The sequence below is a fragment of the Motacilla alba genome, chromosome 7, assembly GCF_015832195.1.
Source record: "Motacilla alba alba isolate MOTALB_02 chromosome 7, Motacilla_alba_V1.0_pri, whole genome shotgun sequence".
Lineage (NCBI taxonomy): Eukaryota > Metazoa > Chordata > Aves > Passeriformes > Motacillidae > Motacilla > Motacilla alba.
In genome coordinates this window covers 35,748,615-35,994,520 of record NC_052022.1, presented here as the reverse complement: position 1 = coordinate 35,994,520, position 245,906 = coordinate 35,748,615, and the positions used below count along the sequence as shown (strand labels likewise).

At 46.7% G+C, this 245,906-nt stretch overlaps 8 protein-coding genes across 13 annotated transcripts; 5 read left to right on the top strand and 3 right to left on the bottom strand.

The window, feature by feature from the left end:
• The first annotated feature begins 8,662 nt into the window (after nucleotides 1-8,662).
• Nucleotides 8,663-112,454, top strand: LRRFIP1 (LRR binding FLII interacting protein 1). The gene is made up of 25 exons (XM_038141773.1): nucleotides 8,663-8,872; nucleotides 53,924-54,010; nucleotides 60,589-60,606; nucleotides 63,904-63,951; nucleotides 65,204-65,248; nucleotides 65,750-65,800; nucleotides 69,110-69,142; nucleotides 70,174-70,437; nucleotides 73,748-73,804; nucleotides 77,860-77,904; nucleotides 78,713-78,778; nucleotides 81,642-81,719; nucleotides 88,894-88,926; nucleotides 89,706-89,831; nucleotides 90,758-90,829; nucleotides 92,923-93,093; nucleotides 93,987-94,079; nucleotides 94,542-94,634; nucleotides 95,759-95,851; nucleotides 96,324-96,465; nucleotides 106,460-106,506; nucleotides 107,298-107,415; nucleotides 107,846-107,925; nucleotides 108,541-108,645; nucleotides 109,638-112,454. Exons 1-25 carry the CDS (start codon nucleotides 8,783-8,785, stop codon nucleotides 109,746-109,748), a joined length of 2,166 nt encoding a protein of 721 aa, XP_037997701.1. The 5' UTR covers nucleotides 8,663-8,782; the 3' UTR covers nucleotides 109,749-112,454.
• On the top strand, nucleotides 96,716-102,396 carry LOC119703588 (probable serine/threonine-protein kinase kinX). Its single transcript, XM_038143681.1, has one exon. It carries the CDS (start codon nucleotides 98,120-98,122, stop codon nucleotides 100,985-100,987), a length of 2,868 nt encoding a protein of 955 aa, XP_037999609.1. The 5' UTR covers nucleotides 96,716-98,119; the 3' UTR covers nucleotides 100,988-102,396.
• A 3,370-nt stretch (nucleotides 112,455-115,824) lies between the features above and the next one.
• Nucleotides 115,825-123,589, top strand: RBM44 (RNA binding motif protein 44). The gene is made up of 12 exons (XM_038141772.1): nucleotides 115,825-116,568; nucleotides 116,689-116,741; nucleotides 117,268-117,444; nucleotides 117,816-117,990; nucleotides 118,079-118,104; nucleotides 118,974-119,046; nucleotides 119,353-119,443; nucleotides 119,808-119,939; nucleotides 120,586-120,659; nucleotides 121,502-121,647; nucleotides 121,768-121,914; nucleotides 122,584-123,589. Exons 1-11 carry the CDS (start codon nucleotides 115,825-115,827, stop codon nucleotides 121,907-121,909), a joined length of 1,833 nt encoding a protein of 610 aa, XP_037997700.1. The 3' UTR covers nucleotides 121,910-121,914; nucleotides 122,584-123,589.
• Nucleotides 123,590-124,197: 608 nt separating this feature from the next.
• On the top strand, nucleotides 124,198-145,626 carry RAMP1 (receptor activity modifying protein 1). 2 transcript variants are annotated; one of them, XM_038142003.1, is made up of 3 exons: nucleotides 124,198-124,532; nucleotides 135,844-135,982; nucleotides 144,817-145,626. In XM_038142003.1, the coding sequence occupies exons 1-3, from the start codon at nucleotides 124,493-124,495 to the stop codon at nucleotides 145,070-145,072; spliced, it is 435 nt and encodes a 144-aa protein (XP_037997931.1). In that variant the 5' UTR covers nucleotides 124,198-124,492; the 3' UTR covers nucleotides 145,073-145,626. The 2 variants fall into 2 exon arrangements, with proteins under 2 accessions (XP_037997931.1, XP_037997930.1); XM_038142002.1 differs by lacking the exon at nucleotides 124,198-124,532 and adding an exon at nucleotides 124,541-124,810.
• Nucleotides 145,627-146,018: 392 nt separating this feature from the next.
• Nucleotides 146,019-206,300, bottom strand: UBE2F (ubiquitin conjugating enzyme E2 F (putative)). Of its 3 annotated transcripts, XR_005257518.1 has the most exons (11): nucleotides 206,147-206,300; nucleotides 203,672-203,804; nucleotides 194,773-194,802; nucleotides 193,800-193,865; nucleotides 188,568-188,635; nucleotides 185,079-185,149; nucleotides 181,039-181,096; nucleotides 170,780-170,812; nucleotides 168,544-168,606; nucleotides 154,090-154,242; nucleotides 147,795-148,307 (listed from the first exon to the last, which is right to left on the bottom strand). XR_005257518.1 is itself a non-coding variant. In XM_038142001.1 (10 exons), the coding sequence occupies exons 2-10, from the start codon at nucleotides 203,787-203,789 to the stop codon at nucleotides 146,821-146,823; spliced, it is 525 nt and encodes a 174-aa protein (XP_037997929.1). In that variant the 5' UTR covers nucleotides 203,790-203,804; nucleotides 206,147-206,300; the 3' UTR covers nucleotides 146,019-146,820. The 3 variants fall into 3 exon arrangements, 2 of the variants coding, with proteins under 2 accessions (XP_037997929.1, XP_037997928.1); XM_038142001.1 differs by lacking the exons at nucleotides 147,795-148,307; nucleotides 154,090-154,242 and adding an exon at nucleotides 146,019-146,838; XM_038142000.1 differs by lacking the exon at nucleotides 154,090-154,242.
• Nucleotides 206,301-209,387: 3,087 nt separating this feature from the next.
• On the bottom strand, nucleotides 209,388-214,081 carry LOC119702959 (interferon lambda-3-like). Its single transcript, XM_038141770.1, has 6 exons — nucleotides 214,070-214,081; nucleotides 210,343-210,609; nucleotides 210,008-210,070; nucleotides 209,718-209,875; nucleotides 209,580-209,646; nucleotides 209,388-209,477 (listed from the first exon to the last, which is right to left on the bottom strand). Exons 1-6 carry the CDS (start codon nucleotides 214,079-214,081, stop codon nucleotides 209,388-209,390), a joined length of 657 nt encoding a protein of 218 aa, XP_037997698.1.
• A 1,681-nt stretch (nucleotides 214,082-215,762) lies between these two features.
• LOC119703523 (putative methyltransferase DDB_G0268948) lies at nucleotides 215,763-221,227 on the bottom strand. 3 transcript variants are annotated; one of them, XM_038143510.1, is made up of 7 exons: nucleotides 221,003-221,227; nucleotides 219,838-219,966; nucleotides 219,395-219,555; nucleotides 218,959-219,172; nucleotides 217,907-218,007; nucleotides 217,644-217,781; nucleotides 215,763-216,191 (listed from the first exon to the last, which is right to left on the bottom strand). In XM_038143510.1, exons 2-7 carry the CDS (start codon nucleotides 219,946-219,948, stop codon nucleotides 216,101-216,103), a joined length of 816 nt encoding a protein of 271 aa, XP_037999438.1. In that variant the 5' UTR covers nucleotides 219,949-219,966; nucleotides 221,003-221,227; the 3' UTR covers nucleotides 215,763-216,100. The 3 variants fall into 3 exon arrangements, with proteins under 3 accessions (XP_037999438.1, XP_037999439.1, XP_037999437.1); XM_038143511.1 differs by lacking the exon at nucleotides 221,003-221,227 and adding an exon at nucleotides 220,752-220,933; XM_038143509.1 differs by lacking the exon at nucleotides 221,003-221,227 and adding an exon at nucleotides 220,401-220,617.
• A 4,331-nt stretch (nucleotides 221,228-225,558) lies between these two features.
• On the top strand, nucleotides 225,559-241,361 carry MREG (melanoregulin). Its single transcript, XM_038143389.1, has 5 exons — nucleotides 225,559-225,709; nucleotides 228,865-229,024; nucleotides 236,958-237,048; nucleotides 238,650-238,813; nucleotides 240,129-241,361. Exons 1-5 carry the CDS (start codon nucleotides 225,621-225,623, stop codon nucleotides 240,258-240,260), a joined length of 636 nt encoding a protein of 211 aa, XP_037999317.1. The 5' UTR covers nucleotides 225,559-225,620; the 3' UTR covers nucleotides 240,261-241,361.
• Nucleotides 241,362-245,906: the final 4,545 nt, after the last annotated feature.

Sequence of the window (245,906 nt, the reverse complement as noted above, 5' to 3'; positions counted from 1 at the left end):
TTCAGCAAAACAAGAGACATAGTTATCTAACAAGGTGCAGGTTTGGCAGCGTTTCACATGATTAAAGCATTTAAGCACTCTCTTCCACGTGCAGGGTCTGGTGTCTGCCCTGAGCTCCATGTGCTGCTTTTTTGCCAGCGGGGTTATCACATTTGGGATGGACTTTGACTTCTCAGGAAAACTTGGTGGCAACTGGCCAGCTGGCTTCAGCTTTTAGTGTGGGACTGGCAGAGTGATCACACACGTTCCCTTAGGAGACCAGGCTAAAAATGGCTGTAGGTGGTACCTTTCCAAGCCAAGGGCTCTAGAGATACTCCCTGAGAGCCAAAAGTTGCTCAATAATCTCCCCCAGAAGCGCTTCATCTCTCTGTGTTTGTGAAGCAGTTGTTTCCAATGCAACTGAAAATGTTTTGCCTGTGCATGGAAAGAGAAGTATTTAAGCAATGCTGTCTAGCACAGACTTGAAAAGCTCGTGTGGGTGTGAATATAAGCTTAGCTTCCCCGAAGTCCCCACCCAGCTTTGGGGATGCCTAGCCCAGAAAACTTCACAGGGCACTTTATGCCAGGTTTTGCCTCTCCATGGCAGCCAGGCCTGTGGCCACAGCACTTTTGCCTTTTCAGGTCACATCTAAATGTTTGGCTGGTTTTCAGTTGGGTTTTAGTCTCAGGCACTGTGTGTTACAGGCATGGTGTGTATAGGCATGAGAATAGAAATGATTTCATCAGTTTGAGCCTGAGTAACCTCGTTTAAGGCCAGATGCTGCTGGAAGAGTTGTAAAGCAGTCATCTTGGGCAGAGGTGAAATGAGTCATCTGTTGCCAATAAACTTGGAAGGAACAGAGATGCCTGGGGGCGGGGGGGGGGACGACACCGTTATCTGCTGTTACCTCGAGCAACTCCTTTTATAATTGAAAAAGGTATTAAAAATTATTTTGGGAATTTCTAATTAGTTGAGCTGAACCACTAATGCGCTCCGGATGTTTCAGAAACTTAACCTAGCAGCTCCCCCAAAAGAGGCCATGCAGAGAAGTTTTTCCTGCCTTTCCCCTCTGCCACCACAGCTCCAAGGTCAGAGAGGATGAAAAATTGAAGTTGAGCAACAAAGGCGGTGCCTGTCAGCCCCTGGAGAGGTGCCTCCTCCTAACAGTGCCCAGACATCCATGGCTTAAGGCTGGAAACCCTGCAATATATTGAGTAGCTGTCCTTAGGGAAAGGCACAGATAGGAAAGGCAAGAGGAAGGAAAAGCAGAGATTTGGTGGCAGAGTCCCTTCTACTCCTGTCTCTGGCTTCTTTTTTCCAGTGTGGTCCTTGACAAGTTGTTCAGCTGGCTGTGGAAATTGGCATATTTTGCTCTCTCTCCAGTTTGGGGTATTCCATGCTTTATCTACCTATTTATTTATTTACTGTTTTTACAGCAGCTGAAACAAAAGGGTTCTGCAGCAACTCATTGTGTTCGGAGGGGGGGAAATTATTCTTCTAATTGTTGCTACAATGGGAGAGAAAAATAAAAACTGGAGACTTTGACAACGTTTGCCTGACTGTTTTGGCTCTTCGTTGATGGAGAGGAGAGGAGCTGATTCCTTCACAGTCCTACTGGAAAGGATCAGAGGGGTTTTAGTGCTGCAATAATTAACGCTGAGGAAAAGCTCACAGGAAAATGGCAGAGCACAGTACCTGCTGCAGGGCTGGGATGGATGAACTGGGTTGGGATTCCTAGCGAGGCAGTGGGCAGGGGAGTCAGCCCCATATGCCGTTCATCAGTCACTCTGCATGGAAAACCAGGAATGCTGTGGATGCCAGAAAAATGTGTTGTGATTTAAAATCAGATGCACCAGCTCTAACACACTGTATTATCTCCGATGTTTTGTCTCCATTTCCTCTAATGTTTTGTTACCCTTATCATCTTTCACTTCCCAGTTTAGGCAAAGTCCTTTATTTCAGGAAACTATAATGACCTGCCTTCCTGCCCTGCTGCTGATTATCCCAGCTGGAATGTGAAATCCTTTAGCACCAGCATGGCTTTAGGTAAGCCAGGAATTGTTAGCTGCCATGGCTGGTTCGCTGCCCTTCTGTATGACAGGAGAGGTGGAGAGGTGACAGGAGGTGGGGTTGGGATGTACAGCTTCAGATGATAAAGCAGATCCACGAGACATCACACAGGTGCTCTTCTGTGGTTGGAACCATTCCCCGAGAACAGGCCTGGCCATTTTTCACTTTGCTGTAGAACAGGTGAGCGGAAAATACCTCTTCCCTGACAAGAATGAAAGATGGTTTGAAGCAGGGCACAGCTTGCTGTGCTTGAGGAGAGGGATGGTTTGCCTCTGGTTTGTGCCTTGGAGGAATCTGGATAAATTTCCATAGGGACAATAAACGGCATCTCCTTCCCCTCTTCCGCTCCAGCTGAGGGAGTTTTAACTGTGATGTGGTTTCCCAAAAGCTCGTCCAAAAGCATGTTCATATGGCATTTTACAGAACACTATGACTAATTAGTGCAAGCACTTGGTCTTTTACAAACAATCGGTTGTTTTTAGGCTGTGTGTTGTGGCTGTGTTTTACCCCAGTCCAAAACAACTGGTGTTTCGGAAAATCTGGAGGGCCTGATTGGAAAATGTGGCTCAGCTTAACGCTGCAACATTTGGGATGGGAGTGGATGAGGCCACACAGCATGGAGCAGGAAAAACACAGGGAAACTTGTATCAAGGCCATGTGATTCCTCACTCCCGTGTCTCCAGGCTGTCAGTGGGGTGAGGACACCGGCACCATGGCAGCAGGAATGCTTTGATATATTAATCCCAAAGTGATGCAGGGTTAGTTCCTCAGCTGCTCCAGCTGATGTAATGCATTGCTTGCACTGAAGCCAGCCCGATTTTGTCTGGCTGAAGGATTTACTAGTTCAGACTATGTTTTTGGACAGATGTAGAGGCTGTATTCCCAAATTAAATATGTACATTGATCTCTCACCTGCATTCCACCTGGAGTGCAGGCAGAGGGGATGCAAGGCATCCCACAGCCTGGAATAGGCTTTAGGCCCACAGCACTTGAGGTAGGGAGCAAGGAGTGGTTTTAGACTAGGTGGAAGAGACGAGGATGTCTTTTCTTCTGAAAATAGCATGGGGCTCTCTTAAAATGTAGCTTTTTTTACACATCAAGAGGGGAAGCCACAGGAGAAGCAGCCAAATTTGGAGCTCAGCAGTGCTGCGGCAGGCTGGGAAGAGCAGATAGGAGCAGAGAGAGCAAACAACAGACCATGACCATCCGGCTTTGGGAGACAGCCTGGCATGGGTTTGGCTCCCCACAACCCCAGCTGCTGTGGAGCTGGCTCCACTTTGCTCTGCTGAAACACTGAGCCATGGCGTGTCTGCTGCTAATCAGATTAGGTGCACAGAGGCTGCCTTGAGCGGGTTCCCATTTTTGCCCAAGATGGGCTGCTCTCAGTGAGCTCAGTCCTCGGGAGCGCACTGCAGGTGAGCTCCCTGCCCGGCACACTCAGAGCCTGCACATGTTGGTCTGGGTGAAGGCTGGCTGGTGCCCTCCAAGCAGGAGCATGGATGGGACAGGAACAGCCTCTCTGGGGTCACTGAGTGTCAGCTGGGATGGACACCCATGTCCCAGACTTCCTGGCAGGGTGAAAAGCCTGCAGTGCTTGGACCAGTGCAGACAGACCCTGAGGTTAGTGCTTACAACAGACTTGACATACCCACTAACAACCTCTTTTGGGGTGCGTGTTCAGAAATTTGGCAAGAAACCTCTGGTATCCAGACTAGAATGATATATAGTGTGTTTAGCTGTATGCTTTTGTGCTGCCTTGGCTTTAAGCTTCACATAGCATCATCTCCATCCCACTTATCTCCAAAGGACTTTACAAAAGAGAGATGCACTTTGAACAGACAAGCCAACCCCTTCTCATCTCAGTAAAGTCCTCTTCTGCTTATCCTAAAAGCTTTTCTTTCCACAGCTATTCAAGTTTGATTTCTTTTTAATATGGAAAAGCAGACTTGCAGGCATCATTTTAGGTAAGGTCTTGCAGATGGTTGTGCAAATGACCCTTTCTTGAAGTACTCTCAACGTTAAATGCAATGTTTTGGTGTTTCTGTTGTGATGGTGGCACGCAACCAACTCATGGCCAGTTTGTGACCCAAGAACTTCCCCCTTTTTCCTTATTAACAGTTGGTGAGATAGTGAATTTAGCCTTTGGCACTGTACTGGCTGTCTGCTTGATTCCACTCCACTTGTTTCTCAAGTCCTTAACCTCTTGTACGAGGTTTTACCTTCCTTTACCTTCCTTTTTTGGTGACACTTTAACACTGTGTCATCGGCTTATTTCATTAGCACTGTCCTACTTGTGCTGGGGTGCAGATGAAAATACTAAATGAAATCAACCCCAAGGTTAACCTTTGAAAAACTCCCTCCAAGGGAAGATTCTTCCTCAACCCTTAAAGCGATCCAACACTGAAACCTCGAGCTCCCCGAAGAGGCATCCCTGAGTGACCTGTGAGAAATTCACAAATGGAAAACTATCTCTCCTGGCATGCCAAGGTGATTAAAGGAGGCCAATAACTCATTAAGGGGTTTTGGCAAGATGAAGCCAACCAATAAGCTTTCTTCAGGAAAAAACCCATGTTACACTGCTGTTGGTAAAGGCAATCAAGGGCTGCTGCTGTTGTGGGATTTTTTTCCTCCGGTCCTCCTAAAGCTTGGCTTGGAAGCTCCACAGTATTGTCCTTGGCCAACCCAAAGCCATGGATCTCTGTTTTGGACCAGCTGGGAAGACACTAATCAGTTCTGGCTTTGCTGTGTGGCTACAAACTCCAGGCTAGACATGACAAAGCTAAGCAAGGCTCCCCAAGGGCCAGAGCTCTGCTGATGCAAATAATGACCCTGCTGACTTGAAGAGACAGAATAACAGTAAGGAATTTCATCCAGGCAAAATACACACGGACACCACCAGTCTCCCGAGTCCTGTCTTGACACTGCTCAGATGTGGCAACACACCTGAAAGCTTTTCCCAGGAGGTCTGATTTGCTGGAGAGGATCACCTTGGTTGCACCAGTGGGTTTTTTTGTTTTTTTTTTTCATTTTCCTGCAGAATTTCAGTGCCAGCACATACTTGTCTGTGATGTAATATTTTTTCCATTAATAAATCTGCAGACCCTGCTGGATACCACTGCTGTTATGTTTGCAAAATGTTACAATGCTAATGGAGCCCCGCTCATCTCATGTATCCTGACAATCTCAAATATTGGCCTCCTCAGTGTGGATTTTCCAAGGTCTTTAAAGCGTCCCACTCTCCTTGGACTAATGGACATCTTGTTAAAGCTGCCAGGCTTCATTTCTGGTTTGGCAGATGCCGTGACCTTCCAGTGGAGTGGAGAGGTGCCCTTGCGTTTGCTTTTAACACCCTCACTCAGCCACTGGATTCCCCTACCCCAGGGCTTGCCTCTAATATAAATGTAATCACATTTTCCTTCACAGGACACAAAACCGTCCATTTTATTACGTAAAAGATGTTCATCAAGTACACCACCACCAGTTTGAACAGCTGATTCTTGTTCTGACTCTCAGCAGTGGGGTTTTACAAGAGGGTTTGGTTTAAGAGCAGCACAGAGGGAAAATTGTATCTTTTAGAGTGTGCTCTGCACAAAGCAGCCTCCTTGCACACAGGATACTGGAGAATGAGGGGTGTATTATGCACTTATAACAGAGCCCTTTAAAACTGGCATGGGATACTCAGCGTTGTCCGACTATCATTCATCACACTCATGACTTTCAGACAAAACCAGCCTCGCCCTTGTGTTGCTTGTTAAAATAAGGAATGTGTGCTCAGTGTTTCATTTTCACTCACTGCGCTCCACAGCGCAGCCAAAACCAACGTGGTTTGAACCATTATTTCAAATTTATCTGGACAAATTATCTATGTGTAGCATTTTTATAACAAGATGGCTTATTTTGTCTATATTCTAAGAAAAAAAAATTACTGTGCATGTCTGGAATGCAGGGAAAGAGAAGGATTTCTTACACTGCAGAGTGCATTCAGTGAGTGATTTGAAATCTGACTGCAGTCACCTACCAGCGTGTTCTCTTCCAATTTCTCTGCTTTACTCTTTTAATTCTTCCTTCCCTCCTCCATCTTTTTTTCCCCCTTCCCCTATATTTCCTTTCTCTATTTCTTCCCTTCTCCCCTGTTCTGTTTCTCTCTTCTCCCCCATTCCCATCTTTCCCCTGGATTTCTTTTTTCTCTCTGTTTCTTCCCTCTCCCTTTCTCCCACCCATTTCTTTCCCCCTTCCCTTGTATTTCTCTTTCCCTCTCTTCCCCCTTTCCGCCCCCCAGATTTCTATTTCCCCTCTGTTTCTTCCTCCCCTTCCCTTCTGCCTTTCCTTTGTCCCCTCAATAGTCAGTTGTTGGACAAAAAAACCTGCCCAGCCCAAGGCTCTGCAAGGCTTTCAGCCAGGCAGGCAAACAGCACTGATGCAAATCCTACTGCACCCCTGAACGGGGAAATTCCTTGCATGGATACCGTGATGCAGCTGCACAGGTGGCCAAAATCCCTGGGTAACAGGGACCTAAAAAAAGGCACTGCCCCGCCTCTCTAGCCAGAATTCCTCAAAGGGCAGGGGCAAATGTGAGGATAAGGGCTCAGGGAACGAGCCATGCAGAGCCTGAAAGGGTGGCAGTGCTAAGCCAGGGCTTGCAGAGGTGGAAAAGGGAAGCCTGAGGGATATCTAGGAAAACCAGACCCAGCAACGCTTTGCCTTGAGGGTGAACTCAGTTTAAAGCCCCTGTGCTGCCTTGCAAAGCAGGTCCTTTTTAATCCACTTGCGTGGGGTCAGAGTAAACCTGACACCAAATCTGAGGGTGTGACGCATGTTCTGCTGCCCAAGCAAGGTGGGGGACTCATCCATCTGCTTCTGCTGACAAAATAATCATTTGATTCTTGCAAAGATAAACAGCCCCAGGTGCAAGGAGCAGCATTGATGCAGTACCACTACCCAGTCAGTCTGAGGATGACTCAAATCTCAGGTGTCGTACATGAAAACTGCCAATAAATATTGAGTGGTCAGGTGTGGCCTTTTACTTCAATCAAGTTTGAATCAATGGTAAAATTAAATCAGAAAGATCAAACGCAGCTTTCTGGTCAGAAGTGAGCAGGTGGGGTTTGTAGCCCTTTTCTCTGTCTATGTAATAACAGGAGCTTGAGCCACTTTAATTCATATTTAGGGAATTAGCATGAAAATTGAGGTGTAAGGGCTGTGACAGGAATCTCAGAAAATACATGTTCCTTGTCAATGTGAATTAATTAAGCACTGATGTACTTGGAACTAAAATTAATCCCGTCCATTTATACTTAATAGGAAAATTCATTGTTGAAGAGACCCCACAGGGCTATGAAGGTGTGTAAGGTGTCAGGGCACAGGGAGTCTCGTTTCTGTCCTGCTCCCCCTCTATTTGGGGCAGAGGAACCCCCCAGCTTTACAACTGGCAAGGTTTTGATGCCCGTTTCCACAATTTCTGGTAAATTTACTGCGTCCAGTTCCAAGCTCCTCAGGAAAAGAGAGGCACAGCTCCTGGAGGGGGTCCAGCAGAGGCTGCAGAGGTGATGATGGGAGCGTCTCTGAGGAGGAAAGGCTGAGGGAGCTGGGGCTCTCAAGAGGAGGCACAGCTGAGAGGGGACCTCTAACACGTATAAATATCCAAAGGGTGGATATTTATATATCTGGGTATTCCAGAGCACGGACCAGGCTCTGCTCCATGGGGCCCAGCAATGGGACATGAGGAACAGGCAGATGCTGATGCCCAGGAGTTCCACCTGAGCAGGAGGCAGAAATTCCTCCCTGGGCAGTGACCGAGCAGTGAACAGAGTGTCCAGAGAGGCTGTGGGGTCTCCCTCACTGGGGATATTCCAGACCCATCCAGACACAATCCTGTACTCTGGGATGACCGATTTTGGGTGGTGATGGCAGTGAGCACGGACCCATGCGCGATCTCGGGCGGTGAGAGAGCAGGAGCCCCAAACACAGCCCGGTTTCGGTGCGAGGGCAGCGGGCAGGGAGCCCGAAACGCTTCCCGGTTTTGGATGCAAGGGCAGCGATTAGGGAGCCCCAAACACACCCCGGGTTCGGTGTGAGGGTGGCAGATACGGAGCCCCACACACTCCCTGGTTTCGGATGCTAGCGCAGCGATTAGGGAGCCCCAAACTCTCCCTGGTTTCGGATGCGAGCGCAGCGATTAGGGAGCCCCAAACACAGCCCGGGTTCGGTGTGAGGACAGAGGACAGGGAGCCCCAAACACACCCCGGGTTCGGTGTGAGGGTAGAGGACGGGGAGCCCCGAACACACCTCGGGTTCGGGTGTGTGAACAGCGATTAAGGAGCGCCAAACACAACCCGGGGGCGGTGTGAGGGCAGCGAGCCCCAAACACAGCCCGGGTGTGGTGTGAGGGCAGCGGGCAGGGAGCCCCAAACACCGCCCGGGTTGGGCGTGAGGGCAGCGAGCGGGCACCCCCAGCCCGGGTTGGGGGTGAGGGCAGCGGGCAGGGAGCCCCAAACACAGCCCGGCTTGGGCGTGAGGGCAGCGAGCGCACACTCCCAGCCGGGGTTCGGCGGGCGAGAGGCGGCCCGTCCCCTCAGGGCGGGGGGCGGCGGCGCATGCGCGGGGCGGGGGGCGGTGACGGCCGCGCCGGCGGAGGCGGCGGAGGGAGCGGGAGGGTCGCTCGGGGCTGGCGGGCAGCGGCTCCGGGTTCGGCTGCGCTCCGGACCGGGCCGGGCCGCTCGGGACCGCCCCGCCATGGGGACGCCGGGCGCCGGACGCAAGCGGCTGCCGAACCGGGAGCGCCTGACGGCGGAGGACGATGCGCTCAACCAGATCGCCCGCGAGGTGAGCGGCGGGAGGCGGCATCCCCCCTTCTCCCTTCTCCATCCTCCTCCCCTCGCCTTCCCCCACGGGCTCCCCCGAGCGCCGCGCAGGCGCCCCCGGCCACCGGCACCGCGGCGGCTCAAGGGCGAGGTGGAAACCTTGCTTCACCGCCGCCTGTGCCACCGTGCCCGGGCTCCGCTCCGGCGCTCCGTGAGGGAAGGGCGTGCGGTGCCGGAGCCGCCCCGCTCCAGCCCCGCCGGAGGGGATGTCCATCGCCGGCCACTGCTGCTGAGAACCGCTGGCATTGGTGTTAAGCATTGAAAATAGGCCGCTCGGGTGTGTTATGGATTGGTATAAATCATAGAATCACAGCGTGGTTTGGGTTGGAAGGGATCCCAAAGATCATCTCCTTCCAAGCTCCCTGCCGGGAAACACCTTCCACTGGACCAGGTTGCTCCGAGCCCCATCCAGGCCGGCCTGGAACACTTCCAGGGGTGGGGGTGAAAAATGAAAACCAGATTACTGCCAGGTGATGCTGGGTGTGGGCATAAGTGACCCCTCTGTTTTGGAAACTGGTTTTTATATTGCTGCCCACCAGATGCTGCATTGTGCTCAATGTGACTTTAACCTTCTAAAGCAGCTGATTGCTGATGCTTCCTGCCTCCTTATTCCTCTTATGTGCACTCAAACTGGTTCAGTGCTAGCCGTGATAATGTGAATTTGTTTTTTACGTTTACTAAACCTGTCAGAGCCTGTTCTCCATCCTTGCTGTGGCCATCCTTCCAATGGGGGAAAGGGGGATGAGCAGCCCTGGGGTTCTTTTCCAGTAGGAAACCTACGAGAAAGATGGAGAGGGACAGGACAAGGGGGAATGGGTTCAGACTGAAAAAGACCAGGGTTAGATGGGATATTAGGGAGAAATTCTTCCCTGTGGATGTGGGGAGGCCCTGGCACAGGTTGCCTCAAGAAGCTGTGTCTGCCCCGTCCCTGGAAGGGTCCGAGGTCAGGTTGGATGGAGCTCTGAGGCACCTGGTCTGGTGGAAGGTGTCCCTGCCCATGGCACGAGGTTGATCTGAGGTCCCTTCCAACCCAAACCATTCTGTGATTCAGTGTCTGGACTGCTCCAATGCTGCTGCTGCTGCTGGGCATCCTCTTCCCCTAGCGTGGGTTATGTGTGTTAGCCCACCTGGTGTTGGTGTGACCCCAAGATGGGTTAGAAGATAAATTGTTCTTCTGGAAGAGTTTTAGGTCTGTCTTGGTTTCCTGTCCTGATTCAGAGCTGCAGCAGGATCAGGTGAATGCTGATGTATGGCTTATTTTTGGTTGCACTGGCTGGTAGATGGAGTTAGCTGAGACATTGTGCTCCTCATTGTCACCAGTGCCTTTCCAGTTGTTGTGCACCATTTTCTGGCGGTTTGTAGCATCTTTGGAGTATGCCCAGCAGAGTTTTGTGTGAGTGATTCACATAGTGTGTTCTCTGAAGGCAGATTTTTGTGGCAGGGTGATGAGAAGGTTCCCAAGGGTGGAGTTTGAGGTAGGAGGACAAGAATGTCTCATGTCCTGGACATGAGATAGCAAGTAAGAGTGATTGTGCTGCCTGTTAGAGTCAGGATAATATCCCAAGAATTGTTTTGGGATGAGGGATTGAATTCCACAAATGTGTCCTGGCTGTGCTGTCATTTGATCAAGGAAGGCATCAGTCTCTAACAAGGAACCCAGCTGCTCTTTTCTGTTGCACGTTTTTCTCCCACTTTCTCTTTTCTTTATCTTAGATCTGCTTTTCACTGCATTGTGTAATGATTTGAGGACTCAAACATTGTGGTGGTTTGTGGCTTGCTTTTTTTTTTTTCCTTTCCTTCTCCTGGGGTTTGTTTAAAGGACAACTCCATTTGCTCCAAAAGCCCAACAAAAGCGTGTCTTTTATCTTTTCCCTTGAGTGCTAAAACTGCGAACTGCCAAGTTCAAGGTTCAGCATTTTCCCATATTATTTTATCTATTTGCATTACTCTCTCTCAGAGCACTTTAATTGTTTTGTTGTTTAACTGCCTGTTCTCCACACAAAGGATCCCAGATGAATCCTTCTGTATGATCCAGAATATGTCAACTAAACCTTTTGTCTCTCCTTAGCAAGGATGTTGAGAGCCTCCATGTTAAGAAGGTGGGAGGGTTACTGATATTTTGGCTCCTCCAGCCTTCCTCGCAGGTGCTTAGACAAAGCTGGGACACAGACATGTGGCTTTTGCACATAGATTTTCACTCCTCTCCTGGCTTTGGTCCTTTGTTATCCAGAAGCAGGTTATTTGCAGATCCTAGAGTCTCATTTTCCCTATGTCCCTATGGGATAGCCCGAGAGAGCATCCAAACTAGACTGATTCACAGAGGTACCTTTTATTTTGCGGTTATTTTGGCAAACCCGCCGTTCTCTCTCTTGTGGGCTCCTATAAGAAAGACTTGCGAGGGCTTTGTGAAACTCCCGCCGTTTGAGTATAAAATTTGTTTGGATTTGCAGCTGGGACGTCTCGCACAGCCCGGGAGAGAGCCCGGCGTGGTGAAGAGGGCAGCGAGAGCAGTCGTGAGGGGAAGTGACCGCGCAAGAGGAAGGAAATTGTGAGGGTGAAGCATCTTGTAGTGACAAGGGTTTAGCAGCAGTATTAGTCATGTTAATCAGTAGTAGTTTTAATGTTTGAGGCCCTTTCTGGAGCAGTTTAACACCTTGTCTAGAGCTATTCAGAGCAGAGGTAGAAGGCGCCGATCCCTCCCATCAGGAAAGGGTAGTGCTGTACCGCCAGATCCGGCTACAGCGTTTGACAGGCACGGCCATCAAGCGGACGGCAAATACGTAAATATAATTAACACGAAACACGGCGTTCTGAGTTTCTAACAGACTCACAGGCTGCCACTCACAGGATTTGCTGTTCACACACCTGCCTTGTGCCGCTGAGCGTTTTTTCTTCCCGGGCGGCAGCGATCAATGATCGGCTTCTCCGCTTTCAGGCCGGCCTCCCCACCGGCGGATTATTCCGTGTTTAGGTCAATGGAAACTTTTGGGCTCTTTCACTGCCCTCGGTGAGCACATGCCAGCAGTGTTTGCAGCATCTAGCACTTTGATACCGCTCAAGGTCTGTGCCAGCAGAGCCAGCGGGAGCCGCGTGCCGCGTGCGGCTCGGGAAGGCACAGTCCTGCCCGGCTGAACCTTCCAGGAGCTGCCTTCCTGCTTGGATTAGATGGCTTTGATGTGATTACTCGAGACATTGTTTCCAAGGGAATTTATTTTTTTGCTGACTTCCAGTCCGCTAGCAGCAGTAATAATTGTTACGTGGGCAGGAGTTTTGCAAATCCAGCAAGGAGCTGTGTGTAAATGAGATATTTCTCTTGTAGGCAGATAATATTAGTTACTGTTTTTTATTTTCTTGAAGGAGGAAGGACAAGGTCAATTTCTTGTTTGTATCAGGAATGTAATTGACGCCTTGTTTTGCAGGCAGATGTATGTTGCACTGTTCAGAAAAATGATCGTGCTGTGTGTCCTCTCTCTGCTAGAAATCTTCTTCATCCTCCATTTTACAGAGCAGAGCTCTTTAGGTAATAATTATTTTGCAATTAGTAATTCAAGCAGCATAATTTATTTTTTATTGTTAAAGATAGTAATGTTGTGAGGGTTGTGCCTTCACTCTTTGTAGACTTTATGTCCCTTTCAAGAAGTCACCCACATCTTTGTACATACGTAATTATTAATTTTGTTAAAAACTAGCACGATCCATTTATGGACCATGCATTTGATTATTTCACTGAAGTAATCAGTTTGGGCATTGACCTGTATTCTTAGGGATTCAAAAATTAGGATGTTCCACTGCTATGAAGGAGCAGAAAGGGTTGCTAATTAGAAAAGGCTCAAAATGCAAATGAAACCAGCCAGCCAGGTTTAATGGTTACTGTAAGAGGGCACTGAGTAACTTCAACAGGCTAAATTGGAGTTTAGAGACTAGTGAAGAGATGCTGCAATGGTTGAATGTGGAATCTGTTAAATTGAGGGGTTAATTTGGGGGAGAAAACTCCGCTTTATACAGCACTTTGGGAGACTTCCACAAACAGAGATGGAAACAATTTGCTACAAGTTGAAGCTAAAGCAAGCAGAATGGCTGTTTGTGTATGGGAACTCAAGCCACACAAACTTCATTGAACTGTTATGCAAACCAGAGCATTTAAAGCAGTGTGTTCCCTAAGGATATACTCCCTTAGGATATATTCCCTATGTGTAGGAACTGGGCGCCTTGCTAGGGTAGGGGTGGAACTTTTTTGAGCAGTATTTGGCATTACAGATGCGTGAAGGCTTTTGTAAGCTGGGTGGATGTTCCAAGAGAAGCCCTTAGAAACAGCCTGGCTTACGCAGCGCCAGTACTTGACTTGGTTTTTTATCGCCTTACTTGCTGCCTTTAGGAGTGTTAACGTATGATCCAAACAAATCATCTGAGAAAAGCATGTCTGGCTTTTCTGTTCTAGAACAGAAAGTTACGAAAGCAAAGGATGCTCTTGGAGGGCTTGACTCAGCCCGGCTGACCTAAATATAGGAAGGAAGGAGGACTTTGTGGGCGATGCTTGCCAGTAGGGCGTGGGGAATCGTTCCAGATTTGAGATGATTTTATGTGGCAAATATGCTCTTCATCAAACTCTCCTTTTCCCCTAATGCTTTGCATCCATATATCCAACAAATGGTGCTGGCATCCCTTACCAAAGTCTCTCTCCCCCAAAGTAAATGTGGGAAGGAGCGGTTTAAAGAAGCGAGATAAAAATCTGAAGACCCATCTCATGTTGGTTAAACGGGTGACTGGAGGCTGTCTTACAATCTGCCTCTCGGCTTGAAATAATTAGTTGCCTTTCTTTGTGTCCGTGCCTGGCCTGAGTCCCCTTCAGCTGTTCCCTTGCCGTCTGAGGAAGCAGCTGTTTAGGAGCTGTGATTCCTGTTTCAGTCGGGCAAGGGACTACTGGTAGGATTAACAGCATGGGAAGCCCAGCCTCTGTCCTTGTAAGCCCAGATGCTGAGCTTGGCTGCAGGATGTAACGCTAATCATTACCTCATCTAGAAGGATGTTTTTCCAGGCCTCTTGCTGGATGAAGTTGGAGCTCAGATGTGCTTGCAAGGCCTTCAACACTGGGATTTTTTTTTTTTTTTTTCATGCTTTGCTTGCAAGGAGCATAATCCACGTAGTATTTTGGGCTTGTGAAGCAAGGTATTTGTCCCTCCTGTCAAGTCAGCAGGTTGCCAAGAGCAGTGAATCTGTCTAGCTAGACTGGAGCACTCGTAGGCAATCCTTAAAATAGCAGCTCTGAAATATCAGCTGTTGTCTCACTGGTGCTGAAATACTTTTTGGGGAGAAGCTGCCCATTGGAATGCGGGGTGTGGGGGGGAGGTGAGGGAGCTGCAGCAAACCAAATTTTCCTTCAGAAAGGTGACTTTGAAGGTTTGTATTAAACCCCAGAGAAGGGGAGGTGCGTGGTCACTTCAATGGCAGAGGCAGAGAAAGCTCCCTCGTGACTGGTGCTCTCGCACCTCTGAATCCACCGGTGACCCAGCTGGCTTTGCATGGAGTAGGAAAATAGCTGATTTTTGGGCTTCATCACACGGTAAAGATGAGGGAGGTGCTTAAGGGCTTCTTGTCAGTGGGCAGTTGTATCCTTTAACTCCCAAGACTCTCTCCTTTCCTTCGCCTTATTTTAGTTATGGAACAAGAAGCAGGCTGAAGAGCTTTCCTGGGTAATGCTGGGAAAATAAACTGGCGTGTGCGCTGAAATGAGAACATTACAAAAGGCAAAAATGTATTTCAAAAGCATCCTTATGGGCAGGCTTGGTGTAGAAGCAGTAGGTTGCAAGAAACGTAAAGCAGCTCTCAAAGGCCTGGCTGCAGAAGATTTAGCTATTGGAATTAAAGCTTGGTGTGGCACAATAAACACTAAATAAAGCAGTCCTTCATTGGAAGGCACGTGATGGTTTCAGATAGGCAGGAAGAGCCCTGCAGTGCTTGCAGTGTGCAAACGACTTCAGGTAGCTGAATTAATTTTCTGTTATGAAGATGTGGAAGTTCTGCTCATGCTGTTAAAAACTCACGGTTTTGAGGGTCTGCAGAGAGGGTACAGAAGTCTGGGAAAGCACAGAAATACCACTTTGATGCTGGCAGGAATGGGCCAGAACTCTGGCCACTGGGAGAGTTTGCCAGGTGTCCTCACCTAGACCTCAGCTCCAGAGGCATTTCCGATTAATATTTGGATGGTTTCTCCTTCAGCCTTTAAACAAACTTTGCTAAGTGGCATGAGGGGTGAAGGGCAAGGCTGGGAAGCATTTCCCAGTGAGCAGAGCTAGGAGCGCTTTTCTGGCCCAACCAGCTGAGAATTTTGAGTGTTGAGAGAAGACTCAAGCAAACTCTGACTAATTCTGCTGTTTCCAAAACTGAGCGTTGCTTGTTTTGGGGTGTGGATGTGTGCCTACACCAAAAACTGGGCAGAAATGGGTGGGTCCCTGGCTAAATGAAGCAGTGTCCTCCCGAGATGGATTTGACCTGCCCTCGAGTATCCATCCTGCAGTTCTGTGCTCTGTTCCTCCATCCCCCTCAGTGCTTCATGTTTTCCTGTAAGTGAAGTTCTGATTCACTGTGTGCTGCTTCAGGGTGTGGAATTCTGAAAGGAGAGATGTTCGTCTTCAAATCGTTTGGAAAGATGTTGGTTTTAATTTCAGACATAAAAATGTGCAAGTTTTAACAAAACTGTCTATTTCTGGGTTGAGAAAGGAGGGATGTTTTGGGGTTTGGATTTACTTGAACATAAAGGGCAGAGCTCTGGTCTAAAACTTCAAGTGACTTGTTCTGACTTGAAAGTTTCACTGAATACATTGAAATAACTTTTGTTAATGAAAGGACTTAAGATCCTGTTTAATGCCAAGAAAAATGAGTGTCTGAGCTAATTGCTCATTAGAAATGTCTGACCTAGAACTGGGAAGTTGATTGCTTTGGGGAGTGCTTTCAGTAGGAAATAGCCTGGGTGTGATGGGAGGAGAGGGGATTTGCTCAGCGGCATCTGCTTTGCCCTTCTGTGTGCCTGTGAGCCAGCTTGGCATGGGCTGTGCCTTTATCCACCTAAACACTCCTGCAGCTTCTCAGAGTTGAGCTGGAGACGAGGAAAGTGATCTGAAAGTGCCAAATCCGAGCTGTGTTCCCATCTCAGATGTGGCGAGGAATGAAGAAACCTCTTCATTTCTTATTGCTTCTACTCCTGGCTGGTTTATCACCTCTCTTTCCTCCTTCCTGCACCCTGCTTTTCTCTGCGAGAGTGGAGTTTCTTCTGTCATGCAGCTTAACCCTCACATTGGGCTTGCAAAACCACCCAGCGCCTTCTGCTTCTCCATCACTTCGTGAGCTCCCGTGCTCCTGGAGACAACATTTAGATTTTATTCTTGTGTTATGTGTTGCTGTACTAGAAACCTGAGGCTTTGGTACACCGTGATTGCCAGGTGCACCATCGTGGCCGTGTTCCTGTTTTTAATAGCTGGTAATTAGCTATGAGAGCGCTTGTTATCTTTGGCATGGGAAGAAGTGCAAAGACAGTAGTTGTGTCTCAGGGCTGCAGTTTCCTTTCCTTTTAGCTGTTGGAAGGTTCATGTGAAGGAGACTGGAATATTCCATTTGTATCCAAACTTCTGTCAAAGAAATAGCAAGATGGTATCTCCAACTGGCTGCCTCAAAAATAGAGCTGGGCTTTTCCTACATGATGTCATTACTTGCAGTTTTTGGATGTAATTAGTGTCAGATTGATTTATCTCTCCCAGAGCGGCCGAGTTTACTGGAAGAGAGTTCCACAAAAGGAGTTGATTTGTGTGTTTGCTGGTGTAGCTGTTTGGGCAGTGACTTGTGTGTCAATATTGCCTGCAGTGCAGTGGTGATGCCTCTGTCCCACTGATGATTCTCTGCAAACCATTCCCCAGTCCAACAGATGCTCTGCTCAGACAGGGAATGTAAAGGAGTAATATTTCTTCCCTCCTGGTTTTCTGCTTGTGCGTATCTTGTGACCTTTCCCTTCGCCAGCATCTGATTTAAATTTAATATTACTTTTTTTTCCCTTTGCCCTCCTCTTTTGAGTACTTCCTACGTCCCAAAATAACCTTTCTCTAATCCCACTGAATACCATGTTTAGTTGAGTCTGTCTCTTGTGTCTGCCTTTGCCAGCCCTTTCCAGTAGGCAGAAATGGAATACAGGAGGATCTGGCACGCTAAAAGCTGGGTCAGGTTTTTAAACTCATTCCCTTAGGTCAGATGGATTTCAGGCATCCCCACTTGGGTCTTCTAATTATGGAGCATTTATCAGCTAACATGCTGGGATGACAGGAGAGCAAGGAAAGGCTCTTGGTGTGCCTCACATGCAGAAAAATCTCCCTGGGCTCTGGTCTCCTATCGGACTCTTGTAGCTTCACATTTTTTCCCTTTTAAAACACACGTTGCTTCAGAGGCAGATAGTTGAGATATGTCTGTTTTTATCAGTGCCAAAGTGCTGCAGTCTTCACACAAACCCACGAAATTGTATTTGCTTCTGCTGACTACAGAGGAAACAGCCTACTGCTTCAGGTTTTTTGGTGGTTTTTTTTTTAAATGTGTATTTATGTTTTGTTTCTCTCTGAGTTTTTTCAACAGGCTCGGCAAGAAAATAGTAGATACAGCTTTATGTGCTCTTAGGAAACAAGTCAATTTTTTGATGGTCTGCAACCCCTGTTTCTTTGCTGTGCAACTGTGCATTTCCCATAAGCTGTTTTCCTTAAAATGTCCATTCTCCCACATGAAAAAAATGTGTGCGTTGGTCTAGGTTTGCTTCCTTTGCCGCGTGTGCTGCCGGGCTCTAAGAGGATTTACACTGACAAATATGTTGAACCAACATCTGCTGAAAATGAAAGTGGGCTTTTGGGACATGTTTTGTGATACCCAGAGGTCACCCTGCTCCATTGTCTCTTGCATATGAAATTGAAATCTGCCCCGATGTGAAATGAGTGCGCTGGAACAGTGATGTGACCTAACCTTTACATGAACTGTGGAGGAATCCAGGGGCTCTGGGAAATGCTGTGGATACAAGAGATAATGTTGGTGTATGTAGAGAATGTCACTGTTTTATTTATAGAGGGTTACACTGTGTTTTTAGGAATATTTGTGCATTCTTGTTTAATTATCCTGGGGGGAAAAAAAAAGTCATTATTTGGTGAATTGGAGCAAGTGAAGAAAGGTTCTCTGTATGTGCTGGTGAAATGCTTTTGGATCACTGATGGGATAAGCACATCCTGTCAAACTGAGCAATAATTTTCAGTCAAGAGGTAACCCAGAACTTTCTGTCTAACCAACCTACAAATTTAGCATTAGAAAATAAAATCAGTGCGTTTGCAGGGCTGTTACAAAAACCTAGCCTCATTTTTTTAGGGGAGACTGAACCAATTGGAACAGAAACAAGCTTTTTAGAGATCTGAATTATCCAGAGACGCTTCTCTGGGGTCTGCTGCCTGTGTTGCTGGCTGCACAAGGCTCCTCTCTCAGTCTTGCCACTATAAAATCAATACAGTGCACCCAAAAAAACTCTGTGAGTTACAGCAATCGGGTATAAACCCCTTAGGAATAACCTTTCTAAGATTTCTGAGATTGCTGCACTTCAGGAACTGGCAGAAAATCTTAGGAGAATTGGGATTTCATTGTGATTTCCTCTAAGAGAATGTGATTCTCCATGGGCTAAGCTTTTGCTGCGGGCCCATCCCGTTCTCTGACCACTTGTTATTTCTTTGCCATTTTTCAAACACAGCTGCTCCTGACCTTAAACTTACAGGTCGGCACAATTTGAGCGTTAAACAGTTAGTGTGACTGAGGATACAATTTACAATTCTGTCTCCTGGGTGGTAAAGGCTGCTAGGGGAAAACGGAGCAGGCGAAGGAAGGAGCTGCTGATGCGTTCCAAGCAGCATTCCATGATTTCCAGAATCCCAGTGAAACAGCTGTGGAGGTCACTCTCGCTGTACCCCTAGACAAGGTGTGTGTGCGTAGCCCAGTAGCACATTTCAAACTGAATTAATTTGTTGGTGAGAGGGTTAGGACACAGATTCTCCAGGTAATCCATTGCTGCTCAGCCCCAGTTGGGAGGCAGTAATCCCCTCCCACCCCCACACAAAAGCTGTCCAATCGTTTCTCAAACAATGCTGTTTTTTTAGCCCTAATCCCAGTTGAAGGGTGGTTCAGCGCCATCGCTGAACTCTGGGCAAGTTCTCTGGACATGTCCTGGCTCTCTCTCGGGGAATTCCTCTTCCCAGGAGGGAGAGGGTTGTGGAATGATAGCAGCATGAGAGGGTAACTCCTGTCCACCAGCCAGGTAAGACCATCTCCCACATTTCTGAGCTGATTGCAGTACTGAGATACGGAGGACAGTGCCGTTTTAAATTTTTTTTTTTTTGTTTGTTTGTTTTAAATTGATTTTTTGACAGGTCTCTAAAAATTGCTGGAAAAGTGTGAATTCTTTAAAAAAAAACCTTGTTCCCTGTGAAATATCCTCTGTGTGCTTTTTCTGCAAACTGAGTGTAGGACTTGGCTCCTCTCCCGGGGAGCCGTGGTTTCTAAATGTTTGAAGGTTGATATTTGTGCTTGAAGGACAGAAAATCCAGTGCAGCATGGTGTAGTGGAAGCTGTTATCCATCCTCTGCAGCGTCCAGCTGTGCTAACAAGAAAAGCCTGGCTTTTTTAAGGTGGTTTCTCTGGATTTAGGCACTAGTGCTCAAGCAGGTTGTGGCATTCCCGTGGTGGATGTTACGGATAGAGACTCGCAGCCTGTATTTGAGGTGTTCTGCCTTTCCCTTGAGGATATGGGCAGCCTGAGGGAGAGCTGTGGGCTATTTCCTGTAGCAGAATATCTAAATTAACCAGAAGCACAGTCCCTCTGCAGGAGGATGGTACAGTTTGAAGAATTCCATGTAATTCTTTCCCACCTGGATCTCTCCAAACACTTTGTTACACAAAGAAGTGGTCCAGCTTAACAGAAATGTGTAGCAGTGAGGGGCATGAAAAATCACAATATTTACAATAATTCCCTTGTATATGGTGATATTTTTTTTTTACAGGAGTTTCTCTCATATGGTGAATTTGAAACATGGTTTGTTAAATATATAAAATAAAAACAGTCACCCCTGGTGACATCTCTTGTAGGGTCACCTTATGCAATGTATTTTATATACTGCACTTCTGATCTTCTCCAGTGCTCGTGATGACCCTGGCCCCTTCTTTTAGGTTTCATATAAAATCAGTGCAGTTGGAGAGGGTGAAAAACCAGTGCCTTGCAGCTTGCAACCATTGCACAATATCCAACAAAACAGCACATTGTAAACATAATAAAATGGTCTATTAACAAATTGCTTTATTAACTCTAATCAGTCTAAAGAGCTAAATTTAATTAAATCTGCTTGTGGATGAGAACATTCCACTCATGGAAGGGTGCACTAAAGGTCATCTCCTGTTTTGAATCTTAATGTTCGCATGTGAAAGTTTGTTTTGTCTTTCATTTGCTTGAGGTCAGGTAAGGATGTGCCTTTAAGGATTTATTATTATTAATTATTTGAAGAGGTTTTGTCTCCCTGCCCTTTGGTGAGAGAAGTTAGAAATATACCTATAAGGCGTGAGGAAAAACTTTGTCTATTAGATGTGTGTAGTTGTAGGTATTTAACACTTTTTGAAATGAAAATGCTGTGTAAAAGGGGATGGAACCCTTTGTTCTGATACTGTTTTGAACTCCCACTTATTAAAGTACTTGACTCTAAACAGTAATTTGATTTTTAAATATCTTGAAATTTTAGGTCAATCCTTTCCAGGGCAAAAGGCTCTTAAATGAGGAAAAAGGAGAATATCTATTTTCAGTTACATGGCTGGGAAAGGCAAATGCCACTGAGCGCAGATGAAACCTTTTTCACTACTAAAAAGTTGTCTTGGACTTATTTTTTTAAAGGATGCTCAAACAGTATTGAGTGTGCACATTTCTGAGCGGCTTCTACAGCATTATCCCTTGTTTGGACATTTTTATTTTACATTTTGGAAGAAGGCTCTGGACATCTGCCTTACCGTGAGAGTGTTCCAACACACTGACTTTTCTCCTACTGTCAATGGGCTGTGGGATTGAGGATCAAGACTGTTACAATGAGAGCTTAGCAGAGATAAAATAAAAATTATTGTGGCTCCCTAACAGTTTAAATAGTGCTGATAGCATCTGATAATGTGGGGTCCGTGTAACCTGGTTTGAGTATGCAGCCTGATCACAGACTTTAAAAGAAATGCTGTGTGGCACCTGAGGTGAGGAGCGCTGAGCGGTCGGTGCTGCCCAAATTCTGGAGAGACACGTGCTGAAGGAGAGAACAGGAGTTCTGGGAACCGGACAGGTTAAAAGTCCTTCAGCAGTCGTTAGAAAAATTCATTTCACTTGCGTTTTTTACATTAGCCTTCAGGAAGTTCCACGAGCTGACACCATGGGCATGGCAGGAAATCCTGCCTGGCAGCCAAAAGTCTCAGTGTCACCTTGGGAAGGCCTGCAGAGTTTTATAAATTTGATCGTTTGTTATACCTGTGTTACGTTACTGCTGAAAACCTCGGGCGTTTTTATCTCTGCGTGCAGAGATAAATAAATTTGATCAAGGGTAACTGTGTTATTTATACCTGTGCTGGGGTTTTATTCCTGTGTGGGATAAAACACGCTCTCTTCTGTCAGTAAATGCATGACGGTTTCTTGGATGTATTTTTAATATTAAAAAAACAAAGGATGGGGAGGCAGAGGGGAAGAAAACAGCGGCCACGTGGGGGAAAGGTGAGATGGAGGAAAGGGAGCAGCAGATAAGGTCTGATGGCAGCAGCCGTGCAGCTTTGTCACTCCTGCAGGGTTTGTCTGCTCCTGGCCTCAAATCTTTGTTTCTGCTGCCTTGAATGATGTTCTTTACAAAAGGCTTTGCTGCCTTAAAGAAGCTCAGTAATGAAGTGTAAGTGGTAGGTGTGATGGCTTTTTTTTCAGACTCTCTGCACTCCTGCTCCTTGAGAATTACGGGGTGCTTTGAAAATAACTCCAAAGGGGGATTTTTTTTTTTTTCCACCTCATCCAGGGGAGCTTGGATTTGGCGTCAGGCAGGCTGTATAATTCAGACACACTGTGCACCAGACAGGCAGTTTATATATAGAAGCAACACACTTCTAGTGCTCTCTTTAATGTGCTAAGCTTGACAGAATTCCGTCTGAGATGCAGTAAGTGGTTGCTCTGGCTGGATTTGCTAGCTGATGAAGACTGGGGGAAAGAGGGAAAGTGTGCCCTGGCAAATAGGGGAAATGCAGATGATTAACGTCATACATTGAATTGTTTCATTCAAAATATTATATATGCTTTCAAAAGGGGTAATAAAGTAGTTATGTGATTTATTGATTTATTTGTTTATTTATTGTCACACTCTTCACTTTGCTTTTGCCTCAGTTGTACAGCAGAAAAGCGGGCAGGGGATGCAGTGAGATGAAATATTCATCCCAGTGCTGCCATACCAGGACAATTATATAAATGGATTTAATTTCCAATTCTGTAGTGTTTCAGGGGGTTCTTTGTGAGTGTGACTGTGCAGGGAGCACCTTGGGAAGTACAGAAATGAGATTTTTTAAAAAATCTAACACAATGGGCCTAGTTAATAATCTTCTATGCTTAGTTATTTATTTGATACAGCTTTTCTTGCACAATAGTTTTAAAACCAGCCCTATTTTTATAGTACATGAAAATAGTTAGGCAGGGTGGGAGTCAGCAATAAATATTTTTATTCCCTGAAGTGGTGGCTCTCAGCCAGTTTCTGTGCTCTTACTTATCAGCTGCTGGTCTTAATTCAAACTTTTTTTTTTTTTTTTTTTTTTTTTTTATCTCTGAGAAGCAGGAGTAATTATTTATGCATGATTCTTGCTCCTGAGTGTTGTTTCATTAATGAGATGCTGTGATTCCACAGCTCTTGAAAGGAGTTCATTCAGGGGCCTGGCTGCGCCACTGCCCTGTGTGACACCATGCAACTCAATCAATAGAGATGCTGGCTTCAAAGTGTCCTGGTGTTTTCCTAAGTTTTATTGAAGATGGAGTCCCTTGAAAGATTATGTGGCTGGCAGTGCTCAGTATGATACGTTTTTTTCCCTCCTATAAAGAAAAAAATTAAATCAAACTTCCAGCGTAAAGGTCTCTCTTAAATAAAAGATATCCAAAGTGGGGGCTGGATGTGAGCACAGCAAGGAATTTTCACTGTGTTGGTTTATCTCCTCATCCTGCTTGCTTGCTTATGCTGTGAGATTATGCTGCATAAAAATGAAATCCCAAGGCAGGGAAAAAAAACCCCCAAACCCCACACACTCACAGCTTCCTAGAAGTTTGTCAGTCAGTGCTTATTTTAGAAATGGACTACTTCAGGGGCATGAGAGAGAATTATGGTAATGCCACTGAATGCCTCAGTAGTCAGATGTCAAAGCACTCTGCATTTGTTTTGCTTGAATGCCATTTATGTTGCTGCTTTTAGAAGATAATGTTCTGCTTTCTCACTTTCATGCATCCCGTCAGCTGCCTCCATTATGGAACGTTCCAAGCTCATCAAATCCAGAAGTTTCAGTCTTCTTTTTGGTTACTCTTAAGCGAAGGGCAGAAAACAAGAGCCTGGTTTGTTCTATTGTCTGGTGGCTTTTTCTACCGTAGCTGGAAATTCCAGGGGAAAGGGCTGTGGCTGGAATGGAAATGGAGAATGAACTTCCCTCACTTGGACATGGATTCAAACCAGGAGCAGAGTGATCCTGGCAGGGAGCTCTGGGAGAATCTGTCAAATGCCACACTGTGCGCTGTAACACTTAGTCAAAAGAGGAGAAAAGGGAAAATGAATTGGTTGTGGGGGAAGAATAGGAGAGAGGTGTTGTTATACCTTAAAATATCTTTGAAAGCTAATGTTGGTGTTGATTTTACCAGCTGCTTGTGCCATAATTAAGGGAGAGGACATGATCCTGTGTGTCCATCCAGGGCACCAGTAAAGAATGAGAGCAGAAACCCAGTTATGGTGCATCTTTATCCTCCTTTCTTAATTCCCCAGCGCTTGCTTCCCTCACTTTTCCTGCCGTTGGAGAGGTGAAGCAGTGCTGGCTCTGGAATGGTGTCACCCTAAGGTTCTGTCTTCCCCTCCCTGCTGCTGCCTCACGTTTGCACCCAAATGGCAAAGTTAACCCCTTAGAAGAGCAAAAATAACTCTTCTGGGAATGCACTGTGCAGGAAAACTGCTGTCTTTTCCTTTTTCTCTCTTCCTTTGGAGTTTGGATTTTGCCTCAGCGCTGGAAATGTACCGAGCAGTTCTCCGGGCTGAAGTAGGTCAGAGTGTGAACTATCTCAGTCTCTGTGGTTCAGGTGTCACAGAGCTTTTCTGCTTGCTGGCTAACTTTCAATTCCATTCTGAAACAGATTAGAGGTCGTTGGCTGCTTTTTTTGGATACGGCATCTTGGGTATTAGTGAAACCATTGCAGGAAATGCTTTCTTTCTTTTTTTTTTTTTTTTTTGTTTCTTGAAGAAGACCTGTCTTTTCCTGCCTGGATTTGGCAAGGTAGGAAGCCGGAATGGAAGGATTATTGAGATGAATTGACTGGAAGGTTAACCTTGCTGTTGATAGTCCTTCACTATCTCCGTGTCAGGATGGTTTTAATCTAGTGCTGGTCTCTAGCATCTGAAATCTATTATAAAGTGATTACATTGGGTGGAATTGCACTTCAGAAACCACAGCCTGAGCTCAGCAGAAATTGCACCGGACCTTCTTTCTGTGAGTAAAAGCTCCGTGGTGCAATGGATGTTGTCTTAGGACACTTCTAGAAGACAAGGATGTATTTAAAAGCAGTACTAATTTACTAGCAGAATCGAGAGAAAATGAGCTTTTGTGCTTGGCAGTTCTCCTCCTCCTCTAATTCATCTTTTTTTCCAGTGCAAATTTGAGAAGTCGTGTCTGGGTGTCCCCAAAGTTTGGCAAGTGCAAACCATATAACTTTAAGTATTTAATTCTGGAGAAGATACTCAGTAGGACTTATGAATGAGGTGAAAGAACAGACAGGACAAGCCAAGAGGTTCTTAATAGTTCTGGCTGCTTTTGTATGTAGTGCATCTTTCATCACTGCTTTTGGACTGGAGTCACGTCCTCACATCCAAGGTTTTTGGCCTCCTGGCTCTTCTCTTAATGTAGCTGCAGCAGTGTTAGGCCACGATTGCTTAGCAGTAACCTCAAAGATCTTTTTGAGGAGGAGAGCTGGAAAAGTATCCTGGTAAAGCTCAGGAGCAGAGCTATCCCTTCGTCTGTTCCTCCCACCCTCAGAGCAAGCGAGTGATGTGTGTGCGAGCAAAGGGGGCAGCAAATGACACCTCTGAATGGGCTGGGAGTGCTCATGCTCACCTGCTTCTGGTAAAAATGTGGAAAAACCTCCTATAGAGAGCTTTGCATTCTGGCCGTGGCTGAGGATTTCTCCCGTGCAGGAGGCCCGAAAGCTGAGCTCATTTCTTTGACGAGATTATGTTGCAATCACTTGCCATCTGAAGCCAGAGCTTTGTCAAAAAAGACATTGGAGATGACAGCTGAGAGCTGAAGAACTGGCACACCTAAAAGGGGAGGGACTTGTCACACTTGTTGCTGTTCAGATTCTGTGCAGGGCTCTCTGAAGATGCTGCAGATGCAATGTTAACCTTCCCAAATGGTCTGTGAGAGTGGAGTTTGAGGGGCAGGAAATCTGTGTGTGAGAACTACAGCTGACCCAGCCCCTGTTGGACACCTCCCTGTGCTCTCCCAGCTTGGCAGCGCCAAGTCCCCCCTATTCCTGCTCCTCAGAGATGGCAGGGTCTGCTTTTCCCATTGGGACGGTCATCCAGGTGTCACTCCTTACCTAAAAATCAGATTTCCTAATTGCTGCAAAATACCAGTTGAGGTCTGAGCCTGAATACAGCCCTGGTTTTTAATTTATGAGGCATGGCACTCCAAACAGGTGTGGAAGTAAAAAGATTTATATGAAAGCTTAAGAGGAGAGCATCAATTCTTTTCAACGCTTCCTCAAAAGCCCATTTTGTATCTCCAAGTGAATTTTGAAAGGGCTGTTGCAGACTCGTAGTTGGATGCTGAATCTTGTCCACGGAGATATTCATGTTAAACAGTTTCAGCTGCTCATTGTACTGAGTGAAGCAGTTCCATCATCCAGAGCAGTTCAGGATGACAGATTATCAAATTGAGTCTTTCAAAAAAAAAAAAAAAAAAACTCAAAAAATCGCTCAAAGCTTTGATTTGTACTGGTAATTATGGCTAAGGACCTCTCTGAGTCTTACAATTAACTTTAATAACCTCATAAATATTCTCCAAATATAATTAAGGGAAATTACATGTTAGGGAAATAAAGATTAAGTGGCTGTGTTGGTGAGGACTAATAGGCCCTAGCAGAGCTGTGATTTACAAACAAGACCTCACAGAGAAAGTGGCAGCTCTCTGGCAGGGGTTTTGTTGATACTTCTTGTTCGAGGAGATAGTATTGTTTATACACCTTGTGCATCAACATTAATAATTATACTGGATAATTTAAGACCGGTCAACACTAATATCACCAATCTGTGCTTGGATTTCTGAAGGCTTGAAAGGTAAGTTCAGCTTGAATCTCCTCCCCTTACCCTTTTTCCCATTGGATGGGAAGGGTGAGAGAATCTTCCCCAGAGTCATTCCCAGGCAGGGAGGCACAAATAAGGAAGGGTTGTGTTCCATGAGGGAGTTATGAGAATTATTTGGGGTTGGTGGACAGCTGCAGCCCTCTGCTCTCGTGTGAATGGTTTCCTTTTTGTCACAGTGCTTATTTTAATGAACTCCATCTGCGCAGGGCTCAGTCCATCACAGAGAGCAGCTCATGATCCCTGTGGATGCACTGTGGATGCCGTGAGTTGTCCAGTCTATCGGGTTGCACTCGAAAGCTGGATATGAAAACGAGCTCATAATCTGCAAAATTTATTTTGCAGTGAACTCCCTGGGGGGTTGTTGTCATTTGGTTTTAATTTTTTCCTATTTTTTCCTCCCCTCTAAAAGTCATGATGATAGTGGCTTACCATTTGGGATTTTCCTGCTGTGGAAAGTAATTTTTTTTCCTGTAATCTCTGGTTTTACTCAGATATTGGTGTAGAAACTCGATGTCCTATCCTTCAACCTCTTGCCAAGACAAATATCACAAAGGAAATACAGAGTGGGTTTATTTTAAGGCAAATTCCATCTGAAATCAAAGAACTTCTTTTAAAACAGAAATAAGGAACAGAACCAAAACAGAATTAAGAAAAAGTACTTAGATTTGTTAATAAGACTTAATTTTTAGCTTCGGCTTGCTCAGGTAAAGTTACTTCTGCCTGAATCTAAATATATGAAGGATGGCATCCAAAGCTTACTGGGAATATATGGTGCAGCATATTTTCCTTTTCCTCTGCCATAGGTTGCACATAAATCCTCAAACAGCTCACCACACCAAAAATAAGGCTGTAAAAATATCTGAGCACATGGAAAAATACCTCTCCTGTTGCTAGCACATTAGAAATTAAAAGAATTAGATCGTTTGAGGCACTAGGCGGGGATGTCTTAAATTAGTAACAATTCTCCGAACACACAAATATCCAGGTTTTAGGCAGATTTCTGGAAATGAGCAAGGCAGTGCTGGCTCTGAGATGACAGTTCCTAAGTAGTATTTCAGAGGAGGTGTTTGTCTGAGCTGAGGGCTTGAACAATTTCCAGCAGCTGACATTTTGCAACCAAAAGTGTGCCAAAGTAGGTAATTTACGTCGCTTTTTCGCCCTTTGTGTTCCACTTGCTTCTCCTGAGATCATCGACACAGAGAATTCCTGACTTAATCTGTGGCTGCCTGAAAGCATGAATTAGTCACCTGAGCACTTCTAATAATCTTAAAGTGACACTGTGGGGGGGAGTTAATGCCCTAGGCTGTCGCTGGTGGGATCTGTAAACTCTCCTCTGCAGCTGTCAGGTCTGTATTGATAAGGAATTGCTGTTGCAATTGGATGCCTGTGATAGCAGTTAGGATGGAAGAGATGCAGAAAAGGAATTCAGCTGTTAATCTGTGGTTTGCTGCTGGAGGCTCCTTGGTGCCTCCTTTGGACACTTTCTAATAACTTTCTATCCTCCTTATATTGAGGTGCCCAAAAGTGCAAATAGTAATCTCTGCACTCAGTAATCTCAGTCTCCCAGGCAGATTTGGGAGCACTCTCAGGGCTTTTCCTGCTGATGAAAAGTTAATGCCACCTACTCCCCACAAATCCCGTGGAAGCCAGAAAGGGAGGGTATTTTACAACTTCCTCTGATTGGCATAGCTAAGAAGGTGCTAAAATTCAGGATACTGCGGCTTCTTAGTCCTGTTCCTGAGGCATTTCTTCAGTTAAAGGTTAAAAATAACTTCAATATCTTCATCATCACAATACAGGATGTTCATTCCTAGACTTCAGCCACAAACTGAGCTATTGTGTCTCGTGTGGCTGAGGGTCATTTCTGTTCAAAGGAGGTGAAGTTTAGATGGATGCTCTTGTTCTCCTGGTGGAAGCAAGAATCCCTTGCTGTGTTCTCCAGGCAGCTTTTTCCAGCATGTGTGGCTTTCATTACTTCCAGCCCTGAAGTTGGGAATAAAAACATTCTTTGGGGTGAAATCAAGTGTTCATGAAGAATTTAGCCTGTGGAGCTTGTGCTCTGCAGGACTGACCTTCCCTTGCTGCCAGGGCTGTGGATGCTTAGACAGTGGGGGTGACTTTAGTTGGTTGTTTTCATGAACTTGTCCTTTTTCTGTTTGTAGTCAACACTCTGCTCAGGTGTGTGAACAAACTAAGTGTCAGCTGGCAAAAATAAAAACTAATGCTAAACACAGGGTGAGAATAAAGGGATTGGGACTGGATTAACCAGGATTTTGCTGGAGAACTGGGTTAAAAATTCACTGTATCACGTGCCAAGGTTCCCGTCTGGTTGAATTTGCTGAAATGTTGAGCTTTAAAAATTCCAAAACTAAAACCATGATAGACCCTGCTGTACTAATGGTGTAGCTGATGAGTATTTCAGATTTTTATGTAGGCTGTTGTTGATGCTGGTTTAAGTTCAGATTTGGAAAAATCAAGACACTGCCCATTTTTAAACGCAGTGTTCTGTAAATGCCTGTGTGTTAACAAAGCTTAGTAACTTTTTACTTAAGACCCCTTCATCCCTAAGTCCTCTGGAGCAGCACGAACACTTGGAAACCTGTCAGCTACCAGTGAATTTGAAACCAAAAGCCTAAGGCTCAGTGAAAATATTACAAATATATATCTGTGAAAATATTTTCTTGACTATCTGGCTCTCAGTCACTTAAAACCCCCGTCTCTGTAGTTGTGTGCATTTTTAAACATCATGGTCATGCAGTGAAGGGTCAACTCAGAGACCTTGGTGTGGTCTCCCTCCACTGTGGCTTTGTCACATCTGATGTGAACACTGCACAGATCCTGGTCTTGTGTTCTCTGAGTGCTTGAAGGAAATGACTCCCGTGGGTTTGCATCCTGCAAACCTGTTCGTGAGTATCTGAGGAGAAACGTTCATATTTTAAAGGTTGATTCTCATCATTTCCAGTCTGAGCAGTGGTTGGTAATGGTGGTGACAAGAAGAGACAAAGTAATTTTAAAGTAGATTTTAAAGTAATGGAAAAAAAGGAATTTCTCAATAAGTTTTTGTATTCCAGTTTCTCTTGGAAATGGTTTCCTGGAAAGCCTGGTGATGTGCAGATGGACCATTGCTCGGGAGGCTGGGACTGAGAACGCCTGGGGGAAGTGCAGTGTGAGTCCAATGGAGTGGTCTTTGAGTGCTTTAGTGAACACATTTTAAAGATAAAAACAGCACAAGAACTGTGCTGAATTCACGATGAAACACCCCTGTCGCACAAAGGGTTTAAATGTCACTGTGAGGCACAAAAGTCTTGGTTTGAGGAGAAAAGACTATTTTTGTACAGCTTGTGTGCTAGAAAAAAACCGTGGTCGCATAACTGTCAATGCTGATGCTTCTTTAAGATCAGGAATATAATATTCCACTTATATTTAGCAGAACTGTGGCTCCGTGTGAACGCTTGAACATTTGTTCTTTCTGTAAAGGCGATGGGCAGCTCTGTGGGATTCAGAGCAGGGCTGGTGCTTTGTGACACTGAGGAGCTGCAAAGGTGGCGTCTTAAGTACTCTTCGTGTTAGGGCAACATAGAAAAGCCCATAAAACCCCACTAAATAATTATATTTATAAAGAGCATCGTTGCCAACAGACGGGCAGGAATCTAGTTTTGGAGGGTGATGTGTGCTGTGAGGAACACGCAGCTTTCCAGAGTCCTTTCCTGGCTTTCCTGTCATCAGAAAGGCATTTACTTGTAGTAAATGCATTTAATGAAACTAATTTTAGAGCTACAGGTCAGCACTTCAATTTGTTTTCTCCTTGCTAGTCTCGCAGCTAGATCAGGCCCTAAATTTTATAACAAACAGGACTTCCAGGTCTCATTTCTTCTCCCTCTTCCAGAGCTGTCTTTCACAACATGGTTGTCGCCAGTTTTGTACCCTTTCTTAGTCTGATTCCATTTTTTAACACTTGAATCATATTTCCAGCGCTGGGGTGGTGCTTTCCCCCTGTCTTACTCAATTTTCTCTTTGTTCCCTCTCCTTTATTTCTTGTGTTAGCGACAGAAACAGCGGTTGCGCAAATCAGCAGCGTCATCACGGGGAGACACCACGGCGTGAACGTGGTGAAAAATGGCCAGTTTTCTTCTCTTTTTTTATTATTTCTCTTTCTGCACTGACACGCCACAGAGGGATGAGCCGGGAAATCACTGATTTTCCAGGGGCAGCCTGTGGCTGGACAAGGAGCAGTGCTTGGTTCAGCTGGGCCGAACCAGGGCAACTCTGGGAGGATCCCTTGGCATCTGAGCCAGGCTGACTCCTTGGAGCAGCAGATTGGTGGGGTGGCGTGGCTCCCGCAGGAAGCAGTGCCGGTGCCATCTGTCCCCTGGATCCGTGCGGCTGAGGCCGGAGCTGTCGCTGCTGCGGGGGACAAACGGGCTGGGTGGCAGCTGCCGTGCCTGCTCCGGGCATTAATTCCCTAAGGAGATCGGATCAAGCCGTGCCTGCAGAGTGGGAATAGCGCAGGAGCTCCGGGTTGAGCGCTGGAGAAACGGTGTGAATTCCGTCTGGAAATGCCAAAGTGAATATTCAGGTTGTGCAGCTGCTCCTGAGGGCTTTTGAGGGGTTGGTGACAATCGGCCTGTTTAGGGTTCTTCCTGCTGCAGGGGAGTTGGTGGAAGGACGTGGCAGAGGCTCAATCCTGGACACCGTCAGGGGAAAACAAACCCTTCATCTTGGCTCGGCGGTGGTGAGAGATGGTTGTTGTTGCAACTGGTGCAATGTCACAGCAAGATTTAAAAGCTCGAAGAGATCCAGGGAGAATGATCAATACTCCCAGCAGTGCAGTTCTGTGGAATTTACAGGACTAATAAAAAACCACAATGCACAAAGAGGGAAATAGGATAAACACTTAAATTTCCTCATTAAAGTGATGGCTGGAATGAAAGCTGTACACTGTTTAGCTGTAAGGAGGTGGGAGTGTGTGACTTTACAGTGACTGTGACAAAGCCTTCCTTTTCCAGAGTATATTTAAGCCACGGGAATCTGCACGAAAGTCAGGAATGTATTCTAGGAGTAGCACACTAAACCTGTCACCTACTTTGCTAATTATGTGCCATTTTGAGAACAAAAGCTAAACCATGTGAAACATCTAATAGAGAGCAAACTCCATGTTTAACCCTGATCAACTAAGTGGTTTATTTTATGTGGGTGGTGGTGTTGGCCAGATAAATCAGGTACTGCTGACCCTGTAGTGGTATCAGTGCTGTACTTGCATTGTCCATGGCAGCTAGAATCCTTATATAGTCAAATATTTAGCCAGGCAAGCTGTGCTCTCAGGTGAACGTCGCCAGAACATCAACATGTAAAAGAGTATTTTATAAATAAGAGATGAAAAATCCTTATTTGCGAAGAGTAAATATTGCAACCTAGCTGCAACGATGTTCTGTTACATTTAGGTGGATAATTTATCTCCAAAGGTGATAACCTGGTGAAAACAAATGAAGAGTATCAATTAATTAGTTGAAGAGTATCAATATTAATTTTGTATCAATCTCTTAAAATGAATCATCTTGATTGTATTTTTAGTGGGAGAATCAGTCAGAGGAGATCAGATCATCAAAAGTGGTTCAGAAGTGGCCACCAGAGAGGCGGACTTAAAGCATCAGCGTGTGTGTGCTGTGTCCTTTGCACTGGCAGTGGGACAGCTGGGATCTCCTTTGAGCTCAGAGGTGGCACCTCCCGAGCCAGCCTTGGGCCGGGCTCCGCAGAGCCCGTGTTTGTTTTGCTGCCCTCTGAGATAAGCTCAGCAGGGTCCCGTGTGTGATGCGGGAGTGAAATCCCCGGGCTGGGATTCTGTGCCTGCTGCTGGGCAGTGGGACAGGGCTGAGCGAGCTGCCGGGCTGGCTGCCAGGGCCCTGGAGAGAAGCTGCACGGCCAGCAGGAAGGCTTGCACCCGTCCCCAAGGCATTCCGCAGTGATGGAGCTCCGTGGGTGTCCCTGCACCTCTCTGCTCCTGCTGGAAGCGTCGGAGAGCAGGAGCATCCTTCCCTGCCGCTCCTCAAGGCAGCGTTGGGAGGAGAATTATTCCAAGATTGGGGTGGCAGAACTGGCCAGTGAGGAGTGGAGGCTGGGCTGGGGCCCTGTCCTGGCTGCTGCTTACTCAGTTTTCAGTATCAGTGCTCAGCTTTCACTCTGCCATAAAGCAAATGCTGATATGTGCTTAGTGTGAGGTGACTTGTCCCTCCTGAACTGTACATTGCCTAAATTCTTCAGAAAGAAGCCAATTAAGTTTTTCTTGCATGGCTAAAGAGCTCTTTCAGGTGTATCCTTGCATGTAAAGTTTCCTTGGGATGATGCTCTACACTTACTTGTCTCTTAAATATTCTGTGGATCACTTTTTATCCTGCCGTTCGTCTGAAAAATAACATAGTGGAAATTTTTCCCAAATAATAACACTTAGCAATATTCTCACACATCCTGATTTCTAAATGCTACGTGAGGCCTTTGATACGGGTTGCACTGTGACCTATTCTTGTGTATAATTTTTCTTTGCTGGGATATGAGCAAAAATTCTTTAAAATTTCTCCAGAAAGAAGCCAATTAAGTTTTTCTTGCACAGCTAAAGAGCTCTTTCAGGTGTATCCTTGCATTTAGTTTCCTTGGGATGATACTCTACACTTGTCTCTTAAATATTCTGCGGATCACTTTATATCCTGCTGTTCATCTGAAAAATAACATAGTGGAAATTTATCACAAATAATAACAGCAATACTCTCCAATACTCTCACACATCCTGATTTCTAAATGCTAAGTGAGGCCTTTGATACGGGTTGCACTGTGACCTGTTCCTGTGTATAATTTTCCTTGTGCTGGGATATGAGCTGTAGCACCTTGGCAGGTGTAGTGTGATGTGACAAGGTACTCTTTCAAGCCTGTGAGCATTTCCAAGCAGTTTTTGCAGCAGAACAGGCATTTTTATAAAAACCTGGGCTGTTTATCATGCTTATTCCTACTATACAGCTGGATTTGTGGCAGAGCTTCTCCCGTTTGAAGGGATTTAGCCTTGCTTTTCCCAGGCCTGCACCGTGGATTTGCATAAGCTGCAGTTACACACTCCAATGGCTTTTCCAGGCTCTGTACTGGAGGCTTTCAGTGAAGCAGCCTTTGCTGACTGCAGCTCTTGTCGAGCCATTAACTTAGCTGGGGAGCGTCCTCTGAATGCTCAAGGTGGTTCCCAGATAACCTTGGCATCGCCAGGGTTTCAAAAGCCCTGTCAGGTTAATAAGAGTAGAACTCCCCAGCCTTTCCCCTGCTGTATGAATGGAGCAGTGACTGATTTTGCGATATTGCTGCCCACTGAAGTGACAGTTCCATTAATTGAGTAGTGGTGTGAAATGTGCAGCTACACATGTTTTATTCAGAGGAAACCTTAAACCTGCTGGTAGCTAATGCACGGTGTAAGCTGGGTGTATCATCTGCTGGGCCAACCCTCAGCACTTGGAGCTTCTGTCTTCACTTCAATGTCTTTTACAGAGAAAGAGCTCCCTTTTTTACTTCATTCTCTGCTAGAAACTGTATGAAGGAGTGGCTGGATAGCAGAAAATTGCATCTCCTGTGTGGGAATCCAGAACATCCCTCTGGGTGTCCTGGATGGCCAGAGCCGCTGGCAGGGGGCTCTGAGACCCTGGCATGCAGCCAAAGACACACGTGGGGTTTTGATCTTAGCCCGTGGAGCAAATCACCAACTCTGTATGAAGAATTACAAGCCACACACACAAGTTTAGGTATTGCAGTAGAAGTAGTCACAAAGTGAAAGGAAGGATTTCTGAGTGCTGCACAGGGGGGTTTTAAGCCTTGTACGCAGGGGTCCAAGTTTTGTACATGGGGGTCAGGAGCTCTAAGATGGAGGGATTTGGGTGTGTCCTGTCCTCCTTCTTTCTCCTTCCTAGCCTCCATGTCTTTGGTGATGTTGGCACTCACAGATTGGTTTAGAGTAGAAAGTCACCATTCAATATGGATAGTAGGCATTGGGGAAAAAGCATAAACATGTAACACGTAATGTGTGATATAAAAGATGGCAGCAGCCCCCTGGGAGGGCAGTGTGCCTTTGTCTGACCTGCTGAACAGACCACAGCAGTTCAGGGAAAAGAATCTTTTAGATAACCAACAATAAACAACCTTGAGAACAGACAACAGAAGACTACTGAGTCTTTCTTCGAAGACACGGGTTGGAGGAGAGACTTTTCCATCTTTCGGGGTCACCCCAATCCGGGGCTGAAACCCCACACTCCTGGATAGAGTGAGGCTTGATGACCTCAAGGGGGTTTTCTCAACTTTTCTTTTTTGCACCTTTTTCTCCGTGTATAAATAGCTCACAAGTCCCTTCCTCGGCATTGGCTAGATGTAAAGCAGTGTTAAATGCTTTTGGGAGGCGAAAGTAGGCTTTCTCAGTTCCGTGAGGATGCAGCAAATCCAAGCTGCATGCTATATTTACACACTTAGGTTCCCTAGCAGCTTTTACTCTCTTAAGTAATATGTGCTGATTTGGGGTAGTGTATTTAAAATGCACTCCTAACAAAAGATTTATGCTAGACTGAAAAGACAGAGGAGTGTTTCTTTAGCATCAGTTTGTAGCTGCATGCTGTCAGCAGCTCCATCTTAATTTACTCGTGCAATTTTTAGGTAATAGTTTGATCAGCAACAATTCTTACATCTCTTGAAGGGTCATTTAAGGTGGCCAGGTTGTGCTGCTTCCCTCCCTGGTGTTTGCTGTGAGCAGCTGAACAAGCTTGTCATTCACGCCCTTGAGCCTGCACTGATTGATTTTTTTGGAATTGGCTTGGCAAGGGTACATTTTTTCTCAGCTCACTGCTCGTACCACAGGAGAATTTCTCAACTGTATGAAGTGCCCTGGCACCAGATCCTCCTGGAGGAGTTCACTGAGGACAAACCCACGGCTTTATCCGCGTTTGCAAAAGGTCACCAGCAATTCTCAGTGACCTCAAGGAGACTTTTCTTTTCCTTTCAGGCAGCATCTCAGGTTTAAAGGAGCTCTGTTGCTTCCCTGCTTAATTGGTGCTGTTGAGCCATGGAGATTTGGAGGTTTTGGAGATTCTTCCACTGACATGGAAGGTTCTGAGGTCTTCTCCCCAGATTTCAGTTGGTTTAAACTCTTGTGCTGTCTGGCTGGCAGGTGACATGGCTGTGAGCATCACTGCAGCTTGGGAGAGGTTGCTGGGAGCCTTTTCAGAAATGCTACTCCGCATGAAATTGTTTTCAGGGCTGAGATGATAATGGAAGTTATTCTTTGTATAACTTCCATATGTATGGCAGGTTGTTTTTTTTGTTTTTTTTTAAATATAACTTAAAACCCTGCTTTAGCTTTAGTAGTAAACTGTGCTGTTATGATTAATGTTTGACATTAATATTCTGGAATAATTTACAATAGATCTTCTGTTCTCTGGCAGACATGCCTCTAAAACCTGTTGTTTTGTATGTCTGTAGCTCTACATCCCTAACAGACAGCTTTAAAAAATTAGGGCAGCAGTCAAGTCAGTATTGGGATGATTGATGTGTGCAAAGTCTATTGCCAAAGGAACCCAGAACATGTAAAAATGCCTTGTGTGGTTTGGGGTTTTTTTGTGTCTGATCCTGGCACTGTGCTGGATTTTACAGATGAATGTAAAATCCTCATATTTTTAATGATCCAAGGCATGGCTCCAATTCAGATTCCTTCTTTCCTCCCTTTGTCAGTCAGTAGGATGTGCATATAATGAAATACCTGTTGAGGTCTCTGTGGGTAATCCTAGAGGGAGAAACCTGGGAAAGGAGAGCAGCAACCAAAAATACCAGAGGGATGAGAAGAGGACCAAACACACCCTCCAAGAGCAGCCAGAAGAACTAATGATGGGTTTCAGCTGTGGTTCCTGTGTCAGTGACCGAGCTCAGCTGTGCTCTGTTGGCCCTCCTGATATTGCCCTGAGGTACAAAAAGAAGAAATTCAATCTATTCCTCTGTCAAAGAGTTTCCACCCGTCTCCCCTCTCTGTTGTAATTTATAGTTAAATGGGCTCTCTTTACAATTCCCACTCTTAACTAAGAAAAGGAATAAATGATTAATAAGTCCCAAAATACTGAGCCTGGGAGGTAGGAGACAAAGCAAGGCAGGAGGTTCTGCCCGTGAAAACAGCATTTAGTTGAATCCTCAGCTTCTGCTTTGGGCTCTGAGGTGCTCTTACTTAAAAACCATCTGTCAGCAAAGTACATTGCTGCCTGTTCTTCCACTTAGCCACCAGGCTGGGGGAGCCTGCAGGAATAATATCGTGAACCTTTTCGAACCTCTTCATGTTTGTTTTTTTCCTGCTGTTGAAGTGATGCTGAATGTGGAAGCTGTTACCTTTGGACAGGCTGGTTGGTATTTAAATAAAAAAAACAACCCTGTAGGTTTTGTTTGAGTACTTCAAAAGTATTGGAGATGGAGCAGAGTGTGAGGAGGCAGAACAGGAATTACTTACAAAATAAAGCTAGCTAGGATTTGTGGGTTATTTGGAGAATCTGGGGGGTCTGGAGGCTTAACACAAATTCTAAACATCCCCATTCCCCTTCCAGCGTTGTTGGTTTGCTTCTTGACATAAGCGGTTGAAATGTATCTGGTGATGGTAATAATTTAATGCTAAATTGCCAGGTTCTCAGTAAGAATACAGACCACCTTCTACTGTGGTCTCTTATCCTCTAATGGCAATTTTCATCCACGTCCTCAGTGACTGAATAACCATGTAAATAAACATTTATATTGAAAATTCAGGGCTCCAGCTTTGTGTGGGGGAAGTAGCGTCTCCTTCGGGACACAAAAAAGTGTGTGCTTTGCTTGATTTACTTGGTTTGCTTGATTGCTGCTCCCTCTTGTGGGGTTCAGGCCAGTTCAAACAAGCTTGGAGTTCATTCTTGGTCTGTTCAGATGGAGGAATCCATCAGTGGCTCTCCTCTGATACACTGGGTGGGGTAACGACCTTAAGACTTGCTCCTCTGCGTACCTCTACGTTCTTTTATGTCAAGGGGACTAAATCTGTAAAAGCATTTAATTCACTCCTTAAACTTAATTCAGTTTTTTTTTTCAAGAGCTCCCCCAGTTGTGCTGTTAGTATATGGCAGGGTTTACGTTTCTGTCAGAGCAGAGATGAGGCGGCCGCACAGCTGTAGCAGGCTTGGCAGGTCCTGCTGTGCTGGCAGCAGTGAAACCTCTGACACCTCCTCTGCCGTGCTCAGCGCTTCTGACTCGCACTCCTCGGGCTGCTGCCCTTCTTAAATGAGCTGCTCCTGAAAATTAAACCTCCAAAATAGCCCTGCCTCCCTTGTGCTCTCCTGTATCCCAAATAAATGCAAATGCTGTAGCTGGGGGAAAGATTTTTTTTTTCCTTGTAATTTCTCAATTATTCTGCTGGCCTAAAATCTCCACATCTAATCTGTTGTGCCTGAAGATGTACAAATACTGCTTGTATTTGTTTTCCTCCAGAGAAACACATGAGCTCTGGACATATAATCTCTGTTCTCTGGACAAGAAACTAAAGTGCTGTGGATTTCTTCATTGCTTCTAATTGATGGCAAAGACCTGTGCAATTCACTGACAAGTTTTTGGCGTGAAACTCTTCCAGGAATTTCCCTCTGAAGCTTAAAAGACAGATTGTCCTGACCTCTTGCAAAATGGGAAGGGGCCACATGAGTGTGACACTGAAACAAGAGCAGTTCACATGATGTAATTTCTAATATTACACCATTTCACAATAATGATAGGATTTGTCTCAGCACTGCAGTTTCCATCACTTCACTCATGTTGAACTGTTTCTCTCCAGGAGCTGCAATATGGGTATTAAATCTCAGCTTTGGAGAGTATTCAGTGGATTACCTGAAACTTTTGATCTTCATTTTACCTGGCTTTAAAAGAATAAATCAATCTTAAATGTGCCTGCATGCAAAGTCTGTGCTTCTGTGGAGACCCAGTGCTGTTGTTGGACACATTTACCTGTAAATGTATTTATTCTTTCTGTGATGCTGGCAGAGGTGGGATTTTGGCTGAGATTAAACAGGAAGCAGGTATACTTGATTTGAGAAAAAAAAAAACAAACTAAAACACAAACAACAAAGCAGAACTTGGTGTTCTATTTATGCCTTTTCTCAAAGCTTTATATTATTTTGTGTCACAGACTGGGTAATCCCTAGAACAGCATCAGTAACCTTTACTTCAAAACTTGTGATTTTCTTTTCTCGGCTGGTAGTGTGAGCATTATTTTAAGCACTTGCTGGGGTTCGTGTCTACATTTTAATGAGCTCTAAGTGCAGAGCTGTGTTCAGGATTTGCCACCTGTTATTCAGATGAAATTTGTGGTTCAGCGGGGACCAGAGGGTGATCCCCACAGATTACGTTGCTTGTAGCAGTCCCTCAATTTCACTTCTTATTTATACTTCACATACTTCGACCAGTCAGCAACAAAACCTCTCTTTATGTCCTCGCATCAAAAAGATGTTGGCACCCACTCAGCCCCAGAGCCCTCCCCAGCCTGTGTTCATGCTGTAAAGCAACCAGATGAGAAATTGCACCTCATTGCAGGTTCCAAATGGGGTTATTGTGCTTTACTCTGTGGTCTAGACAAACGTGTTTGCTCTTCAGTAACGTGCACCAGTGGCTGAATTAATTTTGCACGTGTGCTCCTTGTTAAGAGCCTTTCTGCTGTGTGCTGGTGCCTGAGGACGCGTCCCCAGTGGGAAACACTGGTTGGAGCTTTGCTTCCAAAGGGAAGTCAAGCACCAGAAGTCTGAAATACAGCTCAACTCTTTAATTTGTGAGCTCTGAGTGGCTTTAATTGCAGAGGCAGTTCTGCAATCAAACAGAAATATTGTATTAAAGTGGCGCTCTGCAAAACAACCGTTCTACTTGGGTGTTCTGAGGTTCAGTTTTATTTAAATTTTAGACGAGGACAACAGTTGTTGTCCTGCAAAACACTGCTGGTGCCCTAGAGAGAACTACAAGAGGTCACTGCAGAAGAGAAACTTCTCTTTCTTTATAAAGAAGTTGGGTAAAACAAGTAGAAGAAACCACTGGCTGCAGCTTCATGCAAATAACTATTCCAGGAGACAGCACTGGGAAGATTTTTATGCTTTCCTTGTGAAATTCCAGCCCATATTTGTTAATGCTGCCAGTGGGTTCTGGGTTTTTTTTCTCCTTCTAGTTGTCATTTCTGATTGATTAATTTATCTGTGTGAGTGACCCAGCTGTTTCCAAAGTCAATTGGACTCCCCCAAAACTATTTCCATGAGTTAACAGTCTTGATGTAAATCCATGGCTGCAGTTTTATCCAGGGTATAGAGAACACATGGATTTGTTCTCAGAGGTAGCAGCTGTAGAGGAGTATCCAAATTCCTCCCTGGTGGGACCAACCACTTACTGACCAGAGAGCTATTTAGGGAGAAAATGCCAATTGAAGAAGTGACGTAAATGTGGTCAGTTGATACTAACTGAGGAGCTGCCAGCCAACATCCTATCCTGGAGTTGCTCTTTCATCCCTGTTTTTCTTTTTTGGAGTGGAAACAGCACGAGTGATTGATTGCTAAATAGCGGTGGAAGTGGTGCACTCTATATATAGAGTGGTGCTGGAGAGCGGAGCTACAATGCTTATGAAAAAAAAAACCCCAAACCAAAACAAAACCCCACCAACAAAAACATTTACTGAGATAACAAATGCCTCTAAACCACTGCCAAGATGGAAATGATAACAAGATACCTCGGTTTGAAGAGGTGTTTTAAGATCAATTCCTTGTGGCAGGATTTGCTTTGGTGATCCTGGTGGAGCTCAGTTATTGTTTAGGCTAAGTATTGTTTATTTTTGTATTTTTAGCAGCAGCTCCTCGGGGCTCCAGGGCAATGTAGTTTAGGAGGTAGGATGCAAGCCCCTAATTGTGTCTTGCATTGCAGAGCTGTACAGGCTGTTCAGTGCAGAATAAACATTCTCCTCCTTTGTGGGGGGGAGAAGGTCTGTGTCAACAGGACTTTGCAGCCTCTGCTCGCATGCCTAAGTTCTATCTCCAAGATGGGTTTCCTGGCAAACACATCAGCAAATGTTTCTCCAAAGTGCACAGTGCTCATGTATAAATTCCTTCATTAGTCGTGGCTCTCGTTCCCTCCTCCCCTTCCCAGTCTTGGGCTCAAAATGTTAAGCAAGAGGAGCAGGAATGCTGAGCCCTTAAACACAGATAACTCCCGGCAGCACCCTCAGCATGTCAGAGCAGAGTGAATGCCTGTTCCCACTCCTGGTGCTTGGGAATGAAGAGAGAAAACCAGAGCTCTGGCGTTCAGAGAAACCCTAAAAACAAAATTGGAAATCACTCTTGGAGTGCCCTTGCAAGAAGAACTTTGCATCATTTAATCTCCCACCAAACTTCAGTCTTGTAGGATTGCAGGGTGTGGGTGAGCCAGACCCAGGGAAATAGGTTCAGGCTGCAGCCAGGCTGGTCATGGGAACACCATGATAGTTCTTCTGGCCAGCTTTCCACTGTATCATCCTCTTTCTATGGGAAAACTGGACACTCCTCAGAAAGAACTGTCAGTTTTCTGCTAAAATGTTTGATAATGAGATTGGTGTCAGCAGAGGATGTGATCCCTGTTCATTGAAGGTGCCATCCTAGTTCATTCTCTCTAGTGAATACAGTCAAATATTCGAGTTGAAGCCCTGATGGAGTTTAGCTGTAAGTCTGACTTTTTGGACTTGATTTTCACTGTGAATTTGGTTTGTCTTTTTTTTTTTCCCCCCTGCATGCTGAGTGGGAGAGCTTGGTGACTTGAACCATGGCACTCCCAGAGCCTACAAATGCTGGTGGTGCTTTCCCACCTAATGTCCCTGATGGGGGTGGGATGGAGTGCAGAACCTCTGCCCTTTCAGGAGTTACTGTTGGGTTTCCAATTCACAACGTTTGCAGTCATGGTGGGAATGGTTAATTCCAGCTCTTTAATCTCATCAGGTTGGAAGTAGAGGCTGGGAGGTGGCAAAGCCTCGTGCTATGGATACACCAGCAGAAAAGCACTTTTCTACAAGTAAAAGGCTCTTGCTGGATCATTTTTGTATTTTTTACCCAGTTTTTTTTTACACTCAGGTTCTGTGAGATGATCCGAACCAAAACTCTTTTTTCCCCCTTTGGTTTGATCTTTATTTTCTTCATTATTAAGCAAAGGAATGGAAAAGCTTAAGACTAGGCCAGGAATTTTTATTATGGGAACAACTCTTGAATCTGTCACTTCTACAACAGGAAGATCACGTAACTTTTCATCCACCCATATTTCCAATCTCTGAAGCTTTCATCCACCCCTATTTCCAATTTCTGAAGCTGAAGTAGTCCAGCTTTAATATATTCAATGTTGGTTTTTGGATTTTTTACTACTTGTACTACTACTACTTTTTTTACCACTTTTGTTAAGGTTGGGATTGAAGCTTTTGAGATGACATTCAGTGTTTAGGTTTAAATGTTTATTTTTTCTTATTTATGTTGTAGTTTTATAGGTAGTGAGCTTTGTGGTATTTTACTAACAAGGTACAAAATGGTTAATTATCTTTTGTTATAAGGTTTTTTAAGGTTAAACTAATTAAGAAATGACACTTAAATGATTTTTACTTTTAATTTCATAACTAATTACTCGAAGCCCGCAATGCGGATTTTTTTGGGTCTAATTACAAAACACTGCTTAAACTCATGAAGAAGAAGGAAGAAGAAGATAAAGAAGAAGGATTCGTTTTTATTTTAGTATTTCTGTTTTGTTTCATGTATTTTATTATATTCTAAAACTTTATAATATATTATACATAGAGACATGTGACATACATATGGAATTATACATATAGACATACGTGTGATATTATACATATAGACATATATGTGATATTATACACAGAGACACATGTCTGTATAGACATTATATATATTATACATATAGACATATATATTCTACATATAGACATATAGACATATATTATACAAGTATATAGTTTTATTTAAACTATGTACTTGTAATAATAACAACAATATAAACTATATACTTGTAATAATGATATAAACTATATACTTGTAATTTTAGTGTTCTTAATTAATTTTGGAAGGTTTTTTTTACGGCCTTAGGTTAAATATAGTATTTTTTTGGTGTGTGTGTTTGGGTTTTAAGTTTAAAATTCTCAGCGTTTGGGTTCTAACAATTCCATATCCAGCCGTTGATGGCATCGCTGCTTTGGAGCTGAATGACAAATGTGCCAGAGGCTCCCCATGAGCCTCCCAACTTCCCTGCTGGAGCATGACTCAGTCTGACTTGTGCCTGATCCAGCAGTTTCCTTCCTCCTCCTCCTCCTCCCTCCAGGCCGCCGTGCAGCCTGGCCAGAAGATAATCTGTTGATCCTGGCGGGGGATTTTGGTGCTGAAAACCGGACATTGTTTTCCTAAGGAGCACTTGGCTGCGTGTGCTGGAGTCCAGTGCCTTGGTGATGGCTACAAGGAGGTTTTGTTCCCCTGGCCAGCTGGGCTCCAGGCGTGCCAGGATGGCCCAGCAGGCAAGGATGATGAAGTGATGAGGCACAGATTTCACTTTTCCTGTCTCTCTGACCTCGGGTGGGTGTCACTCCAGAGGTTTTTATTTGCTTTCTTCAGCATTCGAAGAACAACACTGTGAATCTTATTTAAAAAAACCCCAAAAACTGGAGTAACCAAATATTCCTTCTAATATAACTATTTTTTAACCTTTTTTTCCCACAAAACAAGACTTTCTTTCTCTGTCAGGACTGAATAAGACACTGACAGACATTACTGAAATTCCAGGAATCATAGAATCATTTGGGCTGGGAGAGATCAAGTCCAACCAATTCCAACACCAGCAAATCCACCAAAAGTGATACCACTTGAAGAGAATGCAGGAAATGCACAACAGAATTTCATTTTTATAGCTATAAATGATATCATCTGAGTTACATGTGGTGGTGATGGATAGTGTTGGGGAGTGGCTGAAGAATCAATGTTGTCTGTATTGCTGAAGAGTTAATACTGAGGTGGGCTAAGCTGGAGCCAGAGTGCTCTAAGGTACAGGTTTTTTTCAGTTTTTAAACCTGTCTCTAAAGGTTTAGACTGCTTTATTCCTACTTGCATGCCTCTTAACCTACCCAGAACATGCCTTGAAATAAAAATCAGTTGAGTATGAGCTGTGCTGGGGGCCAGGCTTCCTTGGAATTTGAGTTATCAGTGATATTAACATACCTGGAGGCTGACTGGGTGATCTTTCCCTCTTGCTTTTGACACAGTTCCTCGGTCGTTGGTTGTTATGGGTAAAGTGCAGTTCTGGAAAGCTGATTTTTAGGATTTGGGCCAGCATTTGTGGAGGATTGCCTTGTTCTGAGTGCAGGCATGCATTTTGTGCGTGTGTGTTTGCAAAGGAGAGGCGTGTTTCCCGCGGGGAGATAAGGAGTCCGTGTCACTGGAATCAGAGATGCTGTCCTAAGTGCAGTCAACTTCCTTTTTACTTTCTGCTTAGACATACCCAACTCACACTTATACCACCAGGTTTCTGGAAGTGTCAACTGACTCTTTTTTTTTCCCCCCTTCTAAATCTCCCATTACCTGTTTCTCTTCAGCTCAATTTATCATGGTAGTACTTGCAATGCATAAATGGGGACAGCCTTCCTGCTTAGATATGTCCTGGAATTAATGTCACTCTTCCACAGCATCCTACTTCACATGGGAAATGCATGGACACAAGAACTGTGTGCTGAATAAATAAATAAATATCCATTTTAGATGGTACTGCTGTTTTTCTGAATAGGAGAGAGCTATGAAGAGATAGGCACTGCAGTTTTGAGGAGATTTGTCAGGACCTGATTGGAATTCCGACCCTCCTTTTACATAAAAGCAATTATAAAATGCTGAAGAGTGTGTTCAGGGTGCTGTCAGCTCTGTACTGCTGAAAAATGGAAGTTTGCTAGCATTAAAAAGACCTCTTGATCCTTCAATTCCTACCCAGCAGGTCTGTAGTGTGGCTGTTTGTTTGAATTTATCCCAGGGTATGTATGAAGTGCTTCCTCAAGTAAACCGAGTAAAACCAAACATCTTGGCTTGGAAAGGAAATAGGAAAAGGTGTATGGGGGGGGGTAATTTATATTTTCAGTGTATTTTCCAAGTGGCACTGCAAAACCTGTAGAGATTTGCCAGTGAACGTAAGGGGAGGATAATTCTTGTTAACCAAGAACCAGAACAAATTGTCTGTTTCAAGCTAAGATGAAGATATTTGTCACGCTGAGTTGTTCTGATGTCTCAGATTTACACAGTTAGCATCACTCCCCTTCTCTGTTAAAATGTCTATTTTAAGGTAATATGTATTTTTCCTGAAGAATGGACCCCAGTGCCTGGTTCTGGCTGCCTTGGGGTGAGCTGCCAGAAGTGCCTTCTTCACAGCTGAGCACCAAACATTGCTGGAAGCCCCAAATCATGCTGTTACCTGCACCAAAACTGAATGCTGAGCAGCCTCTGGGAATAAGGGCATGACTCCTCTTGGATTTGGGGCTGTTCACAAGAGACAGACCTGCTGGAGGATGAAGTGAGTGTGTGTCAAATGAAGATTTAAATTATAGATGCTTCACAGGAACATATACAGTATTTATTAGTTTCTTTTCGCAGATGCTGGAGTGGATTTGAGACAGTTTAGATTTATCTTGTTAAAGCAAAATTGGGTCGTGTACCTGGTGAAGGAGTTAAAAATAACTTGTAGGCTCAACTGGTGGCTTTGGAATTTAATGAAAGATGTGACTTTGGAGATGTTATTGCAGCCTTTCAGCACTTAAAGAATTTTTACAGGAATGACAGAGACTTTTGAGTATGGGAGTGACAGGACATTGGGAATGTGTTCCCACTGCCAGAGGACAGGGTTAGGTGGGATATTGGGAAGGAATTCTTCCCTGTAAGGATGCTGAGGGTGCCCAGAGAAGCTGTGGCTGCCCTTGCATCCCTGGAAGTGTTCCAGGCCGGGCTGGACAGGGCTTGGAGCAACCTGGGATAGTGGGAGGTGTCCCTGCCCATGGCAGGGGGTGGAGCTGGAGGGGCTTGAAGGTCCCTTCCTTACCAAACCCCAACCCTTCTATAGTTGTATGATTCACATCAAACCAGTCTGTTTTACAATTGTAAAGCTTCACCTGACCTAAGCAGGGTTTCTCCCGGGGCGGGGTGCAAGTTAGACATCCCTAATCCCTCTTATTTAAAGGAAGCATGACCGGCCTTCCCAGGGACAGTGGGATGTGGCTCGGGTCCAGAGACTGCCAAGTTATTGCCCCCAAATGTGAAACAGTGCCAGCGCTTCCAAATGAGCTAAAATACTGTCAGCAGCATGGCAGCGTGTGCTCTGCCAGCCTGAGCAGCCAGATTCCTTGTCCTGGGCAAGGCAGCTCATGGAAAAACTGAGCTCAGCCGCTGGGTGGAGGCTTCGCTGGGCTCCTGACCGGGGAGGAGGGCGCAGGCTGAGTTGCTAAGGAGCAACCTGTTTGGCTGGCCGCGGACAATCCCGTGCCAGGAAGAGATGACTCCCCGAGTGCTGTGCTGTTGCTGCTGAGGAATGGCCGTGGGTAAAATGAGCTCCTGGAGCTTCGCAGCTCTCCCGGCCCCGGGGTTTCTCCCTGGCCTTTGGGAGGGGATGGGTGTGCGAGCTTCAGGTGAAGCCAAGGGGAATCGAGAGATGCTTTGGGTGAAATCCGGTGGAATCAACAGGTGGCATTAACCTCCTTGGAGCCAGGATATCTGCTCTGGCCGTGTCTCCGATTGTTCTTGGGGTATCGCTCTAATCCTTCTGTGCCTTCGGCTCATCCACCTCATCACCAGAGACCTTTTGAAATGCAGGGTGTCCTTCTTTTTTTGGCCAGCCACTATTCCCGATTGCTTTCTGCAGTACTGTCAGACTTCAATTACACGTTTTGGGTTGTTTTTTTTTTTCCTCCATTATTCCACAGCGCGCAATGCCATTTCTGTAAGAATAAAACCAACACCAGCCCATCCAGCGTGGATGGCTCGTCTTAAGCTCGGCTCTACACAACGCAGTCCGCAGCACCGATATAATTGCAGCAATTAGCAGCGGTGGGGCGCTTTGTTTCTGCCATGCAAAGGCCGCCCGCCGTGAATAGGAATATATGCATTTATAAGCATCTGCCCCGGTGCGTGTGCTGCCCGGAGGGAGGGCGGGCGTGCGCCGAGCTGTTGGGACGTTCTGTTTATCTTCCTCGGGGACACAGAGGAGGCCCTTTCCGTGGTGGATGCCGTGCGGGTTCCGGCAGGTGTGTGGCTCTGTGTGTGTGTGTGGATGCTCCCTCGGTGCTGCCCCGGCCGCCGAGCGCAGCGCCCGCTCCCCGCCCGCTCCCCGCTCCGCCCCCGGGCCGTGCCGGGCGCGTCCGGGCGGGCCCCGCCGGGGACAGACGGCGGCAGCGGGAGCCATGGACGCGGCTGCCGACTGCCTCAGCCCGGCTGCCCAGCAGCAGGTATGGCCGGGGGGCTGCGGGGGGCTCGGGCAGCGCGGCCGGGACGGCTCCTGCCGGGCACCCGGCCCGGGGGCTTGTCCCGGGCTCGCTTTGCGCGGTCGCTGAGCAAAACGTGGGCTGTGAGCTGCTGCGGGAGCCGTGGTGGCAGCGGAACCTGTGGAATGATTGCTAAGGAAGGTGTCGCAGCTGCCCCGTGGGACCATCAGATGTCAGGCATCCCTTGACAGGAGCTGTCACTCGGGCTCGCCGCTGTCGCTGCGAGGGGGACAGGAGCTGTCAGACCAGCCCGGGACGGGCTGTCGGGGTATTAGAAGGGAATCCCTATGTTTGCGTGTAGGCTAAGGTTCATCAGCCTGCTGCCTCTGAATAGTAATTTGCATTTAAGAGAAAGGTGAGGGGTAAAGCTGGATGTGGACTGACCGAGCCCTGTGTGATTCACTGTTTCGTTACCATATGAGTAAGTGGTGCAAAGTGCTGTATGTATTTATAACTCATATGCAAAAAAAGGTCAGATAAATATACTGGTTTGACCTCTTAAACATAGAAGTCCCTCTTGTTTCCAATGTAAATAGTCACCACTCACCCTGGTGAGCTCCTGGAACTCCTGGGTTAGGTCACACGTTGCTCAAATGGAGACGGGGGAAAAACATTGCCATGGGTTAGCACTGGTTCTACCCGGTAGCTATGTTGGTCAGCTGTGTTACAGGAGTATTGCAAATCAGGTGTTGCATGTCCAAACAGACTTTAAATTATGTAGGAGTGCAAGAAACCTTATCAGATTTTTGACTCATGAAGTGTGACTTGGCTAAACAGAATGAACAGTCCTATAATGTTTGAGGAAGAGGATACAGAATACTGGAATGGGACAGCATCCATCGTGAAAAATTATGTTGGCCCCAAAAATGACTGGCTGGCTGTGTCTTAAGCATGTTGGCAAGAGGCTTAAATCAGCCTGAGAATAGTTATTGCAGCAATGCACAGCAGTGGTTGCTTGCAGGGAGCAGGTGTAATTTAGTCAGGCAGACTTGTGTTTTAAGGTTTCTCTGGCAGTGGGATCAGAGAGCTTTTCTGGGTATGGTTTGGTCCTGGCAAGCTAACACTTCAATCCTCCATGACAAATATGACACTGGCCTTGATTACTGGTCTTAAAAGCAGGTAATTTGGGAGTGCGCTGGAATTGAGGGGTGCTTTGTACAGCTGGAAAACTCTTACACATGTAACTATGTGGCAAGTCAACACAGTCATTTTTCACCGCTCAGAAAAGCAGCATAACTTCCTGTCTTTGTTGGCCGTGTCTTGGGGCTGCCAGGCGAACAATGAAGCCCTGGCTGTTTCAGGAGGGAAAGCTCTGAGAATGCACACCTTCAGGATGTGTGTGTGTGTGTTTGTGTGTTGCTGGCCTCCACCTTAGCAACTCACCTCAATAATTCTCTCATCGCCGCGACGATGACAGCGCAGCTTCCCTGGCGCGGCGCGCGGGGCCAGGAAGCCGCGGCTTCCGTCACCATTGTGCTCCATCCCCCCGGCCAGGGGCGCAGCCAGGCCTGGTCCCCACCAGCGGTGTTCCAAAAGGGGCTGTGCAGGGTAGGGGTCGCTCCACAGCAGCTGCACCTCCCGTGCTCCCACTTCTCCCCACCGCTGCGGGTGGCAGAAGGTGCTTCTCGCCCTTTCCAGCTGACACCCAATACCTGCTTTGGGTTTTTTTCAGAGGTAGTCGTGCTCCTGTTACAACCTGCTTAGCTTTTCCCTCTTCAGATCTAAACATACTGAACTCCTTATGCCGGGGTAAAGATTTGCTGCTGCGCGGGGCTGGTTTTTTATTTTCAGGCTGGATGACCCTTAAGCTGGAGTGTCAAGTGCTGAGCAAGTAGCCCGGCAAAAGCGGCGAGCATTCTGCAGTTCAACAGGGCATTTGTTTCAGGGCTTGGCGACTGTAAATCATTCTGAGCGACTGCAATAAAAACCCAAGAATTCAGCGTGTATATCTGTAGTATTTGAGCGAGTCCCATAAATTAAGGCGATGATGTTTCAGCTGGTGCCCAGTTCCATGTTCATCTCAGCAGTCTGGTTGCCGTCTCCTCTCGTTTTGCCCATGGGGCCTTACAGAAGCCTCTGATGAGGTTTGGGTTTCTTTGGTATGACATGCTCAGTAGAGCTGAAGCTGCCAGTTCTTCTTGTCAGATGAGCAATATTTCATAAAAGGGAAGTTGCAAAAGCTTTGTAATGAGTGCAATTAGGCTTTGTATTTTTATTCTTCTGTTTCTGACAGTGATCTGTCACTTTTGATTGAGGCCTGTATTGCTTGCTGAGTCACTGATGAATTTTAGATGATTTTAAGAAGTCAAGGGGACTTCTTCAGTCTTAGTGATTTCTAATTTCTTTTTTTTTAATCTTTCATCCCTTGAATAGTTATTTATGCCTTAGGCAGCCTAAAGAACAGCTTTTAGTAAGCTGAATTTCAGAAGTATGTGAATTTTTGGGTGGTTTTCTAATGTTCAACAGTGTCTATTCCAGGCTAGAGTGTCTGTCTCTGCTACTGCCCTTAGAGGTGACTTGACTCTGGGCTCTGTCAAGTGCTTGGGCTGGACAAAGACCAAAGTCAGCCAGGCAAAGCCTGTTTTGGTTTAGTCAGCACAGAGAGAGAAATGTAAAGTTAGCGTTGCTGCTTGCAGGCTGTGCAAGAAATCAAGGTATTTATAGCGCAGAGCAGAGTCCAAGGGGCTCGGAGAGCGTGGTCTGACAAACCCTGATGCGTTCCGTCACGCCCGTGCTGCTGAGGAAGAGGCCCACAATAAATCTGACACTCCTCTGCATGTGTCGGAAAGTCTGGCCTGTGTTTTTATCCTTGCGTGTCCTAAAGGTTCACAGCTTGGGCAGCTGGGGCTGTTCTGGGTGTCCTTGCCCTGTGCTGTGCTGAGGGGCACCCGCTGTACCTGAGCTGGGCTTTGGCACAGGAAAACCTGGGTGCAACAGGCCCTGCTTGGCTCCCACCCCCACTGCAGGATTTGTTAGGCTTGGTACCAGACTTTGGTTTGACTTTGATAACTTCTTACCCGGTGAGATGCGGGCTCCTCCCTGTCCTGATGGATTTACTTCCTCTGAGCTCATGGGCAGCACCAGCTTCATCACCAATGCCACCTACGGAGTATAAAAAACAATTCATGCTGGGTTAAGCAATTCCATGCACCAAAGCATGCTAGAAATGGGATTATGAAGGCCACAGGGTGACCATTTGATGGCTGGCCTGACTACAGCATGATGTGTTTCTGTTGAGCTGGAGAGCACTCTCCAAAGACTCGTGGGTAGCCTCACATACTGAAGCCTTTTTTTTCCTCCTCTTTGCATATTTCCTGTCCCCCCCTTCTCTCATTTTGCCGCGGCCTCAAAAACCCTTTAGGGAAGGATGGCCTGTTTCTTACAAACCCTCCTTTGTCCAGCACAAATGAGCTGGTGTTTGGTCAGGAACCACGGTGAAAATAACTGTGTAATCATCTAAATGGCACCCAGACATCCTTGAGAACGTGCTTGAAAATATTCCTCAGTGCTGGATGCAGCCCTTAAGGTACGGTAGCCTTCTGACAGAGAAGTTGGGGTTACTGAGGAGCCAAGAGCAGGTTCTGGCATGATTTGGTGGGGGCTTACTCCTTTACTCCATGAGGATGGTCAGGCAGTGGAACAGGAGCCTGGAGAGGCTGCAGAGCCACCAAACTCAGAGGTTTTCAAGGGCCATCTGGACCAAGCCCTAAGCGGTGTGATCTGAATGTGATTCTGACCCTGCTTTGAGCAGGAGGGTGGACGAGACTTCCTGAGGTCCCTTCCAGCCCAAACAATTCTGTAACTATTTGTTTCAATGTAATGAAAATGAGTTGCTTTAAAATACGAGCGTTCAGGATGGAATAACACTTGATGACTTCTTACAAAGGTACCAGTCTGTGATAACCACAGGTTTCTAGCTTCAAGTTCAAGAACCCAGGATACTGTTTCTGTTGTTTTTATTCAAAGATACTTAAGACTGATGTGGTCATGGGAAGAAAAAAGTTCATAAATAAACAATATGCTTGTTCCCAGATGTAAGCCATTGTTAGTCAAAGCTGCTGAGTGAAAATGTGTTTTTATTCTTGCAAGGTTTGCAGGTTGGCTTTAAATGGGCAGCTGGAGGGCTGAAAAGATGAAATAGAATAAAGTAGAGATGCACCGTGGATTGGCACTAGAAGCAGAATTACATCCCAAGAAATGACACACAAAATGTGTGGGTTTGCACAAAGTAAAATTCATTTAACTTCCTGCAGTTGGTATCTGTAATTTAGAAACTGGCAAGCCTCATTCTCAGGGAGGCCTGAGAGAAAAACTGGCTAAATTTTACATTTTTTTTCCTATTTTTCAAGTTCCTTCACTTCGTATTATATTGTGCTTGTGTCTGGGAGAATATATAATTCTGCAACATAGCTAGCAAGTGTGTAAGTCCTTTGGCCCTTATCATACAAGGAAAACAAGGGGAAATATGTATCATTTGAATTGTATCTGAATTTTCCATATAGGCACCTAGCTCTGATGTGAAAGCTCGGCTGGTTATTGAAATTCATGAGGATGACAGCTACGATCATGTTAACATCCAAATAATCTTGTTTCTGCCTTTTTGTGTCAGGAGGCAAGCTGGGGATACACAGCCTGTCCTGTTTGGTGTGTTCTGCTTATGGAGACTTCAGGGCCCTTTGTTTTCCATAGGGAAAAACCAGTTTGTGCTGGTGTTATTCCTCACCTCCATCAGGTGGGGCTTGCCAGTGTTTATTTTGAAATAAACAGGAGGGATCAACATCAAGTCAATATCAGGCTTGTTTCCAGAGCTGTGATTTCGTGCCTTCAGCACACGTTTCAGGGCATGTTTGGATTGTGGGTGTCATCAGCAATTCCAAACACTGCAGGTGGGTCATGGCACTGCCTGCCAGGGATTCCACTCGGGCTTTGCCCAGCAGCAGCAGCAGGGCTGGGGCTTTCTTTTCCTGGACATACTGCTTCAGGTTGGGAGGTGGTGTTGAAAACACGTTTGGGGATTCGTGCCTGCACCTGGAGCCTGCTGTCACCTGGCTCTGTAAGTAACAGGTTGTGGGAGGGGATGGTTTTGGGTGCAGGTGTGGAGGGTCTGCTCCTGATAGGAGTTTCTGTCCATGGCAGAGCCACTTACCTCGAAATTCAGGCAAGGAACTCGAGGGAGAGCAGCTCTGTGCAAAAACAGCCCTTTGCTCTCTCTGCCATGGGCTTTTTTAAATTCTCTGAGAAGGCTTGTTCCCTTTTCACAAGTAAATTTTCAGACTTCACAGAATAGCAGAACATTTGGGGTTTGACAGGACCTCTGGAGTGCCTGTCCAATCCCCTGGGTCACCTAGAGCAGGTGACACTGAAACATGTCCAGGTGGGTTTGGGATGCCTCCAGTGAGAGAGACTCCACAGCCTCCCTGGGCAGCTGTTCAGTGCTCTGCCAGCCTCAACGAACAGAAGTTCTCTCTCATGTTGAGGTGGAACTTCTTGTCGTTTAGTTTATGGCCATTGCTCCTCATCCTGCCACTGGGCACCACTAAGAAGAGTCTGGCAGCACCCTCTTGGTGGCCTTTGGGATATTTGTATGGATTGATGAGATCCCCTCTTGGTCTCCCCCAGTCTGAGGTTTTGAGATCTACATCATCACAAGGCTCCTGGTTCTCCCTTGCACCAGCTTGTGCTTGATTTTCATCAGCCCTTTTCTGTTAGCTGCAAGTTTCAACCACCCTACTCAATTTTTTGTTGGCTTTTTTTCCACGTTGTGTTTGTGTTTTTGGAGGCTGTGACCCTTTCCCCTGGGATTGAGTGGTGACTGCACTTACAGAATGGAGAAGAAATTACGCCTTTCTGTTTTTTTTGGTGGTTTTCCTTCTGTTTAGAAGCGCTGCTGGAAACACCATTTGATCCCTCTGTGTGCCTTACCTTGATATTTTGGCAGATTTTCCTGTCAATTTGGATGCTGTACTTACAGTAAAAAGTTTCAGAAGCAGAGGAGTTGGGTGTAACCCCAGGGTGACTGGCTGTGAGCTGTGCCTTTGGCTCCTGCTGAGCTGTTCTGAGCTGCTCACGGTCGTACTGTACCAAGCCTGAGCTGATTTTATTTTTTTCCTGTATCAGACCTACTGGCTTTGCCTGGGATTTAAAGCAGAATATTAAAAATGTTACTCGGTATAATGTTCCATCACTTCCAACTGGGCTGAAGTGAGGAAGCACTGTAGATCTCTCGAGAGGTCTGTTCTTGGCAGAATTCCACTCCAGCAAGGTTTGGACTGGAATATGGAATTTTGGAGATTTATAATGCAGCTAGTGCATTTTCTCTCCATAATTTCAGCCTTAGCTGTGCATACTGAGCGCCAGTGTTTACCCAAATCCTGTGCACAGTGTCAGTGGTTAGAAAAAAAATGACACATAATGTGTTTGGTGTTAGTCAAATTAATTCATCAATAAAAAACAATCCATGCTGCAGGGGAGGGAAAAAAAAAACAACCAAAACGACCCAAACCAAAAAGAGCAAAACCTGCCTTTCTTAAATAAATCAACCTGTTTCCTCTCCAGCCACAGCAATAATAATTAAAGGGCTCTTTTAAACACAAGTGTTCAGGGAGGGTAGTGCCTGCACGGGGGTGTTTTACCTCGCTGTTACGATAACAAGTTCGGGGAGGCAGGGCCATCACCTGCAATAGGGAATTAACTCCTACAGATGTGTTTACAGCCTTGCCGAGTCAAGCCTCCCCATTCCCTGCCCTGCTTCCGGAGCGTGTTCCCCGTTGGGTTGCCCAGCTTTCATCTCATCCCATCCCTGTGTTCCCGTTCCCAGGCTGAAGCCAGACTCGCGGCCAAGCGAGCGGCGCGGGCGGAGGCGCGGGAGATCCGGATGAAAGAGCTGGAGAGGCAGCAGAAGGAGGTAAGGCCGAGGCTTTGGGGGGTGCCTGGGTTGTGTCCAGGGAGGAGGATGTTCAGAGATCATGGGACACAGGGCTTGTCTGCATTTTGTTGAAATAGCCTGCGCAGAGCTAATGTTGATCATAGAAAAACCTGGGAAAAATGGGGATTGTGGCAAGGATTTTATCTCGGTGAAGCCAACGTAATTATTCACAGAAAATCCTGGTGGTTAGTAATTCTTGTTTAACATTAAACTTTGAAGTATGCGGCTTCTTTGTGTGCCTGTCTGAGGTGGTGGATTCTTATCACTTCCTTAGAAATCCAATGAATATGGAAGATTCCTGGCCTTTGTGTAACTCCACTGGGAAGTTGTTCTGTTTCCTGCTGTGAAGCTGGTGCCCTCCCCGAGTCTGTGAAAAGGATGGGCTGCTCTTGGCAGGGGCAAAGCATTACCTGGTGAACTGAACTAGAAGCTCTCAAAAGCTGTGCTTGGCGATGTGCATTCAGTGGAGCAGCAGAGTGGATGCAAGAGGGACAACAGTAATCAGAATTTAGTTTTTTTCAGTAGATTTTTGAAGGAGAAGGAAGAAGTAGGGAGTCTGGGGGCAGGGTCTGGGAATACATCGTAGGAATAAATGTGGCGCAGGAAAAAAGGGAAATGGCTCACACTGACAGAGGGCAGAGTTGGATTGGATATCAGGAAAAACATCTTCCCTGTGAGGGTGGGGAGGCCCTGGCAGAGGGTGCCCAGAGTAGCTGTGGCTGTCCCTGGATCCCTGGAAGTGTCCAAGGCCAGGCTGGACAGGGCTTGGAGCAACCTGGGATAGTGGAAGGTGTCCCTGCCCATGGCAGGGAGTGGGATTGGATGATCTTTAAGGTCCCTTCCAACCCAGGCCGTTCAGTGGTTCTACATTTGCTGTAGGGTGCAGAGCAGGATCTGGTTGAGCTTTGGAGCAGTGAATCAGGAGGTGACAGCAGGATGTGGATCAGGATGTGACAGTGGAGCAGTGCCAGTGCAGGCTGCAGCAGCCAGCCCACAGAGAAGCTCCTGGGCAGGTTGCCCACACTCAGCTTTTGGTGAGGCAGGTCTGGATGTGTCTCAGCTCCCTTGCTGCAAACACAGAGCTTGGGGGAGCCTTCTCCTGCTGCAGGTGCTGCTTTCTGAAGGATGTTTCTTGCAGCCTGGCCCACCCTGGGAAGTGCTGTCACTGCTGAGCTGGCAGCTGGGGCGGGGGGACTCGGGAGTAGCCGTGGGAGGGCTGTGCTAAACAGGCACCACATGTTTTGTTTGGGTAGCGAAGTAAATAGGGGTGTCCTGGCAGCTGACACCATCTAATTTGCAGGTGACTTAATGAAGCTGATGACCCCTTTACAGATTAAAAGCTGATGCTGCAAAGGGTGTCTTGGTAAACTGAAATTTAGGTGTGAAGACTAAAGCTCCTGCAATTAAGAGCTTGTCATCTGAAAACCTGTGAAAACTTTGTACAGATAGAAATTGGGTAGGGCAGGATGTCACTCTGAAATACCACAGTGTGTGAAAGCTCAGCCAGATACCCATCACAATCTGCTTTGTAACTCGCTGGCATAAATGACACATTTATCTAATGTTTTGCACACTTGGGTATTCTGTAACTTTTTGGAATAGTTTAATCTTAGCCCCCAGATGCCAGGTAGAGACGTTAAGGATAGCTGCAGGAAGTTTTTCATTGCCTCAAGTGCCTTGCAGGTATAAAAAAACATAAATACAGAAAATCCCAAGCAGTGATCAACACAAGATATTTGGCACCTACCCGTTCCTTGGAGGGGAACCTGTTGTGACACTGGGATCTGTACACCTGGTTCTCTGCCATTTTCATTTCCCTTTGCAAACTTTTCAGAAACATAAAGAGCGCTTTTCCACTGCTGCCATGTTAAATAACCAGAAGTTAAAGCACTTGCTTTACTACTTCAGAAGGTTTTTTAGAGCCCTAACTCCCTTCTGGGAGTTAAAAAGCAATAAATGAATTTATTGCGTGTGCGTGTAGTTTTTCATGCTTTAAGCCGTGTGCATGCCCTGGCAGGCTTCTTGTGGAGCATGGATTACTTGGAAATATATTTACCCTGCTGGTCTGAGTTAAAAGTTTCCAGGTGCTACCATTACAGGCTATAACTATGGCAGTGAAAGAGGGTGTTTTAATGATTTGGGTTTGGAAACTGGCTCCTCTCCTGCCCACCACTTCATATTTATGACATTTCTCAATCTTGCACTTCATTTCCCTCATTTTAAAGTAATTGGGTGACTTTTGCGTGAAGAGTCTTCAAATACAATTGAGAAATTGTGCAGCGGGAATAGCTGGGCTTCTGGCAGAGAGCTCTCAGTTGCAGGGGGAAATGTGGGAAAGTTCCTGTGGGAGACTGCTCTGCGGTGGGGCAGGATTGCAGGTGTGCTCCAGAGGCAGTATCATCTCCTCACCTGGCACCACCTCGTGCCAGGCAGCACAAAGAAAGGTAACTGTGCCAGTGGTTTGGGTGTTTTGGTTTGGTTTCTTTGTTGTTTTGTTGTTTTTTTTTTTTCTCCAGGGAGGGGAAGCTAAAGGGGAGAAGGTGAGCATAAGTTTCATAGGGAAGTATAAGCTGGGTACATGAAAAGTGTTTTCTGAAGTTGAAGAAGAAAGTGAGCACAAGAATCATGGCCTGATCACAGAATTCCAGAATGTGTTGAGTTGAGAGGGCTTTAAAACTTAACTTGTTCCACTCCCTGCCAGGGGCAGGGACACCTTCCACTAGCCCAGGTTGCTCTGTCCAACCAGATCTTGGACGCTTCCAGGGATGGGGCAGCCACAGTTTCTCTGGGCAATCTGTGCCAGGGCCTCCCCACCCCTCACAGGGAAGAATTCCTTCCCAATATCCAATGTCAGCCTACTCCCTGGCAGTGGGAAACCATTCCCCCTCGTCCTGTCACTCCAGTCCCTTGTAAATAGTCTTGCACCATCTTTCCTGTTGGATGGGGCTCCTGTTGGAACATTCCCAATTCTCCCAGCCTTTCCCCACTGCAGAGCTGCCCCATCCCTCTGATCATCCTGGTGCCTCCTCTGGACTCTCTCCAGCAGCTCTGCAGGTGGGAGTCTCACCTGAGCAAGGCAGAGGGGCAGAATTCCCCCTTTCCTGCTGCCCACACATTTCAGCCCAGGACATGGGGAGTCCCTTTGAAGATAAGGGTGTTGATCACTCTTGAATCACAGAGATATGAATCAATTTATATATTTATTAGAGAATGTGTTCTTGGTGATGAGGCTTTAGGAAAGGCACAGGTCTGACGAGTGTTACAGCTTGAATGCTTCTGACTTCTCATTCAGAGCTGCCTTGTTGTTGTTACCCACCAAAGATGTAAATAATTAATCTGGAAGTCTGGTTAAATTCTCTGTTTTGCTCCACGCATCAGTGAGTGCAGGGCAGCTCTCATTGCCAGGGCCTTTCTGAGCTGGAAGGACAATTAAAATACGTGGTATTTCCTCCCTTCCCTGGTTTCTCAGCACTGGTGGAGTCAGCAGCGATGGGTCCTGGTTTACCATGCCATGCTGCCATGCTTTTCAAACATTTGGTTTCCACCTGCAGAGTCTGAGGCCAATCTCTTTGGCTTGCGCTGTTGAGATGTGCCTGGTCCTGAGACAAATTCCTGTGTGCACTCAGGTATTCATTGTTAATTCAAGCAGAACAGCAAGCTAGGAGTGGGCAGCCCAGTTTTTCTGAGTAACAATTTGTTAATTCTCAGGGGCTACAAGGTAAAATTGGAGGAAGAATTTTTTTTTTCCCTGTGCATTTATTTTTTCTCTCAGAAGTTTGACCTGAAATGTATTAAACCCTTTTTTTTTCCAAGCAGTATTTAACAGTAACAGTTTTGAGACATGTAAAAGCTGCAGCAGTAGGGCTAACTGTAGAGAATGCTTTCTGTAGGAGTGCCTGCTGTGTGTTCTGCTGGCAAGGCTTTAAATGTCTCTCCAAGGGCTGACACTTGGAGACCACAGTGTAAGCTGATATTAATGCCTGAAGTGAAAAGAGACTGATCTCCTCCCACTCCTTAATCGGTGGGATAAGATCCTTCCCTGCCAGTTCACACAGCAGATGAGCCTGTACTTCTGGTTCAAGGCGAGTGCACCGTGCTGGTCTCCTGCCTTCATTTGCAGCACTTGCTTTAGGGGCACAGCATGAAACTTGCCTCGGCTGTTTTGTAAATTCCTTCCTTACCTCACTTGCACATATTTTTCCCCCTTTGGATTCATATTTCTTTGGAATAAAATACGCTACCAATGCTTTCTAGTAAAAAAAAAAAAAAAAAAAAAAGGGAAAAGTAGATTCTTGTGGCTCGAATGAGGAGGGGTGAGACTGACTGAAACTTGGTGCTTACACAAGCAGGGAAGAAATGAAGGAGGCTTGTGGTGGCTCATCTGTGTCTTAGACACTCACTGTGAAGATGCCCAGGAAAATTTGAAGAGGGATGATGTAGATGATGTTTTTAGCAGACTCTTCTCTGCCATCATCTAACACTGGCTTTTTCTGTCCAGTTTTACACCTACTTCTATGAAAAACTTTATTTTTGTGGGCAGCCTTGTTTGATGAGGACACCAGGAAAGCTGTCTGCTGTTAATAGTGTGGATGAAACGCATTTGGGTTTTTTAATCATACCCTAATACAGAAAACTGTACACCCTAATAGAGGAAACTGCTCTTTAAAGCATTTGACAGCTTAGATGTGTATTGACTATTTTTGGAGGGGACACATCTGCAACAGAGGTGATTGTTGAAAAGGGTACGTTTTCTCTTGTACCACGCTTACTAAAGAGGACAATGTCATCACAGAATCCTAAAATGGCTTGGGTTGGAAAACCCTTTAAAAATCCCCTGATTCCAACCTCCCTGCCATGGACAGGGACATCTTTCTCTCATGAACTGCTGAGGGATCAGTCACTTCAGAGCAGAGCTGTTGTAATGCCTGTTGGCTAATGGGTTCCTCCAAAACTCCAGGTTTTATAAAAAGCTGGAATAGTTAAATGATGAATTTGGCTTTATCCCTGAGGCCTCCCCACCTCCCTCCACAGTTCCTGGCCTGAACAAGGGCCCCGTTGTTATCTTGTCCATTGGCAATTTGGGTCCTGGGCACGAGGCTCCTTGCATGCCTTGCTTTGGACTCAGCAGGGAATACCTGCTGTGCCAAGCCCGGAGCACTGGGCTTTGAAAAATAAAGATTCCATGGAGCTGCCTCGAGGAGTGGGTGAAAAAAACCAGCATGGAAAAGTGAAAGCTTTGAGGTTAATCGTGTTTGGCTCCTGTGAGTGGATGAAAGGCACTCTGAGTGTGCCATGGAGAAGCCAGGGATTGGAATTGTGTGCAGCCTTGTGGGAGGGCCCAGTTCATTTTCCTCTCCATGGCTTTCTTAGGGAAAGGGAAGTGGGGTGGTTACTTGTGCGGTGGGAGTGCTGGTTTTAAAATGGGTCCTAATTTTCCCTCCTGTGCTTGCTGGAATGGGAATTAAAGCTGCTGAAGCATTAATCTGGGTTGTTCAGTTGTCCTTTGTGAAGGGGAATCTGATCAGGAGGGCAGGGATTGAGAGGCATAAGCTTTGCTTCCCCGCACTGGGATCCAGGTGCCCATGAGGTATCCCTGAGAGCAGTGAATGGCAGGGATCCTCCAAATACCCCAAAATCTGGGAGACTTGACTGCCTTGCCACCAGCCAGGTGTTTTTGAACAAGATGGGTTATTTTGGGTAACCAGAAACATTTCTGGTGTCAGGAAAGATGTGAGAAAAAACCTGTATTCTGTTTTTGTGTGGGTTCACAAAGCTCATCAGTCAGGGGCAGTTCTCCAAGAGCACAAAATTCAGGTGCAGTAGAGTGGCTGTAAAGGTTTTGTGTCTTATCAAAGTGCTCCTAGACCATGGAACAACAATGTCAGCAGGGCATTCATTAAAGCCTGAAAATAGTGTGAGGCTCCACAGAAACATTAAAAATTGACAGAGCAACCTGCAGGGATCCTTTAAGACCAGCAATATATGTGCGAGGAATTTCCCAGGAATTTTCACACCCTGGCACTGTGCTGTGCACAGGTGAAAGGTGTGTGGGATTGGTGCTTTTGTAACTGTGCTTCATCCCTCAAGGACAAATTCTGTCCTCCAAAGAGGAACAGTTGGTCTGTAGTTAATGCCGCTTGCTTTTATCGTGGTGGTAGATACACGACTCATCCCGGATGAATATTTGGGCATCCATTCCTGTTTTGAAGGGAAGGCTGGAAAAATAAGAGGTCCTGGCTCACAGCTGGGCTGGGCTCTGGCCCGGTGCAAAGCCTGGGGATAAAATGTCCCATGTGCACCCCGGAGCCTGGTGGGAATGGGAGCAGGAATGCTGTGTTCTAGCCAGTCACATGGAGGAGGCCTACGATGCAAACGCTGCTTTTGTCCTGCCTAAATCCACAGGGCTTCACTGTGCTCTTCTGTGTATTGATGTTCTGCTGTATTTTTCTCTATAAACGCTGTTTTTTTCCCTCCAGAACGAGCTGTGGAGCATTGCTATGTATCCATCATTCATGCTAGCTTTGTTCCTTGTTTCTTTCCTCTCCCTTTCCCCCCAGATCTATCAGGTGCAGAAGGTAGGGCTTGCTCGCTTTCCTTCTTGTTTGCATGCCTTCTTCTTCCCACCCTGTGAGTCTTGCTACAATTTCACAACCACACAGCCGTTTAGGTGGCAAAAGACCTCCAAGATCCTCGAGTCCAACCTTGGAAATCCTCTGAAGAGTGGGAGATGCCCAGCAGGCTGCAAATTTCCATGTAATTGTGCCCTCCCCTCCTATAATCTTGTGGGGTGGACAGTCAGGGGGAGTGGGGGAAGATGACCCATGTGAGGTGTCTGGTCAGGCACTTCATGTGATTTTTTTCCTACAGCCTGTTTGGCAAAGGATAAGCAATAACAGAGAAGTGACTTGGCAAAGCAGGGTCACAGGAGGGCACAGTGGCTCCCTGTGTCACCTCTGTTCATGTGCTGAAGGCCAAGAAAATCGCTGGAATGTTTCAGGCTGGGCAAGCATTTAACAGGTGCCAGCAGGAAGAATGACTTGCAGATGACTTTATTTGCACAAAGTCTCTGAAGGAAATCAGGGATGCTGTATTTGAATTCATAATCCTTGGGTAAATAAACTGTATGGCCTTCCTTCCAATGGCACACATTAAAAGTGATTTTATATTGTTTAATCCTCTCTCATCTGTTTAAAGTCATTATCTCTTCCTTCTTCCCAATTTCCTTTCCACGATGATGGCAAAGAGGATGATAACAGTAACTCTAACGGAGGTCACTTGCTATGTAGAAACAGAGATTTTGGGGTTTGTGTCATGATGTCTGGCTGAAATAACAGCCAGATATCTGAAAAGAACTGAATATAACAGCCTGGCTGTTCTACACTTTCAGCATGTGAGTTGAGTGGCACCTAGAAACAGAAATAACTCCCAAGAATTTTTACAGGGAGGGAGAAAGCACATTATTCTTCAAGCCTGCCGTTTTCTGCCTTATTGAATATTTATCTCTTTTTTTTTTTTTTTTCCCTGAGATGTTTTTATTGCTTGCTGAGTGATGAATGTCTCCCTAAACCACAGTGTGCTTGGTTTTGTTCTGGCACTCCAGCTGCCCTAACTGCATGTTTCAAAGCCTGACCCAGCCCTGCATGTGCTTCTTGGGAGTGATGTTCTCCTCTTTGCGTGTGTATGTATATGAAAAGAGCTGCTCAAATCATGTGCTCTGGTATTTAATCCTGACCCCATCAATTTGGCAGCAAGTCCCTCTCACTCCTGGTTTTATTTCTGGAGTTGACTATGCGCTGAGTGACTCAATGTCTGCCCATGGATCGGCAGGCTCCTTAATTAATCTTCTTTATGGGAACTAATTTAACCTCCTGGTGCAGAAGCAGCCCTGTGGGAGCCCAGGAGGTTGTTTACTGTTGGTGTCTTGACATGGATGAGGAGATAAGTGGGTTATCCTCCCGACATCCCACGGTGAGTTGGTGAGTCCGGCAGTTTCACTGGCACTCCGTGAGCAAATCACATCCGGAATTCTCTCTCAATGGTATTAACACCATTAATTATTGAATTGTAATATCGCTTTTCAAGGTGGAAAGGAACCTGAGTCCAGCAAGGGCCTCTAACTGAGACCTGAATGAATGGAAAAGCAGCATTTCCTCCTTCAACCCATTGGAATCAGGCCGCTGGGGGCAGGACTGAAGAGTTGGTGTAGAGGGAGAACAGAGAAAAGTGGCTGTGAGGGGCCAAAATACTTGAGAGCTCAAAAGCTGCCAGTTCAGTCCAGTATGACACGTGCTCTTAAAAAAATTATAAATTAAAACAGTCTCTGGGCAGTCTCATTCATTAAGATTTTTCTTCAGGGGATGTTAAGCATGTAGCTGAGTAATTTGAAATGGAGAAGGAAGAGCCTGTAAGTGGAACTTAAACTGTGACATAGCAAGTCTTGTAAGGGCTGTTTCCTTATCTGCATTTGCAAGGCTGAATTCATAAGCCAGTGCCAGACCGTGAGGAGAACAGAGGGCATGAAAAGGAAGCAGCAAACCCTAAAAAAAAATTACAAGTGTGTTTATGGATCCTACCTATGTGTGAAAAAAGGATTCTCCATTTTAATAGTGTGTTTCAGTTTGTTAAATTGATGTCTAGTGTTAGAAAATGTTCTCAGTCTGCTAATGGCTAAAAAGCCTCTAATAAGGCTTTACCTGACCTGCTTTATCACAAAGCGTATAATCTGTAGGTTCTCATTGTGTACACAGCTCTGGGAGTTCATGGAATTTTCAGGGGTCATTTTCAGGCTGAGATGTGCCTAACAGTTACTTTTATAACAAGCTGTTGCATGGGTTATGAATCCGAAGTGGGAATAAAGTAATACAGCACTGAAGAAGGTGCAGCTGTTTGGTTTGAGTGTTTGGAATGAGGTTTTAAGGGTGAAAATAAAATTACATTAATACCATTGAGCGAGTGCTAAAACCGGAGTGCAATACACAACAGGTTTCTGATTTTTTAAAAAATAATTTCCCAAGGTTTTGGCTGGTGATATTCCTGCCTCCTCAAGCCTGTAAGAAAGCTCTAAAATACATATTCTTCTTTAATTAAGCAGGATTGCCATTTGCCTATTGCTGCGCTTTAGGCCAGTGATTGTAATTCACACAGGAATCCCTTTAACGGGCACCATTAAAAACACAAAATTCCTGAGACCAGATTTGACAGGCTGCTTTGGGGAGGAAGAAAAGTCCCATTCAACCTGTGGCTCTTTGAACAACTTGCTGCCTGGAGGAAGTTCAAGTTCATTGGGAAGTTCCCAGTGTTGTCTTTGCCTGCACGGGTGGATCTTGTCCTCTTGTACCCTTGTTGGTGCTGCCGCTGCTCTCAGGTGGGTCAAACGTAGGCAAAAAGCCTGGTGCTTTGAAAGGAGCTCTGTGGAGCTCTAATCCAGCAAATCAGGGTGCCCAGAGATGAGTTGGATCCAACTTGTCTGCCCAGTTTGACAAACCTTTACGAGAAACATGATTTGACGGCGATTTTCATCCTGGAAGTGTCCTGTGCTCGCCTCCCTTGTAATGAGTCTTGACTTAACTGGGTCAGGAATTCAAGACTCATTACTCTCCTTGCTCCTGTCCCCCAGCACGGGGGGTTTTGCAGTGCTGAGGGAGAAGAAGCTGCTGAGCACCCTGGTCATGCCCAAACTCCCCTTTCCCCTTTCCAGGCAGCTTTTCCCAGGCCCTCGCTGCGGAGGGCTCCGGTGCCGCGCGGCACAGCTCTCCCTGGCACATTCGTGTGGAGCTGTGTGGCTTGGCCAAGGCCTGGCAGTGCATGTCTAAGTGTTCTGTGCTTGCTTTTCTCATCTAAATTCTGGTTTTTTTCCCCTTTTCTGTCTGTAGAAATATTATGGGCTGGATACTAAGTGGGGAGACATCGAGCAATGGATGGTAGGACTTGATCAACGTAGCTCAACAACTTTTGCGTGTTGCAGTTCTGTGTAGTTCATAGAGTTTGAGATCCCTCCAAGTAGGTATTTTCATGCATTGGGGGTCTGAGTTCCACTCCAAGCAATCCCACAGTCTTGCTTTTCCAACTGAAATGTGAGTTTTAATCAGCTTAAAACTGGCAAGGACTGGGTTAGAGCCATCTCTTTTTACAGACCTGTGTCCGTGCTATCGCTGGAAGATTAGGTTAGGATAAAAACCTGTTAAAGCCCCTTGGGATACAGGGAATATTTGTCCTCATTTTACTTTTTGTGGGTTTCATCACCACTTGAGTCTTCTTAAATCTGCCTTCAGGTAGCTTGTGGGCAAGTTTCACTCATGCTGTTTCATTTCCCTTAGCACTTACTGGCCCAGGGGAATCCCTCACTGCTGTGGGGGCAACCCTCACTTTTTTCCAATGATACCATGTCCTGGATTTTAGAATTTGCTAAAACCAGTGACTACCAGCTGCAGACTTGGCCACTAGCAACATCTGACTGTTTTAACACCCATGACAGCAGATGAAGAAGTTGCTATGGGCTGGAAGTCACTGGCTTCAAATGTGTCTCAACCCTAAGTTTATGAAGCCAGTTAGCAGTGATGCCAGCTGAAAGCTGTGGCCTTGCCCTGCAAAGCTGAGCAGTGCACACTGGAAAAGGCAAAACTGAACAGCCAGCTTCCAGTGTGGAAGGGTAACTTCCCAAACTCCCCAGATTCCTTGGTCTCTGGTAATTAATCAGTAAATACTGGTTTGCATGGACCACCCACCCACTCCAGACTCACGCCGAGTCTCCTCAAATCCCTGCTGGATGAGCATAACTCCACCTTACTGGCAGTTCCCTTGCTTGGAAATCAGCTCACCTGGGACAATCTGTTGGCTACAATATTGAAACCTTTGTTTTTTCTTTTTTTTTTTTTTTTTTTTCTGTTTTCTAATTCAGTGGCAAATCAATTTGTTAAAGCCAGCTTGTTGAAATGTAAAACGCCTTGATGGTGTTTCCAGTGTCACAGGGGCTGTGTAGCAGAGAGGAAGTTTGGGGTCTCAGAGGAGGGAGGAAGGGTTTTTCTGCTTTGACAGGGTGTCACCTCCTGTTGTTTGGTTTAACTTTACTGGCTCCTAAGCGTGGCTGGAGTTCACTGTGTGTTTCTGGAATGCTCTGTTGCTGTGTCTGTCCTCTCAACACCTCCCTCTGTTCTCTCTCTGCTGCCTTGGTAGGAAGACAGTGAGCGTTATTCCCGTAGAGCCCGAAGAAATGCCTCGGTCAGTACCTGCTTTTGCTTATTTTCTTCAGCCAGACGTTTCAGATTAAGAAAACAGACCTGTGTAAGGCACTTCCTTCTCAAAAGAAAAGGAACCAAAACAAGCTCCCGCCACCCCCGGCAAGTGGAAACCCCAAAGCCACTTCCTGACGTCTCTGCCCTCTCCCCACTCACTCCAGGGAGCTTTTGCAAATGTGCAAGAACAAAGGGGGTGGAAAGGGGGAAATAACCTGTGTGGAGTGTTTAATGTTCATTAAAGGGCCAAGAGCATAGAGCAGGGAACACCTGAGCAAGCTCCTCCTTCACCCCACAGTAAAATGCTTGACTGTTTCTTGGGCAGGGTATGATTTCATTTGCTTTCTGCTTATACTTTCAATGCAATTCTTTTTTAAAAACATTGAGTTTGTGCATCTTTCCCTTCCTCCTGTCCCATCAGTGCCTGTTACCTGTGCTCTTTTCACTGTTTTTTTTTTTTTTTTGTCTCTGCACTTTCTCTCGCTAGGCTTCGGATGAAGATGAGCGCATGTCAGTGGGTAGCCGTGGAAGCCTGAGGGTTGGTAAACTCTGCAACCTCTGTGTGCATGTCTGTGTATGGCTGTCACTGTCCCCCTGTGCCCCCACTCTCTGAGGGGCCTGTCCTGGATGTGTTCCATGTTGGGTTTTTTTCAAGTGGATCACTGGTTGTCTCCAGCGTGTGCCCTGTGCAGGACCCTTTGTGGTCACTGCTCTTCACTCTTGCAGGAAGGACTTAACCAAGACATTGGTGTCTGCATGCACCTTGTGAGCTCCCCTGTTCCACTCCTGAAGCTGGAAATTTGGGAAGGGGAAGTGCTGGTGGCATCAGTGTTTATGAGATGAGGAAGCCAGAAGTGATTAATCAGTGGAAATAAGTGTTGGGCACTTTGGAATTGCAGGTGAATACTCATGAAATAACAGAATATCCTGAGCTGGAAGGGACCCACAAGGATCATTAATCCAGCTCTGTCCCTGCACAGACAACACCCCAACAATTCCACCCTGACATCCCTGAGAGCCTTGCCCAAACTCTCCCGGAGATCCCACCATGCCCATTCCCTGAGTGGTGCCCAGCACCCTCTGGGGGAAGAGCCTTTCCCTGATATCTGACCCAGAAATCCCTCTGACACAGCTCCAGCCGTTCCCTTAGGTCCTATCACTGGTTACTGGCTTTTAAAATGCTCTGGAAATACTTGAAAATCATCTGCAGGCCTGAGTTTTGTGGAGGGTGGGATTAGTAAAGCACTGAGTGCTCATCTGTAGGAAAAGTTCAAACAGGTTTTTCCTCAAAATGTCCAGACAGTATTTTCCCAGATAACACACATTTATATAAACCTTAACTCTGCTTTTACATACTGTCTAAAAGACTCATAAAAAAAAAAAAAATCTGCTGCAGAGCCTACTCAGGGCACTGTAAAATTGCACAAAATGTGCTCAAAAATATAAAGTGCTGCCATGTTCCCTTTTTAGTGGAATCCTTATTGCTACTCATGAAATGCTGTTAAAACCTTTTTTCCTCAAGATGACAAACCTGAGTGCTTTTCAGAGCTAGGAGATGCCTCAAAGCTCCAAAGATTCAGTGAAGAAAAGCCTCTCCGCACAGCAGAACGTGAAAAGCAGTGTTTATTTTACTTAGGGTTGAATGTTGACATATGGAAGTGGTTTTTGGAGGGGAAAAAGATCTCTAGTTCAGTTGAAATACCAATTCTATCTGTTTAGAAGGTGATGACAGCACAGATGGGTTGTTTATCCCCGGCTGTAACGTGGCACAGTGCAAACACGCTGGCTCTGTGTTTATAGCACATCTTCACCTGAAACGTCTTCTCTTCATGGAAATCCACCTCTGGCTCTTTCTGAGGTGCTTTTGCAACACAATCCCGTGGTTTATGTACATTTAAAGAGCAGAAGCTCTGCATTCTGCCTCCTCACTGTGCCTTGGAGGAGCTTTTCTGGCCCTTTTTCCCCTGGGCAGCCTCAGGCTGCGATAACCAGCGCTGGCCTGGTGAACAGCAGCCTCCAGCTGCTCCGTGGGATGGCCCCAAATTCCTCATACTCCTGCAAGGAATGTCCTTCTCTGACAGAAGGATCTGCCTGAAACTTTCCACCCCTCAGTGATGTTGCACAGGCCCTGTCCCCAAAAAGCAGCATTTGGTGCTGGATGTGCTGACATTTTGGCAGGCGCAGGAAAAGTTTTGACAGAGCTTCCTTGCCTCATTCTTGTGTCACTGGGATTGTAGAACACGTAAACATTTGCCAGTCTGAACTGAAATTTAGCCTTCTGTGTCTTCCAGTTGTTTTATTCACAATTAATTGATAGAATCCCAGAAGGGGTTGAGTTGGAAAAGACCTTAAAACTCGTCTTGTTCCACCCCCTGCCATGGGCAGGGACACCTTCCACTGTCCCAGGCTGCTCCAAGCCCCATCCAGGCTGGGCTGGAACACTTCCAGGGAGCAGCCACAGCTTCTCTGGGCACGCTGTGCCAGGGCCTCCCCACCCTCACAGGGAAGAATTTCTTCCTAATACCCAATTTTAACCTATTTTTTGTCCGTTTGAAGCCATTCTTTCCTTCCCTGTCACTCCAGGCCCTTGTGCACAGCCTCTCTGATCACTTTCCCAGGGTGGATTTACAGCAGGTACTTTTAGTGATTTGACCACGTCTGTGGCCAATCTGTGAAGGTTTGGCTCTTGCTGCATCTGTCTTCAAAATAACAAAGCCAAAAGCCCCATCAGTTTTGGCCGACCTTAAAAATCACCCGAGTTCTAGTGTTCAGTTTGGCTTTGGAGCTATTTTAGCCTGAGGTCAGCATCAGAAACAGTTGCCTTGTGTCCAGGAAGGGTTTATAAAATGTCCTGGAGAATTCTGAATGATGCTGTCTTTTCAGATATTTGGAGGCTCTCCTTCCATTGTTGCAGGATACCATTTTTGGAAAATTCCTCTTCCATCTTTGGCACTCGGGCTCCTTGCAGTGTGAGGGGCTGGTGGTGCCAGGGGTTCCTTTTTGCAGCTGTGCTTCTCTTCTGTGCAGGAAGTTTTCACTGAAATGGCCCAATAGCAGACATTCACTTCTCCCTGGGGCTTCACCACCCCACTGCTCTGTGTGGTTTTCACTCTGAGCTTTTCTCCTGGAATACTTTTGAAGTGGATGCCTGGACTGCAGAGATGGGCTGAGGTAGCTTTTGGGGAGCTTCTGGATGCTTCTGGCAGAGCAGGCAGCACTGCACACTGCAGAACTTCCAGAGATATTAATTAGACCAGGCCAGCAAATGGACTGTGGCTCCACAGCTGTGACTGTGCTGCAAACAGGGACCAGGGGTCCAGGCAGTCCTGGCTTGGCTGTATCTGTGGCTCCTCCATGGAGAGGCTTCTTCAGCAGCTTCCCTGATGATCCTGGGCCCATCAACAGCTCCTGCCACTCCCGTTTCAGGAATTCTGCGAGCTCAGTTTTGTATCACGCAGATTTTCCTAGGGAAGCTCAGTAACATCAGCCTGTGTCTGTTGAGGCTCTTGAAAGCTCTCTCTAGTCCTTTTTCTATTTCATTTGTCCTGGTTCTCCCACTTTCCCGGCTGGCTGTCTCTAATCCAACACCACCAGCATGAAATATTGTTGTGTTACCAATCACTCATGATTAATTTGTGCATCCTTGTTTTGTATCCTCCCAACTTCCAAACCTTGTGCCTTTCTGCAAGCAATCCTGCATTATCAAAGTTCTTTAGTTGGGATTTCCATCTCCCTGCCTCTTTTTGTGTTTGTTTGTTGTTTGTTTTGGTTTGGGGAGTGCCTTTGATTGACATAACTTATGTTTTCCTTTGCATTCTGATTTTCCTCTCCTCTCATGCCTTTACAGTCTCATTTGGATTATGCCAGCACCTACCCAGTGGTGAGAATAGTCTGCAGGTTGCAGAGTGTGTGTGTGTGTGTGTGCAAACTAATCATGAAGAAGAAGCTAACACAGGTTGTGATGACTGCTCTGAGATCAGGGTGATCTGGAAGCATTCTGAGGCAGTTTGTGGTCAGGCTGCCACTTCCCTCTCCTCCTGCTCTGACAGAGTTCAGATGAGAAGTGACAAATGATTAGAGAGGTCCGGGCTGGGTTTAGCTCAGAAGTTACCCCAGGCAGAGCAGAATGGCTTGGATTTCCCCTAAAACACCGTCTCTGGTAAAGTCTGTCCATTGTTAGACCAGCTGCGTCTGGATTTATTTCAGCAGATCTGGAAAGGAATAAAACTCTCATAAATTCACTGTAAATAGATCTAGCAAAGGTGACGGGACAAACACGCTGCCTACCAAAGCTGCAGCTTGTGTTACCCTCACTTTAGAGGACAAAATCACATTCATAATAATGCTTTGACAGCGAGTATTTGCTCTCGGGAACACTGAGATAAAGCTGCTCCTGAAAGAACAGAAAGGGGCAACGAGGACTAAAGCCCAGTTTAAAACATTTCCAGCTGCCTTGTGTTGAGCTGGAGGTGTGCTGGTGTCTGCAGGAAGCAAACTGGGCAGTGCAGTCCTATAACTTCTCCTGCTTTCCCCCTCTCCTTCATTCCCGGCGCTATTTCCAATCAGGAGCGCAGCGCACCCGTTTGTGCGTGACCTACATCCCAGAATAGTTCCAGCACGTTTGGCTGTTTGCATGGCTGTATCGATACAGTCGGGATGGACAGCTGGCAGCCCCGTGAATTGACTGAGCCCAGCCAGCGTGGCTGATTGGAAGCACGGCTGCTAAATTTACCAGCGCCATCAGCATTTGAGCAATATTCCCTAATAACCGAGCGTTTGACTCCGAGGGCGCGTTGGCTGCTCGCTCAGCCCTGCTCTGCTCCTCTTGCTGCATGGGGATGTGCATGCCTGGCCCTGCAGGGGTGTGCACACACTCACTGATCTCACCCCGCGTTCTTCATCCCACTGCAGGCTGGATTAGAGAGTGAGAGGACCAAAAAGAAGAACTACTCCAAAGCAGTATGTATTTTTGTCTGTCTCAGAGAGGCTTCTGCCTGCAAAGCCACTGTGGCAGGACAAGGAGTGTGTGCAGGTGGGAGAGCTGCCAGCCCAGTGTCAAGGATACACCACAGCTATCAGCGTTTGCTAGGGAATAATGAGCATCAGTTCATCTCCAAAGTGTGGGATAATCCACACTCTTATTGCAGTGCTGTGCATAAAGAGCATGTGGGAAAACTCAAAACCTGACTGGAGCTGCCTAACTTGGACACAGAAATAGGCAATGTTGAGAGAATGTCATGGAATTCCAAATTATTTGGGTTAGAAAAGATACACCATAGCTATCAACATTTGATAGGGAATAATGAGCATCAATTCATCTCCAAAATGGGGGATAATCCACACTCTTATTGCAGTGCTGTGCATAAAGAGCATGTGGGAAAACTCCAAACCTGACTGGAGCTGCCTAACTTGGACACAGAAATAGGCAGTATTGATAGAATGTCATGGAATTCCAAATGATGTGGGTTAGAAAGGCCCTTAAAGCCCATCTCATTCCACCCCCTGTCATGGGTGGATCTTATGGGGAGCAATTCCAGGCAGGCAAAGAGGACACTGATACCTCAGGTTTAAGCTTTCATATTTTTCACATTCTGTGCTGCTTTAGTGTGTGGGTCTGAGCTTCACATTAGGGGATGGTGAGTTCTCTTCACAGAGTAGGGAGACAAAACAATTCCTTCTCTAGCTGGGGACCAAGGACAGATGATCCAAATCTCAGGCCAAGAGCATAAACACCATGGACTGAAGAGAGAAAAACCAGCAGGATGGGACTTCATGGGCTGAAGCTGTAACTGGACAATTAACTCCAATATGCAAATGGACCAGAACTTATAAAAGTGAGAGACCTCGTGACTAGTTGTCCATTTTGTGGCCATTTTTGGGTTCATCTTGGGTGTAGCCCTGGCTGGGCTCTTGTGCTGCCCAAGGTGGATCCATTGAGGCTTCCTAAAAAATTCCTACTTTATTCTTTAGCTCATCACAGGTGGAGGCTGGGTTGGGGTTCTTTGCTGCACTGGAAATGAGCAGAGAATTTTTCTGAGGGCTGGAAGTTGGATGTGGGATTGAGAAAGTCTGAGGGAGCAGCACGAGCCACAGCCTGAGGGTAGAAAGCATGGCAAGTAGAAATGGACACAATGGCAGTGAAATGGTTTCCTTTGTGTGTCAAAAGCAAGAAGAAAACACAGAGAAAAATAGGGTCACAGAAGGGAGAGCAAGTAAAACGGGATCATTTTAGGCTCTCTAGTTTGCAGTGTTATTTGTTCCAGTTTTCATGAGGGTCAGATGCTTTGCATGTAAACGTAGCCTAGAACATAGGTCAGCGAGGTCTGATCAAACTGACCCTGCTCTCCAAGAGCTGCCTGGAGCATTTGCCTTCCAAAATATGCGCTGGAGAGGTTTCTGGAGAGGATGGGTCAGAGGGGCAGGGGAAATGGCCTCAGCTCTGGGGCTTCAGGCTCAGATCTGGGAGACACAGGGCAGATGAGGCAGATTGCTTTAGAAGGGCCTGAACTGGAAAGTGATAACCAGTTACCCTGGGCTTGTGGAAAATGCATCATGCCCATGCAGCTGGGGGTCCTAAGCTGGGTGATTATTTCAGGGCATACAGGATGTTACTGTAAATTGACTGTGAGGCTCTTGGCTGTCTCTACGTGACATTAAGTGAAACCTTGGGCCAGATCTCGTTCTTGTGAAAGGAATGTACAGTTGGAAAATAACTTTGTTAGAGAACAGGACAGCTGGGAAGGATCTCAGCTGGTCTGCTCCCAGCTAAGACAGCATCATCTGGGTTTTTTAAGGAGGGAAAAGCAGTTCCCTGGGAGTCTCTGTTGCCTGGCTGGCTAAGTGCAGGGAGTGAAGGCAGTTTCGTACAAAATTAGAGAGAAAATACTGATGATAAACAGGAGACAACTTGTCAAAATGGAATAACAGTAAAAACAAATAGGGAATACCACATCTGGGAAAAATGAAGGTACCATTACAAAGTAATAGGATGGTTCAGATAGTGATCTGAGGTTACATTTAGACAATATTACGCAGCTGAAAAAGGCAAACAAGTCTTCAGTGTAGCAATAAAAGGGCTGGTGGAGGTAATTGGTCTGCACAGAGCACTGCCTTCAGCTGCTGAAGATCCATTTTAACCATTCTTTAGGGAAGCCTTGGAGAAATTCAAGGAGCTTGGGAAAAAAAAAAAAAACCCAACCTGGTAAAAACTGGAAAGAAGTCAAGCTGCGTGAGAAGGCTACAGCAGTATTTCAAATCAGTTCCTGAATAAAAGAAGCTTGGATGTTTGCCTTCCATTTGGGGTGATAGGATTGCATTTCAATAGAGATTCTAAGCTTTTCCCAGAAGTAGATTTCCCAGCTTGGCTCTGAACTGGTTTCTAAGTTAATTTGTTTAATTTTTCATGCAAGCTGCTGAATAGCAGCTGATAAATATTTCTCTTGGAAATTGATTCAAATTGGTTCTAGTGGATTTTCATTTTGGGAACGCATTAAAACATGGACTTCAAAACCTAATTTTAATAGAAATTCTAATTAAATTTCCACCAACCCCGCACCCCAAATACACAGAGTGCTTCCTTGTTTTCAGTGTTAAACCGGGGCTGCTTGTGAGGTGATACCAGAGCGGTGAATTGCTGGGGAAACCTGAGCTTTTAATGCTGTCCATTGAGGAGACTTTTGGGTCTGTCCTCTCTTCTTCACCACCACATTCCCAGACTCAGGACTGAGTCACTGATTGTTTTCTTTTATTCCCAGCACTGCTGCCGTAGGGATTTGAAGCACCTCACCTTGTTTATGGAACAGTCCTTCTGGGCTTGTTTGTTTTCCCTCCTGACACCAGGGAGGACAGCTGAGCCCACCCAAATCTCCTACTAGCCCTCAGACTGCTGCAGGATCCTGGGGTGTGGCAGATGGCCACTGTCTGGGTTAAATTCTGATGCTCAAAATCAAAAGGAAGATAATTTATACAGCACTGCATGTCTGCTAAGCTGGATTTCTCAAATAGAATTAATCCCTCTACTACAATTTGCAGCTTTTTAGGTGTTTAGCTGCCTGAGGTAAAAATAGCTGTAGTGATGTATGCCCTTTATTGTAGTCTCTGATCTCCTTTTTGTCCCCATTTTGTGCCCTATTCCTTTCACAGAGTGTTTGAGTATAGAGTAATGTTTGAATATAGTAATAATAGGGGAGGCAGAAAAAAAAAAAAACCAAGAAAGAAGGGGGGATCAAAAAGGGCAAGCAGGAGTATCCTTGACATTTTTGGCTGTTCTAGAGGCAGTGACACAAATGTTCGTGTCCTCGTGTTTGAAATCATGACCTAATCCTGCACTGCTCCTGTTCCTGGTGTATCTTTGAAAAGTTCTGTCTCTGCCTTTACTTTTCCTAAGTGATGACATTTGCTTAAAAATGCCCTTCGGGGTCTACGTCAATTTTTCTTCTCTCCTTTTTTGTCTTTCCTTTTTTGTTTTCCTTTCCTTCCATAACAGACCAATGGTTATGAGGAAGACGTGTATGGATCATCCCAGAGTAGAAAATCTAGCAGGGTTAGTAGATGATTTCTATTGCTATAAAATTCTATCACTGCATTTAATGGGATTAAAGCTAATTAGCAAATTCTTTTTGGCAGTGAAGCAGGTTTTACCTGTCTTGCACGTTGTGGGTTTGGAGTTTGTCATGCACTGGAGGTGCAGCAAGGAGCTGTCTGGGAAATAAAAAATAAAAAATCAGTCCCTGAGTGGGGAGTCTTAGAAATTGGTCCAGAAAGATCTTGGGAGCCAGAACTGCTTTAATTAGTAAACAAAATTGGTTAAAAATTACCTTGTGGCAGCTCTGGCAGGGAGGATTTCCACATGCTGGAAACACAATGAGTGCTTTTCCACCTCTGGAAGGTGTTCATGCCATGCTCTAGTACTGAATCTCCTAATCTAGTTCATGCCTTGAGATTTGCATAGTTAAAATGGACTTTGGCTTTTGAAATTTCCCCAAATGCACGTTGTTTATTTCAAGTTTGCTTAACTAAATGCTTTCGGTTTTTTGGTTGTTTTCTTTCTTTTTTCCCTTTATGAACCATATCCTAGGGTTTCTGGAAACGCCTACAGAGCTGAAGAGCCAGTGCAAGTGTTCCCACTTAACTACTTAACATTGATGGACTTTTATTTCCAGTCCAAAAAAGCTTAATTATTAACTCGGTTGGGAGGATGCAGTCACAATGTTCCCTCCTGTTCCAGCACAAGGGTTGTGTGTCAATTCCAGCAGCTCCCGGCCCTGCTTTGTTAAATGTTGGGGATTGTGCAAATGATTTAAAGGGCTTGTCCAGGCACAGCCTGGGGGCAGAGGGGGGACTGTTTGGGGTTTCTTTTTTCCCCTTTATTTTAACAAAGCCAGGCAAAAGTTCAGAGCCTGTTGATCTTTGTGCTATCAAGGTTTCTAAAGAAATTTAGTGCTGTGCAGCCTAAAGCTCAGTGTTTAGGCCAAAAATAAACTCTTTTAAGCCTCCATTTATCCAAGTGTTTGAGCAATAACACACTGAACATGAGAGAGAGTTCAGGGGGTGACTTTGTAGGCACCAAGTTAAGCAGGAGCCTGGATAAACAGTGAAACCTGATATTTCAGGTCCATCTAAAATTGTTGCTGCCATATAATTTAGCTGGCATTATGTGGATAAGAGACAATGAAATACTGTTGCTTGACCTGCTGAAAAAAACAGCCTGTCCTTTTTGCTGGCACTCTTGCTGGCCCATTTGAGGAGTTCAAGGAGCTTTATTCTGTAGCACTGGTGATAAATTGTGTTCTTACTCTTTACTGACATACTCCAGTGCTCCGAGGACTGCAGGGAGAGCAAAATATCTGCAAGACAGTCACCCAGGGAGAAGAGGTTGTTTGGTTTCCATTTAAATAATTTAAAATCATGCTGGAATTAGCGTTTGCAGCGTGGGGGTTTAGTCTGAGTAGGGCTTAATTACAGCAACATCGTTGGTTCCTTGTAGTTCTGTTGCTGTTTGGATTAAGCATTAATTAGGAGGGGGAGGAAAGTTTTTGGGTATCTGAGAATAGCTGAAACTTCAAACCAAATTGATGCCAGCCTGGCTGGCATTCACTTTTTAGGAATATTCTCTCCAAAAAGCCCAAGCTGAATCCCAAAGATTGTCGAAGTGACAAGGAAAAATGAAAAAGAGGAAAATTCTTCAGGACAGCAGGGAAATGATGAGTGAACCTGCTGGCAATGGCTGTTCCCAAACTGGGTATCCAGTTTTAAGTCACAGGATGGACTGATCTCCATGAGCACACTGCCTTGATCCCTTAAACATGATTAATGCCATGTGCTTAAATAGTCCAGTGCAGATTGCCAACTCTAAGCAGGAATGGAAGTAATTTCTTAAAGTTCAGTTCAGGTTTCCTTTCAGTCAAAGTCTTCTTGTACAGGCATTGTTTGAGGGGTGTTGGTTTGTGGCTGGGTGTTTCTTGGGTTAGGTTTTTTTGAGGTTGGACAATGATTTGCCCTCAGCCTGTACCTGTGGTTATTGTGACATATCTAAACCTCTCTTTGCTCACAGTGACCGAAGAAAACAAAGAAATTTCTTTAATTTGCCACAGATCTCCCTCCTTTGTGAGGAAATTACCACCTCCGTGGACCACAGTGATGAAGCAAGGATGAGTTAGGGTTTGTGAGGAGCTGGCTGCTGAAAGCTGAGAGCCTTGGCTGTCTAGACCCCCGTGAGAGATGTTTGGAGAGGAAAGGTGTCGGGGAATAGGTGTGAAAGGAGGGCTCTGGAGAGCAGCAAGGGAGGTGGAGGTGTGAGATCTTTCAGAACAACCATTCCTCATTAAGATCCCCTGAGTGGACCGAAAGAGCAGGGATGACTGGATGCAAGGCAGAAAGCAGGGAGAGAAGGTGTTTAATTTAAAGAAGGTGTTTAATGTACACAGTCTCACTTCTTAGAGGAGTTTCCTCCCCGCTCAGTCTTGCCATAGCTGACAGTGGGCTGCTTGCATTTCCTGCTGGGCACAGCCAGCAGCTTTGGTCCCTGGCTTTGCTCTCCATCTCCCAGGATCTCGTCTTCTCCTGGGGGTGTAGCTTACAGGACATAAACTCCCCAGGATCTCAGGGGGAGGCCGACCAGCTCTCTGACCAGTGCGTTTTCCCAGTGCTTCAGAGGTCCCACAGTTTTCACACATCCTCACAGCTTTAATGCAGTTCTCTCTTCTTTTTGCATCTGTGACCGCTTTGACTGCTTTGCAGTTTGTATTCACTTAATTTATTTTTTGCTTCCCATTTAAAGGAATAAAGAATGAAGCTGAGTTCTCAAGGAGGTTTTTGTTTTTTTCTTTGTTTGTTAATGCAGGCTTCCTACTACTCTGACCTGGGTCTCCCCAACAGCAGCTATGCTTCCACATCTCAGCTTTCTTCCCAAAATGGAAATTGGGTCTGTTGGCCTCTGGCTTCACCTGGCCTGGTCTTTGTTTGGATAATACAACCTCTTGTACTTAGGAATCAATTGGACCAATTGTCAAGAGTCTCTGTAGCTCTTTTTAGTGAAACTTTAAAAAAAGCCCCAGACAAATCAGACCTTTTAAGATTGGAGTGAGTCATGGAAAACTGTTTTCAAATGAGCACAATCAGTTTTCCTTTGCTGCTCCTCCCTTTCCTTGTCTGCCATTGGCCTCAGTTGGTCTGGAAAGATAAGGGAAATCTTAATTACCTGAAGTTCTCTGTTTGAGGCAGCTCCTCTGCCTAGCGTGTCAGTCTGGTCAGCTTGAGACAATCCAGGCTGCACCACCCCAAATTACAGGGAAGCAATTCCCGGAGTGCTGGGAGAACATCAGTGGGGCTGTCAAACCCCTGGGAGGTTGCATTGTCCCCTGTGGGTGGCGGAGCTGGGTGCCAGCAGCGCTCCAGCAGTGCCCCAGGTCCTGCCTGGCAGCACAGCACAGGGGTGTGGATGGGGCGCTGGCAGCAGGGCCTGGCCTGGAGCCCTGGGCTGGGGATCACTGCTGGAGGGTCTCTTGCACCCAGCTCTGCCGGGCACAGAGAGTGCTCCGGGTTTGTTTAACTGCTGCATCTCGGCGGGGATGGTTACTAACACTTGTTTCAGCCTGCTCTGATGAAGCACTTGTAGCTTTTTCCCTGAGTTAGTTGGGTTTTCTCTGCATTTGTGAATAATGAAACACGCGGGAGATGATCTTAGAGCTGTGTGAAACACTAACAGCGTGTACTTCGAAGCACTTCTGTGTAACTCTTTTTCTGGCTTTGGCTGAAGTGAGGAGAAACCCCATTTCTGGCTCCCGCACGCGAACGTGTGGGAGACAATAACAGCTTAACAACCTAAAATTAAATTTTGCTGTTTTGCTTTTGCATACTGTCTGTGTCCTCCCTTCCTGTAGGAAATGCACGTGCCTGCTTGGTATTCTTAGTCTTTGGGAGCAGAGATCTAATGCTTTCATGGTGCACATGACTAATATTCTCTGTACCGGGTTTCCCTCTGTTGTCATGTAGTGATCCTAATCTCTCACCAAGAGGGTTCATTCTGCTGTAGGCATTTTTTTTTTCCTGTTGAATTTACTGTGCCAAACCAAACAGTGTTGTGCTTGTCTCCCCCAGCCCTCCCTGCTGTACAGCGATGCCCTGCCAGCCAGGAGTTACAGGGTTTGTTGTGCTGATGCTCTGAGTGCCAACACCAGAGCCACTCACCCCCAGCCATGCACATGTTGTCCCCTGCCTCTGTCTGTAATTCCCCTTGGTGTCCCATCCATCTGAATGCCACGTGTGTGATCCTGTTTGTGTACACCTGGGTTTGCTGATCCTTCCTTTAATTCCTGTCGGGATTGTGATGCTGCCAGGGAATTGTCTTCCTCGGTGTCTTTCCAGGAGCAGGACAGAGAGGCAACATCAATTCTTGCTGGTTGCTCAACACCTAACAAAAATCTGCTCACAGTTTTTTTTTTTTTAGACAAATTCCTGCCTTCTTGTTTAAAATGCGCTTCTCAGAATTTTTTCTCAAAGCTTAAAGGTAGAGTTTCGTCCTCCCCTTGCGTTTCCTGAGCCATTTATCTCCGTGCTAAACCAGAGCCTGTCTTAAAACATGCATTTTCCTCCTATTTTATTAATTTACTAAACTGGCTGGTAAGTGAAGCTCATCAGGAGATAAGTGAAGCTCATCACTGCTAGCACCAGCAATGAAGGTGAAACAGATGGATCAGTGTAAGAATTGATGTAGCCATGTCATGGACAGGCAGTCAAAGCATTAAATTAGAGTTGAATTGAAGCCCTGGGAGAAGGGTTGGTGTCCCACCTCGGGGGTGTGTCAGATCCTGCACGTCAGCTCGCCTTGGCTCTTCCCTTGCATGCTGCCTGTGCTTGCAGCCAGGAGATGTCCCTGTCCTTGCCCGTGCTGCTGGCTGCCCCGTGTGCAGGGCGGGTTTGTGACTGTGCTGACTCTGTGTTTCAATTGTAGGCGTCTGTGTACGACGAGAGCGTTTACAGCGGGAGCCGCCGCTATAGTGCCCCCAGTTCCCGCGCTGTAAGAGCTTTTCTGCTTTTCCCTGCTCCCTCTCCGGCCTTTGCCAGGCTGGGGGACCTTTCACCCGGGCTGTGTGACATCTGTAGGCAGCAGGAGCGGGAGCACCATTCCCACCAGCTTCCATGAACTCATCCCTGGGTGGGACAGGGAATCCGCTTCTGCCTCGCGCTCGGTTTGCAGATGAAACACATTGGAAAGCCTTTCCTTCCCTGAGACTTAATTCTTCTTGTCAAAACTGAGAAAAACACAAGTTTAAAAAATAATCAGCCAAAAATTTAAAAATCAGTTCCACAGTGAAGCGTGAAGTAAATGATTTTTGGGAATGTATGGGTTGCTTGGTTTTGTTTCTTGGATTTATAGTCAAATATATTTTACATTCATGTATGTGACAGTGCTTCCAAAATGTGTGTTCCTGAGAGTGGAGGGCTCTGTCATGGGTGGGGAGCAACAATATAAGGAATGACCATATAAATGGTTTCCTTTCAAAAAAGAGAAACTCCAGGAGTTGGTTTACAGATTACAAGGCACAAAATGCCTTCATATCTCCTCTGTGGGTGTTTGGGCAGGCATCCACAACCATCTGCTGCTGTTGTGTCCACCTGGAAAAAAAAAAAAAAAAAAAAAAAAGCCAATCTCTTTAGATTCTTCAGTCCTCCTCTGTGGGCCCTCTGCTTATTCTGCCTCTCATAGCAGAACCCAACCAACCAAGAAAACCCCAGCAAACAAATGACCACCATCTAAGGCCGTAAGAGTGAAAAGCCTCGAGACAGAGCACAGATGTTAGCTTTAAACATCACATTTTTATTAGCTTGGAGGAGGAAACACTTTCAAGAATGCTTACTAAACACCTGTTAGTCCTTCAAGGGCACTGCCATCCTCTTGCCACCCCACTGATTCACAGCTGGGAGAAATCATTTACAGCAAACCTTTCAGCCCAAAACCTGTTTGCAAGTCTCTCATGGGCTGTCAATGGCATGAGGACTGAATCCCTGGTGCTTTCCCCTCCCTCCATCCCCATCCCACCCTGAGCCACAGGTATTTATTTGTGTGTAACCCAGCCTTTCCAGTCCCTGGAGTAATGAGAGAGTTGAGGCAGGAGGGGTTTGCCTCAGAGGCAGCGACCTTGTCGCAACACCTGTGGTTGTTTTAATGCCTCTGAACCTTGCAGCACTTTTAACCTGGAGAGGGAGTGTCACCTCGGGTGGCTGTTCCCGAAAAAATGTGTTTGGAAGAGCAGGTGGATGCAGGGGGCGAGGCTGAAAGTGGCCTTGCGTGGTCACAGCCGTTTACTTCCACAGTCAGCCCTGCAATGCACGGGGAGCAGCTGTGGAATTAAATAGGGCCTGGAGACATTAATGTGGGACTCATCAGTAGTTGCAACTTTTTCCCTGTCACACGTCTCAAATTTATTCTAAACCCTTCTTTTGTTAAGCTTAAAACACTGCAGCGACCAAACAAAATCTGTATCTTTGCTTCAGTGCTTTTTGCCTTTAATTTGGGGATTATTGTGTGACTGGCAATAGCTGGAAACAGTGTGCAGCAGAGATTTCTGCTGTGCATATTCTCACCTCTGAAATGAAGACCAGGTGCACAAAGCCAGTGTAGGACACAGAGTCAACCACGGGACAACCCCAACTCTGGGGTTGGAAGGGACATTAAATGCCACCTGGGCAGGTCACCTTCCACTCTCCAGGGTGCTCCAAGCCCTGTCCAGCACTGACCATTGCAGGGCTGGGGCAGCCCCAGCTGCTCTGGACACCCTGTGCCAGGCCCTCCCTTGGGGTGCCTCCGAGGGCACTGCCCTGCCCGTGGGCACCTTGCACAGGATGTTTTATGGGCAGTGGCTGACCCTGTGCTTCACCTGGTGCTTGTGCTCTAGCTGGGGTTATTTCCAGCTTACCCTCTCACCATTCATTAGTGCTGCAAGCCTAATTTGCAGGTGATGCTGTGCTGCTGTATTGCTGTGACTAATGATGATGGAACAGCCCTGCAGTGGCCTGGCTGTTCCTGTAGTGGCCAGGTGACTTAATAAAAAAAGCCCTGAAAAAACCCACAGCATCTCCAAAGTATAATAATTCTTGAGATTTCTGTGTGTTTGTATCTGAGAAACAGTCCTAATCACCTCTGAAATAAACTCATTCTTTCCAGGGTAAGTTCTAGTTCTGTTTCCCTGGTTTGAACTGATCCCTGATTGCTTTAAACTTTCATTTCCCTGCTCCATTTCCACCGCATTAAAACCTCTGGAAATAAAACAGCATGGACAAGTTTTTTGTCCTTGTCAGCAACCAGCCAGCCCTGTCCTGCATCTCTGCTTAGATGTTTCCTTTCAAAAAAAGCTACAAGACTTTCTTTGGCAGGAGATGAGGACTGCAGGTGCTGGAAGACCAAGAGAGAGACTCAGTCTCTGAGCTGGGCTCAGTTTTTACTTTAATCCCCACATAGATGGATGTTTCTTCCTTGGCCTGCAGAGCACAAATTCATTTTATATGTGCACAATGTTGGGAACATGGGAAAGTGATTCACCAGAGAGCCTCAGAGCTCTTGGAAAGTAGTAGGATGGAGGCTTTTGTAGAGAAACTGAATTGTTTACTTGTCACTGGTACCTGAAGAGATATAAATAAATGGTTAATATTCTAAGAATTGAGTCAAATCTCTACTTAGACTGCCAGTGGAATTACTGCTTGCCTTAATTTTCAAATTAACAGTTCTCTGTTTTTTTCACTGCCGTTCCTTTGTCCAGCTGCATGTAACCATCTCTTTAACTAATTTCAGATGTGATGCTCTACATCCTCTCCTGCTTCCCTTGCCAGTTCTAATGGCTTTCTCTTTTCTCTGCCTGCTGTTCCTGGTTTTCCTGCTGCAGCCTTCTGAGTACAGCTGCTACCTCGGTTCGGGATCTCGGGCATCCTCCAGAGCCAGCTCTGCTCGGGCCAGTCCAGTGGTGAGCTCCTCTATTTCTCTTTGCCCCTCAGCTGTTTCATTCCTCTCCCCTTCGAGGTCTTTTTGGCACAGAGAGGTCACTGTCTCTTGTGAATTTCTTAGGGTGTTGATTCTCTTCTGGGCAGTGCTTAAAGACAAAGAAACCAGAGGAGGAATTGCAAAACTGATTTCTATGGAGATGCATGTTTTTACAACAGAAAGAGCACTTTGGACTCTCATGACAATGCCGTGTTTGCTTTAAATGGAGAAAAAAGCACAGCAAGGTTATTGTGGAAAAGACTGGGATGCTGATGGGAGTGCTGTGTCTGCTTTGGGGGAGCAGGAAACCCTGAATCTTCCTGCAGCACTCAAGCAGTTCAGTTTCTCTCCAGTGAGCAGTATTTTGGTGCAGAGCTGCAGGGCTCTCCAGAGGCTGGATTTGAACATCTTTGTGGGACTGCAGAGTGCCAGGCACTGCAGTCTTTAGCGTGGTGAAGTGCTGGAGGGATAAGGAGCACCCAGCACAAGCTGTGGCTGAGCAATGCTCAAGTGCTAATGATGCCTCAGGTTTTACCTTTTCTGTTTTTCACATTCTGTGCTGCTTTAGTCTGTGGGTCTGGGCTTCTAATTAGGGGATGGTGAGCTCTCTGCAGAGTAGGGAAACAAAACAATTCCTGCTCTAGCTGGGGACCAAGGACAAATGATCCAAATCTCAGGCCCAAGAGCACAAACAATGGCAGAATAAAGAGAGAAAAACAAGGATGATGGGACTTCATGGGCTAAAGCTGTAATTGGACAATTAACTCCAATATGGAAATGGAGCAGAACTGATAAAAGTGAGAGACCTTGTGACCAGTCATCCATTCTATGACCATTTTGGGTGCAGCCCTGGCTGGGCTCTTGTGCTGCCCAAGGTGGATCCATGGAGGCCTTTGAATAAATCCCTCCTTTATTCCTCATCTCTGCCTGGCCTCTGTTCTAGGTCAGCCCTCACAAGGCCTCACTAAAGGCTTGGCCATCCCCTGCTTTTAGGGGGTTTCTGTCTTTAATTTGCTTTCTCTCTGTGGCTGTTGGTCTCTGTGGCTGTTTCCAGCTCTGGGTGTCTTTCTGATTTGTTTCCAAGCATGGGGACAGCTGCTGAGTGCAGTAGGATGTCTGGTAGAGGAAGCATGCAGCTTACAGTAAACTAAAATATAATAACATTAATTTGCCACAGAGAGTGAGTTTTGGAGCCTGCCATTTGAAAACTGATACAACAGAGCTGTGTGCTCCGAGATTTTGGTGTTTCAAGAGTACATTCACTTCTTAAAATTATTAAAAAACAGGGGGGTTTTCATCAGATAATGAATGGCAGCTATAAATAAATCAGTGTTTTAATTAGCCCCTGAACCTGAGTCCCTGAGCTACGAGCTCTTGCAGAATATAACTTATATTAGTAATGCATCTTAAATGGCTTTGCAAACTGAATTTCAATTACCCCCAAAGCAAAAACTAACCAGAATAAACAGGGATTCCATTACAGTTCTGTCAGGGCACTAAGAACTGGGTACCCACACAGTGCAGTGTTCCCATTAGGTGTTTTCTGTGTGCCAGCTAAGTCCCCCCTGCCAGTTGCCTACAGGAATCACAGGATGCTGGGAGCTGCAGGGGAGGTTTTGGGTTTTAAATTCCCTGCTTACGCTTTGGCCTCGTGGGATGCAAGTGGCTGGAGATGCTGTGCTGAGTCAGCACCAAGCTGACTGCTCTGCAGGGAGACAGCAGGCACTCCTTAAATTACCTTTTTTGTTTTAGTTAGTGGTTTATTGCCTGCTCTGAAGAGCTTCCCTTATCTCTGTCACGTTGAAGAAGAGCAGAGTTAATGTCATAGTGAGTCCAGCTGACCCTGAAAGTTCTTATTGCTACACAGGGTCCATCCAGCAGCACTTTGTGATTATAATTTTTTTTCCTATATTAAACAGACATTGCTTTTCCTGTAGCTGAGTGAGGGATCACTTTTACTGCCAAGCTTCAAAGTGTTCTTGTAGCTTTTTCAGTCGGGTATTCGAGAGTGGAGAATGATTCCATGGAACTTTCTCAATTAAAGCATACAGTAGCTTGTCACTGCAGCTCTGAATTTTTTTTACTCAGAGTTTCGTTTCCCTCTCCTATCTCTGTTCACTGAACAGTGAGCAAAAAGCAGCAGTAGTTTTCCTGCAGTGGTTTTCCTGCTGTGCTCAGCTTCGCTAGCTCGTGTTCTCATTTGTGTTACCATGTTGGTAATGCACTCAAAGGCAGGAAGATACTTAAACACAATGCGTGAATATTTTGTCTTTGTAGTTATTTTAAGAATTCACTATATCTGAACGATATAGTGAATTGTTTATTTTTGTTTATTTTTCTTTAACATTTTTCATGTTATCCCACTGGTAATTATCTGCTGTCCTTGCAGTTACTGCAGATATGCAAATATGTTGTTTAATATTAAACCATCTTTGCATAAAGTACAGATCTTAACACTACTGAGAGCAAACATCAGATATTTCTGTACAGATGGGCCCGAGCTCTCAGCATGTTTTGGCAGAGCTGGACTTTTAATATGAATTGCAGGAGTTGTGTTATTTTTCTTTTCTAAATCAAGAAGCTACTAGTGAAAAGCAGTTATTCCTAAATCTGAAACAGGCTCAGGATGCAGTAGTATTTGTCTCTCTAAGGCAAGGCAGGCAAAACAAGAGGAGAGGGCAGGTTTTGCTATGCTGAGATGATGATGATGGCTCATCCTGGCTCTTTCCCTTCTTGTGGAGGCTCAGGCAGCAACACAAGCAGTGAGAGTTCAGCCTGAGCACACACAGAGCTGTCGAATTTCCTGAGCTGGAAGGGACCCGCAGGGATCATCAATCCAAGCCCTGGCCCTGCACAGGCACCCCAGCAACCCCACCCTGGGCATCCCTGGGAGTGTTGTCCACTGGCAGCCTGGGGCTGTGCCCGTTCCCTGGGGAGCCTGGGCAGTGCCAGCACCCTCTGGGAGAAAAAACTTTTCCCTGATCTCCAGCCTGACCTCCCCTGGCACAGCTCCAGCCACTCCCTGGGTGCTGTCCCTGTCACAGGGAGCAGAGACTGGACCTGCCCCAGGGGAGGAAGATGCAGGCCATGCTGAGCTCTGCCCTCAGTCTCCTCTGCTCCAGCTGAACAATCCAAGTGCCCTCAGCTGCTCCTTGTGTGGCCCCTGCAGCCCCTTCCCCATCTTCTGTCCCTCCTTTGGAGGCTCTCTACCAGCTTTAGATCTTACCTAAAGCTGCCCCCAGCCCTGGAGGTGAGGCTGCCCCAGCCCAGAGCAGACAGGACAATGCCCTCCCTGGCCTGGCTGGCTCTGCTGGGGTGATCCCCCGGGACAGGGATGTCCCTCCTGGCCCCAGGCACTGCTGACTCCGATCCAACTGGATCCTGGCTATGGACCAGGACTTCCAGATCCCTGCTGCTCTCCAGGCTCTCACTCCCCAGTGTGTCCCTGCATCCAGGGTATACATCAGTGCCCAGCTGTGAACACCCTTGGTCACTGGCAGACACTTACTGTGCTCTCACCAGAAATAAAATGAAGGCACTGACAGACTTAATTGTGGTTTGAGGCACTTAGGAAGCTCTGCCTGCAGGTTTAGGTAGGTTGTATCCTAGCCCTGCCTCTGACAGTCTGGATGCCTCTGGAGTGAGGATTTGCTGCAGTGCTAACTTGCATTTCTGGTGCTGATAAGTTTGTTTAGGCAGTGACGTTTGGCATAGCACTCATTCCTGAGAGAGGATTCTTCTCACAAACCCTCTTCAGACCTGACAAATTTCAGCAGTGGTTTTCCCCTGCTGGCTTTGAAAGGCTTGTTGCTAGTTGCTGGAGTTCAGGTGGCTCTCAGAGAAGCAGCAGGAACTCTGTTACTGCCTGGCCCAGCCCAGCTGATCAGACTGGTAAGATGGGGGTTGTTGGAGGGATTGTACTGACTGCAGTACCTCTTTTCTTCTTCTCAGTTCCAGGTTTTGTAGATACCATCCTGTGTTGAGCTCTAGCCTAACAATTTTTCTCTGCTGTGGGCCACATTTCCATTTCAAGCTGTGCCGTGCTGCTTTAAGGGCAGGAAATGATCTTAATTTGATTTGTCACCAAAAATCCCCCTTGCTTTCGTGAGGAAGTTGAGCTAAGTGCAAGATCTGAGCTGGAGCTGAGCAGGGACAGCCACGTACTGAACGCTGAAGCTGTTCTGGTACCTGAGCATGGGCCATGGCACAGGCAGAAGAATTCCAGGCTTCCCTTCCCTGGCCTCGTTCAGGAGCCTGGAAGCTGGAAACTGTGCCTCAGTCCTGGTCTTTCACTGAATTTAAGATCCCTGTAGTTGCAGTAGGTGTTTGGTTGGATGCTCTGTGCTAGTGCTGCAGGAACTCATTTTGGCCTGGACACTCCACTGGTGGCAAAGATTTTCACCCTGAAAGAGTTTTACCCTTTTAATCTGTGGAAAACAGGCACTTTAGCCATATAAAGGCTTGTGGGGTGATCTTGCTCACGTTGTGTTTCCAGCTGTGGTGAGCTCTGATATTGCTGACATTTTTGTAATGTGGCTCTGCATTTATTCTGAAATTGCTGTCAGAGGAGACTGAACTCTGATCCCACTGCACTTATTTTGCAGAGAGCAGCCAAAACAAAGATATGCATGCTGGAGTTCCTTGGAAAATTACTTCCTTTTCCTGCTTTTTTTATGCACTGAAGTACAAATTGCCCCAGTTGTTGGTGGAGAGGAAGATAATCTGTGATTAGAGACAGACCATACCCTTGTGCAAATGAGAAATGGTAGCGTTGTGTAAATTAAAGGTACCATTAGGTGAATCCCTCTTTAAATCTCCTTTTCTGGCAAGTATTCTGTCAATCCTTTATGTTTGTGGATGGAAAAGTCCCAAAGCCAGGATATTTTTATGAAGGGCTGTGCTGGGTGCATGTGAAGGTGGAGAAGTTCTTCTCAGCCTATTTAACAATTGCAGTGCTAAGTGTTTGGGGCAAGAATTCTATACAACTTCAAATAAACAGAAACATTTCTCTCCTGACCTTCCTCTGTTTCATTTATTGCTGAATCAACTGCCAGAGGGCTTGGGGGAAGGCTGGAAACCTGGAGGTCCCTCTGGTGGCTGATTCCTTTAGGAAAAAATTATCTTTTTAAAGGGTACTGTGAATACATTAATCTAAACGTGAGCACAATGAAAGCTGTATAAAATATTAATCTAAAGTAGGTTTCTCTCTTCGTACAAGACAGTTTTTGGTGTATCACTTCCCCTGTAACCATAAAATTAAATGCTGTTTGTTTCAACCTGGCTTTTTGCTTAGAAAAGTGTCGTGTAGCAGGAGGCATCTGTGTAATGTAAGGATGTTATTTTGGTGTGAGGAACTGGCTTTTCTCGAAATTTATTGAGTTTTTAAGTGTTAATATTTAAATTAATTGTTAGGGATAGTTACTGGTTTTGAGGAGATACTGCTCTGAGTATGGCATTCATGGCACTGAGTGGATGAAAGATGAAGATGAAATCTGATTTGTTTCCTTAACCAGCTCAATTTTAGCTGCTACTTAATAGCTTTCATTATTAGAGATTATGCCCCATCAGAGTCATTATTTAGGATAGTTTTGCAATAAAGGTGTAGCAGGCTTCACAAGGTGTGGTTAGGAGTGCTCTGAATAGAAACACTCACTGTAGTCATGTCTCTCACCACACTGTCTTCAGCATTCCCCTTTGGAAAGGCAAGCTTCTGTTTGACTCATGTGATGCATCATTAAAACAATATCAATATTTTCTCCCTTCTTTATTTTCCTAAAACCTGAGATTGCACTTTGTTCCAGAAAATAGAGGCCATTGTGCAAATGGCTGAAGGAAAATAAGTATTCTGAGTTGTGCCCTGTAGGACAGATTTTGCAAAGGCTGGTCACAGATTCCTAGAGGTACACGTGTGTGGACACACCAACCTTTTGTCACATGCCATTATTGACACTGCCACAGCTGTCTTGATAAACAACAGCACAGTGTTTGGCCAGACTAGAAGGCTGCCAAATCCAACCCTTGGAGCTGTCTGGCATGAAAATAAAAAGCTGTCTGCACAATTCAGTCCATCTTGCTCACTGGGTCTGAGCTAAATTGTCTGCCTTCATTAATGACCCTCTCTAATTGCCCCCAGATTCAGAGATTTGAGGGGTTTTCTCTAAAGATTTTCCCTATTCAGTGTCTTAGCAAGTTTAGATCTAGTGCTTTAAGTCTGGCTTATTTTACTTTGAAGACTCAGACTTAGGTTTTCTTAATGCTAATTCATAGGGAATTTTAGGTGTGAGATGTCAGTGTAAAAAGCTGATTTGGAACAGGTACGTCACAGCTCTGAGATTTTTTTTTAATAGGGTTACATCGGTAATACGTAGAATAATGAGTGAGATTATCCCTATATTGTTCTATATATAATAAAAGAAAAAAAAGCTCCAAACAACTGTGCCAAATGTGTACTGATTGGGAAGAGATGTAGGGTTTTCAATGGAAATTATCAACTTTACCTCAATTATGCCCTGCCTTCCCCTGAATCATCTCTGTCCTGATTGTTTTCCCAGTAGTTTCAAAACCACTATTCCCTTTGGCAATTTGGCTCTTCTTGGTCTGGGGAAGACATTAATTTTTCTAGGAGTCTTGACTGTGCTGAATGTCCCAAGAAGAATTCAGGTTTTGTTGAGTTCTGCTGAGCTTTTAATTTCATTCGGTCCTTTTTGCACTTAGCTCCATTTTAGATGGAGGTGTTCTGTAACTTTTAAACCCTTCAGCTGTCTGCATCCATGGTCATTTGCTGTCCTCCTAAATGCTGCTTTCTCACTGTTTGGGTTCTTCCAGACTAGCTTTGGTACAGGATCTCTCTTGTAAATTAGCAAATTGCAGTGAAGTACTGAAACCCTAAAAGAGCCATTTATGTAGACTTTGGATTGATCCCCGATTTTTGATTTGAGGGTCAGTTTTGTAGTCCAGGATCTTTGCTTGAAGTTGCAGTCCCTGTTTGTCTTGAGAGGGGTCTATTAACCACAGGTTTGAAGCTTTAGATTTCAAGTCTGACTTGGTACCTTGCTTTTTGGGATGGGGAGGATGTGGTGGCATTTCTGGTATATTGCTGCTTTCTCTTACCCTTTATTGATTCTATTAACGATTCCTTCTCCATCTCTCTTTTACAGATTGAGGAAAGGCCAGAAAAAGACTTTGAGAAGGTAAGAAGGATCTTATCAATTATTCTGACAATAGTGCTTTGTTCATTCTTTTCAGCGGGTACAGCTTGCCACGAGTGCACAGAAATCTCCTATAAAATCCCTTGTGAGGCAAAAATTTGAATTTCTGGAGCCTTCTGCTGCAGCATTTTTTGAAGATGAACTTTTCAGCCCCTGCTTACTCGATGTTAAGTAGCTGACCTTCAACAGCAGTTGGCTGCAACTGCTTTAGGCTAAGCCACACAAACACTGTGTGTGTTTATTAGGTCTGAGTTATAAGACCTAAGTTATTTATGTAAAAATAAATAAATCATCATGATGAAAGAGGAGGCTACTACATTAACCCCGAGTACAGTGGAACAGTTCATGTGGCCACTGCTGCAGAGTAAATAAATATCCATAAAGGAGAGGAGCTTCCAAAGCTTCCACAGAAAGTATTATTACAAGTTTTGAAGATGTCTGGCAGGCTGATACTAGCCCCTAAAGACTTTCTCCAATCAAGAATTAACAGTTAGAAGCTAAATTATGCAAACTCCTATTGCAGTATTATTTAAATACTTCTGATCTGCCTTTTCTCATTAGTTTCCCTTGTTAAATCCTAGTTTTGATTTTATTTTTTGCTTCTTGGAAAGTTTGATTTTAATCAAAACGGCATAATTTAGAAGTGCGAGGATTGGTGAAATGTGTGTATTAAAAAAAAAAAAGAAGAAAAGGGGAAGGCTACAAACCCATAATTTATGTGGAAAAAAAGTTCTGAGCAGTTTATCCATGTGTGATTGTAGGGAGCACGAACTGTCTCAAGTTTATCAGCAGCTACCTTGGCTTCTCTGGGAGGGACTTCTTCACGGAGAGGCAGTGGGGACACGTCCATCTCAGCTGACACGGAGGCATCCATCAGGGAAATCAAGGTGAGGAATGCTTAAGCAGAATAAATTGGGGAATATCCTTCAGGCTCCTTCCCCAGGAAGGAGCTGGGGCAGTGAATCGGGTGCTGTGAAGGAGAAGCTTTGCTGGAGATGTGTCTCAGATGGGACTGGTTGCAAAAGGCACTTCCCAGCCTGAAACAGGGAATGGGAGGAGGGTGGAGATAACACAGAGAGAGCCTGGGACAGAGGGTGATCATCACTGAAGGGACAGAGGAGGGCTGGGATTGCTGGAGCCTTTGAACCTGGGTCTGCACCTCGTCCTTAACGCTGGAGATTCTGTTTTTTCCAGCCCAGAAAAGCAGAATTAGCCCAAACCGCTGACCATGGAATCTGGTTTATTGCCACGTCCGAGGTCACCATTTATTACCATGGGTCTTCTGGGCAGTCAGGACTTGGTGAAGGGAAGGAGAGATCTTGACTCCATTTCAGAAGGCTGGTTTATTGTATTATGATATATATTACATTAAAAAAGACCACACTATAACTATACTACAAAGAACAGAGAGAAAGATTCATCAGAAGGCGAGACAGGAATAGAAAGGAATCAATAACAAAGTTCTGTGACTCCCAGAGAGTCCGAGAGCTGCTGCCTCCTGGATTGGCCACCAAGCAGAAACATCCCACACTGACCAATGGAGGAAGCACCTGCTGCATCCCACAGCAGCAGATAACAAATTGTTCACACTTGAAGCTGAGGCCCTTCAGCTTCTCAGGAGAAGAAAATCCTAGCAAAGGGATTTTCATAAAATATCACAATCACACTGGTTGTCTGGCAAGGCCTCAGCTTAGGGTCAGATCCCTCAAGGTGTGTGGGAGAGGTGTTGGGAGCAGCACCCTGAGCCCTGCTTGTCCCTCCCAGCTGCACTCTGCCCCGTGCTGTCACTGACCTTTCTCGCCGTCTCCCTCAGGACATCTATGAGTTAAAGGACCAGATTCAGGATGTAGAAGGCAAATACATGCAGGGGCTGAAAGAGCTGAAGGTACTGGTGTGTGAGCATTAACCCTGGCCCCAGTGTGAGCCCAGAGCTGCCCTTGCATGCTGTTCTCCTGGGAGCTGTGTGCAGAGTGTCTCATTAACTGGCAGACTGTTCTGACTGGGGGGATTGTGGTGAGAAGTGCTTCCAAGTGTTCCCTGAAAAGCTGCTGGTTGCTACTGCACGTTGTCTTTGCTGGTTTGAGGAGGCCATTGTTTTTCTAGCAAATTAAAATTATTTGGGGTTTTTTAATATTGTTTCCTAATCCAGGAAACCTTCCAGTATCGGGAGATGAACGAGAACTCATCTCCTACAGTACCGAAAACAAATATGAGTTTAGAACCTTGTATGTTTTTATTTTTATAAGGCCATGTGAGATGTCATTTTGGTTTCATCTTTGGATGACAGAAGACACCCTTCAACAATTCTTGCAACAAAACTCCATTTATCAAAGCCTGTCACATGAAGAAGGAGTGCTGAAGCTCTTACTGCTTCCATGAAGCCGTAAATACATCTTGTATAAACAAAATATACTTTGTTTATAAATATAACATAAATACAGCAACCAGCTTGTACATTCGTGTACCACCCACCTCCTAAGTGAGCAGTGACACGAGCTGTGGCTTTTTGGGAAGGGCACATAGACAAACTCAACGTTTGCCAGCATTAATTGCTGATTGTGTCATCAGCTCAGCACTGACAGATGAAGGTGCTGCCATTTTAAGTGAGTTTTCAATGGAAACAGAGTAGTTAGGCCTTTTTTTTGGTAAAATTTTGGTTTTCTTCATGGTCACTGAGTAGCATATAGAGCAGATAATCACACTGCATAAAAATGTTTCAATCCATGCCCCTTAGACTGCCTTCTGGGGTGATTTGGACCTAAGCTGCACTGTTTGATGCTAAGACACCAAAACGTGGCATGCTGAAGGAGTGGAGCAGAACTTCCTTAACTTCTTCCTTGCATATACTTCCTTTCCAGCTCCTTTCTGAGCTTTCCAAATCCTGGTGGCTTTCCTGTGCTTGGCATTTCTCATCTGGAGCTGGAAAGTGCCCCAAAACACAGTTAAGCATTTGGAACTGGACAAATTCGTGTCCTAAAAGACAAATGATCTCATTTGTTAATAGAAATGTCAATTAAACTGATTTAGACTTTGCCACTGTCATCCTTAGTTCTGTTATCAGCTGAAAAAGGAAGTATATGAAACTCACCCATACTTCAGTTGAAATAATTAAAATTACACCAGTTCCGAGAGAAATTGTTTGATCTGTAAACTAAAATGTTGACGTGTGTGTCCTCCTTGTTTGCACATTTACCCTCCTTTGTTTATATAACTCTTTGTTTATATATCTCTTTTATTTCTTTATTAAAATCAAGTAGGGCATAGTTTGTCTGCATAAATGAAAAATTATGCTAATCCTTATTTTACCATCATTTGTTGTTATAAACGTCTCAGTATCTTATATTCAGGTCAGGCTGACAGAAGGGGTTTTCAAGATGCTGGGAATTGTACCTTAGAGAGTAAATTTGTAAAGAAGGGATGTGATATGGGAAACCTAATGGGAAATCACACAGCGGGTCACCAAAGCTGCAGCTTTCTCTGTCACAGTGAATCCTGAGTCAGCATTGAATGGTTCCCACACTGCAAGGATCTCTGAAATTACTGTGAAGTGGCTGTCAATCCGCCTTGATTTCGGGCCTCAAATCATCCAAAGTGATCTTAAATCAAGGCCAGTTCACCTTTAAAAAAAAAAAAACAATCCCAACTTGCCATCTTCAGCAGCAGCTCTGAGCTGCCAGTGTGCAGGGGCAGGGGGAGGAGGGAGAAGGAGGAAAAGCGGGAAGGCAGGAGCTGAAGCAGCAGAGCACAGGAAGCGTTTGATCCGTGCTGAGGTAAGGCTGCTTGCTTGGGAGCACAAGCCTGGTGGGGACAGGGCAGGTTTTCCTCACTTTGGGACAGCTGGGAAGCCTCCAGCACAGGATTCATGCTGTTTTCCTAGGCAAACTTGTGCTTTGGTGCTTTATTTTCTCACTGAATGTCTTGGTTGGCAAAGTGTCCTCCTTTATTTCTGACTCTGCCGGGGTTGCTTATTCTCTGCAGGACTCTCTAGCTGAAGTTGAGGAGAAATACAAGAAGGCTATGGTGTCAAATGCTCAGCTGGACAATGAAAAAACCAATTTCATGTACCAAGTGGACACCCTGAAGGATGCACTCTTAGAGTTAGAGGAACAGCTGGCAGAATCCCGGAGGCAATATGAAGAGAAAAGTAAAGTATGTGAAGAGCTGTGGCATGGGAAAAAACCAAGGAGAGATTTGGAGGGGGGTAGATATCTTTGGGAGGAAGCAGCTAAATTATTATTCAATATTTTGAATTACTGGTTTAATTAGTATTAAGTGAAATACCAATTTGTTGTGTACTTGTGATCATACAAATGAGAATTTTCACTAAGCCATCTCTGAAGAAGGGGAGAAATGTTCTGGCTGGTAAAGGCTACATTGCTATTATCACATCTCCTTTTATATTTCATCTCCCAAGTAAATTCATAGGGTTTGTCCATAGGGACTGCTGGAGCAGTTTTGCACACAAAGGTGTCTCCAGGCAGCCTGTGGGAGAGCTGTGCAGTTCAGGCAGCTCCATGGTTAAATGTTGAATTAAGCTTTACATTAATTCAGCAGCTGACAGTGAGTTGCTGTTAAATAATAAAACTGGGGCTTTTGTTTTCAGAGCTGCCTTCCTGTAGCTTGGGGCCTTTGACTACACCCCACTTCAAAACACAAACCCACAAGATGCTGTGTGGGTTTTTTCCTTTTTATTTAAAAGTCCAGCTAACTTTCAGTACATGGCCATGTGGGAAGAGTGGGTTAAATTTCCATCCGTTCATCGTGCAGGCTGAAGGACTGGAGTGTAAAAGCTCTTCAGCCTGCTGCTCAGCTTATGAAATGGGCTAAATGATGTCTGCCACTTCTATATTTGGTGCAATAATAGCATCTTGGAGAAAGGACAAACTCGTTAAAAATTGCACTCTTGTGGGATTGTGATTAGAGGGATATTCAAGCATCGCATTGCAGTAAGCATTTTCTTTGTGTTTGGGCTTTTTTTCCTCTTTTTGATGGGGTGCTATTTTTGATTAATATTAATCTTGTGAATATTTCATTATTCACAGGAATTTGAGAGGGAGAAGCATGCTCATAGCATATTGCAGTTTCAGTTCATGGAAATCAAAGAGGCTTTGAAGCAGAGAGAAGAAATGCTTGCAGTAAGTAACTGTTTTTTTTCTTTTAATGGCCTCTTTGATTGGGACATTCCCAAGTAGCAGTAGAGTGGAGAATGGGAGGCGTGGAGAATTCTATTCCCTATTCAAGTTTCTCACCAGAAGAAATGTTAGTGTTTCAGGCCAAACAGGTTCAGAGCTGACTAATGCAAATAGTACTTTCCTAATGATTACCTTATTCTTCCTAAGTATTGCACTTTGGACAGCTGTTTGTGGAGATGCAGAGGAAAATAACAGAACTGTGGAACTTGTTTTAAGTCGTGCAGTGGATAATAAGACTGCCTTCAGGAGCACAGGTTCAGTTGGGATGTCAGGAACTGTGCACTGTAGTTACTCAATTACTTTAGCACCTGACTTTTTTTCATTCTTTGGCATCACTGCAATCTTGGCCTTCCTTGTTAACCTGTTACCTGCTTTCTGTCTTCTTGTTTTGCTCCTGCCCCCCAGGAAATCCAACAGCTGCAGCAGAAACAGCAGAGCTATGTCAGGGAAATTTCTGATCTTCAGGAGACAATAGAGTGGAAAGACAAAAAAATAGGGGTAGGACTTGTCAACTCCTGCAATGAGTTCAAAGTGACACTGATGCCTTTGTAAAACCCCTCTGTAGTGCCTTTGCTTGCTGTGGCTGTCCTATGATGTTGCCAGTGAAGTAGCAAATAGCAAGTGTTGTCTTTGGCCTTTGGTAGTACCTGAAAATCCAAGGAAAACCTAGCAGCTGGTCTGCTTTCAAACCAAGGGCAATTGATTTGCTGTGCTGCACCATGTGCATTTGCCATATGGGGAAAGGAAGTGCTATTTATAATGCACTTCCATCAGCACTGAGTTTTCTCTTATTCAGATTTAATCTGCGGACTGAGCAGAAACTGGAGTGGGATAAAGAGGTAATGGAGCTATTTATAGGATGTTGGGATGAAAGTCTCCCTTGCTTCTCATCCCTTCTCATCACCTCTTATCAAAGCCACATGGAAACCCACTCCGGTTTTCTTTTCCAGCTGAACACTGAAAGGCTTCCTGAAGAGAGTAGGAGAAAGAAATCTGGCACTTTGCCCATGTTTGTGACGTCCAGTAATTTGTAGCAGTTTGAAACTGAAAATTGTCTAATTTTTAAAAAATTGTTCTATTTGTACTTGTATAGAAATACTGGGAGGGGGGAGTTCAGTAGCAAAATAAGCATTTGCACATGGTGCATCCCAGACTAAGGATGGCTTAATGGCAGTTTTCAAATTAATTAAAATGTAAAATAAAAAGACTCCTGAAATCCACTGGGCCTACTTCCACGCCCTTCCATTAACGTGTGGGAATGACATGGAGTCTTCAGTGTGCCTGCTAAAGCAATGTGGGTTTGGATCTGCTTGTCTAGCAGATAAGAATAAAAAGTGGGCCCTCATTTGAAGGGTCCTCAGTGAAGAATTGGGCTCTGAATGTCTTTAGCAGGAATTCTTGGTTTTTGAGGAAGCTGTGCCTTTCTTGGATTTGAAGTTTCTCTCTCTGTGTGCAAACTCAGTCCTATAATCTGTAAACTTGACCTTTTTCATCTGTGCCCCTTCCATCCCCTGAATATCTTAAATCTGCTCATTCTTGTCTATGTTTGCTTTTCATGGCCTTTACTTGTCTCCCTTCCTTTCTTCACATCTCCTCACCCTCTGTCTGTGTTGGGAACTCAGGCACTAGAGAGGCAGAAAGATTTCTTTGATTCCATAAGGAGTGAGCGGGATGACCTTAGAGACGAAGTGGTTGTGCTGAAGGAGCAACTGAAGGTATGCAAGAGGAATAAAATATATTTATATTCATCTGCTGACCCTTTCCCCCTGCACATTTGGGCAGAAATACTAGGTGTAGCTCAGTAGCAGTAACTCAGTTTTCATGTTGCCTATAAATTGCTATTTCAGGGATTTTCTGTATGAAGTCCTTTCCCCTGCTATTGATTGTGAGTTCTTAGTGTAGACTGGAGTATAAAGAAGTTGTTTTTGTAGGAGACACTTTTCTGAGGAACATCTTATGCAGCAGATTTATGTTTAAAAAAAAAAGAAAAAAAGAGCTGGGATCACATGCTTTCTTTCAGAATGGCTGAACTGAGAACTGCAATATCTGTTCTCCTTCCTGACTCCCAGCCACGTTTAATGGAATGATTGAAGCAACTGTTTATTCAGAGTATCTTGGACAAGAGCACTTGACAGTCCTTCCCTTTCTGAGCAGCAGGCTCTAAAGCATTGCTTTTGCTTCCCACAGAAACATGGAATAATCCCAGACTCTGATGTAGCCACCAACGGGGACACATCAGACATTCTGGATAACGAAGGACACTTGGATTCTTCCCGAACTGCCCCAGGCACCACTCAGGCATTAAAGACGGGAGGGGAGGGGATGCTAGGTAAGTGCTGTGTGTCCTTTCAGCCCCTCCTGCCTGTCTGTCCTTCATTCATCCACCTCTGCTTGGACGGGGCAGTTGTTAGTGGGACGATTAACACCACGCAGCATGCTCCCTGTCCAGTCACTCCCTGTGCATTTCCCTGCTTCATGGTGATCATCACTCCCAGTGTGTCCTGCAGTCTCCTCCAGCAGCAGACTTCACTTCCCCTGCAAGGTGACAAAGGATGGGAATGCAAATAGGACACTACAGATAAGTAGCAGTCATTCGCATTGCCATTTAAACTCTGAATTGGAAAATTGTCCCAGGATAATCCTGCTGCTGCTGCTCAGTATTTTTCAGCACACACCTTAAATAATCAGGAAAAAAAAGGCATTTTAGTTTTCTATAAAGAGCGTGTATGTTGGTTCAGTGATATCCCTGAGAACTGTGTCTGCTTGAACAACAGTGCTGGGCTCTGCCAAAGCACACCAAAGGATACATTCTTTGTTCCTGTGCTATTGAACACTTAAAATTAACACTTCTGTGTTTTTACTTGTTACATTGGCACCTAAATTCAAAGGATGTAATTGAAGTGAACAGCGTTAGGAAGGAGAAATCTGGTTGGCAAAACCTCTTTATGCTTTTATGCGGTGAACTTATTCGAGAACTATTGTACTAGTGTAAGGAAATAAAGTAATATTTTTGCTTTGTTGGATTTTTTTTTTTGTTGTTCTAAATGAACATACTAATAAATAGCTGCAGGCAGCCGTTTGTTGCAAGTGCAGGTTCTCTTGCTTTGAGCTTTTGGCTGCTTTTTCCTCACTCAGTTTCTGTGTGGAAACAATGTGGAACACCAAAAACCAAGGTAAGGGTGTATTTTTAAATATAATATGTTTTCTACATCTCCTAATCCTGGGGGTTTTTTTTCAGAATAGGTACAGCATAGACTCAAAAACTAACAACAAACGCTATTGTTTTAGTATCTGTTACTTTTAAATATGAATTGAAGGAAAAGTGTTACAACAAAAATAACCTCCAAAAAACCACAGAAGTCCCCACCCCTTTGGGTGGCTGAAGTAAGGGGCACAGATTACCTGAGCTTTGATCTGTGTTGGGAGGTCTGAAGAGCCAAACCATTTGCTTGCCAATCAGATTTTACATTCAGTGCCTGTCATCAGGCACTGATGATGCCTGTATTGAGATTTTTAAAAGCAAAATATTACTGAATAATCCTTCACGGTTCCATTGTAATGGCATCAGACTCCTGCATGGATAGAGGGGTGTCAGGGCTAAGGTTGCAGATGCTGAGGAAAAGCAGTCCTTAGAGGTACATCTGCAAGTATTGCTGTTGAACTGCACTGCTTCAACCATCTGATCTCCTCTACGAGAGCTGTCATTCCCACAGCCAAGAGCAAAAATCTCCTCCCTTACAAAAACACCAGCCAGCACCAGAGACTTCTTGCTTTGAGAGGGTGGTGGTGAGTTTCGCTGATCAAACCCCCTGGATCCTTACTAATTCAATTGCTGCTTTGCCTCACAAAATTGGCAAAAGCTGATCTTTTATTAACCTGTTCTTCTCATTCTCTCTTTCGGGCTTTGAGTGGGGAGGTAAGTGCTGTGGTGTGGCCCCCTCAACTTTCTCAATGGTCTTTTAGGCAAAGCCAATGAAGTGGAGATGAAAAATGAGATTTTGGAGGATGTGGGGAAAAGAGAAATCTTGCAGAATACTGAGCATGAGGAGCACAAAGAGGAGTCTGAGGAGGAGGAGGAAGTGCAGACATTGCATGCTGCTGAAAATGCAAAGGCAGAACAAATGGTTGAAGAACAGGACGCCCTGCCAGCAGTGATGCTACCAGAGAGTAGGTTTGCAGAGCAAGCCCAAAGCCTCACAGAACCTGTGTCAGGGAGCACTTCTTCAAACAGTGACAGTGACACAGATGACTTGAGAAAGGTCACAGAGTCCAGGGACACAGCAGTCCAACAGCTTGAGAGCACAGAGGCTGAAAACCATGACTTGAGTGCAAGGACAAATAAGCACCTGGAGCTGGGCTCTCTGCAAGGCCACCCGGTTTTTGAGCCTCCTCAGGAAATGTTTTGTGACGCAGGTACGGAGCAGGAGCTGGGAGAAGCTGCACCCAACCAGGAGGAACAAGAGGATCTTGAAACCAGGCATGCCCTGAGTGATGATGGAATGGATGAAGGATCTGACAGTACAAGTGAGAGCAGTGAGTTGGTTTCTAAGCAGGCAGGGCTACCTGAGGGAGCAGTGGTAGGCTTGCTTAGGGAAGAGGGAAATGTGGAGAGTTCCACTCCAGAGCAACCCCAGCACTCAGAAGAAAGTGCTGGAAAAAAGGTTGCAAATGTCTTGGAGGAAAAGTTTGTTGACTGTACTGATGGGAGAGGTGATAAAACAGCAGGTGACAGAGCTGAAGAAGAAGATGAAGTTGGGAACACAGTTCAGGGTCAGCCGAGGGAAGCTGAGTCTGTGGGTTTGGAGGGGACAGAGCCACGTGAAAGGGATGTCCCAGCAGAGCCACTTGGAAAGGAAGGTGGAGAACATCAGGCATTGATCCAACCAGATTCTTCAGAGGACAGTGCTTCAGCATCCCCAGAGGAACTAGGTACACAAGGTAAAACTGAAGATGAAACTGCTACAGCTGAGAAGGATGGACAGAAAGAAGAACTGACAGAAGAGCTGGAGAAGTGTTCAGGTTCTGCTGAAACAGGCGAGCAAGGTGTGGCCTCTGTGGAGGCAGGAGGCTGCATTCCTGGGGGAAAGGGAGATGAGCTGCAGCAGGCACAGCCAGGAACAGAGGTTGTGAGAGAGGTGACCACGCAGGAAACCCATTTAGACCCGAGTCTTTTAGATGATGAAGTTAAGGAGTCAGAATTGGAAACAGGGGATGAGGCCAGGGAAGGGCAGGAAAGTAGGACAGAATGGGTAGAAGATCTGAATCCAAAGGCAGAGGTTCAATCAAGTCAGTGTAGTGAAGAAAAAGCAGATTGTACAGAGGAAGAGAAAAATGTTCCTTTAGAGGGTGAGGCGCAGGAGGTGGTTAAACAAGTAGAAGGTGAATCTAAAGAGGAGTCAGGTGTAGATGTTACTGTAACTACTGAAAACAAAGCCAGTAAAGAAACACTGAGAGAAAATGAGCAAGAGGTAGAGCTTGCAGACCACCCTGGTGGGGAATTTGCTTCTGAGGAAGGTGCAAATAATGCCCTGGAACAGAAACCTGTGCAGGATGAAAACATTGGTGAACAAGTGAAATTGGAGGAAGGTGCAAATAATTCCCTGCCACAGAAACCTGTGCAGGATGAAAACATTGGTGAACAAGTGAAATTGGAGGAAGGTGCAAATAATTCCCTGCCACAGAAACCTGTGCAGGATGAAAATATTAGTGAACAAGTTAAACTGGAGGAAGGTGCATATAATTCCCTGCCTGAGAAACCTGTGCAGGATGAAAATATTAGTGAACAAGTTAAACTGGAGGAAGGTGCAAATAATTCCCTGCCACAGAAACCTGTGCAGGATGAAAATATTAGTGAACAAGTTAAACTGGAGGAAGGTGCAAATAATTCCCTGCCACAGAAACCTGTGCAGGATGAAAATATTAGTGAACAAGTTAAACTGGAGGAAGGTGCAAATAATTCCCTGCCACAGAAACCTGTGCAGGACGACATTAGTGAACAAGTGAAATTGGAGGAAGGTGTAAATAATTCCCTGCCTGAGAAACCTGTGCAGGATGAAAATATTAGTGAACAAGTTAAACTGGAGGAAGGTGCAAATAATTCCCTGCCAGAGAAACTTGTGCAGGATGAAAATATTAGTGAACAAGTTAAATTGGAGGAAGGTGCAAATAATTCCCTGCCAGAGAAACCTGTGCAGGATGACATTAGTGAACAAGTGAAATTGGAGGAAAGTGTAAATAATTCCCTGCCACAGAAACCTGTGCAGGATGAAAAGATTAGTGAACAAGTGAAATTGGAGGAAGATGTAAATAATTCCCTGCCACAGAAACCTGTGCAGGATGACCTTAGTGAACAAGTGAAATTGGAGGACCAAGCAGAGGAAAGCCTGGAAGATGATGGTGATGCATTTGATTTTGATGAAGAGTCAAATCAAATATTAGAATATGATGAAAAATGTGATGGAGAGAAAGCTGATGCACAGGGAGAAGAGGGTGATGGAGCAAATTATGCTGTTGGAAGAACTGCTCACACAGACAAAGCTGGAGAGGGAACAGACAACATGGAAACCAAAGATGCCTTGACCAAAAGTGAAGTCCTGCAGCATAAAAAAGATGAGCCTGAAGAAGCAGGGTGCTTGCAAGGGGAAGCGTCGGGGAAAGCTGATGAGGTGGCTGATGTAGAGGAAGATGAAATCAAAGTATCAGATTCTGGTAAAGTGGGAAAATTACAGGATCGAGATGTTTTGGAACAGGATTTGGAAAGTGCTTTCATTAAGAGGGCTGAAAGCAGGGAGGATTTGCAGGTTGGTAAAAGGAGTAAGGGCAGATCCAGAGATGACTGTACAATCTCCTGAGTTCAGAATCTCAAGCCTGCATGAGTTCCATGCCCTGTGAGCAGTCCCAGGACACAAACATGCACTTTGCACAAGACATCAGACCTTGGAATACTCTTAGAGCTTTGTCTTTGTAGGTAACTCAGCATAAAGCACGGATGTGGTGATGATGCAAGTATTAAGTTATTCACTGTTGTACCCAGCCGCAAGAAATTGTGAGTGGGTTTGGTTTTGCTGTGTCTCAGGTTGAAAGCTTATCACCTAATGAAGAAGCTTCACAACTTGACTATTCAAACTATTATGCAATTAAAGTACCTCTAGTGTGGATAGCTGCTCCTGGGGAATTGCTATAGGATTTTTTTTTTGTTTTTAATTCTAGCCTAGTTGATCAATATCTTGAATGTACATTGGGCCTTTGTGAACTTTTATGCACAGTATGCTTACTTGTACTTCGATCTACGGCAAGTACATTAGCTCTTCGTGAAGGAACTCAGCAGGTCAGCCACACTGATGGTGAAACTTCTTTCAGAATGCTTAAAGCCTATGAACCAATCTCTTATTTTTTTTTAATATGAAGAAAAAAGATCTTGTCATTCCACTTTGTGTGTATTTCTTTATGGCCGTATTCCAAAATATAGTTAGATCACTGTGAATCTGCTTAGTCTGAGCACTTTGGAAGAGCAATCCACAGTTTGGAGAAAGTGCAACATGCAGGTCTTAGTTTGCTGAAAGGAATAAATATATGCACGTTTACTTCACCTAGGCACTTTGCACCACAACAGGCCTTTTACACCATGTCTCACATGGGGTTTTTATTTTTTTTTCCAGAGAAAGTGTCAATACACACTGTAAGGTGTGCTTAGGTTTGCTACCAAGTACTGTCTAGATATGAATATATAAAATATCTATTTTTCCAAGAAGATTTTTGTTTAAAATTGCATTTGCTTACTGCATTATTTTATTTTTTTTTTTTGCAAACTCTTGATTCTGAAAGAATGTTTTTATCTCCGAAACAAATCTTATCTCTTTCCTTCTGGAAAGAAGATAACTTAGCATGTCTTAACTCTTGCTGGATATCAGACCAAAGATGACTGTTGTTTTGTGTACTACCCCCCCTGTGCCTTTTGGAAAAGCTGGATTGCTTTGAATTACTGGCATAAATTAGGCTCTTGGACTCCCTTGCTGCATTTCCTCTTGCATCTCTGCTAGTGAGGAAGAGCATGTTTTGCATGTATGAATATTCATTTAAAGTGTTAAGCAATGAACGTCCCAAGGGACTGCAGATCGAGGGGGGTGTGGGCTATGGAAGGCTGTATTTGTGTTGATGTTACAAAGTTGTCAGAGCACAGACAAACTGCAAAATTTGAAGATGTGTATCAAAATGTACTGCTGTATATAATTTAAATAAACATATTTTATACTTTAAAGTACCTGTCCAGAGCACTGTTTCTAAACCTGCACAAGGAGTTATTTAAACCTGTATCATTTCAACACCATTTTTCTGCAGTTTTTGTTCAATTTATTGCCTTGTGCCACCTAGCCACAAGAGCCATCTCCCTAGGACTGGGCAGCCTCGGGGTTTGAGCACCTTGAATATGTGATGGCACCTTAACTGTAGAGCTCTAACAGGTCTGTAACTCCTTTCATGTGGCTTCTCTCCAACTTACAGCAGATCCACCGTGGTTTCTGTAAGTACTGGCAGTTGTTCCTAAGGGTTTACACTAGATGCTAATCCAAAAAGTCATAGATCTTATAAGCATTTCTTATTAGCATGTAGCAGTGTTTATTTAAAGATTTGGCTCTGCTAAAGTCTCAACAGTAATATGTGGTTTAATGTTGGAGGTGGGTTTTAATTGTTAAATAGACTTAAACAGATCATTAAATGTTCTTACCAGGCTTCACCTGTACTGTGGATGGATCTATCAGAGTTAAATAAGGCAACATACCATTAGATCCTGTATTTCTTATGAGTTCATTTATGATTTAAACTAGTTTTTCCACTTCAGAAAACACATCATCTTTAAGAGAATTCCTTTTTAAAGCCAAGTCACAGGCGCAGAAACACCTCCAATCTTAGCTGTCCAAGTAGCAGCTTTGATCCCACTCCCAGTGTAAGTGGGAGCAAGAACATGGAGAGGCAGTGCAGAGTAGCTGCCGTGCCAGAAATCCATCCTGGAATGTTGAGAATGAGTATGTGACCCAAGTATGAAACTTCTGTCTTCCAGAATAACCCCAAATGCTCGCTGGGTTTTCTGGTCATCACCTAGTGGCACATAAATGCTGTAGCCCAGGTTTGTGCATATCAGAGCTAGTCTGAAATGCTTTCAAAAGCAATATCTCAGGAAACTTGATAAAAAAAAGGGCAATAAATAGTGAAAAGGTCTTGGGCAATATCTTCTTTACCTTAGAGAAGAACAGTCCTCCTGTCCCCGTCAAAATCAGTACTGCAAGCCAGTGCTTCCAAATCCTGTGCTGTCCCTGGCAGTGCCCCTCTTCTGAGAAACACAGGAATGCATTTTCTCATCATCCAAAATAAACCGACAGATCTGGAGAGGGAGTATTGCCCAAGCTGCTCTGAGAGCTGGATTCTTGCAGGCTGTTCTGAATCACTGCTTGGGGCTGGGGTTCCACGGCGTGTCTTTCCACCCTCCAAGAGCAGTTCACCCTTTTCATTGACATCAGGGTTAGTAACTTCCTGGGCCACGCATCATGTAAATCATGCAGGTAAAACCAGCTGCTCCCCATCCCACGCTCCCCTCCAAGAGACATGGAGGATCTGTGGCTGATTTGGGAGTGTTTGGTGCCACTGGAGCAGCGCCTGAGTGAGCAATGCCTCGAGTCACCTGCAGTGCCAAGGCCATGAGATCAGTCACTGGGCTCAGAAACTGGCAGAAGACGCTGGTCAGCACTGTGCTCACCCCTCTGTGTCCTGCTCCCTCACAGGCCCCATCTCCTCCTCAGTGCTCTGTTAAACTGGTGTGTGAAGGCCATGAACTGGTGCAGTGAGTACCCTGGGGATCTCCTTTCCAAAGTTAACTGAGGTGAATGTCACACTCTCATTACTCACTGTAGTATCTCTCTGTGTGGAATAAGGATAATGACTGTTACAGATGAGAATTTTAATTAGCTGCTTCCTGTCCTGATTCAATAAGCTGTTCTTTCCTGCTCATCTGTTCTCAAGGTCCTCAGACTTGGTGGAAAAATATCTCCTAAATGCAAAGTTAAGGTGACTCTGCAGAATAAGTTTTCTGTGCTAATGTGGAAGTTTAGATAAGTGAAACCCAAGAGACCCTCATCTCTACAGGCAGAAAACTTTTCTTCTAGGTGAATGGCAATTTTGGCAAACTCATTTTTTCCCTGATCTGGTAAGCCCTGCTGCCTGCATGTCCCAATGGGGTGCGTAGATGTCCATAATGAGGGCAGAGAGAGCTGAGACCAATCTTGAAGGTTCACCCCAAAATGCATCCCTTTGCAGGAAAAGGGCTTTGGGGAAGCCAGTGTCCTTCCTCAGTGGAAGCTAGCAGAGGTGTCCTTTCTTCAGGCAGGCAGGTTTCACCCCACAGCAGGGGTTGTGTTACTGAAAGTCACAACTACATTGTTTTCAGGATCAAAGTGCATTACTTGGCCTTTTTGGAGTCAGTAAGTTTGGGCTAATTTTGTAGTGGCCTAAAGGTTTCCTGCTGCACCAGTCCTCATTCTCTTTCCAGTCCTTGGAACTCCATTTCTTAATCTTTGCTGGCCTGTAAATCCCAACACAATCTGTTGAGCCCACATTTCTCCAACCTGTTTGCTGTTCTTGCTTTCTTCATCGACCTTTATTTTTCTTCCATATCTTTCATCTTTTGCAGAATTTCTGTCTTAAGTTTTCTTTCCTTCCCATACAGATCTGTGAAATTATTTTATCATTTTAAAGGGGTTTATACTCAGAAATTTTGTTTGTGGGTGGTATTTACAAAAAAAAGTGGCTTTGGGTTTTTTTTTGTTTTTTCATATCAGTGCTGAGGTGTAACAATGTTGGGTGTCTTACAAATGGATGAAAAAAAAAAAGAATAGGACTTCAGGAGGTTCAGAATTCATCCATTGATCTGCTGAACTGGATTGTCACGCTAAGATCTGTATTTGGCTATTGCATCAAAAGCCAAGGTAAAGGTTTCATTCCATGCTCTGGAATGGGACTATGTGGGGGTGTGTATTCCCAGCAGGGGAATGACATCCCACATTAACGGACTCCACATGTCTTCTGTGCAGAGGGACTTCCATTGGGAGAACAGTTTTCACCATGATTTGATTCAATACAGACTCTTAATTCCCTTTAAGTACATGTGCTAACAAGAAAAAAGGGAGAACCACAAGACTTTGGCCTGTTCAGGAGTTGTGTCACAAAAAAGAAATGGTATTTTTAAAGCTCTTCAAAAATATTTTAAGTCTGTCTGTCAACAGAATTTACCTGGTAAAAGCCCACCAGGCTCTTATGTGTCATTTACCTTGCTTTCCTAAAGTTTACAAAAAGATCTTTTTCTTGAGTGACCTGTGGATTTTAACCATTTAATCAGCAGGCCAGACCTCAGCTGTGGAGTTGAGCTGTGAACAGCCTGAGCTCTGCACTGCTGGCAAGGGAGGCCAGCTGAACAAACCTGCAGTGAGACCCAGCTGAGGTCAACAGATCCTCTCCTAATGAGTGTATTTCCATGTGATGTTTCAGAGCACTCCTGCCTGAGGTGTACCTGAACAAACTGAGCTGGTTAATTAATCATTTAGGTCCTTTGGGTGGTAAGAAAATGTGCTTTCACATTTTGCAGCCCTTAATGGGGACAGGAAAAAAAAATTAAGTGATTTGTTTGCTTACTTTGTAGTTCTTTTTTGCAGCTGTCTCATTCTGTAGAGTGCACTTTATACATGAAGGCTGCACACACCCATGTGCTGATCTGTAGCACTTCCAAGTCCAAATGTAGCACAACAGTTGGTGCAGATTGTCCATTGCCTCTTGATGTTTGACTCTGAGGAGAAAATAGAGTTTTACCAGACTGCTGCGTTCGAAACACAAATAATTTGACGGGCAAATGTTTTATTCTGGTCATAATATTGGAGCTAAAATGTCACTGCCATGTAAAAGAAGGGAAGAGTTAAAGTGCTGAGAATGTGATTATAGGTGTTTACAGTATTGTCATTGTGTTAAACTGTCAAGACCTGTGAGATTTTGTGTTGCAGTTGTGCTTGACCCTAGAGTTCTTGCATGCTAACCTAACGTAGAAGATTAGCCTCTTTGCATGCAGCTGGCTGCTGCTACTGCTGGGACAAGCATGTTCTGTGAGAATGCCATAAGTGCCCTGGCCGCAGCCCCCTCCCAGCCCCGCTGGGCCTCGTGTCCTGTGGTACGTGCCCTAACTCCCCGTCGGTAGTCACTAACCTGAGCGGGTCAGTCTCGTGTCTCAGATGCGCTCCCCCGTGCGCCGCCGGCCCGGTCAGCACTGAACTCTCCCTTTTCTCTTCCAGACAGGCTGAAAAAGCTCATTGATGAACGGGAGTCCTTGCTGGACCAGGTAATCGCGGGGCAAGTGAAGGATTAAGAAAGCAAAAATAGCCCAAACACAAGGCGTAGAGCAGCAGCGCTGTGCTCTGGTTGCTCTTGCTGCCTTGCTGGCCACTCTGTTCTTCCTCCAAAACATTCCTCCCATGTGTTAACTCAGGATACGTGGAAAATGTGACCCTCTTATTTCTGAGCAATATCCTTCAGATTGGCCAAGCCCAAGGGAAAAACGAGCGTGGCTCAGAAATTGTAGAAGCAAATTTTCTCTCCAGGAGTAAGCCCTCCCCTTTGCTGGGTCTGTGGGTAAATGGGCCTTCTGGAAAGGTTTGTTGGAGGAATTGCAGATGGGTAAAGAGCAATCAAAGGAATTATTGCTGGTACCATGGTATTCCATAGTGGCTATAAAGCTTATTCAAAAAACTTCAGCTGATCTGCTGCCCTGCAGGACACTCTGTGCTTTCATTTATGCTCAGTGACCTTGGCCTTGAGACTCGCACGCAACCAGACACAGCTTTGGGAGTTTTTTAAGAATGTTTTACATGAATGTGCCCACAGAAGATTGATGGCTTTTCTAATAAACCAGTCATTTTTTTACTCATTGTTTTGATCCTGAACTTGTACATAAGCACTGATGTGTAAAATACTGTGGGTCGTTTGCCAAAATAATTTCTAGGATGTTACTTTGTAACAGAAGATTTTTTTGGAATTTGTGTTAAAAAAATTCATAATTTGTTTTATAATACTGGAGTGAATTCGAGCCACAATTTCCCTTAGTGATTTTTATAACTATTTTCTGCCCTTCAGATTAAAAAATTAAAGGGACAACTGGAAGAAAAGCAAAGGAATGGCAAGATGGAAAATGCACAGTCCGAAGATGAAGTTCTGGAAAACGGGACAGATATGCACATGATTGACCTCCAAAGTGAGCTGTATTTTGATTTTATGAGAATTTTGTGCCCTGCATGTGAGTGAGAGAATGTATCAGTACAATAAATAGCACATGGCTCTGAGTAAGAATGAGCCTTTCGGTTGCGAGGGAGCTTTGGCCTGGGAGCAGCCATGCGCCTCTGCAGAGGTGAGGGAATTAGGAGCCTCTGTTTAAGATTGCGCTTGGAAATCTCTGTTATTGCTCCTCAGCAGAGCTGGGGGGAGTTCAGATTAATTCTGCCTTCAGACTGGTTGGCAGGAATCAGGCAGGACAGGGAATGGTGCCTCTCTGCTGGGCACTTACTGAGAGAACTACTCTCCTGCTGCCCCACGCAGATCCCTGATGCATGGAAATTTTGCCACAGACTTGTTAGAAACTGTTCACACTTGTTCTGACGTCTCTGATAAATCTGCGATTCTTTTAGGAGATGCCAACAGACAGATCAGTGATCTCAAATTTAAACTAGCAAAGTCTGAGCAAGAGATAACAGCATTGGAGCAGAATGTAAGTCTTTGGCTTGTTCTGTTTGTTCAGGATGGTGAGAATACAAAGAGAAAGTGTATTTTGATAAGTGAAATTATGTTTACTGTGATTCTTCCTTAAAATAAGAAATGGGAGTGTTGGAGCATGAGGGCCACTATGACATTTATGTGTGGGGAAGAGGGAATATATTATTCCTCTGTACTGAGGGAAGAACGGTCAAAGACAAAAGTACCTGATGAGCTCTGCTGATCACTTCCTTATGCCTAGCCATCAGCAGGTTTTAAATGGCTCCCAGCATGTGATGTGGTCGAGATGGAGTTTATACACAGCTGTTCCATTTTGATTGTTTGCTCTTTTCCAGGGTACATCAGCAATGCTCTTGCTAAGAGAAATTTAGTCAATGGACTGTATTTTTTGTTGCTGGAAGCATATTAAATATGGATATGTACGAAAGGTCAGCAGTAAATTACTGTTGCCAGGCGTCCTTGGTGTTGTTTTCTTCCCTGAAAACATGTCTTTATTTTATCAGAGGAGTTAGCATCTCTCTGGTTATTCCTTGAGTACTAGTGGAAGAATAAAGCTTCAGAGTAACTTCTTGGTACAGCTTCTAATTGCCAGCCTTTGCCTTCACCTCAGGTAATACGACTGGAAGGCCAGGTAGCCCGATACAAAACTGCTGCTGAGAATGCTGAGCGAGTAGAAGATGAACTGAAGGCAGAGAAACGCAAACTGCAGAGAGAGGTAACTCCACCTGCGAGCTGTCACAGGTCAGCCTGCTCCTGTGGGGGAAACCTGCTTCCCTGGGGTCTTTCAGGGGAGGAACCACCTTTCTTGGCACAGCAAGGGATAAGCATCTAATTGGTTTATTGCCTTAGTTACTCCTTCTAAATGTGCAACCAAGTTTTCAGCACTCAAACTGGAGGAACAGTGAGCTCCCACTGCCTTTTCCCCGTTCCTTTGTAACCTGGCTTGCTAAAGGGATGTGAGTTGTTCTTTGTGAGCCTGTTTGCCTTGCCCTGCCAATCTGTTCAGGCCTGTCTGGGGAAGTGTGGCTGTCCACAGACTCTGACCGTGCCTCTGTCTCCTTAGAGCCTGAATACCTTCATCAGCTTCTCTCTCACTGCCTCCAGAGGAGTTTCTTTGATTGTTTTTTTTCCCAGTATGGCTCCTTGCTTGTTCTAAACACTCCTTCTGCTTTGCTGCCTATAAATATTGTTCTGTGCAGTCCAGCTCTCTCTCCTTACCCCAGTCCCGTGGTGGGTTTCACAGGAAACTGAGGCTCCAAGTCACAGCTGTGGATAGAGTTCTAGGAACCAGAAACACAAAAGCTGAGCAGTGAGACAGGTGTACATCACCCAGAGCCTCGTGCCTCTGGACTGAGGGAAATTCTGTGATTCTCTGGGAATCTCCTGCTCCACAGGAGTAACCTTCTGTCCATGCTGACTGCCTCAAGACACACGGTTCTATCAAGCCAAATCCAGATTTGGGAGACCACGTTTCTTCTTACCTTGGCATTCTTTGTCCAGCATTCTGTAAATACCTTGGGTTCTTGGCATTGTGCTTAAAATCTGTGTGTGTGGCATGCAACGCAGTTTAACTCTGCTAAAGGAATTTTGAGCTGCTTTATGTTCCAAGTTAATGCGGTCAGTTAGCGTTGGCAACTACGAACCTTGCAAAGGGATGACGTGGTGAAAGTCACGGTGTTTTTCTGCTTCCTTCCCTCCTCCCTTCAGCTTCGTTCAGCACTGGACAAAACCGAGGAGCTGGAGGTCAGCAATGGCCACCTGGTGAAGCGGCTGGAGAAGATGAAGGCCAACCGGAGCGCTCTGCTGTCCCAGCAATAGCCACCCCCCCTCCCACGGGAACCACCGCTACTCGGAACCGGAACGCCGCCGCAGCCGCTTCCGCGTCCTGCCGCCCGGGACGCTTCGTGCCATTGCCTCCCGAGACCAGGCCGCCCCAACACCTGCTCCGTGCCTCCCAGCCGGCGTCTCCCCGCGCAGATCCACGCCTGCTGCGCTACATCCGTAGGAGGAGCTGATCCAAGTGGCTGTGCCCGCGGGAGCCCTTCCACGCCGAGCTCTGGGGACATTCGAAGTACAACACGTAAGAAGCACATGGAATTCTCCATCCCGAGGGCACAGCAGCCATTTACTGCCGTTTAAAACGGCACTCAAATAAAAAACACTTTGACTGGAATTTTTGTGTCTTGCTGAAAATTTTAAAACAAACACTGTAAGTTTTGGGACTTTTCTCATGACAGTATCTGTAATTTAGTGACTACGGTAGAGTTATTCATAGTAGGTTTTTCATTTACAAATCACTGTGGAACCACAAGCCATTACAAAGCAAAACTCCTTCAGTGGAAACCATGGAAGAAGATGGTCTTGGAAGCAAAAGTGACCTTAAATGACTTTGCCAATAAAACAAATGTGTTTGGAGGGATTTTTGCACCAGTAGAATCGTGAGACTCTTTTATTTCAGGGTAAATAGGCAATAGCTTCATTGAATTTTCAATTTTTATTTGTATTATTTAATCCCTGCTCTTGAAGTAAATGACTTTTAAAGGATGTAAGGTTGCATTAATAAACCAGCATAAGGCCGTGTTTTCAGAAATGGTGGGGTTTGCACTTGGGTCACTCTCTTTGGTGCATTTATCAAAGCAAGTGTCATTTGCTTGAAAAACAATACGTAATGGGTTTTTTACATCAGAAACTATCTACTGGTCCATGACCTACTAGGAAACGATGCCGCTACAAGATACAAGTCTGATTTTTAAAAGAATAACTGCTAAGTAAAGAAGCACTTTAGAAAATATTACTGCCTATGGGTTTTCTACAGCTACGGAAGTAGCGAGTTATTTCCTTCTAGGATCACCGCGGAGGTTTTCCACTCCTCACGCAGAACAGCGTAGCCCGGTGAGATGTTGCAGGCGATTCTTGCGTGCGTAAAAACGGCACACGACTGGCACTACAGCTCTGGTTCATCGGAACTCATTCTGAATGTACTACTCAAAGGAGAGCAGCAGCTACCCCAGGAACAAAGCTGCCCGTCCCACCTCAGCCCTAACAGGAAAGCCAGTCCCTCTGGAGCAGCGTCTCCTGTCCCACGGGAGCGGCCGTGGCTGCCTCAGGAGGTTCTACCAAGCCAAATCCACGCCCAGGAGATCACATTTCTTCCTCACTTGGTCTTCAGACCCTGCGATCCAGGTCTTTCCCCAGCCTCCTCCTCGCAGACTGGAGGTCAGAGCAGGAGCCGCTGCTATTTCCAACGCAAGGGGATCTCTGGTATCTTCCTCGAGCACCTTCACAAATTCAGTAAACCAAAACTGCTGTCTGAGTGCGTTTCTCTGGTTTGGCTAGGAAACAACACCCTCGTCTTCATCCCTTCCAAGTGCACATGGAAAATTTAGGAATGAAGTACTGAAATTATTATTCCAGGAAAAGGATGAAGAAGGCTTTTTTTGTGCCCCTGGGGAATCAAGTATGTCCTTGTCGATGAAATGTGGTGAAACATGGGGTTGGAAGGAGTCTTTTTAAAGTAAAATTTCCACTCCAGTTAGGGCTTTGGGGTTTTTGGGGTTTTTTAAATTGTTTTTGAGGGGAACATTCAGGTGCAGAGCCAGGTTTCTTTGTGGAATACCTCAAAATGGCTGTGGATACCAATTTACAATTTTCTGTGCATGACTTGTGTAATTTCTGGTGTACAAAGCCTCGGGGGCCTAAAAAACGAGCAAAGGGATTTTCAGGATGCAAACAAACGTGCTAAATATGACATCTTACCGATGGTAAGGTGTGTGATTGCCACCAGTCATCATTTCATTTGTGGCAGCAGTGCCTCTCCTGGCAAGGCTCAGGAGAAACAGCCCAGCAACCAAGCGTTGGTCCAAAAGGCAAAAAGTAACACTTTGTTCATCAAAAAGGGATGTGTTTATCATTTTGAAGTAGATTTCATCTCGCACCCCATAAGCATCGACCTCATGATGGAAATCAGATGTGTATTTCAACCTGGATATGCTCTTAGTAGAAACCTTTGTGTGTGATAAAGTAGGTGAATGTTGAAGCCACATTTCCCCCCCTCCCCCTTCCCTAACTTTCAGTATGACTTAGCGTTAGAATAAGGGAAGAAAAAGAACTGGTTGGTTTACTGCAAACTGTTCTGTGTTTTTCTGTGAAGAATGTACAACAACAGGGCTCTGAACGGTGATAATAGCACACGTCCCAGTCCTATTATTTGAGCTCCAAACGAGAGCACCTCCGGACCCTGAGAGCGGGGCCGAGGTGGCGGCAGCGGGGCGAGGAACAGCTCCTGGGGGAACCAGGACGGGTTTTCCTACAACTCCTGTTTCAATTTGTTATCCTCTGTTTTATTTTTAAATGTTACATGATTTTTATTGCTTGCAAATGGAATGTTACCCAGAATGGTTTCGGTTTTGGTTTTGGTTTTTTTTTTTTCCCCCAACCGCTCTGTTAGGAGATGTGAGCGTGGAAAAGGAAATTCATTATGAGCAGAACTCGCCAATAAAATGTCACTTGTTTGGGTAGTTTTTATGGAGTGGTCTGTCCATGCTGATGTTACCAGTACAAGTTCTCTTGGAAAATACAGAAAATTCAGGGTGATATGGGTGTAACAGCTCATTCTCCTTTTCAACACGTTGCTGCAGGATCACAAAACGTAAGCGACGCTGGCTGGGAAATGCACAAATTCAGGGGCTTGTGTGACTGAGGGCCGTGGTGTGAGACGTACCTCCAAATATCAACATTTTTAGTGGCAGGATGCACATACACCTCCAAATTTCAACATTTTAATGGCCAGGTGCACTTGGGGAGGGGGAGGACAGGAGAAATTTCAGTGGTGTGACTAATAGGATTCATTCTCCAATTTTATTTATGATGAACACAGAGATAACCCACACAGTAGCTTTCCCTGAACAATCCTTCCCGAAGACTCCTTCACAACAGGAGGAAGCTTGGTTCATCAAAAATACGTTATTTTAGTATTAAATGTTCTCTTGCCCTGATGTGTTGCCAGAGCTGTCGCTTACACTAAAGAGAACTGAGCAGGAGGGTAGTGCTTGTCTTCGCTTTAGATGGTCTAAACCATCGTAAGGTTGGTTAATTTTAGGCAACTGAGTGATGTTTTACACACTTCATTACAACCTTTACACGTGTTTAAATGAAGAAGCAGAGCCCCTTGCACAAGTACCATGGACCTGTGTGGCAGGTAGGTTTGTCTCAGCTCCCATAACGCGCTCCTTCAGGCTGGAAACTTTCAGGTGGGTTTTAATGTGTGCCAGAGGAGGATAGAGCTGGATATTAGGAGAAGTTCTTGCCCACAGGGTGGGTTGGGCACTGAACAGGCTCCCCAGCAAATAGTCACGGCCCCAAAGTAGAGTTCAAGGAGCTGCCAGAGTTTGGTCGATGCTCTGAGGCACAGGGTGGGATCAGTGGGGTGTCCTTTGCAGGGCTGGGTATTGGACTCCATGATCCTCGTGGGTCCCTTGCAGCACAGGATAATTCTGTGATTCTGTAGTAGCTGGACAAGAGGAGCTGTGCTCCCTCCCTGCCGGTTGTGCTTTGGTCTGTCAGTGCTCAGTGGGCGGGAGAGCCGTGAGGGGAGAGAAGGGACCGTGAGGGGAGAAAAGGATCCATGAGGGGAGAGAAGGGACCGTGAGGGGACAGAAGGGATCGTGAGGGGAGAAAAGAGACCGTGGAGGGAAGAGAAGGGTCTGTGAGGGGAAATAAAGGACCGTAAGGGGAGAAAAGGGTCCGTGAGGGGAGAGAAAGGTCTGTGAGGAGAGAAAAGGGTCCGTGGAGGGAGAGAAGGGACCGTGAGGAGAGAAAAGAGACCGTGGGAGAAGAGAAGGGTCCGTGAGGGGAGGGAAGGGTCTGTGAGGGGACAGAAGGGGCTGTGAGGGGAGAAAAGGGTTCGTGAAGGGAGAGCCGTGAGGGGACGCGGTGATACTTCTTCTGAGGGGATATGGCTGTACCGGCTCTGAGGGAGCACGGCAGCACCGCCTTTGACGGGATGCAGCGGTACTGTCTCTGAGGGGATATGGCGGCACCACCTTTGAGGAGATACAGCGGTACCGATTCTAGGGGGGATATGGCGATGCCGGCTCTGAGGGAGCACGGCAGCACGGCTCCTGAGGGAACATGACGCTACAGCCTCTGAGGGGACGCGGCGGCCGCACTTTCTGAGGGAAGCGGGGAGGACGCGCACGCGGCGACAGCGGGCTCCACATCGGCCAATCAGGCATCGGAGCGCTGCGCGCCGCAGCCAATGAGCGCGGGGCGCGGCGGCAGGCGGTGGGTGCGCGTGTGGCGGGGCCGTGAGGGCCGCGGGCGGGCGGTGAGCGGAGCGGGCCCGGGGCTTCGTCCGGGCGGGCGGTGAGCGGAGCGGGCCCGGGGCTTCGTCCGGGCGGGCGGTGAGCGGAGCGGGCCCGGGGCTTCGTGCGGGCGGACGGTGAGCGGAGCGGGCCCGGGGCTTCGTCCGGACGGGCGGTGAGCGGAGCGGGCCCGGGGCTTCGTGCGGGCGGTGAGCGGAGCGGGCCCGGGGCTTCGTGCGGGCGGGCGGTGAGCGGAGCGGGCCCGGGGCTTCGTCCGGACGGGCGGTGAGCGGAGCGGGCCCGGGGCTTCGTGCGGGCGGACGGTGAGCGGAGCCTGCCCTGGAGCTGCGGTGAGACGCCGTTCTCCGGCCTCAGGGTCGCCCCTGGCCGAGCGGGAGCACCGGGCTGCCCTCAGGGCGCGGCCGTGGTTCAGCGTTTGGTTGTATCACTAGCAGCGGTAAGGGGGGTTTACTGTACCTCATCTGGGGCGTTTTGGTTCTGGTTCTCAAGGGAAGAGTCACTTCTGTGTGACAGTAATGTTGTGATTTCTGTACAGGCATCCGGGATGTGCTTTGGCAGCGTTCGGTTTTTTAATTCCACGGAGCTGTTCAAGTTAGGGGGTGAAAGTGAAGTTAGTGTAGTAAAAAAGGACAACGTTTTTGAGGCAAAAATAACTGTAGAAGTGTATAATTAAACCGTGGAAGTGTTCAAGACCAGGTTGGATGGGGCTTGGAGCAACCTGGGGTAGTGGAAGGCTTGAATATTTGAACAATTGAATATTAACCCTTACTCCCTCCCACCCCTTGGGGAAGGGCTGTCAGAGACAGTGACTGGAATTGGGATGTGTCAATTAAATAGCTTAGAAAGCAGACATAATTGAGAAATATGGCTAATGTTACTATGTATTCCTATCTTTGTTAGAAGCTTCTGAGGGAAAATAGAGAAGAATTGACAATGATTCTAAAAAACAGGCTTCACAAAGAGCATCTTCCCTCCCTACGTGCTTTCTCTCTGCTTTTTGTTGGTGTTTGTTACCAAACTGGGTTTGCTGCAAGTTCAGAGCAGGTGTATTGCTTTAGTCTGGTGAATTGCCCAGCTTCCTTCTGTTGCTAAATGACCTTCCTGTGCTCCTTTCTCTCAGGTTTTTGTCCCTGGTAACAGTTTATTCTTGCTTCCCCATAATTAAGAGAAACATGCTTTGATTTTCCCCCTTGTCCAACACCCAAGGGGTTTTTAGTTTCTGGGAGGCACAGAGCTCAAAAGTTCTCCTCTTCCTCTGTATAAGTAACCTTTGTTTGAACACTTTGTGTGCTGTATGATGTCACAGGCATTCCACCAATTCAGAAATCAGCTCGTGGGATTTCTCCAGGAACATGCTGTAGAATTCCTACCTGCTCTCTTAGCACGCAGTAGGTGAAAATAGGATGGTTAATTTAATGTATTTTTTGTCCTTCTGTACACTATGGAGCATCTTGAACTTCTCTTGATTTTTATTAAGGTAGGAAGAGCCCAACCAGTGACTTTGAGAGGTTGCAGTGGCAGTGAGTTGTGTGGATTCCTTCTGAGGAGGAGGAGGAGAGCGTGTTGGTGCCATGGAAGTGGAAAAGAGCAGCAGAAGGAGCTGCTTCACTCAGACCTCCTGCCTGGGTGCAGATTTAGGGGAGGACTCGCAGCTGGAGTATCTCAGTGCTCACGAGGAGTACGAGGAGGACAAGAACAACTCGAGCGAGTTCTCTGAGCAGGGCGAGGTCGGAGAGGTGAAGGCCGTGCCACTGGTCGGTGACAAGGCGCCACCCCAGATCACAGCAGGGGAAGAAGATTCTGGAAAGAGCCAGAGACCCGCCCACAGCGTGGCACTGGAGCCGGACATCCCTTTCCTGCCGCACAGGGAGGAGGCCCAGCTGGGCAAACACGGAGAGCCCTCCTACTTCAGCAGCTGTGAGAAACCTGCCGTGTGCACTCGCGGCGCCAGCAGCCCTGCAGAGGGTGCTGGAACCCAGCTCCCGGTCCCTGAAATCCTCCCTAGCAGGAATCCTGGTGCTGGCATGGAAGCTGCAGATAAACCCTCTGGCGGGAGCCCCAGGGCTGGGAAGTCGGAGCGTGGTGAAGCCCTGAGGAGCGTTCCCGGCGTCGCTGTGGATGCCGGCTCCGATTCCAGAGCTGGCTTCCCAACCAGCAGAAGCAGCAGTGCCCGGGTCTGTGTGTGCTCCAGGGCAGTGAGCACCGAGGTGACCATGATGGACAAAGCTCAGCCTTTGGGGTGGCTGGCTCGAACCTCCGTGGATGCTGCTTCCAACACGGAGTGGTCCTTAGGAGCTCTCGGCTCACACGTGCAGGTAATTGACACAAAACAAGAAGGGCCAGCAGACCAGTGTGACAGAACTTTTGTTAATGTTAACTTGCCTGCATGGGTGTTAATCTGTAAGTTTTGACTTTTTTTTTTTTTTTTTAAAAAGCAGGAATCCAAAGATCATCCTGCTGTCTGTGACTGGAAGACAGGCACCGACAGGTGGGTCAGGAGTGTTCTTGGTTTTGGAATTTGGGATTCTGGTTTTTTCATGGTTGAAAGCTTGCCTGTGGCTTGGCAAAACTGGTGGTGCTAAAAGCTTGCTGGGCAGCAGTTCCTGCTGCAGGGCTCTGGACAGTTGGGAAGAGTGACCTGAAGACTTCCTGAAGTTGAACAAAGACCAAAGCAGCCTTGTTCTGTAAATGCAAATCTCCAGAGATCCTTTCCAACCTAAACTATTCCATGGCTGTGGAAACAAAATTAGTGTGCTTGCAGATCCACAGCGTTGCTAAGTTTCTTTTTGTCCTTAAGGCTTCACTTTTTGGATAGAAATGATGATGGTGCTTGTGCAGTTCCCACCTCTCTGATAAAACTGACTGTAATGCTACAGTCATTATTGCTGCCTAAACAGGTTTTTCCTTAAATCTTATCAGAAATAGCTTCTGGCGAGCTCCTTGCTTCAAAATAAAACACCCCAAACAAAATCTGAAGCCCTGAAAGAAATAATTCTGTTATTATTATTTTAAAGGCCAGAACATCCCAACAAGCAAACCGGGAAGAATTCTGCACCGAGCTGCTGTCAGAGCATCCTGCAGAGAGCAACTGAAGCAGAGCTGCAGCTCCTGGCCATCCATCACGAGATGTGCTACCAGCACTGCGTGAAGGTTTATGAGCTGGCTTTGGAGGAAAACACCTGTCTTGGGAGGCACGTGCTTTTTAATGTCCTTTTAAAAAAAATGGGTAACTGGTTATCAGGCAAAAACTGCTAAATGGAACTGGCAGATTCTACCCATAGCTTCTAGGAGTGTTTGTAATTAGTGGTGTTGTCCAGAGGACCCCCAAGTCTTATTTCCAGCATAATTTTTTTTTTTTTTTTGTCATACTCACAGTCCCAGAATCCTGCTTTTTTCCCAGGAATAAAACTCAAGCGATGCACAATACAGTTGTTAATTCATGTTCTCTATACTGTAATGTAGAGGAATCTTTAAACCCTGCGAAATGTTTGGGCATCTCCAGAAGCTGTAAAATCAATGAAATGTCTGAATTGATGTTGCTTTCTTACCCATATTTTGATAGCTGTGAGAAAAAGGCTGAGTTGTATTCATCTCTGCTGTTGGTTTTGGATGAACTGGACAATAATTACAGCAACATGAGAAGGGAAATAAGCATGGGCACACCTTTAAATGAACTTCCACCACTGTCAGTTGAGCTGAAGTTTTCCCCACTCTCTTCCTTTTACATCCCCTCCAAGGTAACTTCTGAACTGTTTTATGTTTTTAATAGAAGTTGTTTCATAATTGAGATAATTATAGTTAAATCTTTCTCCTTTTTTTTGACAGTTTTTCAGAAAGAGTCTTTACTCCGAGTAAGTAGTTTTCATTTGTTGTTGTACTTACTAAGTTAACTGAGGAATGAGTTTATAAGATGTGAAACCTATAATTTAATTATTTCAGGATGCATCTTATTGTTTCAGGCTGTTTAGCTGAAAGATCAGCATTGCCCTGTGGGTACAATGCTTTGGTTTCAAGGGCATTTTTCCTCTGTGGTGTTCTAGTATGCAAAGCAGGGAGTGCCTTTACTGTTTTTATAGTAAAAGTTATCAGCTGACAGGTCATTTTTCTGGTTCCCTGCTTTCACTTCTAAAAACCTTTGTCTACAGTTATTATGGCACTAAGCAACAACAACAAAAAAAAAACTCCCCAAAAAAATCCCACACCACAAAAACCCAAAAATACTTTGCTGCCAGCAGAGATCATATCAAGCATATAGGTAATGTTAAGAGATAACATGAAGCTGAGATTATAATTCAGATATGAAGAATGATAGAAAAATTACCTTCTTATTTCAGGCAGGTACATGACAGAACACGTTCAGGAACCCCATCCGGTGACTTTATGTAAGTGGAGATGAAAACAAATTTGGCAGTAAGTTTTTACTGAATTGGGTAAACTGCTAGAGACTGCTGGAAGTTTCCTGTTAAGAATGAGTGAAGTTAATCCAGAAAAAGTAAAGGCAGTTGTTTTGTTTTGTAAATAATTAGTCAGAGTTGCACAGGTATTTCAAATCGTAAGGAATACATCTGAACATCACACAGAAAACTATTAAGATATAACGAAAAAGCCAAGATTTATTAAGTATGTTTATTTTACTGTGAGCCTCTGGAAATATTGAAATTACTGTAGAACTTAAAATTGTTGTCCCATATTTTGTGTGAAATTCTCCGGTGTGTTTTAGTGATCTTTCAGGTGAAGGGAAAGCTGACTTTGAGGAGCCAAAACAGCAAGAAAAGGGGATTTCTGTCAATATGGTAGGGAATTCTTCGCTCCTGGGTTTTGGAGATGGTAATGTTGAGAAGTATTTTCTCCTTTTAGGTGCCTGCAAATGTGATCAGTGTCTTCAGGGCTCTCAGCCTGGCATCCTCTGCCACTGATTGCAAATGCAGCTCATATGTTCACAGTTTTAATTGCCCTTTCAAAATAAAATAACTTGGGGGTTATTAAAGATGATCAGCAGATTTAAATTTTTTAAATTCACCTGCTTCATGGGCTGATATTCTGAAAAATAACTTGTTATCGGGTGGGAGTGCTGTGATATAACTGAAATGTGTTTGTAGGACAACTCACAGACTGATGGTGATCAACCAGGTGACTCTGCTTCCCCTGAGGCGTGGGAAGAACTACTTAAAGATCAGGCTCTGGAACGTGGTGAGTGATCTGCTCCTAGTAAAAATAATCCTTCATTCGTGAGCTAAGTTCTCTGGGGAGGAAAGAAACCCTGTGTAAAGCATGTATATGGTAACACAGCTGCCCTTTCTGTGATGGGATGTTTATGTATCAGCTAGCAGAATTTATTGATAAGTAATCATAGCTCTATATTAATTACTTATATCTTAAAAAAAAAACTTCTGCTTAAATTTAGAATTCCAAACTAGTAATGTCACCTCTTTGAAATGTAGCCCCAAGAGATGTAAGTGGCTGAAATCCTCTTCAGCACAGAAATTTGATGCTCACTTATGTAGCATACCATGATTTAAACTTTAACACTTGGAATTTTATCCCAACTGCCAAGGCTGTGTGAAAAATGAGGAAGGAAGTGAGTATTGGTTTGATGCTAAGGAAGACTTGTCAGTGGCAGATATTTCAGTAATGTGCAAAGAAATGAAAAAGCAACAAGGAAAACAAGACTCCATTGACTCGAGAGGTAAAGTTGTGCTCTTTCAGCTGATAAAACACATAACGGTGTTTATTATTGGAGTGCTCTGTTCCTTCTCCAGGCATAAGTAAGCTTGGAATAAATGCCAGCTGGGTTTTCAGAGTTTCTCATTCCCTAGCAGTGAATCCTCGTGCTCAGCTGTTTTCATCCATCCATGTTTTTCCCTGAAAACTTCACCTGCAGTGCTTGAACTCGAATTAGTAAAGGCCCGGCCAATCACATAGATGGAAATATTTTCTTTTTTTCTCCTCCTCCTTCTTTTTGTGCTTCCTTCCCGTGCTGGACTTTCCAGATGCAAATGGTTTGTGTCTGGGGACTTGAGTCACAGCGATGGGTGTGCTGAGAAGTGCCAGGGTGTTGAAGGCAGAGAGCTTGGGGGTTCTCTGTGCCAGCCTTCAGCACTGGTACTTTTACTTCAGAGCTGTGTTTCCTCTGCCTCTTAAAGTCTCAGGAAACACTCAGGGAAAGGATGTTCCACAAACTGAACTGCTTCTCAGGACACTCATTTTCTGTTAGAATTTTATTTCCCTTAGTTTGTTCTGAGTTTGTTTTCTCCGGGCTTTCAAAAATCTGCAGAGAAGATGTCAGCTCAAGAACAGTTAGTAACTCTTTGCTTGTTTACATTTATTATTAGAAGTGAAGATAGTGGGGAATGGGAAGGAACATTCCTCTGTTCCTGTTGGTGGCCCAAAGCCCTCAGTGCCTGAGGTAGGTCTGTTCTTGATTTGTAGCAGGAATTTCTTGCCTCTTTAAGGCTTCTTTCATACTCTGCATTTACTACCAAGTGCCCTGATCTGAAATCACCTACTCAACAGCTGGCACATTCTTTACTCGGAGATAATCAAAAGGGAAGTAATTATTACTAGCACTCCTTTGTGTGGCAGACCAAGCTTTAAATCTTCTCGTCTTGTAACTCTTAATAGATAGAAAATTATGTCAGGATGGGAAAATACGATACACATTGGTAATAAATTTGTGGCAGAAGAGTGAAAGCACCATTCTTTTGCCCCTGCATCAAACTATGACACTCCAGCTGTTTTTTCTTAATCCTAGGACAGTTTGGAATGTCCCCATTTGCACTAAATTTTTCATCTTGTAACAACAGTTTTTTTTAATGTAAATGTCACGTGGAGAGATTTTGGGGTAATGGATGGGAAAGAAACTCTTGGATTTTCTAGCATAAATCTAAGAAACCTCTACAAACAGAGGGTTTTGTATTGGCTCAGCCTGGTCCTTGGAGAGTAAAGGGCAAATCAGTAATTGCTGGTGTTGCTCTCATAAACCACACGGATCTGCCGTCTTTGGGGATTTCCCTTTAAACATGCTGGTCCTGTGGGAAATGGTAATGGGATCTAATTTAAAATAAATTAGATCCAGTTATTTTATTTTATCAGAATAAAGCAGGAATAAGCTAAGCTTTAAAGTGCCTTCCAACCCAAACCATTCTGTGGGTCTAGGATTTTATATTTATTCATAGGAAAGAGGTGTTGTATTACCTGAACGATGCTTAACCCATGCTTTTTTTTCCCCTTATTTTGATGCAATTCTAGGATCCTGGGGAAAATTCCCTGCAGAAAACATCCACTTGTTCCTCTGTGAACCCATCTGGTATCTTTGTTTCTCCTTATGCACTGAACTTGAGCAGCTTTACCAGGTTAATAAAGAGACTTCAAGGAAAGCATCCAGGGTTTAGCAGGTCAGATATTTGGGGTTCTTTTCAGCCCTGATTTGTAATGGAGCCAATATCCATGCGAACTAATCGCTAAATGTGTGGCACAAAATGTGATGTTAACAGATATTCCCTCAATTCCCACAGAAAAGAAATTGTGGAGGCTGTGCAGGAGGTGAGGAAAATGAACAAAGGAGTCCTGAGTGGCTTGGCCATCAGTTCCATTGAGGAGAAGGCCTCTGCCATTCTGAGGCGTTCCACGTGCTGCTCTCAGCAGGAGAAGCACTGAAAAAGGTGAATATTCCAGCCTAAGGGAATAGCCCAGCCTACAGCCTGACTCCCTGAATGCAGCCTAAAGCCCTGCAGGAGGGGCCAGGGTCAATCCACTGGAGCACTGCTTTGTAAGGACTAGGAGCTGTAAAACAGGTTGCATTGTATAATTAACTGGTGGTTAATTACTGAGTTATGGGGATTTTGGAAGGAATTTGGGATGAGTTAGAGACGGCACCTCTGAGTTTTTAGATGATATAGTTTATTTTTTCTTCTGTATAGACAGGAAGGGTGAGTTTGGCTCACATCTTTACTACATGGTTCAGGAGGTCACAAGACCTTAAGTTAGAAGACTTTTTAAGGCTTTATTGAGCAATAAAACACTGTTAGCAAGGATACTTATGTTTTTGACCCAATTTTAAAATATTTTGTCTTATGGACTCATGCTACAGCGTAAGCTTTCTTGTCCAGTCATGTTACGACACACAAACCTGGAGTACTGCATTTTAAACTCCTTGTTTACCTCTGGAACTTTTTATTTTTTCTGCATCTTAAACTCTCAGTTTTTCTCTTCTTAATGTGTCTCTGCTTTAAACTATAAATCCACGTTCTCACTTCTGTCACCTAAGTTTGGAAGCCTTTTCCAAGGTCTCGGATCAAATCCCGTGTTTAATTCTAAGCTTTGGCTTACAGGCCCCAAGTTCTGAGAGCTCCCTGTATTTTGGATTCCAGCCCCTGGAGTGCTCCGCTGCTGGGCTGTGTGGAGGGCGCTGTCACACATGTTCGGAGCACAGCTGACACCTAACGGCCAGGCCTTGTGTAGCCTCTCATCCAGAAATCCCAGCCCTGGCTCCCTTCTGCATCCAGACTCTGATGGTTTCTGGCTGAGGGCCAGCTCTGGGCTGGAAACCTGGGAGTATCAGACTCTGTCTTGTTCTCTCACACCAATCCCTGTGCACGATCTTGTGGCGCTGCAGGAAGCTGCAGCAAGCTGAAGGTGTTGAAACCACAGCCCAGAATTCCAGGCAGGTGTCTATCCATCCTTGCTTTAGTCTCCTGCTCAGCTTGGTGCTGTGCTTGCTCTAGGTACCTGCTAGCAGTGCCACTGCCAGCTTTCCTGCAAAAAGGAAAAGTCTTCATGTTAATCTCCTGTCTGACTTTCACAGGACTGCAGACAGGGACAGAAACTCACCCCCAAAACGTTAAAATCTTATGTTTGGAAGCCTTTTCAGTCAGTAAGGTTTTAACAGCCTCAATGTGTTGTGCTTGTGGAGGGTTTATTTAGTTTTCCAATGGTGCGTGGGCTCTGCAGTCCTAATTGTTCCTGTTACAGTATTTTTTCCCTGTTGTTTTGTGTGAGATAATGACTTACAATAATTTTTATTTTCATCATGAGGGAGGTGTGAGATGGCCAGGTCATTAGTAAATAATGGGGAGAAAAAGAATCCCCATTTTCCATAGTAAGGAACAAGTATGTAGTACATTTAAGAGAAGGTGATTCTGCTCAGAGCTCACCTACAGTAACTCAGTCTCTTTGTTGTACTTTGTTCTAGACCCTGCGGCAATTGTTGCTGGAAAGAACAGCCTTGTTTACTGTCAATAAAGGTTAAAATTTGTTCCTCAAAAAAAGTTGGGCCAGTGTTGTGCTGTTTGCAGACCTCTTCTGCTGCCTCTCCCTGTGGCAGAGCCGTGGCTTTGGGCCATGCCCTTGGTCCTGGTGCTGCAGGTGAGGCCTCAGCTTTGGTGTCTCCGGGTCTGCCAAGATGGAAGCAGGTCCAGGCTTTGCTTTTCCGCCTCATTCCCAGCAGCTGTTGCTGTTTGTGTTCCCCGGGCTCGGCTCTGTGATGAGGCAGGCGCTAATAGTTCAGGGAGAGCTGGCTCTGTGGCCTGCGAGCTGTTCTGTTCCTCCTGGGACAGCAGAAGTGTGCACCGTGTGAAAGACTCGAGTTAGCACACTCTGTGTTCCTCCACGTTCCCTTTTTCATTGGTCTTTGAAAGGGAGAGCTGACTTGAAGCGTGACAGAAGCGAGCTGTGGGGCAGTGACCTCGCTGCAGGCAGAGTGCTGCCGTGCTCCCAGGGGTGGATCCTGATCTGGAGCCCCTGAGGAGCCCGGGCTGGCTCCGCTGCTCCGGCACAGCCCGGGAACGAGCTGCAGGTGGAGCTGTAGGAGCTCGGGAGCGATGTGCGCTCCAGTAACAACTAAAGCGGAATCCACAAAACATCTCTCCTCAAAATCGCGTTCCATGTGTCCGTCCAGCCCTAGAAAGGGGGAAGGCAGGGTTTTTTAGCTAGGGCGAACCCCCTCGGTGGAGGTGCAAGCGGGGTTACGGAAAGCGCGTGAAGAAGCCGGACTGCTCCGTGCGTTCCTGCGGAACTGTTCGCTCCCTTCGCCGCGCCTCTGGGCTGCCACAGGGCCATAAGGAGAGCCGGCTCTCCAGCCCGCTTCCCCCTCCCCTGCCCCGCGCTGCCGCCGGGAGAGCGGGGCGGGAGCGGGGCAGGAGCCGGGCGGGGCCGCGCCCGCCCCGGGCCCGCCTCTCCGGCAGCGCCGCGGGCGCGGAGCCCGCCCGGCCCCGGGAGCGGAGCCGCTCCTGCCGCGGGGCCATGGCCCTGCTCCCGCGGCGCTTCCTCTGCTTCGTCCTGGGTAAGTGCGGCCGCCGCGACACAACTTCCCGGGGCCGCTGGGGCGGCGGGCCAGGCTCCCCGGGGTTCCCTCGGGCCGCGGGCGCGCAGCCCCGGCCGCCGCCTCCGCGCTTTCACCGCTCTCGCTGACGCCCGGCAGGGCTCCAGCCTGGCTTCGCTGGCGACACAGCAGTAGGGAAATGAAAAGGAGAAATGATTCCAGGGCGCTTGGCCTCAGGAGCGGTGAGGTGGTGATGCTGTGGGACGCAGCCTGCTTTGTGGGGGATTCCCGCTTGCTGGGTGAGATGGAGCGAGGCGAGTTCGGACTCCTGCCCGCGCCTTTTGTTGCAAATGTTTAATTACTGCCTTTGGAGTCTGTTTCCCCATTGCCGAGCCGCAGGGAAGAGGAGGCAGCCAGAGGTGCCCCTTCAAAGAGCTGAGGTTGGATGTTCTGGGTTACCGGTGGTGGGGTTGGAAGCGCTGGCGTTGTGTGGTTGTTTCCGTGGGATGCACCGTGCCTCGGTTTCTTTGCTGCTCCTGACATTTCAGTGCAACAGGTAGAGATTTGTCACCTGTGTACCCGCAGCAAAAGCTCGGAGGGATGTTGGTGCTGTGCAAAAGTGTGTTTATTTAAGGTGCTCCAAAGGGAACCGCACCCCCTCATCCTAACGCTGATCTTCCACAAAATCAAAGTGCTCCTTGAGGCAGCACAAATTTCTCCTTCTTTCCCTTCTTTCCCCTGTGCCGGTTTTCTCCCCCAAGCCCCGGTGAATAATGCATTGAGCCGTGCTGCGCATAATGTGCTGATCTGTACCGTGTAATTAACTATTTACTGCTCCTCAGCTGCGCAGGGCAGGAGCAGCCCGTGCCCTTGGACGAGGCACATTCCCCTGCTGGGTTGCAGGGAGAGGCTGCACGTTCCTGGCTGCAGAACCGTGTGCAGGGAGCACTAACTCCTGCTAGCTAGGATTTCTCTCTGCTCTGCTTTCCCAGCTCCTGTCTCCTTTCCCTGACTCTCCCTTCTCTTGGCTGGGGAGGTGTAACTTTTTAAAAGTACTCCAGGCTGCTCCTTTCCATCTCCAGAGGGCTCGGGAGCAGCAGGGTGCTGCCTCTTGTGTGAGCCAGGTGCCCCGTGTTAGCTAATCTCGGTGCTGTGGATGTTTCTCACTACATTCTCCTCCTGGGATTTTGTATTTTGAGCGCATTGAACAAAAGGACCCACCCTTTTTACACCTTTCTGCTTTTACAGTCAGGGCTGCTGAAATTGCAAGTGGCAACTGAGTGCCCAGAAATCACGGTGATTCGCACCAATGCAGGTGTTTTAAAGTGACAGGTTTTTCTGGTTGGGTTTTTTTTTGTTTTTTTTTTTTTTTTTTTTTTAAGGGAAGGGTCTGAAAGAAAAACCTTTCTCTTAAAGCTCGAGCTTTAAGTAACTTCACCACTGGCTGCAGTCTTTAAAAAGCAGAGGTGGTCAGGGAATCAGTCATCCTGAAAAGCCCAGTCTCATGCAGCAGGCCAAGGATCCAGCTTGGTTACCCCAAGGTAACCACTTCCATTAAGGCAAAATGAGGCTTTTTCTGGGTTTTGGCTGCAGCCTCCTGCAGAGGCTGCTCAGGGAGGAAGGGATGAAGCAGGTTCTTGCTGTTACTGGGGCGGTGATGATTGGCACCACACGCAGCTCTGTGCTGCGTTTCGGTGTTTAAGGGCAGTGCTGGGCTGCTGGGATTTCTTTTGGGTGTAGATAACTGTTACTGTGAGAGGTAAGAGGCAATTGCAGATAAGGTCAGTACAACATTAATATCTTCTTGATCCCCTGCATCTTCTCTCTGTGCTGCACAGCACTGTGTTTGTGTAGCCTACATAAAATTATGCTCTCTTAGAAACAAAACTTCTGGGCACTGTTTATAAGCTCTCCTGGAAAACAGGGATTAAAGTGCTGTGTGTCTTCTCTCAGCCCAAAGCACACTCTTGGTAATGCCTGCCACTGATTGCAGTTTGAGTGCCTCCTTTACAAAAGCTAAAGCTCCCTTGAAACTCGAATTTAAGGCTGCTGCCTCTCTGAGAAAATCCTCCTCAATATTTACAGAGTGCCCTGGTAGAAATCCTTGACAATGAAGTAAAACATTCCTCCTCCTTTGAGAGCATCTCTGGCACGGAGAGGACTCAAAACTTCCTATGCATCGAAAGTGTGTGGAGAGGGACAGCAAAACTGCCTCCAGCCTGTCATTCCTTGGACTGCTCCCATAGGTGCCAGTGGTTTTCCTGCAGGAACCGGTGGCAGGTGGGTTTGCTGGGCTGGCTGGAGGCTGTGTGATCTGCTCAGCAAGCCTCTTGGCTTTGAGAAATAGGGTTGCATTTATTACCCCTGAAACGATGCTGAGTTTAAGAGCCTCCCGTTGGTGCTGACCCGGGAGGCTGAGCGATGCAAATACAAATGCCGTGGCCTGGGTGGAATGAAATGAGACCTCATAATGGCTAAAGATGGGCTTGGCATCTCTCACCTTTCCACAGGGCTGGAAATCCACCTTGGGCTTGTGGCAGAGTTGAGGGAGGTCTTGGAAAGCCGTGGGTGGGAATCTGGAGTTACTGCTCTGCTCTGGCAACTTTGTTCTGCTTCCCTGACTGGCTGCAGAGTCCGGCTCTGTCATGTTCTGGGGGAGGTTCGGGGCAGGTTTGGGCCCCAAAGCCGTGGTTGTGGTCAGAACCCCTCTCCAGCACAGACCCTGCACGAAGCACAGCGCCGCTGGGCTGGAGCGAGAGGAGCATTAAAAGCCCATTAGAGGGGAAATGCAGCGTTTCAGCTCACTCTGATAGCTAAATGCCTTTTTCTCCTCTAAAATACAGCCGTGGCTGGGGTTTGCCAGGTCAGTTCCTTCCTGCTGTGGGTGGGTGATTACCAGGGAATCTTCATCCCTGTCTGCCATTATGCTGCCTACAGAGCTGGCTGCTTTTAATCATCAAATCCACTAATGAAGCTGCTTTATGGTTTCAGCCCCTTGTCTCTGTGCTCCTACAACATGAGCTTTTGGGGATCTGAAAACACATCCTCAGAGAAGCACCCCAGTGGGGAGGAAGGCAGCAGCCTGGGTGAAAACCCCCCGATTTCAGCCAAGGGTGACCCCCTGGGCATCCCTGTATCCTTGAGGAAACATTTGCAGGGAAAGCAGCAGTGCTGTGTGTGGGGGAGTTGCAGAGCGGTGCAAAATCTCCGTGTGCTCTTCAGCTGGAAGGGAGGAAAACCACATCCAGAAGTCTCTGTTGAGAAAGAAAACAAATGGTTCTGGTGATTCCTGGGCTACTCACGTGGCTCAGCAGCAGATTTCAGTCTGGAAACTCTGTGCTGAAAGTGTTTAGTGAAGCTGCTGTTGTGTGCGGCCTGTGATGGGTGCACCAAGGTGACAGTGAGGTTATTTTGGTTTTCTCCCTAACAGATTTTCATATTTACTCAATAGGTGCTTCTTCATGGGAAATCTGTTAGTGATTTTTTTTTTATCTTGGAGGTAGTTCAGTAAAATGTTTGCTAGTCCCATGTAGCAGAAAATCTGTGTTTAACACACGTTGAAACCTGAACCAGCAGGATCACAGTGTGTTGTCTCCAAACCAATGCCAGGCACTTTTAACCTTGGTGTTGCTTTTCCCTGTTCTTATTTTAGCCTCAATCAACTGAAATAGCTGAAGGAAAAAATAATCCCGGGGGTGGAAGGAGAGTACATTTGCCTTTAGCACATTCCTGAGATCTGGAGTGTGGTGGCTGCTCCTTTCTCCCTGCCTTTGAGACCAAACCGACATCTGTGGCATCCAAGGCTTTGTTGATGTTTTAAAAGTAACTCTAAAGCCAGCTCTAATGTTGGATTGAGGTGTGGGTTTGGCAATGTTGGACACCACGGTCCTCCCTGAGAAGGCAGGAGGGATGTGGCTGGTTCCCTTCAGCCCCTGGATTTGGGGTGCCCAGAATCCAGTGGGGATCCCTCCTTTCTTCCACCCTGCTCTTGTGAGCCAGGGATTTGATGGTGGCTACGGCCAGAGACGATTTCAACTCGGGGTGGGTAAAATCAGGGCTGTGCAGACATTGCCAGTGCCTGTCTAAAGCCTGTGGTTTGCCTCCATTAATTCAATCAAGAAGAACTATTTTCCAAAAGACCCCGCTGCTCATCAAGGATATAATTATCTTTATAACTAACAGCTCATGGCACATTTTTCCCTCCCCTGATGTGCAGTCAGCCAGCAGTTTGGTTTCAGCATGCTTGGCTTTTGATTTCCTTTCTCCTTCCTCCCTTCTCGGCTGCTTTTGATTTTATTTTACCTAGTGAGTGAATTTTGGTGGGTAAATAAAAGTATTTGTCATTCTGTCCTCTGCAGAATCAAGTCTAGGGACATGCAAGAGAAATCCCACTCCTGGAAATGTGCTTGGCAGCCTCTGATGGATAACAAGGCTAAGGCAGGTGGAAAACTGAGGCAAGGAGAGAAAGACCCTCATCCAGTTCCCTGGAGCAGCCTCTTTCAGTGCATTTAGTAGTTAATATTATTTAACAGCAATGCTTTATGACAAAAAGTCACCCAGCTAAGCAGGACTGCCCTGCCCTGGGTTATACAGTACAGACCTTTATTTTGCATTTTCATTTCAACCCCATATTCTGCATCTTACAGGAGCTGTTACACGGAACCTTGCGTGGATTGGAATTAAAATTATCTTTCCTGCAGGGATGGATTGGATGTTGTAGGTGCTTCCTGAAATACTGGACTTGAAAGAGGAGTGGCACAGAGCAGTGGTGCCTCTGGGCCCCCAAAAGCCCCCAGACAGGCTTTGCTTTCAGGCAGCTGGCTCCTGCCTCGACTTCCAACTGATAATTCCCTGGCAGTTATTTTTAGGCAGTTTATTTTGTGCCCTCTTATAATGCTTGGAGTAGCTACAGAACGGCAACAAAAACTCAAGTATCCCCGACCCAGCAGAAAGTAAATGCCTGCAAATCATCCAAGTGCCAGCTTGAGGGGTAAATCACTTCCTTCCTTCGTAGGCACAACAGGATTTGTGCCAAATTTAAAACCTGGGAGATCCTTTTGGGTTTCATGATGATGTTCAGCTGTATGCAAAATACCTCATTAGTGCTGGCTGGGGGAAAAAAAACAGCTTTCTCTTTATTTTCGAGTGTCATAAAATGAAGGGAATAACCGTTCCAGGAGCAGGGAGTCAGTAAATCAGATTAAAGGCTTTTAGGTTGTGGGTGCAGTTCCCGTTAATATGAAAAAGTGGTTTGTGGGGTGAGCCCAGAGGGCCCTTCAGGCCCGGCACATCTTGTGCTGCATTCCCTAAGAGGTGGAAACCTTTGGCTCCTTTGGAAGCTTTTCACACAGCAGGTCCCTAACAGGGGCCTGTCCCCAGCACTCTGAGCAGGGAGTGACTTTCTCTGCTGGCTGTGGATCCAGTGTCCACTGTCCCCCAAGCCAGCAGGATGTTCCCCCACCACGGGCTGTATCCTAACCCTGCCTCTTTCCATTTCTCTTTGCCATGAGGATTTTTTTCCCCTCTCAGCTTGAGTGGCTTCTCCCCCATCCTGCTTTCCTCGAGTCCTTTTGTGGCTTTGTGGCAGTGAAGCTGTTGGACAGGCAGAACTGGGGATGAGCTTTCCATCTGCAGAGCTCCCAGGGGAGCTCCATCCTGCAGGGCTCTGTCTCTGTTCAAGCAGTAGCTCTGTGCTTTCCTTCTGCTGCTCCATCTGCAGCCCCCTGCAGCAGAGGGCAGGCAGGGAGGGGGATCCTCCTTTGGGGGTTTCCCAAGTGAGCCTTGGCAGCTTGTCCAAGAAATCCTGGGATCAGCCTTGCCAGTGCTTGGAGAGGAGCAGATCTCCCCCCACTCCCAGCATCTGCTCTGCCTCCAGAATCCTCACTGTGTTGGAAAATGCCCACTCCCTTTCAGCACATAAAAACCCCCAAATCCCGTGAATTCCCTTTGAAATCACATCCTGAGTGGCTGCCCTGGGAGAGAGAGTCCTGCAGATTGAGGGACAGTGGCAGGGGAGGCAGGAGCTGCCTGGCTGGGGGACTGAGGGTGCTCCTGAAGTGTCCGTGAGCAGATTGGGAATGGGATGATCCTTGCCGGTCTCTGTGTCCCTCATGGTCACCTGCAGGGCTCAGATCCCTTCATCCATCTCCATTCCCAGGCTGCTGCTCAGCCCCCGGAGCTGCTGCTGGATCCCAGCCCTGTCCTGAGGGCAGGAGGAGGGACCTGAAAACTCCATTCCCTGTGCAAATCCCGGAGGGAATAGCCCTGCTCGAGCTCACAGGGGGCACGGCCCAGGCTGGCATCTGGGGGCAGGTGGCTCCTGAGGAGGGCACAGCGCTGGGCCAGCCCCCCTGCTGTCCCCAGCCCCAACGCCTGCAGTTTTCTGTCCCAAAAAAGCATTCCAGCTGAACACCCAGCTTAGTTTTTCCCTGGTGAACCGAGGGCTGTGTGCAGGCTCTGAAGCCTCTGCTGAGCTGGTGCCTTACAGAAGCAGCCCCAGTGGAAGGATTTTTTTTTAAAACAGAGGGTACCAGACCCTTCCCAGGTTTCTGCAGATGCTGCAAGGGCCAGTTTTTCCATTTTTGTGGCTGCAAACTGGGATGTTTTTCACGCTCATCCTCTGCCTCCTGCCCCATGTCCTCTCCCCACCCTCCTGTGAATGTTCTATTCTGCAGCCAGGTCCAGACCACGAGGCTTGTTCTGAATAAAACAGCAAAACCACCGCCTTGAGGAGGAGAGGAGAACAGCCTGTTTCCATCCGGGGCTTGTTGAGAGCATTGATTATTTGAGAATTTGGGAGAAGCCCAGGGAAGATACTGGGGTGTTTGTTCTCAGAGCGCAGAGCTTTGCTGGTGCCCCATGTGCTGTCAGTGTCACTTGGCACTTACCTGTCATCTTCGGGCTTCAGCTTTTGGATGAATATCTGCCTATTTCCTGCTCTTTGCTATGAAGCCCTGAACGGTTTCCCCACAAAAATCCAGACCGTCCAGCTGGATGGTCTGGTGAATTCTCTGCCGGTGGTGTCAAACAGTTTCATCGTTCAGCCAGCACCACTTGCAGAACTGCCTGGGAAATGGGAACATCCCATGCTGCTGTGCCACTCTGAAATCCCCAAATCTGTTCTCAAGCTCCACAGTCCTCCCTGTGGGGTTGGTGGTTGCACATCCCAGCAAGAGAAGCCCAAGAATTCCCAGAATTCCTGGAACACTGAGGGGGGAAAGGCCAGAGTGCAAGGGATTGTGCAGAGGGGAACTGCTGTGAAGTGCAGGATGTTTCTGGCAGAGAAGGCTCAGGCATTTTTGCTGGTGAACCATCACTCTGGGCTCACAGAGGGGTGGTGTCCCCAAAGCTGTTTCTGGAGGGGTGGCCCCAAACTCTAGGTCCAGGCTCCAGCTCTGAGAAGTGCAGTGTAGGTAAGTCGTGTTGTCTTCCCTCTTCGTCGATTTTTTGTAACAATTCGGGGCCAACGCTGTTTTTCTGCTGAATTAAATGTGTGACAGGCTTTTTGCAGCTAACCCTCAGTAAGCTGAGTCCTGGTGGATGCTTGCTGGGACGCACCAGGACATCAATCCCAGGGCAATCATGAGGATCTGGGGTGCCTGCAAAAGCCATCCCTCCAATCACCTCCTCACCACTGCTCTCCAGGTGTTTCCTGTGAGGAGCAAACCAAGGGTCCTTAATGTTGCATCTTTTCACGGGCAATCAGGGATTCTCTCAGCAGGGAAGGTTGTTCATCAACGATTCTCCTGAAAGGAGAAGAGGGAGTGGCTTCCCACTGCCAGAGGGCAGCGTTAGGTGGGATATTGAGAAGAAATTCTTCCCTGTGAGGGTGGGCAGGCCCTGGCACAGGGTGCCCAGAGAAGCTGTGGCTGCCCCTGGATCCCTGGAAGTGTCCAAGGCCAGGCTGGACGGGGCTTGGAGCAACTTGGGCTAGTGGTGGAAGGTGTCCCTGCCCATGGCAGGAGTGGCACTGGATAAACCTGAAGGTCCTTTCCGACCCAAACCATTCCAGGGCTCTGATTCCCCGTGTTCCTGTGGCACCTAAAGACCCAAGCATGGCTGTGGAGGTGCAGTAGGATGCTCCCAGAGGAGCACTGCATTCCTGCAGCTCTCAATGCCATTTTTCCTGAGGGAATGGCAGTGATGGGGCCCATGAGAGGGGAGGCAGCCCAGCCTTGGTCCAGCTGAGTTGTGGAGCTCAGTTCTTCAGCAGCTCCTTGCAGCCTTCCCAGCTGGATGCTGCTGAGTGCAGAGCTGTGACTGCTCTGGAGCTGAGTTATTTACAGCTCACTGCAGCTGACTTACACCATCTCCATCAGCAGGGCTGAGGGCAGAAGGAAAACCTTCTGGAAGGAGAGCCAGTAGATACAAAAATCCCTCCCTGCTTTTTTTCCCCCCTGTTGTTACAAAGCCTGAAGTCTGAAGTGGGGCTGGGGGAAAATCTCTGAAGCAGCAGGGATCTGTGGGGTGAGGTGGGCACCGTGTGGAAACGTGGCAGGAGCTTCTCACTTCGACCTTAATTTGTGCAATTACAGCTAAAGTCAGTTCTCCTGGTCAGCTGGAAACAAAAGAGCTTTTCTGCCTCGCCGTGCCCAGCTCCATCCTCGCAGCGCTGACACAACGGGCCCTGCTGGGCCTGAAACAAAAGAGCCCTTCACCATGTCCAAAATCCAGTGTCCTTGGAAAAGGTCACTGGCTGCTGCCTCTGGTTTCCCCAGCCCCTGGGGCAGAGGGATTTGTGTAGGAGGCGTGGGAGATGCAGTGGGAGAGGCATCTTCAGGAGCAGGTCCTGGTGGGGCAGGGAGGGGAGCACTGAGGAGCTGCCAGGGGGGACAGCAAGGTGCTCACCTGCCTCTGAAGGAGCTCCAGAGCTGCATCTTCTGAGCTGCTGTGATTGGCAAGTGCTTAAAGGTTTGGTTTGGTTTTCCCTTGGTTTGGGTTGGTTTTTTATTTTAATGGTAGAGCTGATTTTCGTGCTGGCTTCCAGCTATCTGTGGCTTGCTGCTACTTGCAGCCAGGTTGTGGTTGCTTCCTCCCCATGGTTTATTCAGTGTTTCTCCTCTCTCCACTCAAGGTTAAGGTGTTTTTGCTGAATTTCCTCAAGTGGCTTCGTCTTCCTCAATTTCTCTCCGTGCTTTGCCTGTCTCACTCACTGCTTCCTGCTCTGTTTCCTCCTGTGCTCCTCAATCCCCTTGGCTGCTCATCTTTCTGCTTTTTAATCCCTTCTCCTCCCCTGCTCTCCCTTGTCCTTTTGCAGTGCTCTGCTCTGCACCTGACACATTCCCCAGCAGCATTTTCTCTGCAAGCTGCTTGTCCAGGCAAGTGATGGCTGTGATATTTACATGTCCTTCGCAGTCCAGTGCACAGATGTCACCGAGGGGTGACCCCCAGGGTGGCTCCTGAGCCTCTCTTGGACACTGGTGCTCTCTCAGCCGCGTCACTGCTTCACTTGGCTTATCCAGATTGGAAGGGATGGGAAGGGGAGGAAAGCCTCCTGGCCATCAATCATCCTTGAGCCTGCCTGGACTGAGATTTGCAGTCTGTAAATCATTTTACATTTGCTTCATGTAAAATTATTTCCTTCTTCTTCTTCCTCATAATCTTCTTCTTGTTTATCTTTTTCTTCTGCTGCTGCTACTTCTTCTACTTCTTCTTCTGCTTTTTCAGCTTCTGCTTCTTCTCTTGGTGCTTTGCTTGAGCGTGTCACACCCTCCCATCTGGGAGCAGGGCTTATCCCTGGCTGAGGCTGTGCTCCTGGCTGGTATCAGCTAGGCAGAGCTTGGGATTTTGATAAACTTCATTTTATCACTGCAGCAGTGAGGGTTTCATGCTGCTGAACTTCTCGTGGCTCAGTCACTCCCATGGTTTTCTCTCCAGTCAGGCCAAAGTGGCTGCTGCTGTCAGAGGCAGCGTGGGAGCCTTGCACCCATCCAGGAACATCAGCCAAGGCTCTGGGGGCCCTTCCACCCAAATTCCCACCAGCTCCTGACTCCCCATAGGATGCTCCGAGGATTTTGGTGGCTGCAGAGGGATGGTGTCCCATGGTGATGTCCCTTGGCCACTAAATAAGCAGCTCAGCTCTGTTGTGTTAAAAAAATCAGATAAAAATAAAGCACAGAGTTATTCACACGTAGCAAAAAATAGATCTGGTATGTGGTGCCTGCCTGCAGTGCACTCCAGGAGCTGCAAAGGCACTAGCTGGCACTTTGGCACCAAGGGAAAGCTATTATTTATAGCCAGGCTCACTAAACCATTCCCCCAAAGGGTTTTTTTCCCTTCCCTTTGTAGCATCACTGTCCTTTCCCTTTCCCCTCACCAGCAGCACTGCACTGACTGTGCATGAGGCTGTAAGCAGCACCTTTTTTGTCCCTGTTTTAAAGCAGTTGCAGGGACGCACTCCCAGGAGGGAATTCAATCAGCACTGTGCAGCCAGGGGTGGATTTGATGGATTTCCCTGTGTCTGTCCCTGTGCTCCATCAGGGGTGGATGTTTGTTCCCAAGGGTGGCCCTGTGCAGGTCATTTTTCAGGGGTCAGCAGCAGGGTTCTCTTATTCCCCACCTTCCCCCACACCCTTACTTGTGTTTTAAGCCCAAAACCTGGACATTTGAAGTCCAAAGGCGTTTCGGGCGATCAGCAGAGAATAAATCCACATCCTTACTAATTTATGAGCTACCCAGCATGTCCTGAATAACTGATCTGTCAGCACCAGGCACCTGGGAGGGTGCAGGCTGCCAGGGCTGCGAGGAGGGGAACAAACCTGGGAGGAGGTTTTGGGGAGCTGGGGTTGCTCTGGTGTCAGCAGGGCTTTGGCAGGTGCCTCTGTGTGAGGACTGTGGTGGGGCTGGTGATGCCCTGTGAGGGCTGACCTGGAGCAGAGGCTGGGCAGAGTTAAAGAATAAAGCAGGGATTTATTAAAAGGCCTCCATGGAACCACCTTGGGCAGCACAAGAGCCCAGCCAGGGCTGCACCCAAAATGGTCACAAAATGGATGACTGGAGTGGCTCTCTCACTTTTATAAGTTCTGCTCCATTTGCATATTGGAGTTAATTGTCCAGTTACAGCTGTAGGTTATGAAGTCCCATCCTTCTTGTTTTTCTCTCTTTATTCTGCCATTGTTTGTGCTCTTGGGCTGGGATTTGGATCATCTGTCCTTGGTGCCCAGCTAGAGCAGGAATTGTTTTGTCTCCCTGCTCTGTGCAGAGAGCTCACCATCCCCTGATGTGAACCCAGCCCCACACACTAAAGCAGCACAGAATCTGAAAAACAGAAAAGCTGAAACCTGAGGCATCCCTGTGACCCAGCAGAGGCTGACAGCCCTGGCCTGTCTTGCAGCCCAGCACTTCATCGCGGCCACGGCGTGCCAGGAGGCCGACTACGGCTCCATGATCCGGCACTACTGCCTCAAGGACTTCCAGGACAGCATGGAGGGCATCGGCCAGCGCCTCTGGTGTGACTGGGACGAGACCGTGGGGTAAGTGAGCTCCCTCTGCTCCTCCCTCATCCATCTGGGATTTTGGGGTTTGTCTCACGGGGGAACATCCTGGTGTCGCTCTGCTTGGCTGCTGATGCTGCCCTGGCTCTGTCCCTGCTGGGTCCCCATCTCCAGCCTGGTCACACGTGGAGGGCTTGGAGGGGAGAGCAGTGGGGGTTGTGTGCCCAGGCTTTGGTGAGGTGTTTGGCCCCGTCTCCTGTGTGTGCTGGGCGAGGTGGGCTGGGAATGCCGGCACAGCCAGGCCTGGGGGGTGCTGATCATTGGCCAGACACCCAGGGGTCACCCCGTCCTGCTTGATCTCTCCATTAGTAATGTGGGTGACGGGACTGACACCAAACCAGGAGGGCTGTGCTGCTGTCCACGGGGACCTCAGCAAGCTGGGAACCTCCTGGAGTTCAGCAAGGGGAAGGGCAAAGTCCTGCACCTGAGGCACCAGGACTTGCTGGGGCTGCCCGGAGAGAAACCAGAAAGGGATCTGGGGGATCTGGTGGGCACCGGGTTGAACCTGAGCCACAAAAGTGTCCTAGTGGGAAACTGAGGCATGGGAGGTGCCCTCTGGACACCAGGAAATGTGTTTTCACTGTGAGGGTGGCTAAACACTGGCACAGATCTCCCGGGGGGGATGTGGAATCTCCATCCTTGGAGATACTAAAAACCAGCTGAACACGGTCACGAGCAACCAGCTGTAGGTCACCCCCTGTGAGCAGGGGTGTTTGGACAAGGTGAAGTGGATCTCCAGAGGTCATCTCCAGCCTCAGCCATTCTGGGATTTAAGGGTTTTTCAAGGAGGGTTTGGAAGTCAGGGTGGTGGTCATGCTCCACCACGCAGCAGTGGAGCTCCAGTAGGAGAAGACCATGGCCCTGCTGTGAGCTGGAAATCGATGGGTTAATGAAGAGGCAGATTGGGAGCCCCATCATGGGGGTTCTGGTGCCTCACAGCTTGTTGGACATGTTTCCCAGGAGGTTTTTCATTTTTGCTCAGCACTCTGGTTCTCCAGACAGTTCAAAAGCCCCTGACCCAGCGTGAAAACCCCACAACTCTCCGAGATGCCCTCAGAGCCTCGCTGTGAGAAAACCCCAGACTGTCCCACCAGAGCTGCTGGCTCAGCCCCCGCTTCCAGAAGCTGTGTGTTGATTTTCCCAAGCAACTAGAGGGAGAGGCTGCAGTGGTATGGCAGTGGCAGCCGCCTGCTAAGCCTCCTGTTTGTAATCAGTGTCAGGGAGCCGGCTGTGATTTACGACTTGGGAGCGCAGGAGACGCAGCCTTGCTTCCCTGCTGGAATGCTTGGGAGCATCTCTGTGGGATGAGGAGGGTGGAAAGGGATCTCTGCTCAGGGAGACCAGGGGGACACCCCACACACGTGGGGAATGTGCTGCTCTGCGGGGGTTTGTTGGATTTTTTTGGGGGGAATTTCCTTAGGGTTTGGTTTTGTTTTTATCGCAAGCAGGGCTTTCTTTGGATTAGCTCTTTCCTATTTATAGTCAGCGGAGCTGAATCTTTTGGCACCACCACGGTGTAGATCTGCTGAAATGGTTTTGATTGAAGCTGCAAGACTGGCCAGGGGTGGCTGTGTGTTGGTGTGAGGGCTGGAGGGAATAACCCTCCTCTTTCCCCCTTCTGCTGACTTTCCATCTTGTGCCTTTCCATGGCCTTTCCCTGGGAAAATGAAGTGGCAGAACAAAAATGAGCTCATGTGACACCAGCAGGGATGGGGGTCAGCTGGAAGCAGGGAGCAGATGGTGCTGTGTGCCGTGAGTGTTTTGCACAAAAATTAAGAGGTTTGGTGAGACTTCTGTGGTTTCCTGCTTCGTGGGCCTTTCTTCAGGGTGAAATCAAAACCTACACACGGATGCGTATCCATCAAGGGCTGGATTTCAAGATCTTGGGGGTCTTTTCCAACCTTGATGATTCTGTTCTGTGACTCTAAACAACACCATTGGGTTTTCCTTCCCCATGATCCATGGCAGAGTGGAGGGGAAGAAAGGAGAGCTGAAAGACTGCGGGAGGTTTCTGGTCTTGAGAAGCCTCATCTGGTGCTCAGAAATGCCCAGGGCTGCTGATGTTGTTCCAGCCCTGACCATCTTGTTCTTTATCTCACATGTCCTGTTTGTCTCCTGAAGAGCTTCAGCTGAACTCGTTACCCTTGAGGCACTTGGAGGAAATGTTGATAAGCTTGCAGGGTTTAATTTGATTGCCCGAGTCCATTTGCTCCGTGCAAACACATGGCTCAGGGTTATTTGAGAGATGACATTCCTCTGATCCCCTCGTGCCCTCAGGACAGTGGAAAAATTGGGCAGAAATGGTTCTGTTACTGCAGTAAATCAGCTGCAAGGATATGGGGTTTGGGTGGCCTCAACACCTTGCTCCCTGGATGTGTGTGGGAATCACCATCCCCTCTTTGGGGAAGGGAAGGATGTCCCAGCAGGAGTGGGACACAGCTGGTTGGTCACCCCTCTGGCTCTAGGGCGAGGATTTTGTCTTCCACCGGGTGTGAGACAAAGAAATGGAAATAAAGCACCTGCCTAGAGCCTGTTCTCTCCGGATCTTCCCCCAAAGCAAGGCATTTCAATGCTTGAAACCTGTCTGAAACAAGGAGGAGCGTTGGAAGGTTCTGCCTCTGTGCCACAGCAGCATCGTGTTGGGATGATTTCCTGGATGCAGCGTTTAGCAGGGAAATGTCCCTAAGCTCCGTAATTCCTGCTCAGTTGAGGATGGCACGATGGGAACATCTTGACACAGAGAGAGAGACTCTAAAACTCAAGGACAGAATGAGTTTTAAAGTAGGTATGCTTTTATTTGGTACGGGGAAATCTCCACAAAGCCATGCCTGCCCCCTGCTCACTCAGGTTTTCTTTTATCCCCTGGAATATTACATATGCATCAAGTTCCACAATAGATCGTTTCCTGGCTCCCCTCCCTCTCAGCTTCATATGCTAAACATCTTATCAGTTGTCTCTGGTGGTCCTAGGGGATGAAGTAAAGTTGTCTTCCTCGGGGCTGACATTCTGACCCTGCTGCCTTGCACATCCTTTGGCCACTGTCTAAGGCAGGAGTCCAAATTCATCTGGTTTCAGGGGCCCAAGGAGCCTCATTATCTCAGCATCCTTGCATTCTGGATCCTGTCCTTGATAAACATCCTTCCCCTTATCAGGCATCCTTGCATTCTTTCCTACTGTTTTGCACGTAGCCCTTTCCTTTCTCAGGAGACCAAGGATGCAGCAAATACTAAGCAGTGTCCATCATTTACGTGCCTATTCCTAATCAATACCTTCTGATTTCTGTGATTTTTATATATCTCCTCTAGTTTGTGACCCCATGTTTCAATCTGGATAAATGAATTGTCTCAGCAGAGTCTGTAATCGTGGGCCACTGCTCCTGTTTATAGGCAGCAGATGCTGCTCTGGGGACAGCTTTAGTAGTTGGTTGTAAGTTAAACAACTGAGTTAACAGAGGAAGGAATTGATAAAACAAAGAAAGTAAAGAAGTTTTCTCCCAGTAAGATAAAAGGTTTAACACATAAACTGCTTGGTCTGATCTTACCTAGGGGGTTTCTCCTTACACTGCCCCAACCTTGCCCTTGGAGGCGTCAGCTGCTCCTGTTGTGATGCAGCCAAGGGCTCTCTCTGGAGCAGGAGTGTTGGGTGAGGTTGGGTTGGGCCATGTGGACAAGCACCAGCTCCTTGGGAAGGTTTCTCCAACCCCCTTGAGCTCTGCTGGCTTTCTCACCATTGCTTATTTAGGGAAAATGGGTGGATTTTGATATTCAAGTTCTTCTCATGAAGTTGGTGTGAGCTGTTGCCCACTTTGGCTGCCCTGGGGCTCAAAAGCCAGACTGGAGCTGCATCTTGGGATCTTTGGTGTCGAGGGCTCCTCCGCTGCTTTGGCCAGGAGCTCAGCTGTGCCTGACCAATTATCCCAAAGATCAGCTTGGCTATTTTGACTCCAGCTCCGTGGCCTGGTGGCTGGGCCAGGGGGATTAGCTGTGGTCTCCCTGGGGGCAGCTATTTCAGGGCTGAGGGGGGCTGGGGCTGCCCCTGCCCACCCACGGGTGCGTCAGCAGCGCTGATGACTCGGGGATATTTGTCCCGCTGGGTTTGGGCTGGAGGGCCGTGGCTGGGGAACGGATTTGCAGCAGGGTTTGTGCACAGGGGGATGCTCGGGGTGTTGCCTGCCACAGCTGTGGGTGTCACTCCAGCCCAGGCAGGCATCTTCACCCCAAATATATCCACGCTGTGGCATTCCTGAAAATCTCCATGGAATGCTTTCCCCCGTGCTGCGGGAAGGAGCTCACCAGGGGGGTCATGGTGCTGCTCTGACAGCTGCAGCCAGCGATGGAGCTGCTCTCCCAGCTGTCAGCACACTCACGCTCTGTCTTCAGGTTATTTATCCATTATTTATCCCTTATTTACAGAAAACAGATTGATCCATTCTCCTATTATCTCATTATCTACTTATTTATCTTCAGCTTGCCAGGTCCCTTCTGGATACCCCTTTCGCCTGGCTCCAGGCTCACCCTGCAGCCTTGCAGAGGAGGAAATCAATGTTTTCTTTTAATTTGCAAAGCAAAAGTGAAGCTTTGTGGTGTTTTCTTTTTTCCCTTCAGAAGCAAGGAATTGAGGGAGGATAGGAAATACTGGGATGCTCACAGTGAAAAAAATCCAAAGCTGTCCATCCTGTGAACCCCAGTCCTAGTGCAACACCGTCCACATCCACGTGCTGTCAAGGAATAAATGCCAGAGCCAATTCCAGTCTTGGCTGCTGGTGGTAAAAAACCCCAGAGGAATTCCTTAGGATTTATAGCAGTATAAGCATTCAGATGCCATCAAACCCTAAATCATCCTGTGTCTGCTTCCCAGCAGTGGCCCAGCCCCAGCCCCATCCTGCCTGCAGCCCTTCATCCTCGTGCAGTCCCTCCACTGCATCCTCCAAAGCCAAACCATTTCCATGGTGACAGGACAACAGCTGGAGCTGCAGTTCACTTTGGGCAGGGAAAAAAATATTCTGAAGCACAGCCAAGATTTTCAGGGCCAGGTGTCGGTCTCCTGGCAGTGGTGGGATTGTTTGGGAAAACCTGCCCTCCTCCCAGTGCTATCCTACAGCGGTTGCTTAATAATTTGGTGGAGGAGATGGAGGCTTGCAGATGAGCCTTGGGCTTGTCTGGAAGCCAAAAGCTTGACTCCGGGCTTGCTGCGGGTGGAATGGAAGCTTGGAGCAGAGTTTGTTAAGGAGGCCCTCCTGTTCAGTCAGGAGATGCAGACAGGACCCCCTGGCTTCCTCAGTTTCCTGGGAGGGGTCTGGGTGTGGCTGCATCCAATTATTTCCCACATAGTTATTTATATTGCCCTGCTTATTGAAAGCATATTGAAGCAAAGCTGTTAAAATGAGCCAAATAATTGTTGTGTAGAGACTGATGTCACCCATGTGGGCAAACTGTGACCCCCCCCTTCTCCATCCATCATCCATCCGTGGGAACTTTCACAAGCAGGGTAAAGTTCAAGCTGCTTTACCCCCTGCTGCTCCTAGGCAGAGCATCCTCTCTCCAAAGGGTTCTAACTCTGTGCCTGGGGATGATCCTTGCAGCCTCCGGGGCTTGGCTCAGCTCTGCCCTGCTCAGCCTGGTGGCTGTGGGGGGAACACGGCGTTCCGGGGCTGGGCTGGGGGCTGGCAACAACAGGGCAGAAAAACAACTCCTCCTCCATGAGGGATTACACCAGCAGCACAGGCTGAATTCCCAGTGGGACCAGGCGGGCCTGGTGCTGTCCCAGTAATGTGGCCCTGCTCGTGAGAAGAGAGAGCAGCAGATGCTGCTGTGGAGAGGCAGCGGGACACGCGTTCACCAGGGCTGTGGCAGGGAAGAGCACGTCAGGCCCAGGCAGCAACACTGCTGCTCTCCAGAGGGATCTGATCCTGCCTGACAGGGCAGTGTGAGCCGCCTGGACCTGTGGTTATCCTTCCCAGCCAATGGATCCTGCTGGGGCAGGAGAAGGTCCCCAGTGCCTGGTGCATTTGGGATGGACGGGAGATGATGGAGTCCCACAGGGCTGTGAGATGCAGTGGAAGCAATGAGAGCGCTCGGCTGTAGCTGAGAGCTCAGCTTTGCTTTTAGCAGTCCGTGGACAGAGGTGCCGTGGTCAGGCGTGCTCTGTGGGAGCCAAGGGCAGCCATCAGCTCCTGAAGAGCACCAGCCTTGCTGTCCCCTGGCCAGGAGCTCAGCAGCCCTCAGTGTCACCTCTGCACTTGCACCTGGTCCTGAAAAGAGTTTCTTTTCCCTCTGGGACCCCCCCACTCTCTCCCCACTGGCCTCAGGGGCGTGTGGGGCCAGAGGGTGAGAGTGCCCATGGTGTGACCCTGCTGCTGCTGAAGATGCCAGCTGGAGCAGGGAGGCTTCCATGAAAACAGCAAAAACAGAAGGCACAGGAGACACAGGGTGTGTGGAGCCACCCCATTAGGGTGGAAAGCCCTCCTTCCAGTCACAGCCCCGTGGCCACCTCCTTGTGCCCCCACGCTGCTCGTGGGGCTGTGGCTGCCCAGCCCCTCTCCTCAGCTCCGTCCGCCCGTGCTGGAAGGTGCTGCTGCCTCCTGGAGAGGGCAGTGACAGTTTATCCTTTCATTTGCTGCCACTGCTGGGCTCTGCTTCCTTGATTTATCCCCACGGAAGTGCAGGTGGAGCCAGGGAAGGGCTAAGCCAGCTGCACTGTGGCCCTTCAGCTTTAAAAATAGCTTGTCTTGGCCTGTTAACACTTTCCCTCTGGTTCCTGAGGATGCTGCAGCTCCCGAGATCTCCTAAGGATGCCGATGAACAGGAAATGGTAATTTTGCACATTGGGATGCTGAGCAGAAGCTGCTTTTAGCAGCTGCAGGCCCTGTTAATTAAATCTCTGGCTGTGTGGGCACAGCCTGCCCCAAAACCCCAAACCCCAGCTGAGGAGCTGTGCTGGGGCTGTGGAGAGTGGCTGGGAAGCTGCTTCCAAAATATTTCTTTCCCCCAGGCAAGTTTTTAATTGGTGAGCTGGGGTTTGGGTTGCTTTGCTTCTCTAGGATTAGACGTGACTAATTGGGATGGGGTGGGGGAGAATTGTATCTGGGTTTTTATGCACGGCCAGTTCTAAAGCAGGGAGGGTTTAGCTGTCACTTCTTAAAGCAGGGAGGGTTTAGCTGTCATTCCAGAGCAGGGCTGGATGGCCTGGCACAGGGACAGTGGCTCTGGCTCAGGGCTGCTCCTGCTTTTCCAGGTATTTTTAAAAAAAACAGGAAAATGGACTTGCTGGTCCTAGAGGGGTGGGCTTGCCCAGCTGGTTTCTATGCAACCTCCCCAGTTTTAGGCAAATTAAAGGAGATTTTTAGGTAGATCCAGTGTACTTATTTCTGTCCCTCTTTGACTGAGCTCGCACCAGCTGGAGGATGGTGCTCTGAAGGCCAAGTTGGGACAGGTTTCCTGAAGGTCTGCTTAAAATGTGGGTCTGGCCTGTATTTTCTAATAGCACCAGTTCAGCCAGGAAATTCTGCAAAATTTAACACAAACCAAACAAAAAGCCTCCAAACTTGCTTCTTGCTGCTCCTGTAAATACCATTTCTGTTTTCATTTCCTTCTGTAAATTAAACCACCACCACGTAATTCCATGAAGGAAAACCGCTCTTGGCTGTGAGTGCACACTTAAAAGTTGCCATCAGATGTGGGAATTTAAAATACCCTGTAACCCTTTTACCTCTCCAGCTGTGAACTCAAAACCCCATCTATTTTTATAGGTGACATAAATCTTCAAAAACCCGCGATATATTTTTACGGGGCTAGGCAGATCTAGCTGCAAACCCAAAAAAAAAAGTGGCTGAAACAATTTAAGAACTCAAATCTGTGGTAGAATCTCAGGCACGCGCCCGTGTAGGAGAATAATAATATATTGTACGGGGAGGGATATATTGTATACTATATAGATTGTATCTAATCTATATAGAGCTAGATAGAGATTACAGATAGATAGATAGATAGATAGATAGAGATATATACATAATAGATAGAGATATAGATAGATAGATATAGATATATACATAATAGAGATATAGATAGATATAGATATATACATAATAGATAGAGATATAGATAGATAGATATAGATATATACATAATAGATAGATAGAGATATAGATAGATAGATAGATATAGATATATACATAATAGATAGACAGAGATATAGATAGATATATACATAATAGATAGATAGAGATATAGATAGATAGATAGATAGATAGATACATAATAGATAGAGATATAGATAGATAGATATAGATATATACATAATAGACAGAGATATAGATAGATAGATAGATAGATATAGATATATATATAATAGAGATAGATATAGATATATACATAATAGATAGAGATATAGATAGATAGATAGATACATAATAGATAGAGATATAGATAGATAGATATAGATATATACATAATAGACAGAGATATAGATAGATAGATAGATATAGATATATATATAATAGAGATAGATATAGATATATACATAATAGATAGAGATATAGATAGATAGATAGAGATATATACATAATAGAGATTATGTATATGCTATATATGGATATATAGGATATATATAAGAAATATATAAAATATATATATAAATATATATATATATACTATCATATCCATTATAAATTATGGAGTATATGTTTTGTATTTTATGTGTGCTATATATAATGGGTACAGTGCTTCGTTTTGCACGGGGGGGGAGGTGGCGTGGCCGTGGCCGGGCTCCGGTGCCGGTGCCAGGGCGGTGCCAGCCGGTGTCCCTGTGTTTCGCAGCACCTACGGGGAGCTCACCAACTGCACGGCGCTGATCGCCGAGAAGCTCGACTGCTACTGGCCCAACCGGCTGGTGGACGAGTTCTTCGTGGCCGTGCACAAGCAATACTTCAGGAACTGCTCCCCGTCGGGCCGGGCGCTGCACGACCCCCCGAACGGCGTGCTGTGTCCCTTCATCGTGCTGCCCGTGCTGGTCACCCTGCTGATGACGGCGCTCGTGGTGTGGAGGAGCAAACGCAGCGAGGGCATCGTGTAGGGGCGGCGCGGGGGGGCCGGGCGGCTCTGCCCCGGAGCGAGCCTGCCGGAGCGGCGGCACCGAGGGCACCGAGCCCCGGAGAGAGGGACGGCATCGCCGCGGCTCCTCCTCCGCCCGTGGGCCCGCTGCTTTCCCAATAAATGGCGTTCTAGCGCTGGGTGTCGGGCGGAGCGGGCAGCGGGGACTCGGCGGGGCTCAGCCCGCACCGCCTCTCCCAGCCGCTGTCGTGTGCCGAGCAGGGGAATTGGAAAGGGAAAAAACCCAGGGGGTACGGGGAATTGAAATCCTGCCAGCCCCGCGGTGCCAGCGGGTCTGGGTGCGCCTGAACATCCTCGGCTTCCTCTGTCCTGTTCTGGGTTCCCCCCACTCGTGGAAAGGCATCTTCTCCCCCAGCCCCCGCACAAGGACTGGGCTTTGCCTGGGAGGTGGGGAACAGCGCGGGGAAGTCGGTGGTGGGAGCGGGAGGCACCGCTGGTGCCCTGGGGCTACTGACAAGGAATGGGAATAAGGTGCTTTTCCTACCTGAATAAATAAATAAATACATGAATCAACCAGGTGCCCATCTCTGTCAAGGCTGAGGTGAAGCCTCCCCCTCAGTGCCCTCGTTCTGTGATGCCACCGACCCCCAGTGGTGCTTCCCCCACCCCAGGGGCACTGGGCGGGTCCCTGGGGAGGTCCCTGGGTGTGGGTCGGGGCTCCAGGAGTGGGGTCAGCCCCAGAGCAGAGAGCCTGGGATGGGGTGGGGACCCCCATCCCCACCCTGACAGCTCCAGAGCCCTTCAGGGCCTTGCTGGCTCAGGACGGGGTTCCTTTGGGACACCCAGCTGCTGTTCACTCCTGACTCTCGCATTTCCCAAAAAAAAAAACCCAAAACCTAGTGGGACACCCAGCCCAGCCCCCCTCTAACCCAAACCAGTCTATGATTCTGGCAGAAGCACAGGTTAGTTGCACCTATACAAATACACATAAAAATACACACAAACAAATACATATTTATGTAAATACATAACCCCCCCAGTCTCCTCACCTTCAGGAAAAATTCATTTCCCTGGACTGCCACGTGATGAGCTCCAGGATTCCCACCCTCCCCGTGTCCTGGATGAGCACAAACCAATGCTCAGACCTTCTTGTACAGTATTTAACAGCATCCAAACTTTATTATTCTGCTCATCTCCTCCAGGCAAGCAACAGTACAGGGAAGGGGGAGACAGGATTGTTCTGGGAGGCAGGGATGGCTTTGATGGCTGCAGCTCTGTGCTCGCAGGGCTGCTGGTACCTGACACAGCTTTCCCTGGCTCCCCTGAGCAGCACCCTGGCTTTGCCCTGCCCTGGGCACAGCAGCAGCTTCCTGGCATGAGTGGGGAGCCATCCATGGTGACAGCCCAGAAATGGGGACTGTGAGCCCTCCTCCTGAAGGACGGAACTGCTGACAGCACCAGGGTGCCTCTGCAGCAAGAACTACTTTGTCACAGCAACCTGTTGAGTTTTTGACTCGAGAGTAAGAGAATCCTTCTGATGCCATAAGCAAAATCCAGAAGTGTTTCCCACCTTGCTATTTCTGTGAGTGTTTTACCCCCTACCTTTGCTGACATATCTGTTTTGGAAGCAAAGATCTCTCACTGCAGGTGCCTGCTCAAAATACTGGGCTGATCCATGTTTCCCTGTGGATGCTGTCTGCAGGTGAAGCTCTCCTCCTGCATGCCAATCCCTGCGTTTCACTCCCTGCTTTCCCAGGCCTCCAGCAACAGCTACAGGAGCTGCTGAAGCTGCAAAGGAAAAGGCACAGGGAAAACTCAACACAAAGTTTCATGCTTGCAGTTTGCACCCCGGCTCTGCTGCGCTCTTCAGGGAGATTGTTTTCATCTCCTCCAGCATCTGCAGCAGAGAACAGCAGGAGAGAGTGAAGGGGGAATAAAAGCCCAGCAGTCAATGCCCAAGCGTCACACACGCACTTGCTCCGCATGAAAGCACACAAATGTTTATTCCCTGCTTTGTAAAAGCTCAGCTGGGCTCCACCAGCTCCTCCGTGTGATCCCAAGGCTGGAGGATGCCCAGGGAGCTCTGACACCAGGACTGAAGCCTCTCCTCTGCAGGTTCCCGGTGCCATCCAGCTCCTCACAGAAAAGGCACCTGCAGCACCACATCCTCCCAAATGGAGAAAGCCAGAGTGTGCACGAGTGGGGGAAATGTCTTGTGGTTCCAGCTGTGTCACTCCCTTCGGTGCAGGAATCCTGAGAACACAATTAGGTGCTCTCCAGGTAAGTGCCTGAATTTACCTTCATCAGAGCAAACAGCTTCTGATGCTCCCTCACCACATCCAGATTGGAAAGCCAAAGGCAGATTTATTTTTAAAAAAATCTCCCTTCCATTAATTTTTTCACAGAAATATATAATATATATATTTATATATATATATATATATATAATTTTACTAATACTAAACATGTACTTAAGTTACATATTAGCCTGTATTTCTTTTAACTACTTCACACAATGAATAGAAACAAAAAACCAATAAACCTGTAGCCCAAACAGGGCCTGAAATTAACAGTGTAAAAATTCCGAACTGTGACAAAAACATACTTACATTAAACAGCACTGAGAACTTCAATACCAGAAGTAGAATCTCATTTTGCACTCCCACTCTGGCAAGCTCTAAGCCTCAGCTGAGTGACTCTCAGAAAAAGCTCATGTTGTTTTTTCTGCTCATCAAAGGCAACAGTTTTGTGATTTGGTTCACAGGAGACCATTTATTGCCAACTCGAAATGTTCCAAAAACACGCCACCTTTTCTGCTTGGGTTGTTTGGGTTTGCTTTTTTCCTTCCCCCCTTCCAGATTAGGCAAGAGTTTTAAAAAAAAAAAAAAAAAAGTGTAATTACAATTTCAATAGTGACTTCTTTTAACTTCTCAAGCATACCTCATCAACAGGATATACAGTACAGTTCAGAAGAGTAAACATTTGTAAAAGGAAGCGGACAACTTTTTCAACCAACAGACACAATTTCTTGCTGTATTTATGCCGAACTCTCCTTTGAACATGGACAGGTTATGAAGTTAGTTTTCTTCTTCAGTACAACATGGACACAGGACTGGTACACCCCGGGCTGCTTTGGCTGCTGTTGAGGTTCAGGACAGCTCTGGAGCCGTGGTCCTGCCATCCATCCGTCCGTCCATCCCCCTTCATCATCTGGCGTAGCGCTTAATGTAATCTTCCACTTTATTCCGAAAGTCCTCCTGCAGGGAAGCACAGCACTTTACCCAGGCACACAGGGACGGGCTCACACGGCAATGTGTCACTGGCAGGGTCAAGCTGGCAGCAGGGGAAACACCCACAGCTCTCCCCGAGAGCCCTGAATGCTCACAATGAGCGCTGCACAGCAATCCCCACTGGGGAATCCAGTGGGAAGAGTCTGCCATCACCAGCTACAGCTTAGGTACACGCAGGCTGCCTGCTGTTCCATAACCTCTGCATCCAGGGAAAACTACAGAGTCCTGGTGGCTTGTGCTTATAAAGCACAGAGATGCTGAGCAGGAGAAATTCTGACACGGTGTGATCCCTGTTCCAGCAGGGATGCCAGGCAGACACCACATTCCTGGCATGCTATTCTGTGGCATTCACATTCTCTGAAAAATCCCTTCGCCCAGGATTTTTCTTCTGGGAAGCTGAGGAGCCTCAGAGAAAAGGAAAACAATTCTTATCTCATTTGCTTCCCCTGTGCTGTGCTCCTGTGGAATGTGTTTGGGGATTGTTCACCCACAGGTGATTGTTTCACTGCATTCTGCTGTGAGCTGTTTTGCCTCTTTGGCCAGTCAGGGCCAAGCTGTGTTGGGACTCTGGAAAGAGTCACGAGTTTTCATTATTATCTTTTTAGCCTTCTGTCTGTATCCTTTCTGTACTCTTTAGTTTAGTATAGTATTCTTTAATATAATACAGTATAATAAATTAGTAAATCAGCCTTCTGAGAACCCGGAGCCAGTTGCATCATTCCTGCCTTTGTCAGCCATTCCCTGCAAATACAGTATTATTCTCACAGCCTGGTGTTAAATATGTCCCACCAAACACAGCGAGGGGCCTGTGCTCCAGAGTGCATTCTGCTGGATTTCCCGCTCCCATTTTTGCCTGCTGCTGGAATGTAAAGCAGGAAAACCTGGGAAATTTACGTACTCACATCTGCTAAAAAATAAAACAACTAAAAAAACAAAGCATGCAGTAGATGAAGAGGTTTTGAACACTGTCCTGGTGCACTGGAGCTGCCTGGAGAGGAGAGGCCATGGAAGCACTGAAATCCTCTGCCAAGGCTCTGCTTTGACTAGGAAGAGCACAAAATGCCCCTGCCACGACCTGTGAGGCCATAGCGAGGCGGGGTCCTGCTTCAAACAATGTCACTTGTCAGCTCCAGGTTTGCATAAAATGATGCCTTTCAAACACATCCCAAGTGTTTTGGTGTTGAATTTGCAGGCAACCCAGACAGAGGAGGAATTGAGACTCTGACTCCATGTTCTCAGAAGGCTGATTTATTATTTTATGGTATTATATTATATTAAAGAATACCACACTAAAACTATACTAAAGGACAGAGAAAGGATGCAAACAGAAGGCTTAACAAGAATGATAATGAAAACCTCGTGACTCTCCAGAGTCCTGACACAGCTGGACAGTGACTGGTCACTAAGTAAAAACAACTCACACGAACCCAATCAAACAATGACCAGTTGGTGAACAATCTCCAGACCACATTCCAAAGCAGCAAAACACAGGAGAAGCAAATCAGATAATTATTGTTCCCCTTTTTCTCTGAGGCTTCTCAGCTTCCCAGGAGAAGAAATCCTGGCGAAGGAATTTTTCAGAAAATGTGACAGTGACATTTTGGCACAGGCCACCCAGAGCTGGACATCACAGCACACCAGGAAGGGGCACTAATGTGACCTTTTTGCCTCAGTCAAACTTGGAACACATCAATATTTCCCTGGCTCCAACACCACACTTCAAACACTTAAGACCAGCTCCCCTTGTGATGGTTTGGTTTTCTGCTGCCGAGTTTTTCCACCAGTGAAGGGATAAAGGTTATCCCCGTGGTTAAAATCCAAAAGGATCAAAGAAAACCTGTGATCCATGAGAAACTCTGTGATTTCTCTTTTCAGCTGATCAAGTTGCATCACAGATGTCCGTAACAGTGCAAAGTGCTCAGAATCTCAACAGAGCTTAAAATGCAGTTTAAGGCCAGAAATACCCTGTTACAAACAGGGCTGCAGGAGTCCCACTCCTCCTTGGGAGCAGGCTGCCTGCTCTTCTGGGGTGAGAGAGCAGCTATTCTGGTCCCACAGGGCACCTACTAAAGGCAATAACAGTGTGTGTAGGGACTTTCTCACTCTGCTGCAAGCACACCCATTTCCACACTCATCCAACTGCATGCTGTGTTGAAAACAAATGCTGTATTTTAAAAGCTAATGCCATCTTCAGCTGCAATAAAATCCCCAAACCCAGGCAATTTCAACCCATAGATGCAGGTTATGATTGCTGGGGTGGAAACTGAATTCACTGAGGGCTTCTTGCACATTGTTTCCTGTGGGAAATGGATCTGTAGGGAATTCTCAAAGCCTGACAGAAGGCTCACGTATCTGTATGTAAACTTTGAGATAAGAAATGCTGACTTAGAAATGCCATGGAGTAGGACAGACATTGCTGAGAGAGAAATGGAGCTAGAAACAAGTTTCAAAGGATGGCCTTGCAAATAAAGGTAAATACTCTGGAGAAACAGAACCATGAAAGATGCACTGGAGTAGGAGCCACAGGGGGTAATTTTAGATGATTGGCTTCAAGGCATTTACAGCGTGGTGTGGCAAAAGCTGATAGGCCAAGAAACACTCACAATGTAATTAGGAAATAGTTGGCTTCTGATTGTGATGGCGTGAATTATAACATCTGTATTGTCTCGTGAGACTGAAAATGGAATAAAAGTTTTTAAATGGCTCTCAGTTGCCCCATCTCTGGGTCAGAAAAGGGCATAATCCAAGAGTTTCCAACTCCTTGTTTCTCCAAAAGATGGATTACTACAAGGAACTGAGCACAGGGCTGGGAAACACCACTGGACACACACACAGCTGTACACTATCCAAGAGCAGGGCAGTGCAGACAGCTCAGGGCACCCTTGGGCTTTCCCTCTGTCCCTTCCTGAGTTAATACACAGGGAGATGGGCTCTCAGCAGCGCCCGAAGAGAAGCAAGAGCTCAGCAGGGAAGGCAGAAGGCTCCAGCAAGGCACGCTGTCACTCTGAAGGAGCCGAGGGTGTTGGCAGGGATGCATTCACAGGGTGCTCACTGTGAGAGAACAGGAGGGGCTCAGCCAGAGCTGCAATATTCCATCCTCACCTGCCATATGGCTCAGCACCTCCTGATTAACGGGGGGCACTTCTCTCTGGGCACAGCTGCTTATGTGCAACACTGAATAATCAGAAGCAAAAAAAATTCAGCAGAGCGGGATGTACCCTGTGTTATAAAGAGGAAAAATCCTGCTAAAAATGAGAAGGGAAAGAAGGATTCATAACGTCCCTTCAAGGATGTAACATGTCCCACAGAAGGTGCCCTCTGTATCTAAACAAAGATGTTTTGTTTGTACAAAAAGGTTTAATAAATAACCATTACGTGAATAAACATACATAAAATAAACAGGACGGGGGACAATGGTTTTAAAGGGATAAAGAGAAGGTTTCCTTTCAGTGAAAACCTCCTGCACAGAAGAGAAGCACAGCTGCAAAAAGGAACCCCTGGCACCACCAGCCCCTCACACTGCAAGGAGCCCGAGTGCCAAAGATGGAAGAGGAATTTTCCAAAAATGGCATCCTGCAACAATGGAAGGAGAGCCTCCAAATATCTGAAAAGACAGCATCATTCAGAATTCTCCAGGACATTTTATAAACCCTTCCTGGACACAAGGCAACTGTTTCTGATGCTGACCTCAGGCTAAAATAGCTCCAAAGCCAAACTGGACACTAGAACTCGGGTGATTTTTAAGGTTGGTCAAAACTGATGGGGCTCTTGGCTTTGTTATTTTGAAGACAGATGCAACAAGAGCCAAACCTTCACAGATTGGCCACAGACGTGGTCAAATGACTAAAAGTACCTGCTGTAAATCCACCCTGGGAAAGTGATCAGAGAGGCTGTGCACAAGGGCCTGGAGTGACAGGGAAGGAAAGAATGGCTTCAAACGGACAAAAAATAGGTTAAAATTGGGTATTAGGAAGAAATTCTTCCCTGTGAGGGTGGGCAGGCCCTGGCACAGCGTGCCCAGAGAAGCTGTGGCTGCTCCCTGGAAGTGTTCCAGCCCAGCCTGGATGGGGCTTGGAGCAGCCTGGACAGTGGAAGGTGTCCCTGCCATGGCAGAGGCAGGGACTGGATGAGCTTTAGGGTCCCTTCCAACCCAAACCGTTCTGGGGTTTTGTGATTATATTTAAAAGCACTTGGGAGAAGATCTGTAGAGCCTCAACCCCAGAAGAGAATTCCATTCTACCCTTTCAAAAAGCATGTAGGAACATACAGTCAAGAACCAGGCACTGTTTCAAAATCTGACATTTGACCTGATCTGGCAGCTCTGGGAGAGGAGACTTCATTTTTTCAACTGTTTATACTGCACCAAGTTATGCTTATTAACTGCTTGTCTTTTATTAAGCTTTTAATTTGTAATTTGTTCAGTTATCCAAAGCAAACACAATATTTTGGTGACAGCTACCAGAGAAGTCTGGAAAAGTTCTGATGGAAACTTTCCCTTGGGAATCTTCTTTATTTATTTAAAACAAATTATGTATAAGGATTACCCAGAAATAAAATTTTAAAAATAGTTATTAAAAAGAAAACCAAAGTAGATTTAGCTCATTTATTATCCTTAACATACCCACTAGTGGTACTTCACACCCTGCACTCTCTGGCCAGTTCCTGTAGGAAGATGTGCAGTTTAACAGCTGTCCCCTCACTGTGACTGCAACCATGACACTGTGATGAACCTTCTGATCTACCTTCACATCCTTCAGCTCCACAATCCTCTACATCTCCAGTGGAGCCAGAAAAAGATCACAGATCAATTGCTCCTGCCCTTCCCTCTTCTGTGCTAGTGATCATAACAGTAGTAATTCTTTTTTTAAAGCAGCTCTCTTTGACAGAACACTGTCTGAACCCAACACTGATTACCAAGGGTAAATTCCAAACAGCCTCTGCGAGGACCTGACTGTGGTTCTGAAGTGATCAGCAAAGGGGGCTTCTGAGCAGCAGTAACATGGCATTCATTGCTCAGCTCAGCCAAGGCTTTAGGATTTAATAACCAGGCAGATCTACCCATCAGCCCTATGAATTATACTGAAAGTCACCTTTTCTTTCTTTCCCCCTTGCAGAAAATAATAAGTATTCACACCCACCAACCCCCACGCATCCCCTCCCATTCAAGGAGGAGCTGAATGAAACCTTTGAGTAGTACAGAAATCTCAAGTATGAGGTGGTTTTTTCACAATTCTTGTTCCTGCCTTGCCCTCGTTTCTCTCTCATTGTTTTATTTAGCTCAGTCTCTACACAATGTGAAGAGTTTTCCAAGCTCTGTAATTAAATTTTAGTTCTCTGAAGAAAGAAAAGAGTGGGGGGTGAAAAACCTACACAAAGGTACCTCCCAGGAGCTCTCAGCTTGGCAGGAGCAGCCACAGCCACATCCATTTCCATAGCCTGCGATCCCAACTTCAGATTTTAAAATTCTCCTAGACACCAAGCCACTGCCACTTTGCAAAATGATGAGGAAATCTTTAGCAGATTTCTTAGTAGCCAAGTCCTAAGGGGGGGGAAAAAAGGTGAAATTTTTACTGCAGGGGAAAAAAAAAAAAACCCACCAAAGCCAGAACACACCACTGCAGCTATTTGGAAAAGAGCAGCATTGTGAGGAAGAAGAGAAACACTAAGGGTTGAAGTTTTGGTTGTTTGTTTTTTTTTTAAATATCTGCACACAGAAGTAGGTTACAGAATCGGCGTGGGAAGCACTGACCTGCCTGCCAGGACAGAGAGGAGCTGCAGATACCTTCCACAGACACAGCAATTCACTGGCACACTGAACACATCTGCACATTTGTTTGAGATTTCACATCTTAAGCAGGAACCATTTCCCCTCACGCTTCCACAAACCTTCTGCTGTCTGCCACTGGAGAGAGACAAAGGGAGAGAAGGACTCTCTGAAGTTCCTAGAGGAGGAACAGGCTGTGGATTAGATTAGATTAGACCTAGATCCTGTTGGTGCAAAGGCAAGAGAATTGAGTCAGATGAAGACAGCAAAGCTGCTTCCCACAGAAAATTGTGCCCCGGATCAAATGCAGTGTGAGTCCCAAACCCCCATGGGGCTGGATGGAGATGGAGGCCTGGAGAGTCCTTGGGATTTGCCCAGACTGCCACAGGTCTCTTACTGCCATTTCAGATTTCCCCTGGGCTGCTGAAAACAGAGAAAATGGGAATAAAGCCAGGGAGCAGAGACTGCTGGGTGCCTCAGTGCCTGAGGTCAGGAGATGTGGGGTTTCACCCCCGGATTGGGGTGACCCCAAAAGATGGAAAAGTTCCTCTTCCAACCCGTGCCTTCGAAGAAAAACTCAGTAGTCTTCTGTTGTCTGTTCTCAAGGTAGTTTATTGTTGTTTATCTAAAAGATTCTTCTCCTGAGCTGCTGTGGCCCGTTCAGCAGGTCAGACAAAGGCACACTGCCCTCCCAGGGGCTGCTGCCATCTTTTATATCACACATTACGTGTTACATGTTTATGCTTTTTCCCCAATGCCCATCATCTATATTGAATGGTGACTTTCTGCTCTAAACCAATCTGTGAGTGCCAACATCACCAAAGACATGGAGGCTAGGAAGGAGAAAGAAGGAGGACAGGGCACACCCAAATCCCTCCATCTTAGATCTCCTGACCCCCATGTACAAAACTTGGACCCCTGCGTACAAGGCTTAAAACCCCCCTGTACAGCACTCAAAAATCCTTCCTTTCACTTCGTGACTACTTCTACTACAATACCTAAACTTGTGTGACTTCTTGTTCTTCCTGCAAAGTTGGTAAACTGTTCCAGATTCAAAGCCACAGGGGTCTCTGGCTGCATGCCAGGGTCTCAGATGCTTCTGACCTGGGTCTGGAACATCCGAGAATGTCCGCGGGACATTCTGAGTTCCGACAAGGAGTCTCCCCTGCTCCTCCAAGGCTGGCCCAGGCAGTGACCACCTTGCCAACTGTGGCAAAGGTTCACAAAAGCCCTGCAGCAAAACGACCTGAATCATCCCAACCGCTCTGAGGTCAGCCTCCTCTGAGCTGCACACACACTTCCACCCGTGAGGATGTCACTCATTCCCGAGAGAGGTTCTGTCCTTGGGATGCAGGATCTTGCTGGATGCATCACAAGCACAGAGGAAATGGAGCTGCCTGGCTCTGGCCAGAGGGTTCTGCAAGTCATGCCCCACTCCAGGCAGGTGATGTTCAAACTGACCTGACAGGGCAGGTGAGGCTCCAAGAGCTCAGAGTCCCTGTGAACAGCCCTGCCATATGTTCCCTTTCAAAAGCCACGGATGTTCCTGAAGGATGCAAAGCAAAAGCTTTCCTTTTAAGCCACTTAGTTGCCCTGAAGCATCTAAAACAAAAGCTTTAAAACATCTGCATTTCTTCCACATTACCTCAGCAAATCAAACCATCTGCAAAAGCTTAATCAACTTTGCTGAACCTGAGAGAGGCTCCATCCATAATCAAAGTGTTATGGAAGATGGGGAATGGTTGCTATAAATACTTGCAGCATTAGAAAAGTAATGGTTTTCCTATTTACATCTGTTAGCACAATTAGCAGCTGCGCTGTTGCTCATTTGCACATGCCATTTAATGCACTTTGTGCTCGCTGGGAAAAGCTTTCAAAGGCTGTAACAAGGACACAGAACATAAAATAGGGAGGCAGTCCAAGAAAAACCCCAGTGCAGCTCTGCAAATGCAGAAATGCTGCAGAAAAACAAAGATGTGTTCTACCATGGCTGCCACGGTTTCAGTGAGAACAACAAACACCAAACAGGGTGCTTGGGGGAGCAGAGGAAGTGAAGGATTTACTGCAATAAATATGGAGATAAATAAATGCAATGACTCACAGGGAGAATTGTTATGAAAAGATGTTTTTGGACTGGGATGGAACTGTTGTTCTTAATAAGCCATTAAGCTGTAATCAGAGAGTAATAAAAACCCCACAACAAAAGTTAAACAGCTTTCAAAAAAAAAAAACCACATCAAGCTTGAAAGCCTTTTGGGACTACATTCTTTTCCAGTGTGGTAAAAGCTTGGAAAGCTGAGGTTAGCCAAAGGTAAAGATCCACTTCAGTTCTTCAGATACACCTTGTAGGTGCATTTAATTAAAAAGAATTCTTCAGTGTTTCATAAGCCCTCTAGAAGAAATCTGGGAAGAGATACTTGGTTCAGCAGCCAGGAATAAATCTGAGTTTCTTCTTTCACCTGAAGAAGGTTAAAAGCACCATCACACTTTCATCACTGCAGTTTTGTACTGTTATAAATAAAAACCAGCGTTCTCACAAATATTTGGAAATAGGAAGAGAGATTTCAGGATGTCAAGGGCTGGTGCAGGGCTATCAATTTAAGCCAGGGGATGGGGTAAAGTGGAACACCTCATGCTGGACCAAGGACAGAGAGAGATCCCAGCCTAGAGGAAACAAGCACAGCAAGGATGAGACCGTGCTAAATTAAGCAACAGCATTGACTCAAATATTCTACAATACAAACAACATAAAAAATGAGGTCCTGGCAAAGCCAGCTTGAAGCAAACATGGTGAGAGCCAGCTCTGTTGATGTCCCTGTCATGACCAGCCCTTCTGCTCTCTACCCTTCCCTGAGCTAAGAGCCATCAACAAGAGTTTCTGACTAAGTCTGACACCAAATGGGTTGAAAATGAAAACTTTAATTTGCATCCTACATTCCTGGACCCAGACCAGAAATCAAAAGCCTGAGAAGCTCCTGGTTTTAAACCAGTATTTTTTTTACAGTTTCTATGGGTATAGAAGTGGTTGTATCACCCCAAACTGCCTTCTAACACAGCCTTGGATCTCACCATAAACTCTGAGGAGCTGCCCTTTCTTCACTGTAATTTCTCACTAGGAAAGGCTGTGACCTCCCAAACTTCACATCAGAATAGCTCCCAAATCACGTGGAGGAGTTGAAAATGTGAAATCCAGTCTGAAGAGGAACTGAAAACAACAAAAAATGCTAAGAGGTAATCCAAGGAGATGTTATGAAAAGCGGAGTAGAATGCATATAAGCAGAGCAGCTAGTGTGACAAAGTACACAATTTTACAATGAATTTTAGAATGTCACTCTTTCTGTGTGCCTTGAGAATTAATAATTCACAACTTAAGAAGCAGTACTTCAAAGCCTTGACCTCAATTACTTCTTCAGCAATTTTAACAGCATATCTTGCTCCAATGTTGGGAGTAAGAGCCCGCAGCAATGAAAATGAAAAAAATCAGAGTTGCACAAAATCTCCTACAAATTCATATATGCAGCAGTGTGCCCACTAATTGCTTCAAATGTGGCTAAATAGAGAAGAGGAAAAAAGACAGCTGCAAGGAAAAACATGCAGCTCTTGTGATCAGTAGGAAGCAATGGAACACCCTGTGGTGTTTGAATAGCTTGTGGGGAGGTCTCTTTACCAAAATAAAGCCTCACTTAGTGTGCAGGAGCCTGGAGCCCCTGTAGCCAGGGAATGTCTAGCACAGGCAGGAAAGGGCTTTACAAGACACACTCAGCATGCAAAGACAGCAAAATGTGACTGCTCACAGATGAGCAGACTCTCAGCACCACTCCCCTGGCACTTTTCACCACCCCAGCCTGAGCAGCAGCCGAGGGCAGAGCGAAGCCTGGGGTCTGCTCCGAGCTGGATGTGCCCACAGAGCCCACCTGGGGCTTTCCTGGAGGCTCCCTCCCAGCCCAGCCTCTCCCTGCTGCTGCTGCCAGTTGTGGTGACAGCTACAGGAACTGCATGTAAAGACTCTGCTGCTCTGTCAAACGTGATGGAAAGCCAAGTGTGTGTTTAAAAGCTCTAGGGATTGATGGGGAGGCTGGCACGAGGGGACAGATGGATGGCATCACTGCATAAGCCTTGCTCCCCTGCAAAAAACAAACACTACAAAGCAGAGGTTCACTTCAGTGAAGCTCCAGGACAGAGCAGGTGAAGGGGCAGTGGGGGAATGAACCTGCTGAAAGGCTGAGCTCAGCAGGCCAGGAGCAGTGATCGTGATCAGTGGCAGAGTCACTGCCATCCCCGAGGTGACTGTGTAAAATAGCTCCTGAAAATGTCTCAAGGATGAAGTGCTGGAAAAGCTACAGAGCAAACACCCCCTCTAATGTGATTCAGAATCATTTCACTTGGTTCTGCTGGTCATGAGCAAGAGAACAAAGAAATGTTTCTATCACGTCTTTTAGCATGCATTCCATTAAAATGTAAGATTATTTTCATGGAACCTGACAGCTGCCTTGCCAAGTTTTCCAGAGGCTCCTTACTTTCATCATTATCCATAATTTTATATTTCTTCAAATTATTCTGCTGCTGTTACAAGACTATCAGACTGACAGACTCCAACTTTCATCAGAGAAGTGAAAGGAAAGAAAACAGAAAAGCTTTAAAAGCAACAGTGGCACTGGGCTGACACATCTGTCCACAGCACCGGGATGCACCAAACACAAGAACATTTTGTTAGAAACATAGTTTTTAGTCTTGGGGTATGGAGGAGAAAAATATCAGGCTTGTCAACTCAGTATTACCTTGACCCTCAGCTCCACAGAAGTCCTTCTGTTCTACACCTAATTGCTATTATCTTGTACTTCAGTGTGTTCAAGACCCCATTGTTTAGTTTATAATATATGGAGGGATTCCCCTCCTTCCCCTAGGCAATTACATTTCTACAGTCTAGGAAACTTTAATCAAAGATTTACTTTAAACCTGAAGTGCCCTGCAGTTCTGAATCTCTCCCCACTCAAAATAATTGGCATTAATCACATTAAATCAATTGCTTCTAAGGCTAAGGCATAAACATTCTTTTCCTTTTCACCTATTTCTGCAGCTATCTGTGCTATAATGCCTCGTTCAGGATATTACCATCCTGATGACAGCCTTTGCTCCTATTTTGAAAAGATGGCCACAGACTTTAATCTCACATGAGAGAAAATTTCCTTTCGGCGCAGGAATTCTAGCTGGGATTGCCAGCAGAATACAGGAAATAGATCATGGATGAGTGGCCACTCATCCTAAACCACTGCCAGCCATGAAGAGCAACTGCCCCCCGAGCAGCACAAGGAGAATGGTTTTAAAAATCCTCTTTTTGTCAGTGTCAGGCAGTGCCAGAGGCTTCCCAGGAGAGGGTGGCTTATCCACCCAATTGTGACACTGGCATGACTCAGACCTTGGCCTTGCACTGAGCTCCTTGCCAAACATTCTTTCCTCTCTTTATCACAAGGCTGAAGTTTCCAAGATGTAACAGAGAAAAGCCCTGAGATGAGAGTCTCAGCTGTGAGCGCAGCCCAGCACCGATTTAAGCCACAGGCCAACCTCAGTTCTGACAACCAGAACAAGGATTTACTTTGCAGGCAGATGAAAAGAATAAAAAGTAGAATGTCAAGATGAAAAAAACGGTTGCTTCTTCCCTTGTGCAGTTTAGCTTATCTGGGCAATGGGAACCTTTGGCACCTGTGAGTACAAAGGGCAGCAGAGCAGAGCAAAGTGGTCTGGATTTATTCCTTCAGAAGGGATCCTGTCAGCACAGATAAATCAGGTGAGAGAGGCTGTCTGTGCAGGAACATCACAGCAAGACCGAGACATGCAAGGAAAGGATAAGGAACAGAATGCAATTTAAATGTCAGGCTGTTAATCCAGGACTAAGATGATCCAAATGAATGCCCAGCCTCCCACTGCTCCATTGTCCTACCCTGGGTGAATCATTTCCCTCTCCACAGCACTCCAATTCTCATCAGCAAAGTTCCAAGCACCACAACAGCTCTCCATCCTTTACATTTAGTTTGGTTGCCCAGCACTGCAATTTGTGGACATCAGATCCTATTCTTTTCACACAAAAATAAGTGTCAAGCCTACAAATTCTGGAGTAAACCGACACGAACCACTTCATGATACTGAAAATAAAACAGCCACCTATTTTTGTTTACAGCAGTTTTTTCAGTTTATAACAAAAGATATCAAAATGAAATCCCTTACAGTGACTACTGAACACTACAAGGAAAATAAGGACAAGGTGAAAAGCTTGGCTTGCCTGCAGCCAATGAAGAAAAAAACCCAAATCTGCAGTGGTAAACCAGAAATTTTCATTCCTGATGAAGCAAGTAAGACCCTTAAACCAAAGGATCTTCTTTTTTGCCACCTGTTAAATCTTTCAGTGTCACCTACCTATTTAAACTTTGCTAGCAGACATCTGTGAGTTTTCAGAGAATATGAAAAGCAGAATATTCCAAATTCACCCAGTTTGCTGGTGAGACCTGGTTTATTCTCTCCCCTATGAAATGAAATCCCCATTTCTCTTTCCAGAGGGATTTCAGCCCAGGGGTTCACAGGCTCAATGCTGCTGAAGAATCCAAAGCAGCTGTTGTTTTCTGCACCAAGCCCTGGAAGGGCTGGGGGAGTTAAAAGGGCTGGTTTTGAGTTGAGGGTTATGTTAACAGCCCAGCAGGGTTAGATAGTGCAGGAATCTGAGAAACCCAGTTCCCTGAGCTCACATTTCACTGCTGGGGAGCACACACCCCAACAGGCTCCTCTGGCCAGCAGCACCGCTGAAACTTGTTTCTCTTGATGCAGCTAAATAAAACACAATAAAAGCAATTGCTCAGTCCTGCAGGATAAAATCTCTGTAATCCAAGCACACAGAGTGCCCGACCAGGAGCTCTACCTAATCACAGGAGGGGTCATGGGATAAGCACCATCCTTCTGACACTCCCAGATGAGGGGGATGCTGGATTAAAGGGCTCGGAACACACAGGGCTGGTCAATTGTTCCTGCAGAACTTGTACAATGTCTGTTTTTTTTCCCAGTGCTAAGACAAAATCTGCCAAAATGAACGTGGCTGCCCCATCCCTGGAAGTGTCCAAGGCCAGGCTGGACAGGGTTTGGAGCACCCTGGGACAAGGGAAGGTGTCCCCATGGCAAAAGGTGACACTGGACTGTCTGAAGGGTTCCTTCCAAACCATACCACTCTGTGACTCCCATGGAAATCAATTTGGAGCTTACATGCTAAATGTTTTACTACTGAAATAAAGATCTTTCTAGACAGCAGGAAGAAAAAAAAACAACTATTCTGGCTCGGTAGCTTTTGTTACTGAATTATTCACACTCGTGACAAGGCAGGCAGGACATGATGACAAGCTGAATTTTCACACAGGTTCCTTTCAAGTCTGCCAACACAGGGCTGGAGTCCATGGAAAAGCCCCACTCCCTGACAACACCTCACTTGGCAGCTGGAACCCATCCCCTTTTCTCCTGTCACTTTGTCAAAATGAATGCAGCCCTAACCCAGCCCTAACCCACCAGCACAGTGCCAGAAATAAATTCCAGAAAATTTTGTCAATTGCTGATTTCCCACTCCTTTATGCCATGTTCAAGAGGTCAAACTTTGATACTTTGGTTTTTTAACCCCTCAAAAATAATCCAGCTCAATCTGTTCATGCCTTATGAGCACCTTGCACACCCAGCAGCAGCTCAAACACAATAATAATAAAATACTTTTAAAGACTACATTCAAGTAAATGTTTTTGAAGTATTTTCTCTGTTCTAAAGCAAATTTTCCAGCTGCCTTGAGTCATCACTAAACTTCTGACATTTGAGCTTAAAAAATGGTAACAGTAATTATCAGAACTCTTCATGTATCACTGTCACTGTTTGAATACAGAACTTTACAGGGATATGTTTGGAGAAAAATTCCAGCTGGCCGTGATGGGAAACCATTCGCAAGGGTGAAAAGCCTGACAAAGAGAACTGGGCTAAAAATAATGCGTGAATGAATTAAATGAGCATGATTTCTTAAAAAATTCCTTAGGGAAGGCATTAGAGAAAGCAGTTTGCCATTAAAAAGCCTCGGAGTGCATTCCCTGGCTGCAATCCAATACAGAAACATTCAGATAGAAACATGATATCAACTTGGGTCACAGAGGTATTTGACTTTTGAGCCCCCCATGGGCTTTGAATACTTTGCAAAAGAAAAGCATTTCAACTGTTCTGTTTCTTCAGGACCACTACCCAGCACAGAACACAGACTATCTACAATTACCTGCAAAATAAAATGCTTGTTTAGAGCTATTTCTAATGCTTTTCACCACAAATAACATCTCCTCTGAAATGCACAGTGACAGGATGCAGCATCCACAGTCCATGAAATTTTTGTTTATTATACTTTATATTCTCTAAGTGTTTTATATAAAAATGTCTTTTAGAGAATCTTGGACAATTTTAGTGACTGCTATACAAAAAAGATGCTTTGCACCCAAATTGGCCAACAATTACTACAAGTCAGTGGATAATATTTCTAATTCCCAGACAGATTTAAGCCTCAAGGAATTAAGCCAAAATAAACTGGAAAAAACCCCCAGAATCTAAGCAGTTTGGAGGTAAGGAAGTGGCAAGGAGAAGACCTGATGTCTTCTGAACAGGAAGAATCCCTGCAGGAGCTAAATATTCAAATATGCCTTTGACATAAAAATGATGAAGATAGAGCAGGTACAACAAAGAAACAAAGAAGCTACTGTAAGATTGATTAAATAAATTACTTTAAACCAGAAGATGTGAGGAAGAAATACAGATAATGAATATTTTCTTCCCCAAATTTCCAAGCTGAATTTTATTTTGTGTTGGTTTGCCTGCTTAGAGGATCCTGTGGCACTCTGGCATTTATAGCATGCTTTCCATTCAGATGTATCAAAGAGCATTTCAAACAGACTGATCTCCTGAGATAGGAAATTACATTACCAGAAGAAAACTAACTTCAACGTGATCAATGATGAGATAAAACAGAATCCAAATCTGAAGGTATTATTTAGTTTCAAATGCTTCTCTTCAGCCATACAGAAAAATGGAATTTGAAGGAAGGCTTAAATCCAAATGTAATTATGCCCTTATTATGTATGAGCACAGAAATAAAAAGCCAGGAGGATGAAAGCACAGCTGGCCAGGACATTATTTTGGAGGAGTCTTTAGGAGGATCAGATCTGAAATGACACAGAGACAGTGAGCTCTGGGACTCTTTAGCCGTCTAAAGGCATCAGCAGCGCAAGGACAGAATTACTGCAAACTTCAGCAGAGATAGAAGATCCCAAATCTGCCAGCTCCTGTGTTTAGCACCCTGGGGAATAACTCAGAGAACAAAGCACCAGGCTCTCAGACTGGGGTGTGATAAAACTTGAGGTGGGACACAAGGACAGGAACCCCTTTCCACTTGGAGATGTGCTTCCCAGGCCAGACCTAAAGTGTCTGATTAAAAACAAGGAGGCAATCACTCTTGGCTAAACAAGTTTCACAATCCCAACCTGCTGCTGCTTTCTGGTGGCTCCAGAACTGAGGAGGCTGTGCTGGGCAAGGACTGCTTTTGATGCAAGTGGACATTCTGGGGGGAATTTAACTCAGAGTGTTTCCAGAGGGATGCCTGGAGATCCTCTACAGGAAATCTCTGTTTATTTCTTACTTTCACTACTGACTTGCTGACAACCTTCTCTTGCCATGGCTCACCTGCTCTCAGGAGGTCTCTGGCCCAGGCCCTGACACTTTGTCAGGTGCTGCTGGTTCTTGCCCAGTTCTCCAGGGGTTTCACAGAATTCCACACTGGTTTGGGTTGGAAGTTCCTCCCATTCCAAGCCCTGCCATGGGCTGGACACCTTCCACTATCCCAGGCCTTGTCCAACCTGGCCTTGGACACTTCCAGGGATGGGACAGCCACAGCTTCTCTGGGCAATGCTTGAGCTTTAAGACTCTTTTGTAAAAATTCTGAACTGTTTGCTGTTTAAGGACTCTAAGAAACTGCCTACAATGATGAAATGTTATAAAAATTCTTCAGTGAGATCTGCACTCAGCAACTGCTCCTAATTACCACTGGAATGTCTAACGGAATGAGATCAGTGCTCTCACTAGCGAGGACACCACCACAGTCCTCAAGCAACTCCAGCAAAACATTCATCCCACACGAGTCAGCAGAACAACCTCCAAGGACCACAGGAGCTGAGAGGAGGGACTGGGCACTTAAAGCCAAGTTTCCTAAAGAACTGAGGCCATGTAGGGCAATTACAATCCCGAGAGGAAACCTTAGGAGTCAGCTTTGGATTCTGGAACACCATGAACTTCATAAATCCATCTCCACAGAAACAACCCTGAAATATTTTTTTTTTCTTTATCATCCAGAGAAACCTTTAATTAAAATTTAAAAATTAAAAAAAGAATTGCAGAAGTCAATCCAAAGCCAAACTCCTCCACACAAACCTATGCAAAATGATTGAGCATTAAATGCTGCTTTCCAAAGAGGATGCAAATAAAATCAGGGCTCACTGAATCAGGTAACAAATGTGTTTGAAGTGGGTCCTTGGCAAACACACACCTCTTCCCATTAGATTTCTCAGCTCTGGCTCTTCAGAGCTGCAAGTAAATGTGATAAGCTGGATTTTCACAAGGAGGAAGAAAAATTCCCTGCCAGGTGCAATCTACCTGAGGCTTTCACAAGGAGACACAGCACAAATCACTGAGCGCTGACTGATGGGTTGCACTGAGATGGAAGGATTGTGCAGGAAAACAACACAGGGAGATGGAACTCAGCTTCTCCTACGACTGAAACCACTCCTGGCCACGGGGATGAAAAATAAATGAGTGTTTGCTAAACTGCAGGATGACAAAAGTTTGCTTGAATTGCACCCAACACGGGGTAAATAAAATTAAAACAGGACAATGCATTAGGGTTTTTGACTCAGCAGGCCTAGGTGAGGAAGAATCCTTAGGAATACTTGGAAAACATTTCTACTTTAAGCCACATGAAGTGTGCAATGAATCTTCTGTTGTGTGTTGCACAAATGGCTTTGAAATGTTGGGTTTTTTTTTTTTTGGCAGAAGTGAACACCACTAGGAAATGTAAAGGTTTTTACATTTTACACTGGTAAATCACCATGTCCTGAGGCAGCTCCCAAACCAGCCATGCCAGATGGCCACACAGAAAGTATTTCCCAGATTTCAGCTAACAAATCACACCCACAGCACCTCTGGATGAGGAATACCAAGTCCTGAAGCACTAAGCTCACTTGGTTTTCCACTGCCAAGCTTTTCCAGAGCTTGGATCTTCCAAAAGATCCCCATTGTTTCAGTGTTCAGCCTACCTGGCTGCCACAGAGCAAATCACACAAGCTCTATGTTTGCTGTATAAAAACCAGCAAATCCTACCATTTTTGGCTCACATCACTGTTAAGTGAGTAGTCATTAAAACTTAAACACTTGCTCATTGCTTTAGGATCCATGGAATTGATTGGTAATGAATGGCTCTGGCTACCCATAACTACTGACAGACTGACTCTTGTGCTAAATGCAGTGTGCTCCAAGCTCATTAATTAGTAAGAGCTTCTTTAAATCCAGCAAGAAAACTCACACCACCAAACTCCTGAGATTGTATCAGTGTGAGAAGACAATGCTGGGCAGCTCCTTGCTTAGTTTACATAGACACATCCATAATATTTGTATTCTGATTTCTTGAGCTCTACACCAAGAGAGGATGCTTGCTTATCTCCCAGTGACTGTGACTCAACTGCAGAGCAATGTGGGCACCAGGGATGTCCAGCATTTGGGAAAACAGATGTTGCCAAAATTTGTTGCACAGCCTGCCAAAAAATTACTGGCACCTAGCAAGGTGTGTGTGGGAGAACTGTTAGGATGAGTAAAGCTGCATAAGCAAACATATTTATTTTTTTAAATCACTTGTAGAAGTGACTTGATGCTCACTGGCTGAAGGGAGCTGCAAAGGAACAAGTTCAGTAAGTGACAGCTCCTTCCTGGAGCTGAAGGAAGTCAGGCAGGGCTGGAAGCTGAAGCTGCACTAACACACATCTCAGGTAAGACAGGTTAATAAAACAGTCCATTTACAGAACTTGAGCTCTGAATTTTGTATCATTTTACATCTCAGAACAAGGCTGCCTTTCCACACGTGCTCAGTTCCACACCACAGATTTAATGCAAGAATGGAGAGGTGCCTTACAGAGAGGAAGGGATCACAACAGCCCCTTCCAGCCTGATCCAACGCGAACATTCCCAGCACAGCTGTTTCCCAAGAATCAGCAAAAAGAATTCGCTACCTCTGATGGGATTTTTGCAGCATCTGCAAGGCAGGAGTAATTTGCGATGAACTGGAGCTGACGAAGCCCAGCCCCAGCTCCCAATAACCACAGGCAAGGCCTAGGATTAGCTGTTACCCTCTGGGGCAGCCAGGCTCAGCCTGGAACGCCAGCATTTCAGATCTGAAGGGACATCAGTGAAATTCTAAGTCACCTCCCCTGGGAGGAGCACAGGAGACAGCCCTGGGTGCAGTGGTTTGGCTGTCCCACAGCCCACACTCCCAGGACTCCCCTGCACACAGATGTTTGTGTGCAGAACTGTTTCTGTACGGATGGATTTGCACATCTGTTCACACAGACACTGCACGTGCAAGCATATATCACATATACACTATCTGTATAATCCTATTACATGTGTAAACAAGCCTCAGAGGAAAGAAAACTAATTAGCATTCCCATATTAATCCTACTGGGCATTGCAAATATTTCTTGAGAGCCAGGAGGGGACCACAGCAGTCCGACTCCACAATAAAGTGTTTTTGTAAAATATGACATCTCTGCCACAGGGAACTAAAACAACTCAGGCTGCAAGTGCAGCTTTTTCTCTCCCTTGCATTATTTATTCTCTCCACAAAGGCAGCATTGGGTCTTTCAGATGACACCACAAAACACACTACAGAAAATCCACCCCTACCCGGTGCTGTCACTACACATACATTAAATTCAGATAATCTCAAAAAAGGAAACTAAAATGGCATAATATGAATTTTAGGGGTGCTTATGAGACTGCTAGGAGTTTAATAAACAAAAATGTGTTTGTTCCCCAAAAAAATTATGATTTAGAAGATTGTCAAAAAAACCACTCCATTTCCTTTTTACTTCTTCAAATAACTTCCATGTAATTAGTTAATTAGTGCAGCAGTACCTATTTTTGAGGGCTCACCTCTGGTTTTGAGGGAGGTGTGTCTTTTAAATCAGGCAGCATTTTCCTTTCTGCGGATTCCCAAGATTTCCAATCTCTCAATGAGGCTGAGAGGTGCAGGATAGCAATTTTAACCACCCAGGGGGTGGAATGGGATGGGCTTTAAAGTTCCTTCCAATCCAAACCATTCTGTGATTCCATGCTAAAACAAAATCACCAAGACCCCTCTCTCTTCCAGAGGAGGTTTGTAGATAATTTTTTCCAGCTTTGCTGTATGTTCTCATCTCAGCCCTGCAAACATGGATGAATACCAGAATAGCTACAAGATCTCATTAATCAAAAAATAGCTGGAAAGATGAACTTGCAATCCTGGTATTTCCTCTTGAAAAAATGAGATAAATTAGGTGCACTGCCTGACTGTACTTTCAATGAACTCTTCAAATCAACACTTGCTTACCTGGAAACTTTCTGCAATCTTAAAGGTTAGCTTCAACAAAAGTGTCAGAAGAGTTTAATTAGAACAAGAGGCCTTGAACATACTAGGTGTGAGTTCCATGGGCTTGAGGAATACATCCATGACATGATGGAATTTGGGAGATGGATACAAAGGAGAAATTGACACTTTTGCTCAGAGGTGAGCAGGACATCTCGTTTATGTTCACCAGGCCATGTTCTGCTTTGCCCAGTCCATAATACACGAATATTAGGACCAGTAAAAAGAAAACAGAAGTTTCCAATCCTGTTTTTCAAACTTGCCCAGATTTCTCCTGGCTTTATAGAGACATGCAACATGGAGGAGCTCTGAGTAAAAGAGCCGCCTTTGGAAAGAGACAGAGACAGAGGAGATCTTTTCACAGATCTTCTAAGGCAAAGGTCACCCACGTCACCATGCAAACCAACTCACCATCAGCTTGCTGCACAGCACATGCACAACTTCAGGGAAACCTCAGCCACAAGAAGGGAAAGATCATTTATTTTGGGGCTGTGACCACATTATGGCCCACAGCCCCAGCAGATGGTGACTAACACTGCTGTGTGCAGTTTGCTTTCCCAGAGAAAGCACTTTTTGTTTGAATAACTGGCTGCTGATACAATGAGTCACTCAACCACCTCGAGCAGCAGCTCCACCGCTCTAAAAGGACTGGCTGGGAAGTGCTGAGTACAGAATGTGTGCTTGTTTAGGAACAACCTGCCTTAAATAAACCACTGACTCACCTTGTCACGCAAATGATGCTCTGCAGCCTCAATATTCAAAGGATCGTCAAAATTCAAAAGATCCTGGAAAAGAAAGAGAGAACATGGAGGGGCTCCCACTCACTGCACCACCAGGAGCCCAAAGCCCTCAGGAACAAGAAAATGGAACAAAGCAAACAGGGCAGCAGGGGCAGTGCCATTTCATCATTTAAGCACTGCCAAAGGTAAATGCAAATGAGTAATTTGGTAATTGGAAACCAAATCACAGAGCTATTAAATGGTGACAGCAGCAGGGCATTTAAGCCCTTCTGGTGTGGGCCCCATGACACTTCTTCCTGGAAGTGGAAGTATTTCCATCAGAAAACTAAATTTTAGAGGAACAGTCAAACTTTCAGGAAGCACGATTCCTGTTGATTTTTGTTAGAGGGCAAAGTAAACCTTGAAAAAAAAACTTGTGCAAACAGTGTGCTGATAAAGTGAGAGTTTCCTTAATTCCACCTCCACAGAAAAGCAATTTGTCTCTGTGAAGAAGCTATGTGACCTGGAGCCTGACAGGGAAGTTTGGGAAAAACAGGGGAGTGGAAATAGAGCAAATAGTGGAAATGGAAGTAAAAGAGTGCAAAGATCCTGAGAACTAAAGACATGTCAGGGAGCAGAAACAGTCCTGACAAACCTCAGACCTCTCAGTTTAATCACACATAATAACTTTGGAAGAAGAAAGGGTCTAGGGTTAAAAGCAATGGAGAAGAGGAATCAGCAGTAAAAATCACACTGAATCATAAGTGGTAGATAAAACCAGCACTGAGAGATTAAAAAAAAAAAAAACAATGGGAAGGATTCCACTGATTGATGAATGGAAAAAGATATTTGCTTTTACAAACAAACTGTAGGTTTGCTGATAAATGAAATTGGAGATTGAAAGATAAAAGAAACACTGGGGAAAAACCCTAAATTCCATAAGAATGAAAAATTAAAAGGGAGGGTTATACATTACAGGGAAATCTTAGGTATCAGGCATTTGAGGAAGTCTGTACCTCTCAAGTACCTCAGCCAATGGGGAAAGAGAGAAGGGAAATGTGGCTGGGAAATCAGGTTAAAAAGGAGGCTGCATGCTCCAAAAATTGGAGAGACCCCAGGGGAATGCTCCATGGCCTCTCTCTTTATTTGAATAAAGTAAAAGGACTCTTCTGTCTCCTTTTTGGGCATAAACCTCTGATGTTTGTGGATTCATTTTCCTGACACAGCCACGACAAATCCCCATTGTCTCCCAGGCAGGACCACCCCTCTCTGCAGCTCTTTACCCAATATTTTTATTTTATGCAGCTCTGCCCCTGGGGATTTTGCTTCCTTCCACTTACCTGGCATGCACAGGGAGACTGACAGTGAAATGCAACTCACTTTCACTGGAAAGGCAAATGCTCTCCTAACTTCTACATCAATTTATCAAAGAATTGTTGAAAAAACCAACCAAGACTTCGGATGCCAGGAAATCCAGATTTCCTTCTACACCCTGGAGTGGCTGGGGTGGTCCCTCCAGAGGAAATGACAAATGTGCCCACCACACCAGTGCTGCTCTTTGCTTTCTCCTGACCTTCCCACCCAGCAGCAATGGCTGAGGAAAGGAATCCCTAAAAAAGGTAACTTCTGTAAACTTAGCTTCTCTCCATTTTTTAAGCAAAAGCAGCTGTTTGCATCCTGTCTGCCTCTTGCAGCTTCCTGCCCTCTCCTCCATTTTCAAGGTGCTCCTGCAATTACAGGTTCCTTGCTCCCAAAAGTCTTTTAAAAAAAGGGGAGGAAATGGGATCTCTGAATAAAATCACAGAAATTCTGTGACAAGTCAGGATTTATGCAAACAAGGAATGAGACTGCAGGGCAGACATGAATTCCTAAATAGGATTTTTTTTTAAAAGACTACCAACACAATTCCTTCTCAGAGCAGTATAAATGTCTATTTCCTCCAAATCAGCAGAAGTAGTTTCACACTGTGTGGAAGATCCCAAATAATTTGTTATCAAAATATCCCCTAATATTTCTAACCAAAATAAAATCCATGTACAAAAAGCTGGCATTTCAGACAGTCTGGATGAGTTCCACAAACAAAAGCACAATCTGATTTCATACTCATCCAACAGCCACTGAAGCCAAGGGAAATAAAGACCTAAACTTTTACAGGCAGTTGGGTTTGTCATTAGGTGATGCTGAAACTAAACCAGGCAGGAAGAAGAAAAGGGGACATGCAAAATATTCCTTTACTTACAGTAAATAAAGAGTTTAACCCCCAGACAATATCCTGCAAAAGAAAAACACAGTTAATTAGACAGGCATTTCAGGAGTTCTGAACGTGTTCACAAACTTAATCTTTTTATTAATCCATGAAATAACTGGAAAAAATCTAGATTACGAGTAACATTTTACTAATTTAAATCAAAATGCTGAAAAGGGCTTTCCCATTTCATGGCCACTTGATATTTAGATGTCAGCAAAAACCAAATACTGCATATTCAAACAGAAGGTCAGAGCTTTCTGTGTGTATTCCTGTTGCTCCTCCATTCAAGGAGAGGAGTGATACCTTAGGATTTGCCACCAGCTGAGAACTGCACTGCTTAAAGGGTGGGTAATGAAAGTTAATTCAGCAATCCATTCTTAAATTAAGGAGGGGTCAAACAAATACTTGAAACTGTCAACATATCAGAGAAAAGAGGGTGAGCTGTAGTAGGAGTACAGAGAAACACTATTCTTACATAAGCATATGTCTCAAGTCATTCCACGGCTAACATGCAAATTTACACTAAAGATAAAGCCTCAAAGTACCAAACTTCCTATGCACAGCAAAGAACTCCAATAAATGAGTGTATCTGAGCTTGTTTCCTGTTCTGGGCCCTGTGCTGAGAGCGTGCAGCACAGAAATCCATATCCCCTAAGGACCCTGTCCAACGATGCCCTAACGAACAAGACACGATGTCAGCATTCCGCAGCCAAGAGCCTCTCACGATCCCATTTCCCTCTGCTCCTGCACAGACATCCCACTCAGTTTATCTGCTTCTGTCCTGCATTGCCTGGCAAACTGTGCTCTATTTGCCATCTGGATGGCAGTTGTATTCTGTTAAGTGGGCAGTTTTCCTTATCTCTTCAAACATCTGCTGATAAGAGGCTACTGAGTGTCACTGCATGACTGATAAGGACTACAGCATCCCATGGGAGAGGCTCTGCCCAGAGGGAGGAGCCAAGCATTCCTACCTGGCTATAATCTTGAGCTTCTGGAACACCAGCACAGCTTTCTCCACTGGATTTCCCAGAGGAAAAGCTGCCTCTTCCACTGGATCTTCAGAGGAAGACTGCACCTTTCTACAGGATCTCTGATCCAGCAGAACCACCCCTGACACTCCAGGAGGGCTGCAGCCACAATTCCAACTGGACTGCTACCAACACCCTGACCAACAACCTGTCAGGTTGTGCTCTGACTCTGGCAGTGATGTTTTGTATTACTGCATTGTTTATTTTAGCTTTTTATTTTCTTCCCTAGTAAAGAACTGTTATTCCTGCTCCCATATTTTTTGCCTGAGAGCCCCTTAATTTAAAATTGATAGCAATTCAGAGAGAGGGGGGTTTACATTTTCCATTTTAGGGGAGGCTCCTGCCTTCCTCAGCAGACACCTGTCTTTCCAAACCAAGACAGCTTTGAATACATCAATCTGCCCAGCAGCCTGGCACTGCCAGCCTTTCCAGCCTCAGCATCCTCCAAACGTGGCAGCACAGACACATGAACTGCACAAAAGGGGTGGCCCAGACATTTAATTCCAGTTATCTGTAAATTTTAAGACTCTAGTGCTGGGCAGTCATCCTCACTCCCAGACAACAGCTCTGCCAGTTCCCTGGCAAGCAGGAGAAAAATGAACATTTCAATTTTAATTGTTTTATTATTCAATTATTTCAAAGAAAGGATGGAAATCATTGTTCCACACTTTACTTAAGCTTCTGTACTTGTTCAACTGCTGGAACAGACACCAGGCATAGCAGAGGGCAGCAGAGCATGGTATGAAGGACACCTGGATTAATCCTCGGGGTAAATTATTAGTACAATGCAGTGATGTGCCAAAGTCACAGATTAAAGGAAGATTTGTTGTCATGGAAAGCCTGGAGAGTAGCAAAAGGCAGGAAGGTCCCAATTTCCACTTGATTCTCCCACATCCAGGCATCAGAGGGTGCTCAGCAGCTCTGGACAACCCCTCTGTCCAAAAAGTCAGGATCCCATTCCACTGCTGCCCTCCAAGGCTCTATCATCCTTCAGGGAGGCAGAGTTGCAGGGGAAAATGACATTTTTAGAAGTTGCCTTCTACCTACACCATGGGACAGCAGGCTGCAGCTGCAGAACCACAAGACTGAGCATCAAAACCATCCTGAACAGGTACACGGGCACCTGAGTACGCTGGGGCCTGGCCATTTCTAACTCCTGAATGCCAAAGCTGCATCCCCAGGGTTACAAACCACTGTTCAAGCACCAGCAGGGCTGAGAAGGAACAAACCAGGAGCAAGTCAGTGCCTTCTAAAATCCTCAGGAGCTCATCTTGTCCTTACCCTGAGCAGAGCTGAGCCCCCTGCACTACCAGAAGCCCCCCAGACACCAGAAGAGCTCTCTCCAGACAAAACACCTTGTCCAAGACAAGCTCCAATACCTCACACAAGTAAATGCTGCAGCTCAAAAAGGAGATGTGATATCATATTTTCCTATTATATAATCAGTTGTTCCCAAATTCTTACTTGCTGAACCCTGGTTCTAATGCTTTGGGGTGCTTTTCTCATTTGAGCTGGTTTTATAGAATTCTATTAAAAAATTAAAAAGAAGACATCAAACAAAAAAAACCAACAAAAACCTCAGTACAGGCACAAGCTGTCAGAATGCTGTACATCTCTCCACTGCCATTCTAGACACCCAAAAGCATAACATGATTACTATTACTACTGAATAATTTACCTGTGAAAGTCTTAATACCATTTTTGATGTTTCCATCTATTCAAGTTTTATGATTTGCTGGATTCATTTTATACCCTTGCATGGCTCCATAAGAAATAATGCTAAATTACTACCAGAGGACAATTGCTTTTTGTAATGAGCTTGAGGCTAGGATGGATTGAAATCTAGGATATTGGGAAAGGGAAGTGGGATGGAACAGATGAGCAGAAGTAAGGCAAATATTTGGTATGTGAAAAACTCAACATTGTTGAACTGCAGAAATAATCACTCTGCATTGCTGACTTCAGCAGAGCTGCTGCCTGCATGCAGATAAGCACTGGCCTAGATCCTTGCTTTGGGTGTTCCTGACGAGCCAAAAGAAAGTGCAAGCCCCTGAAGATCTTGTCAGATTTAACAGCTCCAAAACTTCTGTTCTCCTTCAGTGTAATAAAGCATTAGGCTTGGCTTCAAATATTTACTGAACCTGTGGATTAAACAGGCTGAAAACAAAGTTAAGGCCACGTGCAGGAGTTTTTAAAGGTGATCTTCACAGGGAGGAGCAGGGCAGGTGGCCCTGAGAATGTTCATGGTGCACACCTTGACAGGGCTGCACTTGTACAAGACCAGACATCTGCACCTGGAAAGCTGTTTCCTTTACAAAGCTGCTGCTCAGACTTCTCCTCTGGGTTTAACATCAAACTTACAGAGGCCAAGGGCACCACTGCTGAGGGGCAGCCACAGAGCAGAGAGCCTCTGCTTTCGGCCCAAACCTGCTTTTTTTGTGCTGGACTGTCGGGTTAAGATTTCCAGGGATGCCAGATGTGGGGTTTCACCCCCGGATTGGGGCGATCCCAAAAGATGGAAAAGTCCCTCCTCCAACCCGTGCCTTCAAAGAAAGACTCAGTAGTCTTCTGTTGTCTGTTCTTTAGGTAGTTTATTGTTGTTTATCTAAAAGATTCTTCTCCTGAGCTGCTGTGGCCCGTTCAGCAGGTCAGACAAAGGCACACTGCCCTCCCAGGGGGCTGTGCCATCTTTTATATCACACATTACGTGTTACATGTTTATGCTTTTTCCCCAATGCCTACTATCTATATTGAATGGTGACTCTCTACTCTAAACCAATCTGTGAGTGCCAACATCACCAAAGACATGGAGGCTAGGAAGGAGAAAGGAGGAGGACAGGGCACACCCAAATCCCTCCATCTTAGAACCCCTGACCCCCATGTACAAAACTTGGACCCCTGCGTACAAGGCTTAAACCCCCCTGTACAGCACTCAAAAATCCTTCCTTTCACTTCGTGACTTCTTCTACCACAATACCTAAACTTGTGTGTGTGGCTTGTAATTCTTCATACAGAGTTGGTAATTTGCTCCACGGGCTAAGATCAAAACCCCAAGAGTGTCTTTGGCTGCATGCCAGGGTCTCAGAGCCCCCTGCCAGCGGCTCTGGCCATCCAGGGCACCCAGAGGAGAGTCCTGGGTTTCCACACTGGACCTGCTGCCTAGGCTGCCAAATTCCTCAAGTTGCTTTATCTGGTTCCTGCTCCAGCCTGCCCAGGCTGCTCCCTGTGGGGTGTCCCAGAGGTGTCCCATCAGCTCAGATGTCACCCATGGCTCAGATGCCTTTGGGAGTCCAAGGCAGGTCTTGGATATGCAAACGGGTTTAATTCACATTTATTGTTAGTTCAGAGGAGGCAATGATGGTGTTTGAAATCAAGACCTGGGGTTCCCAAGCACTGCAGCACCTGGTTAAACCCACAGTGGGTGCAGGGAAATGGAATAATGAGGGAAGCACACTCTGCTCCATGGCACTGCCACCATCCTGGGCTGGAGCATGGGAAGTCAACACAAGCAAGGCAGAAGATCAACAGACTGCTGTAAACACTCCTTTATAATTGTCCCTTTTCATTCTGCACTATTTTTGTGCTGCATCTGAGTGAAAAGTTACACTAAACCCCTGCCCACAGATTTATTTACAGCATGCCAAACGAGGAGAAAAAACCTGCTGCTGCAGCAGTGTCTGAAGTTCAAGAGCAGTGACTCAAAATCCTCAATGCAGCTTTTGAAACAGCCTCTCCTGAAGCCAGGGAGTCTCAAAGCTTTGCATTTCTAGGAGGTCTTAACTCAGTCACTGATCCTGCCAAGGGACAGTTCTCAGAGCCACTTCACAAAAGCAATGCCACTGAAACCACGGCACAGACAAGGGGTTCAGAAAGACAACCACAAGCACTTCTGGAGAGAGAGCAAACATGGAAATTGCAAATTAAGATTAAGATTTTCCAGTTTACCTCAATGTTTCTGAGGTATGCAATTAATTAAGATTAAATTAAGATTCTCCTTTTAACAGGCAAAGTATTAACTGAAGAAGAGAGCAAACCAAAAAGCACCCAACAAACTTCCAATCAAAGAAATTCCCTTAAGGGATCCAAGAAACATTTCTGATCTAACAGACTGAACAAAACAAAGCTCGTTGCTAAATGATTCTTTATAAACAAACAATTTAACCCACTCAGATGAACAAAAGGAGCAGCAATCATTTATACAAGCACGTCTCTAACAAATTTTTTTGGTTTGTTTTAAGAAGAGCTGGAAATGCCACTCTGAAGTCCAGCTTGCTCTAGAGTCCAGGCCATGCATGGCCAAGTCCTGGGGCAGCTCTCTGCTGTCCTGTCTGCCTATCTACCACCTCAAGGTGGTTTTCCTCTTCCCTTCCCTTCTTCCACCATCTCTTAAAAACAAGCCCAGCTTCTTCTTCTCTTCACTGCAGCCTGAAAAACCAAGTACACTTCATCTCGCTCCACCAAATAATCACTGGTCCTGGGGATAAAAAAAAAATAAATTTTCCTTTCAGAGACAAAGGCACTTTTCAGCTTCTGAAAAAGCTTCTTCTCTCCTAAACTGTCTTCTCCCAAATAAAATCTTTTTATATTTCCTCTCCTGCTCCTCTCTAATCTTGCAGAAGTGAAAAACACTGTTTCCACCTAGAAAAAGGTGATAAAGAGAATGCCACCTTTCTTCAGCCACCCACAAAAGCCACCTCAGCTGTCATGTGCCTGTCATCCCTGCCAGTGCTTCCCACCCAAACACAGCAGCAGCTCCCCCACAGGGCTTTGGGTAACCTAAAAGGCATAAACTGCTCCAGTTAGCAAACACAAAACAAGGAGGAAGGCTGGAAAACCATTTATTTTGTACTAAAATATAGGAGGGGAAAGCCAACAGGAGCAATTGCAGCCTGTTCCTGTCCCAGAGCAAGGCAGCTGCGAAGCGCCAAGCATGCAGAGCACTCCTCTCCCATCCCTCACTTTGTCACTGACTCCTTGACCTCTGGCCCCGTGGTTACTGCAGGACAAGTGGATAATCCAGTGGAAATTGGTCCCTGGAAAATTCTCTGTAACTTCTTAATGAACTACACCACAGTGATCACAACGCTGAAGCCGTCACCCTCTGGAGACCACTCTGCTCAGTGCACTCAAGCTGACACTAACTGAATGTTCAGAAATCAACAGTTTGGGGAGAATAAGCAATGGTTAATTCCATTTACTGAGCTATCTCAGCTCTCCTCCCTCATAATAACAGCTACTGTACCTACACCAAAAATTTGGCTTTGCCAGGGGACATTAAAGAGAGAAAATTAAAATTTTACTAAGCATTTCTGAAGCAAAAGCCATTAGAAGGCAATGAGTTGTATATTTCAACCAGCCTAGGCAAGTAATAGAAGAGAAAGAAATAAATCACCTCTTACAAAACTGCTAAAGCCAATTTATAATGAAGTCAAAATATGACACAATATATCCTTGGAAAAATATTTCCAGAAGCTTATTTTAAGAAAAAGCTGGATGTCAGATCTGCACAGAAGATTATCTTCAGCAGTTTATAGCTTCTTTTTCAAAATACTGGGTCTGAAGTTTTTGTCTGAGGCTTATTCAATTTTTAGAGGTGAGGAAGACACATAAAAAGACCAACTCCAAAAGAGGCTTTGAATAAATCAATAGCTGTACAATGTTATCATAACGCTGAGAAAAACAGCCTGAGCAACAGGAATTAATGTAACATAAAGCACGCAGGTTTCTTTTTTCCCTTCATGCTCAAGACAGTGACAGTTACTTTACTGTCTGTTTCAAACACTCCTCTACACTAATTACAGATGATTTTGACAGCAGATCATCTATTTTCCTTGAGATGATAGGTGAAAGTTTTGTGCTTTCAAAACTCCTCAGGTTGATGCTTCAACATTGAGGCAAACTGGAAAAATGAAGTCAGGACCTGCTGATTTGTTTCTCCAAGAGATGAGTTTGACATTTGGATAATTCCAAATGAAGTCATTGCAGTGCCTGAAGACAAGGGCAGAAGCAGCGAACCAAAGAGGACAAAATGCTGCCATTTAGTATTAACACACTAATTACATAAGCAAGGCTCCTAAGGATCAACTCCAAGTAGCAACAGTTTACTGGAAATGAGTCTTAATTCCTTTTAGATCAGGTAATCTAATAGCACAGACAGATATTTATTAACCTAGGATCTGGAGTTATGGCAGAGAAATTCCTGAAAAAAACAGTGGTTTCCTGCAGGGGGCATGAAAAGCTGTCTGCAGATCTGTAGTTTAACACTACCTGGATGTTTCCTGCTCCTGGCTCTCCTAAGAGCAACAACACAAAAATGACAAAAGCCAGCACTTGGAACTATCTCAGTGAAAAACTGAAACGCACATACACCTAACAAACATGGAAAGGCTCCAGAAAACAGCCCAGCTAGCCGAGACCAGCTGATCTCTGTGAGAACACAGCCACAAAAAGAAGAAAAAAGACAAATATTCCCTGTGAACATCCATCATACCTTTTCAAACACTGGCTTTAATGTTCATATGCTCAGCCCTCCACAGAGTTGCCCAAGTGTGCTTTCATTCTTTTTAGGGTCCATCAATCAGGCACTGATTTATGAACCCATTTCCAGCTGCAGTTAGTTAAGAGGTAGCTGCAGAAGGAGCCTGACTTTTAGAACCAATGAGGCATTTAAAATACACATCCACTTGTTCAGTTCTTAAAATCAAATCACCTGAGATGTTTTCAGAGCAAAATGAAAACAAGCATTTACGAAAACTGAGGAGTATTAAGGAGAACTAACTGAGCTAGGCAGGTGATAATCCTGGCAAATGAGGCACATGGAGGGGACTAACAGGAGCCACTAAAGCACTTGGGAGTTTGAAATTGAAATTACTGAAGGGTACAAAGCAGAGCAGCAGAGTAACAGCACCAGTGTGAAGTATTTAAAAGCTGGTACTTCCAGTGACATAAAAAAAACCCTGAGAACAGAATAGAATTAAAGCCATCTATTTGTTTTCTGCCTAGGAAACTTGAATTTTGACCACCATTCCTAAAAACAGGAGAAAAGCAAGTTCAGACACTCTGAGCAGAACCCAAAGTAACTACAGCAGTCTCCAGCTTTGTGATTAAGCTGCTTTAGAGAGGATAGTATGCAATAAAATGATGCAGAACGTGACAGAATGGAGACTGAAAGGTAAATAAGCTCCTGTTGCTAACTCAGGTTCAGCTACAAAGGAGTAGAAGGAAGAACAAAATCACAAATGAGTAGAAGAACACAAAGATCAGCTAGAAACAACTGCAGCAGTGTTCACACAATCCATAGCCTGGAGACCAACCGTTACCAGGAATTATCTAAGGGTTTGGGATTGTGGAGTGTTTCTGTGAATAAAAAGAAAGTGATTTTAAAAGTGTATATATAGACAGGCTGGCAGGTTAAGGTTTTAAACCTGTTCCAGGGTAAGAGCGCAACTCTGCTCAGAACCTGATTTCAAAAAAGCATCTCATGCAGGAATTCAGAAATAGCACATTCTCTAGTGCCTTCACTCACACACAGGCTGCTTTTCACAGTGGTCCATGGAAACGTGTTCCCAAACACAAAGAAGGGAAAAAAATAAAGCTCAACACTTGGTAACCTGAAGAGAATTCAATCACGGATGAGATGACACCAAGTGCAAAAAAAATGCTGGGAAACAAAACTGAGTTAGGTCTTCCCCCTCCTTAAGAATCCTCCACACTGCTAAAATACATTTTATTAGGTAAGTTTTCCAGACAATTTAACAGATTTTCATTTTTATTTCAGAAAGTTTCTTCATGTTTCTACCAATTTGATACTAAAAAAAAAGTATTATAAAGGTCACAGCAGTTGATTTTGAAGGATTTCTCACCTAAGAGCTCTGCTGTCACCACAAGGATTCCAAAATGAGACACAACCAAAAAACTTGAGCCTCCTAAAGGGTTAAGCACACAAGCTCCACACATGCAGCTGGTTTGTGCATGGGGCTTCTCATGTGTATTCTCTATCTGAATGGCTTTTCTAATGCCCTTGGAGCAGTTTTTGTGGCAGAAGGACATGCTCACTCCCAATTTCATTCTTTAGGAGTAGTTCAGCGTGCTTCACTGGGCAGGTCTGGGTGCTATTCCTCCAGAAAACCAGGCTGACTTCATATTATTGACAAACTAAATACTGATTTTCAAGTCCGTAACAGGCCAAGACTGGATTCCTGTCCACACAGCTTCTGTGCAAGTTCTCACTGTTCCCTTTGTGGTGATGAAAAGCTGTAAAAAGTGAGCTCACAACTGGGGTGCTTCAATGTTCAAAAATGTAAAAATACAAGGGGGACAACTGATTTTTCTCTTTTTGAAGTTAAGCTACTACTTCCTTTTCTCTTGTTGAATCTTTCATTTCAACAATCACAGAAAAAGCTCCTGTCTTTTGGGTTTCTTGTCCACTTGTACTAATTTTTAGGCTTAAAACTTTATCTGAGTGAAAATACAGCGACAGGAACAGAACTAATTAAATTACTCAGTGCCTTGATTTAACCTGAGGTGAAAACAGAAACACAAAGGGCAAAACAAAATCCCACCAACTGGGGAAAAACTGCTTAAGAAAATCCACAAAAAAACACACTCATTTTGCTTCCAGAAAGTCACATGCTCACCTCAGCAGAGATTTTACAGATGAAGAAAGTCACAAATCTCATTCACAGTGCCAAAGAGCAAACCAAGTATCAGATAAAGGTCATTTTCAATTTGCTTTTTGAAAGAGACAAACACCTGATGTGTACCCTTTATCCACCTAATGCTGTTAAAGCTCTGCAAGAAACAATTCTGGCAGCATTCCTGGCAACAGCAACAGGAAGATAAATGCCCTGCTCAGTGCTCTGCACTGGTTTTGTCAGGAGTATCAATCCCATGGAAATTACCAGGGTTATGGATTGCTGCTCACAGGATGCTCTTGTGTTTGCTGCCTGGGTGAAAACCTGCACACCTTACAGAGTGTGGGTTCTCAGGGTCACGCCAACCTCCAAAACCTTGGAGCAGAGCAGGACTTGTTGGGAACCACCCCAAAACTCCCAACATTTCTACAATCAGCACTGTACCTCCTCCACTGCTGCCACTGCCACTTGCTGAAAAACAAAAACCTCACCTCAAAAACCTGCTCCTGAGCAAACCACATGAGCTTTTTTTTAAAGGGTTTTTAAAGATGCATTTATTTGGAAGGACACGTCCAAAAGGAAACAGTACCTTTAAGGTTCTAGTTGGGGCCCAGCCAGTGCCATCAATTGAGTGTTCTCTCAATAAACTGGAAAAGAAAGAGACACACAAATTATACAGAGCAACTTCTGCTTCAACTGCCTTTGTCAGAACCCTCCTCAGAAACCATCAGGAAGTAATTGCAAGATAAGATCTAATTCTTGCACTATTTATATCCAGGTAATGGAATTTTAAATCCCAGGAGTTGGGATATTTGCCTAAAATTCCCTTCTCCACAGTGCCATTACATACAGAACTCCCCATCTAAGCTCAATTCAGGTGTTTTGACAGAGGTTATTCTTCTCCAGCAGCACAAGTGTGACAGAAATGCTTGTGACAGGCTCAACATTGAACCTTTTTTTACTCCCTGATGCATTTTAGAACACGTTCATCTCTGTGAAGAGACAGCCTGGCAGGGTGACCCATCTCTCACCAAAACTGGCACAAACCAATCAAAAAAAGGGTGTTTTGGGGAGGGGCATCTAATTAGCAAAGAGAAGATCATCATCCTCTGTTGTGTGAAAGGACTTCAGCTTCCTACAGCTGGAAGAAAGTTTTAGTCTGTGAAAGTGGAAGAGTTTTAGTCTGTCTGCACTGGAGGAAAAACTTCCTTATTATATATATATTTAATACACACACACACACACATATATATATACTAAAAACATATAATTTTTTATATTTCAATATGTATAAATATATAAAGAAATATATAATAAAATTCATCTATTATAAAATACAACTTGAATTTTAATATGAATATGAACATATAAAATACAGAATTTTCCATATGCACACATCCAGTACAGCTGTCCCATATTATGGTATATATTAAGCCCAGTGAAGCTGCTGACCTATGTGCAAGTGGAAACCATGGAGGTGTTCAGGCACTTCTGGACCTTTTAGATCCAAACCTCAGCAGTTATGAGAAGGAGATATATTTGGGATCAGAGGACAACTGAGAAATAAGCTGAAGTCTTGCTCAGAAAAGTAATAATCTGAATGAAAAAAAATCTCAAAAACTCCTTGAAGCATCAGTTCACAATCACACCTTCCTCTGTAAGGAGTCAGCTAAAACAACTCACACAGCAAAGCACAAAAATTCCCCACCAGCAGCAGCTTCTGCTACTGAAATGACAGGGTTGAAGTGAAATAGTCTTAAACTATGAGGTTTTAGCAATTCCCAGGCTGACATGTATTATATCATTTTTAAATTACAGTAGATGATTAGACCGTACAGGTTATTATGCAGTTATTTAATGAACATGGCAAGTCTATATCCAAGGAAATTCAATCCTTGTTCAGTGCAGAGATCCTAGGAACAGGATGATCAACCTGGACAAGCCCATTCCACCTTAAGTGTGCTGCTCATCTCATTCCTCTGCCTTTCCAAAGATAAAATATGCCATTACCACTTGTGCAACGTTCACAATAACATCTTGTGGCAGCAGTTTGTCTCCATATGACAAAAGCAAAAGCAAAAAAAGCTTGCTTTTTGTCTGTTCCTTATCAAACTGTGTGGCAGCGCTTCCATTTGCCTCTCCACCCACCTGACTGGGAAATTCCAAGCGAGGGGGAAGTTAACACACTAAATAAAATCATTAAAATATTCAGTGACAGAGCACCTGAGCATGAGCTAAGCCTCATGGACAGCCCTGCAGCTTCCCAAGGCCTCAGAGCTCCTCTGGCACAGCTCCAGCTGGGACACCACAGCCAGGACTGAAGAGATACCATCACCAGTACCTCTCAGAGCACTCAGGCAGGAAAGCAGGGAAGACACACAAGCGTCCTTTGGCTTCATACTCCTCATCTGCTGACAGGATTTGTTTTTAGAGCAGCACCTTCCTTCTTCTACAGATTGGGAATGATCATTAAAGTCCCTCAACAGAACTTTTCCCCAGATCTAAGGAGACCTCCCAGCTTATGATTACCCATCATCCATCAAGCTGGGTTCCATGGGCAGACTGCAAAATCACTACTTTTGAACTTCCAGGAACCAAAAGAGCCCCTGATGTGACCAGTCAGCTGCTCAGCTTTCATTTCAACAAGTATCTTCTCATCCTGTGAGTAACTCTTCTCATCCTGTGAGTAACTCCTGCATGGCAGAAAGCTTTGAGGGATTTTTTTCTTTTTAAATACACACATCCTAAAGAGATCTTTTAAAATGCATCTCCTGAAGTGGGAACTGCATGATTGCAGGAGTAAAACCTTCTAAACCCCAGCTGACCCAACCTGCAGCCTAAGTGACAACAATTTACTGCAAGGGGAAGCTCAGTCTGGAGAAACCTCCATTTTTTTTCTATCTACATGTGCAGTGGAGCTGACATCTAATAGGGGCAGACCTAATTAGGATCTGTCATTAATAATATGGCCCAGGGTAACTGCAGTCCATAAAGCACAGAAAAACACCACTTTTCCTGCCCAAAACTGCCACACTTGACCACAAGTGAACTATTTAGAATGTTTTAATTCAGGGATGATTATCAAACCAACACATGCCACAGCATGAGGTATGTGGGGGGAAAGCACTGATGATTTTCTGCTTTTAAAAATAACTGCAGCAATTTTAATGCAAAGACTCTTGAGTAAGTTGATTGCAGATACTATACATAGAATGCATTCTCTAACAGGCAGAAAGCAATTAAGTTATTTTAGCTTTTCCATAGAATGCCAGACATTCCCAGGGTTTGATATGTTGAGGTATCTGACAATCCAAACTGTTTCAGAGCAGATGCTCAAAAAATGCCTCCACTTCATTAGAACTATGATGCTCCAAACACCACATTCATCTCTTAGAATTAAAACCATCTCCACAGATGGAAAAGCTGAGGCTGCCCCATCCCTGGAAGTGCTCCAGGCCAGGCTTTGGAGCAGCCTGCTCTGGTGGAAGGTGTCCCTGCCCATGGCAGGGGGTGAAATGGGATGAGCTTTAAGGTCCCTTCCAAGCCCAGCCACTGTGGGATTTTACCAATGTGAGGCTCTACTGAACCCCAGAAGATGCTGTGCTACAGCTGGAGCTCCAGATTTGGTTTGGTGCCTGGTATTTGTTGCTCCCTGGTTCAAACACTCACCTGTTCCTTCCTTTACCTGCACTCAGAACATTTAAGTTTCTTAATGCTGATGAGCCTGACCTGCCTAGGAAGGGCAATAAAAACTTCCTTTTCACCACAGGACTTTCAACACAGCACTAAAATGATTTTTCCATCTAGAGGAAAAATTCAGCTTCTCTTTAAGCACTGATTTGCTACACATGGTGACAACCATGCAGGATTTTCAGAGCAGCTTTCAATCTCACTTATGGGCTTTGCTTCTGCTTCATCTGCTTTTTTCTTCTGTGTGCCATTAACGTGAAAAATGACAGGCAGGCTTCTCACTTCTGTTTCTGTTTGGTTTCTGGCCAATTTCACCATCAGGTACTGAGGATGAAATTGCAAAGTTTCACAAATTCATTTGGAAGAGGAAACATTTACTATGAAGGAAAATCACCCAGTAAGAGAAGCCTCTCACTATGGCAAAGTAAAGTTTTCAGGTTTCTTACCCTGACCCCAACCCTGCTTTGTTATAACTGGCACATGTGTCTTATCACTGGATATTAAATATTATAATTAACAAAGAATAATTACTGTCAAATTTTAATGAACACTTTTTTCCTTCCTTTTTGAAATAAAAAGAATTTTCAAGCTCTTAACACACCTGGGCATTAAATGGTAAAGCCTCAAAGCCTCCCTCAGGGCCTGAGGATGATTCAGATATGAGGGAGAGAAGAAAAAAACCAAATACATTTTGTTTAGGCTGGAGTTTACCTTTATACCCTAAGTAGAACAAAATACTGAGTCTAAACTTAAAAAGCCAGGTTCTCCATGGTCTCTACAGCATAGCAAGAATGAGACTTTGAATAGATTTTTATGCTCCTAAAAGTTACATGCAGAAACAGCACAAAAAAAAAATACTGTCAGGACAGTTACATCCAATATTTCATCAAACAGAGAAACCTCTGAGGTTAAAAAACTCCAACAGAACGCTGTTCCTACCTTAGGCAGATTTCTCCTGTCTCTGTAATGTTTGGGTGCCAGATTCTTGTCAAACATTTTACCTTTGGAGGCTGCCAGGAGAGAAAACAAATTACTGTGTTATCCTTTAAGATAAAACCCTGCTATAACTCATAAAACAGAAAAAGGCAAATAGATTTGATATTCACAGCCCGAGTTTATATGTTTAGAGCAATGATGCATTATCTACAAGAGTCAAAACAGACTTCTCTGCCCTTTTAGCTTTTCTCAACTCTTCATAAAAACCAGGCTGGTATCGGGCTTTTCCTTAGAACAAATAACTTTTAAGAAAGCCAAGAAAATTTACTCCTTCAGGGAAAACACTCTAAGTCATTCAGTTTCTTCATACTTAACTGTTAAGATAATAACTTAAACCAAAAAACTTCACCAAGGCTTGTCCAAATCAGGGATTTGTTAAAAAAACAGCAGAGGATGCAAAGATAACAAATAAATAACTAATAATAAATAAATAATTTCTTTTAAATACAGACCCTGCAGGAATGCATCAGCACTGAATTTGAGGCACTAAAATGAAAAGCCACAGGCAAGATCACCAAATTTCTGAATGTCACAGTGGGGTTGTGAAGTACAGATTTTTCAAGTACAGTCTCCTTTGCTCTAGTTTTGTGAAGTAAATAAAGAGTAGGACATAAAAATGTCAGTAGCTTAGCAACAGCACGTTGTTGCATCCCTGCTCTCCCCATTAGGACTTGCAGCTTTCAATCAGGCAGATTATTTCTGATGGGAAGTGTCCTGGAATCCATCAGCACACACCAGCACCTTGCAGAAGTTCAATTAAATCCCAGATTATAAATGTGGAGCCATCTCCCTCCACTTTTTCCAATGATGTCTTCAATCAAGAGACCAAAGAGCTCCAAGAGCTCTATTTGCATGGCAGCATTGTGTGTTTTATCTCATTTTGTTCCCAGCTTCCCCATGACCTTCTTAAGAAACTTCTTAAATTAAGACTCCTTGGAAGAGGTTAAGAAAATATGCATGGCACTGAGACACCAAAAACTGACCTAAAAGAGATGTTCTAGAAAAAAAAACACTGATCACCACAGCAAATCTGGGATTGATAATGCAGATTTTTGCCACTTCATTTCTGTGCAAAAACTCAAGGGACATCAGTCACGGCAATACTGAAAATTAAGTGGCTCACAGGGAACAGTCTCAAACTTTCTGACCTCCAAAACACCTCAGAAGTTTTTTAACAGCACAAGCTTTTCATCAGCTACACTTTCACACTGTTTTGAAAGATGATGTCTAGTTCTCAAGCAAGGGAAAGCAGCAGAATTTATTCCATGCTATCAGATCAAGATAAAAGAGTAAATTTCTACCATATGCACCTTCAAACAGGGAATGTATTGATGAGTCAAAAAAAAAAAAAAAAGATTTATGGAAACTCTTTTAAAAATTCCCCAAATCCTCACAGTGAATTAACTGGTGTCTCATTTTTTGTACTGTGGAAACAAAAGAATTCCTTTATCCTTTCAAAGTGATTTTCACTGCTAAAAGATAGAAAAACCCACTCCTGACAGCAAGACAAAGGTTTTTCTCTCCTTTTTCCCTTTTAGACAGACAGTACAACTGCAACCCCACCATAAAATTTATCTTCAGACAAAACCTCACCTTGGAACTTGTTCCAAGTCATTTTTGAACCCTCCCCAGACCAACAAATCCAGAGATTTCCCGAGGATGATGTTTCACTTAAAAACCTGTGACACTGTGCACAACAGAGCTCCCCAAATCCATTTATTTCCTTGCTCAAACTCCTCCTTCCCCTCACACACCACCAGCTGCACAGGGAGATGCAGCCTCAGCTGGGGGCCACAGCAGTGACCACATTCACTTCCTTCTCCATTTCCAAGCAGCCACTTCTGCTCTGGCATCCCTCATTTCAAATGAGCACTTCCAGTTCTTGATAAATTAGCACTCTAAAAAGACGGGTGTACCAACAGATCTTGTATTATTTTTTTTAAATTATGTATTATTTATAGATTTAATTTGATCTCTTCTCTAGCGAAGAAATTTACCTGGAGTAGGAATGTGGCTCCTGAGAGAAATCTGGAATCAAAGTTATTCGAAATCACCAGCTAGTCCCAAAGCTAAACCATTCTGCTAAACCACCCTGCAACTGCAGCTCTTTACAGCTTGTAAAAACCATCATTCCCCCAGGAGACCCCAGTGGGGATACAAGCTCCTGGGGGTGAGCTACACTCCAGCCTGAGATATTTCTTGCCACTTTCCAGCAGCAGCTCCTGGAGAACTTCTCAGAGTGGCTAAAACTGAATGCTACACACAGCAAAGCACTGAGGGGTTTGGCTGCGGGCCACACTACCAAATCTTCCAAACTGTTCCTCTTCATTTGTTTTATGCTCCCCCACTACACCACAATTGCACATATCCACTCCTCTGGCCAGTGCAGGCGTGTATCCCAGCCTTGCCTGTGGGCTGGGAGCCCTGGCAGGTCTGCAGAGCTCTCCTGAAAACAGGGATCGCTTGTGTCAGTCGCCTTCTGCCGGGCAGGGAACCAACCACAGCCTCAGCATAACTCCCTCAATACTGGGATTAATACTGCATCAATGACGTGACCACAACCCAACAATCAACCTCCTGCATTGTTTCAAAACTTTTTATTTTTGTACTGGATAAGAGGTGCTCGAATTTAAAAATATTTCATTAACATTTGCTGTCGATTTTCCTGCCAGTGCTGAGCAGGGAACCATAACAAACCAGAGACTTTTTAATTATGGGAACTGAGAATCAAAAAACTCAGATCAAAACTGAACTTCAGCTCTCCTGTTAACACACAGCAAACACTTTCCTGCAGCAGTGTTGTTTGGGTGAACACAAAAATCAAAGGAAATAAAATGAATACACAGAAGTTATAGAGCATGACCTCTGCCACAGCGTGAAATTCTTTGGTAAACTTAAGGGGAACTTCAAACATCCCACAACCAAACCCACACACTGCAAACACTACCTAGCTGTGACTGCAACCACTACACACAGATAATGCTGAATTCAGGAACCAAAGATCTTCCCTGAAACTCTTCTCCAGGATCCTCCCTTACACGTTCCTCAGCCTCCCTGCAAGAACTCGGAACTACCAACACCAAATTAAGACACCAAAGCAGAAGAATGTGGGGGAGAATTACAGAACTGTCAACCTTTTCCTTTTGGTTCACTTACTGCATTCTTAGATATGTAACTTTTTAATGAGAATAATCATTAAATGCAGGTCTCATGAATAATTAACAGCAGAGAGCACAACCTCATCCAGAAGGGAGAACACTCAGGTTTGACTCATCTGCACTTCCAAGAGCTTCTGCCAGACAGCTGCAGAGACTTATTTTATTAAGAGACAGAAGATCCTTTCCCAGTCTCAATGCCAAGTTCCCCCTGAAGTCCTGTTAGCTGCAAAGAAAATCTAAAATGACAGCTATGAGACTAATGACAAATACTCACCACCATATTGTAGGCATCAGGAACTTCAGTTTCAAACTGAAACTTCCCCCCTTGGTAATAGCCCTCATCTAGAAAAGGGAAAACAAGGCAATAGTTAAAGAAGAGAAAAACACCCAGACTAAAACAACAGCACAGGCTTTCATCATTAAACACCTCAGCTGGCTACACCACCAGCTGCCACCTAACCCAAGGAGGGTGTGAGTACTGTGTCTTCCTGCACTCCCTACAGCTCTACAGCAGAAATCTGAATTGTCAGGAGAACCAACAGCCCCAGAAAAATCCACCATCCTGATCACAAACCCAGCTGGAGGAACCTTGCACTGAACTTCTCACTGTAGGAAGCAAATCCTGGCACGTGGCAGGCAGCACAACATCAGTGACCCCTGGAATGAGCTGGAGAAATCCTGCACTTGCTAAAGCACTGCTAGATGCAGCTCCAGGACTGAGCACACCTTCCCAAACTTGTGCTGCCTAAAGCACTGCTAAACCCTGCTCCAGGACTGAGCACACCTTCCCAAACTTGTGCTGCCTAAAGCACTGCTAGATCCAGCTCCAGGACTGAGCACACCTTCCCAACCTTGTGCTGCCTAAAGCATTGCTAAACCCTGCTCCAGGACTGAGCACATCTTCCCAAATTTGTGCTGGCAATCCTGGTGAGCAGAACAAGGATGTGAACATGTTTCAGAGTGTAGCTCAAGAAGGGCAAGGAGGCTGTTTCATTGTAGTTATCTTACTGTGATGTATCTGCTAGGAACACACATCTGCTTCTCTGCCAACCTCTGTACTGGATTATAAAAACGGCTAAATTTTCAAATATGACATATTAAAAGATCTACTTATATTTAAGCAGGGCTAATATGGGATGACAAACAGCATGCAACTCTTTAAATAGTTGTGCTTGGAAGCTGAAATGCTTACAGGTGATCTGAAATGCACCTGGCATTGCCATTACTGAGGTTTTTCATTAAAATAACAGGAAACAGGTACCCAGCCCACAATGGGGGTTTGAGACATCTGGGGGATGCTCTGGCTCAAAGCACCCTGAGCACTCCAGCCCAGTGAAGGCCAGGAGGGCTGGTTACCATTACATGATGCAGGTTTTTTAATATTTCTTAAACAAACACTGCAAAGAAATGTTCTGTGAAACAATCCATAGTTCACAAAAAGACTAAGAAGAATTTTGCTATTATCTGGCTTGTTCCAAACCACAAAAAAAACCTGGCCTGTCTACTGCAGGTCATCAAAATCCTCCTTCAGGTTGCTGTCTCCTGATCTTTTCAAATCTGTTCTCCATTCCCACTCCAACTCAATTCTGAAGTGAGCTGGATTTATTAAGCAACTTTAGGCATGCTATGCTTTACCAGAAAGTAAAGGGACATGCACTGATTTTTATAGGGAAAAAATCAAGATAAAAGCATTTATCTTTTGTTGTTAAATATACAGAGGTAAAAATCAGTAAAGCAAGCCTTTACTGAAGAATAGGAAGTAAGAGGTACAACTGCTCCCTGTCAAATGTGCAATGCCCTCAGAGTGAGACACTGTTCCAGAAAGGAATCATTGGAAAATGGTCCAATATCCCCAGCAGCTCTAACACCACATTCATCCCACAGAACACAGACAGCTGACTGCACTTTATTCACCATCTAGCACTATAATACATTTTAACCAAATGTCAGGAATTATCACATTTCCAAGTACAAAAGTTATTTTCCTTGGCTTAATTTCACTAGTTCCTTGATTGGCTGGACTTGGAGCAAAGCATGCAGCAGCTCTTCACATTCCAGCCCTGCTAAAATTAAATAAATGCCTGCTGATGGCTGCATCCACGTGTGTTTCATGTCAAAGAAAATCCCCAGGTTTAATGAACACTCACTGCAATGGTTGTCCAACAGAAACACTCAAGAACTTTCAGATCAAGTCTTCCTCCAAGACAATTCAATATTCATCACTGCCTTATATTACAACTCATTTTATATTTTGGTTTTACCTTGTCACCAATCACTAATCAAACCCCACACTGTGTAAGCTAAACCACACTGCCTCTGCTATCAAATAAGCAAGGACATATTTACACAAATAGGAGAGCAAGACATCTCCCCTCTTTTATACAATTCTGCCTCTGTGTTCCTGAAGCAACAACAAAGCTACTCATTACCAGTCACTCAAATATATATTAAAAATTCTGGAGAGCCTCAGTACCCAGCCAGAAACCTTGCACTGCATTAACAAGATAATTCACGATGAAGTCATCTTTCAGCATCTCAAGTAAACAGGTTCTCAGACTGGGAGAGAAATCCTCAATTTTTTAGGCGCGGAGAACTGGTGGGAAAAAAGTTCTGGCAGAGTTAACAGTGAGGAAAGAGCTATAAATAAACCCATCAAAAGGAACAGCTTTAACACATAACTTAGGAAGTTGGCCACAGGGACTTCTGCTAAAAAGGGAGGATGTCTGAGCCACAGTTTTCCTCCTACTGCTTAAATTTATGTCTTCAAGCTGTATTAGCAGAGCAAGCATCCTCCCACTTCAGTCTCAAGTTTCATTACCAACAACCTGACTAATCTTAGCTTGTGTTTGTAGGGTGTTTTAATGCCTGAAAGAGCTCTGGAAAACACTCAACCAAATTATTTCCTCACTTTAGAAGAAACTGCAAGATAATTAGGGCAGGCCACAAAGGATGCACTTTGGATAGCTGCTCCCTGAATCAGCCATGCTCACCAATATTTGTGGGCATTTCACCAGAAAACAGTGCCTTTATTAATCCCCTAGAGTGGCACTCAAATATCCACACCATGCCCAGACTAGTCCAACAGCCTGGGAGCTGCAGGGAAATGGCATTTACTGCATTTATTCTTCTGGGCTTTTTCACATATAAGCTACCTAAAGTCCCCTCCTTTATTTTTCTCCAGGTCATTACCATGTTTTAATCCTCAGCTTCCAATTTTGTGCTCCAAATACCAGTGCAGCAAGCCTGGATTCTAAACATCTCCTTATTTTTCCTTAGATTTTCATCCATTAAGATACTGGTGCAAAAATAAGAACACAGGTAAGTGGTGGCACAAGGGTATTTTTCAAAGGCAGAACAAATGTTTCAGATGACAAAAAGGAAGAGAAGCTTCAGACAGCAGAGAAGACCAGCAGGGTCTGCCTGGGGAACACGGAGTTTGTCCACTGCAGCAGAAAAATCCAAGTCTGAGCCATTTTCTATCCACTGATAGTGCACTGCATAAAACTGGAGCATACAGAGAATGGAATTTCTTCAATTATATGAAGCAGCCACCCTCATCAAGATTTTCTACAAAATCATTTTAAATTAAAAACTTGCTGTCACCAGGATAATTTTGCCACATTAAATACTGGCTGAGAAAGGTTTTTGTGAGAAGTGGTGAGCAAGGGACCTGAAAGGATTTCTGCTTGGTGGTCGAGTTTATTTTCTTATTCAAATTAGTCTTTTTGTGAAAGCCTAAGGAAGCTTCTTTTAGTGTCCTTTCAAGACTAGCCACATTCAAAATGACAGCAGAGAACAAAGTCAAGATTCATGCAACACTGTTCAGACAATACAAAAAGAGTTGGCTCAAGCAGGCTTGAGCCATAAAACTCCTGGGACAACCACTCTGCTGCCTTAAGGAAAACCAAGATTTAGCATCCACTAGAGAAAACTTCAGTATTGAAGAGAGGCAGAAAACTACAAAGATTTTCTTGGTCTGCGCTGCGTTCTGCCTTTAGAGCACTAAACTATGGCTGATCACAAGATTCTACACCTGAATTATGCACAGCTGAAAATAGATGTTTACTTGGGTCAGGCTGCAACTGCAGAGGCTTCAGCTGTGCAGCTATATTTAGAGTAACAGAATGTTAATTAAGATCATCTCATCGGCAAGATCACTGGCACAAAACCCCCGCTCTGCATTCAACAGCTGGTTTCTGCCTGCAGCATCCTGCTGCACAGCAGTGAGCAGACAAAACAATTCCTAGGGTTTGGACACCTTGCAGTTAGGACAGCTTGGTCACATATTACTCATTTGCACAGCGATGCTCTTGTAAAGTGAGCTCCATTCCAAAATATAATAAAGCAGCATCATGTAAAGGGAAGGGCATTTGGTGCAAGCAGAATTAACACCAAGTAAACACGAGCACAACTCCTCCACAGAATGACCGGGACAAAGTTCCAGATTAGCTCTTGCGTTTATGTTTAATTACACTGACAAGGGCAGCCTCGCTCATTTTTCCATCACAAAAGGGAGTCACGTGAATGGACATGTTAACAGAGACCACCCAAAATTTCTGCTGGAGGAAGGGCCAGTTGGCTCGGACTAATGAACGGCAACAGTGACACCTAGTGCTGCTCTGGCTTCAAACCACCGGATTACAGCAACATTCCAGGCACTCCATGAAGCGCACACCACAGCTTCTGCAGGTCAGACACCAGGATGACAGACACACCCCACCCAAATTCTGCTGGCAGAAAGCATCCTCAGCAAATGGGCACCGAGGAGGAGGAGCTGCCAGGGGGACACTGATCCAGCACACCTCAGTGCACTGCACACAGCAGTGCTCTCATTTGAGCAGCTGCACGGTCCCAAACACAAGAAGTGCACGTGAAGTTTAAATAAACTTCCATGCGAATTCATCCATAAAGCACAACCTTCTGGTCTAAAATGCACAGAAAACACTAATTCCAGGTGGCTGTTAAGAAATTTACATGGAAATGATAATTTATGAAAATGCTTTTATCACCAGCCTGCCAGCAAGAGCTTCAACAGGATACTCAGGTTGTTTTAATAATAAAAAATCTGATTTCACATATCTGAACAATCAAAGATTCAGAGATTCCTCTTTGATAAGCAGATGCAGGCACAGCTGGGTTTGAAGTTTTCCAGCTCTCTCCACCTCTGCAGAACCAAACAATCAGTACAGGGGAGCACACAACCTAACAGGGCTGTAATGTAAAAATAAATCAAGGTGGTTTCAAACTGGCTGAGAGGAAAAGATGTCTCAATCAAAGTAAGCAAAAAAAAAAGAATATTTCCTAACCCTACTAGTTTTTGAAGGCCTTTTTACTGGAAACTGGTTTTCAAAACTCAGCCCAGTTTGGCCATTTCTTTAATTAAATAATCACTATTACAGCCAGAGTTTCTTTGACTTGAGGCTTTATAGAAATTCCTCTTGGAATTACATTTCCTAAACACCAACACACACAGAAACAAAAGCAGTATGTTGAAAAAAAAAATTACCTGGGGTTACAGTTAGCTGAAAGTAATGGAGCTTGTTTGGGTCAGGAAAATTCACTTTACATGTACCTGTGAAGCAAAAGAATAATTGACATCAGAAATGAGTTCTCCACTGCTGGCTGGCGTTAGGAGATGAGTCTATCATGGTCATTTTAGCAGCCATATTATGCAGTCTTTAGCTTCTTAACCCATCAAACTGGCTGTTCCTTTGCTGTAGCCAAGGAGCTAAACAGTATCATAGCCATAAATCCTATCTGCCTGAAAAAACCTACCTAGAACTGTACACAACCCCTAGCAAAGCACTCACACTGTAGCAACTGAAACCACACATTCTTCTGGTATTTGTTACCCTATAACAGAACCCACACTGAAAAAAGTTAACCTAAAATTGCTCTGTAAATTCTCTGTAACTGCCTTTAAGGAAGGCGTAAATCTCAAGTAAGATTCCAGGTATAAAACCGTATTATCTTGCCTTTTTTTTTTAGGGAATATGGATCACTCTTAGAAATTAGATTTTGTGAGTATTCTCACTATTAACAAAGACATCAGGTTACATCTTGAAGTGAAAAAACTGCAGGTTGACTTCATGTTCTCTCTAAGAGCTGAGCTATTTCCTCTGCCCCTAAATCAGAATCTCCTCTTTTGAAAATGAGAGAATAAAGAAAAAACACAAGTGAGGCACTAATTGCACCCTTGAGTCACAGGAACCTTTTGGGCACTTTATGAAAGTTTTGCTGCCCCTCCCCAGCAATTAAAAACTGGAGGCAAATTATCAATAGTCCTTCCAAAGGACACTAATGAGGGTCCAGTTCTCCACAGCCCCATAAGAGGAAGCAACAGAGAAAAATCCACTCAAGCCAGCGTGGTGGAGCTTTGCACAGTTACCAAATACCATCAGCATTCACACTTCAGTCAAAATGTTCATTCCAATGGTCCCTTCCCCCTTAAAATGCATACTATTAAATGTTATACTCACAAGGTAAATTAGCTTCAAGGTCTGCAACCTCTGTTGAAAGAAAAAAAAAAAAAAAAAAAGAAACAAAACCATTATTTATGCAAGCATCAAGCCCTTCTTCAAGTCCAAATTGGCAGATCTAATTTAAACCACCCCGTAAATCCAATTTTACTTTAAAATATAATTAAGCTGCAGTGGAAGTTTACCTTGAAATTTCTCTTTAAGCCACTCAATTTATTACTAAAAATGCCCATCTGCCCTACAGACATGGTAAATGTATCCTCCTTTGATGGGGAGTTCAGCTCTGCCGAGACTGAAGCACCAGGGCTGCTCCACACAGAGCACTGGGTTTTGTTACTGACATTCACTCCTATTCAATTAAATTTTCCTTTTATTTATTTCCTGAGCTTAAAAATTTATAAAAGAAAGGAAGCACCCTGATTCTGTTCCACAGCCCCTAGGAAATGAAGTTTTGAGGGTATTCCTAAGCCTGCCAAGTCACTTTCCCTGGAAGAACCCCTGCTTTTGTGTATTTTATTGAAATCTTACTTTCTATTTCTTATGAGCCAGATGCATCAAGGTATCTCCCCCCTTTACTTCTGAAGTCCTAGGAAATAAAATTGAGTATATTTTTGGCTTTTCCTGTGGTCTCATTTTCCATTTCTAACTTTGCTTTCAGGCCTCCACAGACACAGCCCATTTATTTGGGCTGACAATGTGCAAGATTTCAATTCCAATTCTCAAAAACGCACATCTGAAGAAAACAGTCACTCAGAATTCCCGGCACTGAATCCAAACAGACCTCATCACAACTCTCACTAACTCTCCAGAACTCCTCCTGCCACCCATGCTTACCAAACCTGGCATTTCTCTGCAGTGGGAATGATGATTATTTGACTCCCATCTCCCTTGTCCTTGGCACACGCTGCACCTGCAGCCTACTACACCAAGAGAAAAAAACCCCACCAAAACAGAAGCACTGTGCTTCACACTTACCTAAAAAGTTCACAACTCCACTCTTTTAAAATCCCACACTTGCAGCCAGAGCTGATTTAAGCAAAGCCATGCACTGAAAGACAACACTGGAGCCATACTTTTGCTAAAGTACTGTCTTTATAGAACACACACACACACAAATGCAATTTCAGCTGTAATCAAGGGCTTTATTTCAATTTGCCCTTCCTGGTTGATAAAAAAATACAACAACCAACCCCTGAAGGCTGCAGCTATGAAAACTTCTCCCTCACTCCTTTCTTTAAATTCACCAGCCCTTCTTAGTGGCACATCAATCTCCACTGCAGTGCAAAGTTTAGGACCTGGTTCAATTATTTTAAGGTGTTGACTGCTTTCCTTTATTGCCTTCTGTGCTTGTGTGATGTTCACCTTAATGAATCCTGCCTGCCCTTTCCTGATCCCAAAAAAGGGACACGTTTAAGGGCCGAGCTGAGCAGTTCTGCCTGCTGCAAGGTTCAGTGGAGAGTTTACAGTCACCAGAGTTCCTTTGAAGCATGAAAATTCCCTATGATGTGTTCACACTCCTGTGTTTCTCTCTGCCTGGGCACAAGAACGAGTGGTTTTTCTGGTGCAAACATGAAAACAAAATGCCCACGCCCAGCAGAAGGCAGCACTGTGCTCCTTCTCTGAAGGCGTGCAAACAGGTGGGAATGCTGTGCTAATAAACCCGCACAAAAGTTTTGGAAACAAAGGCAAACGAGGTTTCTAATGAACTCCGCAACAAACCACAAACTAAGAATGAAACAACTTCATGAAGCCAAAGCAGATAAAGATTACTTCAATAACCCGAATGTTTAAAGCAGCATCAAGCAAAGCAAAGATGTTACTATTAATTATGCCATATGAACAAACACTGGTGATTCACTAATTAACCAGCACATTTAACAGGCCAAAGCCCAGTATTTGAGAGCTTTCCAGATTCTGTGTCTCTGCTGGTGACAACGTTGACATTAGAACCATTTCTGTGTGCTGCTGCTCAGAAGGCAAACACTGTGACCAGAGCATTCAAGCTCCATTGAGACTCTGATGTTTTAACTCACACATTTTCTGCATAAATCAATACCTTTGGCGTGAGCACTCTCTGTAAGAGAACACCCCTTGAGCAGGCTGCCAACCTATTTAACAGAGATTTGTAAACAAGCAAAGCATGGACGTGACAGAGCTCCGATGCACTGAACTCCCAAGAGCTCCAAAAGCTTCACTGAATTCAAGAACAAGCCTTTTTCTAACCTATTTCCTAGTTACAATACCTTATAAATATTTTTCAACCTATTAGCTTTCACCACACAACACTACTATTACTTCTAACACTACTCACCTGTATTTTTTCCTCACATAGTCCTACTACAATACATCTTTCACAATTCTAATTCTCTAAGATATCCAGTATTTTATAACCTTTATATATACTTTTTTTTATATTATTTATATCATATTTTAAATATTATATATAGTTTTAAATAACCTGTTTTATTTACATTCTGCTTTGACCTAAAGGTGTAGGGCAAAAGTAAATGATCAGAATGGCTATGGGTAGATGCCACTTTTCACTGAGCAGAACATTTCTTTCCTACATAAAAGCATCTCCTGTCTGTGATGTAATATGTCACTGCTGCAGTACTTTAAAAGATCCTATTTTAAAACTTGTTAAAATTTATTTCTGTTTCAATCTCTTTCTCAAGAATATCATCTCTATTCCATAACCTTCCTAAATCAATACACCTTATCTCAGTGTTTATGTTTATACAGTCTGGTATATTTGTATGTAAAGTTTTAAAAATTGTTTACAAATCCATTTCCCATGCAAACTTAAAAGTTTTTCTGAGCTGCTCTTCCAAGAAATGACTGTCACTACAGCTGAACAGTGAAGAAAATGCAGTTTGACATGGTCATTTTGTGGAGAATCTGCACCTGTGTCTCAATTCACGGCATTAAGATGAGGAGACAACCAGAAAACCCAAGCGGCAGGAAACTCCAGACAGTCCATCTGGTGTTCCCAAAACCTGGTGTGACCTGCTGCAGGAGCAGCCCAAGTGGAGGTGTACATTCAGAATCCTGCTCTTGGCCCAGTACACACCTGCTTGAGCAGCTCCAAATCTATTTTAAACCATTAAAAAGGTGAGGCTTAAACTTAAACCCAGCACAAACACTGCAAGAGCTGAATGCAAATGGATTGTGGCTCAGCTGTTCTCTCTTCCATACAGCTCCTGAGCTGCTCCTAAGCCTAACACAAGCAGCCAGAGTTATTTATAAATGATTTCACAAACAATAACTCTCCCTACCCCTGACAGTTCTCCAGACAGAAATAGGAGCACTCCTGCTGCGTGCACAAGGTTTATGAATGCTCAGTGCACACACCACAACCCCACTGCTCTGCTCCCTCACCCTAAGTCAGAACTTCGCAGTGCTTTGTTTACTGAGCCTTCCAAAAAAATCAGGCTCGATGCTTCATTCTGGAGCTGCAGTTTGGTTTAAAGTACGCCAAACAAAAGCATTATTTCCTCAAGTGAACATTCTCACCCACAGCAGTATTACTTCTCTGGTTTTGTTCAAAAAGCCCCCTCTCCTGTTTAGGTCCCTCTTTAATTTACTTCTCGAAGACTTCTAGAGATGAAGATTAAATACTCTGACATTAATAAAAATTCCATTTTCTAAGTACTAATTCTAATGGTCTATTAATTCTAGAAATGCTGTTTGCCTCATAATCCTTATCCAGTTATCTTTATAGCATTCCCTACTTAGCTCCTCTGAACTGTACAGGCCAGTATAAGAAAAGAAATATTTTCTCCCCTCTCAACTTTCCTCATCTGTTTTGGTGAGGAGGGATATTACTATTTTTAAAGGCTTGAAGAAGGCAAATAAATGGTTTCCCTCATTTTTAGTTACAATGGATATTCACCTCACTTTCACCATCATTTTCCCACTTCCATTCTCTCAGGCTTAAACAGAGGCAGACATAAAATATTTCCTGGTTACAGAAATATAATGGTAAAAGCCACAGATATCGAAGACAACCAAGGAATAAACCTTGTTAACTCATTTTCACATATATTAAGTTATTTCAGGTTGCCACAATCAAACTAAGCAGTAGCAGTAATATAGAAGTGAATGATGAAGTTTCTGTGCGCTACCAAAAATGCAGCGTAAGGGACAACCTTTGTGATCCATGAGCTGCTACTGCCACCCTGGATGCTCTCTTTCTTCAATTCCATTTAGCAGTCACCTTCATTATGCAATATTAATCTTAAACACCACTTGGGTTTGTCCTCAGCCCTTTTTAAATTTCAGAAAGGATTTGCCTTTCAAGCTCAGCACTGCACGCTTGCCACGAGGAGCAGTCACGTGGTCCCCGCTCCCAGCTTAATGAAGTTCCCCTTAGAGATGAACAGGACATTAAAAACTGCCTCTGCAGCACAGAACAAAATGAAAGCTGCTGAAGCAATTGTGCTGCTTGCTCTATTTTAATTTGGCTACTGGGCTTACAGAATTAGGGCCTTACTCTCCAACCGAGCCTAGAAGGAAAAGCAGTGAGAACAGATGAGCAGATGAGTCACACATCAGAATTTTGAACAAAGCTGTGCTTTACTAGGCCCTCTCTACAGCTGGAAAGAATATCCAAATGACTCAGAATTACTTCCCTAGATAGAAAACTTTAGTGATAGAGAGATTTCTACTCGTAACACACCCATAAAATAACCCAAGTGTCCTGAGACATGACTGATATCTCAATCTGTGACAATGCTGGATATAGGCAGGCAAAGGAACAACTTAAAGATAAACCAACATTGGGCACCAGGATTTTAAGAGCAGCTTTTCCCCAAGAGCGGAACAAAGCCTGTTCAACATGCATCCATCAATAAAGTCAAGGTCAGTGCCTGACACCACCATTTCCAACACCAACTGAGATGTTTCTTCACAGCCATGGAGCAAATAGCTATCATACCTTAATTAGCACTTTTCCTGCTTTCAGGCAGCACGCAGTTGGTCTGTGCCAAGCCTTTAAAAGTTTGTAAGCATCACCTACACTCGTCAGTGGCTGGGGGGTCATCACCTCAATCAAAACAGAACTGATCTACTGACCAGGCAGAGGACACAACACAACTGAGGGATGCAGGGCTATCCGTGTGACAACACATCCCGAGAGATCTGCACTGCCTTCCTGCACTGGACTCCCTATCAGCACAAACACGGCTGTCTGCAATTTACCTCCAGAAAAAAACAGTCTGTGTCTGGACAACACCCTCAGCAAAGCTGGCAGACATCTGTCTGTAGGATTTATCAGATGATCCCCCCATTTACTGTGCAGCAGGGATAAGACAGTGGTGCTTCACCCCTGGCAGAACACTCTGGGCCTTTTTCTCATCTCCTCCTCCTCCCTTGCTGAAGGCCAGGATTTCACTTCTTTTATGCAGGAGAGATTATTTTCTGATTTGTTGCCAGGACACTGACCTGATGGAGCTTTTTCCCCTGCTCTGCCACTGTGATCTGTTTGTTACTCCAGCTTTGTAACACACCCCAGCGACAATTTCTACTAACAGCTACTCTTCCAGGCTGCTGCTGGCTTTGGGATGCAGTACAACAGCCTAAGTTCAGCTCTTACAGTTCCACAGACAAGCAGTGAAAGCACTGCTGCTGGTCCAGCCGCAGCAGCATCCCTGCTGCGTGCACACCTTCAGCAGGCAGCTCTGCACTCCTGTCCCAACTCATTCCTGCCATCTTTACGTGACCCAGAAACACCATCAGCGTCACAAGTTCAGCTCCACTCAGTCTCACCACATCGCGAGTGCCGCTGCAGCTGATCTGCCTGAAAGTGTTGAAGCAAATTCTAGAAACTTTTGTAAACAAATGGTTCACATTCAGCTTGAGCAGCTTAAAACAGAACACCCCCAGAAAGCCTTTCCCACTACATTTCCCTCTCACTTTCAGCAGTTACAGTGGAATGATCTGCTTCTCCTGTCAGTTCCCATTTCACCCAGAAACCACCCTCAGCACACTGACAGCTGCTGCCACAGCTCTTCTGGGAGAACACTGTGATTGTGGTGCTGCATCCTCTCTCCCAGCCTCTGGCCTGCTCTGCAATTCCAGCAATTCCTATCAGGCCCCGGCCTTTGCACAAGAGCAGTGGTGAAGCATTCCTGAGCTGCACCAGGAACTCCTGCTGCCTGGACAAGGTGGGAGATGGCAGTAGGAATAATCAGTCATTCCCTGACGGCTTTGGAACATTCCTTAGCTGAAGTACAGCCTGAGTGAAATGGTATCACTCCCACCTGAATTGCAGAAAATTCCAGTAATCCCCAAAAGGGATAACAGGATTAATTTCATTGATTCTGGGGGGGGAATTTTAATACATCTTCCCATGTATACATACATTTCCACACATGTGTGGGTTATCTTTGCACATTTGTGTGCATATCTAGATATATATATATATATATATATCTTTGTGTATATGTGTGCATTGACCTGAACACATTATAAAACAGAATACATCTTATTATCTTGAATCTCTATCATGTTTATAGCTGATTGATAATTAATATAACGCTCAAGGGCTTTTATTATTAAATTCTGCTAAATCTTTTAGACATAACTATTGAGTCCAAGCCTGAGACTGGATCCAGCTGCCCTGAGCAGTTTAGAAAGGAAGGGATTTCACTCTGAACCTCCTGACTCAACCAAGAGTTTCCTTTACCTTCTTCCCTTTCCTCTTTTCATTCCAGCCTCTGCATATATCACTCTAAATTGACTCTAATTTGATTTTCCTTTTCATGTCTCACCTATGCAGTAAGCAGTATGCTTACCAACCTTCCTTGTGCTTTTGCAAATTCCCATCAAGGCACATTTTCACCAATGCCTTTGATGGGAACTCTTTAAGTGACCTACACCACTCACTTCACAGCAGGGAGGCAACTTCCATGCACAATCAGATCGGGATCCAGCACTCAGCCATGTGAGCACTGACCTGCTTTTAACACTTGTCAGTCTGGGACTTGTTCAATACTTAGTTTGAACTCAGTTTAAATACTCAGTTTTATTTAAATAGCTGCTTTGCTGTCACAGCCACAGCAATTACAATTGTAACATCAATACAAATTTTCTACAGATTGCATTTTTTTCCTCCCATGCACACTTGGGTGTGGTTTTGAAAAACATGATTGCTCTGAGGATAGAGTAAAATTTCTTTGCCCCCTCACATGAAGAGTATTTATTTCACACTGCTATCTCCCCCTCAAGGCTATACCTGTAGGTTAGGCAAAATCTCAGATTATATATATTTAGTAATTTGGCTTTGTAGCTTAGCCTGGTTAAAGAGCTTATTTCTCCTGCCTGAATCATTCCCCCTCAGAACTGAAGTTAAATGAGGATTTCCAAATGGGAAGTGTAAGACTGATCACAATCGTGACCTAAAGCACGTAAAACTTCCCTGTCCTTAAAAAAATACCGGGAGAAAATTGTGGATACAACAATCCTACAACCCAGCCGAGGCACTTCCAGTGCACTGAGGCAGCAGCATTTGCAGCGACACCTCACTCCAGGTAACTGACAGAATTTACCCTAATTTAGGAAAAAACCCTATGCAGTGCTAGTTAGGTAATCATCCCGGCAATGACAGCCATGTCAGCCTCAAACCACTCTGAAACAGGAACAGCAAATGCGGATTTCCTCTGATGGCATGAATCCCAACAGTGGCACTTGCACACCAACAGCAGAGTACTTGCCACTGGTCGTTTCCAGCAGAAAGTTCGATCTAAACAACACATGCCTCTGCCACCAACATTCAACTATTACCAGAGGGAGTGAACCTGACTTTAAATCCACAGTAACTGCAAGCTGTCAGCATCTAGGGATTTTTAAACATAATATTATCTATGCTAAAAAAAAAAAAAAAACAGAAAATAAGTGCAGGAAAGAGCTGTCCCTGATTTAACAATAGAATAGTTTAATTATTGTCTCATTAAGTATCCCATTTACCCACAACTGCCAAGAAGTAGGATTGGGGCTTTTTTCCCACCAGCTGGTAAAAGCCTGCTGCAGCCTTCCTAAAACACACCACAGTGCAATACAATCACTGGTTTGTTATTCACAACTTCACACTGAACTTGTAGTGCCTCCAGGCCTAGAAAAATCTCACTCTGCACTGCCCTTTTACATCTTTTTAAAGTGTGCTGCCTCTGACCTGTGCCATTAAAACCCCCAAAACACTGTTGTGACCTTCAGGACGTTTTTTCCTGACAGGCAGTTATGGCTTTGCTCAAAAACCACCTTCATACCAAGGCAAATAGACTTCTGCTGACATTCTCCTCCTCTATATTCAGTGACACTTACATGGCAATTTTTTATCCTGTTTCAATTAATGATGGACTAATTTTCAACAGAGTAAGAGAACAATTGTTTTGATTTTCATTATCCAATAAAAGTAAGTATCCTACTGTCATCACAACAGGTCCCCAGCTGGGTAATAATTGTCATAGACTCCATGTATTTCAGAAGGCTAATAATCATTTTCTTTATTAAGAAGCCCATTGCTTTTTTATACCCTAGCTCTCTACAGGTAAACCTAATTAAGTCCTTCAATTAAACACCATCACCATTGGTTAATTAAGAAACCACCCTTTGGCAAACAGTTCTCCATAACACATTCCACCTGTTCACAATACAGGTGCAGGTAAGACTACAAGTTAAGGTAAGAATTGTTTCTCATTCCTCCCTCTGATCTTCTCGCAGCCTTTCCAAGAACAATGCCTGGGAAAGCTGTCTGCTGCTCCCTGTGACCAGAGAGCTGCTGCCACATCCTACAGAACACCTGAAAAATATCTGTGGAAACTCATAGGCAATTTAACGCTGTTTGCTGGCAACCCAGCCAGAAGCAGTAGATATCCCAGCCCGTGTCAGGATATTCCCTCACCTTTAACGAGTAACTTGTCCCGGACAGACACCCTGCGAGTGGAGTCCGACGCTGCGCTGGGCGCACGGGGGCCTCTGACGCCGTCATCCCGCTTCAGCTTGCTTGCCAGAGTTAGCATCACTGCTGCTTCCACCTGCAACACAGGCCAGGGACAGTCACCACAAACCCGGCCCGGGAGGAAACAGCTCCGGGCTGCTGACATGCTTAAAGTTTTGGCTTTTATATTCTCCAGATTCTCTGCCGCTTTAGTGTGTAGCTCCGAGATGCATTTTAAGTGTTAGCAAGCTCTCTTCACAGGGTAGGCAGACAGAACAATCCCTTTCCAGCTTGTCCAAGGACAGCTGTTACAAACTCCAGGCCCAAAAAGCATAAACAATGGTGAACTGAAGAGAGAAAAACAAGGAGGATGGGACTTCATAACCTAAAGCTGTAATTGGACAATTAACGCCAATATGCAAGTGGACCAGAACTTATAAAACTTATTAATTGAACTACAGACCTGTAATCTTAGCGTTATTAATTAATTTGGGAAACTTTTTCTGTGGTCTTAGGTCAAATACAGTACTTTTGGGTCTGTGCCCTTCAGAACAGAAAGTTTATAATTCTTAGTACCTAGGATTCCAGCATGAGACCCCGTGACCGGCTGTCCATTTTGTGGCCATTTTGGGTTCATCTTGGGTGCAGCCCTGGCTGGGCTCTTGCGCTGCCCAAGGTGTGTCCATGGAGGAAATCCTTTTAATAAATCCCTGCTTTATTCTTGAACTCTGCCTGGCCTCTGTTCTGGGTCAGAGCTGAGTAAGGAGCGAGGGACCATCCCAAGGCAGGGGTGCTGCACACAGGTAGCAGGCGAATGAAGGTGGGGATGGTCCTCAGCACCTGAGCAAGGAGCTTGCTGGGGCTGGGAGCACTGGGGGAGCTGCAGTGCATCAGGCCAAGAGGAAATCCAGTTTTCTGGAGAGAGGGCAGGCTTACATCAGCGTTTACAACCCCATCTCACTGCCCGACACCGCTCCTCCAAAAGACCAGCCGTGAAAACACGCCCTGCTCTCCTGCACACCTCACAGGACAACACTGACAGCTGCCTCCTGGCTGGCCAAAAAAGTAACAAGGAGAAATGGGAGGGACTCCTGGAACAACTCTCCGACTAGGAAGTGAGCTTTGAGACAGCTCCCAGGGCACAGGAATGGGACTGCGGCTGCAAACTGCAATCATCTACACTGCTGCACTCCTCACAGGGCAAGAACCTGAGCCACAGAGGCCAAGGGAGTGAAGCGAAGAGATGCTTCTGCTGTGCCAGCCATCCACTCTGGAAAATAACCACGCCGATGAATTAATTACAGTGAAAGGTGGTCAGAATGCCAAAGTCATGAAGCCAAAACGTCCAATCTGTCACGCCTTCATATGTTTTGAGGCTACTCCCAGCTGAAGGCAACTCCTCCTTCTTGAATATTTTGGCTAAAACCAACGCAATGCTGACAAAACCCAAACCCTTCAGGCCCCCCAACAGCTAAAATGTTAGAACTGCTTATTTGTTAAATTGTAATAATTAATTCAACGAAATAAAGAGGGGGAAATGCACAAAGATAGGGTATAATCTTTACACGGAGGTTGAGAAGAGCTTAACAGAACAGCGAGCAACAAAACTAGGAAAAAAAAAAAAAAGGAAATAATATATTTCACAGCAGTCCCTAACAGCAGGAAACTGGTGAGATCTACACGAAGGTCAAGCTCGCTGACGCTGACAAGTGATGTGCGTGCCAGCTTCAAGATGAATGTTTAAAAACAAAAGTACAGCGCAGGGTAAATGTGAAATCCAGCCGGCTCCACCGAAACAAACTGCAGGCTTTATCCCGGAGGAAGAAAGAATAAGCAGAACAAAACAGTCCATTTTTCCCCGGAGAAGGAAGAAACAGCAGCTGCTTTAAAAAAAAAATAAAAAAAAAAAAGAAAGAGAGGAGGAGAGGTCTGAAGAGTAATGAACGCGGCCATAAATTAAAACAAAAGAGAGAGAAAAAAAAAAACAACCTGTAAGCTGCAGACCAGCTGTTCCCTCAAAAATACCCCCGTCTTTTAGGCGCTGATTTCAAATAAATTCAACTTGGATGGGCATTAAATGCCTAAATACCTTTACAACTTGTCCTGAACAACCAGGAAACCCAAGAGGAGCATGGCCAGTCTGGAAAAGAAATTATTCGCTTCGGCTGCATCCCAAATTCTAACGAAACCCAGCAAGAAAGCACTCTCAAATCGCAGGTAAAGCTTTACCGAGGAGGGAGGGAGCGGAGCTGCGTTTATTTCTAAGGAAGGCAGCAAGAGCCCGGGGAATCCTGCAGCTCCCGGGAGCCAGGGCAGCCCCCCATGGCACGGGGCTGCGGGGACGGGGGAGCCCGCCGGGAGCCGAGGCCTGGCGGCGCGGCAGATGTGGGGCCAGCGGGAGCGGCCAGGCCCGAGAGAAGGGGGACAGCCCGCAAGTACCTGAGCGCGGCGTCAGGGCCCGGCAGCCGCGGCCAACACCATCCCCGGCGCCGGCCCGGGGGAGCGGCGGCGGCGGCAGCTCCTCCTTCCTCCCCGTCCTCCTCTTCCTCCTCCTCCCACAGCCCAGATCTCGCGAGAGCCCAGGCGGGGCCGGGGAGCGCCCCCGCGGCGATCTCGCGAGAGTTTGGCGGGGCGGCGGGGAGGCCGTTAGCCGCCGGGAGGGCGGCGCCATGTTGGGGCTGCCGCTGAGGGGCCCCTCAGGCGGCGCCGCCATATTGGGGCGCTCCCTTAGCGCCCGCGGCGTGCCGCAGTGCCTGAGGGGAGCTGGTGTCGTTGGGGTTACCTGTCCCCAGGCCGAGTTTTATCTCCTGTTGTAAACAGAATCACAGAATCCTTAAAGTTAGGAAAGATCTCTGAGATCGCACCTTTGACGGATCTTCGCCGTGTCGCCCAGACCGCGGCACTGAGTGCCCCTTCCTTGAACACCTCGTTCCTCGTGTAAGGAACAAGTCATTCCTTGAACACCCCCAGGGATGGCGATCCCACCACCTGCCTGGCAAGAAATTCCATTCTTTTCCTGTCCCCTCACACTGCTGTGGAAAGGGGGGTGATTCAGCCACAATATAAATTAATGCTGAGTCTACGGCAGATAGGAACACACCAAGAGGGAGAAACAATATTATCAGGGTGATTTCAGGAGCAGAGCTTAGCCAGGCTCCAGCGTTTGCCTTGGTTAAGGGAAAGCTACTATTAATTAAATCTACCATTAATTAAATTAATCTATTAATTACCCAAATTAATCTACTATTTCTACATTCCAGCAGCAGATGAGTGGAAGACTAGTGAATCAGATGGAATAGTCAATCAATATGTCAATAATATCAATATGCAACAGTCAATTATGAGAAACTTGACTCACTATTTAAAATATTTATAAAAATTTATTAAGGGATAAAAGGGATAAAAATCCAGTACTGGGGTGCTTGGCTATTTGCCAAAATAAAAAAAATAAATAACTTAAACCATGTTTTCTATATACTGTTCCATTACAGGGGGTACAGGCATATTCATAGGAGTTTATACATATTCAAATATTCCTTTGAGATTAGATGTTCTTTTGCTTGGTTTTAACCTTTGACTTGTCTTCATGCTATCTTGTAGATTAAACTAATATATTTTATTTCTTCTTGTGGTTCCATCCTGCTGTATTTTCAGTCTCTGATAACAAGGGTTAATACATTCTTTTTTTTTCAGTGCTCTGGCTTCTGTTTCTGTTATCTTGTCTTTCAGATGAGATAGTCCCTAATGTGGGAAATCACTTAATTATTTTACACCATTCTCTGAGCTAGTTACATGTAAAAGCATTTTAACATTTCACAGTCTATTATGCTACAGTCTAAGATAGGATACATTACACCACTATTTATAAAAGCTATACATAAACTGACAGACTATAATACATCAGAAGCAGTAACTACAAATTGTACTGTATCACGATTTTTTGTGGTCAATAATACATAAATGCAAAAGCCAGTAACTATATTTGTTATTTATAGCACCAGTGAAATGAAATATCAATCATGGAGAAGCACAAGTCCACCAGATGGAATCTGTGTAAAAAATTATCGTTAAGAGAGCATTTAGTAACGGAGAGCGAATACTTGGGTATGTAACTAGGCTGCCCAAAAACTTCAGATATTTTCACAGTTCTGTTAAATCATCTGTAAAACAGGTGCATAAACTTAAGTTCTTCCACTAAATAAGGGAACCAAAACTTGGCCATGAAAGCAGCGCCCAGGTCAGAAGGCAGAGCTGGAGACCTGACACAAGGGGAGTTTGGCAGACAGCTACTGAAATCCACTGCATCCTAAAGGTTCACCGCAGTGGTACGGCTGCCCCTTCCCCAAAAACAAACTGCACCTGAGCTTACTGAAATCCGGTCAAACCAGCACAGAACTGCTGCTTAGAGCCCTTTCTTCCCTCCTTAGGCTTTTCCCTCCAGATCCGTGCGTTGTTTGGATAACCCCCAGCACAGCAGTTTTGGACAGAATCATCGTAGAAACATCCTCCTCCCACAGATGCTGGCTGTAGGCAGGTCCCAGAGAGGGATTCCTCACAAGCCTTCAGAAGCGAGGGGTAGGAAATCGGGAGCAGGGCCAGGAGCTGGGGTCCCAAATTAGTGGCATCTGCTTCCTGGGAGCCCGAGCTCACGGAGCAGACCATTCCTGCAGCCCGGCTTTTGGGGACAACGGCATCTGCCTGCTGGGAGCCCAAACTCACAGAACAGAGCATTCCTGCAGCCTGACTTTTGGGGAGAATGGCATCTGCTTCCTGGGAGCCCGAGCTCACGGAGCAGACCATTCCTGCAGCCTGGCTTTTGGGGAGAATGGCATCTGCTTCCTGGGAGCCCGAGCTCACAGCAGAACGTTCCTGCAGCCCGGCTTTTGGGGAGAACGAGCTGCGCCCGGCCGCAGCCGAGCCCCGCATTCCATGGGGAATTCCAGACGCGCTTTCGGGGCTCTCCCCGCCCTTGGGAGGTGTTGGCCCGAGGGCGTTTACCTCGGGACGGGTTTTCATTGCCCCGGGCGCTGCTCCTGGCATTAGATGGCAGCACATGGGGCGCGGCCGAGTGACAGAGTCTGTGAAAGCTCTCCAGAAAACCCAACATCCAGGCTGTTTTCCTCTCCCCGCCCCAAGATTACACGCAGCGAGGTTCCTTTTGGGCAACGTCCCTGCAAGGATGTGCGGGCGATGCCGGTGCTGTGGCATTGCAGAAAAGCACGCTAAAAACAAGTGGTTGGCAGCTTATCTTGCTTATGGTAGTTTAGTTAACTACTTTGGATTTCATATCAAATAGCACATCAGAAAATAACTTACACAGGCAAGTATGCAGAATATACTCTTTAATAAATAGCAGGTAAAAAAATAGATCTCCTTAAAAACATTTTAAGAACCAGAAAAACAAAGGTACCTTATAAATACGCATATTCACGTTCTTTCGGGAAGGGCATTACTTCGCCTTATCCCGAGCCAATAATTTAAAAGACCGTAAAAAAAAGAAAAAAAAAAGGAAAAAAAATATGTTTCCTCAGCTCGCATAAGTGAGAAGAAAGGTTAAATAGGTTAAATAGGAAGTAACAGCGCAGCGCAGTCGTTTTTCCCCGGTTCTCGGGGTGTCCCTGAGGGACGGTGCCGCGGGCTGGGGTCCGAGGGCACTTCAGCACATCAGCAGCTCAGCACATCAGCACTTGTCCTGGAGGGCAGCGCAGCGCAGGTTGTCCAGCACCTGCAGGACGTGCACGATGGTGGTGGCCCTGAGGCACGCCGTGCTCTCGGGGCTCTCCTGCGGGGCGAGACGCGCTGGGGTCAGCTCTGCCGAGAGGGCTTTTGACGCACCCCCAAAAGCCCGCAAAACCCCGCCGGCCTGACTTACTGCTCGCATGGCCGCCTGCAGCTTGTGCAGCCAGTGCCTCAGCCTGCCCGAGGGCTGGTGCGAGGGATCCACCTGCAAGGAGAGCGGCCGGGTGAGCGCAGCGCGGCGCGGAGCCGGCCCGGGCGGGGCTCGGGGGGACACTCGGCACTCACACAGCCCCGCACGTCCTCCCGGGCGTCCCTGAAGAACTCCAGGGGCTGCCGGCACACCTCGGCAAAGCCGGGGGCAGCGGGCAGCTCCAGCATGGCAATGGTGAGGTTCAGCTCGGCCGCCACCAGCAGCGCTCGGTCGGAGATCTGTGGGTGGGAGCGTCCTGGTTAGGGACCCGAAGATGGGGGGCTCGCAGACCTGCCCGGGGGTGCGGGTGGAGGTGGAAGCGGCGGGCAGGAGAGGTGTGCCCCCTTCCTACAGCATCGCCTCGCTCTTACCGGCAGGTCTACTGCGTTCCATCTCCGGCGGAACAGCTTGGTGTTGCATTTGTGGTTGTTCTCCTGCAGGCATAAACCAAGAGAGAGACTGAAAAACTCTCGGCGTGACTTCTGGCTATGTTGGACCACCCTGGCCATCCTTGAGGGCTCGGAAACCAGGATGAAATTTGGCCCAGCGTCCTTCACGTCCCCAAACACCCTCGGTCATCCACACATCTTGCTCGTCCCCAAAGCGCCGCAGAAAACGTGCACCTTGTCCCTCGGGTCTGGAATTCAGCATCCCCTCTGCCTTGCCCCCTGCCAGCCCACAGCCCCCTGTTGCCAGCAGTACTCACAAACTCTTGTCTTATCTTGTCCACAGCCTGCCGCTGCTTGGGTGCGATGTTCTGGTACTTGGACAGCCGGCAGCCTTCCCCCGGGCTGTCGTGGGGAAAGGCAGCCCCCAGGCTGACCCCCAGCAGCAGCACGAGCAGCGAGGCGAGGCTGAGGCGCAGCATTTTGGCAAGGAAAGCTTGACGGTCGGCGATGGAGTACGATGGGGTGAGGAGGCTGCGGTGCGAGATGCCAGCGAGGATGAACCGGAGGACTCCGGGCAGGATCCGCTAAACTCCAGATGCAGAGGTGCCTGACAGGTGCTACAGGTGGCTTGTTCAGACGTGGAGCTGCTGAGCTGCCGGCTGTCCCTCGGAGCTGCTTTGCCTTGCTCGCTGTGGCTGCCTTGCTGCTGCATCTCCAGCTTTTTATTCCTGCCTGGTGCTTTCATCTTCGTAGGAAAACCCAGGGCTGGTACAGCTGGAAACAAGAAAATGAAAGTGGTGCAGGGAATCTCCCCTCCTCCCTGCTACCTGCTCTGCTGCCTCCCTGTCCTGCCTGCTCCACCTCAGCCTGGGATGCCGGGGGATGCTGGGGCTGGGGCTGGCAAGTGGGGGGACGCCAGCATGACCCAGCCCCACCCCGTGCTGAAAGCTGTGGGAGACACCTGGGGACAACAAGTTCACGGGGACAGGAGGGTTTTGGTGTCTCCTGAGCAGCAGCAGGAGTTCAGGCCTCAGTTTCCCCTGAGAAAGGATGTGGTGGGTTGGGGCCATAAGCAGCAGCCAGGAGTGGGCACTGCACTGTCCAGGCTGCAGGCATGAGCTTTTATGGCTGTGTTATCCTGAAGGACCAGGCTCACCACCAAAGCAAGGAAAAAGGTGAAAGCAGAAGCACTTCCACCTGAAGTTTTCCAGGTGGAACACAGACTTGTGGAGGGAGATGAAGATGAGGAGGGCTGCCACTGGAGCTGGCTGGGGTTTCCTCCCTGTTCAGCCTGGAGACACACATAGGGTGTATTGACATCCCTCTGCTGACAGCTGGAAGCTGGCTGGGGTTTCCTCCCTGTTCAGCCTGGAGACACACATAGGGTATATTGACATCCCTCTGCTGACAGCTGGAACGGTGCCTCTCAGCAAACTGTCCCTCCATCAGGGGAACCTCCTGTGGTCACTGCTGAGCTTTTAGCCTCCTGCATTCATCGAGCATTAAATATAAAAAAATAGGGCAATGCCTGGATCTAAGAAGCAGGGACAGGAAGAAAGTAAAAGGCATAAATGCACTTTGCAGGGCCTTGCACGATGACCACAGAACTCTCCAGGAGGACCCAATTTTTAATGTTCACATTTGGAACTAAAGTGCTGATTTCAAAGAGTCCGAGAAAAGGAGAAAAGTTCTTGTGGAAGGATGTGGAAAGGTACACCTGTGGGTGAGCAGTGGCATGGATGTGGTCATGGGCTGGGACCTCTCAACTTCATCCAGTCCAACCCTTGCTGTGGCAGGATTGGCTGTCACGGGCTGCCAAGGATGGAGTGGACGCTTCAGTCTCTGTTTTCCTTGTGTTCAGATGGAGTTTCCCTGGTTCAGCTCTTGCTGCGCTGTCACACCACCATGAGCCCCAGAGCCTCCTCTCTCAGCCTTTCCTCGTAGCAGAGATGTTCCTGTCCATCACCTTCCTGGCCTTGATTGGACTCCCTCCGGTCCCTGCCATGTCTGTCTCCCACTGAGGAGCCCAAAACTGGACCCAGCACTTCAGGAGTGGGGAGGAATCACCTTCCTCAGCCTTCTGGAAACACTCCTCCCAGTGCAGCCCTGGATGCCATTCACCTTCTTTCCCACCAGGACGCTTTCCTGGCTCATGTTCCATTAGTGAAGAGGTCGAGCAGGACCAGCTGTTGACTCACAGGGTCCATCCAGCCCTTCTTGAGCCCTTCCCCTGCTCCAGCAGCATCCCAGAGGGCTCAGACCTTTCCTGGAAAACCGTGATGGAGATGAAGAGTGGGAAGGGGCAGCATGGATTGGATAGTGACTCCTTCCACTTTGTCCAGACTGGATGCAGACACAGCTTGGAGAAGAGCCAGGAGAGCAAAACGTGCTGCTAAAGCCCCGGAGCGTGGTGGGCACAGGTTTTCCAGTCATGGATGTGGACCAGGCTCCCACACCAGCCTCCCTCACAGCAGCAGGTTAGGGAAGGTCAGGAATTAAAAGCCTGAGCCCTGGTGTGCGCTGGGGTCCCTCATCTGCCCTGTTGGTGGACAGGACAATGGCTCTGTCTTTCCTTTCCCATTAAAGAAACCCACAGGAGATTAATTTTTATTCAACACAACAAAGGTCATGATCAGTACAGCTGTGAAACACAAGTCCAAACCAGCATAAATAAGACACTTCTGTCATCCAAACAGGCACAGCTCAGCTGGAATAGAGGGCATTTTCGCAGAAAATCCCAACAGATGTAAAATAAACGTGGCCCCCAGTGAGAGAGGGGTGATCCACCACCAACCACGGTCCCACACCACCGAGACGCTTTCGGGTCACCCGTCGGGTCACAGAGCAGCATCACATCCTCGTGGGACAGCTTTGGCTCCTGTTTCCCATGGCTGTGGCTTTTCTCTCCCAGGTGTCATTTCTGTTTGGAGAAGTAAAGTGAAACCTCATCTCTTCACACATGCAAAAGGAAATTCAGAGGCACCAAAGAAAAAGCTAAAGCTGCGGGACGAAGCCGGGCCACGGGCGCAGCCCCCGGCACCCATGGCAGGGATGGAGGGATGAGGATCTCTCCTGGGCACCCTGCTCAGATATTTGTGCCACCCCCAGGCACAGCTGAGCAGCACTGAGGGCTTTTTCTTCACGGGATGGGGTGCTGCCATCCTGGGTTTGGTGCGTGTCTTGCCCGGCAACGTCACGCTCCAGCACAGCCCAGCCAGCACAGCATGGCTGCCTTCACCACAGCTCCTCCAAACCGTGCCAGTGCCACTCCTGCCCTGGCACTGGAGAGTTCCCCAAAGCCAGCACGGGCTGGGGACATCACACCGTGCCCAACAGAGACTGCAGGGCAGACTGGAGACCCACCACAATAATCGATCCAGTCCCAGTGATGCCTTGGGAAGGCTGACCCAGAACAGAGTCCAGACAGAGTTAAAGAACAAAGCAGGGATTTATTAAAAGGCCTCCACGGATCCACCTTGGACAGTGCAAGAGCCCATACAGGGCCGCACCCAAGATGAATCAAAATGGTCACAAAATGGACAACTGGTCACGGGGTCTCTCACTTTTATAAGTTCTGGTCCATCTGCATATTGGAGTTAATTGTTCAATTACAGCTTCAGCCCATGCAGTCCCATCCTTCTTGTTTTTCTCTCTTGGGTCCACTGTTGTTTGTGCTCTTGGGCCTGAGATTTGGATCATTTGTCCTTGGTCCCCAGCTAGAGAAGGAATTGTTTTGTCTCCCTGCTCTGTGAAGAAAGCTTACCATCCCATAATGTGAAGCTCAGAATTACACACTAGAACAGCACAGAATGTGAAAAATATAAAAGCTAAAACCTGAGGCATGACCAGCTGCCGATGGTGCTGTTCCAGGAGAGCAGCACAGATGGTGATGATGGAGCCCCTTCCTTGAGAGGCTGGAGTCACTCAAGCTTGCTTGGAGCAAGAAATCCCAGGTGTGGGATTTCCAGGTAGGAGAACAAAAGTGAAACCTGACTGTGGACAGGGCTGGCGTCAGCAGCGGGTGAGGCAATCGTGGTGACTCACGGGTTCCTGCATGGCACGAGCATGGGCAAGGTGCTCACCTCAGCCCACGGCACTGGCGTGGGTAAGGATGGGCCCAGATGGCTCCTGACCCCAGTGGGCCAGTCTGGGAGGAAGTGGCTCCTGCTGAACCGACTGGTCTGGGTAGAGAAGATAGAAAGAACAGAAAGCGTGTCCCAAAAAAGCCAGGCTTAAAAATAAACCCTCGGGTGAGGTGTGGGAGCCCTGCCCACGGCCCAGTGGTGCCAGGACAGGGGCATCAGTGGGCTCTGCTTGTCAGCCAGCACCAGACCCGTCCCTGCCAGCCCAGGGTGTGGTGGCACCAAAGTGCCCCCAGCCCCCCTGCACCCCCCAGCACGTGTGAGCTGCAGCAGTCCCTGCAATGGCTGGTGCTGCTCTGCTGACACAATCCCTGCTGTTGCCTCACGGCTGGGCACCTGCTGCTGCTGGAGCAGGGAAGGGCTTTTAAATGAAATCACAGCTGTAATTAACAAGCAGACTTAAACTTGTTTTAAAGAGAGGGAAAAACCCAAACACTTGTTCCCCGGAGCCTTTTTGCCAGCACAGTAGGGACACGGGATGTCACCTCCTGCGGGACCCCTCCCTGCCCTGGAATGTCTGCAGGGATGCACCTCACAGGGACAAGCCCTGCCAGCAGAGCTGGGGCTGCCCCAGCCCAGGCAGGCCCTGGGCATGGCAGCAGTGGTGGCACCCAGTGCCAGCCCGGGCAGGAGAGACCCCTCGTGCTCACCCAACAAGGGAGGCTGAGAGCTGCTGCTGGCCCAAAGCCAAGCTGCACCTGGAGCAGCCTCAGCCAGTGAGATCAGGGCCTGATCCACTGTATCAATCCAGCACTGCTGCCCCAGCACCCGGCTGTGGACACAGAGCAGCCTCCCATCCATCACGGGCTTCCCACGCCATAGCTGAGACCCCATCACTCTCCTGGGGGACCAAGTGGGAGCAAAGCCTTTGCTCCCCACCCTGGGCAAGCTGAGGACAGCTCAGTCAGGACCCTGAGAGCCCAGGACCTCAGCAGAAGCACCTCCAGCCCCTCTCAGCCCCCTCTGGGGCTGGGAGCAGAGGTGGCACTTCACCTTTTTTAATAAAGTGCTGACGTAGAAGAGAGTGAGGGCACAGCCCTTCCCATGGTGTCGGGGAAGCTTTCTTGCCAAGGACAGGAATTACAGGAAAGGGAAAGGTCCCTGCGGAGGGTGAGTCTGGACTCGAAATATCCAGAAGGCAAACAGGAGGTGACCTGTGCCAGGGTATGCCCAGCTTTGAGCCCTCATGTCTCCCCTTGCCCCTCCCAAAAAACACAGCCTCTAATCTCCCCTAAGATCGCAGCGTGGGTGGGTGATAGGGGCACAAACCTGCTCTCCCTTCAGCAGTGATCCCATAAAGGCTCCTGAGGTGCTCTGAGGGACCTCACCAGGGCCAAGGCACTCCTGGGGCAGGTAAGGAGCTGATACCTGTACCAGGGAGGGGGACACACTGAGGGCAGCCCTCAAAAGACAGTGCACAGCTCCTCACTTGGCCAGGGCAGGGAATGGCCCTTCCTACCCAAAACCCACCTTCCCCAAGGAGCAGAGGGGCACTGAGGGCATCAGGACACTCAATGTCAATGTAGCACAGTTATTCATTCCCACACCAGTGAGTGCTCCACAGCCTCTCTGTAAAACAGGAACCACAGGCAACATTTTCTCAGCTTGCTTTTTTAATTGTTATCAATTGTGTAAGAAATTGTGCAGTGAGTTTCTCAGCTGTTCCTGTGATTCTCTTCCCCACGTGTTACTAAACCAGCGATCCACAATGGGCACTTCCAGTGCTGAGGGAGCAGCACTGGGCAGACAGCAGGACCAAGGTGGACAGAAAGCTGAGGGGCACAAAACCCCATCTGCTTTCCACAGGAGACCAAAATTTCAATCAGCAAAATCAGCAGTAATCTTCCCAGGGAGTAAGAGCAGTTACAAGCAGGGTTTTAGGAGACAATCCACCTTCCACTGGAGCAGCAGATCAGGAGAAGGGTTTGCTCTCTCAGCATCCCTTGCACCCCAGCACACAGACGTGCCTCACCAAGAACTCCACCGGGGTCTCACGAGAGGAAACTCCCATTGTCTCCAGCATCCTGAAAGGACAAGCAGAGGAAGGGTCTCACCTGCCCAGACAGCTCCCACCTGATGTGGGGCAGCACCCACAACCAGAGACAGATCCCTTCCACCCACAGCACGCAGCAGGGAGGGCAAATGCTTCCAGCTGCTGCACAGGGGCTGTTCTGGTCAGTGAATAAATGAGCAGCACCCCCTTCCCCACAGGCCCTTGTTGGGGCTGAAACAGATGGGTGAGTGTTGGAATGCAAGCCTGAGCTCCTCAGACAGGGAGATGAATGCAGGGGTTGAATTAAAGCCCTTAGAGAAGTTAAGATATATTAAACCACACAGATATGGAGTAGAAGTGTAGGTTTAAGTTTTAAGTAAACAGAAGCCTGAGTTATAGTTTTAAGTAAGTTTAAGCTGTAGATTTTTAGTAGGTAGAAATACATTTTAAGTGCCTTAAGAAACTGCATTAGCTAGCAAAGGCCCTAAAGCCTAGTTTAAAGCTCAGCAACTTAGCCCTAGACAAAACAAAAACATAGCAGAGCCTTGCCTCTAGAATAGATAGAATTACTCACATAAACCAGATAAAACTACATGCGTAAATAGACAGAACTATTCATGTAGATTGATAAACCTTTAAGTAAGAAAACAATATTATATACGTCATTTTTTAAGAACTGCCATTACTTTTGTACTACTTCAGCACATTAGAATCAAGTTTAGTTGGTTTAGAAAGAATGTTTTAGAGTTTTTAGTTGATTGGATGTTTTGTGAATGAAAAGTCCCTGTAACGGGGTGCAAAAGACAACATCAACTACCACCACAACCACGACTATCAACAACCACAACAGAAGAAGAAGAATAAAACAGAAGAAAAGAAGGAGAAAGAAGAAAGAAGGCTGTGGTGCCTGCTGCTGCTCAGGACGTTGGACTCTGTGCCAGGGAACAACTGTTGCTGCTGCTGTTCCTGCACAGAACCTGGGACTCCATTCCAGAGAGCAGCCTCGCAGCTGCTGCTCCTGCTTGGGACTCTCAGCCAGAAAGCTTTTAGCACTGACTTTAACACCTTGACTTCTTTGCCTCGGAGACTGATGTTTTCATGCCATAAAGAACCTTGGAGCAACCCACCACCGCTCGTGTCTCTTTGAAGACCCTAGACCCACTAAAGCTCGACAGGTGAAGATGCAACCACCGATATTTTTCAAGCCCTTTGCCAATTAAAAGCAAGGTGAGGAAACTCGGGATAGTCTCTGTCAGAGGTTTCATGGATACATGGGTGCAGGTATATCTTACTGCTACACAGGCTTAAAATCTAAGGATCTGCAGCTGAACCCCTGACAAGTGTCCACCCCTGGGGGAAGGGAGGGAGCACATCCCTGCACACTCCCTTGCAGCTTTGGAGGGGTCTGCACAGCCTCCCTCTGCATGCACTGTACAGGACAGGTCCTCCACACCCTGCTCGTTTTCCCAAGCTGTTTTCTCACCTCTTTTCCGTCTTTTGGAGGAGGGATGTTGCAGCTGCAGGGTCACTCTTCTTAAAGGTTTGATATGAAGAGGTGGACTCCATGTAACCAACCACACCCTCAACAGTCATGGGAATTGGGTCGTGGATATCAGTGATTCTACGAGAGACGTGGGCAAGAAAGGAGCATTGGCAAGTTAAACCTCAAAGGCAGGGGAACACGGACCACAGGCTGACGTGGTGGTGGATAAAGTATCTGACACCATCAAAGGTGGTTCTGCTCACCTCTTCTTGTCTGGGAATGGCAAGGCCTCAAAGATCATTTTGTAGTCATCCAAGACATATTTTACTCTATTATTTGAGTATTTTAAAATCTCGTCCCAGCACTGTAAAGACAGTGTATTAAAAACAAACACAAAACCACTTGAAGTTCTCATATGCCACTTAACTCAGGTTTGGGCCTGCATGTAATGTAATACATTCATATATGTCCTTTTTTTTAAAAAGACTTGTTGCATTAAAATACACTGAAATCTTGCTTAATGTCAAGAATTCAAGGATGCTGTTCTAGAACTAAGGCTCCTGTCCTCCCTACACAGCTCTTACTCATAATGGAAAGTCTCCTTTTATCCAATTGTTAAAACACCCTTTGTTCAGAAAGATTGCTTAAAAAAAGCCTTCTTCCCAACAATTTCTACTTCCCATTCTTTTCACTGTGAGCAGGGCAACAGGAAAAGTCTCCTGGACAATACCAGCTCCCAGATCTGCCCTGGCACCCTGCTCACCCCCACCACATCTGCCCTATCAGTCCTCATGTCCCTGTCCTCACGATCCAGCCAGCCCAGTGTGGAAGCCTCTAAATCCCTGCATTTACCCCCTTCTGCATTAGGATTCCTCTCGTCACACCCCCTCAATCCCACTCCTCCCTCTCTGCTGCGGGATTCACATTCTCTGAACCTGAGAGAAGCAGAGAAAAGAATGATCAAGACAATTCTTGTCTCATTTGCTGCGCCTGTGTTGTGCCACAGTAGAATGCAATATGGAGATTGTTTACCCGGAGTGAGGGTGTTTTGTTTCCTTGGCCTGTCAGGACCAAGCGTGTGTGTGTGTTGGGACAGTCATGAGATTCTGGGCAGTGGAGTTGAGTGCTTTGTGCAGATTCAGTTTAGATGTAGTGTAATATCATACAGAATAATATAGTGTAATGGAGTGATTAATTAGATATCAGTGGAATCAGATGCATCACTTTCTCCCTGCCTCGGGGGCCGCCCCGCGTTTGTGATACTCTGCACCCGTGAGTGCTGCAATTCCCCCCGCCCCGGGCATTCCCAGCTGACCTCCCTGAAGACTTTGGTGAGCTGCTGGGAGCAGTGGCCGTGGCGCAGGCTCATGTCCAGGGTGTAGGTGCTGATGGCCACGCAGCCGCCGGGCCGCAGCACGCGCTGCGCCTCGCGCATGAAGCGCTCGATGTCGAACCAGTGCGCGGCCGTGAAGGAGGTCAGCACGTCCACGGAGGCCTCCTGGAAGGGCAGCTCCTCCGCAGGGCACACGCTGCAGGCCGAGGGGAAAAAGCCACGGACGTGGAGTCAAGAGGGTGGTTTTGGACGGTTTGGAACGCAAGACCGCAAAGTCTAGGATAATGCTCGCTCACACCAGGAATTCCGTCAAATGGAATCTCTGGCTGGCTCCTACGACAGTCATACCCACAAACCACCGCCTCCACGCGAGGACCCGAATTCTGCCTTTGGCAGAGCGTGCTGTGCCGACACTCACAGGTAGGAGATGTTGGGCATGCAGGGGTTCTCCTTGGCCTCCTGGATCTGCGCTTCGCTGATGTCTGTGCCCACCACCTTCTTGAAGTGCTCCCCAAGGAAGTGGGTGCCTTGTCCAGAGCCACAGCCAACGTCCACCGCCAGCTCCGCAGGGATGGCCTTCTGCGGGGAGGAGTGGATGTGTCTCAGTGGGCAGCCACCCAATTCCTGTGCTTTCACCCCATTCCTGACAGCCTTGGCATGGCAGAACGTGTAGAAAGCCTCTTCTGTGCCCCCATCTGGCCATGAGCCCTGCTGCTTTATCTTTCCCCGAGGCACCAAGCAAGGTGACACTCCCAGCAAGGTAAACACTGCCACCTACAATTAAATACTCCTTGGATTTTTCCCCACCCACAATTAAATACTCCTTGGATTTTTCCTCCAGCCTGGGCGTACCCCGCTCACCTTTTCCCGCAGGTAGGAGAGGATGGTCTGCTGCAGCTCTTTGCCCGGTGCAAACCTGTATTTCTGGTAGACGGCCGCATGCCCTCTGCCCTCGAACATCTGGGTGGCCATGCCTGGCCGAACTGGCACCTGGGAGGAGGCAGCAAGCCGGGGATGTCACACGGACCGAACTCCCGCTGCCTCCCTAGCCCGGGACCGCAGGCACTGAAGCCTCTGGTTCCCTGCGGGGCCACGGGGAGGACTTTGCCCGGGAGGCTCCAGCAAGGGAGCGTGAACCTGCTCTCCAGGAATCCCTCCCACAGCCCTGAGCTAACCACAGGAGCGAACCAGCGGCGTCCGACAGGAAAAGCTTTCCAGGTTTTTACACACCCCCTAGGGAGTGTGTAACTCCATTGCTTTCCCCACCCACCCGGCTGTTTCCTCAAACAATTCACTGAGCAGCGAAGCTGCAAAACTACCACTGGAACATGGGGGCTTCTGCCGGCTGGATTTTTTTCCCCCCCCTTTTTTTAAAAAAAAAAGAAATCCATTTCCTCCTCTTAGCAACACAATCCCAACTCCACCTTGCGCTTTCCCAGCCATCTGCTGCTTTTTGGCCCTTCCCGTCCAGCAGCCACCACCCGAAGTCTCTTAGGGCACGGCACCCATCACCATGCCTGGAGGCGAGCGGGGCTGGCCGCAGCTCAGCCCCGGGAGCCAGGGGAGCTCCCGGGGAGCCCCTCGGGAACCAGGGGAGCCCTTCGGGAGCCAGGGGAGCTCCCGGGGAGACCCTCCCGGCGGTCAGCCCCGCCGGGTGTCCCCGCAGCCCGGGCCCGTCGCGCCGCCCCGGAAGGCTCCCGGCCGTATCCTGTTGGTGGAGGCGCCCGAGCAGGCGCCGTCCGAGGCAGCGGCAGCTCCCAGGGCTCGGCACCCACCCCAGGCACGGCCAGGAGGGCTCCGTGCCCCCTTTCCCGGGGAAGGGTGCGCCCGCGGTGAGTTTATGGAGCGATACGGAAAGGCATCGGGAGACCGAGGGTTGTTCTGCCTCCGTGCAGGAAGAGATGCTCCACCGGCTCAGGGCTGGAGCGTCCATCCGGGAGCAGCAGCGCCGCCAAGGCGCTCTCTGCAGGGATCCTCCCGCTGCTTCCCAGAGGAGCCTGCTCCCCGCACCATTCCCGCTCCTTACCCCGCACCAGCCGCTCCCAGCGCCTCCCAGTCCGGGGCTGCGGGGCCGGGACGAGGGAAGGCGGGGGAAGGCGAGGGATGGCCCCGGCGCCGCCCCCGGTGCCGCCCCGCAGCGCTGCCCGCTGCTCCCCCGGCCAGCCGGGGCTGGTGAAATCCGGGAGGCGGCTTCTGGAGGCTCAATCCCACCGAGGGCCTGGAGTCGCAGAGCCGAGCCTTAGCCTTTACACAGCTCCGCGGTTACTGATTACGTAGTTACGGCTTTCAAAACGCCCGCGGATCCCGGGAATGCTCAAGCAGCCTCCACGTCTCGGGAAGCAGATGTAGAGCCCAGAAGATGCTGCAAGGTAGCAGAGCAGGATTCAAATGCTGCAGGCAGCCAAAGCCATACCTGCAGAGCTCTGGCTGCGCCAAAGTCCCCTCCTGGTGTCCAGCAGAAAATAAAAATGCAGTCAGAGCCCCCAGGAGCAGCACTTGAAGAGCTTAGGATGTTGATATTTCAGACCTAGGCAGTTTGCCCTGATTCGGGTCAGGATTTTACCCCTTCCTCAGGAGAGTAATGATAATTCCGTGCAGCTAAAGCCAAGGGAGCCGTGGTTTGCTGGAGGCACAGTCCCTTCAGTTTGCACTTTGCACAGCAATCATGGGTCCATGCTAACTAGCACAGCCTTTAAGCCACTCCTGATTTTAAGAGAAACCAGTGAATTTCCTCAAAGACTGAATACAGAGGCTGGCTTGAAGCAGTTTTCTAAATCAAAGCATGGGTTGAATTCCTGGCCTTGTGTCCCAAATATTTTGTTTGGGCCACCTGCTGCTTAATCGTGCAGGGGTGGTACCTGCAGCAAGAGAAAGCTTCTCACAATCACCAAAGGGCCCTGTGTTTTCCCAACCTGGCTCTTTGGGGTTTGCACACCCCATTTTGCCTGGATTTTGCTGAGAGCACCACTGCAGGCAGGAAGGGGTGATGTCCCAGGTCTGAGGCACCTGCCTGGCTCCAAACTCCACAGTTCCTGGGCAATGCACAGGTGGCGTTTAACTGGGCTACAGCTGACACCAAACACCTGCAGGGAGACAAAACACCAGCCAGGCACGGGCTGCAAATGGCACCAGGCCTTTCCTGAGCTCTCCAAACACCAAATTTTGCTGCCTTTGGCTCTCTCCTCCATCCCTATTGTGCTCCCCAAGGGACAGCTACTCTCTGCTGGCCCTGCACCATGCAGAAATAAATTGGTCTCCTCAAGATTTGGGTTACTGAGCCTTAGGCCAAATGTGGGTTTAAACACCAGGCACAGAGAATCAGACGCTGTCCATCATCCCTGCCTGGCCACTTATTAAATCCAAATAATGGAACGCCAAAGTGCCCTGGGGTCTTCTCAGCTTGTTCCCCAAACCTTCAGACCCTGTGGGTTTTAATTATAAAGCAGGGTCCTGGATTAATAGACCTTCATTGGGAATGCATCTCACTCTGAAATTTATTAAAACTGAGCAAATGAATCAATCTATTTTAGGGGACAAAAGGGCCAAAGTGACGCCTGTCAGTCCTCCTGTGTCCACTGGTATTTTTTTCCAGCAGGTTTACCTGTGGATGGATTGCTTGGAGCTAAAGGAAGAGGAGGCAAATGGCACCGTTACCCTGCTGCATTTAATTTACAAATCTAATTGTTTTAAATTTCATTTCAACTTTAATCGACTCAGGAGCTCTTTGCTGGACCATACAAGAGGAAGGATACCCACAGGGCTGGGATCCACCTCCCCATCCCCAGGACCCCCTGAAGAAGTCAGTGATATTTCCCCTACCTTGGTTTGATTTTAAGATCCCAGAAAGGCTTCAGCTCTCATGGGACTCTCCCCCGTTTATTTGTTCTCCGATGGAAAAGGAACAAGATTTATTATCACGACAAGGAATAAAGGGATTGGAAAATAGTTGGTATTTCTTCAAGGATCTTTTCAAACCTAGAGGGCTCAGACTTTAACTTAGTCAAGAATATAATTCCCTTGTCTTAAAAGCAGTGGGGTATGGATAAAGTTCCTTGTAAGGAAGGGATTTATCCACAAACCAGGGATGTTCCTGGTGATGCGTTAGAGCTGTGCCTCAAGCTGGCATTAGGGCTATCCCTGCCTGCTCCTTGGCATTTGCATCCCACGAAAAATCAGTGTTTGTGTCAAAAGGAAGCCCAGATGAACAAGAGACCGGAGAGGGGAGGGAGAAGGGAATTCCCACGGCAGTGACTGTTTTAGGGAAGTGCGTCCCTGCCCCTGCGATTCCCGGATCCTTGCAATGGCAGCAGCAGTGGCTGGTGATTGCTGTGCTCCAGCACACAAAGGGCTGGAGGGGAAATGAAGGCAGGCAGGGACACGCTCAAGGGCAGAGGAGGAAGCCTGCAGAGGAGGGAGCTCTTGGCTTTGCAGCCCTGCCTCACCCCTCGGCTCATCCGGCCAGAAATCCTTCCTGGTGGAATGACTGGTGAGCAGCACTGGGGCTGAGAGCAAAGCCCAGCACTGGGGGCTTCCAGAAACAATAGCAGCAAGCCCTTCTCCCTCCACTTCACCTTTTAATTAAGGAAGCTGGGAAATCTGGTTGTGGAGCCAGTGAACTAAGTGAAATTCAGAAGCCACCTGAGAATCTGTGGCCGAGCAACCTGGGATATCCCGCTCCCCACACAGGGGCCGGATCCACTGCTGATGAATTAACAATTCTGGAATAAAAGGAGGGAGCGAAATGCGAGCTCAAAATGATCTTAATTTCACCTTTCTTTGCATGCACTCTCTGGGCATGGGGATGTAGTAGCTGATGTTGTTATATCTGCTGGCACAAGCAAAAAATCCAGTGGCGTCAGGAAGCTGCTGCACTGAAATTAAATAACTCTTGGGGATGTGCACGGCCAAACCAGACTCAGAGCAATTGCTCTGGGTCTGGCTGATGTCTGATGGGCTGTTCTGAAATTGCCAACATGTTTGTGGCAGTTAAACAAGATGCAGGACCATCTTAATTCAGAGCTTAAGCTTTTCCTTCTTGGGGTCCCAGCCAGGCATGTGATAGAATGTGAGACAGTGAAAGGAGTGAGAAGGAGGTGTCTTTACAAACTGTGGGCCTGGTGCTAGGTAAGGCCAGATAGGGAGAGGTGAAAGAAGCAATGGGGGAACCATGAATTCCACAGGAATTCCACTAATTGACCCAGACTGTTACTCACTCAAGGCTGTGCTAAATATCTGGGTTTGGAGAAAAAGAACAGAGACTCGAAGAGAAGTGGGGTATACATTAGAAGGGACCTTAGGTATCAGGCATTTCAGGAAGTCTGTACCTCTCAAGTACCTCAGCCAACGGAGAAAGAGGGAGGGAAATCAGGATAAAAAAGAGGCTGCATGCTCCAAAAATTCGAGAGAGCCCAGGGGAATGCCCCATGGCCTCTCCCTTTATTTGAACTAAGTTACAGGACTCTTCTGTCTCCTTTTTGGACATAAACCTCTGGTATTTATGGAGTAATTTTCCTGACAATAGGGAAAAAAAAAAAGAGAAGGTAGCAATATTTTATTTCCTCAAAAACCCCTGCACCAGGAGAGAGCTGAATCCATCCCCCCTGCTCAGTTTCCTGCAGTTTCCCATTGCAGCTCTCAGGATCACAGCCCTGTGTCCCAGAAGCCGGGTGGGAACAGTCCTGGAAGTGTAGTGGTGCAGAGGTGTGGTTGTGATATTTTACGAAAATCCCTTTGCTAGGATTTTCTTCTCCTGAGAAGCTGAAGGGCCTCAGTTTCAAGTGTGAACAATTTGTTGTCTGCTGCTGTGGAATGCAGCAGGTGCTTCCTCCATTGGTCAGTGTGGGATGTTTCTGCTTGGTGGCCAATCGAGGAGGCAGCAGCTCTCGGACTCTCTGGGAGTCACAGAACTTTGTTACTCATTCCTTTCTGTTCCTGTCTCGCCTTCTGATGAATCTTTCTCTCTGTTCTTTGTAGTATAGTTATAGTGTGGTCTTTTTTAATGTAATATATATCATAATACAATAAACCAGCCTTCTGAAATGGAGTCAAGATTTCTCCTTCCCTTCACCAAGTCCTGACTGCCCAGAAGACCCACGGTAATAAATGGTGACCCCGGACGTGGCAATACAGAGGGTTGGAAAAGGGGTATTTTTGGGTTCTGGCCATGCTGTGTTGGCCAGTGATGGTCTGTCCCAGTGGGGGCACGGGGGCTGGAGGCTGCAGGTGCACCCTGGCATCGAGGAGGGTGCAGGAGGGCACAGAAGGGCGTGAGACAGTGCAGCAGGGTGTGTGAGGGTGCTGTGGGACGGAGGAGGGCGCGTCAGGATGCAGGAGGGCCGGCAAAGATGCTGCAGGGCACGATAGGGTACAGGAGGGTTCGGAAGGGTGCAGAAGGGCGCTTCAGCATCCAGGAGAGCACAGGGCGCTGCAGAGGAGTGCAGGAGGAAGACGCGGGAGCGCGGTTCAAGGAGGATGCAGAAGGGCGCGGCAGCAGCTCCGTCCCTGAGCGGGCGGGGCAGGGCAGGGCCGGGAGGGGCCGGGAGGGGCGTTGCGGAGCCCGGCCCGGCCCCGGCGGGGCGGGGGCAGGGGAGGGCCGTGGGGCCGGCCCGCCCTGCCGTGCCCTGCCCGGCTCTCCGGCGGCGCCGATGGGGCTGCGGGCCTGGCTGCGAGCGCTCGGCTGCTGCGGCTGCTGCGGCGGGGAGGCGGCGGCGCCCGAGAAGGAGCCCCTGCTCAGGTGAGACCCGGCCCGGCTCCCCGGCGGGGGATGCGCCCCCCCGGCCACCCGGAGCCTTCCCCCCGCTGTCCCCTGCCCGCTCCCCGCGCTGTCACCGCCGCTGGAGCGGGGCTCCATCCCCTGCCAGAGCCGTGGGGGCTCCGGAGGGATCTTCCCCGGCGGGATGGAGCCGCTGGCCGCTCTCTTTCCGCCCGGGTCGGCTGCCACAGGGGCTGGACTCCTCCCGGCAGCCGGCGGTGGCCGCGGGAGCCCTGCCCGCGGCGTCCCCTCGGGGTTCCCCGGCCGTGGGGACGGTCCAGCGGTTGTCTTTGCACGGTGAGACGCTGAACAAAAAGGGGGCCCTGCATCCCTGGCCAGGGGTCAGGTCCCACTGCCGGCAGCTCTGGCTTGTGCAGGCTGGGCTCATGGAATCCCGGAATGGACTGGGATGGTAGGGGGCATTAAGGCTTATCCAGTGCCACCCCCTGCCATGGGCAGGGACACCTTCCACTATGCCAGGCTGCTCCAAGCCGTGTACAACCTGGCCTGGAACACCTCCAGCGATGGGGCAGCCTCAGCTCCTCAGGGCATCACCGCCTGCGCAGGGAAGAATTTCAATCTAAATCTCTCCTCGTTCTGTTGAAGACCGTTCCCGCTTGTGCTATCACCACCTGCCCCAGCAAAAAGTCACTCTGCCCTTTAGGCACTGGGAGCTCTCCCTGGAGCCTTCCCTTTTCCAGGTGAAGACCCGCGGCTCTCCGTTCAGGGATGCCGGGGAAGAGATGGATGCTCAGCCGGAGCCGGCTCTAAGGGGGAGCTGCGTGTGCTGATCCCTGGGGAGCAGATCCTGCTCTCCTGCTGCCGGTCCCACCCGCTTTGTGCGCAGAGCGTGAGGCTGGGGCTGTTGTACGAGCAGCTTCTCCCTGACCCGTGGAGAAGAGCCGTGCGAGCGCTTCAAGAGGGTTTGCGTGTGGCAAAACACCCGCGTTTTGCGGCGGCTCTCCCTCTTTCCCCGATGCCAGCCGCCGTCCTGGCGCCCCAGAGGTGTCCCAGCCCGGGATGCAGCCGGGCCGTGCCCTCCGTGTGCCACGGTGCGACAGACGCGTTCGGGGCGGAGGGCGGCATGCTGCAGCGGGGTCGGCCAACAGCACAGCTGGGCACACGCGGCTTCCAACGCCCCGATTTCGCGCTGCTGAAGCAGTTACCTAAATAATGACCGGCTAATCCCGAGCATGGGGCCTCCAGGCCAGGAAATTGGCATTAACCTCCCGGGAGCCGGGCACGCGTGCGGAGAGGCTCCCTGTGCTGCCCCGTGGCCGCGGTGGCTGCCCCGCACCTGGCACCTGGCTTTAGTGACAGGCTGGCGATCCACTTAATGCTGGCCCCAAGGAGGAAAGGCTCTGTAAATTCCGGGAATTGGAAAGGCACCTGCTCTTTTGCACGTGTGCCGGCATAATTAATCCAACAGCCTAATTGCTGTTCCTAAAAGCATAATGCTTGCCCCTTCTCAGGGGGCTGTGGGGTCTTATTTCATAGCAGGGATCTTGCAATAGCCTGCTGGCTCTGTTTTTACTGCAGTGCTGTTTAAAGTGAATGAATTGCTGGAGGTTTCAGCTCTTTTAGCTGAGTTTTAGGTTTGGGAGCTGGTATTGCAATGCATCCAGGCTGCTTGGTTGTCTCTTGGTGTGTGAAGATGGGGTCTGGCTCTGATGGTGCGCTCAGGATGAAAATCAACTAAACATTTGGGCTCCAAATGCTAAAATTTAATGTGAACTGAAAGCCCCCTGGAGCAGAAATCCATTGATGAAGCATTGGTGCTCACCATTTTCTGGATAAAATCCACAGTGTGAAGTGTTCCCTGTCCCTTCTGGTCCCACGGAGACTCCTTAACCTGCAAGACCTCTGCTGTTCACCTGCTTCTTTTCTCCCTCCCATTTTTTTCCTTTGCAATGTTGCTTGGAAGAGCTGTTGGCAGAGCTCTCTGTGCTGGGATGGATTTGCTGACTCCTGGGCACTGCCACATGCCTTACAGGATGCTCCACGCTGTGATTTGGAAATGGGAACGCGCTGGGAAGCGCCCCTCGAGCTGTGAGGGAGGGAGTGGCTCAGAAAAGCTCAGGTGTGGCAGTGTTATTGCTAAATACTCATGTTTTAAGTAATTCAAATGTTAAGCATGCTTACTGGGGTAAATGCCTGAGTGGGAAGAAGCTGTGGAAGGCAGGGTGGGAGTGAACTCCTGCTGATGGCACGGCTGGCTCCCGAGGGCTCCCTGCCTGTCTGCTCCACCACTGAAAAACGGTGGTGCCCTTCCACGCCCTCCGAGTTACCTTTGTTTGCTTGTCTTTAATGACGGATTATAAGAGATTATCTTTCCCCTTATTACCTGTTGCTCAGGTTTTTGGTTTGTTGAAAGTCCAATTAACCTCCCTGCTAGAATGCTGATGGGAATTAGTTTTTTTCCTATTTCGTCCCTGTGCTGGAGCTCCTCTTAGCATCAACCGTGGTACCCACAGTGTTACCTGAAGTTTCTCTGGATGGGTTCCTTGGGAAGGGAATGGGGTTTGGGTCGCAAACAAAATAAACAGTGGGTTGTTCTGACAAGAAGCGAGCAGGGATTGCCAGAGGGTGATATGGCAAAAAATAGTTCTCCACTTGTGTTGTTCTGCTCAAGCAGCTGGACATCTTGCTTAGACACTTTATGGGAATCCCCTCCTCTAAAAGTTCTCTGGGCAGGAGTGTCCTTGTTAAAAATTTGCACATCCCAATAGCAACATAAAGCCACAAACACAGAACTGCCCCAGCGCAGAGAAAAGCTCCCCACCTCCATGGGGACAGCCTTCCCAGAAGAGGATGCTCAGCTTTGCTAAGCAAATAAAGCCTGGGGTTCATGAGAAGGCTGAGGACATTTCCACTGCCAAAACGGATGGGGGCTGAATATCCTTTTTGTGCCTTGCCTGTTGTTGCACAGCTCAGCACATCACTGCAGCTCTGAGGTGGGAGCTGCTGGGTGGGGGCACCACATGGTTTGGTTTGGACCACGGCTTGCCTGCTCAGGAAAAAACCTCAGTCCTCCCCATCCCCCCTGCCCTCTGGGAGAGGGGAGGGGACGGCAGTGGGCACTGGGAGGGCAGCAGAGCCAGCCCGGTGCTGAGCCACCCGGCCCTGTGTCCCTGCAGTAACAACAACCCCTACGCGTCGTTCGGGGCCACGCTGGCGCGGGATGAGGAGCAGAACCTGTGGAGCACCCCCCACGACGTGACCCACACCGAGGCCGACGACGACCGCGTGCTCTACAACATGATCGTGGTCAGGAACCAGCTGGACAAGGACTCGGAGGTGAGGGCTGGGCTGGGGCTGGGGCAGGGCGTGGTGAAGCACAGCATCACAGGAGGCTTTGGGATGGAAGGGACCTCAAAGCTCATCCAGTGCCACCCCCTGCCGTGGGCAGGGACACCTTCCACTACTGTATTTGCTGGGAAAGTCCCAACAAAGGCAGGAATGATGCATCTGACTCCATGTTCTTAGGAGGCTAATTTATTACTTTACTATATTATATTAAACAATACTATACTAACTATACTAAAGAATACAGAAAAGATACTTACTGAATGCTAAAAAGATAATAATGAAAACTCGTGACTCTCTCCAGAGTCCCCACACAGCTTGGCACCAATTGGCCAAAGAGCCAAAACAGCTCACAGCAGAATCCAGTGAAACAATCACCTGTGGGTGAACAATCCCCAAACACATTCCACACAGGAGAAGCAAATGAGATAAGAATTGTTTTCCTTTTTCTCTGAGGCTCCTCAGCTTCTCAGGAGAAAGATCCTGGGCAAAGGGATTTTTTTCAGAGAATGTGGATGCTACATTCCGCTGTCCCAGGTTCCTCCAAGACCCATCCAACCTGGCCTTGGACACTTGCAGGAATGTGGCAGCCTCCGCTTCTCTGGGCACCCTGTGCCCACCACCTTCCCTCACCACCCTCTCAAAAAGGATATTTTTCCTAATATTCTCTCTGTCAGTTTGAAGCCATTCCCTCTTGTCCTATCACTCCAGGCTTTTGTAAATAGTTTTGCCCAGTCTTTCCTATAGGATTCCCTTCAGGCATGGGAAGGCTGCAATTAGGTCACCCTATCTTCTCCAACAATCCCAATTCTCTCAGCCTTTCCTCGCAGCAGAGCTGCTCTGATCACCTTGGTGGGCTCCTCTCGACTGACACCAGCAGGTCAATGCCCTTCCTTCAATTCAGACCCCAGAGTCCCCCAGTGTGGCTCATGTAGGCACCAGGTCCTCCCAGCTGTTCCATCACCCTCCAGATTTTATCCTACATCTGGTGTGGGTGTCTCTGTGGCCATCTCATCCTGGGAAGCTCGGGGGTATCTCCAGCACCTGATCCAGGAGGAGCTGCCCTGAGGCGTGGTGTGTTTCTCACCTCCATGGTACCCTTGGGCTCGTGTCCCTCTGTGGTGAGAATCTCCGTGTTCTCCTTGGCTTGGATACTCTCAGTGCCCTCCCAGGGCATGATCCCACTGAGCATCAATTGCCTCCAGAATCTTTTCTCCCCTCACTCCCCATCCCCTTTGGAAATCTCTATTTCTGTACATCTTTGGTCAGCCCAAAGCAAAGGTTCTGTACGTTCCGTGGAGGAGTGAGGGAACACAGCAGCTGACACTTAAAAACCAAGCAAGTCAGGAGGTCAGAAATGGGCCGCCTACATGCAGGGATGTGGGAAAAGATACGAGGTAGGCTTGAGCTGGAGAGCAGGCACAAAGGGACTTCTCAGGGAAGGAAACTGAGAGGAGGAATAGAAGAGACAGAGGAAGGAAAAGAAAGTGACAGGGAATGGGAAGAGCATGAGGAAGATGCTTTACAGTGGCTGGGAAGCATTTGTTTCTCTATCAGGAAGCAGGGAGATTTCCCAGGCATTTATGGGGATGCCCTGCACCCACCACAGCCCACCAAGGTGTGCTGGGAGCTCTGGGGCCCAGCCCCATTTCCTGCCTCCCCAGGCTGTGGGTTTGGTTGGATGTTTCCCTGGTTTGTCCTCGCCGTGGCCGGGCCCTGGCAGCGCCCGGAGCTCCGCTGCCGCTGCGGGGCCGTGTCGGGCTCAGTGCGCTCCCGCGGGATGCGCGGCAATTATGGGCGAGCAGGGATCTGGCACGGCTCTGGTGGGAAGGGGAGAATCATGGCTGTTACGTAAAGGCTGTTCTGCAGCCCTGATTTCCTTTGCTAAGGCACTTCAGTGCAAAGGAGATTGCAGTGGCCTGATTAGGAGCAGGCTGTAGCAAACAGTGACACATTTTTCCACTTTCTGATTGCTTTCATGACTCCAGAATGTTTGCAGGGAAGCCTGGAGGCTTCGTGTTTAACTTCAACGTGATCCTGCTTCATCCAGGAGTCTGCAGGAGTGTAACTGTTTCTCCCGTGATACCCTCTGAATACCAAAAGCCAGCTCAGCTTTACAAGGAGCCTTAAACTCCAGAGAAATCAAAATTACAAGTTGTAGTTAGCTAAAAGAGGTAATGGAATACTTGTATACAGTTGGCCAGAATCCCCACTTAAGGGGTTGTCTTTTGGTCAGTTTGATTTAATCATGGTGTTTACAATGGATGGTTTTGTAACAACATTTTTATGGCGGCATGTGACCTTTACAGCTGGAACTGGAGATCCCTTCCCTCCCCACTGCTGCTCTCTCTACCTTGAGCTGCTTGTCTGAGAGAAGCCAGGCAGCTTCCTCCATCCCAAAGTGGCTGAAGGAAACAAGGGCAGCTCCATTTAGGGGCTGTACTGGTGCACAGCAGCGTTGTGTGTCACCCTCGTTCAGGGGGCAGGGAAGAGCATCAGTTGTGGCTGTGCAGGAAAGTGCTCCTGCCCCTGCATGTCCTAAACCCAGTGTGCCTGCCTGCCCTAAATCCTGCCCTCAGTGTATCTGTAGGGTTTTTAGCAGCTCTGAGCAGTCCCTGTGCCTGCCAGTGAAAAGGAAAGCCCAAAACTCCCAGGGCTTCCTGTCCGTAGCAAAGGCAGGATCTCATACTCTGCTTTTTCATGCAGTGCAATCAATAAAAAGCCTGGGGGGCACAACACCAGGACAACAGTAAGGAAGGTTTTGAGGAAAGCCAGCACAGTTTACACTTGCTTTGAGTGTGGCCCCGTGCCCTTTGAGCCCCCAGGATTGGCAGCAGCTCTGCTCTCCCCTCTTACAGCTGGGAAACTGAGGCACACAGGGAAGCCCAGCAGGCTGCTGCAGTTTCCAGCTGCAGCTCTTGCTGGGGGGCAGGACAGGGAGGGGCTGGGACAGCAAAGCCAGCATTCCTGCTCTTGGCCTGTGGTGCCAGAATCTCTCCTTACTCCAGCAAGCATTTTAAGCTAGGCCAGATTGCAGTGCCCTCCCCTCCTATGGAGACTTCAGCTCAGAGAGAGAGAGATAAAAGTCTGATTGCAGAACAACCCTGGCCTGCAAAAGCCAGCATCTGCTTGGGGGGCTGCTCTGCTCCCAAAATCCCCAGGGTGAGCCTGTGGATACTGCGGGACTGAGGATGGAGGAGCAGTTTTCTTGTGCAGTGCACAAGTGTTACAAAACCATAGGTACTTCCTGTGGTTAAAACTGACTGAAAGGAGAACTTGCTGCGTTTCTGCTCCGTCATTTAACAAAGAAAGTCTGGTGTGCAGTGCACTCACTGTGTGCTTTGCCATTCCCCACCTGTATCTCAGGGGTTTCCCAGCAGAGGCCTTGGGAAGGATCCCAGAGAGCAGGCTGCTGTCCATCGTGTGTTCCTGATCTGCATGGCCCCATCTTGGCAGTGCTGGTGCCCTCCCTTGGGGTCAGTTCTTGGTCCCCACCATGGGGCAGGACCCACACCTGATCCATGTGGAGCTGTGTCTTCCTCCTGTCCCTGCTGGCAGCTCTGCTCTGGGAAATTCAGCAGCCCCAGCCCAAACTCAGTGTGTGCTTGGCTTGCACAGAGAAAAGCAGGAAAGCCATTGCTGAGGGGCTGGTCAAGCAGATGCAGCCTTTGAAGATCACAGCTGTCATCACAGCTTTTGAAGGCTGGGATCGTGTTTCAAATATGGGAAAAATGGGAGGTTTATTCCCTAGTCTGGCTCTGCAGCTTCATGGAGCCTGTTGTAGGGTGAAACAAATGGGAGATCTGGTGGTGACGTGAGCAGCAAGGGCTGCACTGGGGCTGGTGCTGGGCCAATGAGTGTGAGGTGCACAGAGTCCCTTCCAGGAGGGAAGGGACCCTCTGGCGTGGCCCTGGTTTCTCCATGGCCTCTGCTGGGGTGTGTGGAGTTACCCAGCCACGGGCAGGGAGCTGTGCACCAATCCTGGTTTCAGAGGAGGGGCCAGGGCAGCTGTGCCACAGCTCTGGGAACAGAAACTAAAGGTGGCATTTTGCACAGTGGCTGAAGAAAACCCCCTGCTCTCATGGCTTGCTGTAAATGCAGTGTTTCTCTCTTCTCCTGGCTTATTCCCTAGGGAAAGGTGGGATCATAAACCCCATAGCAAAGGCAATTCCTGAGCCTGCATCCCTGCCGGGGGCCTGGCTGGCAGAGCCACACTGGCATGATCCCCCTGAAAAGTCCATTAATGAGCTGGCAAGGCCTATTTTTCTTTCTCCTCCTGCTCTCCTACAGGATTATTCTTTTCTAAACAGGTCACAGAGAAGGTCAGAATTGTGACCAGCTGTTACTGGGGCACAGAGAGGCGATGGGATTTATCCAGGGCTGGGGATGCTGGCTGGGGAGCCCAAACCCAACCCTCTTAATGTCTGCATGCCTCTCTCAAATTGAATCCAATTTAAGCTTCTTCTGAGATGTCAGTCTGTAGTTTATCTTTGTTTAGCTGCTTCCAGTGGAGCATCCCTGGTACCTGCCTGCACTGATATTCTGCAGTCTCTCCCTGATAACTCTGTTTTGACCTCATTTCTAAAATAACTCTTGAACAGAACGGTGACCTCAATTGCTTTTAAGAGAATAAAGGCACTGGATTTGGTAGAGGATTGTTCTGGCAGCATGAAGAAAGCTCCCTAGTAATTAGGAAACTTTCATATGATCAGGGATGAGAAGCTGGACAGTGCTGCCTGTTCTCTTGGCACATTTTTTCCCAGAGCTCTGAGTTATGTACCAGCCTGGCTTATTCCATGTCATTTGGCATTTGCAGCTTTAGTGTTTCACACCAGAGAGTCTGGGGAGGTTTTCCAGATAAATATTTGAAGGGCTGAGCATGTAGAGAAGGGAGGCAGTGGGGTTTCCCTGCTGCTCCTGGGATATTCTTGACTCACACACTCAGGGTTTTCTCAAGCCCCCACTGGTATCTGTTGTGCCTTCCCCTGTAGGTTTAAAGGGCAACACTGGCTGCAAAAAAAACGGGGCTGGGAACTGCAACCTGCTTTGGTTTCCTGTGGTTAACTCGGATTTTGGCAAAAGAGTCCATTTCTTAAAGGGTTGCTTTTGAGTGCTCGGCTGGGACGTCCCAGAAACACCCCACGTTTGTGTGTCTGTCTCCCCCTGTGCTTTCAAGCCTCCTCCCTGGCCCAGGAGTTTATCTGACTTCCCGAGAAGGCCGAGGGAGAGGGGTTTGGTGTGGAGCCTCTGCCCTGCCCTGCCCGGCGGGGCTCAGCAGCCCCGTGATGCTGCCAGCCCCTCGGAGCACTCCCTGGGGACACACAGGATCCCTCCCCAAAGCCTCTGATCTTGCCCTTGCCTGTGCACGGGCAGGGCAAGCTTTGCTCTTCCTCTGCTGTGCGGCTTGAGGGATATGCTTTTTAGAATAATTTTGGGTGTGGAGAGATGCTCTGGAGTTTATTGCCTCACTAAAGGCACACAGAGCACAGCCCATGGCAGTTCAGATGTCTATGCTGGAAGGAATTGCCTGGGACGATCCAGTGGTTTCTGAGACTGATGGAGAGCAGGGCACGGGTCCCTGTGAGAGCTCAGCCCAATCTTATCCTGATAATCTCTGCTTCTCTGGTCTTTTTCCTCCTCCCAGCTTTCCCTACAGAAATATAAACAGATGCAGCTTCATGCTCAGGCAAAATAAATCCCACCAGAACAAGAGGTCCCACCCAGGCACCACGGTTCAGCATCATTTTTGGGTACCAAAATCATTCCTTTGCACACTCCCCAAACTCTCCATCAACAGGGCACTGTCAGAGCTCCCCTGGGACTGAACATTCACCATCTTCACTTCCATAACACAGCTCAGACACTGTGATGTACAAGAAAGCCATAACCTAGATTCCCTGAAAACAAAAACAGACAAGGGAAAACACGCTGCTGGTAATCCAGAGAAAATCAGGAGCAGCTTCCCTGCATGCTAAGCACTGCTCTCCATGCTTAGAGAGGAGTCTGGCTCCCACCGCAGGGTAAATCCCCATGGGCCTGGAAGCTGCTGCTGGGTGCCAGGAGGCCACATTTTGTCGAGAGGAGCATCTTTCCCAGTGCCCCAGCTCCCTAATTCCACAGCGTGAAGCAGGCCTGGGATCACAGTGGCTGTCTGGAGGGATTGTCTGCACTAGAGGCCTTGTTTCTCTCCGTGGGAGGGCAGAGACACACAGCTATTCCCCACCAGCATGCCCAGACTGGCTCCCTCTCCTTTCTGCCTGTGCCAGGGGGTCACGGGAGGGCCGAGGCGTTTCCAAGGAGCCCCTGCCAGCAGGGACCAAGGCATCACGCAGCTTTTCAGCCTCTTTCTAAAAACTCTCCGGTTTTCAATAAACTTCCCACAAAGCTTTAACATAATAATCCCCCCTCTTTTCTTTTCCACTCGGAGGAGCTCAGTTCCCAGCTCTGAGCTGGGAGAGGAGAGTCTTGTCCCTGCCTCGTTGCTCTGGTGAAAGGCTGTCCCAGTGCCTTGTGCTGGCAGCCAGGTGCTCTCCTGTGCAAACAGCAAAGCTGGTCTCAAGTGCCACTCCAGGAGAGAGGGAAATGTGCCTCTGGACGGGGATTTTGTTTTCTGGGAGTGAGTGGCTGTGGCAGAGCTGGTTTCCCTGCTCTGCTGACCTGAAGTCACCACTGCCTTAACCCTGCCGGCTGCTTTTTCCAAAGTGTAATCTCCAGGGCTTCCTGCAGCTAGTGCTGATCAGCAGGAAAACAGGCTTGGCTTTAAAATCTCTGCTGTCGTGGCATGTCAGCCACATTCAGGGGAAAAACACCATGGAGTCTTCAAATCTTTATGGAATCAAGTCAGCTCTTTGACCAAGCACCAGCAAACAGTGGGATTTCTAACACATGGCTGACCTCTGTGCGTGTTGTTTTTCTGCTCTGAACCCAGTGTGGCCTGCAGGAAAATCTCAGCGTGACAGCACAGATTAACACCTGGTTATTCTTCAGGAGCCCATCTAGGTAATCCCCTGCTGAGAAATGAGATTAATTAAGGTTGTTACTGGAAGGAAGTGATCAGGTGATGTTGTGACCCTGCTGTTGGGCTGCTTCTAAAAATGCACCCTTTGCAGTGTGTGCATGGATTAAACTTGGCCAGGAAGAGCTGGGGAAAGTGCTCCTGGTTTTCCTGCAGAACACATGCATTTCCACAGGAATGCATGCTTATGGAATCATGGAATCAAATATTTAAGTTAGAAAAGTCATCTAAGATCACTGAGTCCAGCCATTGACCCAGCACCTCCAAGCCCACCATGAGACTTGTGTTTAAATGTGCTGGTGTGACTTTAATAAATGACCCCAAACCCTTCCCTCTTGCTCAGTGTCCCCTTGTCCAGCTCCAAAGCTGGAGGTCCAGTGCAGTATTGCAGCACCAGTGCAGTGAAGTGAGGCTTTAACTGCAGCACCTGGCAGCCACTAAGGGTTATCGGATCAGGTGGCTCCAGTGTAGCCCTCACCCATCCCTGTGCACCTCTTTCAAAAGAGGGTACTCTGATTTAAAAAAGAAAAAAAGTCTGGTTTTCTTGTTTTCTAGCACTTTTGAACACCTGCCTGCTCCAGTTCATGCCAAACAAGGCTCCATGTCTGACTGAGGAGCGGTTGTCAGCAGTACCTGAGCTAAATTCTGTGATTTCAGGGAATCTGAAAGCAGTTTGGAACAGAGAAGACACAGAAATGCCGAGCCAAGTGTCAAGCTAAATATTCTGTGTTGGTCAGTGTAATTTCTTCCAGGGGCAGCAGCAGCCTGGTCATGGACCTTCACAGCCACCACCTCACAACTCAGTGCCTACACCACCTCTGCACCTCTGGCTCCTTCCCTCAGAGCTGAAATTCCTTGGAAAGCAGCAGATTCCAGTGACTGAGTGTCTCTCATCCCTTTGCTTTGCAGGAGTGGCAGAAGCTCAACTATGACATTTATACTTTACGGCAGACCCGGAAAGAAGTGAGGAGCAGGTGGAAACACATTTTGGAGGATTTAGGTAAGCTGGAGGCCAAAGGGATGTAATTCCAGTGGTACTGAATGCCAGGTCCCACCATGGCTGAGGATGGGAACAGCTCCACGAAATCAAGCTGGAGGGGAGGGAAGTAAAAGGAGGTTGCTGAGCGATGCCCTCAGGTGTCCCACATGGTACCTGAAGCTCCCCAGGGCTCAGGCACGGCGGGGAGGGGACAGGGACACCGTGTCTGCAGGCACATCAAAAGCCCATGAGCCATGATCACCTTCCAAGCCCATACACAGTCATCCATTTCGAGCTTCCTTGTGGAAACCTTGCGGTGGGAGTTCACCCTGGGTTTTTCCAAACAAGATAAGCAGGAAGGAATGAATATTCCTTTCAGATGGGAACACAGATACATCTATTTCGTTCTCTTAGCCAATGGCAGCTGATCAGAGCTAAGCCACTCACCTCATTTGCTCCCAAGTGGGTTTGAAATATTCTTTCACCAAGTGGAATTGCTCCGCAGGAACCCTCCTACTGCTGTTTCCAAGTGGTGGTGGTGGGTGTGACAGGGTTTTTCCCGATTGCCTGGCACACAGCATGTGACACTCGGGACGTGCCAGCACATCAGCTGGGTGACTCCCATCACGCTCTGGAGGTGGGTGGTGGCTGCCGAGAGGAGGATGAGTGAATCTATTCTAGGATACCCTCAATGGGAGCCAGAGATGGGTATCTCAGCCACTCCTGCCCTACCTGCTGTTCTGGCATTTGGGTGGGAGGAACATCATAAATCCATAACCAGGTGTCAATCCTCATCTCCACCCAGGTGCTCACACAGCCTGTGCAGGCCAAGCTTGGGAAGGATCACTTGGCATCCTTCCATCTCTCACTGCAGCCTGACAGAGGCGCTCCCACATCCCTCTCACATCCACAGTGGCTCCGGACATGTTCTGCAAAGGCTGGGGAAGCTCGAGGCCAGGGATCATTTGGCCTTAGTGAAGCTAAATGAGCAAATTTAGCTAAATGAAGCTAAATGAGATGTGAAACCTGCTATCTTCTGTTACCTAGGCCTCTGCTTTAACCATAAGCCCACCACTCTTACCCCATAACTGTTTTCATGTGAGATGCATCACCACCCGCTCCCCCGGAGCTGAACAAAGAGTTAATGGGAGCCATTGCATTTAAAGACCCCCTGCACTCCCTCTCCTTCACCTTTCCTCCCCTGGGTACCCTTCCCGTAATCGATGCTGACTGCTACAGGAACAATTAGCCTGGTGTTCATCACTGCCACAGGTTTTATCCCTGTTACCTGATTTAGGGAGCCCCAGCAGCCCTGAAAGCTCAGGTAGCATCAGGAGCATGGAAGAGCTGAATCAGCACCCTGGGTTGTGCATGTTCACACACCTTTTCTCAGGAAAACCAGCAGCAAACTCGCTGTGACTACTTTTGTGATTTATTTTCCCCACCAGCAAGTTCATACCTGTCCCACAGCCTGCCTGAGGGAGTGCTGGTTTGTTTTAGGAAGTAGGGATGCAGCTGCCCAGGGTGGAGGGGGAATAAGAAACCTTCCAGGAGCCTGAAGGGCTCAGGGATGACCCTGCTCTCACGTTTAATGACTTGTTTCTGTAACATCCCTTTCCCAGGTTTCCAGAAGGAAGCAGATTCCCTCTTGTCAGTGACCAAACTCAGCATCATCAGCGACTCTCAGAACATGAGCAAAGCCCGGGACATCTTGTTAAAGCTCTCGGAGGAGACCAACATCTTCCCCACCAGCTGGGAGCTTTCTGAGCGCTACCTCTTCGTGGTGGTGAGTTCTGAGCACGCCTTCCCCCACCATCCAGCTCTGCAGGGAGCTCACGTGAGGGGAAGAGAGCAGGTGAGCCAGAGGATGCTCAGATACGTGGTGGCGTCTGGGGTGATTCCCCTCAGATGCGGCACTTGGAGCCTGGTGTTCATTTTCCTCGGAAATGCCAGTGCTGCAGCACCATGAATTCCACACCCACCCCCCTACAAGTTCCCTGCGACTGGATGCTCCTGCATCCTGTACACGAGGTGGGAAAAGGGTGTTGAGATGCTTGAGCACATCCAGAGGAGGCAACGAGGCTGGTGAGGGGCTGGGAACACAAACCCTGTGAGGAATGACTGAGGGACCTGGGGTTGTTTAGTCTGGGGAAAAGGCTAAGTGATAAGGTCAGAGGTGACCTTATCAATCTACAGCTCTCCAAAAGGTGGCTGTAGTCAGGTGGAGTTGGGCTCTTTCTCCAGGCAGCACTGACAGAACCAGAGGACACAGTCTCAAGCTGCATCAAGGGAAATATAGGCTGGATATTAGGAAAAAGTTTTTTACAGAAAGAGTGATAAAGTTCTGGAATCATCTGCCCAGGGAGGTGGTGGAGTCACCATCCCTGGATGTGTTTAAGAAAAGCCTGGGTGTGGCACTGGGTGCCAGGGTTTAGTTGAGGTGTTGGGGCTGGGTTGGACTTGATGATCTTGAAGGTCTCTTTCAACCTGGTCATTCTGTGGATTCTGTGAAAAGATGAGACCCAAAGCCTGAGAGCGGCTGTGGAGGGAGGGCTGAGACAGAGTGGAAATTTTCCAGAGTAGGAATCCATTTTGATTTAGGTGAAATGTACATCTCTGAATTAAGTCTGTAGCTTGCAAACACAGCTGTTTGGTCTGACTGCCTGTTCTCACAAAAAACCTATGCTCTAAGAAACTGCTTCAGCTGAAGGACAGAGCTGAGGGAGAGCCCCTTTAACTCTGGAACAGAGCCTGCAGGAGACAGGGCAGCATGACCCAGGAGTTCTTTCTGTACTTTCTGATAAAAAAATCTAGCTGCAAGTGTAACGCAAAATCAGTAAAATGAATATGTATGAACCTGTTGTGAAATCCCATATGGACTAGTAAGGAGGATAAAAAGAGATCCGGAGTTCCCAGAGGCACGCGTGTCCTTTTAAGGGGAGCGATGCCCACATGCATCCAGTGCCAGTAATAAACATAATAAACAGCTTTACAACTTTCACCAAAGTTGTGGAGTTTGTTTCCTTTTCCACAATTCAGGGCCCTGGGCAGGGACATGCCCGGAACAGCCCACAGTGACCACCGTCCCCCTTGTTTGGCAGGACCGCCTCATCGCCCTGGACGCCGCGGACGAGTTCTTCAAGATGGCCAGCGCGGTGTATCCCAAGCGGCCCGGCGGGGACAGGGTGGACGAGGGTCTGCGGCCCCTGCAGAGTGTCCCTGCGGTGCCCTGAGGGACGTGCCCTGGCGGCGTGACACGGCCAGAGCTCCTGGACGGGCTGCTGTGCCCGGGGTCGGCAGGACAGTGCCCTCCTGGTGTCCCTGTGGAGAAGCGAGCGGGCGGAGCAGGGCGGGGAGCTGTGCCCCACGGGGAAGGGACGCTGGCCCCATGGGCGTCCCGGGCACCAGCGAGTGACAACTGCCCTAGAGTAGCCCTGGTGGGACACCACTGGCCAGTAGTGTATGCAATAGGCACAGGAGGATCTGCCACACGAGGCGTTGCTGCCAGGAGCTGCAGGTGCCTCTAGTTCCAAGGGCTGTGAGGAAATCCACCTTTCCACCCGGCTGGCACCTGCCGCTGTCCCCTCCCTTGAGCTGCCAGCCAGGAGGAGCAGCGAGACAGGAAAAACACCTCTGTGTCTACAGCCCTGTGACTGTGCGCTGGTCCTCACCCTCAGCCCAGCCCTCCAGGCAGCTCCCAGGGGATTTGGGAAAGAGGCAGGAGCCGTGCCAGGACAGGATTTAATTCCAGGCAGCAAAGCCTCGGAGCAGCGTCACAGCTGGGTGCTCCATCCCCAGCCATTGGTGGTTGAGGGATGGTTTTGTCAGGGGTGCTCAGCTTGACATCTTAAAAGAAGGTGCCAAGTTCAGAGCTGCTGAGAATTTGGCTCCTGGAACATTGATTGTCCAGCATCTCAACCTATTTTGTAAAGTTTTGGTCTTAATTGCCTAAAAAAAAACCCTCACAAAGCTGCATGTACTGGCAATATAAAAATCCTCATTACCAGCAGGGATGGCGTAATGAACATCCTTTTAATCTTGGGGTTTTGTCTGATAATGAGCAATAATTTTAAAAACACTGGATTTGATAATTTAAAAACAAGTGGAAGTTCTTCACTGATGAACACACATGCTGCTAATTGGCCAGTTGAAAATGCTGGTTACACAGGGCCTCCCAAAGTAGCAAACCAGAGCTTTTATTTGTTTATACCTACAGCGTTGGAAAAAAGAAAAATATTTATGAGCTGTTTTTGTCTGTCAGTCTTCCTGGGAAACATTTATGTCTACTCAGAACAGCAGTGAAAGCTGAGTTTAATAAAGAAAACATTACAAAACCAGCCTTTCTTACTGACTCTGTGAACCTATCCAGGTAACAACGTTTAGGTTGACTGCTGATAGCAAAAGGGTTGGGTTATTTGTAGAGCCTCTGCAGCTTGTTCTCCACACACTTTAAATTGCCTGTTGACTTAGGAGAGTTCCATTTGCCAGCCTAAGACCAAAGTCTTTGTAGGAGATGATGGGGATCAAATTTAATTTCAGTGGGATTTGGCATCAGGCACCCATTTCCTACTGATTTATTTTTTTCTAGCAGGAGCCCAGATGCCCTTTGCAAAACCTCCTGTGTTTTTATAGAAAATAAAACTTTGGTGCACGACAAATCCAGGGTTTGACTTGAACAAACCGTCGTGGGACAGAGAGATCCGTGCCAAGGCGCCTGACGCCACCCAAAAGCCAGCCTTTGGCACGCTGTCACTCACGGTGCTACCTGTTATTTAAAACCACCCGGTGAGCCTGGAAACCTCAGAGGCAAGAACAGAAATCCTTTTTTAGCTGTGCTGCTTTTTTGGACCACGGAGGTCAGCGTTCAGCAGTGCCTGTGCAGAGCCACCCCTCGCTGTCGCGGCTGTCAAACCGGTTCGGATGTCACCGAAATGCATTTTGTTGGAAGTGAATAGGGCAGGCTGCCCAAAAAGGGACGATAATCGGGATCTCTGAGTGAGTTCGGCTGCTGAAGTGAGGGCCCATGCGGGGAGAGTGTCATAATACGACACGAAAAGACGACAAGGACACTGCTGCTCTCCAGGTGAACAAAAAAAAGGGACCTTTATTTTCTGACTCCAACATTTATAGTTTTCCAAAAGTGACAGTGGATTGGAGGGTGACAGTGCCACCTCTCCAATGACACTGGACAGACCGAGAGTCCATCAATTCTCTCCTCCTCCATGAAAGAATGAAAAACATAAGTTGTATACAGAACTGTGTGTGAGAAAGTTCGTTACAAGAATGCAAACATCAGAAGGCTCAGCAAAGTCTTAGAAAATCAGGGTGACAGGAGAGTGCTGAGTTCTGGGTGCAGCCACAAGGAGGAGCTGGAATTTGTTGGATGAGAGCGGAGCCGCTCCTTTCCACACTCGGGGAGGAGTAACCGGGCTCAGAACTTGTGTTTATGGACCGATCACAACAGAGAAAAACCTGTCAGTCCCTGCACTCAGCTAAAACTGGTCATGGGGTATTCCTGAAAATATTGCAGAACAGCCTTTGGTGAAGTAGAAAGATGCAGAGCTTTGGAAAATCTGCAACTTGAAAAGTGACAGGAACCAGCATAAATTGTTTCCAGAAAGATCCAAGCTCAACTTGGTCATTATGTCCACCTCCATAGGAAATGTCCTTTCATGCACTCGGGATAGGAGACCAATGAACTGTATTTTAATTAGCAAAATGCAGAGAGTAATTTGCCTTTTCTAAATTCCATAGAAAATACCAGGGAGATGCATAATTGTCGGAACTCAGAATGTCCCACAGACATTCTCGGACGTTCCAGACCCAGGTCAAAAGCATCTGAGACCCTGGCATGCAGCCAGAGACCCCTGTGGCTTTGAATCTGACCCATGGAACAGTTTACCAACTTTGCAGGAAGAACAAGAAGTCACACAAGTTTAGATATTGTAGTAGAAGTAGTCACGAAGTGAAAGGAAGGATTTCTGAGTGCTGTACAGGGGGGTTTTAAGCCTTGTACGTAGGGGTCCAAGTTTTGTACATGGGGGTCAGGAGTTCTAAGATGGAGGGACTTGGGTGTGCCCTGTCCTCCTTCTTTCTCCTTCCTAACCTCCATGTCTTTGGTGGTGTTGGCACTCACAGATTGGTCTAGAGTAGAAAGTCACCATTCAATATAGATAAGAGGCATTGGGGAAAAAGCATAAACATGTAGTACGTAATATATGATATAAAAGATGGCAGCAGCCCCTGGGAGGGCAGTGTGCCTTTGTCTGAGCTGCTGAACGGGCCACAGCAGCTCAGGAGAAGAATCTTTTAGATAACCAACAATAAACAACCTTGAGAACAGACAACAGAGGACTACTGAGTCTTTCTTCGAAGGCACGGGTTGGAGGAGAGACTTTTCCATCTTTTGGGGTCATCCCAATCCGGGGGTGAAACCCCACACACAATGGTCCTGGAATTCCCGCCCTGACAGAGCAATTCCCTTCTTCACTAGAAGCAATTTGGGATTTGATGCCCCACCCAGGCCTCCAGCTGCCATTCAGATGGGCTTGAGCCCCCCACCCAATATTTGGGGAGACATCTTGGGCATCCTGCATGTCCCAGGTGCCTCTGGGGAGCCAGACTCTGTTGGATTAAGTTCTTTTCTAACTCAGAGATGGGGTAACTGAGAGGTGTTTTAAAGACTTAAATTCTGTTTTCAGTCTCCTGCGAAGGATGAGACAATACAGATGTTATAATTCAGGTTATCACAATCAGAAGCTATTTTTAAATTACAATACACTATTAGTGTTTCTTGGCCTATCAGCTTTTGCCACACCACGCTGTAAATGTCTTAAAGCCAATAATCTAAAATTACCCCCTGTGGCTCCTATTCCAGTGCATCTTTCATGGCTCTATTTCTCCAAAGTATCAAGTCTTATTTGCAAGGCCATCCTTTGAAACTTGTTTCTAGCTCCATTTCTCTCTCAGCAATGTCTGTCCTACTCCATGGCATTTCCAAGTCAGCATTTCTCATCTCGAAGTTTGCATACGGATAGGTGAGCCTTCTGTCAGGCTTTGAGAATTCCCTACAAATCCATTTCCCACTGGCATCCTGTATGTCCCAGGTGCCACCGGGGAGCCAAACCCTGCCCATGCCCAGGGAATGTTCCAGCAGCCGCCTGGGAAGCGGTGGCTGTAGGAGAGCCCAGCGAACACCAGATGCCACTGTTCCCTCAGCACGGGAAAAATCCTGTTTACGATGCAGGGGAAATATTCCCAACCTTTTCTTGCATGCATCGAGTCTCTCGAGCCTGCAAGAACTGGCTTTCTGTTAAAGGTTGGGGCTTAGACATTCAATAATGACTCTGGCACTTTCCAGGAGACCGTGCCCAGCCCATCTCTCTTGCAGGGCTGGGGCCAGGGCCTCTGCTCCTGCTTGGAAGTGCCACTTGGCCTGAGGCTGGCTGCTGCAGGGATTAGCACCTTCACCAAGAACATTTATTTTTCTAAGTAGAGGGTGATTTCGGTATCCCTTCCTTCAATCACGTAAGGAAAAAGACCAAGAATTGTTTAAAATGAGGGATGTGAGAGGGTTTAAAGTACATTTGGGTTTACTTGGCTTTCATATTTTTCCCCCCCTCAACTTGACATTGCGTTTAGCTAATATTTCATCAGAAGAGAAAGAAAGAAAAAAAGGACCTTAGAAAAAAGGGATTTTATATTTTTAATTTTTTTTAAATTTTATTTAGAGGCCATGGTTATGCTTCACTTGGATTTCTTCTCCTGGAACCACGGGATGGTTTGGTTTAGAAGAGACCTTAAAGATGTTCCACCCCTTGCCATGGGCAGCGACACCTTCCACTGTCCCAGGCTGCTCAAAGCCCCATCCAACCTGGCCTGGAACACTTCCAGGGATGGGGCAGCCACAACTGCTCTGGGCAAAATATTTTAATGTTTTTGGGTCATGGGGAGAAGCACTGGAGAGTTCCCTTCCTCCAAATTAAAGCTAGGAAGTAAGCATAGTGTAATTAATAGAGACCAGCTAGGGGAAAAAAAATCAGTTTACAGACGGTGTTGATCGTGCACGTGTGATTTCTTCTTTGTATTCCAAGTTCTCCTAGGACATACATCCTGAATTCGGCAGGATGAGCAAAAGGAAAACTGAAGCGCGGTGGGAATTCAGCTGTTGGGCTGTAAGCCGGGCAGAAGGTGGCAGTGCAGGTGTTTGGTAAAGGCTGGAGCAGCAGCAGGCGAAGGAGATGGGATGCAGTGGCCTGGAAGGGGCCTGCCTTATCCATTTGACTTGGTAGGGATGTAAATCACAGCCTAAGTTCTGATAAATAATGAGAATGGACACGGGAAAGAAAACTGTCATCTTTTTAAATTTCAGCTGTAGGAAAAATTACCATTTCAAACTGCTCACTTTCAATCATTTCCAACGTTGGAAATTCCAACACTTACATGCTCTTCCTGGAGGGAAAGCATGTACTTTTCTGGTCTAATGAGGATCACTAACGTTGAGTGACTGGCCACAAAGTAGCTCTCCAGAAGCATTCCTTTGAAGACAAGCAACCATTTTTTTGTGTGGGGAGTCCTTGCTAAGCAAGCTGTGGATTATCAAAACCATTTCTTTGCCTCACAAATCGCAGACCTTGCGGACACATCCATCAAGAAGCTGTCCTTGCACTGGGGAGACCATGGAGAAATCTCTTAATAAAACCCTAAGGAAAGCCTGGCAGAGCAAAAGCTTGGCTGCTTTGCCTATCTTGTTTGGTCTGATGAAATGTGCTGCACCTCTCTGTAAGCCTTGTCCTTACTCTTGGGGAGAGCGGAGGTTTTTCAGAGTGATAATAAATTTAAGTGAATATTTTCTCGGACTTGGATTAGGAAAGGGAGAC

Bases quoted from the DNA above. Each gene is read 5' to 3' on its own strand.
- LRRFIP1 (XM_038141773.1), top strand. From the start codon at position 8,783: ATGGGGACGCCGGGCGCCGGACGCAAGCGGCTGCCGAACCGGGAGCGC. The intron at 8,873-53,923 runs GTGAGCGGCGGG...TCCCGTTCCCAG, and splicing joins TCAACCAGATCGCCCGCGAG to GCTGAAGCCAGACTCGCGGC. The intron at 70,438-73,747 runs CTCAAAACCTGA...CTTCCATAACAG, and splicing joins ATAAAGAGCATGTGGGAAAA to ACCAATGGTTATGAGGAAGA.
- LOC119703588 (XM_038143681.1), top strand. From the start codon at position 98,120: ATGAAAAATGAGATTTTGGAGGATGTGGGGAAAAGAGAAATCTTGCAG.
- RBM44 (XM_038141772.1), top strand. From the start codon at position 115,825: ATGGAAGTGGAAAAGAGCAGCAGAAGGAGCTGCTTCACTCAGACCTCC. The intron at 119,047-119,352 runs GTAGGGAATTCT...ATGTGTTTGTAG, and splicing joins AGGGGATTTCTGTCAATATG to GACAACTCACAGACTGATGG. The intron at 120,660-121,501 runs GTAGGTCTGTTC...ATGCAATTCTAG, and splicing joins CAAAGCCCTCAGTGCCTGAG to GATCCTGGGGAAAATTCCCT.
- RAMP1 (XM_038142002.1), top strand. From the start codon at position 124,711: ATGAAAAGGAGAAATGATTCCAGGGCGCTTGGCCTCAGGAGCGGTGAG. The intron at 124,811-135,843 runs GTGAGATGGAGC...CCTGTCTTGCAG, and splicing joins GGGGGATTCCCGCTTGCTGG to CCCAGCACTTCATCGCGGCC. The intron at 135,983-144,816 runs GTAAGTGAGCTC...TGTGTTTCGCAG, and splicing joins GACTGGGACGAGACCGTGGG to CACCTACGGGGAGCTCACCA.
- UBE2F (XM_038142000.1), bottom strand. From the start codon at position 203,789: ATGCTAACTCTGGCAAGCAAGCTGAAGCGGGATGACGGCGTCAGAGGC. The intron at 188,636-193,799 runs GTAATTTTTTTT...TCCCTTTTCTAG, and splicing joins TCAGCTAACTGTAACCCCAG to ATGAGGGCTATTACCAAGGG. The intron at 181,097-185,078 runs GTAGGAACAGCG...TTTCTTTTCCAG, and splicing joins ACAGGAGAAATCTGCCTAAG to TTTATTGAGAGAACACTCAA.
- LOC119702959 (XM_038141770.1), bottom strand. The intron at 209,876-210,007 runs GTAAGAGCGAGG...TCCCACCCACAG, and splicing joins GGAACGCAGTAGACCTGCCG to ATCTCCGACCGAGCGCTGCT. The intron at 209,478-209,579 runs GTAAGTCAGGCC...GAGAGCCCCGAG, and splicing joins TGCAGGCGGCCATGCGAGCA to AGCACGGCGTGCCTCAGGGC.
- LOC119703523 (XM_038143510.1), bottom strand. From the start codon at position 219,948: ATGGCCACCCAGATGTTCGAGGGCAGAGGGCATGCGGCCGTCTACCAG. The intron at 219,556-219,837 runs GTGAGCGGGGTA...TCCTCCCCGCAG, and splicing joins TCTCCTACCTGCGGGAAAAG to AAGGCCATCCCTGCGGAGCT. The intron at 219,173-219,394 runs GTGAGTGTCGGC...CTCGGCCTGCAG, and splicing joins ATGCCCAACATCTCCTACCT to CGTGTGCCCTGCGGAGGAGC.
- MREG (XM_038143389.1), top strand. From the start codon at position 225,621: ATGGGGCTGCGGGCCTGGCTGCGAGCGCTCGGCTGCTGCGGCTGCTGC. The intron at 225,710-228,864 runs GTGAGACCCGGC...GTGTCCCTGCAG, and splicing joins GAGAAGGAGCCCCTGCTCAG to TAACAACAACCCCTACGCGT. The intron at 229,025-236,957 runs GTGAGGGCTGGG...TTTGCTTTGCAG, and splicing joins AGCTGGACAAGGACTCGGAG to GAGTGGCAGAAGCTCAACTA.